Consider the following 288,358-nt stretch of genomic DNA (forward strand, 5'->3'; position numbering starts at 1 on the left):
TATGGACAATTCCTTCGACCTCAATGCTTGGTTTTTACTCTGACATGCACTGTCAGCTGTGGGACCTTATATAGACAGGGTTGTGCCTTTCCAAATCATGTCCAATCAATTGAATTTACCACAGGTGGACTCCAATCAAGTTGTAGAAACATCTCAAGGATGATCAATGGAAAAAGGATGCACCTGAGCTCAATTTCGAGTCTCATAGCAAAGATTCTGAATATTATGTAAATAAGGTATTTCTGTTTTCTATTTTTAATACATTTGAAAAAATGTCTAAAAACAAAATGTGGAAAAAGTCAAGGGATCTGAATACTTTCCGAATGCACTGTATGACTTGTAACTGAGAATGAAACACACAGGAGGGATGATAACAAGCTATTTTTATTGACTGCTGCCTGCAGTGTTCACACCCAATGTGCCATTGTTCACACATAGGGTAGGCCTACTAGTTACAGTATGTAAACATTTCACAAGAAATTCATATTGTATGGTTGCTTGTGAATGTCTCGTTTCCTCCATTTCTCCAAAGCTGATCACTCCATTGTATCCTTGGACTAAAAGAAACATTTAGGGAACAATAATTAGAAATTAATCACATTAATCTAATTTCTAATCTCAGCCATATTTGTTGAATAGCAACAAAATGACCTATTATTAAAGGGTTGATCGTACCTTGCCGCCAATTTCACGGCTCTTGGCTCTCATCTTGCTGACCTGTGACTCAGCGATGTCGGCACGCTCTTGAGCTTCCTCCAGCTCATGCTGCACCTTCCTGTACCTGGACAGGTGAGTGTTTGACTGCTCCTCCTGTAAGACAAACCAACTGGTCAAATGTAACATATATACTGTAAGCCTTATTATAAGACATTCTAAAGTCTCAAACCTGCTTACAAGTTAAGTTATGGAGCGTTATATCTGCAGGCCATAGGTAAAGTGAAGTAAATGATACCAAAGTAAATCTAGAATTCATAGTTGAAACTATGCCGTTTTATGGTATTTCTACGATAATAAGAATTCAATTTACTTACAGCCTCCTCAGACTGTCTCTTGTAGGCTTTCACTTTCAGCTGCAGCTTGTCCACCAGATCCTGGAGCCTGTTCGCATTCTTCTTATCCTCCTCAGTCTGTATAAATTAAAGGACGATTATGGCTTAGGGGTCAAGATTACTCTTTACAGAGTACTTCTCATCAGATGTTGAAAGTACCTGATAGCTGAGCTCCTTGACTCTCCTCTCATATTTGCGAACACCTTTAATAGCATCAGCTGAACGTCTCTGTTCAGCATCAACTTCACTCTCCAATTCACGGACCTTGAATGAAATAATTTGATTATAACCAAGTTATTACAGTGTATTTCCTTTGTCATTGGTGGAGTCATTAGTAGTCAGTGTGAATGTTTTCATTAAGATGATGTAGTTAGAGTTTACCCTAGCCTCCAGTTTCTGGAGTTGCTTCTTTCCGCCCTTCATGGCCAGATTCTCAGCCTCATCCAGACGGTGCTGCAGGTCCTTCACTGTGACCTCCAGGTTTTTCTTCATCCTCTCCAGGTGAGAGCTGGTGTCCTGTTCCTTCTTCAGCTCCTCAGCCATCATGGCAGCCTGCCACCATGGCATTTCATGTAGAAATGGATAGGGATGTTACTTATCGGCAAGTACATTTTGCTGTAAGAGTTTAGATTTATATTTTATGCTATAAGGACTCACATCAGTAATAGCCTTCTTGGCCTTCTCGTCTGCATTTCTTGCTTCCTGGACAGTGTCTTCCATTTCACCTTGGATCTGAGTAAGGTCAACCTCCAGCTTCTTCTTGGTGTTTATAAGGCTGGTATTCTGAGAATGCAGCAGTCCAACACGCTCACTGGCATCAACCAGCTCCTGTTCGGCCACTTTGCGGCCTCTCTCTGTCTGTTCCAGGGCAGCCCTTAGTTCTTCAATCTCAGCCAGCATCAAGTTATTCCTACGCTCCACTATGGCTACTTGCTCCTTCATATCATCTGAGGCGCGGACAGCATCATCAAGGTGCAATTGGGCATCCTGAGGTCAAAGGAAGAAAAGTCAATGATATCATATTTGTTCCACAGCCTTCCTGACTCAAGTAGATGTTTAAAATCCATACCTTGAGTGCTCCCTGGATGTTCCTCAGCTGTTTTTGGCTTTCAGCAGCCTGGCGGTTGGCATGGCTCAACTGAATCTCCATCTCATTGAGGTCTCCCTCCATCTTCTTTTTGATTCTCAGGGCATCATTCCTGCTCCTGATCTCAGTGTCCAGAGTGCTCTGCATGGAGTCCATCATCCTCTGGCTGTTCCTCTTGATCTGCTCTGTCTCCTCATCCTTCTCTGCCAGCTTCCTGTCAACTTCACTTTTAACCTGGGTTAGCTCTAGCTGAACATGGAGAATCTTGGATTCCTCATGCTCCAGCGTAGCCTTAAAATGTATCAAAATCGCAATTAAGTTATAGATGAGTAATAGACAACAAAATATATTATACCTACTTCCCCTTCCCCTTTTTAAAATGGGCATTTTATCTGTATTTTCTTTTACCTCTGCTTCCTCCAGGGCCGTCTGAAATTCTGACTTCTCAAGCTCCACTGTCTTCTTTCCCTTCTCCAGCTCATGGATGGTCTTTCCAGACTCACCAATATGTTCAGTCAGGTCAGCGATTTCCTCTTTGAGAAACATGGAAATAGTGGTTATTACACAAGATGGTTAATTAGATTGCTTAAAGACTATTTACTCTAATTGGAATGTTTAAAGAAAATGTTAAACTGCATGTATTGTTTTATTGCATTTAGACATTAAAGTGTTTCCAGATTTCTATGAAAGTTGACCTATAATTAATTACAACATGAGTGAAATAGATTTCCTTTCAATTTGTTTTAATTAAGTATGTTAAATGACAGCTTATCTGTGTTAGAATGATGTGGGCGTACCCCAATAACAAAATGGTGTGGGCATATACCGGTCATTAAACATATTCATGTGAGTAGACCGCTGATTGGCCAGCTTATGGGATGTTCACTGGACAGTTACTTTAAGTTTGATTCAGAATGTTTGAAACATACGTTGCAGGTTCTTGTTCTCCCTCTTCAGTGTCTCCAGGTGGTCCAAACATTCTTCATAGGAGTTCTTCATCTTGAACAGCTCGGTGCTGAGAGAGCGGGCCTCTTTCAGAGACCCCTCTAGCTCTGCCTGGCCCTCCTCATACTTCTGCTTCCACTCTGCCAGAACCTGGAAGTGTCATTAACAGGTTCATGAATAAATTAGTGACTGAATAGGTGGATTTCATTCATTTTTCCTTGCCATCTTGTCTTTCATGGTACCTTGTCAAAGTTCCTCTGCTTCTTGTCAAGTTGGGCAGCTGAAGCATTAGCTCTCTCCACATCAATCATGAGATCCTCCACTTCACCCAGGAGTCTCTGCTTGGTCTTCTCCAGAGAAGCACACTTGGAGTTTGTTGCCTCAATTGTCTCTTGTGCGTCTTGCAGACGCTGTGCAAGCTTTTTCCTGAAAAGGTATAGAAACATGTTTTTTTTTTCTCTGATGTTTGCCATTGTAGGTATTTTGGTCATTATGAACATGTTCAATGTCTTTAATTACTTGGCATCCTCAAGCTCCTCAGTGCGCTGAATGGCATCAGTCTCATATTTGGTTCTCCACTGAGCCACCTCGCCGTTGGCTTTGGACAATCCACGCTGCAGCTCAGCCTTGGCCTCCTGCTCCTCTTCATACTGCTCCCTGAGCAGGTCACAGTCATGGCGGGCTGATTGAACAGAATGGGCCAAGGCATTCTTGGACTTTCAGTTGATTTGTAGAGAAAGAAACCTTTCTTTAGAATTTGTTCAAAACGATTTGTACACATTTGATGTATTTCTTTGCAAACCTATTAAGTGATTTATCCTACTTTCACTTCTTCCTCGATGTGCCTCTTGAGTTCCTCAACCTGCTGTGTGAAAGCTTGCTTGCCCCTGGTCAACTGGGAAACCAGAGCTTCTTTTTCCTCCAGCTGACGCCCGTATTCACCTGATTGAAGATACAATGTAGGAAATATGTTTCTAGCAGATATATTGATGATGTTTGTTTGGGTAAGTAGTGTTTCTTTGCACACTAACCATTCTCTGTCAGCAGTCTTGCCCTTAGCACACCTATGTCATTCAATTGGCGCACATGTTCATCGTTCTTGGATTTGAGCTCACTCATTTGATCCTCAAGAGAACGGCACATTTTCTCATAGATTCCCTGAAACAAGTACAGTTTTAGAGTTATTTGATCATGACTTGTTTTTTCACTTCAATATAAACCTGTTGTTTTTACCTTTGATTTGGAAACAGACTCCAGATTGCTGGAGAGGTCATCAATCTCCATTTTGAATTCACTCTTCTCCTTCTCCAGCTTCTGCTTGACACGCTGGAGGTTGTCTATTTGTTCTCCCAGTTCTGCCACAGTGTCGGCCTGCTTCCTACGGAGTGCAGCAGCCGTGGCCTCATGCTGCAGGGTGGACTCTTCAAGATCACGACGCAGCTTCTGGAACTCAGCCTCACGCTTCTTGCTCATCTCAATCTGGACAGATGTTGCACCTCCAGCTTCTTCAAGCCTCTCACTGATCTCCTCAAGTTCCCTGGAGAGATCAGACCTCTGCTTCTCAACCTTGGCCCGAGCAGCACGTTCAGCCTCAATCTCCTCCTCCAGCTCCTCAACCCGAGCCTGAAATACATGGTCGTATATATTCAGGCCTTGCAAAGCCAACTTGAAAATATTAATTCTTATAGATTTGAATCACTTTAGTTAAGTTCTACATCTTGAATCAACCTGGAGCTCCTTGATTTTCTTCTGGAGCTGAAGACCAAGTGTTTGTTCATCCTCAACCTTGTTAAGAAACTGGCTTAACTCAAAGTCCTTCCTATGTACAGTTGAACACAAGAACAGGGAATGGAGATGAAGTTGATGTACTTTCAGTAAAATATACGAGCTTTCTTTATTATTGGTCAGCAACTTACTTCTTAATCTTCTCCTCTGACTGCTGCCTGTCATTTTCCAGATCCATTACGGATTCCTGGGACAGTTTCAGGTCTCCTTCAAGCTTCCTTTTGGCTCTCTCAAGGTCCATGCGGACTTTCTTCTCTTGCTCCAGAGATCCTTCCAGCTGTTTTAACAGAGAGCAGGCATTATTGTACTGTGGATCCACCTACATGTGTATACGGATAATGTACTACTAGTTATAACCTCTTTTTACTCCCTCAATTCAGTTTGTTTTTTGCTCACATCATCCACTTGCTGTTCAAGCTTGGTCTTGGCTTTGGTCAGAGTGTTGACTTTGTCTTCCTCTGCCTGGAGATCATCAAGGACTTGCTGATGCGCCTCTTGGAGGGCTTTCTTCTCCTTGGTCAACTTGGCAATGGTTTCATCTTGGGAGGCCATCTCCTCCACTAGGTTTTTAACCTAAGTAGAATCATGTAATGCTTCATTAACATGGTTGCCTGTATCTATAGAGATGCACAAAGGTTGTATTGAAAAATAGATAACCTTATTTTCGGTGGCATGTTTCTCCTTTTCCACTTTGGCCAAGGTGAGCTCCAAGTCATCAATGTCTTTCTTCAGCTCAGAGCACTCGTCCTCCAGTTTCCTTTTCTTGGCAGTCACCTCAGCATTGAGCTCCTCCTCATCCTCCAGCCTTTCAGTTGTCTCTTTGAGTTTGGCTTCAAGCTGGATCTTACTCTTAATGAGTCCCTCACACCTTTCCTCGGCATCATTGAGGCTCTCACCTTCCTAGAGTTGTGATTATATGATATTTTATTATTTGTTCCACAATTATACTCTCAAATATAAACATGGGTTGATGCGCATTGTACTAATCCACTCCTTCAGCTACAGATGCTACTTACAGATGCTACTTGTAACGCCAAGGCATTTCTTTCATTCAGTATAGCAACCATCTTCTCTTCAAGCTCTTTCTTCTTGGACAATGCCTTTGTCAGATCCTCCTTTGTTTTTTCAAAGGTCTCCTTCATTTGGGCCATCTCCTTCTCAGTTTCAGCACTCTTTAGAAGAGGCTTGATCCTGAAGTACAGCTTCATCCATGGCCAGGTTTTGACGTTCATGAAGGAGCGGATGTTGTATTGGATGGCGAAAGTAGACTCTCTGTCAAAATCCAAACAAATAAAAAAATAGTTGGATCAAGTCAATTATAAACGCAACAACTGTGTAAACCAATGAGGATGGATAGACATTTCTTTCCAGCAAAGCCTTTACCTCCTCTCGATCATCTTCATATACTCCCTCCTCATGAGGAAACCTCTGCACAGGGCCTGAGTCATGGTCACCAGAGAAGCCAGTTTCTCATCTCGCATCTCTTCCAGAGTACCCAACAGACCAGCTTTGAAGAACACCTGCAATTTAGTGTTTATTAGAGGTTCAAAGAGCATTTTAACACCTTTTAAAGGAGTAATCTCGGAAACCCAGAACTAAAATATTATGTAACTGCGTCACATGCTTGATTAGGTTCTGGGGGAAGATGTATATGAGAAAAGATACTAATGAGAGAAACAGTCTCCACCTTCCTAAATGGAAACTCAGCCAAAGCCCCCCCCCCCCCCCCCCCCCCTCTCTGCCCCCACTTTAAGCACCAACTTCACCCAATCCTGACACGTCCAAATAACCAGTGATGGAAAACTAAAGTACCGGAAGTACCATTGCTCGTTAGTAGTTGGAGGCCACAGTCTTTTGACAGACGTTAACATTACAATACCATTTATGTTATGTAGTCTGTCAACCAGAGATTAGTAAGAAGAATAATGTTTTACCTTGGTGTGCCCAAACTTGTACTGAGTGTGGTCCACATCAATGGACCCCAAGAGCTTCTCTGAAGCCTTCTTGTTGTCCATGAACTGTCCCTCAGGGATGACTTTGGCATTCAATACTTTGTATCTGAAAGAAGAGATAGTTCAACTTCATCGATCAATACCACGCAGTATTCACACAGCGGTGTTGGATGCCACAATATCTGCAACCACTGACGATGGCTGACTTTTCAAGCGTACTGTGTAATTACCTCTGCTTGAAGTCACCATATTGGATTCTGCTGGGGAAGCCCTTTCTGCAGATTCTGATGCCTTCCAGTACACCATTACACCTCAGCTGGTGGATGACCAGGAAGTTCTCCATCAGACCTTGTAGACAAATGTAATGTTTTACTCATTTATTTTCATAAAACTTACAACAAGGTTCTTCTTCACAGGGTTAAAAACTATTTCCAGATGTTTAGCACTTACCTGGTGTCTTTGATTCATTGGGAATCAAACAGCGCACAAAGTGCGGATGAGTACTCCTCAAGTTGGTCATCAGCTTGCCCAAGTTTTCCTGAAAGTTTAAACATATTTAAACCAACAATAAACATTTCCCTTGCAAACTCCAAACTCAATTGTTGAATCTCAAACATTTTGAACAAAAGCTATTTCAGATCCACGCACACCTTAAACATATTATGATATGAATACAATTATAATATTTCCCCTCTCCCATCATAAAGGAAAATCCTCTCAATATTTGATTAACACATACCCTGAACAGAGCAGACACTGTCTGGAAGGAGCCACCCTTCTTCTTGGCGCCACCCTTCTTGCTTGCAGCCTCTATTTGTATATTCAAAAGATGCATTCCAGCATTACAGGGATGCAAAATGTGTTAGTATTTACTGAATGTGCTAATGCCATGACTAGGCTTTATGTAAATATTTTCAAAAAATCTGTGTGAACAGTGAACACTACCATCGGCTGCTGGAGTTACATAGAGATAAGCCAGCAGTTTGACTGTAGACTTCTGGTAGAGTTGCACAACAGAGTCGTTCAGGGGGTCCTTGTTCTTGTCCAGCCAGCCTGTGATACTGTATTCTACAATACCAGCATAGTGCACAAGGGCAAAGTGGGCTTCCTTCCCTGCCTCCTTTCCTTTGGTAGGCTTTGGCTTTTGGAAGGCGGCAGTTTTGCCAAGATGCTGTTCATTCAGCTTGGTCTTGAAGGTAGTGTCAGAAGCTTTGGGGAACATGCACTCCTCTTCAAGGATGGAGAAGATGCCCATTGGCTGTTGAGAACAGAATAATTTTAATAGAGACCAGGCTTTTTTACAGAAAAATATTGATTTAAGAAATTGTTATTATGCGTACCTTCTCAATAAGCTCAATGCAGGCAGCCAAGTCCATACCAAAGTCAATGAACGCCCATTCAATTCCCTCTTTCTTGTACTCTTCTTGTTCCAGTACGAACATGTGGTGGTTGAAAAACTGTTGCAGTTTCTCATTGGTGAAGTTGATGCAAAGCTGCTCCAAGCTGTTGTACTGAAGAAAATAAAATATTTAGGGTAGTGCATTAAGTCAGGTAGTTAGTGTAAATTGGAAGGAAAAGCGATTTGATTACCACTCACATCAAAGATCTCAAATCCAGCGATGTCCAGCACACCAATGAAGAATTGTCTGGCCTGCTTTGTGTCTAACATCTCATTGATACGGACGACCATCCACAAGAACATTTTCTCATAGACTGATTTACAGAGGGCCATAACCGAGTTGCCAACCTGTGGTACAGTCTGCCCCTTGGTCACCATCTCATTCCCGACCTTCACTCTGGGGTAGCACAGAGCTTTGAGCAAGTCAGCGGAGTTCAGGCCCATGAGGTAGGAGATTTTATCAGCCACTAAGATGGAAGGTAAAATTGTACTCTTTTTTTTTTTACAAAGATCATACTTTTTTTTACAAAGATCAGATATTTCAATCACCAAGTTGAGTAAATATTGATTTGATTTCATGCATGTAATGTACACCAGTTTGACAACGCCAGAGATTCCTGATTTTACCTTCTGTGCCATCAGGCTCGGCCTGCTCCTCACGCTGCTTCTGCTTGAACTTCATTGCCCCATGATGCATCACAGAACCAGTCAGCTTGAAGATGCCAATCTTCTCATCAGCAGTGAAGCCCAAAATGTCAATGGCCTCCTGTGATTTAAAGTAGAGGTGGGCTATGTTTACACAAAATGGACTTCCTTGAAAAGCAAGTTGATTTCCCTCTTATCCTGGAAGAACACTACACATCACTTATTTCAAGTACACTTCCAGAAAGAAAAAAAATATGATTCATTATGCTAAGAACAAACAATTATGGCATGAAATAACATATGTCAATTTGACTTGCGTCAGTGGCAATGAACTCGTCCACATCACAGATACTCTTGACAGTGATTTCACCCTGACTGAGCATGGGATAGTCGTAGGGGTTGGTGGTGATCAGAAGAGCATCTGGAATATAAACACATGTTTAACAGTGACGTTATTAACCTGTTCAACGCTGACACTCTTTGGTGGCATTTTCTAAATGACACATGATATTGTATACTACCCTCATACAGTACATTTTGGTTACAAAACCACAAGTCTTAAGAACTGTGGGATTCTGATAAAGGTGTCAGAAACAATGTGACTATTACAGAGCCCAAGATATATTTTGTCCAATGTTGGGGAATAAAACATTTGAAAGTCTAGGTTTGACATAAAATATGTCACCAATTACTGTTCCAAAAGGATATATTTTATATTTAATATTTATTAAAAAGTCAGATCTTTTACCTAATGTTGTCACTTGAAACATGCTCAAATTTCCATAGGAACACAGACATTTAAAAAACGCAGGGCAAAGTAATCTTTCGTCTCACAGGAATCCTTTTTCGTCTTAGAGGAATGATATACTGTCACGTCCTGACCATATAAAACCTGTATTTTCTATGGTAGAGTAGGTCAGGGTGTGACATGGGGTTTTTGTTCTAGTTTATATTTTCTATGCGGGGTTCTAGGTTTGATATTCTATGTTGGTGATTTGTATGATTCCCAATTAGAGGTGGCTGGTTACCTTTGTCTCTAATTGGGGCTCATACTTAAGTAGCATTTTTCCCACCTGTGGGTTATGGGATATTGTTTATGTTTAGTTGCCTGTTAGCACTGAATTGTCGTCACGGTTAGTTGACTCTTTATTGTTTTGTATTTGTTTAAGTTTCACTTTATTCATTCAAATATGTGGAACTCTACGTATGCTGCGCCTTGGTCCACTCCTTATAACGATCGTGCCATATACATCATTTATGAGGAGAAAGCTGAAGTGTCTATCTATCCAGTGTGTAAATATGCCACCTGTCTGATTCCCAGTTCGTCCACTAGATGGGAGCAAGAAATCATATGACGTATCTTGGCCACTGTTTGGTTTGGGTAGTGAGTCACAGTGCCAAAATGGCTGAACAGATTTTCAAGCCTGACATCTTACAATGACCCAAGAAATCAGGCCTTTGAAGTGATACTTTTTTAAAAAACAAGACACAGACAGGTGAGGTAACTTCAAACGTATTTTCCCAATCACTTTTCCTATTATAAATGAGTGAACTAGATCAACGGTCAGTGGTGGAACAAGTACCCACTTGTCATACTTGAGTAAAATAATAGAAAATGACTCAAGTGAAAGTCACCCAGTAAAATACTAATTGAGTAAAAGTCTAAAAGTATTTGGCTTTAAATATACTTAAGTATCAAAAGTACAAATCATCTCAAATTCCTTATCTTAAGCAAATATTTTGACTTTATGGATAGCCAGGGGCACACTCCAACACTCACATTTTACAAGCAACGAATTTGTGTTTTGTGAGTCCGTTTGTCCGCCAGATCAGTGGCAATAGAGATTACCAGGGATGTTCTCTTTATTAGTGCGTGAATTGCACAATTTTCCTGTCCTGCTAAGCATAAAAAATGTAACGGGTACTTTTGGGTGTCATATAAAATGTATGGAGTAAAATGTGCATAATTGTCTTTGGGAATGTCGTGAAGTAAAAGTAAAAGTAGTCAAAAATATAAACAGTAAAGTAAAGTACAGATACCCCAAATAACTACTTAAGTAGTACTTTAAAGTATATTTTACTTAAGAACTTTACACCACTGTCAAGGGTGCATGTGGAGGATGCATACAAGGTAATGTGGATGGAGAAGGAAATGTATTGCTTTGCAATGACCATCAGGGTGTACCCTATTTGGGGGTAACCCCCAAACTCACCAGACCCAGTACAGGGACCAGAACAACTTCTCAGAGTTTAACAGGCTTTTATGTAGCCCTATTGGCCTTATGAATCCCATGTCATATTTCTGTATTTGTCTCTCACCCAGCAATTGTGGCTGGTGTCCAGTCATGAGCTGATAGAAGATGTGGTAGCTTCTCTCAGCAGACAGCTGGAATGTCACTCTAGACTTCTCCAGCAGATCTGTAGTTCAAGTATAGCATGGTTAAGAGTGTGTTGTATAACATACATTTTTTAGATGTAAATAAAAAGTATGAAAAAAATGAAGATACTTACAAGTTTCAATATCGGCTGAAGCCAGCTTTCCGGTAGTTCCAAAATGGATTCTGATGAATTTACCCTGAACAGTCGAGACATTGTAAGTAGTTCTTCAAGTTTTTAACAGGCAGCAAGTAATGTGAAGCGGCATTTTAACATTACTTACAAAACGGGAGGAGTTGTCATTCCTCACAGTCTTGGCATTACCATAAGCCTCCAGCAGAGGGTTAGCTGCAATGATTTGATCCTCCAGCGAGCCCTAGAGATGACATGATACAGCAAACTTTATAAATGAAGGATTTCATTCCAAAACGCTATACAATATATACATTTTCAGAAACATTGGGAAATTCGCTTTTATTGTTTAAAGAAATGATTAAAGAGATTGGTGTGTTTTTTTCACTATCTAATCATGGCATGGGGTTGTTCAATGATATGTATTTGTGTAAAATCCATCACTTGGGTGGCGCAGCGGTCATGTCTGTCATTGAAAAACCCCATGCCATGGCGTCACTACAGACTCGGGTTCGATCCCAGGCTGTGTCACAACCGGCCATGCCCGGGACCCCCATAGTGCAGCCCACAATTGGCCCAGCTTCGTCCGGGTTAGGGGAGGGTTTTGGCCAGAGGGGCTTTACTTGGCTCATCACGCTCTAGCGACTCCTTGTGGCGGGCCTGGCTCCTGCAGGATGACTTTGGTCGTCAGTTGAAGGTGTTTCCTCCGACACATTGGTACAGCTGGCTTCCGGGTTAAACAGGAGGGTGTTAAGAAGCGCGGTTTGGCGGATCATGTTTCGGAGGACGCATGACTCGACCTTCGCCTCGGCAATGAGACAAGATTGTAATTGGGTCGCAATTGGATATCACGAAATTGGGAAGAAAAAGGGGGGTAAAATACAATAAAATAATAAATAAAAATCTATCACTTGATGGTTTCATTTCATAGACACAAATACGTTTTTTTTGCTAAATGCTCTAAATCCACCTCACTCTTAGAGAAATAAGTAGTACTGCTAGGTTTTACATAGTCAAATGTAACAAATAACTAGACTTTATTTAAGGTGGCACCAACCTCCTGTGCCCTAGACCCTAGAACGCAATTGTGTAGATCTGAGATGCTATAAGCGACATGGTGAAACCTGGCCTGTGAGAGCGCAACATGACGCTATTACCATATGGATTGCTCCTGTCAAAATGCGTTGGGTTTCGTGATCCATTTTGGATTGGGCCATGGCCTTTGAAACTGATGGGCGTTGTGGAGAGCCGTATCAAGTGTACAAAGCTCCCCACTGGAGCCAGGGGTTTAATCCCTGCATCCACCCTTCCAACTACATCTCCCACCTGCCTGTATCCCTCTTTCCTTTCAGATACCAACACTAAATGAAGTGTCAAAATACCCTTAAAATATACATTTTTTAATGAATAAGGAAGCGCACTACTTTCAGTTTTATGCATTTGTACTGAAACAAATATAGGCCTAAACAATATTATTTATTTTCTGAATAATACATTTAAAGATAGCAAATTTGGTCATCAGTACCCACACAAAAAAATTACAATAGCATGATGCCTCTGCCTAAAATCAACCTACTTTAATCTTGACATACTGTATTTGCACAGTATATACAATAATGTGTCTCACCTTTATTTTCCCAGAAGCAGCAGCTGCTGCTTGTTCCTTCTTGCCTCCAGCCACTGCGATTGTCGCAAAGTACTGGATGACACGTTTAGTGTTCACAGTCTTTCCTGCACCGGATTCTCCGCTACGGGGAGGAAACACTCAAAATAAACACTTTACACAGTTGTTTTCTGTTCAAAATGACTGAAGACTAAAGACTCAATGAAGTTGATACGTTCATTAGGCTGCACAGACACGGGTGCTTACGTAATGAGGATTGACTGGTTTTCACGATCTGCAAGAGGGAAAAATATCAAAGATTAGCCTATGGTGACGAGACAATAAAGAGGCCTTCTCTTTTTCAGTTCATTTAAATTGCACCAATAAGTGAGCATACCAGTGAGCATGTGCTGATAGGCATTATCAGAGATAGAGAAGATGTGGGGTGGGGCCTCAATTCTCTTTTTGCCTCTGTAAGCATTCACAACCGACTGGTCGTACACTGGGAGCCACTTGTAGGGGTTCACAGTGACACAGAACAGCCCAGAGTAGGTCTGTAATAGAAGGGAATAATGTTTGTTAACATTTCAACTCTCCATTGATTCATGTCTTGACCGCTAGATTATCTTTCATTTAAGCTCACGTAGATCATCCATGCTGCGTAACGCTCTTTGAGGTTATACAACACCGTGGCTTCATTGAGGTGGGTCATCATGGCCATATCCTCAATTTTGTCGTACTTTGGAGGGTTCATGGGGTGGATATCATCCTCTTTTACAGTGATGGTCTGTGCCCAAAAAAATACACATAAAAGAGATGAATTATTAATCTAAAATGTTACTTACCTTATATGTACTAATCCATTTTTATTAGAGTGCTGAGATGGAGATACATTATATCACTTACTTGGCCACATAGCGTTTTGACAGTGGCTTTGCCACCCTCTCTACTCTGGAGAACCCCTTTGAGGTACATCTCTTTGGGCTCAACCACAAAGAAAGCTGATTTGGCATCAAAGGGAGCGGCCTGGGCCGTGATCCTCTCCCTTTCCGGCTTGCGGAGGTAAATGGCCGCTGCGCCAAAGCACTGCATCTCTGAGTCCCCCATGGTGGCTCTTTACTGTTAGAATGTAATGCATTGTTGTTAACAAAGACTCAGATACCTACAAAATATAAACAATGGAGAAATACGACTTTAGATTTTGACTTATGATAGGTTAAGTCAGTTGTACTAAGCTCATGCGGCATAAGTTATAGACTATTCACAGAGAATCACTGGGTTGGTGGCACCTACATTTGGGAGGATGGGCTTGTGGTAATGACTGGAGAGGAATTGTGGAATGGTATCAAATACATCTAAAAGCTGGTTTCCATGTGTTTGATGCCATTCTATTCGCTCCGTTCCGGTCATTATTATGAGCCGTCCTCCCTTCAGCAGCCTCCTGTGGTGGGTACATTAGTTGAAATGATCATTGAACAAGATGTTACAGATGATGCCTTTAAAGAGTTGGAATCTTTCTCATTATTAACGTCTTAAAAAGAGAATATAACCCCACTGTAAAGTATTGACTTCACTCTGACTAAAGGGAATCATTGAATGGTACTTGAGTGGTGGTTGGACACATTGACAGCATACAACACTATACACTAAGTTAACCTTAAGGTATGTTGTCACTTCATGACTACTATGGTAACTATTTCAAGGTCAAGGCCATCAGACTGTTAAATAGCCATAATCACTAGCATAGAGAGGCTGCTGCCTATATGCACGGACTTGAAATTATTTGCCACTTTAATAAATGGAACACTAGTCACTTTAATAATGTTTACATATCTTGCATTACTCATCTCATATGTATATACTGTATTCTAAACTATTCTACTGTATTTTAGTAGATGCCGCTCTGACATTGCTCGTCCAAATATTTATGTATTCTTAATTCCATTCCTTTTCTTAAATTTGTATATATTGGGTATATGTTGTGAGATTGTTAGATATTACTTGTTAGACATTGCTACACTGTCGGAACTAGAAGCACAAGCATTTCGCTACACCCGCAATAACATCTGCTAAACACGTGTATATGACCAATAAAATGTGATTTGGTTTGAACTGCAGATACACAAACTGAAGGTAACTGAAGGTACACAAAACAATTATTCAATTGTAATGACAGGACATTAGCCAAATTAGTAACTAATAATTAACATTCTTGGTACTGTATATGTGATAACACAAAAATGTAACATTTTATAACTACATGTAATGCTTGCAAAGTAAAATGTTTTTACCTTGTCAGACACCAACAGTGCAGGTAGGTCTCTGGCAGCCTTTAAACAGAATACCTGAAAAGACAAACCATTTGTTTAGTATTTTACAGCTTCCTCTACATTTTAAAATGTATAATATTAAATCAGATAATGCAATATAGAGGGACTCTAATAATTAAGATATTAAGATTATAATCAAACAAATAATCAGAACGTTTAATTTAAATGTGCTTGTTATCTATGAGCGAAGCAAGACTAAACTGAGGTAGCATCTGTGCTGGAGCATGACTTACCTTAGCTGGGTCCCTGTCTGTCCTGATAGGAGTGGTGTCGCTTCTTATATAGAGGGACGAGTGCTCTCAGGAGATTACTACTTGATCTCATTGGTCATGTATTTTGGCTTTGTTTGGCAGCAACCTCTAGACTGCTAGTTGACGTGTGACTGCTTCACGAAATATCCCATGATTCATCTCACATATAACCATGGGCGTCAGTGGCTGTCATTGTTTTGAATGATTTATTTAATTGGTGTTGACATTAAATATTGTAGCATATACAGTCTATATATACAAATCTTATTTTATATGTTTTACAAGATATGTAAATATGTGTTTTGTGGTGTGCAGTAAAAACATTGACTCAATCTATGATGACATCTCTACAAAATCTCAAATGAGGTGTGAAAGGGTTTTTGTCAAGCATTTTTAACACTCAAGCTTTGTTTCAAGTAGTGCACAGAACATACTCGACTCAAGGTTAGGTCAATTTATGGTTCTTACTCTTTTCTTTTTAAGCGTTCACTGGCACAACAGAATATCCTCATTTAGCCGTGACATCTTGAAATGTCATTGGTATACGGTTGCAGTAGCCTTGCAAGTCCTAAATTGTTATAAAGAAATAAAATGGGTAATGCCAATGAGCTTGAAGTAAAGTAAGGTGGAGGGTTCCAAGAGATTATTGTTCCACACAACAGGGCCAACAGCTGTGGTCATACCAGCTCATCACATGAAGGAGGATGAGACAACCTCCCAATACGAACCCATCTTAAGTCATTGAGTGTTTAATCTCGTTGCGTTTCTGCTCCCTCGAGATTTAAAGGTTTTCCCTTTGCGAGTAAAGTCACATTGCACGTTACGTGTTTGTTTTATTTTTGTAGGTGTTAAATCTTCAACCAAAGAGTGTTACTTTGAGACGGGGCCAGTTGTTTTTCCACTTGGCACACACTGGTTGAATCAACGTTGTTTCCACGTCATTTCAATGAAATTACGTTGAACCAACATGGAATAGATGCTGAATTGACGTCTGTACCCAGTGGGTTGTAGCAGACACTAATATTGTACTGTTGAAAATGTATCCTATGTCTTGACAATATATATTACAATAAATGTTTTTCACGTGCAGTAAACACCGTGGAGTACCATTATTATGCTAAGAACACACAGCTCAGAACATTAAGCTAAAATGAGATCTCAATCCGAAGATGGACTGTAGAGATTGACAGTTGTCTAAGAAAGCAACAGGGTGACCTTCCTCCTACAGTTTTGCCAAGAATGTGCCATGCCGTCGCCAAGGGATCTAATACGGCACGATTTAAAACCAAGAGAAGGCTGCCAGAGGATACTTTTTTTTTCCATTGGAAAGGTGATCTGATCTGAACAGTGGATAGGAGGGTTAAGAAATTCTCAAGTGGTTACCCACAGGATAGAATGGTCTCCTGTCTTCAAGTAAAAATGTGATACTTGATATCTCCTTTGAAACACTCATTTTTTTTTTAGGACATATTCCATATGGCTGTGTACTGCCAAATGTTTTACATGTTTAGAAGGCTTATTGTGTTTTCAGGGACCTTGACGTGCTACTGTCAAATTCAACCACTTGAGCTTCCTTGTTTGCCAAGCAGCAGCAACTGTGAACAGGGTAGCAGACCACAGTGTCAGGTAAGTAACAACAACAGCATTTTGTTAAATTAATGTGTTATTGCTTTGAATTCGCTTATTATACCTGCTTATTGTAATGCGCAATTTGAACGTTTGAAATACAGTTGAAGTCGAAAGTTTACATACACCTTAGCCAAATACATTTAAACTCAGTTTTTCACAATACCGACTGTTTAGCCCAGATTAAGCTCTGGGCTAAACAGAGACAGAACTACACAGGCATCCTTACGCCTTGATCACACCGGTAGCGTCATTTCTCTAAATATCACACACCATCATCTGGATATGTGTGGTGGAAAAGTTCAACATTCACCTTCTGCTAACATTTCTGTCAAGCTGTCTTCTTATACAGTTTGACGCATACGTTCAGTAAATCCAATGTATGCACCACAGAACGCACTGCAACTGCCTCTGCAACGCAATTCTGTTGAAGTCGGAGGTTTTCATACACCTTAGCCAAAAACACGAGTTTAAAATGTATTTCACAATTCCTGACATTTAATCCTAGTAAATTTTCCCTGTCTTAGATCAGTTAGGATCACCACTTTACTTTAAGAATGTGAAATGTCAGAATAATAGTGGAGGGAATGATTTATTTAATCTCATTCCCAGTGGGTCAGAAGTTTACATACACTCAATTAGTATTTGGTACCATTGCCTTTAAATTGTTTCACTTGGGTCAAACGTTTCGGGTAGCCTTCCACAAGCTTGCCACAATAAGTTGGGTGAATTTTGACAGAGCTGGTGTAACTGAGTCAGGTTTGTAGGCCTCTTTGCTCGCACACACCCTTTTTCAGTTCTTCCAACAAATTTTCTATAGGATTGAGGTCAGGGCTTTGTGATGGCCACTCCGATACCTTGACTTTGTTGTCCTTAAGCCATTTCGCCACAACTTTGGAAGTATGCTTGGGGTCATTGTCCATTTGGAAGACCCATTTGCGACCAAGCTTTAACTTCCTGACTGATGTCTTGAGATGTTGCTTCAATATATCCACATAATTTTCCTCCCTCATGATGTCACTTATTTTGTGCAGTTCACCAGTCCCTCCTGCAGCAAAGCACCCCCACAACATGATGCTGCCACCCCCCTGCTTCACGGTTGGGATGATGTTCTTCGGCTTGCAAGCCTCCCCCTTTTTCCTCCAAACATAACGTTGGTCATTATGGCCAAACAGTTCTATTTTTGTTTCATCAGACCAGAGGACATTTCTCCAAAAAATATGATCTTTGTCCCCATGTGCAGTTGAAAACCATAGTCTGGCTTTTTTATGGCGGTTTTGGAACAGTGGCTTCTTCCTTGCTGAGCGGCCTTTCAGGTTATGTCAATATAGGACTCGTTTTACTGTGGATATAGATACTTTTGTACCTGTTTCCTCCAGCATCTTCACAAGGTCCTTTGCTGTTGTTTTGGGATTGATTTGCACTTTTTGGACCAAAGTACGTTCATCTCTAGGAGACAGAACGCGTCTCCTTCCTGAGCGGTATGACGGCTTCGTGGTCCCATGGTGTTTATACCTGTGTACTATTGTTTGTACAGATGAACGTGGTACCTTCAGGCATTTGGAAATTACTCCCAAGGATGAACCAGACTTGTGGAGGTCTACATTTTTTTTCTGAGGTCTTGGCTGATTTCTTTTGATTTTCCCATGATGTCAAGCAAAGAGGCACTGAGTTTGAAGGTAGGCCTTGAAATGCATCCACAGGTACACCTCCAATTGACTCAAATTATGTCAATTAGCCTATCAGAAGCTTCTAAAGCCATGACATCATTTTCTGGAATGTTCCAAGCTGTTTAAAGGCACAGTTAACTTAGTGTATGTAAACTTCTGACCCACTGGAATTGTGATACAGTGAATTATAAGTGAAATAATCTGTGTTTAAACAATTGTTGGAAAAATTACTTGTGTCATGCACAAAGTAGATGTCCTAACCGACTTGCCAAAACTATAGTTTGTTAACAAGACATTTGTGGAGTGGTTGAAAAACAAGTTTTAATGACTCCAACCTAAGTGTATGTAAACTTCCGACTTCAACTGTACACATGACTGAGTCCAGGGATGACTTCATTTATAGATACTTACAAACAAATCAACCTGTGCAGGATGCTCCAACTCTTCCTACCTCCTTCAGGTCAAGATATCTGTCTCGTCTCCTCCACTGTGACAGTACTTTTATTGTGCAACTGCTTCCTTGCAACTATATGATGTTGATTAGGTCAGGCATATGAAGAGATGTTCCCCAAATCAAATGGCAAAAGGAGTCGATCCCATTCCTTGACTGTCTCTAGCGCACGGTGAGTCTTGCCCACAGACCAGTCCGCATAAACATTTCGAAGAGCTGGTGATATCCCCTTGATTTTGAATGGCTTCCCTGTTAGTGGATGGTTGAGGTTGTGGCCTTTTATGGCCAATTTACCGTACATAGTTGCTTGTTTTTTAATGTTGCACTTTGCTACATACATTTTTTTACTTTTAAATGAATTGATTCATTGATTCTTGAAGAATTCAACTTATTAATGCCTCAGGTCAACTGTCTAAAAATGTAATTGTAAACAAACACTGCATAGCGTCAAAACATGGTTAATCATTGGCAAATGGGTTGAACTGATTGGCCAAAAGTGTTGACCTGGTTGAAAAAAGATCAGAATTGGACTGCCTGTGTAAACACAGCCTTAACTGTTGACACAAAAAGGTGGTGGGGTGGCCGCTTTGTTATTGTTTGAACTGCAGATTGCCCCTTGAAAGGAGTTTGGCATTGGTTTGTATGACAGAGTCCACAGGAAACTTGTTTAAATAATTGGCAGCGTGTATTGTATTGTAAGTCCACAAATCAACCACTGCATGGTGCTCCAGATCTACCTGACTCCTTGAGCTTCAGTCTCTAGTCTGCTGCGCTGGAACCCTACAGCCATTCAGAAATGCCTAAAAATGGGAACTCGTTCAAGAAAAATATATTGATTTCCACACCAGCAGGTCATGTCTTTCATCAAGTAGTTCATTTGATTTCTTCAAGAACAAATTATATTTTTTTTGAACCCCAGACCAGACCTTCTGCTCCCTCCTTCTACTCCCCCGATGGACATTCTTTCTCCTGCTGCTCCCTCCTTCTTCTCCCCCCATGGACATTCTTTCTCCTGCTGCTCCCTCCTTCTACTCCCCCTATGGACATTCTTTCTCCTGCTGCTCCCTCCTTCTACTCCCCCTATGGACATTCTTTCTCCTGCTGCTCCCTCCTTCTACTCCCCCTATGGACATTCTTTCTCCTGCTGCTTCCTCCTTCTACTCCCCCTATGGACATTATTTCTCCTGCTGCTCCCCCTTCTGCTCCCTCCTTCTACTCCCCCTATGGACATTCTTCCTCCTGCTGCTCCCTCCTTCTACTCCCCCTATGGACATTCTTCCTCCTGCTGCTCCCTCCTTCTACTCCCCCTATGGACATTCTTTCTCCTGCTGCTCCCCCTTCTGCTCCCTCCTTCTACTCCCCCTATGGACATTCTTCCTCCTGCTGCTCCCTCCTTCTACTCCCCCTATGGACATTCTTCCTCCTGCTGCTCCCTCCTTCTACTCCCCCTATGGACATTCTTTCTCCTGCTGCTCCCTCCTTCTACTCCCCCTATGGACATTCTTTCTCCTGCTGCCCTCCCCCTTCTACTCCCTCTATGTGTATTCCACCCCCACACCACAATGACATTCATCACTGTAGAAGTTGTTAATATGTCTAGTATTACTTTCTTGTTTTTGTTTCACTCAATGATCATGCTGCTTCTCCCCTTATGTTCATCCCCCCCACCCCCCCAACAGTCTTTACATTGCCTCCACCCCAATCGGCATTTACTCATTCCTCACTGCCACAGTTGCTATTATGTATATAGTGCTATATTTATATTGTTTTTATTACCATTTTCATTGTTTTATTTTACTGCATGTTGGAGCTCGAAGCCTAAGATTTTCACTGTACCCTGCAATCACGCCTGCAACCCTGCAATCCTGTACATGTGACTATTAAACAATCTGAATATGAATCTCAAATGGTGCGATTGTTCCTGGTTCTGAAATGTTCTGGTCATTATGGTTGTTTCTCCGTGATTTTACACACAGTATCAGCTGGTTATCAGATAATCACCGGTTATAAAACAAAAAGTCCAGGTAGAACCTGCTGAAAATAAAGTCCTGTATAGATTGTATTTCCAGCCAGCGACTATCGTGGAATTACGACGATGATCACACATCCACACTTTTAGTGTTAGTTTAATCAGCTAATGTACAAAAAGGATATAAAACACAGGAAAAACGGACTTGATTTGTCTCCGTAGTTCCTTTGATGTGGCTCATTGTTTTAAACAATCTGTTTTTGGATTCCAACTTGTCTCCCCCTTTCCTCTTTTAGAATCCTCTGTCCCCCAGCATTGGATCCAAACAGGCTATTTACTGTATAGGCTACTCTGGAGACCACATGACAGATCTAAGGCTCTACTCCCACACATAGGGATTAAATGACACACAGGGTTTATACGGTAGATAGATAGGAGATCCTGACACTTGACATGCGACACAGATGGCACTCCTTGTCTTCACACGTAGCTAAGATAATAGATCGTTCTCTGTGGAATCCTCAAAGATGGATTAGATCAGCTGTTGTGAACATGATTATGTTGAGATAAACGTAAACATTTTTAAACACATGTTTAAGCATGTTAAAACACAAGTCAACTTGGGATTCTTTGCGACCAGTGATTACTCAGGCAAACAGCACGATATTCCTTTCAAAAACCGATCAAGATGTGTCACACCGCCTCGCCTTTAAATAGCTCATCTATTTGTATACATGAATAGTCTATAAGAAGTGTTACACTTTTATTGACTATGATCCAAACATATCACATGAAACCCTGTGATTCTAGTGGAGCGAGACTTGAATATGATAATACTTGCATGCTAAGACCAGTGAAAGATGATAGAGGTTTCCAAACTCACTATTGCCACACGTACTGTGAAGCTAGCTTGTCCTTTTCTGCAGTCAACAATGCACTCATCATTGTCCTGTAAAACAATACAACATATTGGTTAAAACAGACTGGCACCCAGGCTCCTGGAACAGAAGAGCGGACCGTATTAACAATAAGCAATATCTTGCTTTTTGAGATCTTTTGGCCTACTTCACTTTGTCAGACAGGTTCTGTTTAAGCGATTTCTTGATTCAACAGGTCTGGCAGTAATCGGGCCTGGGTGTGGCTAATGAAATTATACTCAGCTTTCCAAAAAATGTGATTAACCACAGTAAATTCATGATTTAACAAGGGGGGGCATTTACTTTGTCACATAGGGCCATGAAGGTTCGGAGAGCTTTTTTCCCTTAATAAATAAAATTATCACTTAAAAACTGCATTTTGTGTTCACTTGGGTTATCTTTGTGTAATATAATTTTTTTTTGATGATCTGAAACATTTAAGTGTGACAAATGTGCAAAAAAATAACAAATCAGGAAGGGGGCAAATACTTTTTCACAGCATAGTATATCATCTCTCTCCCCCTCTCTCGCTCCCCCCTCTCTCTCTTTCTCTCACCCCACCTGCTCTCTAGCTCTCGATCCTTTGGACCAACAAATATGTACTTCACATTGCAGGGAAGATCAGCTGTTTACGTTCACTGTCAAGTTGGAACAGAGCTATTAAAGTTTAAAAATAAATGGCTGACAATGGCTGTCATTCTATTACAAAAATATGACATTTTATTACAACTATATTTCAGTGAAAGAACTGTTGTTTTAGCATTGGTGTTTTACTTAGCATGTCAAACCGCTTAAAACAGCTCCTGGAAGATATAGTTACTGTTCAAAAAACAAAATTACCAGGAGAAACAACAATTCACATACTTCCCAACCCTAAATGTGCAGCCATCACTGAGTTTGAGCCTAGGGTGTTCTACAGCTGGATGGAGAAAGGTACCTCACACTTACGTTACAGTGAGGCTCAATGTATTAGGCAATCCCAATCGTGGGGGAGCATGAACGAGCAAGATGCTCGACTTCTCCTAATAAGAACATAAAGTGAAACTTTTATTATTGCGACTTTATGCTATGTGGGATGAGTGCACAATACTTTTTTCTACACATGATCCTATTTTGGAAAAAGCTAAAGTGCAACATTATTATACATCTTAGCTTAAATTCCCATCAATTGTTGTCTTTTACTTGGACTGGAGTTAAGCTGTATCTAAGTGTGTGGAAAAGTTCAGGCCTGGTTAAACATGGGGAAATAGATTGAGATAATATTGTATCAATATTCCAGGTGCATGAGCTTGAGAGTGGCATATCCCAGGAGGAGCAGGCCAACACTCTCCTGTCCAGGAACAAGAAGGTGCCACATGAGCTGCAGGAAGCTTGGGAGCATGCCGACATAGCTTTGTCTCAAGCCGAGGGTAAAGAGCCGTAATACTGGAAAGGAGAAGTGTTACGGTTCTGTATTTATTTTCTTAGTCAACCTTGTGTTCTGTTTCGTTGTGTTCTCGAACGTAGCCCTGTTTCTTTGTGTTCTTGAACGTAGCCCTGTTTTTCATTTTTGTTCATTGATTTCACCTGTGTTAGTTACTCACCTGGTCTCCTCAGCTCCTTATTTAGTTCAGTTCATTCTGTTTGTGCCTTTGTGAGGTATTGTTCGTTTTGACTCTACTAAGCCTTTTCCTAGCTCCTTTGTTGAGAACCAGTTATAGCCTTCAGTCCTAGTTTTGACTCACCTGCCTGTTTGCCTACCTGTGTATGACCATTGCCTGCCTGTGACCACGATTCCTGCCTTCTGTGAAGGCGAAATAAACACCTGCCGCGCTCTGCGTGTGAATCCACACATTTTTCTCCCTGAGTATTCATTACAAGAAGACACTTCTCTGGGGCGTCAAAACATATTGCTATAACTGATTCACTCAATAGAACTAGAATGTAATTTATATTCTTTGATACATTTGTATTCATATTTTTTTCTAACAGACTAATCCCATTGATATGAATACTGTATGTATACCTTTAATTGAAATCATTATAGACAAATCACATGTTAGAAGCAAGCCAAAATGTAGTAAATAGATGTGATATTTTATATTATTTTGCAGGGCAAGGAAGCAGCTGAATGGGAGATGTGCCACAGATGAGACACACTTCTAGGCAGTCATATAATATGATCTTCTTGTGAAATGTCAACATTGATCTCTTAAAGTCTGCTTTCAGAAAGTATTCAGACCCCTTGGCCTTTTCCACATTTTGTTACGTTACAGCCTTATTCTAAAATTGATTAAAATATTTTTCCTCCTCATCAGTCGACACACTACCCCATGATGACAAAGCAAAAATAGCTTTTCAGAATAAAAAAACATTTTATTACAAATAAACTGAAATATCACATGTACATAAGTATTCAGACCCATTACTCAGTACTTTGTTGAAGCACCTCTGGCAGTGATTACAGCCTCGAGTCTTCTTGGGTATGATGCTACAAGCTTGGCACACCTGTAGTTGGGGAGTTTCTCCCATTCTTCTCTGCAGATCCTCTCAAACTCTGTCAGGTTGGATGGGGAGCATCGCGGCACAGCTATTTTCAGGTCTCTCCAGTGCCATGATGTTGGCCTGGGAGGTAGGTTTATGACAGTCATAAATACCTCTTCCCCCCTTTTTCCTCTCTCTACCCTACTGAGGTTACATTTGCAATACCCTTGGTTAACATAGAGATTCTGGGAACATCAGAATGTGGGGGGAAATGAACTATATTCTGGTAATCCGAACAATTGAACATATGCGGTGGTACTTAATGAATATGATGTCAGTTCGGTTGTCATCTGAGACATTCTCATCAATGATAAGATGACATAAACTCTACAGTGGAAAGTCTACACATCAGAGTTATCGGATTCACATGGAATTGTTGTTCAATTTAAATGTTTGAATATGAAATTATTTGTGATGGGATGAAATGTGATTTTAGCTTCTAAAATGTGAGATGTGGGTTTTCATAAGATAGGGCTGCTCAATCAGTGGCCCGCTCTGTGAAGGGACATGGGCTATAAAGCTTTTCAAACACGCCCTCCTCTCCCTTCCTATATAAGCCCTTGACGACAATAGAACTATCTGTTCCGGGGATGTAGGAAGACGGTCCTATGTCAGAATGGTTCAGATAATAACTACAGAACGAAGCCAACATCAGCGTGAGCTTTGGTTGCGAATGGTATGAACTTTGAACTCTCATTCACTACAGAAGTGATACCTTCTAGCCGTTGAGTTAGCAACCGCAGCTGCAAACGCAGGTTAGGAAGGAACAGACAGAGTATCCCGTCTACCACATAACGACGTTACTACAACGTATCCATTTGACCACCAGAGACATTCTTCAAACGACTCGGTTGGGCAACACGGCCTTCCATCTACCACCAACCTACCGAAGCGCAGCTCAGAGTAAATATTTATTGCATTTTCCTTTTCCAAATGGGCGGTAATTTAGAATGCATAAGATACTGTATTTACGATAGCACAGCTTCTTCCCTTTGTTTCTCAGTCTTCCCGCTCTTTCACTCAAACCCAGCCCCTTTTCTTTTGTGTAACAAGCTGTCATATCTATTCCGCCCACCAGGGACATTTTCCTTTATGACGTAATTTGTAATCAAGTTATGATTAATTGTGTGTGTGTAATTCTGTGTGATTAGTTAGGTATTTAGTAAATAAATAATTAAACCCAATTTTGTATTGCTGATTCATCTTGTTAGCCAGGGTTCGTGCAGATAAAATAATTTACAACTTTCAGATGAGACTGAATTAAGGTGACGATTGATATTGACTGCTATTGATGTAAAATATTACTAGGTCTTTAAGAGTTTATTCGGAAGATAACAGCTCTATAAATATTATTTTGTGGTGCCCGACTCGTTAATTACATTTACATGATTAGCTCAATCAGGTGATATTAATTACAGATAAATTATTTTTATAGAATAGCATGTCATATCACGTAATCCGCCATAGCCAAAGACACGACACAGAGATGTTCGATCTGGGCTCTAGCTGGGCCACTCAAGGACATTCAGAGACTTGTCCCGAAGCCACTCATGCGTTGGCTGTGTGTCTTGGCTGTGCGCTTAAGGTCGTTGTCCTGTTGGAAGGTGAACCTCCACCCCAGTCTGAGGTCCTGAGCACTCTGGAGCAGGTTTTCATCAAGGATCTCTCTGTACTTTGCTCGGTTCATCTTTCCCACGATCCTGACTAGTCTCCCAGTCCCTGCTGCTGAAAAACATCCCCACAGCATGATGCTGTCACCACCATGCTTCACTGTAGGGATGGTGCCAGGTTTCCTCCAGACGTGGCGCTTGGGATTCAGGCCAAAGAGTTCAGTCTCGGTTTCATCAGACCAGAGAGTCTTGTTTCTCATGGTCTGAGAGTCTTTAGGTGCCTTTTTGCAAACTCCAAGTAGGCTGTCATGTGCCTTTTACTGAGGAGTGACTTCCGTCTGGTCACTCTACCATAAAGGCCTGATTGGTGGAGTGCTGCAGAGTTGATTGTCCTTCTAGAAGTTTCTCCCACAGATGAACTCTGTGGGAGAAACCATTGGGTAACCATTGGGTTCTTGGCCACCTCCCTGACCAAGGCCCTTTCCCCCGATTGCTCAGTTTGGCCAGGCAGCCAGCTCTAGGAAGAGCCTTGGTGGTTCCAAACTTCTTCCATTTAAGAATGATGGAGGCCACTGTGTTCTTGGGGACCTTCAATGCTGCAAAAATGTTTTGGTACTCCTCTCCACGTCTGTGTCTCGACACAATCCTGTCTCGGAGCTCTACGGACAATTCCTTCGACCTCATGGCTTTGTCTTTGCTCTGACATGCACTTTCAACTGTAGGACCTTATATAGACAGGTGTGTGCTTTCCATATCAAGTCCAATCAATTGAATTTACCACAGGTGGACTCCAATTAAATTGTAGAAACATCTCAAGGATGATAAATGGAAACAGTATGCACCTGAGCTCAATTTCGAGTCTCATGGCAAAGGGTCTGAATACTTATGTAAATAAGGTATTTCTGTTTATTAATTTGAATACATTTACTAAATTGTCAAAAACAACTGTTTTCACTTTGTCATTATAATGTATTATGTACAGATTGCTGAGGATTTGTATTTATTTATTTAATCCATTATAGAATAAGGCTGTAACGTACAAAATGTGGAACAAGTCAAGGGGTCTGAATACTTTTCGAAAGCACTGTACCACAAGGTGTAAGGTGACAGGTTCTAGGTCTGGGTTGAGCAGGCAGAGTGAAGCAGAGTCAGACAACGAAGGGAGTGTTTCTTACATTTATTTTAAGGCATCATTTTCCATTTCAAACACATTCCAGTTTCTAATTTCCATTCAATTGCTTTGTTTTACATATAGTAAATATCATTTATTTGACGTTTACTCTAAAACCATGCTAGTTAAAATCATCATACAAACCAAAACAAGGAAAACAAAGTGTCACAGGAACTGGTGCAGCCTGGAAGGTCCATTTTTGTTAAGACTTCAATTTAATCTTAAATAACCTCCCTCCATTAGCCATGTACTCACCAAACAAAGCCCTACAAGCCCTAGAAAAACCTGGGCTCCACCACGCATCCGGACTGCATTCACCTACTGTGGGCGGCCACCTAGAAAACAAAAACAATTCAAATCACATGACTCAATTCTTCTTCTAGATTGCATGCAAACACGTGACAGCTATGACATAAGCCTTTGTCGGCATATTGTTGCTATACTATATTGTTGACTTGAACAATATAACATTTTGAAAAGAGAGGTGTCTTGAATGACCAATGACCACTGACCAGCAACACCTTAACTATTATGTTTTGTACATCTCACTATAATGTGATGCATTGCATATGAAGTATTTTAAATTGCTAAATAAAAATAGCACTCCTTGGGGCTCGCAAGGATCTATGAAATCTTCTGCACATGAATAAGTCTTAATCATAATGCCACACCTAATATTACTCAGAAGACAAATTTAGCCCGCCATGAGTCCATGTGATTCCCTGTTGGCTACATATGAAATGATTACAAAGTAGCTAATGTGCAAAGAAATCATGGTTCACCACTTGCTCAAAATAGGTCTTTGACCTGCTAACAGTCCTTGATCTAAATCCACAGAAGTGTCTAAGGCTTATATTGCTGTAATGAACTATTCAAGTCGAATTTGTAAACCCCACTCTGAATTTACAACGCCCCATGTTCACTCCTGAGAATCGTTTTATTTTATCTGGCTTGATATCTACAATGTTGACCAATATGGTTATGTTTGATTCATTAACTCACCAGGCCTTAACGTCTTCAGCACCAAAAACCTTTCTCCCCACATGTTAGCATTTACCTGCAGAAAGAAGAGCAAATAGCATAAACTACCCAACCTTGGAGTCTGTACCGTGCTTTCTCTCTCACTGCCACACCTCCCCCACACGCGTGCACACACACACACACACACACACTGGCGACTGCAGCTGTGGGCTAAGGCTGCTTTGAGCTGACAGATTTCATAATGTAAGAAATATCAGCTGCTGGCTTTAGTTGCCACATGACCTCTGGCATGTTTGAATAGCTTTGTCATAAGGTCAATATAACAATGGACACACTGTAAACACAGTGTTAGCTAATACTTTTTCTTCTTATTCTGGTCAGGTATGTGTTTGTAGTAGAAAATGTGAATACTATATTATGTTTGACATGTTAATAATACATCATGTATTTGAATCATGTTAGGCCTGTATTGATAAGCTAATAAATAATGAATATGTTTTATTATTAAATAATTAAGACGTTACATTTTTATCATAAACATTGCTATGCATTAGCAGTATGTAAACTCTGCCCTTTAAAAACTCTGCCCCACATTTTCAAAAGGCATGTACTTACAGTGCAAATAACATTCAAATGAAATATATAATAGAAATGTGTTCTAAAATCACAAATACAGGTTCATCTGCACACCGCTATGAACATAAATAAATCAATCAAAAACAATAATTGAAATAAATGCCTCCTTCCAAGTGTCAAGGTAAATAAATGATTCATACACTGAGTGTACAAAACATTAAGAACACCTGTTCTTTCCATGACAGAGACTACTGACCAGCTGAATCCAGGTGAAAGCAATTATCCCTTATTGATGTCACCTGTTAAATCCACTTCATTCAGTGTAGATGAAGGGAAGGAGACAGGTTAAACACGGTTTTTTAAGCCTTGAAACAATTGAGACATGGATTGTGTATGTGTGGCATTCAGAGGGTGAATGGGCAAGACAAAAGATTGAAGTGCCTTTGAACGAAGTATGGTAGTAGGTGTTCCTAATGTTTGGTATACTCAGTGTATATTCACATTTTACAAAAGTGAATTGTTTGAATGACAATATCTATTAAAAAAAATATGTACATTTTTCTGAACCTGAAGTGGCTACAGAGCAATCTGAGCGTATCAAATCAAATCTCATTTTATTTGTTAAGTGCGCCGAATACAACAGGTATATTTACCTTACAGTGAAATGCTTACTTACAAGGCCTAACCAACAATGCAGTTTTTAAAAAATTATTAAAAAATACCTAAAAAAATATATGAATAAGAAATGAAAGTAAAAAATAATTGAAGAGTGTGAGCCTACATTAGGGTGCTCTAGAGTTAAATTGTCAACAATCTCAAAAGAGTCTGCATGAATGAGCTAGAGGCTATATTTATTTTAAGTCCTAATAAGAACCTAAGGGGAAGCCAAAGATATTGTGTATCACATTTCTATTGCAACTTTATCGCATGTGGGACCACTAAAGAATACTTAAGACACTGTCCCCATTTGGAAATAGCGTATCGTATGAGAGCATAATTGGCATCAGATGATCTCAGGAGACCTTTGGAACAATGTCTTCCGTAAAGGTCAGTGTGTGATGATCCTTTGGGCATTCCGTTTATACCCAGTGAAAACTACTACTTATTGGAGATGCGTATTTGATTCAAGGTACTGTATACACAATGAACTGGAAAAACAATCAAGCTTCTTATTTTGTTATCAGATATGCACAATCCCATTTTTTCAAATACCGTCAACTATTCAATTTAAGTGAACAAACCTCCGGCTGTTACGGCACTTAACTTGTGGCACCACTCTTACTGTCGGCGACAGACAAAACAACCACAGCTGAGATGACAGACCTTTTGGCATCTCTCCTTCTCCTATCCATTGTGATGTTTCGTAAACATTTTAACATGATTACAATTCAACACTGTCATGTCACTAAAGACGAGGGTGAGACAAATGACGTTGAATGAAGTTTTGACACGTGCAAGACCTTCAGATATCCTCCACAACACCCTCTTAGCAAATCCCATTCATCATTCCATGCATCATTAGAGAACAGGCTTACAACTGTAACCAAAATGATTTATGAATATAATTAGCTTATGTTGCACAGGTTCTAGACAACGCTGTTAACACTATTAGTTCCCATATAAACAGTGACACAACAAGTAAGGATGCTGAAGTGAGAAGGGGCAGACGTACATGACCAAATAAAGAAAAAGTACACGTCCCAAAAGGGTGGGCTGCTTCTGCTCAGTGAACACAAATCTCTCTATAAAAGAAGCCATCTATGACCACCCTTGGACTGACTGAAGGCCACCCAGCAAAGGTGAGTAAGTGCCACAGCTCTCACAAAGATTTACTAGTGGCCAGAGAGATGCTTATTTGCTCCTTTAGAGATACATTCTTGTCTGGTTCACTTATGGAAAAAACTCCTGCAATCACAGATTACTCATTTTGTACTAGCTTCAGTTGTGTATATTTACATTTTACACGTTTGTCATTTAGCAGACGCTCTTTTGCAGAGTGACTTACAGTTAGTGCATTCATCTAAAGATAGCTAGGTGAGACAACAACACATCACAATCATATCAGGTACATTTTCCGTCAACAAAGTACTCATCAGCAAAGTCAGTGCAAGTAGGGAAAGAAAGACAAGTGCTTTAAAATACATATATAATAACGTTATGGAAACTGACAAAACTCTTTCTTTTCAAGTATCGACATCTTACCAACTTGGTCCCAGCAACATCCTACGAACTTGGGCAAAAAAAAGAGGTACATTGTGTTAACTGTATCTGGCATGTACAATGTTAGTATGGGGAAACACTGACTGGCGAGCACTTCAATTGTTTAATACAAAATATAGCCTTTACCAAGATAAGTCAAAGGAAGATGCTTAACTAGATCTTATTGATACAATTGTATAAAGAGTTCATTACATATAGTAAAGGTTTTCAGATAAATGCAGTGTAAGTAAGAACATGGGACATTATCACCAAGATCTAAAAAATCTTTCAGATTCTTGTTTGTGGAAGATAATGATTAGCATTGGTATTTGTCATTGTAGATAAAGCAACTCTGTCTTTTCTTGGCAGAGGGTAATTATGAGCACGGACGCAGAGATGGCGGCATTTGGCCCGGCGGCCATCTACCTCCGAAAGCCGGAGAGAGAGAGGATTGCAGCCCAGGCCACTCCCTTTGATGCCAAAACAGCTTTCTTTGTGGTTGAGCCCAAAGAGATGTACCTCAAAGGAGTTCTCCAGAGTAGAGAGGGTGGAAAAGCCACTGTCAAAACACTGTGTAACAAAGTAAGTAGATGTCTACAACAGTGAGAATTCTGTAGGACGGAAAATAGGGCAGTGAAAAATATTTTTATCGACATATTCTAATGCGGTGATGGCTATGCTGTTTTCTAAGCTCTAAACTGTGATATGAGTTAATTAAAACCATCATCTAATTGTTTGAGTAACCAGTCATTTACAAAATGTTATTCCTGTCACAGGTTCTCACTGTGAAGGAGGATGATATCCACCCCATGAACCCTCCAAAGTACGATAAAATTGAGGACATGGCCATGATGACCCACCTCAATGAGGCCACGGTGTTGTATAACCTCAAAGAGCGTTACGCAGCATGGATGATCTACGTGAGCTTAAATGAAAGATAATCTAGCGGTCAAGACATGAATCAATGGAGAGTTGAAATGTTAACAAACATTATTCCCTTCTATTGCAGACCTACTCTGGGCTGTTCTGCGTCACTGTGAACCCCTACAAGTGGCTCCCAGTGTACGACTCTGTAGTTGTGAATGCTTACAGAGGCAAAAAGAGAATTGAGGCCCCACCCCACATCTTCTCTATCTCTGATAATGCCTATCAGTTCATGCTCACTGGTACACAAATACCCATGCTACTAAAATGACTTAATGTACAGAATTGCACAATATGTTTGTAACTTATTCACACATGTCTTTCCATTTTCAGACCATGAGAACCAGTCAATTCTGATCACGTAAGTCCAAATCAATGAGAAAATGAGGGTAAGATTATGGTTAAAAAAAACAATCAACTTGCTCACTGATGGATGTTCAGTAAGTAATATTGCGGTTTAGTAAAAAAAAAAGTAAGTGAGATTATTGAAAAGAAGAATGATAGGAGTTTAACTAATCTCTGTCTACCCACAGTGGAGAATCTGGTGCAGGAAAGACTGTGAACACCAAACGTGTCATCCAGTACTTTGCGACAATCGCAGTGGCTGGGGGAAAGAAGGAACAAACAGCGGCTGCTGCTTCTGGGAAAATAAAGGTCAGAAACATTACTGTAGCCTAACATATCTAGTATAAAGGGGTTGTATTCATCAAAGATCCAGTATGTAGGCATCATCAAAACATGACTAAATGTGATGACATCTCTAGGGGTCGTTGGAGGATCAAATCATTGCAGCCAACCCCCTACTGGAGGCTTATGGTAATGCCAAGACCGTGAGAAATGACAACTCCTCACGCTTTGTAAGTATCAAAAATGCATTTTTGTATTTGTGAGCTTTCTTGGTTTCGAAGGGTTGTATACTGATGGATATCTAATGAACCTTTTAGGGTAAGTTCATCAGAATCCATTTTGGAACAACTGGAAAGTTGGCCTCTGCTGATATTGAAACATGTAAGTGCTTCATGATCCGTGTATCTTTATAAAGTTGTGATTGACACATGTAAAAGACTCCTGCTCATACAACAACGTATGCTACAGATCTGCTGGAGAAGTCTAGAGTGACATTCCAGCTGTCTGCTGAGAGAAGCTACCACATCTTCTATCAGCTCATGACTGGACACCAGCCACAATTGCTGGGTGAGAGACAAATACAGAAATATGACATGGAATAAACAAGGTCAACAGTAAATACATTATACAGTCGTAATAGTAACTGTGCGAAATAGTTTTTTCTAATGATTGTGTTCATTATTGTATTCCAGAGGCACTTCTGATCACCACCAACCCCTATGACTATCCCATAATCAGTCACGGTGAAATCGCTGTCAAGAGTATTGATGATACAGAAGAGTTCATCGCCACCGATGTAAGTTTAAAAAAAACTACAAATGTAGGAAAAACATCATTGCATGATATAACAGAATATTAGAAGCCAACGTTTCTCTAAAAAACATGAACATGTTTAAAAAGTAGATAAAAAGCAACTTGTATAATGACTGTATGCCTTCGAAAACACATGTTAACTGATATCGTAGCTTATATTTTAATAAAGCATGACAGTCAGTAACATTGCATTCCATCAAGATTCCCTTCAACTTTTCCGGAGAACATTTGAACAATCTGTATCATTGTGTTACTGAAAACATTACTCAAACATTTCTTAAAATCTCCATAGACGGCCATTGACATTTTAGGCTTCACTGCTGAGGAGAAGATTGGCATCTACAAGCTGACTGGTTCTGTGATGCATCATGGGGCAATGAAGTTCAAGCAGAAGCAGCGTGAGGAGCAGGCTGAGCCTGATGGCACTGAGGGTAAATATCAGAATAAAATGAGAAAATTCCATGGACAACTAACCTACCTTATCTCTTGCCATATCAACTGTACTCAACAGTTGGAAGCCTTTGAAATGGTCACGGTTCATTTTCTAGGTTCTTCCAGCCTAATTTAAATAGCCTAAGTTACAGGTTTAAGCAATGTATCAAACAAAAAAATGTTTAAAGAGCATAACATTTTCTCTCCTAACCAGAGGCTGATAAAATCTCCTACCTCATGGGCCTGAACTCCGCTGACTTGCTCAAAGCTCTGTGCTACCCCAGAGTGAAGGTCGGGAATGAGATGGTGACCAAGGGGCAGACTGTACCACAGGTAGAATATTTTAGACTATTCTCAATTATTGTACACAAGGGAGATTTGCAAAAAATTAAATGAACGTGAATTTTATGCAGGATAAAAACAAACATATTTTTTTCTGTAGGTGAACAATTCAACTATGGCCCTCTGTAAATCAGTCTATGAGAAAATGTTCTTGTGGATGGTCGTCCGTATCAATGAGATGTTAGACACAAAGCAGGCCAGACAATTCTTCATTGGTGTGCTGGACATCGCTGGATTTGAAATCTTTGATGTGAGTATTTGTATACCGTAAATTCAGCATGTTGCTGTTCAGCTCATCCTGCTACTTCAAAAGAATTTAACCAACAGCAGACATTATGCCTGTACAATATCTACTGATCAAAATATGAACTAGCAGTCATGTTGGGTAACTCTTGACTTTCAACGTCTCTGTATTTAAACATTAGTACAACAGCTTGGAGCAACTTTGCATCAACTTCACCAATGAGAAACTACAACAGTTCTTCAACCACCACATGTTTGTACTGGAGCAAGAGGAGTACAAGAAAGAGGGAATTGAATGGGAGTTCATTGACTTTGGGATGGACTTGGCTGCCTGCATTGAGCTTATTGAGAAGGTAGGTGAAATCTTAAGAAAGCAGACAATACAATAAAAGGCATGTCTGCTTAACAGTTTAATATTTCACATCTTGTCACCCACAGCCAATGGGCATCTTCTCCATCCTTGAAGAGGAGTGCATGTTCCCCAAGGCTTCAGACACTACCTTCAAGAGCAAGCTGTATGACCAGCATATTGGTAAAACCAAAGCGTTTGAGAAGCCTAAACCTGGGAAAGGCAAGGCTGAGGCCCACTTTGCCCTGGTGCACTATGCCGGTACTGTGGACTACAATGTCACAGGCTGGCTGGACAAGAACAAGGACCCCCTGAATGACTCCGTTGTGCAACTGTACCAGAAGTCCTCAGTCAAACTGTTGGCTATGCTGTATGTAGGAGCAGCAGCTTCACAAGCAGACGGTACATCCCATAGTATCTAGAATTGCTCATACTACAAGATGAGACTATATCTACCCCTTCCCTTGTTATATAGTTTATGATTATAAAAGCATTGCGGTTGAAGTGGTCATTTGAGTTAAACTGATGGCATTGGTATTACTGGAAATCTCAGTACACTGGATTTATTTATGATTATATATACACACAATACACAATATATACAATACAGTATCATTTAATGACCCACTGTATATAATGTACATTTGTGAGTCAATATTAGTGTTCAGTCAGTGAAATCATGTAAAAGTCTAATTGGAATAAGAATATAACTGGCCTAACACATTTGTAAACAGATGCAGCAAGAGGAGGAGGAGGCAAGAAGAAGAAGGGTGGTTCCTTCCAGACTGTGTCTGCTCTGTTCAGGGTATCTAAATGTATATTATCCGCTATTATGATGATGCACTACGGTGCAATACTTTGTCAAATGAAAATTTTGGGGGCTAGTTGGTCATTATCATTTGTATTTCATTTTTTGGTTATGATAAGGTAAAAACAGGTGTACTGTATAACATCTCTTTAAGTTGTTCATAGTTGATATTCTTTAAAATCCATAGGTATATTTCATTAATTGAAATGACTGGACATCTTACAGAATGTGGCTTGAAATTTAAAAGTGTCAAACACAACTTTGTTTATTATAGAATTTCACAACTCACACATTTTCCAATCCCACAGGAGAATTTGGGCAAGCTGATGACCAACTTGAGGAGTACCCATCCTCACTTTGTGCGCTGTTTGATTCCCAATGAATCAAAGACACCAGGTCTGGGCTCAGTGTCAAGTATTTTAATACACGTTTATAAAGATTCTGAGAAAATAAGGCTCCTTTGTTGTACTGGCTAACTTGAGGAAAGTCGTAGAACATGCTACTTTCTTGTCGTTAGGTCTGATGGAGAACTTCCTGGTCATCCACCAGCTGAGGTGTAATGGTGTACTGGAAGGTATAAGAATCTGCAGAAAGGGCTTCCCCAGCAGAATCCAATATGGTGACTTTAAGCAGAGGTAATTCATGTTCAGTAAGGGAAAATGCCAACAAGATCTTCAAGTACTTCTTTCATAGGCATGATCACATCAAATACATATTTATGTATTTTTTATGTATTTTTTATATCTCCCTTAATCATAATTTCAGATACAAAGTATTGAATGCAAGTGTCATCCCTGATGGACAATTTATTGACAACAAGAAGGCTTCAGAGAAGCTCCTGGGATCAATAGATGTGGACAAGAGTCAGTACAAGTTTGGGCACACCAAGGTAGAGCAATAGACAGCACCATCACTTTTCCCACAAAAAAAAAAAAAAACGTTGAGCTCCATCAAAAAAACAACAACTAGTTCTTTATTTTCTATAAATATAATCAAGATACATATTCCTACAGGTGTTCTTCAAAGCTGGTCTGTTGGGTACTCTGGAGGAGATGCGAGATGAGAAACTGGTTACTCTGGTGACCATGACTCAGGCCCTGTGCAGAGGTTACGTCATGAGGAAAGAGTTTGTCAAGATGATGGCGAGACGGTAGCTACACTATTTTAAAGAGTACATGTTATTGAGCTAGTGAAGAGAATCCCCCCCCAAAACTATTTATTTTATGATTATTATTTACAGAGAAGCAATTTACTCCATCCAATACAACATCCGCTCATTTATGAACGTGAAACACTGGCCATGGATGAAGCTGTACTTCAAGATCAAGCCTCTTTTAAAATCAGCAGAAACTGAAAAAGAGATGGCTGCAATGAAGGAAAACTTTGAGAAAATGAAGGAGGATCTGGCCAAGGCGTTGGCCAAGATAAAAGGGCTTGAGGAGAAGATAGTTTCTCTGTTGCAGGAAAATAATGATCTGCAGCTACAGATAGCAGCGGTAAGTTAATAAATTGCCTGTTTAATACAATTCTTGTTCACGTCATTTTATTGGCCTTTGACTTCCAGTGTTGCCTCATTTATGTTGTGCCTGTTGTAGGAAGAGAATACTCTCTGTGATACTGAGGAAAGGTGTGAGGGACTCATCAAGAGTAAGATCCAGATGGAAGCCAAACTCAAAGAGACATTTGAGCGGCTGGAGGATGAGGAGGAGCTCAATGCTGAACTGACTGCCAAGAAAAGGAAACTGGAGGACGAGTGCTCTGAGCTAAAGAAAGACATTGATGACTTGGAGCTCACCTTGGCCAAAGTGGAAAAGGAGAAACATGCCACTGAAAATAAGGTTTACCATTTATTATAAGCCATTAATTTTTGCATTCATTTTAAATGTAATAGACAGAGCATTGATGATTTGAGATTAAATCATTCAATTTAGGTTAAAAACCTGACAGAGGAGATGTCTTCTCAAGATGAGAGCCTTATCAAGTTGACGAAGGAGAAGAAAGCCCTCCAAGAGGCGCACCAGCAAGTCCTTGATGATCTCCAGGCAGAGGAAGACAAAGTCAACAATCTGACCAAAGCCAAGACCAAGCTTGAACAGCAAGTTGATGATGTAAGAGATGTGACAACCTTAAAACAGCTTAATATTACCATCACAGGAAATACAATAAATTAACAGTTAACCAAATATTGTGAAACTGTTCTTGTGTGGTCTAGTTGGAGGGTTCCCTTGAGCAAGAAAAGAAGGTCCGCATGGACCTTGAGAGAGCCAAGAGGAAGCTTGAAGGAGATCTGAAACTGGCCCTGGAGTCCTTGATGGACCTGGAGAATGACAAGCAGCAGTCTGATGAGAAGATCAAGAAGTACATTTAAAATATAAACAGTTGTTGAACCATTCTCTCAGAACTGATCGCCTGATACATCTTTTAATATATATGTTTTATTTCAAACAGGAAGGACTTTGAGACAAGCCAACTTCTCAGCAAAATTGAAGATGAACAGGCATTGGGTGCTCAGCTTCAGAAGAAAATCAAAGAACTCCAGGTGAACTGTCGGTTCAACATACCACACTGAATAAGATTCATGGGATAGATTCACTATCTTCCGAATTGCATGTTTTAAGCAAATAAACATTTAAGTACATTATATATTTCAGGCCCGTATTGAAGAGCTGGAAGAGGAGATTGAGGCTGAACGTGCTGCACGGGCGAAGGTTGAGAAGCAGAGGTCTGATCTCTCCAGGGAACTTGAGGAGATCAGTGAAAGGCTTGAAGAAGCTGGAGGTGCAACATCTGTCCAGATTGAGATGAGCAAGAAGCGTGAGGCTGAGTTCCAGAAGCTGCGTCGTGATCTTGAAGAGTCCACCCTGCAGCATGAGGCCACGGCTGCTGCACTCCGTAGGAAGCAGGCCGACACTGTGGCAGAACTGGGAGAACAAATAGACAACCTCCAGCGTGTCAAGCAGAAGCTGGAGAAGGAGAAGAGTGAATTCAAAATGGAGAGTGATGACCTCTCCAGCAACATGGAAGCTATCGCCAAGGCAAAGGTGGGAGATGATGTGGTTGCCAGAATATATATAAAAAAATGATAAATACACTTATCAAAAAGCATGAAAAATTGCTCAATAACCTGTTGAACATCATTTATAGGGTAATCTAGAGAAAATGTGCCGAAGCCTTGAGGATCAACTGAGTGAATTGAAGACAAAGAATGATGAGCATGTCCGCCAACTTAATGACATAAATGTTCAGAGAGCAAGGCTTCTGACTGAGAATGGTGAGTTTAAAATGAAAAGTTTGTATTTCTGTTTGTTTTCCATAATACCAAAAAAGCTAACTTCCTACTTTCTCTGTCTCAATCAGGTGAACTTGGTCGTCAGATGGAGGAGAAAGAATCTCTTGTTTCCCAGTTGACCAGGGCCAAGCAGACTTTCACACAGCAGATTGAGGATCTCAAAAGGCAGATTGAAGAGGAAGTGAAGGTTCAATGCCATCTTCTACTATACTGCATCTTTGTGATTCATATAAATGTTATATTTGGCTTAAGTGCTCAATTTGACTTTTTCCCCCCCATACTGTTGACCATTAGGCCAAAAATGCCCTAGCCCATGGTCTGCAGTCAGCCCGCCATGACTGTGATCTGCTTCGGGAGCAGTATGAGGAAGAGCAGGAGGCCAAGGCTGAACTGCAGCGGGCATTGTCCAAGGCCAACAGTGAGGTGGCTCAGTGGAGATCCAGATATGAAACTGATGCCATTCAGCGCACTGAGGAGCTTGAGGATGCCAAGTAATTGAAAAACATTCTACCACTCTTCATACTCAACAAAGTACCTACAATAGCTAAAATCAGAGTTTTTTTCTTTTGACAGGAAAAAGCTTACCCAGCGCCTGCAAGATGCACAGGAGGCTGTTGAAGCAACAAACGCCAAGTGTGCTTCTCTGGAGAAGACCAAGCAGAGACTCCTGGGTGAAGTGGAGGATCTCATGATTGATGTGGAGCGAGCTAATGCTTCAGCTGCCCAGCTTGACAAGAAGCAGAGGAACTTTGACAAGGTAATGTTTTGAAAAAGATGTGAATGAAACACAGTAAAATCTATGCATCTAATCTTGTGTATTAATTTACTTAACTGTTTTCCCAGGTTCTGACCGAGTGGAAGCAGAAGTATGAGGAGGGCCAGGCAGAGCTAGAGGGGTCTCTGAAAGAGGCCCGCTCTCTCAGCACCGAGCTGTTCAAGATGAAGAACTCCTATGAAGAATGTTTGGACCACCTGGAGACACTGAAGAGGGAGAACAAGAACCTGCAACGTATGGGGAAATAAAAATAATAATAATAAACAAAACATGTCAGTGCACCGTTTATGCTGTGTGGATACAAATCTACAATGTTGTTAATATCACTACCCTTTTCATTTCAATAGATGAGATCTCTGACCTGACTGAACTGGTCAGTGAGTCTGGAAAGAGCATCCATGAGCTGGATAAGGCAAAGAAGACAGTAGAGAATGAGAAGGCAGAAATCCAGGCTGCGCTAGAGGAAGCAGAGGTAGACTCCACAAGAGTTTTTATGTCAACAAAGTCATCATGATGATATAAATGTCATACCTAGATCCCTACATTACTTTGGTCATTGTTCAATTCTATTATTTAGGGCACACTGGAACATGAGGAATCCAAGATTCTTCGTATACAGCTAGAGCTCAACCAGATCAAAGGTGAAGTTGACAGGAGGCTGGCAGAGAAGGATGAGGAGACAGAGCAAATCAAAAGGAACAGCCAGAGGATGATGGACTCCATGCAGAGCACTCTGGACTCTGAGATCAGGAGCAGGAATGATGCCATGAGAGTCAAGAAGAAGATGGAGGGAGACCTCAATGAGATGGAGATTCAGCTGAGCCATGCCAACCGCCAGGCTGCTGAAGCCCAGAAACAGCTGAGGAACGTCCAGGGAGCACTCAAGGTATATATACTTTATTTTTGTATGGAGTCCCAAATGAATTGTTCTTTCTCTTTAGATGATGTTAGAATACATTTTCCTCTAAACCTCAGGATGCCCAACTGCAACTTGATGACGCCATCCGCGTCGCAGATGACATGAAGGAGCAAGTAGCCATGGTGGAGCGCAGGAATAACCTGATGATGGCTGAAATTGAAGAACTGAGGGCTGCCCTGGAGCAGACAGAGAGAGGCCGCAAAGTGGCCGAACAGGAGCTGGTTGATGCCAGTGAGCGTGTTGGACTGCTGCACTCTCAGGTACATATAAAATATTAACTTTCTCTCAGTTACAAATCGGGAGAGGTACAATCAAGTTTTGGCATGTGATTAAATGCCCCCCATTCATTCAGAATACCAGCCTCATCAACACTAAGAAGAAGCTGGAGGTTGACCTTAATCAGGTCCAAGGTGAAATGGAAGACACTGTCCAGGAGGCAAGAAACGCAGAAGAGAAGGCCAAGAAGGCTATTACTGATGTAAGTTTCATTTTCTTCCTTCTGTATCTATTTTGTTCAGATCCATTAGAATTGTTTTGAGTAATAATTACAATATCTCAGAATGAAATCAAAAATAGTTTGGACATTTAATTTACATACACAATCAGCAAGTATTACATACTTTACCCTTTACAAGTACTGCAGAAGTGTTCATATAATCAATGTACACAACATGTTATTCCAGGCTGCCATGATGGCAGAGGAGCTGAAGAAGGAGCAGGACACCAGCTCTCACCTGGAGAGGATGAAGAAAAACCTGGAGGTCACAGTGAAGGACCTGCAGCACCGTCTGGATGAGGCTGAGAATCTGGCCATGAAGGGTGGAAAGAAGCAACTCCAGAAACTGGAGGCTAGGGTATGTACTATATACTACAGCATATACGGATCTAGAGCAAGCTACATTATATATGAAACCTTAACTGATAAAAAATGGAACTCCTATATGTAAGGTCCGTGACCTGGAGAGTGAAGTTGATGCTGAACAGAAACGTGGAGCTGAAGCTATTAAAGGTGTTCGTAAATATGAGAGGAGAGTCAAGGAGCTCACCTACCAGGTACAACCATGAATCTTGATAATAGTAAACAAGATATTGTATACTGCACTGGACCATTTGAAATCGAAATGTCAATCTCTTGTAAACTGTGCAGACCGAAGAGGACAATAAAAATGTGAGCAGGCTGCAAGATCTGGTGGACAGGCTTCAGTTAAAAATGAAGGCCTACAAGAGAGCGGCTGAGGATGCTGTGAGTATGATACTCAATGACAGATTTTTAAAGTAATGGTGACATAATAAAAAACAGAATTGTGTTACTTATTTAAAAATGTTCAAACAAATGAATAACTAACTATATGTTAGGTACTTATACATACTTGTTTCAAGGAATCCTTAATAAATCAAGTTTGGTATTAGGTAATAATAATGTAACAGAGGAAGTTGTTACTAATTAAAGCAGACTGTAGATAAAGTAAAGTAGTGATCCTGTGCGGCTCAGTCGGTAGACCATGTCGCTCGCAATGCGAAGGGTCGTGGGTTTGAATCTTATGGGGCCACATTTTACATATGGGTGGCCCCAGAAGATTCAAACCCATGACCCTTTGTGTTGCAAGCGCCATGGTCTATTACCTAATAACAAACTTAATTTATAGATTGACTGTTAATTGCTTTGGATTAAAGCATCTGCGCAAAGGCATATATTATAATATTATAAATAGGCCTAGTAAATAATGATGGAAAAAGAGATGGAGATGGAAAAGATCCAAAAGATGGAAATCTATTTTGTACATATAAAATCGTATTTAAGGTACAGCTTGCAGTAAAAAAAAGAAGCACAATATAAAATGGGATATGTAAAAGAATCAAGTTTACTGAGACCTTTTACCGTGTAGTTGGTTTCTGTTGTACTTTTGGTATGATCATTACTTCTTTATTTATAAGATTTTGATGATGATAAGGTATACAATTCATAAGAAGTTTGAACTTTGCATGTTTTGCCCAAAAAATGCAGCATCATTGTTGAAATGTGTATTTGCAATCCTACAGGAGGAGCAATCCAACATTCACCTGTCCAGGTACAGGAAGGTGCAGCATGAGCTGGAGGAAGCTCAAGAGCGTGCCGACATCTCTGAGTCCCAGGTCAACAAGTTGAGAGCCAAGAGCCGTGAAATTGGTAGCAAGGTACGAATACATTTAACGACCGTTATAAAAAATGGTGTTTTTGTTAACAAAAAATGTGTGGAGTGGTTGAAAAACTAGTTTTAATGACTCCAACCTAAGTGTATGTTACTTCCGACTTCAACTGTATACTGTAATACATTGCAATGCAGCAAATGGTTAATATATAAGCTGTAAAAATCCCATTATGGTAAAGTATAAGCAAGATGTTTTTAAAAATTATTTTCACATTCTTTTCCAGGGGAATGTGGCTGAAGAGTGAGGGACGAAGTCCAGATGAGACACATTATCAACAGGTCATACAATATGATTTTTGGTAAAAATGCTCATGAATCAAAAATAAATCTGCAAATCATATCCATACCGTGTCAATTGTTTTCATAATTTATCATTGAAATGAATTGTGTCACACAAACACCTTCTTCCTCGGATATCACTGATTGAACCACTAATGCATGCCTGATGATGTCGTATTCCTCCTGAACATCGTCACACAGTTACATTAGTCAGTGCATTATCACCGCTCCTGCTGCGGTATTGACATTTGATGAATAAAACTGTAGCTATTATTGTTTTGACTTCTTGTAATTTAGCTCTGCATGCATAAATTCAGCATTCGTCTTTTCATATACAGTACAACAGCCTGTGAACAACAGACCACCTGGTGTCCCTTTCAGCGTATAGCTGAGCTATGCCAATATGGGGTCCTTATCAGTGCTTTGACAAAATTGGTATTCCTTTGTTTTCCCACAAATATTCTGTCAAAGTATCATACATCTGTAGGTCTGGGGGGGGGGTCATTTCTCCTCTAAAACCTCAAGATAATTCGGATGTATTTTACTGCCCCCTTTTTTTAACGGCACAACATATCATTCAGGAAAATATTTTCACATGAGGTTCGTTGAAGTGGCTATTGCACCTATCTGATGGTGAAAACTACATGAAGGAAGAAAGACACTGAAGAAAGGCACTGAGAGATCCTCATCATACCACAACTTGCACTACAGTCTCATCTTCCACACCACATTCTTAGTGTTATACAGTATGCATGCCTGTATGAGGCCAAGTGCAGATGCTGCAACAAATACATGTTTCTGAAAGGAACTAACTTTGCCAACTTCGTCCCATTGTTCTACTAAGAGTGTCATGTCAATTCCTTGGCCATGTTAAAACAATGGTTTGATAAGGTGTTTTACCAATTCATCAGGCAAGCATTTTACCAAATGTTAGTCATACTGTTCTCAGCGATCAAGGACATGCACTGTTTTTCTAATTTGTCATTTAATTAATTAACTGGGAAGAAACGGTCCAACACATAAATCCATTTACTTACCACAAAGCAGCATTGCAAAAGAGTGTAGGCTACCTGCAAAACTTAAACGGATAGTTTTAATACATATCTACTTGACACAAAATATAAAAATGAAAGAAGTACAACATAAAAAGGAACGTGTTTGCTCAAATTTGGACTTACAGTACCCTTGCTAGGGAGGGGCTAAATCACCACTGAAGAGAGTGAGCGAGACAGTTTTATACAAAAGGTTGTGGCAAAATAAGGCTTAAAACACTTGACAAATATCTAGGCTGTGAGAGCATTGCTGAAGAGGCAGCTATGTTTGTACTCCATCCTAATCAGAACACAGGGGAGGGTAGATCAATTATCACATTTTGATTGAATATATTACCTATTTTATACTGTGCTAACTCCTCAGAAGTGTTCATCTTGACGCCATCTCTGAGTCTTTGCCTGTTTAATATCATATTTCCACAAGGAAAGAATGACACCAGATCATCTTATCCAATCCTTACTTCATATGGGGAACAAACACTAAAGGAAAGGTCAGCCGGCAAGGTTAGCCTTGTCTCCAGTTCATGTATCAGGTAAAAGTAGACAAAGGGGGGTCATTAACTACCTACAGTGCCTTCAGAAAGTATTCAGACCCCTTGACTTTGTCTACATTTCATTGTGTCACAGTCTGAATTGAAAATTGATTAAATTGAGATTGGTTGTCACTTGCCTACACACAATACCCCTTAATGTCAAAGTGGAATGATGTTTTTGAAATGTTTACAAAACAATGAAAAATATAAAGCTGAAATGTCAATTGAGTCAATAAGAGTCAATAAGTATTCAACCCCTTTATTAAGTTAATGAGTACAATGTGTTTAACAAGTCACATAATAAGTTGCATGGACTCTGTAGGCAATAATAGTGTTTAACATGATTGTTGAATGACTACCTCATCTTTATGCCACACACATGCAATTATATGTAAGGTCCCTCAGTCGAGCAGTGAATTTCAAATACAGATTCAACTACAAAGACCAAGGGGGTTTTCCAATGCCTCACAAAGAAGGGCACCTATTGGTAGATGGGTAAAAAAAAGAAGAAGCAGATATTGAATATCCCTTTAAGGATGGTGAAGTTAATAATTACACTTTGGATGGTGTATCAATACACCCAGTCACTACAAAGACACAAGTGTCCTTCCTAATGCAGTTTCCAGAGAGGAAGGAAACTGCTCAGGGATGTCAGCATGAGGCCAATGGGGGCTTTAAAACAGTTACAAAGTTTAATGGCTGTGATAGGTGAAAACTGAGGATAGATCAACAACATTTTAGTTACTCCACAATACTAACCTAATTGTGTGAAAAGAAGAAAGCCTGTACAGAACAAAACTATTCCAAAACATGTATCCTGTTTGCAACAATGTACTAAAGTAATACTGCAAAAATGTGATAAAGCAATAAATATTTGTGCTGAGTACAAAGTGTTATGTTTGGGGCAAATTCAATGCAATGCATTACTGAGTAACACTCAACATATTTTCAAGCATAGTGGTGCCTGCATCATGTTATGGATATGCTTGTAATTGTTAAGGACTGGGGAGTTTTTCAGGATAAAAAAGAAACCGAATGGAGCTGTGCACAGGTGAAATTATAGAGGAAAACCTGGTTCAGCAGGCCTGGTTCAGCAGACACTGGGAGATAAATTCACCTAACCTAAAACACAAGGCCAAATCTACACTGAGTTGCTTACCAAGAAGACAGTAATTGTTCCTGAGTGGCCAAGTTACAGTTTTGACTTAACCTTTTACTGCAGCTGGCTAAATCATTGTCACACAGAGTGTTTCTTGGTAGTCTTAAACAAATCTACTTTGAAACAAAAATATACACCTCACACACATCTGCTTGAAAATCTATGGCAAGACCTGAAAATGACAGAGCTTGAATAATTTCTAAAATAATAATGGGCAAATATTGCACAATTTAGGTTTGGAAATCTCTTAGAGACATACCCAGAAAGACTCACAGCTGTAATTGCTGCCAAAGGTGATTCTAACATGTACTTATCTAATCAACATATATTGGTGTTGTATTTTTCATAAATGTTTTACAAATGAACAAAAATCTTCCACTTTGATATTACAGAGTATTTTGTGTAGATTGTTGACAAAATAATACAATTAAATCCGTTTTAATCCCACTTTGTAACATGTGGAAAAAGTCAATGGTTTGTAAAAACATTCTGAAGGCACTGTAAATATGTACTTCTTTTAATGCTGGTTTACTACCAGGAAACATCTTGCCAAGTATTATACAGATGGAGAACACAAGGCCAAATCTGTGGAGTGATTGATTGACTTACAGATGCATAAATCAGCTGCATTGTTATGCATTATCAGAGTTTTTTTTTAAAAAACAGTTACCTCAGAAAGTGTCACTCAAACATACAGTGTGTAGTAGCCTACAGCCTTTCATTCAGTCTGGCACACTGCCTAGTCTTACTAAAAAGGTTTCCGAAAGGGTTGTCCAGCTGTCCCCATAGCATAACCCTTTTTTGTACCAGGCATAACCCTTTTGGGTTCCATGTAGAACCCTCTGTGGAAAGGGTTCTACATGGAACCAAAAAGTGTTCTACCTGGAACCAAAAGGGTTCTACCTAGTACCAAAAAGGGTTCTACAAAGGGTCCTCCTATGGGGACAGCCAAATAACCCTTTTAAGTTCTAAATAGCACCTTTTTCTCGTAGTGTATGAACACTGATCACCTTAATCCGTGTCACATTAACTGAAGTATGGGCCTTTCTCCGTCCTAGATGGTTTTAGGAAGTTAATTGAGGATCCTCAAGTTCAAGTTAATTTTTTTATTAGTGGTATGTACCAGATACCCCGATGTCCAACGAAATGCTTACTTGGAGGTCCCTTCTCGACAATGCAACAACAATGAGAAATTATAAGAAATGAATATGAACATTAAGTAAATGGCTCAGTAGAATAAAATAAACATGTTAGTATAATACAGGAAGGCACAATTTATATATAATTGTTTTTGGGATTTGGGGCAAGTGTTTAAATTGTGCAGTATTTAGCAATCATAATATTTATTGTTTTGGGGAATGGGGGATTGGGCGGCAGGTGTTTAAATTGTGCAGCATTTAGCAATCATAATAAGAGTCTGGTAGCACAAGTGGTGATGTGTGTGTACCATGAATATGTGTGTGTGTGTGTGTGTGTGTGTGTGTGTGTGTGTGTGTGTGTGTGTGTGTGTGTGTGTGTGTCCTAGCTGGTATTATCACTATTCAGAATGGTGCAAAAATAATAAGAGAATTGTAGCAGAAGTTGTGATCTGTGTGTATCAGTTGTGTGTATGTATGTGTGTGTGTGTGTGTGTGTGTGTGTGTGTGTGTGTGTGTGTGTGTGCATACAGTGGGGAGAACAAGTATTTGATACACTGCCGATTTTGCAGGTTTTCCTACTTACAAAGCATGTAGAGGTCTGTAATTTTTATCATAGGTACACTTCAACTGTGAGAGATGGAATCTAAAACAAAATCCAGAAAATCACATTGTATGATTTTTAAGTAATTCATTTGCATTTTATTGCACAGTTGAAGTGTACCTATGATAAAAATGACAGACCTCTACATGCTTTGTAAGTAGGAAAACCAGCAAAATCGGCAGTGTATCAAATACTTGTTCTCCCCACTGTATATACCTTTGTGGCTGTTTCCTAGCTGGTACTATCACTATTCAAAATGGTGTAAAAATGCAAGAATCTTTTACATTGACTGTGCAGTGTCATTCAATTTGCCTGCAGTAGCCTATAAATACATTAAAGGCAAAATAAATGTTTACATATGTTCAAGTTATTTTGTAGAAATATGAAAAGATATCTAAACAATTAAAACACTACAATGTACCAATTATGTGTATCACTTGTGTTGGCAACTTTTAAAAGGGATGAAAGCCCAGAAGATAATCACAATAACGCAAGTTGGGGCGACACGTAACCTAGTGGTTAGAGTGTTGGATTAGTAACTGAAAGGTTGCAAGATCAAATCCCTGAGCTGACAAGGTAAAAATCTGTCGTTCTGCCCCTGAACAAGGCAGTTAACCAACTATTCCAAGGCCGTCATTGAAATAAGAATTTGTTCTTAACTGACTTGCCTAGTTAAATAAAGGTAAAATAAATAAAAAATCCAACAACTCTTTCACAATGAAGATGAAAGCTTCCCAAGGAAAATACAAAGCTTCTATATTTATCATTAATCTAAATAAGAATACAACTTTCTAACACGGCTCAGGAGAAGACCCAGATGCAGACAGTTTGAAGTAACAAAAGTTTATTACAAAAACAGGGGGCAGGCAAACGACAGGTCAAGGGCAGGCAGAGGTCAGTAATCCAGAGCAGAGTCCGAAAGGTACAGAACGGCAGGCAGGCTCAGGGTCAGGGCGGGTCTGAGGTTAGTAATCCAGAGCAGAGTCCGAAAGGTACAAAATGGCAGGCAGGCTCAGGGTCAGGGGAGGCAGAAAGGTCAAAACTGTGAGAACTAGAAAACAGGGACTAGAGAAAAAACAGGAGTATGTGAAAAACGGTGGTAATGACACCTAGACTCCTATCTGAAAGTGTGGCCTTTCTCATGCAAATTCAAAGATGATTTAACAAAACAAAAAGAATATGCATGTTTTTCTTGTTTGTATTATCTTTTACCAGATCTAGTGTGTCATATTTTTCTACATTAATTTCAAATTTCCACTAACTTCTAAGTGTTTCCTTTCAAATGGTATTAGGAAAATGCATATCCTTGGCCTGAGCTACAGTCAGTTAGATTTGGGTAAGTCATTTTAGGTGAAATAAAAAAAAAAAAAAAAAGGTACAATCCTTAGGTTAGGTCAAAGCTACATCACTTCCTATTAGGTTATGTAATCTTGCACCCGAAAAAAACACCCATTGATAAGAGGCTATTTAGAAGCAAACTACAATTTTAGTTTTTGGTCAATTAAGTTTGGTTTCCCAACTAAATAATATTTCATTTCTTGGAATGAAAGACATTTTACAACGTAAAAGCTAGTTACAGAACATTAGATTTTAAACTAGAGTATGCTACACTATTTTTGTTAAATACATTTATTACAAAGAGTACTGCCTGCACAAACTATAACTTTAAACTATAGAGATTTCCCAGAAAATTAAAAATATATACTGTATATACACTGTATATATTATATATGTAAAAAAATTCTGCAGTCCTTTATATTTCCTTTTCAATGAGATGAGCCGTTTTCCACTGTCATGAGTTATCATCATTCTCAGAAGCCCAGCTTTGCTACTTTGTCACATCAAAGACTTGTCACATCAAAGGATTCAGGAACAGTATGCTAGTGACATTTGAGAGCTTCTCCACAGCTAAACTGCAGTGCCAAGGTGAATTAGGGGAGACTAGTGTCAACATAAGACCAAAACAATGTCTAAACTTCAGTAACTGATATCCTTCGCAGAAACCCATTTACACAACGTTAAGAAATGGTCAATCACAAGTGACCCAATTCTATAAGTACATAATGAAATTCAACCCACAATTTTGGGAGGCTTAATATCCAATGTGACCAGGTCACCATTCAATCTTCCAATACTGCATTCTGTTAGAGGACAGAGGTCTTCATCTAGAATGAAATATTATTGTCAGGAATAACTTCATAGTTTACATAGTTACATTTATTGATCATCCTTTTTATGTTCAACAATGCTCCCAATAGCTTTACTAAATTTACAAGTATTAAAACAATGTAACTGATCTCTGTGAAACCACAGAAATACCAGTGGCATGTTGAGTATCGATACGTGTTAATAATGACAGACAAAGGATACCAGATCAGTGGTAAAAATACATAACCAAACAGTCCAAATAGAACGAGCCATTACTGACTGGACACGTATCGCTCTATATAAGATGCCTTGCAGAACTCCTCCAAGGGCTGATAGGGAACCAGTCAAGGTGAGTTCTCATAACATGGGAGTCATACTCACATAGCCTTGGAAGAGCCGACAGCTCAATCAGTGATGTTAGGTATTTGTATAGGTACTTTGTAGTGGCATTTTAATGTGTCTCTTTCTGCTTTTTCAGTGTCTCACACTTATCATGCATGTTTGACCTGTTGCGTACTTAGAAATGTGCCTGTTGTAGACAGACAGGGTGTCTGAGGTTTGCTCTCACAAGGTTGGTTCATCAGGAGTGGAAATATTGTCTTAACGCCCAGACTGTGGTTGCCAGGTGTTCTCCTCCTCTGCAGCCGGTCTCTGGGTATCTTTCTGTAACCCGTAGCGATAGTAGAAATATGCTGAGGGGGGAAATACCTCGTCAGAGATTCTGACTAAACTCCACATTAAATCCTGTTTGTCTGTAATCTCCTCGCTGGAGTGAATAAACATACATTCACTTAAGCTTGACTTTGTGGTCCTTAGTGGTCATTTCCACAACAATCTGGCATCACGACCAAGGATGTGTGATTCTGTCTGAGGAAGGCATCGGTGAGGGTCTGCGAAGGAGACACCGGTGACACTCTTCGTGGGAAAGTGAAGGAAATTCCTGCCCGACCAAAGACGACTAGGACCCACCCTGACTAGACCACCACTGGAGACTACCTGGGGGGAAACACCACATTCACGAATCTGAACAGGACAACCCAATGAATTTCAGTAAGTCATTTAAATGAATTTGTAGCGAAAATAAAAGTAGTGACAAGAATCCTAAATCCCAGAGAGAGGATTTTGCTAGTGAGAGCCCTATTGGCAGTACTGTTTATATGCATAATATAAATGTCTATGTAGCCTGAGAGCTACAAGTAGTGAAAATAGCAACAGGATAAATGCCTGTGTTTAAAAATACAATTTTTATTTTTAACCTTTACTTAACTTGTTGGGGATAGGGGGCAGTATTTTCACTTTGGATGAATTGCGTGCCCATAGTGAACTGCATCCTACTCTGTCCTAGATTGCTAATATATGCATATTATTATTACTTTTGGATAGAAAACACTCTGAAGTTTCTAAAACTGTTTGAATTGTGAGTATAACAGAACTCATAGGGCAGGCAATCTTCCAAACAGGAAGTGAAATTCTGAATGTGGGTCAAATTTGATGTCATCGCCCCTTCCCTTCCAAATAAGATATGGATATGTTAGCGCTTTCTACTACTTCCACTAGATGTCCTCATTTAGTAGAACGTGGAATGGAACCTCTGGTGTGAACTTTGACCGAATGGGAGGGGAAATAGTCACTGTCTTAGCAGAATGCAATTTCCCTGTGGCGCATTTGTCTGTTGATGTCACCGTCGTTCCATTTGGCTGCAGATGAAAACGTATGATCCGGTTGGAACGTTATTGGATATATATGAAAATAACATCCTGAAGATTGATTCTCTACTTAGTTTGACCAGTTTATTCGACCTGGAATATATCTTTTTGAAGTTTTCGTCCGAGTTCTCCTGGACCAGCGTCAGCTTTTCAGAGACATTCCCCTGACATTTTCTACAAGGAATCTACCTCAAGAAAAAAGCTTCTCCCAGGTGGGTGTGACACCTACTCCCATTTCCAGCTGCACTGCTGCTTTGATTCCACCTGGCGATCTGTTCACCGTCTGCTCTGGCCTGTCTTTTCCTGTCTGGTACAGGTACCCCCACCACACTCCCACCTTTCTCCCGAACTTTCACTTGCCTCCAGCAAACAATCATTGTTGGTGTGTGACTCTGAACTTACAATGGCAAGCCCCAAGTCGTTATACTTTTTTCTTGTTCTTTATGCTATTTGCCTCATGACTCCTGCATGCTTTGTTGACTATGAACTTGCTTGTTGATCCAACCGTGGGACAGACTATGTTTGTTCCCACACTCGGGACTCTGACTCTCTTTTGGTTACAAGGACTCTTGGCCTCCCATCCTATTCCCACCACCTCTCGCCGATTTTGTATTCATGTTACCTGATGAAATTGCTGTACAATATAATCTTTTTACCATCTAATGCACATTCAAATGTCATAGATCAACACTGCAGAGCTCTCACTGTCCTCTGCTGTGCCCTGATTGTGTTACTGCTGATAATATCTGGAAATGTACATGCACACCCTGGCCCATCTTCTGTTGCTAGCCCCAATTCTGACTTGTGCTCTGATATCTGCTTCACTGATTTCGCTCTCATAAAAGCCTGGATTTTCTGCACGTTAACACTAGAAGCTTATTACCTAAATTGGATCAATTGAAAGTGTGGGCTCACAGCTCCAATCCAGATATGTTGGTCATTACTGAGACGTGGTTAAGGAAGAATGTTTTGAACACTGATGTTAACCTGTCTGGTTATGACCTTTTTTGGCAAGACAGATCCTCCAAAGGCGGTGGAGTGTCAATCTTTACCAAGGAATACCTTCAGCGCCCGGTTGTCTCCACCAAATCTGTCCCCAAACAATTTGATTTGCTGGTTTTAAGAATTAAACTTTCAAATAGCTCTTTGTTGACTGTTGCTGGGGGTATCGTCCTCCATCAGCACCGGCCTGTACCCTACCTGCCCTGAGCTCTCTCCTGGCCCCTTATGCTAAATCTGAATTTGTCCTGCTTGGTGACCCAAACTGAGACATGCTTAAACCACCTGACCAAGTCCTAAAGCAATGGGACTCCCTAAATCTTTCTCAGATTATTACCAATCCCACAAGGTATGATTACAATAAAAAAAATACTATAGTAAGTGCCTATTAAGTGCTGAATAAAGTGACAGGGTTGATCAGGGTTGATCAGAGTACTACTTAAGTAGTTTTTTTTAATGAAGATGAACATGTGCTCTTTATGACAGAATGTTAAAAGTTGGTGAAATCCAAAGTTTTTTATGACCAAGTTACACATCTCACAAGGCTCCGAATTGGTGAAACGACCCACCTAATTAGCACTCACCAAATTTGCTGTGGGTGATGAATTCAGTATAGCATGTTTCTGCACTTAAATGTTGCTTTTGATTATGCTGATGATGATGGTGATGATGAGGGTGATGATGACGATGATGATGATTATGATGGTGATGAGGGTGATGATGACGATGATTATGATTTATGGTGATGACGATTATGATGGTGATGGTTATGATGATCGTCATGATGATGATTATGATGGTGATGATAATGATTGTCATGAGGGTGACGATGATTAGGATAGTGATGATGATTATGGTGATGATGATTATGATGGTGATGATGATGAGGGTGATGATGATTATGATGATGATGCTTGTCATGATAATGATGATGATGATGATGGTGATGATGATTGTCGTAATGATGATGATGGTGATTATCATAATGATGATTATAATGATGGATGATGATGATTAGGATGGTGATGATGATTATGATGATGGTGATGATGATGATTGTCATGATGATTATGATGGTGATAATGATTATGATGATGATGGATGCTGCTGCTGCCCCTCTGGTCAGACGTCTGACCTGGTCTCAAGCATCTATTTTGCCTGTTCATTTATGAAAAGGTTACATCTACACACACACACACACTGTTTTCCTTGCTGGTAACAAATGCATAGCATATGAAATGCCAAGTTAGGTGGTGTTTGAATGGCCTTGCAGTAAAGTTAAACTGACAAGGATGTAATCTTTAAGACTTTGCTTGCATGTAGTAGCACTAATAGTACTATTAGTACTACACTGACTATGAAGATGGCATAACAGAATCTGTTACTAACAATAATGAATCAAGTTTGTTCAATTTTATATTTGTGATGATACAATATAGAATGTACCACATAATAATAAGGTTGATTTACATTTATTTCCCCATCCCAGAGTAAGGTGCCATCATGAGCACTGACACAGAGATTGTGGTCTTTGGCCCAACGACCAATTGCCTCTGGAAGCCAGAAAGGGAAAGAGTTTTGGCCCAGGCTGTTCTCTTTGATGCCAAAAGAGCTTTCTTTGTGGTTGAGCCCAAAGAAATGCACCTCAAAAGAGTTCACCAGGGTAAAGAGGGTGGCAAAGCCACTGTCAAAACTCTTTGTGGGCAAGTAAGTATGGCCACCTTATGTGTTTTAATAACTAGCAAACATTAATGTTGTAAAAATGAAGCACTGACTCTGTGATCATACTATAGAAAGAATACCTAATAAACTGTATACATGATAGTAACATAATAAATGTTCATTTTCTTTCTGTCACAGACCATCACTGTAAAGGAGCATGATATAAGCCCCATGGACCCTCCAATGCATGATAGAAATGAGGACATGGCCATGATTACCCACCTCAATGAGCCCACTGTGCTGTATAACCTCAAAGAGCGTTATGCAGCATAGATGAGCTACGTGAGTTTAAGGCCAGGCACCACAGGCTAATAGGGATTTTTTTTCTTTACTCTCATCAGACTGAAACTTTACCAGTGGAAAGTATAGATAAATACAAGATATTAATGTATTCCAACTTTTATTTATATTTGCAATGAGGCAAACCACCCTTAAATATGCGCTAATTTGCATATTACAAGAATCTGTTTTAACACATTGCTTCAAGGCAGAATGTTTTTGTTTTGTTTTATTGCGATACGACACTCAATGGACAGACTTTTACAGATCAGTTCACTTCACATGTATGACGGATGCATATTTGCATATATTTACACATAAAATGACACTTCAAATCTAAACGACACAAGTTATAAAAAAAAACTCTGTAAAAATCTGACTATAAGACCTAAAGAACCTGTGTGTGGAATAATGGGAATGAACATCCTTTGAAGGCTGAGAAAAATGAATTGGCGCCCTGGGAACATGTCATTTTGAGAAAATGGCCGATAAAGAAAGGCTAATGCAATTAAAATGTACTTTACATAATTATGACCATTTATGTCACATTAATTAAACTTCTATTCATGTATCACTTCTAAACTGACAAATAAACATGAATTATACATTTTACAAATACATTAGCACGTTTAACACATTTGTTTCAAACAATAGAGCATATGCTTTGAATACTGGTCTGTTAGGCAAATATGCAGTTTTGGGCAAATATGCAGTTTTGCCCCATATGTAAGGCCCCTTTGAGTTGTTGCTGTTGACGCTTTACTTTCTTGACTGTGTCATGGGACCTGCGCCTACGCTTGGCACACTCCATTGAAGCAGCATCAGCTCTCACAACTCCTCTCTGATTGCTCCAGTGTCACCAAAGTTCTGTCAAGCCACAATTTGTTCATCACATTCGTTATAGCAGTGGCTCCCTCATTGAACGTGGCTACTGCCATACTGGCTGCTCCGTCAATGCGGCTTTTGGGGCATCGCGACCATATTACAGAGTTCAGACATTCATTTGCATTCTGGGTTCCTCCGTGCTACATTCTTTTGAGGACATTATAATTTGGCATCCTATGATATACAGGTGCCATTTTCTGTGCAGCCTCTCTATTAAAAAATGTATGGCCTCCAAGGTTTTTGGGACAGGGTGGATCTTCACCATTTTCTATGGCTCGCTGGTACCAGCACCAATGCACACACCTATCCCGTAGTTGGAAGTGAATCCTCTCTTGTGCCAAGTGCCATCAAAGGATACATGGATGTCTATGATGACATCCTCATCCTCCTTCAGCAACTCTGCTCTGTCTGGGTCTATATCTGCGTATGCTCTTCTAATTATCTTTGCAGCGCTTTCCATTGACTGTAGCCCTCTCTGAATATCTGCAACTAAAGTGTGTGGGGGGGGGGGTACTTATTATGTCTGTCGACATTACAGACAAAACTACAGGACTAAATATCAGCATGTTACACTATGTAAATATTAGCATATCAGCATTGTATTTACTTTATGTAAAGCTAATTTCTCGCTAATCGCATTAGGCTACAGCCCTATGACACTGTAGGCCTATGTGACAGTCTCATGGTATAGTTATGGTTTCCTATCACTCTGTTTTGTTAACATTGAATACATTTCATGGAGCAAGGAAATAAATATTATTTTACACAGCAAGTCACCTGACAATAATGGTCTACTCTCCATTTTTATTTACCGGTCATTCTCCTGTCATGTCTCTGATATGAGCTGAGAAGTAAGGCAGGATTCCTAGGATTTTGCTTATTTTCTTTAGGGCTGCATAACCAAGTCCAAGTTCGTGGGCTAGAACTTGGACTTCAATGAGATGGAGATTCAGTTGAGCCATGCCAACCGCCAGGAAGCTGCACGCCAGAAACAGATGAGGAACTTTCAGGGAGTGTTCAAGGTACACTTTAGTTTATCATGGCGTAGGAATAACCTGATGATGGCTGAGATTGAAGAACTGAGGGCTGCACTGGAGCAGACAGAGAGAGGCCGCAAAGTGGTCGAGCAGGAGCTGGTTGATGCCAGTGAGCGTGTGGGACTGCTGCAATCCCAGGTAAAGTTTACAAAATGCCCAATTAAAGATGTGCTTCCCATGTATTACTTTTAACATAAGCACGTTATCATAACTTGTTTAGAACATAAGCCTCATCAACACTAAAAAGAAGCTGTAGGTTGACCTTACTCAGGTCCAAGGTGAAATGGAAGACACTGTCCAGGAAGCAAGAAATGCAGAGGAGAAGGCCAAGAAGGCTATTACTGATGTGAGTCTACATATATTACATAACTATAAGTAGACTAGGATAGCCGTCTTGGCCATTAATGTCTCATTATTTGTCAGCACAATCAAGTTTCCCCAGCATGTTTGTGTAACAATGTCATCTCTGTTTGGAGCCAAACATCGCCAGTGCTATAATTATGTGCACATTAAGGACAATACTTTCATTTAGCAGTAATCCAGCCTGAAGAAGAAGGAGCAGGACACCAGCTCTCACCTGGAGAGGGTGAAGAAGAACCTGGAGGTCACAGTGAAGGACCTGCAGCACCGTCTGGATGAGGCTGAGAATCTGGCCATGAAGGGCGGAAAGAAACAACTCCAGAAACCGGAGGCTAGGGTAAACTCCTTAACTATGTATAGTTCATTCATTTGAAAGAAAGTCGACTCCATAATTGAAAAAGGCAACACTTTAGTTATAATTTAGTATTACCATCCCATCTGAGAACAAAACAAAGAAGTCTTCTATTTCAGGTCCGTGAGCTGGAAGGTGAAGTTGACGCTGAACAGAGACATGGATGCTATCACAGGGGTCTGCAAATATGAGGGAAGAGTCAAGGAGCTCACATACCAGGTTAAGATTTTTTTCTTAGTAATTATAATAATAGTCTATTTATAAAGCTACACATGATATAATGCCTACAGTATATTATTTTACAACCTACAGACTGAAGAGGACAAGAAAAATGTGAACAGGCTCCAGGATCTGGTTGACATGCTGAGGATGCCGTAAGTACAATACTTGGTTGACTTGACATCTTGCTTTATTGAGATTTATTTATGTAGTGTTACAAGGTACAGAAACTTTGGCATTAGTGTATTAGTCTTTGTTTTAGCTTTATCGCAGAAGGGACAATCACTGCAAGTAGTTTCAATATACAGTGCCTTGCGAAAGTATTCGGCCCCCTTGAACTTTGCGACCTTTTGCCACATTTCAGGCTTCAAACATAAAGATATAAAACTGTATTTTTTTTGTGAAGAATCAACAACAAGTGGGACACAATCATGAAGTGGAACGACATTTATTGGATATTTCAAACTTTTTTAACAAATCAAAAACTGAAAAATTGGGCGTGCAAAATTATTCAGCCCCCTTAAGTTAATACTTTGTAGCGCCACCTTTTGCTGCGATTACAGCTGTAAGTCGCTTGGGGTATGTCTCTATCAGTTTTGCACATCGAGAGACTGACATTTTTTCCCAATACTCCTTGCAAAACAGCTCGAGCTCAGTGAGGTTGGATGGAGAGCATTTGTGAACAGCAGTTTTCAGTTCTTTCCACAGATTCTCGATTGGATTCAGGTCTGGACTTTGACTTGGCCATTCTAACACCTGGATATGTTTATTTTTGAACCATTCCATTGTAGATTGTGCTTTATGTTTTGGATCATTGTCTTGTTGGAAGACAAATCTCCGTCCCAGTCTCAGGTCTTTTGCAGACTCCATCAGGTTTTCTTCCAGAATGGTCCTGTATTTGGCTCCATCCATCTTCCCATCAATTTTAACCATCTTCCCTGTCCCTGCTGAAGAAAAGCAGGCCCAAACCATGATGCTGCCACCACCATATTTGACAGTGGGGATGGTGTGTTCAGCTGTGTTGCTTTTACGCCAAACATAACGTTTTGCATTGTTGCCAAAAAGTTCAATTTTGGTTTCATCTGACCAGAGCACCTTCTTCCACATGTTTGGTGTGTCTCCCAGGTGGCTTGTGGCAAACTTTAAACAACACTTCTTATGGATATCTTTAAGAAATGTCTCTCTTCTTGCCACTCTTCCATAAAGGCCAGATTTGTGCAATATACAACTGATTGTTGTCCTATGGACAGAGTCTCCCACCTCAGCTGTAGATCTCTGCAGTTCATCCAGAGTGATCATGGGCCTCTTGGCTGGATCTCTGATCAGTCTTCTCCTTGTATGAGCTGAAAGTTTAGAGGGACGGCCAGGTCTTGGTAGATTTGCAGTGGTCTGATACTCCTTCCATTTCAATATTATCGCTTGCACAGTGCTCCTTGGGATGTTTAAAGCTTGGGAAATCTTTTTGTATCCAAATCCGGCTTTAAACTTCTTCACAACAGTATCTCGGACCTGCCTGGTGTGTTCCTTGTTCTTCATGATGCTTTCTGCGCTTTTGACGGACCTCTGAGACTATCACAGTGCAGGTGCATTTATACGGAGACTTGATTACACACAGGTGGATTGTATTTATCATCATTAGTCATTTAGGTCAACATTGGATCATTCAGAGATCCTCACTGAACTTCTGGAGAGAGTTTGCTGCACTGAAAGTAAAGGGGCTGAATAATTTTGCACACCCAATTTTTCAGTTTTTGATTTGTTAAAAAAGTTTGAAATATCCAATAAATGTCGTTCCACTTCATGATTGTGTCCCACTTGTTGTTGATTCTTCACAAAAAAATACAGTTTTATATCTTTATGTTTGAAGCCTGAAATGTGGCAAAAGGTCGCAAAGTTCAAGGGGGCCGAATACTTTCGCAAGGCACTGTATATCAGGGATGTTTCTGCAATTGAAATTATTGGGATTATTTGAATTATGTATTATTTGAAAATACAATATTTGAGAACTATAACAATCACCTAAATAAAAGCTAGACAGTTAGAGAATATAGAAAATTCCTAAAATATTGAATTTAGCAGTATTGCTTTTGTTATGTTTGAGCAAAGGAACACATCATTAGCCATGGCAAAATTCACAGATTTGAAGGAAATTAGCTTTAAACTGCAACATTTTCTCTGAGCTCCATAGCAAAATGTTTAGAATTGCAGGAAATTGGCTTAAAAATGCAAAAATCTCTCTACACCACCACTTAGCTTCTTTTAGCAATGCTAGTATTTACACACTAGCATCGTGGGAATTAGCTTGCAAAAAAACTGAATTGTCCGCTGGAAGTTAAATAAAATTGCATTTCCACTTACTATTGATTGTCTGTAGCCTTGGAGGGGGGAATGTGAAGAAAAAAAATAACATTAACGGAATGTATAATTAAACAGAATTTCTAAGGGTGGGTCTGTTGTCGACCTATGCAGTATACCTCAGCGAGGTCAGTCCCTCTCTACCTCATGTCAAAATAAGTCCCCCACAAGTTATTGCGTTATTGTGCAGGTATGGAGCACGTGCAGGGCTTATTTTGACATGAGGTAAGCAGAGAGGAAGTGGTTCTACAACAGGCCCAAGTTTGGAAAGTCTGTTTAATTTATGTTCTATTCGATGATTTTTCTCAATTGTTCTCAATTTCCCCCCTGCATAAGGACCAAGCTTCTTCCGTCGAAGGAGAGGCGGACCAAAATGCAGCGTGGTTATTTCGATACATCTTTAATGAAGATGATAACCCACGAAACACAGCAGTATTGCTTTTGTTATGTTTGAGCAAAGGAACACATCATTATCCATGGCAAAATTCACAGATTTGAAGGAAATTAGCTTTAAACTGCAACATTTTCTCTGAGCTCCATAGCAAAATGTTTAGAATTGCAGGAAATTGGCTTAAAAATGCAAAAATCTCTCTACACCACCGCAAAGCTGGAAGATCCTGGCTGACTGGCGGCTCTGGCTGCTCCATGCAGACTGGCGGCTCTGGCTGCTCCATGCAGACTGGCGGCTCTGGCTGCTCCATGCAGACTGGCGGCTCCATGCAGACTGGCGGCTCTGGCTGCTCCATGCAGACCGGACCGTGCAGGGCCTGGAAGCCTCTCCTCCCATTCCAAAACCCAAGGGAGTCTTTGAGGTGCCTTGCTGAGGAGACGTTATCCATGTATCTCCCCAGAAAGGCCCTCACCTCTTCGTCCTTAACGTATGGGTTGTAAATGTTGACAGTTACAACCCTAAAGTTGTTCCTCGCCAGGCTTGTTATTTCATAGTGGCTCATCGGCCTCTCACATCCCACTGCTCTTGCCCTTCTCAGGATATCATCGTGTTTCTCCTCTGTATGTAGTGCCACGTCGTATGCTCCCTCCAACGAGTTGCCTTGGAAACAAAACACGTCCTTCACCGTCAGCTTTAGAATCCCCATCAATATAATCCTTCCAAAAGTTTCCCGTCCTAAAGGCTCCAACTCCTTTTCCTTCCAAGCAAACCGAATCGTGTTGGCCAGCCCAATCCCAGGGACCGACCGTGTTGATGGATTTAGCACCATCTCCGCAAGGAGAATGGCACACCCGGCTCACGTTCTCTTCTCTTCTCTTCTCTTCCAAAACAAGGAAAAAAGAAAAACCAAAGTGACAACAAACACAGAGACAGGAACAATCACCCACAAAACACTCAAAGAATATGGCTGCCTAAATATGGTTCCCAATCAGAGACAACGATAAACACCTGCCTCTGATTGAGAACCACGCCAGGCAGCCATAGACTATTCTAGACAACCCCAATAACCACAATCCCATGACCTACAAAAACCCCAAGACAAAACACACCACATAAATAACCCATGTCACACCCTGGCCTGACCAAAATAATAAAGAAAACACAAAATACTAATACCAGGGCGTGACACAAGCCTACAGACAATCAACAGAGTAAGTTGAAATGTTATTTTATTCCTGTTTTTTAGCAAGCTAATTCCCAGCACCACTAGTGTGTAAATACTAGCAGTGCTAAAAGCAGATAGGGGCTGCTAAAGTTTTTTTTTTTTTTAATTCAGCCACACTAACCGGCTGACCGCGCCCATTGCCATGCCCCCTGCCACGGCCTTTTATATTCCGAAAAAAAAAACTGTATAAAATATAAACTCCTTCCTTTCATTGTAATGCATGCATGAGTCTCAATAAATAAATAACAAAATAGTGTAGTTATGGTATCAGATCTGTCAATCAATCACACACACTCATTACTTTGACTCTATCATTCAGTTATTCTACATGACTTTAAATGTTTTGTTCATTTTAATGTAATTTTATTTACATTATATGAATATTGAATAGTGTTTTGACACCCCTACAGGAAGAGCAGGCCAACACTCACCTGTCCAGGTACAGGAAGCTGCAGCATGAGCTGGAGGAAGCTCAGGAGTCACAGGTCAACAAAATGAGAGCAAAGAGTTGTGAAGTTGGCAAGGTATAATCAAATATTTTGTTCTCCGATTTCCTTAGATATGTCGACTTTAATGAACCCAGATTACAGATGAATGATGTGCAACTACATATAAAATAAACAAAAAATACATTAGCCTTTTTCTTGTTAATCCATTTAGGGAAAAGAAGCTGACAAATTAAGTGCAGCCCTGAAGAGAGACATCATCAACAAGGAGTCATACAACATGAGTTCCCAATGAAATGTTCTCGTATAAAATAGTAATACAATAAAGTGAGCTGACAAAGCCTGTAAATCTCCTTGTTTTTGTGATTTCTTCCTATCATTATGCTACAATAACGTATCGTATTGGTAGTTAATGTTTTGTTTTAGCTAATGGGTTGTGTTTTTGTATGCAATTTTCCATTATACTTTCTACAATGTTTATAAATTGTGAAAAAATAAATATGGTGGCCCCTAGGGTTTAAGGATAGGCAACACACACCATTAAAATTCTCAGTGGGAGAATCTCAAATGGTTTGGCTCACCTCACCTCCTTCCTCTCTCTGGAAACAAATGCCTTGGCATGAAATGAGACTCCTCCTCTGCTCACGAGTCATCAGGTAAATTATGTTTACAGGGGTGGAATCCCAAAATAAATGTGTAAAGTGATAAAAACAAATGTAGCTAGTTGTGCAAGACATGTTATAGATAAAATGATAAGTAGAGAATAATTGTAAAAATGTGAATTATAAAACCATTCCACGCTACCTGCCCCAAGGATTATTTTGTGCATTCCTCTGTCAAAGAAGGCAATCCTAACGAATTGTCATTCTCCTCGATCATCAGTTTCCAGGTCATGGAGGAGAGGAGAACGGTACGGCAATGCTTAAACTTTCCTTGGTTAATGACAAACCAAAAATGGAGCACAATGCCTGAAAGAAGGTTTTGCTCGATCAACTATTAAATCAGACTTCTCTGTGAGATGTTCTGGGCTCTATTTTGTAGATTATGATTACACTGAAGTAATATAGAACATTCCTATCAAATACATTGGCTTATAATTTGTTATATATTTCACTACATTCAATACCAAATGACTATTGATACTCACACACAATTCAATAGTTAAAACGTATCCCTTGATCTAGGCCTGAAGAGAACGTTTTGATTTAACCAACCGCTCCCAATGATGGATTTGATGTACATAACTTTATAGATAACGACAATTTGATGTACATAACTTTATAGATAACGACAATGTCTATTACTAAAAAATAAACTGAATCTCTTTACTAAAGGTGAGAGACAAGCATGAATTTCTATGTGCTTTTTGTTTTACTTAAACTTGTCGCCTGCCTTCGCGCCTCGCCTTTGGGAAAATGACTCCGATAGTTAGGACGCAGACATGAGCATCTAGTCTCATCTACAGATGTCTGTTTACAGTCACGTAGAGCCTTTGACACGCAATCACAGGGGTGTGGTACTGTTGATGTTAATGCCGCGTTTAAAACGTCAGCGATCTTCAGGTCGGAAAGTCGGAGCTGTTGGAATACCGAGTTGGATAACCGTTCAAATTGATTTTTCCCAGTCGGAGCAGTTTTTTCCCCCGAGATCCCAGTTGTTTGGAACGCACTTGAGTCGAAAGTAGGAGCTTTTCGATTACCCAGTTGTTCTGAACGCAGCATCAGTCCACTTTCCTCCCACCCCCCAACAAGTGTGTCTTTCATCCTAACAAGAGCCAGTTTCTACGCAACTTGGCCATACTTAGCATCCTGGGAGTGGCGGTTGATTCAATATGGCGGCAGCAAAGGAAGGAAATAACAACTCAGGATTTTAGGGGACTAATGACAGTATCCTTTTACATGGTGTCCATAAAAGACAGCCCCCCGTATAGGAAACGTTTTGAAGTCGAAATTGTCAGTATGCTTTCGATGACGGTAGGATACGTTTTTATTTTACAAGTCTGTGGAGTTGGTATGAGGCTAACGTTAGCTAGCTGTTATGCATACACATCGCTAACTAGATGTAATTAGCTTGCTTACTAGTTGTGGAGCCTTTCTAGCTAACGTTAACTAGCTAGCTAGGGGTTCCTCACCTGGCTGGAAAACTATCATAGCTAGCTAGTTTGTTTGCTATGGCCGGGGATGTTAAATACCATGTTAGCAAGCTAACTTACATTTTTGTAACTAGTTAACGTTAGCCGGATTCTCATGGGAAGTTAGCTATCCCTTAACGTACCATGTTCAAAGCAAGCCTTGCCAGCTAGCTGGCAATAAAGTTATCAACACATGCCAGGAACTTGATGAACCCACTTCAGTAGCTTGCCTTAGCCAACTTCAACATGGTGCTTTTTATTGAAGTGAGGGTCTTGTTAGAGACCAAATATATTTTCATAATTAAATTCACACAGCATCAGATGAAGACCAACCTGTGGTGTTAATTCCGGGTGAGGACATTATTAGACTTCTCAAAGCCATATGTGAGATGTTCTGACCTTTTCCTATTGCTGACTGTCTTTCCCTGTCCTCGATGGGTAGAGGGCAGCTCCAGGCCACCCCTGCACCTACAGTCCCACCCCCCAACCCAGCCACCCAGCAGCATCTCCTCACCACTCCACAGGTAGGTCTGCCAAGAAGGGCCACTCCATCAACACCAACTAGTTATTAGCTATTATAAACTGGGTGGTTCGAGCCATGAATGCTGATTGGCTGACTGCCGTGGTATATCAAAACACATTTTTACTGTTCTAATTAAATTGGTAAACAGTTTATAATAGAAATAAGGCACCCCAGGAATTTGTGATATATGGCCGGTATACCACGGCTAAGGTCTGTGGTGCGTAAGAACAGACCTTAGCTGTGGTATATTGCTTAAATAACCTCTCCAGTTGGACAGGGGCACATGCAAACACAAAGCCTGGGTGGTACACAGCTATTTCTGATTGACTCCAGCCATTTATACATAATTGAAATGTACTTAGGCCTACTCCCAAGCCCACCCTCTTTTCTCAGATTTGCAATGTTTTTCTGATGCTGATCACAATCCTGATTCATCAGTGCTAACTAATTTGTGAAATAGGCTGACAGGCTGAAATAGGCTGACATACAACAGGCTAGTAACACACAGAATGTCAATATACTGTAATGTTGTGCAATGCTTGCCAAAAAATGTGTCTCTCTTTTGTTCTGATTTAAGGCTTTATATTTTGTGATAAATTAAATATCCTACACTACATGGTCAAAAGTATGTGGACACCTGCTCGTCAAACATCACATTCCAAAATCATGGCCAATAATATGGAGTTGGTCCCGCCTTTGCTGCTGTAACAGCTTCCACTCTTCTGGGAAAGCTTTCCACTAGATGTTGAACTTTGCTGCAGGGATTTGCTTCCATTCAGCCACAAAAGCACATTAGTAAGGTCAGGCACTGATGTTGGGCGATTAGGCCTGGCTCACAGAACGCATTCCAATTCATCCTAAAGGTGTTTGATGGGGTTGAGGTCAGGGCTCTGTGCAGGCCAGTAAAGTTCTTCCACACCGATCTCGTCAAACCATTTCTGTATGGACCTCGCTTTGTGCACAGGGGCATTGTCCTGCTGAAACAGGAAAGGGCCTTCCCGAAACTGTTGCCACAAAGTTGAAAGCACAGAATTGTCTAAAACAGTGTTTCCCAACGCTGGTCCTCGAGTACCCCCAACAGTACAGTTTCGTTATAGCGCTTGACAAACGCACCTCATTCAACTCATTGAGGGCTTGATGATTATTTGACCAATTGAATCAGGTGTGCTTGTCCAAGGTTACAATAAAACATCTGTACTGTTGGGAGTAATTGAGGACCAGGGTTGGGAACACTAGTCTAGAATGTCATTGTATGCTGTAGCGTTAAGATTTTCCTTCTCTGGAACTAAGGGGCCTAGCCTGAGCCATGAAAAACAGCCCAAGACCATTATTCCTCCTCCACCAAAGTTTACAGTTGGCACTATGCATTCGGGAAGGTAGCATTCTCCTGGCATCATCCAAACCAAGATTTGTCTGTCGGACTGCCAGATGGTGAAGCATTAGTCATCACTTCAGAGAATGCATTTCCACTGCTCCAGAGTCCAATGGCGGCGAGCTTTACACCACTCCAGCCGACGCTTCGCATCGCGCATGGTGATTTTAGGCTTGTGTGTGGCTGCTTGGCCATGGAAACTCATTTCATGAAGCTCCCGACGAACAGTTCTTGTGCTGATGTTGCTTCCAGAGGCAGTTTGGAACTTGGTAGTGAGTGTTGCAACCAAGGACAGACAGGAGACTCAGAAATCTTGGCGGTCCCTTTCTATGAGCTTGTGAGGTCTACCACTTCGCTGCTGAGCCGTTGTTGCTCCTAGATGTTTCCACTTCACAATAACAGCACTTACAGTTGACGGGGCAGCTCTAGCAGGGCAGAAATGGGACAAACTGACTTGTTGGAAAGGTGGAATCCAATGACGGTGCCACGTTGAAAGTCACTGAGCTCTTCCGTATGTGCCATTCTACTGCCAATGTTCGTCTATGGAGATTGCATGGCTGTCTGATCGGTTTTATACACCTGTCAGCAACGGGTGGGACTGAAATAGCTGAATCCACTAATTTGAATGGGTGTCCACATACTTCTGCATATTTTGTTCAGGCGATCTCTGAGATGACCCAGGCTACGAACAGGACCTCTCTGAAGGACCTCTGTCCCCAGGATAAGCGGCGCATCGCCAACCTCATCCAGGAGCTGGCCAGGTAACCGCTCATCCAACATAAGTGTCTGTATTTGGCAGGGATTTGGGATTTTTAGGTGTGTGGATTTTCTCAAGAATTATGTTAATGTACACAGTCTGCTATAATCCCTGACCCTCCATCTCTTCTTACCTAGAGTGAGTGAAGAGAAGGAGTCGTCGGTACAGAGGCTGAGGGACGAACAGGAGACCTTTGAGCGCAAAATCCTACAGCTTGAGCAGCAGAACCAGCTCATTGTACAGGAGAGAGAGAGTATCCTTTTCCCCATGGACGCACACGGATATACACACACACACACACACACACACACATCAAGGGCGTCTCTTAATGACATTGTCAGCCCTGTGGTGTCATTGTCTGTCTGAAGTATCCTCAACCCCCGTCCTTGAGGCCTGCCGTGCCTGCTGATGTTTTCTTGCTTTCCCGGACTTGTATCAGTCAATGATTTATAAGACAGCCATGAGTGGGCAGTAGGTAGGCTAGTGGTTAGAGAGTTGGACTAGTAACCGAAAGGTTGCAAGATCGAATCCCCGAGGTGACAAGGTAAAAATCTGTCGTTCTGCCCACGAACAAGGCACTGTACCTAGGCCGTCATTGAAAATAATAATGTTCTTAACTGACTTGCCTAATTAAATAAAGGTAAAAAAAAAAACACTGCAGCCCTACTATGCCACTGAAGAATTTAAGGCTCTTCCTGTATTCTGGCAGCAGGGGGCAGCATTGCCTAGGGCTTGATATCACCACTGCCAACCTCAGTGTCTGCCAGATACTCCATGAGCGTTATAACATTCCCCCCTGCTTTTTCACGATTTTGCTTCTTGGCCACATCTTGACATTTAATATGACATTTGCACTCTGTCTGAGATCACTGTGGATTATGTTGTTTGAAACCATTACCGTCTATGACGTTTTACCTTGTGGGACTGTGGCATTTGCTCTTGTCTCATGTTTTGGTAATCATGCACTGAATTTTGTCATATCTTACCTTTTTCCTGACCTGTCAAAGGCTTTCAGATGCAACGCTACCAGTTAATTCTAAACAAGCTAACTGTCTCTTGGCATGACCTGGCAACATTCCTGTAATTCCAGCAGCATCCCAGAATTACTCTGTTTCCTCCCCTTTTGCATCCCACCCCACCTGTCGTCCTCCTTAACGATTCCGCTCAGGTCAAACCGACGTGGGTAGAGCCGTCAATTTAGGGGGGGGGGGAAACACAGCGAAATATGAAGAGTAATCGTTGGCTGGTAAATTGCACAATTGGCAGCGGAGCTGGGAAATTAGGAAAGCACAACTCAATTAAAGGCACTTAGGCTGCGAGACCTGGCATTTATACTAAACTTCCAAACTCCATTAAAATGGAATTTGAGCTGGAAAAACTCTGATTAAAGCACCTCGATGGGATAACCAGTCTGTTAAAGCGCACACACAGTCGTAAAGAGACTTCTGAGACATAGGGTTCTGGACTGATCTTTTTAAGGTTAAGGAGACACCAAAGGCAAACGGGCTAAAGGGAGACTTGTAAAGTCTAATTCCATTACACCCTCTGCCTCACCTTCAGTCTTATCTACCAAGAGCCAGGTTATCAAGGGGAGGATGTATATCTCTCTGTCTAAAGACCTGAGATGAGAGAAAAGCAATTCTTGTTGAAATGTTGTCTGTCAGGACGATTTTGAAGCTCAAGTGCTGAATGAAATCTACGATTTGAATAAGGTTGTCTTTGGTTGTTTCCCCTTGGCATGTTGTTTTGGGGAGGTTAAAAACTAAATGTCATTTCTGAGTCTGTGCTCCACATATCACATCATTTTTTTTCATCAACCTTGGAAGTTAGTCAGCGACTTTTATACCCCTGCTGTGGTTGAAATATTAAGTGACACTACCCTCCTCCCTTAGGCAATGGATAACGGGCTAAACTTTGAGTTGACTTTGTTCTTATTGTATTTATATTAGACCTTTAATACCATCAAAAGACAGTCAACTTTGAGCTATAGCGTTTGATGCAGCTATTTATTTGGTTGGTTGCTTGTAAACCGATTTGTCCTCGCCAGGAACATAAAGTTATGCTAACTGTCCCCTTCCATCAATTCTTCATCACCAGGCCCTACACACATACACACACACACACTGAAAGAGAGAGACTGCTTACACACTCATTCACACACCCAGTCGATTTGGCACAGAGCTCATAAGGCAGGTTTTAAAATATTCCTTTCCTGCGCAAATTTGTTTCACCTTAAGGTGGATTTCATTATTTCATTTGTGCACAGCCTGACAGGGTGAGTGAATCATTTTGACAGGCACTGTCTGAAGCCTCGATTGCAAACTCTTGATTTTGTATATTTTTGGTTTAAGGAGCGTAGAAATTGAAGCTTTGATTGAAGAGGGCGTGCGTTCTGATTGGCTCATGGCCAAGACTCAAAGAAGCGGTTTTACTGTTTTCGGTGTGTGAAGAGATCCTTATCAATTGCACTTCAGTCGCCCCTAGATTACCAGGCGTTGAGCGTCAGGGCTGCTTTGACCCATCAACCTATTTAATGATAGTGTGTTTACGCTCCCACACTCTAGCCAGGTTAGGTGGTTGTGATGACTTTTGGTTGGAGCATGATGCTTGCAATACCAGATTTGTGTGGGTTACTTTGACATGGTCACGTGCATTAGGCTCCTTTTGAATAAAAGGAATCTGATGATAACCCAGAGGATATTATACTACCAACATTAAAGGGATAGTTCACCCAAATTACAAAAGTATGCTTTAGTTTTTTTTTAGCAGTCTATGGACAAGGTATGACAGCAATCCATGCTTTGGTTTAGTTTCCAAATGCTAATGTTTTAGTATTTATGGCACGAATCCCATTCAAGTCATGGGACCGATATTAGTATTTTTCGCGCTTCATGTTCAAATCGTCTATACGTGACTTGAGCTTCACGGGTAAACTTTCGAATGATTTGGACATGATGAAAATCTAATATCGGTCTCATGACTTGAATGGGATTTGTGCCACAAATGCTCAAACATTTGGAAACAGTGCCAGGGAAACTAAACTAAAACATTGATTACTGTCATACTTTTTCCATGGACTGCTTGCATGTTTAAGGAAACCAATGTGGCATTTTTTATTTATTTTCTGACCTATCCCCATAATCCATTGACATGGAAATTGCCCCTGAAGTGTTTGGTCGATTCTGTCAAATTTTGTCATGACTGAATTCCGTCATCAAATTATATTAGTCAAATGTGCCTAATACAACCGGTGTAGATCTGAAATGCTTACTTACAAGCCCTTAACCAACAATGCAGTTTTATGAAAAATAAGAGTCAAGAAAAATATTTACTAAATAAACTAAAGTAAAAAATAAGAGCAACATCGGTACAGAGTCAATGTGCGGGGGTACCTGTTAGCCGTGCCCGAGCGAACAGTCTGACTATGGTGGCTGGAGTCTATGGCAATTTTTAGGGCCTTTGACACCACTTGGTATAGAGGTCCTGGATGGCTGGAAGCTTGACCCGAGTGATATACTGGGCCGTACGCACTACCCTCTGTAGCGCCTTGCAGTCCGTAGAGTGTTTAGTGTTTATGAAAGAAGCCTTTCTCTTCCCATGCTCCGTTTCATTTCCCAGGCTTGGTTGAACTCATCCGACACCAAAGTGTTTTCTCCTAGCGTATCTTCATCTTCATTATGGCTTCACTTTGAAAACTTTTAATTTGCTCCCAAATCGAGGACTTTTAAAAGGTGATGTGTTGAGAAAGTCATCAGCCTGGGGCTATTGCCCATCCATAAAAGGATATGGCCTGCAGCAGGGAGGTTTATGGGTATTGGTTGGTAGGAGTGTGTTTGGGACTGTGTGTACCCATCTTGAGGGGTGACTAGAGGTGGTAATGTGTTATTGTTGGTGGAATGCAAATTCTCTGTGGGTCTACCTACAGTGCATTCGGAAAGTATTCAGACCCCTTGACTTTTCCCACATTTTGTTACGTTACAGCCTTATTCTAAAATGGATGTAATTTTGTTAATTTTTTTAAAATCCTCATCAATCTACACACTACCCCATAAATACAAAGCAAAAACAGGTTTTCTGAAATGTTTGCACATTAATAACAGAATAGAAATACCTTTATTAACATAAGTCTTCAGACCCTTTGCTAAGAGATTTGAGATTGAGCTCCGCTGCATCCTGTTTCCATGGATCATCCTTGATGTTTCTACAACTTCATTGGAGTCCACCTTCGGCAAATTAAATTGATTGGACATGATTTCGAAAGGCACACACCTGTCTATATAAGGTCCCACAGTTGACAGTGCAAAAACCCAGCCGTGAGGTAAAAGGAATTGTCCGTAGAGCTCCAAGACAGGATTGTGTCGGGGCACAGATCTGGGGAAGGGTACCAAAAAATGTCTGCAGCATTGAAGGTCCCCAAGAACACAGTGGCCTCCATCATTCTTAAATGGAAGAAGTTTGGTACCACCAAAACTCTTCCTAGAGCTGGCACCTGGCCAGACTAAGCAGTCCGGGGAGAAGGGCCTTGGTCAGGGAGGTGACCAAGAACCCAATGTTCACTCTGATAGAGCTCCAGAGTTTGTCTGTGGGGATGTGAGAGAATTCCAGAAGGACAACCATCTCTGCAGCACTCCACCAATCAGGCCTTTATGGTAGAGTGTCTAGAAGGAAGCCACTCCTCAGTAAAAGTCACATGACAACCCGCTTGGCATTTGCCAAAAGGCACCTAAAGGACTCTGACCATGAGAAACAATATTCTCTGGTCTGATGAAACCAAGATTGAACTCTTTGGCCTGAATGCCAAGCGTTATGTCTGGAGGAAACCTTGAACCATCCCTACGGTGAAGCATGGTGGTGGCAGCATCATGCTGTGGGGATGTTTTTCCATAGCACGGACTGTGACACTAGTCAGGATAGATGAACTGAGCAATGTAAAAAGAGATCCTTGATGAAAACCTGCTCCAGAGCGCTCAGGACCTCAGACTGGGGTGAAGGTTCACCTTCCAACAGGAAAACGACCCTCTGCACACAGCCCAGACAAGGCATGAGTGGCTTCGGCACAAGTCTCTGAATGTGCTTGAATGGACCAGCAAAAATTTCTCGACCTGGTTTTTGCTTTGTCATTATAGGGTATTGTGTGTAGATTGAGGGAAGAAAACGATTTAATCAATTGTGGAATAAGGTTCTAACGTATTTGAAAAGTCAAGGGGTCTGAATGCTTTCCAATGCATTGTGTATGTGATGCTTTGTTAATAATGTAGGGGTTGCAATGGAAGTATGTATCTACCTCACTCAGAGCCCGGTTGTGTGTACGAGCGGTGCTGTCATTAGCAGGCCCCTCATGCTCAGCATTGGTTTTGCTACAGATGAGCTCTCTTGTCTGGCATTCAGCCTGGCATCCAGATCTGGCATCACTGCCCAGCTCTGCTCAGCCTGGCCCGACCCAGATGGAGAAATCTGGAAAGCTCTACCCGCCCAACATTTTTATCATGCTCTTTCTTTTCAGTTTTTCTTTTTCAACATCTTGAGTTGAAACTCACTGTTGTCTTTCACTTTGCTGGCTTAATGATGGGGTGGTGGGTGGGATGTTATTTTGGGCTTATGTTATGTGACATGTCTGCAAAATGTAAATAAAAATGTATTACAAGAAAGGAAGAAAAATGGAGACTAAAATGACCCTTAACCCCAGCCCCCTGTGGCCCAGGCCTACAGCAGCAGTATCGGGAGTGTCAGGAGCTGCTTGGGCTCTACCAGCAGTACCTCTCTCAGCAGCAGGAGAAACTCAACCAGTCCATTGCCCAGCTCAGCCACGCCCGCAGCTCCCACTATAACTCCCAAAGCAAGGTACTCACTGTGTGTGTGTGTGTGTGAACGCCTGCAACATGTGTAATACAAGATTGTGATACAGATGCGCATCTGAGAGATGGCGAAAGTGTGAAAGAGCATATTTGTGTGTGTGCACCCGTCACCTTCCCTAGTGAGCCATCTCCAAACAACAGTGCTGTTCACCATCAAACGCAATACCCCCAACTGGGAGAGATGCACATACACACTCACATTTTCTTTTCGAAGGACCTGTCCTAAGACCTAGACAGCACATCAAATGTCACGACAGCTAAGGAAAAGTCCACTATGACCGCGTACAGTAGCACAAACCATTTCTCAAGGTAATCACTTAGACAACTTCGTCATCCTCCGTGGCCTACGGTGGGGCTGAGTAATGCGTGTTTGCGTGCTCTGTGACCGCACACTGGATTAGTCAGTCGCTCTCTTGTCTTGCTGAAGGTGGGCACTTTTCTCTTCTCTACTCTAAGGGTTTATCTTTTTCGCTTCAGAGACCTTGGTTTCCCTGTGCTCAGCACTTTTTTTCCCCCCAGAATCTCTTGCCCAAACCAAATTGAAGTGAAAGATTCCATACCTCTTACTTCTGCGTTGTTGAGTATATCTTGGCTTAACCATTGCTCTCTCACAGTAAAGTTAAAACAGGTAAAGGAAGGAGTGACCCCTTACTCTTAAACACTTGTAGAGATTGGAGACGAATACATGACAAGTTTCAGATTTTATTAATTCCTACATACTGTAGCAGTTAATACAGGCTGAAATCCAGGTGCATAAGATTAAATGGTAACATTGAATAATATATTGACAATAGATACAAATAGAAAGGTATATTTGACTGGGTGGCTCTCTTGTCTCCACAGGCCCCCAGCAGTGAGGGAGCCTCCACCAAGCTTAGCAGGGGAGAGAGGGCCACCGCCTTGGACGGCTCCTACCTAGACCTGCCCACTCTTGGAGGAACGGGGACAAACAGAGGAGGAAGAGAGCGAAATGGTGGAGGAAGAGGAGCGGGAGGAAGAGTCCCATCCCTGAGTCCTGCCTCTCTCTCGGACGACCTTCACTCAGACACCCCCCCTCCCTATTCCTCCAGCGACCAATCCCAGGGACCAATGAAACCACGGGGCTGCCGAGGAGGGGCCCATAGTGAGCTTCGTCTAGCGTCCCAACGCAGCAGACAGGAAAGTCTGGTCAACGGGAGGTTCCCCCATAGGGGGGCCACAGAAGCCCCTCTACTGGGCAACACCAGCCCGCTGCTCCACAACGGCCCTGGTGAACTACTCAAAGACAGCAGAGGTCTACTTGGACCTGGAGGGTTACTACCCGGAGAAGACCCATCGGGGGAGGGAGTAGAGGCAGAGGGGGCCCTCACAGCACCCCTCCTGGGCCCAGAGGACTGGGAGGAGAGGAGGCACCAGCTGTTCCTGCAGAAGCTGCAGCTGGAGGTGGAGAGAGAGCGGCTGCAGGCACGGCTGGCCCAGCAGGAGGAGCGTCTGATCAGACAGAACCAGCATCTCCGACACACACGCCTAGACTACAGCAGGTATTAAATTGAATTACATTTTATACTGAACAAAAATATTAATTAACATGCAACAATTTCAAAGATTAAAAAGGCCCTAATCAATGGATTTCACATGACTGGGAATACAGATATGTGTCTGCAACAATCTCAGATGCCCCCCCCATTTGCCCCATGCAGTGCGACACATCTCCTTCGCATACAGTTGATCAGGCTGTTGATTGTGGAATGTTGTCCCACTCCTCTTTAATAGCTGTGCGAAATTGTTGGATATTAGTGGGAACTGGAGCACGCTGTCGTATGCGTCGATCCAGAGCATCCCAAACAATGCTCAATGGGTGACATGTCTGAGAATGCAGGCCATGGAAGAACTGGGAAATTTTCAGCTTCCAGGAATTGTGTATGGGGCTGTGCATTAACATGCTGAAACATGAGGTGATGGTGGTGGATGAATGGCACTACGATGGGCCTCAGGATCTCGTCACGGCATGTCTGTGCATTCAAATTGTCATCGATAAAATGCAATGGTGTTGGTTGTCCGTAGCTTATGCTTGCCCATACAATAACCTCACCGCCACCATGGGGCACTGTGTTCACAACGACATCTACAAACTGCTCGACCCACACAACGCCATGCAGATGATTTGTGGTTGTGAGGCCGGTTTGACCTACTGCCAAATTTTCTAAAATGACGTTGGTAGAGAAATGAACATTTTATATTATCTTGGAACAGCTCTGGTGGACATTCCTGCAGTCCCCATGCCAATTACATGTTCCCTCCCTTGTGTTGTGACAAAACTGCACATTTCAGAATGGTCTCCCATTCTGAAATACCTTATTTACCTTAAATTTACCTTATACCTTAAATACCTTATTTACATAAGTATTCAGACCCTTTGCTACGAGACTCGAAATTGAGCTTGGGTGCATCCTGTTTCCATTGATGCTTATGTAAATGTAATATTTCACTTTTATTTTTATAAATTTGCAAAAATGTCTAAACCTGTTTTTTCTTTGTCATTATGGGATATTGTGTGTAGATTGGTGAGGGGGGACAACTATTTAATCCATTGTAGAATAAGGCTGTAATTTGAACAAAATGTGGAAAAAGTCAAGGGGTCTGAATACTTTTCCGAATGCACTGTAGATCATTGATATAGGACCTGCACGTACTGCACACAGCAGGGATCGACTTTCAGGTAAATTTGCCAGTGTCACACCGGGCCAGTGCCAACTCAAAGGTACTGGCCGGAATGGGGAAAAATATATATATATACATGCATACTTGCACAAGATCTGACAGGAATCGAATGATGCATGCATAATTTCAATAGCAGGTGATTTTTTATCTTTCATTTGCGGGCTGAGCAAGAAGCCTATACAGGGTTCATACAGGCAATGGCAAGTCAAATTCAAGGACTTTTTCAAGCATTTAATTGTAATTATTAAGGCCCTACAATGTATATTTAATTGTTGTAATATCTATAGAACCCCCCCCCCCACTTCAAGAATTATTTTTTTAAAGGCCTACCAAATGGCATTATGCATTGACATTCACATTATTTTGACATTCTAAAATATGTCAGAATAACGTGGGCATTGCCTGACTAAATAGACATGCTCTCGACACAAACACACTAATGGAGTCTGTGCATTTGGTAAACAGTCAGTCTTGCCATTTGAGATGTTGAAGAGTTACTGAGAGGTTATTATCATATTTTAAAACGAGAAAGCGACCAAAAATCGGGTTCCCTTTGTAATGGAACGCTTTGAATGGAAAACCAAGTTGAAGTCAAACATTGGAAGTTGTTTTGCCAATAATAACCGGGACATGGTTGTCCCGCAACAGAAGCGTCAGGAAACAAAATAATGGTCTTACATCTCATAAAAACTGATCAGAAATGAAATCGCAGATCATTTATTTTGGGGCAGTAGAACTTGGAAATCGGCTAGCATAACGTCAAAGACTTCAAGGACCAAAGAGCCTAAAGGTAAGCTATTCCATGATGATTGACTTGCACATTGCAAATATTCGACTAAGACTTAACTTTTTAAATACCTGGTTTGCATACCCATTCTTACCTTAGTATTTACTGGTAGATATCATAACTTGGAACATGTCTTACTGCTTTCCTACCCCTACCGCTGTCAGTCTTCGCTCCACCGAGAACGATGTTTGACAGTTGCGTTCTCTCTCTGCCCAACAGATTATCTATAGGATATATATAAATATGCGTGTAGCGCGCGTATGATGATTAATCACACCTTCGAGAATCCTTCCGTTTTTAAATTATATTTTAAAAAAAATCAGTTATGTTGCCTAGTGTTATTAAAATATTTTTGATGGTGGTGATCGACTGGGCCAGAAGATTTCCAAAACCTCCCCAGTATGCCGAGACAGACGGGGGCATTCCCGTGCTGTACTTGCCTCTTTAGAAAGTTGGTTTTGTTTTTGGTCAATTGGACATTATGTTAATAAATCATAATGATATTTAACATTTAAAAAAAAAAGCTAATTGTGAACCGAAAAACGAACGTGATCAGGTGAAAACGTTTCACTGCCACAAGTCAAACGGTGCAGTATTGAAGCCTGGTCAAACACGATGTGAACAATATTTGGGGCCTGTACTTAATGTTGTGTCTTACAGGTTCCAGCGAGCCACTTTAGATGAACTCAGCCACTCCATGTCCAGAAATGGGACCGATCCTTTACCCAACAGCCGTGCACTACTCAGGTAAAGCCTTGGAACCACCTCACTCAATCTCTCACACACTCTTTCCTCTCCATCTCTCGCTCTCTGAGTAACTGGCATTTTTGTATCTAGTAATCCAACCATTAGCTTACAAAGCTTGACTCTGTGTCTCTGCAGTGAGATGAGAGGGTGTGACGATGCAGAGGACTTGGCAGCGGAGCAAGAAGTACCTCCAATCAAAGACAATACTGCACACATCCCCCTGCAAAACTCCATACACTCCCCTGGTAGGTTGTGTGCATTTGTGTGTGACAGCTCTGTATCCATTGGCTGCCAGTTAGCCATCCCTGCTTCATAGTCTCCTTCATTAGGGTTCTGAAGTCCATTATTTTATTTTTTTTTGTCCTCCTTATGCAGAGCCCTGTCATAACAAGTCCAGGAGGGATATAGCCACCTCTCCTGTGGTGCCCCAGAGCATTCTCAAAGCCACCCCAGCACCGGTGATGTCCCCCACTCTACCTAGGACCCCCCACGCTAGGTAAGCCACTGAATTTGGTGTCCCAATCACAACACTGTTGTATCCCTTACACCATTGCTGTTTCCCAATTGACTGCACTGTACTATACCGCAACACCGCATCATAGCCTTGATCCAAGGATAGCTTAGCCTAGGTCATCATTATTAGCACTTTTTCAAGGTCAAAATAAAGTGTGTTGTCAATTTTCTTTGGGCTGTGATGACATGAATACGCTATTGTCCAACGTAGTGTACGCATGTCCAGGAAGTTGCAGGTGCTGGGTACAGATCCCTGTCCACTGAGTGCTCCTGCTGGGTTGAAACGTTGCACAAAAAACATCGGGAGCATTCATTAGTGTGTGAATATTTGTATTTTATTAATGATCCCCGTTATCTGTATCGATTTATTTCATATGGTTAAATGTAGTCTTAATTAAGCATTGAGCACTGAATAAACAAAGCGTTGTTAAAAGCTGTGCTGTATTTTCATCAAATAACATTTTGTGGGTGTAGCGAAATGCTTGTGGTGTGTTTTCTACCATATCTAGAAAAATTTAGATTAGGAAAAATACTATTTTCATGAACAGGTCAGGCAGGGTGGAAGAGCAATGCAACATGTCGTCGAACGGGTGTGGAAAGAAAATAAAAAGAGGGAGGAAAGAAGGGACTGGGGAGCATGCGGCTGAGGTGGGCCTGGTCGGCACTGGGACTTGGCTTGGCGTTTGATGGGCTAAATGAAGCTTTCTCCCGGGCTAGCGGCAAGGCTGACAGGAGTCAAGCTGCGTTCCATTAGTTGTCCTAGCAGGGACCCAGCAGCAGGTGTAATTGAACAGACTTCTGTGGGGATGCACAGTCTCTGTCTCTGAGAGAGAGAGAGAGGGGGGGGGGGGGATTGAGAGAGAGAGGGGGGGGGATTGAGAGAGAGAGGGGGGGGGATTGAGAGAGAGAGAGAGGGGGGTAGTATTGAGGGAGGATTGAGAATTGAGAGGGGGGAGCCTTGGGGGAGGGGGAGCCTTGGGGGAGGGGGAGCCTTGGGGGAGGGGGAGCCTTGGGGGAGGGGGAGCCTTGGGGGAGGGGGAGCCTTGAGAGAGGGGGAGGGGAGCCTTGAGAGAGGGGGAGGGGAGCCTTGAGAGAGGGGGAGGGGAGCCTTGAGAGAGGGGGAGGGGAGCCTTGAGAGAGGGGGAGGGGAGCCTTGAGAGAGGGGGAGGGGAGCCTTGAGAGAGGGGGAGGGGAGCCTTGAGAGAGGGGGAGGGGAGCCTTGAGAGAGGGGGAGGGGAGCCTTGAGAGAGGGGGAGGGGAGCCTTGAGAGAGGGGGAGGGGAGCCTTGAGAGAGGGGGAGGGGAGCCTTGAGAGAGGGGGAGGGGAGCCTTGAGAGAGGGGGAGGGGAGCCTTGAGAGAGGGGGAGGGGAGCCTTGAGAGAGGGGGAGGGGAGCCTTGAGAGAGGGGGGAGGGGAGCCTTGAGAGAGGGAGGCGGGAACCTTGAGAGAGGGAGGCGGGAGCCTTGAGAGAGGGAGGCGGGAGCCTTGAGAGAGGGAGGCGGGAGCCTTGAGAGAGGGAGGCGGGAGCCTTGAGAGAGGGAGGCGGGAGCCTTGAGAGAGGGAGGCGGGAGCCTTGAGAGAGGGAGGCGGGAGCCTTGAGAGAGGGAGGCGGGAGCCTTGAGAGAGGGAGGCGGGAGCCTTGAGAGAGGGAGGCGGGAGCCTTGAGAGAGGGAGGCGGGAGCCTTGAGAGAGGGGGAGGGGAGCCTTGAGAGAGGGGGAGGGGAGCCTTGAGAGAGGGGGAGGGGAGCCTTGAGAGAGGGGGAGGGGAGCCTTGAGAGAGGGGGAGGGGAGCCTTGAGAGAGGGGGGAGGGGAGCCTTGAGAGAGGGAGGCGGGAGCCTTGAGAGAGGGAGGCGGGAACCTTGAGAGAGGGAGGCGGGAGCCTTGAGAGAGGGAGGCGGGAGCCTTGAGAGAGGGAGGCGGGAGCCTTGAGAGAGGGAGGCGGGAGCCTTGAGAGAGGGAGGCGGGAGCCTTGAGAGAGGGAGGCGGGAGCCTTGAGAGAGGGAGGCGGGAGCCTTGAGAGAGGGAGGCGGGAGCCTTGAGAGAGGGAGGCGGGAGCCTTGAGAGAGAGGGAGGCGGGAGCCTTGAGAGAGGGGGAGGGGAGCCTTGAGAGAGGGGGAGGGGAGCCTTGAGAGAGGGGGAGGGGAGCCTTGAGAGAGGGGGAGGTGAGCCTTGAGAGAGGGGGGAGGGGAGCCTTGAGAGAGGGAGGCGGGAGCCTTGAGAGAGGGAGGCGGGAGCCTTGAGAGAGGGAGGCGGGAGCCTTGAGAGAGGGAGGCGGGAGCCTTGAGAGAGGGAGGCGGGAGCCTTGAGAGAGGGAGGCGGGAGCCTTGAGAGAGGGAGGCGGGAGCCTTGAGAGAGGGAGGCGGGAGCCTTGAGAGAGGGAGGCGGGAGCCTTGAGAGAGGGAGGCGGGAGCCTTGCGAGAGGGAGGCGGGAGCCTTGCGAGAGGGAGGCGGGAGCCTTGCGAGAGGGAGGCGGGAGCCTTGCGAGAGGGAGGCGGGAGCCTTGCGAGAGGGAGGCGGGAGCCTTGCGAGAGGGAGGCGGGAGCCTTGCGAGAGGGAGGCGGGAGCCTTGCGAGAGGGAGGCGGGAGCCTTGCGAGAGGGAGGCGGGAGCCTTGCGAGAGGGAGGCGGGAGCCTTGCGAGAGGGAGGCGGGAGCCTTGCGAGAGGGAGGCGGGAGCCTTGCGAGAGGGAGGCGGGAGCCTTGCGAGAGGGAGGCGGGAGCCTTGCGAGAGGGAGGCGGGAGCCTTGCGAGAGAGAGAGGGAGGCGGGAGCCTTGCGAGAGAGAGAGGGAGGCGGGAGCCTTGCGAGAGAGAGAGGGAGGCGGGAGCCTTGCGAGAGAGAGAGGGAGGCGGGAGCCTTGCGAGAGAGAGAGGGAGGCGGGAGCCTTGCGAGAGAGAGAGGGAGGCGGGAGCCTTGCGAGAGAGAGAGGGAGCCTTGCGAGAGAGAGAGGGAGCCTTGCGAGAGAGAGAGGGAGGAGGGAGCCTTGCGAGAGAGAGAGGGAGGCGGGAGCCTTGCGAGAGAGAGAGGGAGGCGGGAGCCTTGCGAGAGAGAGAGGGAGGCGGGAGCCTTGCGAGAGAGAGAGGGAGCCTTGCGAGAGAGAGAGGGAGCCTTGCGAGAGAGAGAGGGAGCCTTGCGAGAGAGAGAGGGAGGCGGGAGCCTTGCGAGAGAGAGAGGGAGGCGGGAGCCTTGCGAGAGAGAGAGGGAGGCGGGAGCCTTGCGAGAGAGAGAGGGAGCCTTGCGAGAGAGAGAGGGAGCCTTGCGAGAGAGAGAGGGAGCCTTGCGAGAGAGAGAGGGAGGCGGGAGCCTTGAGAGAGGGAGGCGGGAGCCTTGAGAGAGGGAGGCGGGAGCCTTGAGAGAGAGAGAGGGAGGCGGGAGCCTTGCGAGAGAGAGAGGGAGGCGGGAGCCTTGCGAGAGAGAGAGGGAGGCGGGAGCCTTGCGAGAGAGAGAGGGAGGCGGGAGCCTTGCGAGAGAGAGAGGGAGGCGGGAGCCTTGCGAGAGAGAGAGGGAGGCGGGAGCCTTGCGAGAGAGAGAGGGAGGCGGGAGCCTTGCGAGAGAGAGAGGGAGGCGGGAGGCTTGCGAGAGAGAGAGAGGGAGGCGGGAGGCTTGCGAGAGAGAGAGAGGGAGGCGGGAGGCTTGCGAGAGAGAGAGAGGGAGGCGGGAGGCTTGCGAGAGAGAGAGAGGGAGGCGGGAGGCTTGCGAGAGAGAGAGAGGGAGGCGGGAGGCTTGCGAGAGAGAGAGAGGGAGGCGGGAGGCTTGCGAGAGAGAGAGAGGGAGGCGGGAGGCTTGCGAGAGAGAGAGAGAGGGAGGCGGGAGGCTTGCGAGAGAGAGAGAGAGGGAGGCGGGAGGCTTGCGAGAGAGAGAGAGAGGGAGGCGGGAGGCTTGCGAGAGAGAGAGAGAGGGAGGCGGGAGGCTTGAGAGAGAGAGAGAGGGAGGCGGGAGGCTTGCGAGAGAGAGAGAGGGGGAGTCTTGAGAGAGAGAGAGAGGGGGAGTCTTGAGAGAGAGGGGGAGTCTTGAGAGAGAGGGGGAGTCTTGAGAGAGAGGGGGAGTCTTGAGAGAGAGGGGGAGTCTTGAGAGGGGGAGTCTTGAGAGAGAGGCTTGAGAGAGAGGGGGAGGCTTGCAAGAGAGAGGGGGAGGCCTCTCTCAAGACTCCCCTCGGAATAGCGAGTGAGTTAGAGATGGAGAGATGGAGGAGGAGGAGGGAGAGATGGAGGAGGGAGAGATGGAGGAGGGAGAGATGGAGGAGGGAGAGATGGAGGAGGAGGGAGAGATGGAGGAGGAGGGAGAGATGGAGGAGGAGGGAGAGATGGAGGGAGAGTTTGGGAGAGGGAAGGAGAGAGAGCATGGAAGAGGGAGGGAGTGCGAGGAAGAGGGAGGGAGGGAGTGTGGGTGGGGGAGAGCATGGAATAGGGAGAGAGCATGGAATAGGTTGAGAGGGAGAGGAGTGAGGAAGAGGGAAAGGAGTAGGGGGAGAGACAGAATTCGTTACGAATGCCTCCCCATCGCTTGTGTGGAAAGGTAATTAATGTGACAGTGTTGTCTTCCCTCGTGTGTGTGTGTGTGTGTGTGTGTGTGGTGTGTTTGTGTGTGTGTGTTGCTTAGCTTGTATGAAATGGTGTGATTTCATTTTTTAAGGGAACATGTTTCCTCCTTTTTTTCCCATTTTATTTCTGTCAAGTGTCTTTCTGTCTGTGCATATGAATATTACAAATTTCTTCAAGTGTGAACTTAAAATGTCCTACTGGGAACATGGTCGTCCATAGCCTAGCAACATGAAGCATCAAGACAGCTTGTCTCTGACTCAGCCAGAAGGAAAGCTCTTCACAATGTTCTGACAAATTGTTTGTACATCTTAAACAATGCAACATGGTCAAAGTAACCACCACCATGCCAATCGAACCAACTCCAGCAGATGGCCATTAAAACCACTAAGGGAAATCATGGATACAGGTAATTAGTAATATGGAGTGGCTGCGGTTTTGGATTTTCTGGAATCCAACATGCTGTTGCTTAAAAAAAAAAATACGTAGATTTCTGCTCATGGGAGGTCCACGAGCCTCCCTCCTGCTTAGTGCTCACTTACTCGTGATGCTACCACTTGTACACAAACCAGCAGTCAATAGCGATGTAATGTTATTTTCCATCATTAACCATGTTTATGTGAGTAAAGTCACACCGTATTTAGAAAAAGTGCTTTTGTGCTTTCGATATGGTGGGATCCTTTTGTGTCTGTAAAATGTATAAGGCAGGATGGGGTGGGTGTGTGTGTGTGGGTGGGTGGTCATCCCACTCTGACTCGGGAAACCATGCAGTTTATTAGGCTACAGGTGCAATACGTTATGATGAGCTTCACAGGGTGTGGAAAGTGCACGGTGATCTTGATGCTCCTTTCCGATAAATATCGAGACTCTTATTCTGATGACGTGATCGATGCTTGACATAATACAAATATTATGGATAAAACGTATCTCAGCATGTAGACTAGCCTACCCGCACTGTATCTGCCAGCTGTTGGCTAAATTGCAGAGAGGCACATTTGCTATTTAACGCAACATTTTGTGACCGTGGAGATCGGTAGAGTTGAAAATGCGATGGAAACACATTGAACTTTAGATGTATTTATTTGACCTCCTTTTTCTCCCCAATTTCGTGTGATCCAATTACGATCTTGTCTCATCGCTGCAACCTCCCAATGGGCTTAACATCCGCCCGCTTAACCCAGCTGCACCAATGTGTCTGAGGAAACACTGTTCAACGGACGACCGAAGTCATCCTGCAGGCGCCAGGCTTGCCACACGTCGCTAGAGCGTGATGTGCCAAGTAAAGCCCCCCCCCAGGCCAAATCCTCCCCGAGCCCGGGCGACGCTGGGCCAATTGTGCTCTGCCCGATGGGACCAGTCACGGCCAGTTGTGACACAGCCTGGGGTTGAACCCAGGTCTGTAGTAAAAGCCTAAAGCAGGGCCTTAGACCACTGCTCCACTCGGGAGGACCTGAACTTTAGATTTATATTAGTTACATTAAAACTTAGTGTATAAAATGTACTTTTATTGTTTTTTTTTTCATATTTGCATGAAAATCTGTCAATTGGATGAACCTACAGTGGCAAAAAGTATGTGAACCCTTTGGAAATACCTTGATTTCTGCATAAATTGGTCATCAAATTTGATCTGATCTTCATTTAGGTCACAACAATAGACAAACACAGTCTGCTTAAAACTAATAACACAAACAATTATACATTTTCATGTCTTTTTTGAACACACTGTAAACATTCACAGTGCAGGGTGGGAAAAGTATGTGAACCCTTGGATAACTGGTTGACCCTCCTTTGGTAGCAATAACCTCAACCAAACGTTTTCTGTAGTTGTGGATCAGACATGCACAACGGTCAGGAGGAATTTTGAACCATTCCTCTTTACAAAACTGTTTCATTTCAGCACTATTTCTTGGGATGTCTGGTGTGAACTGCTCTCTTGAGGTCATGCCACAGCATCGCAATCTGGTTGAGGTCAGGACTCTGACTGGGCCAGTCCGGAAGGTGTATTTTCTTCTGCTGAAGCCCTTCTGTTGTTGATTTACTTCTGTGTTTTGGGTCATTGTCCCGTTGCTTCACCCAACTTCTGTTGAGCTTCAATTGGCAGACAGATAGCCTAACATTCTCCTATAAAATGTCACGATAATCTTGGGAATTCATTTTTCCGTCTATGATAGCAAGCTGTCCAGGCCCTGAGGCAGCAAAGCAGCCCCAAACCATGATGCTCCCTCCACCATACTTTACAGTTGGGATAAGGTTTTGATGTTGGTGTGCTGTGCCTTTTTTTTCTCCACACATAGTGTTGTGTGTTCCTTCCAAACAACTAAACTGTAGTTTCATCTGTCAACAGAATATTTTGCCAATAGTGCTGTCGAATATCCAGGTGCACTTTTGCAAACTTCAGATGTGCAGAAACGTTTTTTGTTTTTTTGGACAGCAGTTGCTTCTTCCGTGGTGTTCTCCCATGAACACAATTCTTGTTTAGTGTTTTACGTATCGTAGACTCGTCAACAGAGATGTTAGCATGTTCCAGAGATTTCTGTAAGTCTTAAGTTGACACTCCCGGATTCTTCTTAACCTCATTGATCATTCTGCATTGTGCTCTTGCAGTCATCTTTGCAGGATGGCCACTCCTAGGAAGAGTAGCAACAGTGCTGAACTTTCTCCATTTATAAACAATTTGTCTTACCGTGGACTGATAAACATCAAGGCTTTTAGAGATAATTTTGTAACCCTTTCCAGCTTTATGCATTCTTAATTTTGGGTCTACTGAGATGTATTTTCTTTGAGTCATGGTTCACATCAGGCAATGCTTCTTATGAATAGTAAACTCAACTCACAATAATTTTTTTTATAGAGCAAGGCATCTCTAACCAACATCTCTGATCTTGTCTCACTGATTGGACTCTAGGTTAGCCTATGGGTTTACATACCTTTTCCAACCTACACTGTAAATGATGTATTCAATATAGACAAGAAAAATAAAATAATTTGTATTAGTTATTTATATATTTGTCTATTGTTGTGACCTAGATGAAGATCAGATCCAATTTATTCAGACATCCAAGTAATTCCAAAGGGTTCACATGCTTTTTCTTGCCACTGTCACTATTGCAAAACAGGAGGCTGACAGCTGGCTGTATGGCGGCATAACTATAAAGATTACATCACACAAAACCCGAATTGTTTTTCCCCAATACAATGTGTAGATTGTGTCTTGCTTGTGCTACCGCAATATCTGTTACAACAGATGAGAAGGTTGTAGCCTTCATATATATCTTTGGAACGTTTGCCAACAAAAAGCTGCGACTTGAACAATGTAAATTATTGCAATAAAAATGCATGTTCGCTAACTGGACAGGCAAACTCGGCCGAGTACTAAACTGTAAACCAATGAAAACGTGTACTGTCTCTGCTGATCATTGTCTGCAATCACATTCTCCATATCTAAGTACTAAATGCAGCTGGTGACAGCTCAAAGCAAATGTATTTATATAGCCCTCTGTATAGCCTTCTGACATCCGCTCATATCTCAAAGTGCTGTACAGAAACCCAGCCTAAAACCCCAAACAGCATTCAATGCAGGTGTAGAAGCTTGAGATCTCCGTCCGACAAACTGCTTTCAGGTAAGGTTTTACATTTATTTGTAATCAACTACTTAGTTATAGAAACGTGATATCGTCGATGCAAGCTGTAAAATGACTCCCAACATAGAATGCAGCAACCTTAATAATGTAGCTAGCTTGCTAACTAGTTACAACAAGTGTTGCTAGCTAGCAGGAGCAGATGGCTTTAATCACTAGCTTGCATGTCATTCCTGGACCAGGAGGGTTTTAGTTATCAGTTTATTCCAATTAATTTACAACTACAAACATCTATAGGACAAGTAGTGTAAAGGAAATATATTAATCAAGGAAGGATTCACTGAGTTTAATTTAAACTGACAAATAAGAAAGGCCACAATATCCCTGTCAATAGTTTGGCTGTCAGGATGTTCATTTTCTAGCACAAGGTACATTCCTTTGCGGTGATTAATTTATTCATTCTTTTCTCTCCCGTTTGTCTCGTGATCTTTTCAGCTGTCCTTTGTCCTGCTCCCAGAGATCAACCTTCATGGGGCGGCAGGTAGCCTAGTTGTTAGTGTTGGGCCAGTAACCAAAAGGTTTTTAAATCAAATCCCCGAGCAGACAAGGTAAAAATCTGCCGTTCTCCCCCGGAACAAGGCAGTTAACCCACTGTTCCTAGGCCATCATTGTAAATAAGAATTTGTTCTTAACTGACTTGCCTAGTTAAATAAAGGTCAAATAAAAACCAAGTGCAATTCAACAAGCGTGAGCTGATTCACTCACCTGTGAGGAGAACCATCCTACTGCAGTTTGGACTAGCCCTGCTGTCTCTATTTAGACATTGGGACCACATGCTGTATGTCTTTGCATGTTGTCTTTCTTTGTGGGTTTTGTCTTACACAGCCTAGTGCATTTTAAAGTTGAAGAACACCAACTACAGATACATGTGCTTGTTTGAGCATGTCGAAGACTAAATTCAATGTATACTGAACAAAAATATAAATGCAACAATTTCAATGAGCTTAGTTCATATAAGGAAATCGGCAATTAAAAATAAATCAATGTCATTAGGACCGACTATGGATTTCACATGAATGGACAGGGGCACAGCCATGGGTGAACCTGGGAGGACATAGGCCCACCAACTTGGGAGCCAGGCCAATCAGAATGAGTTTTTCCCCACAAAAGGGCTTTCTTACAGTCAGAAATACTCCTCAGTTTCATAAGCTGTCCGGGTGGCTAGTCTCAGACAATCTAGCAGGTGAAGAAGCTGGATGTGGAGGTTGTGGGCTGCTGTGGTTACATGAGGTCTGCGGTTATGAGGCCTGTTGGATGTACTACCAAATTCTCTAAAATGGCGGTGGCTTGTGGTAGAGAAATTTACATTAAATTCTCTGGCAACACCTCTGGTGGACATTCCTGCAGTTGGCCAATTGCACACTCCCTCAACTTGACAGATCTGTGGCATTGTGTTGTGACCAAACTGCACATTTTAGAGTGGCCTTTTATTGTCCCCAGCACAAGGTGCACCTGTCTAATGATCATACTGTTTAATCAGCTTCTTGATATGCCACACCTGTGGGGAGAAATGCTCACAGGTGCATATGGAAAATATTTGTATTTTTGTTCAGTATAGAATCAATTTAACAGGTAACAGAAATAACATTATTTTCCAATAGCTTGGTTCTGTTCAGAACTATTATTTTTTTTCATTCCGTTCCACTGTTCCGACCAGCAAAGTAAAGTTTTGAACCGGTTTAAACCGCCCAAAAGTACCGGTTTATATCGTTCCTTTCTGTTCCTTTTTAAACCTCAAATCTTTTTCTTTTTTTAAACATTAAATTACTTAACCAATCAGAAAGCTATGGAGTGGATAAGCAATTTAATCTGTATAGGAAAGTCATTAAGACCAAATTGTATTTTGCCTTAACTGCATGGTTTAATCATAATGAAAGACACACTGCTGCCAGTCACTATGGACAGACCAGTGTAGGAGCGTGAGATGCAACGGTCATTTTGCGGGTGTGGAGAGAGACAGAGGGTGACGGAAGCTTGCCTTGAAGCGCTGGATATCGTATGACATGGATCATCAGAATAAGGCCCACCGAATTATACAGTTAATTTGGAAAGTAATCAGACCCCTTGACTAAACACTTTGTTACATTACAGCCTTAAAATGTATTAAATAAAATAATCCTCAATCTACACACAATACCCCATAATGACAAAGTTAATTTTTTATTTTTTTTTGTGCACATTATTATAAAGAATTAAACATTATTTTCATATGTATTCAGACCCTTTGCTATGAGACTTGAAATTGAGCTCCGGTGCATCCTGTTTCCATTGATCAACCTTGATGTTTGATCAACCTTGATTGGAGTCCTCCTGTGGTAATTCAATTAATTGGAAATTATTTGGAAAGGCACACACCTGTCTTTATAAGGTCCCACAGTTTACAGTGCATGTCAGAGCAAAAACCAAGCCATGAGGTTGAAGGAATTGTCCGTAGAGCTCCGAGACAGGATTGTATTGAGGCACAGATCTGGGGAAGTGTACCAAAAAAGGTCTGCAGCATTGAAGGTCCCCAAGAACGCAGTGGCCTCCATCATTCTTAAATGGAAGAAGTTTGAAACGACAAAGACTCTTCCTGGAGCTGGCACCCGGCCAAACTAAGCAATCGGGGGAGAAGGGCATTGGTCAGGGAGGTGACCAAAAACCCGATGGTCACTCTGTCAGAGATCCTCTGTGGAGATGGTTGAGCCTTCCAGAAGGACAACCATCTCTGCAGCACCACCAATCATGCCTTTATGGTAGAGTGGCCAGACAGAAGCCACTTCTCAGTAAAAGTCAGATAACAGGCACCTAAAGGACTCTCTGGTCTGATGAAACCAAGATTGAACTTTTTGGCCTGAATGCCAAGCATCACGTCTGGAGGAAACCTGGCACCATCCCTACGGTGAAGCATGGTGGTGGCAGCATCATGCTATGGGGAAGTTTTTCAGCGGCAGGGACCGGGAGACTAGTCCGACTTGAAGGAAAGATGAACGGAGCAAAGTGCATAGAGATCCTTGATGAAAACTTGCTCCAGAGTGCTCAGGACCTTCGACTGGGGAGAAGCACACAGCCAAGACCACGCAGGAGTGGCTTCGGGTCAAGTCTCTGAATGACCTTGTGTCCCAGCCAGAGCCCAGACTTGAACCCAATTGAACATCTCTAGCGAGACCTGAAAATAGCTGTGCAGTGACACCCCCCCCCCCCCCCCCCCCCCCCCCCATCCAACCTGCCAGAGCTTGAGAGGATCTGCAGAGAAGGATGTGAGAAACTCCCCAAATACAGGTGTGCCAAGCTTGTAGCGTCATACCTACCCAATAACACTTGAGGCTGTATTCACTGCCAAAGGTGTTTAGAAAATTGCACTAGTAAATGTTCTGAATACTTACATAAATGTAATGTCCTTTTTTAAAATTCAAATGATGTGCAAAAATGTCTAAGTTTTTTTTGTCATGGGATAGTGTGTGTAGATTGAGGGGAAACAAAAAATGTCATATTTAGATCAAGGCTGTAACGCAAAGAAGAAGTGAAGGGGTTTGAATACTTTCCAAATGAACTGTGTGTGTGTGATGGGATGTATAGACATTTTAACGGACAGTGTGGATAGAATAAATTAAATTAATAACATAGGCTCTGTCATGAGTGTCCTGTGAGGATCACAATGGGTCAGATAAGCTTGGCAATGGCTGACAATAACTAGACCCTCTCCCACCCGCAAAGGGGGAGGAGAGAACTGCCGGGTTGGCGGCTCACACTCGGTTGTAAATTAAGCCGGAGAGGGCTCTCTCTTGCTTTTTATTATCAATTTACAGACACTTTTGCCCGCCCAATATTCTTAACGTCCACAAGTGGATAATGGAACAGTAATTATAACATGGGGAATGTGGCTAATGGTCAGTGTTGAGATGTAGAAAACAAATGTCATATTGTTTTTCATTTTGTGATGCTATTAAAAACTGTACCAAATACTGTAACTTGTAAAGGATACCCCCTTTATCTTTCAAGTTTCCATCCAATACAGATTATATGGAAAATTATGAAAGTATCATATCCTTTGCACATTAACGTCTTACGGCTAGGGCACCCATCGACAACATTCCGCTGAAAAGGCAGCGTGCGAAATTCAAAAATATTTTTTCCAAAATATGTAACTTTCACACATTAACAAGTGCAATACACCAAATGAAAGAAACTTCTTGTTAATCTACCCATCGTGTCCGATTTCAAAGAGGCTTTACAGCGAAAGCACAACATATGATTATGTTAGGTCAGAGCGGCGTCACAAAAAGCAGAAATATAGGTAAAATTAATCACTAACCTTTGATCTTCATCAGATGACACTCATAGGACATCATGTTACACAATACATGTATGTTTTGTTCCATAAAGTGCATATTTATATCCAAAAATCTAATTTTACATTGGCGTGTTACGTTCAGTAATCTTTTGCTTCCAAAACATCCGCTGATTTTGCAGAGAGCCACATCAAATTACAGAAATACTCATAATAAACATTGATAAAAGATACAAGTGTTATTCACAGATTTAAAGATATACTTCTCCTTAATGCAACCGCTGTGTCGATTAAAAAATAAAAATAAATAAATAAATTGACGGAAAAAGCAAACCATGCAATAATCCTGAGTACGGTGCTCAGACGAAAAATCAAGCCAAACAGATATCCGCCATGTTGAAGTCAGAAATAGCATTTATAAGTATTCACTAACCTTTGATGATCTTCATCAGAATGCACTCCCAGGAATCCCAGTTCCACAATAAATGTTTGATTTGTTCGAAAAGGTTCATCTTTATGTCCAAATACCTTCTTGTTGTTAGCGCGTTCAGCCCAGTAATCCAAATCCATGACGTACGAGCAGACAGTCAAAAAGTTCCATTACAGTCCGTAGAAACATGTCAAACTAAGTATAGAATCAATCTTTAGGATGATTTGAACGTAAAACTTCAATAATGTTCCAACCGGAGAATTCCTTTGTCTTCAGAAATTCAATGGAACTCAAGCTAACTCTCACGTGAACGAGCGTCACAAGCTCGTGGCACTCTGCCAGACCACTGACTCAAAGAGCCCTTATGAGCCCCCCCACCTCACAGTAGAAGCATCAAACAAGGTTCTAAAGACTGTTGACATCTAGTGGAAGCCTTAGAAAGTGCAATTTGACCCCATAGACACTGTTATCGATAGGCCAAGAGTTGAAAAACTACAAACCTCAGATTTCCCACTTCCTGGTTGGATTTTTCTCAGGTTTTCGCCTGCCATATGAGTTATTTTATACTCAGACATCATTCAAAAGTTTTTTAGAAACATCAGTGTTTTCTATCCAAATATACTAATAACATGCATATATTAGCAACTGGGACTGAGTAGCAGGCAGTTAACTCTGGGCACGCATTTCATCCAAACGTGAAAATGCTGCCCCCTATCCCAAACAGGTTTTAAGTAACCACACCCGAGGGAGGTCGGAGAGCTCCTTTTTACCAAGAGCGCATAAAGGCTTGGAAGAGGAATCAACCTTTTAGACCAGGAAATGTGAGGTGGAGCTATGTGTTTTAAATTGTTGAAACTCTGAACCTCAACACGAGGTGAAGAAATAAACTCACATCAAATTTTATTGGTCACATACACATGGTTAGCAGATGGTAATGCGAGTGTAGCGAAATGCTTGTTCGTCTAGTTACGACAGTGACTAGACTAATATCTAACATTCATGACTACCTTATAAACACAAATGTAAAGAGATGAATATGAATATGTACATACAGTGGCTTGCAAAAGTATTCATCCCCCTTGGCATTTTTCCTATTTTGTTGCCTTACAACCTGGAATTAAAATATATATTTTTTTTGGGGGGGGTTGTATCATTTGATTTACACAACATGCCTACCACTTTGAAAATGCTAAATATTTTTTATTGTGAAACAAATAAATAAGACAAAGAAATATAACTTGAGTGTGCATAACTATTCACCCCACCCCCCAAAGTCAATCCTTTGTAGGGCCACCTTTTGCAGCACTTACAGCTGCAAGTCTCTTTGGGTATATCTCCTTAAGCTTGGCACATCTAGCCACTGGGATTTTTGTCCATTCTTCAAGGCAGAACTGCTCCAGCTCCATCAAGTTTGTTAGGTTCCACTTGTGTACAGCAATCTCTATGTCATACCACAGATTCTCAATTGGCCCGTCAGAAAGTCCAGGACAGGGTCGAGACCCAGGGTCTCGAGCTTAATGACAAGTTTGGAGGGTACTATGATAAATGCTGAGCTGTAGCCAATGAACAGCATTCTTACATAGGTATTCCTCTTGTCCAGATGGGATTGTGTAGTGTGATGGCGATTGTGTCATCTGTGGACCTATTGAGGCGGTAAGTAAATTGGAGTGGGTCTAGGGTATCAGGTAGGGTGGAGGTGATATGGTCCTTGACTAGTCTCTCAAAGCACTTCATGATGACAGTGAGTGCTACGGGGCGATGGTCTTTTAGTTCAGTTACCTTTGCTTTCTTGGGAACAGCAACAGTGGTGGCCCTCTTGAAGCATGTGGGCACAGCAGACTGGGATAGGGATTGATTGAATATGTCCGTAAACACACCAGCCAGCTGGTCTGCGCATTCTCTGAGGACGCGGCTTGGGATGCCGTCTGAGCCGGCAGCCTTACGAGGGTTAACACGTTTAAATGTTTTACTCACGTTGGCAATGGTGAAGGAGAGCCCACAGTCTTTGATAGCGCTCCGTGTCAGTGGCTCTCCTCAAAGCGAGCAAAGAAGTTGTTTTAATTTGCCTGGGAGAAAGACGTCGATGTCCGCGACGAGGCTGATTTAAAACCTTTTTTTAAATCTGTGTTTTACTCTAGGCCCTGCCACATGCGTCTTGTTTGAGCCGTTGAATTGCGACTCTACTTTTGTCTCTATACTGACGTGTTGCTTATTTGATTGCATTGCGGAGGAAATGGCTACGCTGTTTGTATTCGGTCATGTTTCCAGTCTCCTTGCCATGATTGAAAGCGGTGGTTTGCGCTTTGTTTTGTGCGAATGCTGCCATCAATCCACGGTTTCTGGTTAGGGAAGGTTTTAATAGTCACAGTGGGTACAACATCACCGACGCACTTGCTAATGAACTCGCTCACTGAGCCAGCGTCAATGTTGTTGTCTGAGCTTACCCGGACATATCCCAGTCCACTTGATCGAAGCAATCTTGAAGCATGGAATCCGATTGGTCAGTTCAGCTTTGGTTAGATCTGAGCACAGGTATTTCCTGTTTTAGTTTCTGTCTATAGGCTGGAAACAACAAAATGAAGTCGTGGTCAGATTTGCCGAAGGGAGGGCGGGGGAGGGCATGTATGCATCGTGGAAGTCAGAGTAGCAATGGTCCAAAATGCTACCAGCTCATGTCGCGCATTCAATATGCTGATAGATTTTAGGAAGCCTCGTTCTCAGATTAGCTGAGAATACCCAGCTACAATAAATACGGCCTTCCTTTAGACCAGAGAGACTTAAGAGCTGCAGCTCATGTCTATTGTGGTCAAAATCCTGAATACCAACACGAGGAGGAAGGAGCGAGAAGCTCATCTCAGACAATCACTGATTAGCTGTCTTAAGTCAGATATCGAGAAAAGCGAATCTAAGTGAGACTACTACACTCCTCACCAATGGGAACTGTGGATGTGGCTAGTTATCAACAGTAGAAGACGGGGAAGGGGAGACCCCTTTCGGACAATCAGAGCCATATAGCTGGAAGGCCAACAACCTTCCGAAGGAGGGCTGTTCCCGCAGCGAAACGACGAATGAAGGCATTTCACACATAAATACATTAATGATTTCTTATTCCAAACGGGTGGTGTTTTGTGTGCAAGGTATATGCTTAACCTTTCTAGCGCAGGCATTCCGCTAGCGACCCATCTCGACAACATCTGGTGAAATTGCAGAGAGCGAAATTCAAGCTACAGAAATATAAATATTCAACATTCATGAAAATACATGTGTTATACATCAAAATAAAGCTTAACTTCTTGTTAATTCAGCCGCTCTGTCAGATTTCAAAAAGGCTTTACGGTGAAAGCACACCATGAGATTATCAGAGGACAGCGCCCCGCTTACAAAACCATAAAAACATTTTTCAACCAGGCAGGTGCGACACGAAAGTCAGAAATAGCAATATAATAAATACCTTACCTTTTGAAGATCTGTTGTTGTCACTCCAAAAGGTCCCAGTTACATCACAAATGGTCCTTTTGTTCGATTAAAGTCCTTCTTTATGGTCATAAAAACTCAGTTTAGCTGGCACGCTTCAGTCAATAATCGACCGATTTCCCTCCTTCAAAATGAATCCCAAACATTACCAATAAACTTATCCAAACAAGTCAAACAACGTTTATAATCAAACCTTAGGTACCCTAATACGTAAATAAATGATCAAATTTAAGACGTAGAATAGTATGTTCATTACCGGAGATAAATAACAAAGAACGCACTTTCCTCCACGCGCATGGAAACACTACAGACAAAATGGGAGCCACTTAGAAAAACTACAACTTCTAAATAATATTTTTAAAAAACAGCCTGAAACTCTTTCTAAAGACTGTTGACATCTAGTGGGAGCCCTAGAAACTGCAATCTGGGAGGTTTTTGCCTTATAATAAAATTGACAGCCATTGAAAACAGTGATAGGCTGAACATTCTTTTGGGGGGATGGTTTGTCCTCGGGGTTTTGCCTGTCATAATAGTTATGTTATACTCACAGACAATATTTTAACAGTTTTAGAAACTTTTGTGTTTTCTATCCAAATCTACCAATTATATGCATATCCTAGGCCTGAGTAACAGGCAGTTTACTTTGGGCACGCTTTTCATCCGTACGTCAAAATACTGCCCCCTAGCCCAAAGAGGTTACTGTGATGACAGTCCTAGAATGTATCCATGACAAGTGTCCTTTTCTCTCTCTCTCCTCCCCACCCCTCATCTATGTTGTAACAAGCAGTCATATCTTGTCAGTCCACTAGGGATCTTTTTTCTCGTTAGTGTGTGTATATTCTGTGTTGGCTAGTAAATCAATTATTAAACCAATTTGTATAGTACTGAAAAATGTGCAAGGCTGGGGTTTCTTCAGATCCAGGAAGGTTACGATCGTTCAGAATGAGTATTTGATAAGAGGTAATGATTAATACGTTGACTGTTTATCGATGTTCTTGGTAAAGACCTTTCTAGAATTTAATTTGGGAGATTAGAGAGTTACAAACAACTTCTTCCGTGGTGCCCCAAATCCTAGTGAGTTAATTGTTACATTATTAATTTAATCGGGTAACAATTAAACAGTTCAGGGATGCAAACTAGTCAAAATAGGTGACCTACGTTATCCGTGTAGATCTAATGAGAAAAGTTTAGGCGGGGTGGGGGGCTTTGGATCAACACTGGCTGTAAGCGAACGAGTGATGCTCGTTTGGAGCAATACTGGCTGAATCCAAGGCACGGTCAGTCGTTCATGTAACAACAGAATGCAGCATGTGACTGAAGATAGACGAGACAACCAATTTGCGAGGTACAGCATCAATGCACGTTCTGGAAAGACAGCGAGTGCAAAAGCAGTTTGCCAGTTACAGCAGCGCATCCCCTGAACGATAACAAAGAGGTAGGTGAGAAGCCTGACCATGGAGAAGGTGATGAAGCGTACTTCATGAGCTGGAACCAAAAAACAACTGTCATTTGGAAAGTTTGAAGTGAGGGAGAAAGTGTGGTGGAACAAGTATTGTTAACCTTAAGTATCTTGCTCGCTGGGTCTAATTCTCCATTAGCTAGCCAGAGAAATATTGAGCAACATTAGCCAACTTAATTGATCAAATAATTGTGTTTCTGGTGTGAAAATTAGCTGGCTAATAAAGGAAAACAAATAAAAAATGCTAGCTAACGTTATATCATCAGATGAGCTAATGTTAGAAACCTAATGTTAGTTTCTTACTGGACCCTGCCAATCTGTGTGAAATGTTAGTAGTTAGTTCGATAGCTAGTGAACTAGTTGTCTGTGAACTAATGTTTTCCCTCCACAGTATGTGGTAAAAGGTGAAAAATGAGGCGTTGCTTGTTAAACAAGTGAATTCGGGGATCAAGTGTAGCTTGGCCTGGCTTAAGCTGGATGCCACTATAGAGGTGAAAGGAACGCCACACACTTTCTCAATACACACAGTGGGTAAAAAGGGGTATGCCAGGTGCGCTCTCTGCCTGAAAGAGAAATTATTCCAACAAATGGTATCATACTCTGCTTGCACATTGTAGAACAGATGCCCACAGGCAGAAAGTGTCCAATGTAACAATGTGCAGTGTAGCCCAAAGATATTGCTTTTGTTGTGTTGAACTTGACAGTAACACTTGTGAGTGAGGGGGATTATACATTTTTTTTTTTTAGCTCTGTTAACCTCTTAACATCAGAATGCACTCCCAGGAATCTCAGTTCCAACATAAATGTTTGATTTGTTCGATAATGTCCATCATTTATGTCCAAATAGCCTCTTTTGTTATGGCGTTTGGTAAACAAATCCAAACGCGCGTTCAGGTTCAGCCGAACGTTTGGACGAAAAGTTCAAAAAGTTATATTACAGGTCGTAGAAACATGCCAAACTAAGTATAAATTCAATCTTTAGGATGTTTTTAACATAAATCTTCAATCATGTTCCAACTGGAGAATTCCATTGTCTGTACATAAGCAATGGAACGAGAGCTAACTCTCTCGTGACTTTGCGTCAAAGCCCAAGGCACTCTGCCAGACCACTGACTCAAACAGCGCTCATGAGCCCCTCCTTTATAGTAGAATCCTCAAACAAGTTTCTAAAGACCGTTGACATCTAATGGAAGCCTTAGGAAGTGCAACATAACCAATATCCCACTGTATCTACGATAGGGGCTGAGTTTAAAAAAAACTACAAGCCTCAGATTTCCCACTTCCTGGTTGGATTTTTCTCAGGTTGGATTTCTCTCAGGTTTTTGCCTGCCATATGAGTTCTGTTATATTCACAGACATCATGCAAACAGTTTTAGAAACTTCAGTGTTTTCTATCCAATACTATTAATAATATGCATATATTAGCATCTAGGACAGAGTAGCAGGCAGTTTACTCTGGGCACCTTATTCATCAAAGCTGCTCAATACTGCCCCCGTGTCACCAAGAAGTTAACGTTATATTTGCACACATAGCCTTGTGCCCTTGATCGATGTCTACTATAGCGGCCACTGTAATAGAGCAAAACTGCCTGTTTCATTCTATTTCTACATGTTTTTTACACGGACACAGTGTTCATCAGGAAGTGTATAGGGGATGTTGTTCCCACAGGGTCTTTTAAAACCTACCCAAACCAGAATCCATGGATAGATGGTAGCATACGCACAAAATGCACATTTCAACGGCTCCGACACAAGACATATGTGGCAGGGTCTACAGACAATCACAGACTACAATGAGGAAAACCAGCCACATCGCTGACACCGACGTCTTGCTCCCAGACAAGCTAAATACCTTCACCAGTTTTGATGATGACACAGTGCCACCGACGCGTCCTGCTCCCAGGAACTGTGTGCTCTCGTTCTCCGTGGCCGGCGTGAGTAAGACATTTTAAGTGTGTTAACCTTCGCAAGGCTGCCAGACCAGACGGCATCCCTAGCTGCGTCCTCAGAGTATGTGCTGGCCAACTGGCTGAAGTGTTTATGGAGACACTTGCTTCAAGATGTCCACCATTGTTCCTGTACCCAAGAAAGCAAAGGTAACTGAACTAAATGACTATTGCCCCGTAGCACTCACTTTTGTCATCATGAAGTGCTTTGAGAGGCTAGTTAAGGATCATATCAACTCCGCCTTACGTGATACCCTAGACCCACTTCATTTTTCTTACTGCCCCAATAGATCCATAGACGATACAAATACACTACACACTGCCCTATCCCATCCGGACAAGAGGAATACTTACATCAGAATGGTGTTCATTGACTATAGCTCAGCCTTCAACACCATAGTACCCTCCAAGGTCATTATTAAGATCTGGGCCTGAACCCCACCCTGTGCAATGGTGTCCTGGACTTCCTTACCCCTGGTGGTAAAGGTTGGAAACAACACCTCCGCTTTGCTGATCCTCAACATGGGGGCCTCACAAAGGTGCGTGTTCAGCCCCCTCCTGTACTCCCTGTTCACCCATGACTGTGTGCCACGCACGCCTCCAACGCAATCAAGTTTGCAGACGACACAACCATAGTAGGCCTGTTTACCAACACTCACAAGACAGCCTACGGAGAGGGGGTGAGGGCCCTGGCAAAGTGCTGCTAGGAAAATAACCTCTCCCTCAACGTCCACAAAACGAAGGAGCTGATCGTGGACTTTGGGAAATGGCAGAGGGAGCACGCCCCTATCCACATCGACGGGGCCACAGAAGAGAAGGTGGAAAGCTTCTAGTTCCTCGGCGTACACTTCACTGACGATCTGAAATGGTCCACCCACACAGACAGTGTGGTGAAGGTGCAACAGCGCCTCTTCAACCTCAGGAGGCAGACAAAAAGTTGGTTTCGGCCATAAGACCCTCCAGAAACTTTTACAGATGCACAATTGAGAGCATCCTGTTCGGCTGTATCACCGCATGGTATGTGAATTGCACCGACTGCAACCGCAGGGCTCTCCAGAGGGTGGTACAGTCTGCCCAGCGAATCACTGGGGGCGCACTACCTGCCCTCCAGGACACCTTTAGCACCCAATGTCACAGGAAGGCCAAAAAGATCATTTAAAGATATCAACCACCTGAGCCACGGGCTGTTCACCCCTGCTATCATCCAGAAGGCGAGGTCAGTACAGGTGCATCAAAGCTGGGCCCGAGAGACTGAAAAACAGCTTCTATCTCAAGGCTATCAGAATCTAGGCTATAATCTAGGCTATTTCTGAATCACTCTTGTAATGTCGTCAGTAGGCTACAGTAACCTATGCTTCAGAGGGGAGGGGCAGGTAGCCTACATACATGCACACCCACCTGGCAAAGATTTCCAGCTGGCAGGCAGAAGCCGGAATACGTTTCTGTGTGACAGTGAGGGCTTTGCATAGGCGTTTTGTTGCAATTTTATTTTTTTTGTGGGACTGGGAAAAAATGCCCAAAACGTAATTAACCAGTTCGTTCCCGCGCTTTTAAAATAATGGTTCTGTTCTGGGTCAGCATAGATCACTTTAGTTTCTGATTCAGGTTATCGATTGTTCCCTGAACCGGTTCCAACCCCTGATTGTAACATACAGTGGTGAGAATTCTATTGAGCCCAGGCTTTTGCCATAGATGGTAGAGTTCTTGTATCTGGACCACACAAGTTATAGATTGCATTCTGCTAAGGCACTTAGCACATTGGTGACCGTTTTGATGCACCTATGGGGGGGCACACAAAATGCTCTTAGAGAGAAGGGGAAATACTGAAGCATGCATTGATAACAGTTCTAGTTTAGAGGCCCAAGCGTTTGTCGTAGATGGTACTGCTCTCTTTTCTGGACTGTAAGATTGTGCCCTCCATGGCACTTGATGTACATTGATTGGTAGGCTACACTATATTTAGATACTTCCAATACGGCCTGAGACACCTATTAGCTATTTGTCGCCGTTCTCAGATTGTTAAACACTATTTGTGGTGATCTTGTTTAAATGTATTTGCACGAAACATGCATTATGGAAAATATCTCACACTGTCATAGTTAGTAGAATAATGAATGGATTGGCAAGATTTTGCCACTGTCAACTTTTAGAAAGTTAGTAGGAAAGTTAATAATCTAAACCACCAAAATATACTCGCATTCACTGAACTTTTAGTGTTTAAAACTCAAACATTTATTTCCCAACTGCTTTTTCTCTAATCTTACAGGCTCTTTATCATTCTCCATACTTTATATTCCAACACATCCAACATGATGCATATTAACCAACTCAGTGGCCCTGTGGTTAGTGTCCGCCCCCGAGATTGGAAGGTTGTGAGTTCCATCCCTGGCCAAGTCATATCAAAGACTGTAAAAATGAGACCTGGTGCATCTCCGCTTGGCACTTAACATTCAGGAGCTAGATTGGGGGTAAGGCCCTCCGGTCTGTCCTGTCTCCGGGATGTACTTGTACATCAAGCTGTACACCATGGTATTGGGCAGCTCCATATGGCAAACTCTGGTTATCTTATTGCAGAGCGCACTCACTGTACAACTGTTTTTAGAGAAGATTGTATTGCAAGGTTTGCCGTATGTGTTGGCTAATATGTATATGCAGCTGTCATACACATCTGACACACATGACACACTCTACATGCTTTTATTTGGGTTTCTATGCAAATTATATGATTGAATGTTTCTTTAAACCTGCTGCTAGTTACTTGAAATGAGAGATCCATGCCAAAACATGATTAAAAATTTAAATTTGAGAGAGTGCGAATGAAACACTAGCTTCTTGAGCAGGCACATTGATGTTTACATTATTAGCTGGTTATGCTAGTCAACTGTGACGTTGGCTAGCTTTCAATACATTGGCTAAATGGTCAGGCGATTTACCTCTTCATATGATAGACTATTCGTAGTGCACTCACAGATATTTATCTTATTTCAGTCTTTCAGAGCTAGCGTTAGTTCCTCTTAATAAACTGACAGCGGATCTGAGGCTGTGTTTACATCATAGAAGCATACAGTGTTGAATAACTAATTTTTCAGAAAAGATTTGCAAGAATTTAAGCTGCCACCAGATTTTACAATAATCTGAAGAATTTTTCATTGCCGTATACAGAAAATCAGCTCCTCGATGTAGATCGATCAACTTGACTGTTTTCGGCGTCGGCCCACCACCTATAATGACTGAACTTAGAAGGGCCCTAATGAAATGCTTTCAGAGGTTTGCTCTTAACAGCGACAAACGTGATCATTGTGATCAATTTGTCTTATTATTATGAGCTTCTAGCATGTTAACGTTTCAGTCAGACGATGTAACGTTATACTCTCAACATTAGATTTTTTTTTATATAAAGTTTGAACTTTTAACTGACCTAAGCCAGTCACCGTCTCCAAAAGACACCCAAGATTGTCTTACACTTTTTAGACTCTGCTCAAAAACCCACAGATGTCTTTCTTGGATAATTTATTGAAACAAACTAAATGGGAACAGCATTCAGTTTTGGCCTCCTAAACCACTCTCCAACCAGCATAGTAGCCAAGAGTTGATTTTGTAGTCAATATTCACTGGATTTAGGAGTCCCCTTTGTTCAGAAGCAGAAGGTCGTTTGGACAAGCTTATAGTAGCCAAGAGTTACCTCAAAACCCTGGTCAGAACTTCTTCTTTAATGAGGAAATGTGGAGTAAAAACACCCTCTCCTCTCTTTTCCCTTCCAACAGACAGACCGTAATCAGCCCCTCTTGCCTGCTCTGCTCTCACCTGCCCTTTAATCCAGACAATGCCAAACCCCAGCGACGCAGGGCTGCTTAGGCTAACAAGCACCGGCGAATGCTAGCTTATGTATGGACAGAAATATTTTATCGTAGTCTGCTGTCCGAGATCAGCTTCCTGCATTATTCAGACACCCAATCTGATTTTGTGTGTGTGGAGGGAATCAAAGAAGCATGTCATTTTAAGGGTTTTTGTTTTGCGGGGAGGTTGGCAAGTGTCGTCCTGGCCCTTTGTAGACTGTTTGCAGATGTTATGAGAGTGAGGGGTAAGCCCTACCATACCCATACATCCCCCTTAATGTATGCCTGCCACCAACCACGGCAACTCAGGAATTCCACACTAACATTGGATGAGTGCCACGGTATAGCAAAATCTGACACAAACTGTACTGTGGTCCTTACCCTAATGGTAAACCACCTCTTTTCATTCAGCAGCAAACCCCAACAACTATTAACATTTAACCAATTTAATCTTAGTTGAAAATTGCAAAATAGGGCCGGGTTAAACATGAAACGAGAAGTTAATCCCTGGCCTCCTGCGCTAGTTAGTAATGAGAGTTCCATTGCATCCTCCTGCCTCCCTCTTTCCCTCCCCCTCCTCACCTTGCCCGCCTGCTATTGATTGGCTGGGAATTGACATGTGCGATGTACACGCCTGCCATTTTATAGGATTTTTATAATGCTGTTTGGACTGCAAATGAAAGTGGGCGCTAGGGCGAGACGGACATCTTTAATGAGAGAAGAGCGGAACAACCTGAGGAAGTTGTGAGAAAGGGGAGGGAGCAAAGAGTGGATAGACTAACTGCAGATCTTGGAGAGTAGAACCCAGGAATGTATAGGCTCGATATGTCTGGAGAATGTAGTGACGAGTCTGATATGGAGGAATGTATGAAATGTATTCATTTATTTCTGTGTGACTTATCTGTGTGAGCATGTAGTCAAGCAGATTCATAAAGAGCCCCCTTGAGAGATATTAATACCTGCAGGCCATTTGCAACTGAACCTTGCGTAAAACAACGAAGGCCTTTGGTATACATGGCCCCTCCAAACCATTAGCATTCTCCCCACCCGGCCTGTTCTCTATCCATCTCCCTCTCTCACTTCCCCCTCACAACCTTTGAATTCCCCCTTTCCCAAACTGTACCCCCACCCCATCACCCCCTGTACCTTGTTATAGATTGTGACCGCCGGTAAGTGATGCATTATTCATTACGGAAATGTCGTCCGTTGATGGATGGCTGTTTGAGAGGCCTGTCCGTTAAATAAATCCACAAATGAAAATGCAAATTCTCACATTTCAAGAGGGAGCCCTGCCAAAGTTTCACCCTGACACTCCCTCCCTGCACTCTGTATTTCTCTCACTCACTCTCACACATTCTCTCACACACTGTCACTCTTCTCCCCACTAACTGCTATTGACAGTCAAAAGGAGACCAAATGAAGAAGACGGATTTACTTAAGCTTCAATCTTGTTTTTCCCCCCAGCGGGTGTTATCCCCTATAGGTGTCCCCTTTTTTTGTTTTCCCACACACACACTTTTGTACAGATTAATTCAAAGTCCATAGATTTTAAGAAATGGATGGAAAACTACAATGATCGTTCTTTCTTAAGCAGCATCGATTTGCATCTGCGCGCTTCCAAGGTTTTGAGAGCCAATGGTTGGCTTACGGCTCTCGTTGGCATGTGCGTGGGTGGTCAGCGATGCTGGCTGCTGATACCCGAGTCTTTTTCTGTTTAACAAAATATTTATAGTGATACAGTTTCTGTGTTTTAACTTTGTTGCTTTAAAACGATCAGCGAATAATGTTAGAAACATCGATGGAGCGTGCTTTAAGAATTTATGTTTTGTATCTGGAATGCACTCGTCCAACTGTGTGTACACACTGAATAATTTATCAAGCAGCCAGACTGAAGGATTGAATCTCTATTAGCTTAATCTCTCGCTTTGGTTTATTTATTTCTTCCCTCATTCTTATTCTGGAAGAGAAGGCCCCTGTGCGCTCTCGATCTCTTTCTGTAGCACCTGTAACATCTCATGCCCTTCTGCTTGTCCACCCCAGGGCTTTATACATTTTACACTGGTTGTGTTACGCTTCAATGGACACTACAGAACAAAAACATTGACTTAACAATTCATCCGTACATGGATATCCTTTCATATCTTCTGTTGAACAAATACGAGGTGCACTACAAGCTTTGAGCCACAGTTATGCTTTGGCCTCGTGCCTTGTCTAGTTCCTGTTAAGCAATAGGATGGCACGAGTGCTGGAGAGATTCAAGAAAGGACAATATTACATAGGTAATATTGCGATTATGTTAGCAAGTAGACGTATCGTGCAGTTATCAAATGGGTTTTCATTCATTGACTCCTCTTCATCTGTGTTTTTGCTCTAGGCTGGACTCCTCATTGATTGAGTTGTTGGAGGTCTTCAGTCCCATCTCTCTGCCCGAGCGAAACAGCCCCTCCGCCTATCGAGGCAACCCTACCCGATGCCAGCCCCCCCTCAGTGTCCCCAAACCAGCCCGCCAAGCTCTCCTCTCCTCCCCTTATCGGACCCCCCAACAGGACCTGGAGGAGAGCCAGATACTGGAAGAGATTTTCTTCATCTGCTGATTCGGGGGTCCGGGGGTAGTTACCCTGAGGGGCAAAAAATTACAATTCTTAATGGTTTACTTGATATTTCCCATTGGCTCCTAAATTGAGGTCAGTGCCTTCTGTTTGTTTTGGTTTGAAATTTCCAAATAAGACAATCATGATTTAGGTAATTGTATGATTGTATTTTTATAATGCAATTGTTTTTATATTGATTGTTTTTTATATTAAATGTAAATAAATGTAAAGAATTTTGTGTAGTGGTCTCCACATTTTGTGACATGGTCACCGACAATGTAACTAAATGCACTTTAATTCTTCTCATATGTGGATTTCTTATTACTTCAATGTAAATGGTACAATTCTTGTGAATCTTCTTAGTTCGTGACCACCTTGGTCACATTATCTCAGAACTGAAGGATTACAAGAACTGGGTCATATTCATTAGGGCAAATTATTTTTAATATGAAATGCAATACATTTTCTAACGTTTGCTGCCTAATGGATATGACGCTGGTCGAGGCGCTGTTAGAATATGCAGTAAGTTTGAGTCACAACACGGGTGTATTCTAGACTGTGCTTTATTATTGGGCTAAGCTGAGACGCATCATTCATTAAAATTACAAAATAGTCCAGGGATCAGAGAATGGTGCAGTCTGGAGAGATGAGGGCGGGAGCCTAAAGCGCACTAACCAATGAGAAGCCTACCTCATCAGACAAGGTAAAGCGCTACACGCAACATTCAATTCCCCATCCCCTTCGTGTGCTGAAGTCTTCAGAATACTTTTGAATCCATTGAAGAAGTAAAATGTAGGAATAAACCCATGATAACAGCATTGAAGGTAGACCACATGATCGGAAATTGAGTAACTGAATATTTGATGTAATAGTGCAGTTTTTGATAGGTATTTTACCCTTGAAAGAACTGAACACTTGTACAACATCAGAGCTCTATAGGATGTTACAAAAAACAGATATGATAATTGAGACAAAAGAAACAACATTTCTCTGATTAATACAGAACTCTTAACACTTCAGAATAAGGGACACATTGTATGTGGGATTTCCAAGCAGTAATTATCACTAATCAGCTACTTATGGTTTCAAGTCCTACATTAGCAGCAATGTTTAGCAAGAGAGGAAATTCCTCTCATGAATAGACATATTTTAGCAACCTTGTCCTAAGGAGAAGTGGTAAATATTAACCTAATGTTTATCCCATGTTTCCAAGAGCTTAGATGGTCAACAACAGAGTAGTTATGAAACAGAATGACAAAACAACGAAGGTGCATTCAAATTGTTGAACACAATCACAGCTAACAAGGTTTTTATTTTATTCTGGAAAGGTTTCATTTGTATTTTAATTTTGAAACATGAAATTACCATGTCATTGTCATTGCAACCTATACGCTGCCACATTTAGCTGAATTTGAAATTTGTATGTAGAAGTTCACAAAAAATACTGCAATTTGAATGCACTTTGTAGCTTTAATCATCTAGATAGATTGAACAGTTGAGGTGCATTTCAATATTAAGAGCGGGGAGGTGAAATGTAAAACAGTTCAGAAAACAGCAGCATAACACTTTAAAAGAACAGTAGAGCTCTGATATTGAATAAAACAATCACAAATGGAAAAAATAACAACAGATAAACCTCTGCGAAAACGTAACAAAACAAACTTGGCAAATATGAGCATAATCTCCATTTCTCAAAGAACTGTTGCAAGTTGTGATCCTGTAGACAATAAGTGGTCAACAATGTACCACAATGTAGGCCTATACATGAATATAAAAAACTATTTGGTCACATACCAACTCATAGAAAAATAATGCCATGAAATCATGCATATCATTTGTAAACAGAAGAAATAAATAAATAAATACATAAATAAATGAAAGAAAGAAATCCCAAAACACTTGTATAAAAAGGCCAATGCATGTCTATGCTCTAATTGAGTTCAATGCTCTCCCTGACTGTTTTCTGGTTAAATGCCTAGGTCAGGTCATACAGTTGTACCATATTCCTATGGACTCTTTTTTTTATTTTTTATTTTTTAAAACCTGGTTTCATTGATTATTATATGTTTTCGTTCATCTTTTTGAAGTAATTAAAGTTTCGTTTTTATTCAGTCCTTGTAGATAGAAGTAAAAGTCCTATAAAATATGCAAACCTATGTACAGAGGAAAACAGAGCAACAAAAACATTTACAGTATATTCATTGGTTTATGTATATATTTATATATATTTATATTCAAACTTCTGCTCTGTTTCTCATTGTTTTTGAACTACTATGTTTTTTTCTCAATTTATATGTAAACAGTTGCAGCTGAAAGTTATAGCATGTGAAATAGATGCTCAATTCCAGTCATTCCTCTCCCTCTGCCTTCATTCACTCAATTGGAAAGCATTGGGAAAGGTGTAAGAAATTCACTAATACCTCTATAGCCTATTTGAAAGGCTAAGGGAGTTTCCACCATATTGCTGACACCAATCCAGTACTCTCAGGCCTTGGAATGCGGGTTAAAGTAGGCAGAGAGAGGGGCGCAAGCAGGGAAATAAACCTAAACACAGAACAAAATGGAGAGTGAGGGATGAATTTCATTGGGAAAGTGTGACTGAGAGTGTGAGCTGAGTGAAAGGTGGCATTGGGAGAAGTTAAGGGGACTTTGAGCAGTTCTGAACCAGTTCCAACCGCCATTTTTGTATACAGAGAGCCTTGTGGATGGCGCAACATCAAATGCTGTGCACTCCGTGAAAGCTCTGGTTGTCCCGCTTCACATACTGCTCTCTGCTCTCATCTGAGATGCAGTATGTAAAATCTGACACCTGATTTGCATAGGGAGTGACACGTCACATTTTCTGGCCTATCCAGACAAAGGATCGATTTCCTCTGGCTGTGAAACTCGCAGCTCCACTTACAATATGGTATATGAAACAGGGGAGCCTCGCGATTTACAGCAAAAGCATAATCATCTCACTGTGGTATTCTCAGATTTAAGAGCTCTCAACATGAACAAATACAAAATTATTTTGTAGAATTGAAACAAGACCACTTTGTCTTGGTCACAGCACGTTGTGCGTCTTTGTGCTTAAAGCTGAAGTTGTAACGAGTTAACAGGCATTTCAATGGAGTCTCTGAGTCGTTCAGAGGACACTGGGCAGAAAATTGTTGTCAGTTATTTGAAATGGTGCCAGTTTTGTAGTCACTAAGTATGATCAGCTATAAGACAGGTGAATTATTATATTACGTTGCTTATTATTTGATTGCTACCATATTTAGAAAGCATGGCATGCCCTATTCTACCACTTTTATTGAATAGGACACATATCCTGTATGATTTTTTATATTTCTATCATATTTGTACTGTGTACTTGAGCTTGTGTCCTCGAGTGACAACAACTCAGCAATTTAAAACTACTTTTACCCGGAAAGGTGATATTTTGATCTTTCTTTCAGAATAAGCATTACTATGTATTGTTCATGGCCTTCTCTTGATAAATAATTACTTTTGGGTATGTCTATTTAGGCAGAAATCTAGATTTTTACATTACATTTAACTGGTTTGGGGAGACACATTGACGTGACTTAGAAGCCGAATCCGAACTTACGCATAACTTTGAATTTCAAGTAAATCATAAATTGGTTGATGTCAATGGGAAATTTGTGCAACAAGAAACCGATCTCAAGATAGGGTGGACCTTTGATAAATAATGGGGAGAGTCATTTCAGAACTTTACTTGACAAACCCAGAGAAAGAAGGGGGTGTAAAGGAGTGTTAATGACATCTTTAGGCCTGTTTGCATTGCGGTAGACTGGGTGAGACACAGACCTTGTAGCAAGGATGCAATTGAGGCTAAATCCAGGTAAACACAGTTTTGATATGATGCATAGCACATAGAAATAGATTGAATAGAATGGTCTCGGAACCTCTAACCCTAGCAATTTGACTGGTAAACTCATGGGTACATTCGCAATGGCTGGCTGGTATTGGGATGCAATCATTTCCATAGTAATGTAGAATGTTAATTCAAATGATGTTAACTTATGTGGCTCATGCAATGGAATGTATTTCAGTTGAGTTAAATCAACAAATCACACATATAATAGCACATATTTTACTTCCGGCTTTGCTCCTACGTCTAAAATATACAGGTTAAGACCACGATGTCACAAATCTGGGACCAGCGCTGTTGCTAACTACCAGTGCCATTGCTAACTGGTATAGCTGGTCCCATTGTTGCAAAGAGTTATGGTTTTTTAGAATCCCATAGAGGTTAACGTTTGTCATCTTCAACCTAGCTTTGCACCTATGGGTATACTCGCCATAGCCACCAGTCCACCCATTATGCCAATATTGACTTGAATGGGGATGTATGTTCTAGTCATTCTATTTATATAGCATAGCAGTTATGCACCTAGTTCGCTAAATTAGCACTGTTAGCATTGACGTTGGGAACAGCCTGGCGGTCTCGACCGGTGTTCAGTGTTTACCCACCTTTTATTTAACATTACATCCCTGTCTGTTAGTAAAGGTTGGACGCAGGCACTAGGGGAATGGTCTGGGGAACAGTTAGAGAGAGCTCCATACAACAATAGCTGAATTGGCGCTGGCTGTATACATTACAAAACACTTCTTGGTTCCTTTGTGTTTAGTAGACAAACCACTTCCTAGGTCTGCAATGTGTTAACATGAAATTTCACCTACAAGTTATGTGAAATACGCAATGTCAGACCAAACCCAGTGGAACCAAGCCTCAAGGGTTCTTATACTTGCACAGCATTACCAAGTGCTCCCTTTAGTTCGTACCTGTACTAGCAGAATATATAATACCCACTTTGATTTAAAATGTAATGACAAATACACATCAAAATGAGTCTGTGACTGTCAGAGTACTTGATGCTAATTTCCATGTGTGAGAGGACCGCGATGAATCATCTGAACGATTCGTTAGCTTTGACATGCTTTACTGCTAAAGCTCTATGGAGATGTGAAACGACATGATGGAATGCGACTGCAGTTTTGACATCATCGTAGCGCGTTGGCTGCTTGCAGTAATGTTTTGAAAGCACAGTGCTTGATGGCAGATTCTGCAGGTGACAAGGCACACCTTGTGTTGACAGCCCATACGCTACATGCACTTACTTACTGAATGCAATTAAGAGAGAGAAAAGGTCACGGTATTCATCCATTTTGGTTCAAATGTCAGAGAGTGTTGTTTTTACGTGTTAAGTTTGTGTAGAGTGTACTTTGAAGCTGAAAAGTTATGTTTGGAATCAAGTCAAAGATCTTTGTCCTACCTCTAAAATTAATTTAGCCTGATTCTCTTTAAGCCTGCTACTGAGAAGTGGCTTTTTTTTTGCATTTTTTAAATGGTATGTACATGTACATACAGTGTATGTGAATCTTCACACATATATTCAGGAATATGTGTGTATCAGCATATATAGTTTATTAGAGAGAGGAATGCCTGCAGTTCTGGGAGCTGCCAGATTTGCGCCTCTTCCCAAGCAGAGCAGTTTTTCAAACTCCAGCTAAAATCTACAAAAAAATGACAGCTCATCATAGTCGATAGCTGTTCTATATACAGACACACATAAAATATGTGCATATACTGTAAATACATATATTGGTTTGATTAATATCTATTTATCCATATATACTGTATATATGTATATATATGAATACATTAGCTTGAATGCGTGTTATACATATACATATATATGTACTGCAAATATAAACAAGTTCATGTATTTCAAACATTTTTGATGTTCTTTTAACTATGAGGTTAGGATGTCAAGTTAGAAAAGGTAAGGCTGCAGTATGGAACAACCCTTCCCATGCACACTCCATCCCATCCCCCAAGAGAAAATGAGAAGAGGGGAAAAAAATAAACATTTTGAATAGTTAATTGTAAACTAGCGAAGTGAGTGACCCCATTGGTCATCTGAAATAGTGTTGCCTGTATTCAAAAAGCATAACAGCAATATATATGTATATATACATATATTGTGTATATATATTCTAAATGTACACATCTTTTAAATGCAACTCTTTAATCGATTAACAAAGATTAAAAGAGAAGCAGTGGTCCGAGTATATTAATAGAGCTACAAGTCCTCAGCAATAAAAATGTTTGGTCTTTTGGTCCCTAAAACAACTAAGGAATGACAGGTAAGACTCCCTGGAGACCGTTGCTATGGCTCTCCTTGGCAACGGTATCCCCTGGAAACCGACAGGCACTCCAAGCTAAAGATGGCCATCCCGAATCAAAGTGAGTTTGGGTCATGAAATATCGCATTCCCTACAAAGTTCTCTCCTCCTAGTCCTGTAAAAGTGTTCTTTAAAAAGTTATTTCCCCATACCCAACAACTTTACATAGATATCTCCTATGGCATTCCCCCATAAAGTATTTTTTCAAAGTTTGTTTAGTTCTTGGAACTCTTGGCATCCATACTTCCTCCATCTCTGTTCCGTGTGTTTTTTTTTTTTTTTTCTTCTTCTTCTTTTATAATACTTCCCTTGTGGTCCTGTAAGGTAGCTGTCATTCAGGCAGGTTTAGGGAGAGAGAAAGAGAGGAGGGGAGGCGATAAAGAGAGTAAGCGTCCTGGAGCTACCCAGGCTTGCATGAGTTCTCTCTGAGGTCCAAAAGGTACATCCAACAGAGGTGTCCATTACTTGGTCATTTAATTTGTTCATGTTCAGCCCAGTATATGATCCAGTTTCATACCAGCCTCAAATAATTCCTGTGGTCTTTCAGTTCAATGACGTTGTTCATTTAATCAACATGTGTTCCAGCTCAATAAAAACCTGGAAAGTAAGAATATGGTCCTTTATTCATTGCTAACAATAAAATCACATTGATCTATTTGCCCTAGCAAAACATATTTTTACATAGTCAAATACAATATATTCTTATTTGTGTGTGTGTATATACAGTGCCTTGCGAAAGTATTCGTCCCCCTTGAACTTTGCGACCTTTTGCCACATTTCAGGCTTCAAACATAAAGATATAAAACTGTATTTTTTTGTGAAGAATCAACAAGTGGGACACAATCATGAAGTGGAACGACATTTATTGGATATTTCAAACTTTTTTAACAAATCAAAAACTGAAAAATTGGGCGTGCAAAATTATTCAGCCCCTTTACTTTCAGTGCAGCAAACTCTCTCCAGAAGTTCAGTGAGGATCTCTGAATGATCCAATGTTGACCTAAATGACTAATGATGATAAATACAATCCACCTGTGTGTAATCAAGTCTCCGTATAAATGCACCTGCACTGTGATAGTCTCAGAGGTCCGTTAAAAGCGCAGAGAGCATCATGAAGAACAAGGAACAAACCAGGCAGGTCCGAGATACTGTTGTGAAGAAGTTTAAAGCTGGATTTGGATACAAAAAGATTTCCCAAGCTTTAAACATCCCAAGGAGCACTGTGCAAGCGATAATATTGAAATGGAAGGAGTATCAGACCACTGCAAATCTACCAAGACCTGGCCATCCCTCTAAACTTTCAGCTCATACAAGGAGAAGACTGATCAGAGATGCAGCCAAGAGGCCCATGATCACTCTGGATGAACTGCAGAGATCTACAGCTGAGGTGGGAGACTCTGTCCATAGGACAACAATCAGTCGTATATTGCACAAATCTGGCCTTTAGGGAAGAGTGGCAAGAAGAAAGCCATTTCTTAAAGATATCCATAAAAAGTGTCGTTTAAAGTTTGACACAAGCCACCTGGGAGACACACCAAACATGTGGAAGAAGGTGCTCTGGTCAGATGAAACCAAAATTGAACTTTTTGGCAACAATGCAAAACGTTATGTTTGGCGTAAAAGCAACACAGCTCATCACCCTGAACACACCATCCCCACTGTCAAACATGGTGGTGACAGCATCATGGTTTGGGCCTGCTTTTCTTCAGCAGGGACAGGGAAGATGGTTAAAATTGATGGGAATCTGGATGGAGCCAAATACAGGACCATTCTGGAAGAAAACCTGATGGAGTCTGCAAAAGACCTGAGACTGGGACGGAGATTTGTCTTCCAACAAGACAATGATCCAAAACATAAAGCAAAATCTACAATGGAATGGTTCAAAAATAAACATATCCAGGTGTTAGAATGGCCAAGTCAAAGTCCAGACCTGAATCCAATCGAGAATCTGTGGAAAGAACTGAAAACTGCTGTTCACAAATGCTCTCCATCCAACCTCACTGAGCTCGAGCTGTTTTGCAAGGAGGAATGGGAAAAAATGTCAGTCTCTCGATGTGCAAAACTGATAGAGACATACCCCAAGCGACTTACAGCTGTAATCGCAGCAAAAGGTGGCACTACAAAGTATTAACTTAAGGGGGCTGAATAATTTTGCACGCCCATTTTTTCAGTTTTTGATTTGTTAAAAAAGTTTGATATCCAATAAATGTCGTTCCACTTCATGATTGTGTCCCACTTGTTGTTGATTCTTCGCAAAAAAATACAGTTTTATATCTTTGTTTGAAGCCTGAAATGTGGCAAAAGGTCGCAAAGTTCAAGGGGGCCGAATACTTTCGCAAGGCACTGTATATATATACTTATACATACATCAACAAATATAAATATATACACATGTAATTAAATAAATACATTAAACTATATATATATACAGAATAGAAATATGTGTGTGTTAAACATCTTTTCTATAATTTAGGGGTCTAATTGCAGGTCAAATCAAATCAAATCAAATGACTCCTCACCTGTGTTGCCCTGTGTGCAGTGACTGCCATATCCCTCAGGGCAGGGGTGGCTGATAAGGGGAGGGGCTAGTAAGGGCGGTTGGCGTCCTTCGGCCTCTTGAGCTGCACCTTGAGTCTCTTCATGCCGATCTGAAAGCCGTTCATTGACTGGATGGCAGCATGGGCACTACCTGGGTTATCGAAGCTCACAAACCCTGGGGGATGGGCCGCACAAAGAGCGAGAGAAAAATGGAAAGAGAAGAAGATGGAAATATCGTGGAAGAGAGAGAGAGGGGACGAGGTTAGGTAAGTGCAAGACCAAAGAGAGGACAGTATGAGTGACAGTTGAAGTTTTATGAAAGGAAAGCGTGAGATGGAAGGAAAACAAGATACAGGCAAGGGTAAGGATGAGGGGAGGGATATGAGAAAAGTTACTTCAGATTTCAAGTCGGTGACAGACAGTTCAACATGATTCTTACATTTTCCCACATTTGCAACACACAAAGAATACACTGACTTAAATTAATACTTAATCATACTGTTATCTATAAAGCACATTTCCTGCCATAGCCATTCAGTTTATAACGCTTTAAAAACACATGCCGTAACACTTCACTTCAATTGCAGTTCTCTTATAATATTATCGCGTGGACATCTTAACACATAATGCATGTTAAAGTACATTAGACACAGTTTGACACGTCAAATGCCCACATCAATAACAAGCCTAACAACATGCAATAGAAATACAACACCAGGTCACTCAAATCAAGGGTAGAAACCATAGAATTAGAACAGACCGAACAGACACCACTCGTCAAAACGACACAAATATTTGTCGGACTCTCAATAACCCAAAATAACATCACCTAGAGGGTGCAAGAATAAATACCATTTGAATTCTGCCTCTGTTAAAAGGCCCATGAAAGTTATTCATAAATATTACTATGTTATACCCAATTATACTATTTTGATTCCGGATATTGTAAATCTATGGTAAAGACTACTTCTCAATGAAAGATATGAACTAGTCCTGTCATGATTATCACCATAGAGGGAGTGTTTATGGGTTAACACTTTACTAGTGCTCTGCATCATATATATGTCATAAGCCTGTCATTAGCATTTGACATCTCTTATAAGCAGTCATTATACGTCTGTTTATGCTGCAATACATTCCTGGTAGCAGTGATATGCCAATTAACCATGGCAGTTACACTTTCTATGGATACCTTCTTCATAATGCATTATAAAGCATTTTGCATATCTCATAAGGCTTTATGTATATATATATGCCTATAAAGCATTATGAAGAGGGTATTCATAGGAAGTGTTACGACCATGCTTATTTCTCAGCTAGCTGATGTACTAGTCTAAATTATTAGAGCCATGTCATGTATCATATTGTAGCAACCTTAAAGGGTAGGAAGTTACACAGTGTGTTCAAAGACTTAATAACTTAGTTATAGTCATGATCTGGCTACCTATAACTGCAAACATAGTTAAGTTTTGGAGTTTTAACATTTTTACCATTTGGCAACTTATTTTCAGATATCTTCTAAACTACCCACAAGCACTATTTCTCAACATCATGTGGAGAATCTACTCTGCGTTAGCAAGCTCGAGGTGGCTAACGTTAGCCATTAGCTATGCAGACTGAGTGTTGGCAGTGGTGAGCTACAATCCACCAATCACGAAGAGGTGTGGTGTAAACAACCAATCAGATTCCCCACATGCGGGGGATTCCTGTTTTTGGTGAAATATGCTACTAGAGTTTTTCAACCTTAGTTTAGTACTAGTGTGCTACAGTAGCTGACTGACTGCTGTTGTGATAATTTCCATCTGCCTGGAACCTTCCTCCAATCTCTGTCTTAATCTTGACTCTTCCCTCGTCTCCTGTGCCTATTCCTGCCTCTGGATTATAGCCTCTGGAATCAATCTATTTTGGATTTACCTCAATATATCCCCATTGGATTAGCTGACTCTCCCTCGGCCGGTGAAACGGCCTCTCCTTCTGAACCTCCTCTCTCCTTGACTCTTCTTTGGTAGCTAACTCAGCCATCAATATGTAAGTCTCCGCTCTCTCTACTTTATACCTGCTGTCTTTTATGTTGTGTTGTGTTCTGTGTTCTGTGGGTTTCCTGCCTGTTCTCGACTAGTTGGTGTTGTTATCTGTCTTACTACTCAGCTTTGTCGACCGTGGAGGTTGGCTAGCCAGGCTAGTTAGCTGGCTAGGCTAGCTAGCAGGCTAAAATAATAACCTTTATCTGGCTGGCTTGCTGGCTGGCTAAAATAACTGCATTTACCGGTAACATTATTTGATAACTGGTTAGATGGGGTTATGTTTTTAAAAACCTTGGTTTACTTTAATGTAGCTGTTAGCAAGGTGTTGATATCAACTGGCTGACTCATGCAGTGCTAATGTAACGTTACCAGGCTGGTAGGGTTATTGTTGGCAGGCTAATTGGCTAGCAACCTGGTAAGCTGATTTGTAAAAATGTATTCATAAAGTATTTGCTTGTAAGGCGGCTGGATCCTCCATATTATGCCACACCACGCAAAAACATTCACTACAATATGTTGTCATAACAATATGTTGTCATAACCTGACATAAAACATTATGACAACTTAAAACATTGGATCTGTCATACTATTGAGAGTGAGGACCTCTTCATGATGCAGTTACAGGTGTTACCCACCGCGACATGCATTACATTTATCTGTAACAGAAGACCCACAAGGCACATTCACCCCCCATCCCACCCGCCAGGGCCCCCAATTTTCAAGCAACTCCGGAATTTAATGTTCAATGTTTTCAAAAAGGTTGCGTCTGCGGTAAAGAAAGTAATTAGTGAAAGAATAATAATAAGGATAATAATGAAGAATAAATCATCTTTACAGGTGTTTTATCATTTTTACCCACCAAAGCATTTACTTTGGTTTGTCGCCCGATCCACAAACACTTTGGAGGAGATGACATTACCGAAAGGCAGGAACATCTGCATCAGCTCGCCATCCCCAAACTCCTGAGGGAGGTGGTAGATGAACAGGTTACAGCCCTCCGGCCCTGCACAGAGAGAGAGGAGAGAGAGGAAGGGTGGGATGGGGGAAGAGGAATGAGTGGGAGAGTGGGAGGGTATGGGGAGAGATTGAGAGAGGGGTAGGAGGAGAGGGAAGGGGTAGAGAGGGAGAGAGCGAGAGATGAAAGGGGTGGGAACGAGGCGGAAGAACGGGACAGGGTGGGACAGGGAGAGTGGGGGAGAGAGAGTGTGTGTGGGGTGAAAGCAAAGGAGTGATACAGGTGGTGGTATAGAGGGGGAAGGCAAGAGAGAAACAAAAGGAAGGAAGAGTTTTCGGACCAACCAACAGGATGAAGCAACTGAACTGACACACAACATCTGAGATCAGAAAGAATATGTAGAACAATTTCTGATCTCAGATGATGGCTGTGTCTCAAATGGCAACCCATTCCCTATACAGTGCACTACTTTTGACCAGGGCACTACTTTGTTTCATAGGGCTCTGGTCAAAAGTTGTGCACTGTGAAGGGAATAGCGTGACATTTGGGATGCATTTTTAATGCCCATACATTTCATCTACACTCCACAGGGGGGAGCCAGAGTCCCAAGCCTGAGTCATCAAGCACACAGGTCAATGAGTTCTCCCTCCACGGCTGATTCTAGCCAGTCTACCGGTGTGCTTCTCTGTCTCACTTGTTTTCTCTGGCTTTCTTCCAGGGCAAAAATGAACTGTTAAATGCAGTGGGTGGCTGTCCTATTGCCTCTGAATATAGAACACTGTCTATTTCCCAACGATTCTACACGTTGAATCACCACCAGCAGGTGATCTACTGCAGACGTCGAGTTATGGTATGTCCTTTCCTTGTGTCCTTTCCTAGGTTGATGACTGCTCTTCACATCAGTGTGGATGAAGGAAAGAACACAAGGAAAGGAAGCTATTGAGGTGCACACCTCATATAAAATTGAGGCAGATTAGCATGGAAATGCAGGTATGTCAGGCAATGCTTATTAACGCACTATGAAAGACTGGTCATTTACTAGCAATGTAGACAAGCAAAACATACCAGCCACTTTAACACAGAATTCTATAAGATTGGTATAGGCCAGGGCTGGCGTATGTGTGTGTATGCCTCACCTTCTCTCTGTTGTTGTGGGATGATGGGAGGAGGCTGGGGAAAGGCCTGGCTGATCTGGCCATATGCAGCAGGGTAGGCTGCTAAGACACACACACAAGCAGATCAGATAACACTCAAAGGCTGGAGAGCGCATGCACACACACCTACACCCACTCTCACTCTATGCACAGAAATATGTACACAAACACACACCAATTGATTAAATAACAGGCTCAGACACCTACATATCACATTATGTATGTACGCACGCATGCACGCACGGACGCACGCACACACACACATACCATGTGAAACTGACAGACCTGCATACTGCTGGACTCCTGTGTAAGCCTGCTGTAAGTGGTCTGCTGCAGTGGGACTCTGAGCTGTTGAGTCGGAGAGAGAGAGGAAGAGAGAGAGGCGGTGGAGAAAGCGAGAAATAGAGAGAGAGGACGAGAAGAGCAGGAAAAAAACAGTAAGGATGGGAAGAGGCAATAAAAAAGGAGGGAAATAGACAGGGGGAGAGATATAAAGTGGTTAGAGAGAGACTAAGAATACTAGTAAAACGAGGAATTTGAACTTAACTCCTCCCGTCTCTCACCATGTCCCCTCGAACGACTGAGCAAAAAGGACGGCGTCTGAGACTGACTACATTTCTACACACACACACACACACACACACACACACACACACACACACACACACCAGTTTGAATGGGCAGATTGAGCACTGAAGCACACCAAGGACAATGTAGATCCACCACCTCCACACAAAACTCCTGGCTTTCCTCCCCCAAAACCACAGGCATTACAGCACATCCCTGTGTGGTGCACATTTTTGGACCAAACAACATTACAGATACAGTACACAGACACTTGGAAACATTACAGCTAAATAATAACCAACACCAATACCATGCTCCTACACACACCACACACTCGTCACAACCACGCTGTCACACACATGCATGGAAACACACCCACATTTCCATCATGAAGCACCATACATACAAACACACACACACACAATCATTATACAGCACACATGCGCAAACACACTCTCACACACATACCATACCACACTACCATCACCACCAAAACCATATGACCACACCAACCAATTAACACTAAGATTTAACAGGATCATTCTGATTGAAATAATTGGGGGAAGGGCAGGCAGAATGGGTACCATTCTGATAGAAAGAAAGGGGAGAGGACAGGGGTAATGGGTACCTTCAGAGAGAGAAGAGAGGAAGCAGCCACCCTGAACCCCAAAACAACTCCGATGAGCCAAGCTGTTTTTTTCAGAGTCCTCTCTAAAAACCACCTCCTGCAACACTGGAAAGAGATTGGAGAAAGAAGCATTTCCTCCCCTCTTCACAAACCCAAGGAAGTCGACACACGTACTGGCTAACATTGGAATATGACACATTGGTGCATACCATACATAAGCAACCTTTTATAGTTTATAACCTTTTCTAAACACCTTTCTTACCATTCATAACACAGCTGTTTGTTTAATTGTCATTTTTCAAGACCCGTCGACTACACAAACAAGTTTTTCTACAGAGCCAGCCCTCCTGACAAGAATCCGTCATCAAGCCCCTCTGAAAGGATGGGAAGTAATTGGAGCAAAATGGACCTCCTGCACAAATTACCCTCAGTCACAGATTTGCTCCAAAGCCACATCCTCTTTACACGTAAGTAGTTACAATGGCATTTGGGGACTCAGGTCTATTAGAACTTACCTGGTGTTCTACCCAGACTCATATTTATCAATGTTACATTAAATGAGTAAAATTGGGGAATATATTATGTAAGATATATGATATACTGTCATCTCTGGATCTACCAGCATACCACCCTGCATCCCACTGCTGGCTTGCCTTTGAAGCTAAGCAGGGTTGGCCCCTGGATGGGAGACCAGATGCTGCTGGAAGTGGTGTTGGAGGGCCAATAGGAGGCACTCTTTCCTCTGATCTAAAATAATAATAATATATACAGTGGGGAGAACAAGTATTTGATACACTGCCAATTTTGCAGGTTTTCCTACTTACAAAGCATGTAGAGGTCTGTAATTTTTATCATATGTACACTTCAACTGTGAGAGACGGAATCTAAATCACAAATCCATAAAATCACATTGTATGATTTTTAAGTAATTAATTTGCATTTTATTGCATGACATTAGTATTTGATCACCTACCAACCAGTAAGAATTCCAGCTCTCACAGACCTGTTAGTTTTTCTTTAAGAAGCCCTCCTGTTCCCCACTCATTACCTGTATTAACTGCACCTGTTTGAACTCATTACCTGTATAAAAGACACCTGTCCACACACTCAATCAAACAGACTCCAACCTCTCCACAATGGCCAAGCCCAGAGAGCTGTGTAAGGACATCAGGGATAAAATTGTAGATCTGCACAAGGCTGGGATGGGCTACAGGACAATAGGCAAGCAGCTTGGTGAGAAGGCAACAACTGTTGGCGCAATTATTAGAAAATGTAAGAAGTTCAAGATGACGGTCAATCACCCTCGGTCTGGGGCTCCATGCAAGATCTCACCTCGTGGGGCATCAACGATCATGAGGAAGGTGAGGAGTCAGCCCAGAACTACACGGCAGGACATGGTCAATGACCTGAAGAGAGCTGGGACCACAGTCTCAAAGAAAACCATTAGTAACACACTACACCGTCATGGATTAAAATCCTGCAGCGCACGCAAGGTCCCCCTGCTCAAGCCAGCGCATGTCCAGGCCCGTCTGAAGTTTGCCAATGACCATCTGGATGATCCAGAGGAGGAATGGGAGAAGGTCATGTGGTCTGATGAGACAAAAATATAGATTTTTGGTCTAAACTCCACTCGCCGTTTTTGGAGAAAGAAGAAGAATGAGTACAACCCCAAGAACACCATCCCAACCGTGAAGCATGGAGGTGGAAACATCATTCTTTGAGGATGCTTTTCTGCAAAGGGGACAGGACGACTGCACCGTATTGAGGGGAGGATGGATGGGGCCATGTATCGTGAGATCTTGGCCAACAACCTCCTTCCCTCAGTAAGAGCATTGAAGATGGGTCGTGGCTGGGTCTTCCAGCATGACAACGACCTGAAACACACAGCCAGGGCAACTAAGGAGTGGCTCCGTAAGAAGCATCTCAAGGTCCTGGAGTGGCCTAGCCAGTCTCCAGACCTGAACCAAATAGAAAATCTTTGGAGGGAGCTGAAAGTCCATATTGCCCAGCGACAGCCCTGAAACCTGAAGGATCTGGAGAAGGTCTGTATGATAGGAGTGGGTCAAAATCCCTGCTGCAGTGTGTGCAAACCTGGTCAAGAACTACAGGAAATGTATGATCTCTGTAATTGCAAACAAAGGTTTCTGTACCAAATATTAAGTTATGCTTTTCTGATGTATCAAATACTTATGTCATGCAATAAAATGTAAATGAATTACTTAAAAATCATACAATGTGATTTTCTGGATTTTTGTTTTAGATTCCGTCTCTCACAGTTGAAGTGTCCCTATGATAACAATTACAGACCTCTACATGCTTTGTAAGTAGGAAAACTTGCAAAACCGGCAGTGTATCAAATACTTCATCCCTAGTTTTAGCTAATTCATCTCCTCTCCCCTGTAACTATTCCCCAGGATGTTGCTATAAATGAGAATGTGTTCTCAGTCAACTTAACTGGTAAAAAAAACATGAAAACCATTCTATCCATCTACTGTATGTAGATCATTGGGTGTTCTCTGTGTGCCTTATGGCGAGTGTGTTTCACGCAGGTAGTGAGTGTGTGTTATATTGTCTCTATATATCCTTAAGCAAGTGTATGTTGTGCTGAATCCAGAGCAGACTAGGTGAACAATCTGTCAATGTACCCTTGAGCAAGGCACTTAACCCTAATTGCTCCTGTAAGTTGCTTTGGATAAGAGCGTCTTCTAAATGACTAATATGGGTGGTTGTGGGAGGCTCACCAGGATAGGGGTGTATCCCGTTGGTGTACACAGCTTCGGCAGGGGGCTGCCCGTTAGCCTGAGGGGGCGGCATTCCATTGAAACCATTCACACTGATGGGCGAGGGGATACTGGTCACCGTGGGGCCGCCGATACCAGGGGGGGTACTGCCACCTGGCAGATAGCGATGACGAAAGAGAGAGAGAGATGAGCAGGTGACATTGCTCGTTGTCAGGCCAGTTAACTGGCAGAGTTTGGTCTGATAACTGAGAGTGTTTTATACTAACATCTAAGGGAGATTTATCTTACAACTAAGTCCAGGACCCCGCCCAAGCTGATAATGTCCTAACATGGTTGCCTTACATGTGGAGAAGTTGAACCCTTGAATGCTGCCCTCACCTGAGGTGGGGGTCATGTGCCCTCCTGGGAGTCCGTTGATGGTGGCCATGTGCTGCATCTGTGCGGCGGCGAAGGCTGCCATAGGGCTGAGGTAGCCCCCCTGACCTACTGATGCCATCAACGCTGCCTGCTGCTGCTGCACCTGCATGGGGAGAGAGGGATCCAGGGGAAAGGAGGGAGATGTGAGAGAGTGTGACTTTATTTTGTCAAGTTTCGTCTGCACTGTTTTTGTGCTTCAGCTCATACCCTACTTTGTACGTGCGTGTGTGTGTGGGCGTACTTGCGTGTGTCTGTGTGTGTTCTACCTGTGCGTAGGCCCCGTAGGCCCCAAACTGCAGGGCCATGGGGTTGAAGATGCCCATCTGACCAGCCATCTGCTGCATGCGCCGGATGGTACGCTCCTTATCCGTGTCAGCAAACTTCACCACCAGACTTGAGGACGCACCCTGTCACACACACACACACACAACACACACACACACACACACACACACACACACACACACACACACACACACACACACACACACACACACACACACACACACACACACACACACACACACACACACACACAGAGAGCAAGAGAGAAGAGGAGTACATGTGTTAACACATACAAACATACACTACCAAGGACACACACTAGCTGATACACTCACCATATTGAATACTGAACTCACAGGCATTGTCTGGCTGCCGTGTAGCGCACTGATAGCTGCCTGAGCTTCAGCGTGAGAGGAATACTTTACGAACGCACAACCTGAGAGAGAGAGAGAAGCAGAGAGAGAGACAGGGCAGAGAGGGAGAGAGAAACACACAGAGAGAGATAAACAGAGGAAAACAGAGAGAGTGAGGAGAGAGAGAGAAAAGGCAATCAGTCAGACAGTCTGTCACTATCCACATAATTTAAACCCTCTTCCATAAGGAGTTGACTGAGGAAGCCCAATGATAATTATTTCACTTACAGTACTATCGATGAAACTCAGTGATGAATCTGAATGATCAAGCTCAGTGATTATTGGGCGTCCCCATCGTTCCCATTCAACTCACTGACAGAGTTCCCTGATGAGGCTTATTGATGAATGTGAATGATAAAGCGTACAGTATTCATTGGGCTTAGTTGCAATGAAGCATATTGATTAGTGTAAGCCCGCTGATGAACAACATGAAGTAAAGCAATGAAGCGGCACTGACCAACCTAATGAGGTTTACCACTAAAGCCTGCCAATGAAGAGCACTGATGAAGGGTGTAAGGTGAAGTTGCCCCTAGACGCTGATCTTGGGTCAGTTTAGTATTTTCTTGGTGCATTGGTACCGCTTGCCGTGTGGTAACAGAGAGAACTGTCTATGACTTGGGTGGCTGGAGTCTTTGACATTTTTAGGGCCTTCATCTAACACCGCCTGGTATAGAGGTCCTGGATGGCAGGGAGCTCGGCCCCAGTGATGTACTGGGCCGTACGTAGTAACATCTGTAGCGTCTTGCGGTTGGATGCCAAGCATGTGCCATACCAGGTGATGATGCAGCCAGTGAAAATGCTCTCAATGGTGCAGCTGTAAAACTTTTTGAGGATTTGAGGGCCTATGCAAAAATCTTTTCAGCCCCCTGAGGGGGAAGAAGTGTTGTCGTGCCCTCTTCACGACTGTGTTGGCATGTGTGTACCATGATATATCCTTAGTGTCACAAGTTACGGATTAAATTGAATATAAGAAACAACTGCAGCTATCACAAACAGTGTTGTCGATCAGAGTCTTAAAAACAGGCAAGGACACTAACTCCCCTAACTTTAATATCTTTTGAAGCATGTTCGAGGATGAAGGGGCATTATGGGAAAAATATTGTTTCCCCATCTCAGTTCTAGCCTTAGGTACAGACAAGGACAGCAGCGACTGTGAACGAAGACTGTATTGAGTGACTGATCTGGTCAGTAAGGAACAGAGATACAAAAGGAGTTGTCCCATCAGTGCTTTGTACACAAAAAGTGTACCAGTGCTTTAGCCTCCTGTTGGAGAGAGAAGTCCATTGCACAGTGATATGTAAGTGATCTAGCATTTGTAATAAATCTTAAAATACCATGTGTCCGGAGTTGTAAGGTATTTGCTGAGGCCTGCATAGACAATATCCCCATAATCCAGCACTGATTAAAAAAACTCTGGTGATTTGAACAAGATCCTTTCTGACTTACATTGAAAAGTGAGATTTGTTCCTAAAATAGAATCCCAATTTCCAATTCAGCTTCTGAGTAAAATTATTAATGTGCTGTTTAGAATTCAGCTTTTCATCTAACCAAATCACAAGATGTGGTAGGTGGTGACCCTATCAATTTGCTGGCCTTTTATAGTTCAAATCTGCAAGTGACTCCATCTGTTTACTTTCAGGGAAGAGAAAACCATACATTTTGTTTTCCTTGCATTAAGCACAAGTTTCAATTCGAATAGCTGCCTTTTTTCGTGGTATCCAATTGTTAGTAGTTCATATCTTGTCTCATCGCTACAACTCCTGTACGGGCTCGGGAGAGACGAAGGTCAAGAGCCATGCGTCCTCCGAAACAAAACCCTACCAAGTCGCACTGCTTCGTAACACAGCGCGCATCCAACCTGGAAGCCAGCCGCACCAATGTGTCGGAGGAAACACCGTGCACCCGGTGACCTGGTCAGCGTGTACTGCGCCCGGCCCACCACAGGAGTCGCTAGTGCGCGATGAGACAAGGATATCCAAACCCTCCCTAACCCGGATGATGCTAGGCCAATTGTGCGTCGCCCCATGGACCTCCCGGTCGTGGCCAGCTGCGACAGAGCCTAGGCTCGAACCCAGAGTCTCTGGTCGCACAGCTAGCACTGCGATGCAGTGCCTTAGACCACTGCGCCTCCTGGGAGGCCGAATAGCTGCCTTTTGAATAACATCAAAAGCCAACTGTAAGTCTTGAAAAGTCTTCTCAATTTTAAATGCTCTAGAATAAATAATTGTGTCATCGGCATACAGATGAGGATTTTCAGGGTCAACAGACTTCCCTATATCATGTATATACAGTGTAAAAAGGATCGGACCTAAAATTGAGCCCTGGGGAACTCCTTTTGTAAGCCTTCAAAACTCAGATTTCATACCCTTCTGTTCTACATACTGTGTTCTGTTAGAAAGGTCGTTTTGGAACCAATCCACTGCATCAACACTTAAACCAACCTGTTCTGGCACCACACTGTCAGGTCTCTGATTTCCACCCTACAGGCTGTCTCATCATCATCTGTGATCAGGTCTGCCACCGTCATGTCGTCAGCAAACTTAATGATGTTTCTGCAGTCAATGGCAATGCAGTCGTGGGTGAACAGGGAGTACAGGAAGGGACTAAGCATGCACCCCTGAGGGGCCCCCGTGTTGAAGGTCAGTGTGGCAGATGTGTTGTTGCCTACCCTCACAAACTGCGGGCGGCCCGTCAGGAAGTCCAGGATCCATTTATAGAGGGAGGTGTTCAGTCCCAGGGTCCTTAGCTTAGTAATGAGCTTAGAGGACACAATGGTGTTGAACGCTGAGCTCCAGTCAATGAACAACATTCTCACATAGGTATTCATCTTGTCCAGCTGAGAGTTGGCAGTGTGGAGTGCAATAGAGATGGCATCATCTGTGGATCTGTTGGGTCTGTATGCAAATTGGAGTCGGTCCAGGGTGTCTGGGATGATGGTGTTGATGTGAGCCATGACCAGCCTTTCAAAGCATTTCTTGGCTACAGATGTGAGTGCTATGGGTAATAGTTGTTTAAACATGTAGGTATTGAACATTTCAGTGAAGACACTTGCCAGCTGGCTTAGTAGGATTCGATCTCAATCCTGCATTGATGCTTTGCCTGTTTGATGGCTCATCGGAGGTCGTAGCGAGATTTCTTATAAGCGTCCAGATTAGCGCCTCGCTCCTTGAAAGTGCCAACTCTGGTTGAGATATGTATGTACGGTCACTGTGGGGACGATGTCGTCCATGCACTTATAAATGAAGCCGGTGACTGATGTGGTAAACTGCTCAATGCAATCGGATGAGTCCCAGAACATATTCCATTCCTTGCCAGCAAAACAGTCCTGTAGTTTAGCATCTGCTTCATCGGACCACTTCCGTATTGAGCGCGTCACTGGTACTTCCTGCTTGAGTTTTTGCTTGTAAGCATGAATCAGCAGGATAGAGTAATGATCAGATTTGCCAAATGTAGGGCGAGGGAGAGCTCTGTATGCGTTTCTGTGTGTGGGGTAAAGGTAATCTAGAGTTTTGTCTCCTCTAGTTGCACAGGTGATATGCTGGTAGAAATGACGTAAGACGGATTTAATTTTCCCTGCATCAAAATCACTGGCCATTAGGAGCAACACCTCTGGATGACAATTTTCTTGTTTGCTTATGACCCTATACAGCTCAATAAGTGCAGTCTTAGTGGCAACATTGGTTTGTGGTGGTAAATAGACAGCTACGAAAAATCTAGATGAAAACGTCCTTGGTAAATAGTATGGTCTACATGAGGTATTCTAACTCAGGCGAGCAGAACCTCAAAATGTCCTTAATAGTAGAGATTGGACACCATCTGTTGTAAAAAATACAAATAAAAAAGAGACACACACACCTCCCTCCTTGAGCTTACCCGAGGCTGTCGTTTGATTCTGCCGATGCATAGAAAAGCCAGCTAGGTGTACGCTGAGTGTACTAAACATTAGGAACACCTGCTATTTCCATGTCATAGACTGACTAGATGAATCCAGGTGAAAGCTATGCTCTCTTATTAATGTCACCTGTTAAATCCACTTCAATCAGTGTAGATGAAGGGGAGGAGACGGGTTAAATAAGGATTTATAAGCCTTGAGACAATTGAGACATGGATTGTGTATGTGTACCAGTCAGCCATTGAATGAGCAAGACAAAATATTTAAGTGCCTTTGAACGGGGTATGGTAGTACCGGTTTATGTGTGTCAAAAACTGCAACGCTGCAGGGTTTTTCACACTTAACAGTTTCCTGTGTGTATCAAGAATGTTCCACCACCAGAGGACATCCAGCCAACTTGACACAAACGTGGGAAGCATTGGAGTCAACATGGGCTAGCATCCCTGTGGAACGCTTTTGACACCTTGTAGAGTCCATGCCCTGACGAATTGAGGCTGTTCTGGGGGAAAAGGGGGGGGGGGGGGGGGGTGCAACTCAATATTAGGAAGGTGTTCCTCATTTTTACCTACACTCAGTGCATATTATCCATGTCCTTGCTCAGCCATGACTCCGAGAAAAATAGGATATTACAGTTCTTCATGTCCTGTTGATAGGATCGTCTCGAACGGAGCTTGTGCAGTTTGTTTTCCAGGAGGGTAGACACGGTTTATTTACTCGCCAACGTAGTGTCGTCAGGGTGCCCGAACGTCGGCCTCTCTTACGCCGTCTCGTCCTTTTCCGAATCTCTGGAATTCGGGCCTTGTCCGGGGTGAGCAGTATGTCCTGGGTTGCCGAATCACTAAGGTAGAAATCTTCATCCAAATCGAGGTTAGTGATTGCTGTTCTGATGTCCAGAAGCTCTCTTCGGTCATAGGAATGTACAAAAGCGCAAAAACCCCCACTAAATAGCAGAATTGGTCAGAGGCTCATAAAACGGCAGCTATCCATTGCAGCGCCATTCTTGAGGGAGGGGAATCTGATCCTAGATCAGTACCTAGGGGAAATTTCACCCCGGATCCTGATGAAGAGTATGGTGAAGCTTCCTAAAAGGTCACTGTTAGCCAGGCATAGGCTTAATGCCAAATAACATAAATCCCGGAAATGAAAGCACGCTAAAGTGTGATGATAGAATACAATGCATCTGGCTATTGTTAAGTCAAGGTGACAATGATTTAATTGCTTAAATCCCAACTCAAATAAATACAAATAAATAACGACATGTTTGAAATGTCCTTAATGCTATGGTGTGATGATGAACATTACATAGCTGTGGTGGTGGTGGAACCACACACACTGACCTTTGCTGTTTCCATCAGGACCTCTAAGGATGGTGCACTCTTCAATGCTCCCAAACGACTCAAAGAGACGTCGCACATCATCTTCGGACTGCTGCTTGTTGAGCATTCCCACAAATAGTTTTCTGTCTTCTGAAACAAAGAGGAACTGGTCATGAACAGGTATGTGTGCGCACACGTGGGTGTGCACTTGTGACCAGTGTGTGTGTGTGTGTGTGAGTCTGTGAATGTTTTCAAGTGTATCGAGTTTTCAGTGTGCAAGGCTGTGTGTTTGTGTGTGTGTTTAGGGTCTGCTTCACCCTCTGCCTTTGCCTGACAGGCTGTCCTTGCAGAGTCAACAAGACTAATCTCAGCTCTGGCCTTGCACAAGGGGGAATGTTTACAAGTGTGGCTCGGAGATCAGGGATGGAGGATACACACATTGACTGCCAAAGTCTTCACAGTTCCCATGGGATGGCACCAGTAATCGTTACATCTCTCAGAGGGAAACAATGCTTAACACAACACACTAACATATTCATTTTGAGATTAAATCAATAGGAACCAATAAGTCTTTGACTCTCTAGGGCGGGGATGTTTGAAGTGACGCAATGTTTACAGACCAAGTCTATAGGACCATAAAGCGGTATTTGACTAGAGAATGTCCATCGAACCAACTATATGGTGAGGCCGTTCTGGGGAGAGTTTCACTGTTTCCCTGACACAGATTAACCCTACTCCTGGATTAAAAACTATGCTCATTGGAGAATCTCCATTTAAATCCTGTTTTAGTCCAGGACTAGATTTCGGGCGATTTCACACCAAATTGGTTTGGAGCGGTTTTTCCCAACTTTGGCACGTTTTCCCTCTTTAGTTCGGTTAGTTTGGACTGGTGCGCACACTCTAAACAACGCACCGTGGTTCACTCAAAAAGGGTGGTCTCAGTCTGATTCCATTTGTGTGGTGGTGCGGTTTGCTGCAGATGAGAATGCAGTCCAGACCAAACACAGGAAAATAACAAGAGTTATTATTGGTTGTTTGACTATGAACATTTGATCCACACAGTACCATAACTTGATCTCTTTGAAACATTGTAAATCGCAGCGCATTTATGAGCGCATCCGATGCAGATTAGGGGAGACGGGCCACTAAAAGTAGCCCATTTAAGGTGCAGTTAGAGAGGCGCTGTTTCCTCCCGCGTGTTGTTGGAAGACCCAGAAGAGGAAGTAACATGAAGTTTGGGACATACATTTTTATTTTTTGATAATCATAGATGGATTGAACGTGAAGATTTCTCTCCAATAAACAAATTACTTGCATTAACATGTGGTTTTGTTCAGGCATTTTAGTTCGTTTGACATTTGGCAATATGAAACCGGCCGGACCAAGTGAAAAAAAAGAAAATACAAATGTAACAAATAACCAAACTCTGATTTGAACTATTGCTCAGGACTATGTGTGAAAACGCCCTTAACCTGTGTCCAGGAAACTAGTCACGATACCTCCATTTCAAATAAGCTAAAATGCCTGAATGTGTTTTCAGGGCAGAATCAGTCCCTGGTTTGAGGGGAAGAATGAAAACCAGCAGTGGTGCGAGGCCCGGATTTGAGGAAGAGGGACTTAGAGAAAGAGGGGATGATAGAGAAAGAGGAAAATAAGGTGGAGAAGAGAGAGGGAGAGAGAGACGTGGGAAATTGGGGATTGAGAGAGGTAAAGGAAGAGAGAGGGTGAGGGAGAAAAGTAAGAATCCTTCTCTAGCCCTCCCACCAATTGTTTCTCTCTTCACTCCACAGCTCCATCAATCACAGTTAGAGAGGACCGGAATAAACAGGGAGGAAGTCATGCAATCCCTCTATATATAATAACTCTCTCTCTCTACCTTTTCTTCTCTCCTCTCTTTCTGTCCTTCTTCCCCTCACATGCTCTCTACTTTTCTCTCTTTCTTTCTTCCCTTCTCCCTCTCCTGCCTCCTCCCCCATTCTCCACCTTTATCTCGCTCACACGATATGATTTTTTCCTCATTGCATGCTCTACTTCTTTTCCTCCTCTCTCTCTCTCTCTCTCTCTCTCTCTCTCGCTGATGCTATTCAAAATTTGCTTATGCTTAATTCCCAACTAAATTGGTGTTGGACGGAGAGCGATTATTTTAAGAGAGTTGAGCAATACAAAGAGAGAGTGTGACCAATGTTTATGTAACACATTACAAATGTTTGAGAACCCTGTGGGGGCTGGCTGGGATTCTGTCAGTTCCCGTCGAGGTAGGGCCATTAAGCGTGACACGTTGGGAGTGGGACTGTGTGTGTGTGTGTGTGTGTGTGTGTGTGTGTGTGTGTGTGTGTGTGTGTGTGTGTGTGTGTGTGTGTGTGTGTGTGTGTGTGTGTGTGTGTGTGTGTGTGTGTGTGCGTGGAAAGAGAGGGGTAATGGTGACACTGATGTGGGACGGCAGCCAAGTTTAAAGAAGTGGAGCACTACCTCCTCGACTCTCGCTGTCCGCAGGCTTCACCTGGATAGGCCTGTTCATCTGGAGAGAGAGAGAAGAGAGATAGGGAAAGATGTTAGGATTGCTTACTCCACATCAAGTAGTTACACACCATTTACTAAATGTTGATGACCGCTTTGGCAAATAAGTAACACGTCTTGTAAATAAATGTGTTTTGTATAATGTAATTGCGTAGGGTGGGAGAGAAGGACTTGAGATTTGATAGTACAGGTGCAGTAATTTAGAGAGGGAGATGAAAAAGGATGGCGAGAGAAAGGAGAGGATGCATTCTTACATGTTTGGCAGTGTGATGTTGTTGTGCAGGCTCTGTTTAAGTACATTACAGTTCACCAGCCCCTATATACTGTAGATACATAATTTTGAATTGGTCTGGCTATGTCCGTCTGTCCATATATCTGTCTGTCTGTCTGTTTAAATGCTCTAGACACCCAGTTTTTCTATAAGGCCTTGTCACCCTGCATGTGAGCCTTCTTTAGCTCTCGCTGGCCAGCCCAGACACCCCTCTTTCCATTCCCCCTCCTTCCTTTACACTCCTCCTTCCATTCTTCCACTGCCTTTCTGTCAATCCTGGCTTCTTTCCCAATGCTCTCAGTCTCAGTAATACACGCCGCAAAACGCTCGCTGCCAATCAATGTTTTAATATGCCAATCGCCACGCTGCCAGGAGGGAAGGGAGAGGGGGGTGAGCAGGAACGACGTGCCACAGAGGGGAAAGAGAGAGAGCGAAGGGTGTACGTGTGTGGATGCGCGCATGTTGGTGCGCTTGTTTGTGTCTGTGTGTGTGTGTGTTGTCGGGTAGTGTACGAAAGGGTGTATGCGTCACGGTTCTTACATTCTCCCAATTTGTTACAATTACAATGCACAGACTAACCAAAACAAAAACACTGTTGAGTGATACACCGTAATGAATTAAATTCATGGTTAGTGGACTGGCCAACACTCTGGATTAGATGGAGCTCAATAAAGCCATGTTTGGCTCTAACGTTAACGACCTGTAAACACAGTAACAACAAGAGGTTGACAATATTAGGGGAACAATTTTGTATATTACTGTATTTTTTACCATCTCTTCCTCAGTGTAAAAAGTCCAGGCCTGCTAAATCTCTCCATGCACAATAACACTCCTTCGTCTAAGACCCAGTCACCCTTTCCCCTTCTCTCTCTCCTTTCCTCCCTCTCTTTCATCGCCTTGCTAATGTTTTTAATGTACTTTGATGCATTATTTATATCACCCTGGCTGTTGATATCGAAAGAGAGAGAGAGGGAAAGCGAGAAGGAGGTGCGGAGAGAACGATAGAGGGAAAGAGTGGTGGAGAGACCGAAAGACAGTGAGAGAGAGAGAGAGAGAGAGAGAGAGAGAAAAGGGAGATAAAGAGTGAGGATAAAAAAAAACGTGATACTAAAAGAAGACAGCTGGATGGAAGCATTGAGCAACATTAAACATCATTTAGAACAGCCTACAACTATCTAGCCCACATTCCCCATTATACACTTCCCTCAGAGAGAAAATACCATCTCCAGCTCAATTTCACAAAAAGGAGCACCATTAAAACGCACACACGCACACACTCGCATGCATGCACACACACACAGGCACACACACACCCTTTGCACATCCACCCACGGTGTCTTAGTGAGAAACAGACGTTGTGCGGTTTGCATGTGAGTTGAGAATTCTCTGCTTCATTCACACTTGCAAACACACACACACACACACACACACACACACACACACACACACACACATCAAAAAACACCTTTCTGGGAGCAAGCATCTCTCCTACTAGCAAAGGCACTCACACACACAGAGCTCAGCCCATTGTTGCTCCAGTGATGACAGTCCACTCCTGCAGCAGCAGCTCTTTTTGTGTGGCCTTGGAGAACATGATATACAGTCACCTTCAAAATGATTGGCCAACTTGATAAAGATGAGCAAAAAAAGACTGTATAAAATAAAGATACTGAGCCATATTGTATGCAATTTAAAGAAAAAAAAATTCTCAAAGAAAGAGATGTTGTTTAAAGGTCCAATGCAGCCGTTTTTATCTCAATATCAAATATTTTCTGGATAGCAATTAAGTTCCTTACTGTGATTGTTTTCAATTAAAATGGTCAAAAATAAACAAAAATAGCTCCTTAGCAAAGAGCAATTTCTCAAGTGATTTTTTGCTAGGACTGTGTGGGAGTGGCCTGAGTGAGTTTACCACTGTTCCAGTGGTTTTAAACGTCTTAATTATTGCCCTAATAGTGGTAAGTGGAATAGATTATTATTTAATTTTTTTACCCATTATTGAATTTATGAAGGTCAACCACCATCTCTTTTCGTTTGTGAGTTCTTTGCCTTTCCTCACGGTGATGGATGTTTTTTTAATTGCGAGTTACCTCCTTTTTTTATATCCCAGTGAAACAGGACACCTTGAATAGCCACAATACAGTTCCTTAAGCTGAATGAACATAAAAAAGTTGAATGTTAATGCAGATTTGACTTTGTTTGATTTTAATTATAAGAATCTTTAATGGTGCCAATAATTTCGACATCTAACCTTTTGAGATTTTTTTTATTACTCTTTCTTTGAATATTTGTATTAGTGTAACATAATGTCATTTTCAGTATTTGTATTAGTCATTTAATAAAGATTAGTATGTTTTGCTCATCTTTATTAAGGGTGCCAATCATTTTGTAGGTTAACTCCAAACACCTGAACACACAAGCAAACCGCACGCACGCACGCACGCACGCACACACACACACACACACACACACACACACACACGGCAGGTAGCCTGGCGCTTAGAGCATTGGGCTAGTAACCGAAAAGTCGCTGGTTAGAATAGCTGAGCTTACAAGGTTAAAATCTGTCAATTTATTTTTATGAACCTTTATTTAACCAGGCAGGCCAGTTGAGAACAAGTTCTCATTTACAACTGTGACCTGGCTAAGCAAAGCAGTGCGACACAAACAACGCAGAGTTACATATGGAATAAACAAACGTACAGTCAATAACACAATAGAAAAGTCTATATACAGTGTGTGCAAATAAAGTAAGAATAGGGAGGTAAGGCAATAAATTGGTCATAGTGGCGAAATAATTACAATTTAAGAATTAAACACTGGAGTGAAAGATGTGCAGAATATTAATGTGCAAGAAGAGATACTGGGGTGCAAAGGAGCAAAATAACAAAAATAAAAAAACAATATGGGGATGAGGTAGTTGGGTGTGCTATTTACAGATTGGATGTGTACAGGTACAGTAAGCTGCTCTGACAGCTGATGCTTAAAGGTAGTGAGGGAGATATGAGTCTTCAGCTTCAGTGATTTTTGCAATTCGTTCCAGTCATTGGCAGCAGAGAACTGGAAGGAAAGGCGGCCAAATGAGGAGTTGGCTTTGGGGGTGACCAGTGAAATATACCCGCTGGAGCGCGTGCTACAGGTGGGTGCTGCTATGGTGACCAGTGATCTGAGATAAGGCGGGGTTTTACCTAGCAAAGACTTATAGATGAACTGGAGCCAGTGGGTTTGGCGACGAATATGAAGCGAGGGCCAGCCAACGAGAGCATACATGCCGCAGTGTTGGGTAGTATAAGGGGCTTTGGTGACAAAACGGATGGCGCTGTGATAGACTGCATCACATTTTTTGATAGAGTGTTGGAGGCTATTTTGTAAATGACATTGCCCGAAGTCAAGGATAGGTAGGATAGTCAGTTTTACGAGGGTATGTTTGGCAGCATGAGTGAAGGATGCTTTTTTTGCGAAATAGGAATCAATTCTAGATTTAACTTTGGATTGGAGATGCGTAATGTAAGTCTGGAAGGAGAGTTTACAGTCTAACCAGACACCTAGGTATGAAGAGCATGCATTTAGTTTTACTTGCATTTAAGAGCAGTTGGAGGCCACAGAAGGAGAGTTGTATGGCATTGAAGCTCATCTGGAGGTTTGTTAACACAGCGTCCAAAGAAGGGTCAGAGGTATACAGAATGGTGTCGTCTGAATAGAGGTGGATCAGACAATCACCAGCAGCAAGAGCAACATCATTGATTTGTACCCTGTGGCACCCCCATAGAGACTGCCGGAGGTGGGGACAACAGGCCCTCCGATTTGACACGCTGAGCTCTGTCTGAGAAGTAGTTGGTGAACCAGGCGAGGCAGTCATTTTAGAAACAAAGGTTGTTGAGTCTGCTGATAAAAATGCTGTGATTGACAGAGTCGAAAGCCTTGGCCAGGTCGATGAATACAGCTGCACAGTATTGTCCTTTATCGATGGCGGTTATGAAATCATTTAGGACCTTGAGCGTGGCTGAGGTGCACCCATGACCAGCTCGGAAACCAGATTGTATAGCGGAGAAGGTACGGTGGGATTCGAAATGGTCGGTGATCTGTTTGTTAACTTGGCTTCCGAATACCTTAGAAAGGCAGTGTAGGATAGATATAGGTCTCTAGCAGTTTTGGTCTGTCTCCCCCTTTGAAGAGGTGGATGAGCGCGGCTGGTTTCCAATCTTTGGGGATCTCAGACGATACGAAAGAGAGGTTGAACAGGCTAGTAATAGGGGTTGCAACAATTGCGGCAGATAATTTTAGAAAGAGAGGGTCCAGATTGTCTAGCCCAGCTGATGTGTAGGGGTCCAGATTTTGCAGCTCTTTCAGAACATCAGCTATCTATCTTTTCTGAATGGGGCATGCTTATTTAGGATGGTGAGGAAAGCACTTTTAAAGAATAACCAGAATAACCACTGACGGAATGAGGTCAATATCCTTCCAGGATACCCGGGCCAGGTCGATTAGAAAGGTCTGCTCAAGTGTTTTAGGGAGCGTTTGACAGTGATGAGGGGTGGTCGTTTGACCGCGGACCCATTACGCACGCAGGCATTGAGGCAGTGATCACTGAGATCCTGTTTGAAGACAGCAGAGGTGTATTTAGAGGGCATGTTGATCAGGATGATATCTATGAGGGTGCCCGTGTTTACGGATTTGGGGTTGTACCTGGTAGGTTCCATGATAATTGTGTGAGATCGAGGGCATCTAGCTTAGATTATAGGAAGGCTGGGGGTGTTAAGCATATCCCAGTTTAGGTCACCTAACAATACAAACTGAAGATAAATGGGGGGCAATTAATTCACATATGGTGTTCAGGGCACAGATGGGGGCTGATGGGGGTCTATAACAAGCAGCAACAGTGAGAGACTTATTTCTGGAAAGGTGAATTTTTAAAAGTAGAAGCTGTTTAGGCACAGATCTGGATAGCATGACAGAACTCTGCAGGCTGTCTCTGCAGTAGATTGCAACTCCAGTTCTATCTTGGCGGAAAATGTTGTAGTTGGGAATGGAAATGTCAGAATTTTTGGTGGCCTTTGGTGGCCTAAGCCAGGATTCAGACACGTCTAGGACATGGGGATTGGCAAAGTGTGCTAAAGCAGTGAAAAAAACTAACTTAGGGAGGAGGCTTCTGATGTTAACATATATGAAACCAAGGCTTTTACGGTTTCAGAAGTCAAGAAATGATAGCGCCTGGGGAATAGGAGTGGAACTGGGGGTTACAGGGCCTGGGTTAACCTCTACATCACCAGATGAACAGAGAAGGAGTAGGATAAGGGTACGGCTAAAGGCTATTAGAACTGATTGTATAGTGCGTTGGGGACAAAGAATAAAAGGAGCAGATTTCTGGGCGTGGTAGAATAGATTCAAGGCATAATGTACAGACAAAGATATGGTAGGATGTGAGTACAGTGGAGGTAAACCTATGCGTTGAGCATTGATGAGAGAGGTTTAGTCTCTGGAGGCATCAGTTAACCTAGATGAGGTCTCCACATGTGTGTGGGGTGGGACGAAAGAGCTATCTAAGGCATTTTGAGTGGGACTGAGGGCTCTACAGTGAAATAAAACAATAAAGAGAGGCATAAAGCAATCACAGGTGTTGATCAGGAGAGCTAAGACAACAACAGGTAAATGGTGATGAATGGGCAGAGTGGGTCAGTTAGGTACATACATGACCTGAGTTCGATGCTGGGGTCAACAGGTAGACAAAATAAGGTACCGTGTTACTGAAACAGTCCAGGGGGCATCAGCTGTGTAGCTGAGTGATCATAGGGTCAAAAGAGCAGCAATAGGTGAGTCAGGTTGCTATTTGGTAGTCATTACTACGCTAGGCGAGCAGGGGACACAGCGTTCAGAAAATCTAGCGGGCCGGGGCTAGTAGATGGTTCTTCGGCAAAATCGTAACAGAATAGCCTGTGGAGACCACATCGGCAGTCCAGTCGTGATGGATCGGCGTGGCTCCGTGTCGATAATAAAGGGTCCAGGCCTGTTTGGCAAAGGAGTTATTGTAGCCCTAGAATTAGCTGGTTTGTGGGCCTAGCTTGAGGCTAGCTCAAGGCTAGCGGGTGCTTGCTTTGGGGCAGAGGTGCTAGCTAACAGTAGCCACTCGTTTGCAGCTAGCTATCTGTGATGATCCAGAGTAATGATCCGGTGTAATGATCCAGAGCGGCAGGAATCCGGTGATATGGTGGAGAGAAGCAGTCCGATGTGCTCTTGGTTGATATCACGCTGTGCAGACTGGCAGGTGATTGTCCGAGCTAAGGCTGGCTGATGCCAGGGGGAAAAAGGCGAGGACTGCTAGCTGTGGCTAACAAAGAATAGTAGCTAGTTAGCTGGCTAGCTCCTGATGGAAGTCCCAGTTATAAGAAATAAAAATAGCAGATCCATACCACATTGGGTGAGGCGGGTTGCAGGAAAGTATATTTAGTTTGTAGATAGAAAGTGAGATTAAGATATATACGAAAAAGATCTGCTATTTACATGGGATAAGACAAAGACAGACCCCTTGGCGTTTCTTCTATTTTGTTGCATTACAACCTGATTTTTATTTGGATTTCATGTAATGGACATGCACAAAACAGTTCAAATTGGTGAAGTGAAAGGAAAAAAAAATACTTGTTTAGAAAAAAAGAAAAGAAAAAAAAACGGAAAAGTGGTGCGTGTATGTGTATTCACCCCTTTTGCTATGAAGCCCCTAAATAAGATTTGGTGCAACCAATTACCTTCAGAAGTCACATAATTAGTTATAAAGTCCACCTGTGTGCAATCTAAGTGTCAAATGATCCGTCACAAGATCTCAGTATATATACACCTGTTCTGAAAGGCCCCAGAGTCTGCAACACCACTAAGCAAGGGCCACCACCAAGCAAGCAGCACCAGGAAGACCAAGGAGCTCTCCAAACAGGTCAGGGACAAAGTCGTGGAGAACTACAGATCAGTCTTGGGTTATAGAAAAATATCAGAAACTTTGAATATCCCAGGGAGCAAAAAAAATGGAAATGGATAGAATATGGCATCACAACAAACTTGCTAAGAGAGGGTTGCCCACCAAAACTCACCGAGCAGGCAAGTAGGGCATTAACTTCTTGGTGACAGGGAGGAAGTTTTCACGTCCGGATGAAATGCATGCCCAAATTCAACTGCCTGCTACTCATCCCCAGAAGATAATATATGCATATTATTAGTAGATTTGGATAGAAAACACTCTGAAGTTTCTAAAACTGTTTGAATCATATCTGTGAGTATAACATAACTTATTTAGCAGGCGAAACCCCGAGGACAAACCATTCAGATTTTTTTTTAGGTCACTTTTCAATGGGGTTTCATTGGTATTCCAGATTTACAGGGACATTCTTACGGTTCCTATCGCTTCCACTGGATGTCAACAGTCTTTAGAAATTGGTTGAGGTTATTCCTTTGTGTAATGAAGAAGTACGGCCATCTTGAACGAGGGTCACATGAAGTGTACTGTTAGATAGAGGCACGTGACCAGAAGTTTGTTTTCTTCCTGTATTGATCACAGATCATCCCGTCTTCAATTTTATAGATTATTTACGTTAAAAAATACCTAAAGTTGTATTACAAAAGTAGTTTGAAATGTTTTGGCAAAGTTTACAGGTAACTTCTGAGATATTTTGTAGTCACGTTGCACAAGTTGGAACCAGTGTTTTTCTGGATCAAACGCGCCAAATAAATGGACATTTTGGACATAAATCGACGGAATTAATCGAACAAAAGGACCATTTGTGATGTTTATGGGACATATTGGAGTGCCAACAAAAGAAGCTCGTCAAAGGTAAGGCATGAATTATATTTTTATTTCTGTGTTTTGTGTCGCGCCTGCAGGGTTGAAACATGGTTTCTCTCTTTGTTTACGGAGGCTGCTATCCTCAGATAATAGCATGGTTTGCTTTCGCCGAAAAGCCTTTTTGAAATCTGACATGTTGGCTGGATTCACAACAAGTGTAGCTTTAATTTGCTGTCTTACATGTGTGATTTAATGCAAGTTTGATTTTTATAGTATTTGTTTTAATATGGCGCTCTGCATTTCCCCTGGCTTTTGGACAGGTGGGACGCTAGAGAGGTTAATTAGAGAGGCAATAAAGAGACCAAAGATAACCCTGAGGGAGCTGCAAAGCTCCACAGCGGAGATTAGAGTATCTGTCCATCGGACCACTTTAAGCCATACACTCTACAGAGTCGGGCTTTACGGAAGAGTGGCCAGAAAAAAGCCATTGCTTAAATAAGCAAACACATTTGGTATTTGCCAAAAGGCATGTGGGAGACTCCCCAAACATATGGACGAAGGTACACTGGTCAGATGAGACTAAAATTGAGCTTTTTGGCCATCAAGGAAAAAGCTATGTCTGGTGCAAACCCAACACCTATCATCACCCTGAGAACACCATCCCCACAGTGAAACATGGTGGTGGCAGCATCAAGCTGTGGGGATGTTTTTCATCGGCAGGGACTGAAAACTGGTCAGAATTGAAGTAATGATGGATGGCACTAAATACAGGGAAATTCTTGAGGGAAACCTATTTCAGTCTTCCAGAGATTTGAGACTGGGACGGAGGTTCACCTTCTAGCTGGACAATGACCCTAAGCATACTGCTAAAGCAACACTCGAGTGGTTTAAGGTGACACATTTACATTTCTTGGAATGGCCAGACCTCAATCCAATCCAAAGCCCAGACCTCAATCCAATTGAGAATCTGTGGTATGATTTAAAGATTGCTGTACACAAGTGGAACCCAACAAAGTTGATGGAGCTTGATGCACGCTCAAGTTTTTTTTTCTTCCTTATTTCTTGTTTGTTTCACAATAAATAATAGTTTGCATCTTCAAAGTGGTAGGCATGTTGTGTAAATCAAATGATACCGCCCCCCCACCCCCCTATTTTAATTCCAGGTTGTAAGGCAACAAAATAGGAAAAATGCGAAGGGGGCTGAATACTGTATATATAAAACACACACATACACACACTGTCTGCTGCTGCCCTCCATTATGTAATCCAATTACACCACTCTGCCTCATCCACTGCTGCCATAGATTCACTGCTAAATAGAAACGCATTTCTACATTGACTTGGATTTTTATGGGAACACACACACACACCTACTTTTTCATCATAGCAGTAAGAAAAAAGTGAATCACATTTATGAGAAAGTCTGACACCGGAGGGGAGGTCATTTCATTATTAAAACGAGAGAGCACTGCTGGAAATTCTTACAGTGAGAAAGAGACTTACTTACTTTCATAGTCCTTCTTCAGATTGTAGCAGTAGTCTTTTGCTACCGTATTAAATTTACCTGGTGTTTACTTAGACATTGCATAATGTTATGACATTACTATTACTAATAGCTTACTTTTGGTTTCTTCTGTATTCATTGAAAGAAGTAGCACTAAGTACCTTTTGGTGCTTTAACATAACATACAATTGTATTGGCCATCAAACGAAACGTGTATTTTTGTTGTCTGTTGTTTAATCCCCACGGATACACACTGTGGTGGCAATAGTTAGCAATTTGATATATCAATTTTAAAACTCTACCAGAAAGTATACATTATTACTGTTGTTTTCTAACTACCATCTGTGATGGGACTGTAAAGTAAATTGTTACCAATTCTTGCTTCCTCTCCCACCCCTCCTCACGGTGGTCAGACAGGGCCAGTCATATTCTTTCACATCTCGTAAATATGGGAGAGGAGAGACAAATTCTCCAAGAATGTAATGGCTTGGCCTACTTGTTTGGCCATGGATTGTGTAGCGAGTCAGTCATGGGGGAGGAAGCAAAACAAATAATACATTAAAAAAAAAACATCTTGATAAATGATGAATTTGCACAGTCAGTCTATGCTTCTCTGGTTGTTTCCTTGCAGCCAGCCAACTACTCAAACTCTGATATGGTCGTACACTGCTTCACTAATGAGGAGTCATGCATTTCAGGTTACATGTCCACACACACACACACACACACACACATACACACATACAGTGCCTTGCGAAAGTATTCGGGCCCCTTGAACTTTGCGACCTTTTGCCACATTTCAGGCTTCAAACATAAAGATATAAAACTGTATTTTTTTGCGAAGAATCAACAACAAGTGGGACACAATCATGAAGTGGAACGACATTTATTGGATATTTCAAACTTTTTAACAAATCAAAAACTGAAAAATTGGGTGTGCAAAATTATTCAGCCCCCTTAAGTTAATACTTTGTAGCGCCACCTTTTGCTGCGATTACAGCTGTAAGTCGCTTGGGGTATGTCTCTATCAGTTTTGCACATCGAGAGACTGACATTTTTTCCCATTCCTCCTTGCAAAACAGCTCGAGCTCAGTGAGGTTGGATGGAGAGCATTTGTGAACAGCAGTTTTCAGTTCTTTCCACAGATTCTCGATTGGATTCAGGTCTGGACTTTGACTTGGCCATTCTAACACCTGGATATGTTTATTTTTGAACCATTCCATTGTAGATTTTGCTTTATGTTTTGGATCATTGTCTTGTTGGAAGACAAATCTCCGTCCCAGTCTCAGGTCTTTTGCAGACTCCATCAGGTTTTCTTCCAGAATGGTCCTGTATTTGGCTCCATCCATCTTCCCATCAATTTTAACCATCTTCCCTGTCCCTGCTGAAGAAAAGCAGGCCCAAACCATGATGCTGCCACCACCATGTTTGACAGTGGGGATGGTGTGTTCAGGCTGATGAGCTGTGTTGCTTTTATGCCAAACATAACGTTTTGCATTGTTGCCAAAAAGTTCAATTTTGGTTTCATCTGACCAGATTACCTTCTTCCACATGTTTGGTGTGTCTCCCAGGTGGCTTGTGGCAAACTTTAAACGACACTTTTTATGGATATCTTTAAGAAATGGCTTTCTTCTTGCCACTCTTCCATAAAGGCCAGATTTGTGCAATATACAACTGATTGTTGTCCTATGGACAGAGTCTCCCACCTCAGCTGTAGATCTCTGCAGTTCATCCAGAGTGATCATGGGCCTCTTGGCTGCATCTCTGATCAGTCTTCTCCTTGTATGAGCTGAAAGTTTAGAGGGACGGCCAGGTCTTGGTAGATTTGCAGTGGTCTGATACTCCTTCCATTTCAATATTATCGCTTGCACAGTGCTACTTTGGAAGTTTAAAGCTTGGGAAATCTTTTTGTATCCAAATCCAGCTTTAAACTTCTTCACAACAGTATCTTGGTGTGGTGTGTTCCTTGTTCTTCATGATGCTCTCTGCGGTTTTAACGGACCTCTGAGACTATCACAGTGCAGGTGCATTTATACGGAGACTTGATTACACACAGGTGGATTGTATTTATCATCATTAGTCATTTAGGTCAACATTGGATCATTCAGAGATCCTCACTGAACTTCTGGAGAGAGTTTGCTGCACTGAAAGTAAAGGGGCTGAATAATTTTGCACGCCCAATTTTTCAGTTGTTGATTTGTTAAAAAAGTTTGAAATATCCAATAAATGCCGTTCCACTTCATGATTGTGTCCCACTTGTTGTTGATTCTCCACAAAAAAATACAGTTTTATATCTTTATGTTTGAAGCCTGAAATATGGCAAAAGGTCGCAAAGTTCAAGGGGGCCGAATACTTTCGCAAGGCACTGTACATACAGTGGGGCAAAAAAGTATTTAGTCAGCCACCAATTGTGCAAGTTCTCCCACTTAAAAAGATGAGGCCTGTAATTTTCATCATAGGTACACTTCAACTATGACAGACAAAATGAGAAAAAAATCAAGAAAATCACATTGTAGGATTTTTAATGAATTCATTTGCAAATTATGGTGGAAAATAAGTATTTGGTCAATAACAAAAGTTTATCTCAATACTTTGTTATAAACCCTTTGTTGGAAATGACAGAGGTCAAATGTTTTCTGTAAGTCTTCACAAGGTTTTCACACACTGTTGCTGGTATTTTGGCCCATTCCTCCATGCAGATCTCCTCTAGAGCAGTGATGTTTTGGGGCTGTTGCTGGGCAACACGGACTTTCAACTCCCTCCAAAGATTTTCTATGGGGTTGAGATCTGGAGACTGGCTAGGCCACTCCAGGACCTTGAAATGCTTCTTACTAAGCCACTCCTTCGTTGCCCGGGCGGTGTGTTTGGGATCATTGTCATGCTGAAAGACCCAGCCACGTTTCATCTTCAATGCCCTTGCTGATGGAAGGAGGTTTTCACTCAAAATCTCACGATACATGGCCCCATTCATTCTTTCCTTTACACGGATCAGTCGTGCTGGTCCCTTTGCAGAAAAACAGCCCCAAAGCATGATGTTTCCACCCCCATGCTTCACAGTAGGTATGGTGTTCTTTGGATGCAACTCAGCATTCTATGTCCTCCAAACACGACGAGTTGAGTTTTTACCAAAAAGTTATATTTTGGTTTCATCTGACCATTTGACATTCTCCCAATCTTCTTCTGGATCATCCAAATGCTCTCTAGCAAACTTCAGACGGGCCTGGACGTGTACTGGCTTAAGCAGGGGGACACGTCTGGCACTGCAGGATTTGAGTCCCTGGCGGCTTAGTGTGTTACTGATGGTAGGCTTTATTACTTTAGTCCCAGCTCTCTGCAGGTCATTCACTAGGTCCCCCCGTGTGGTTCTGGGATTTTTGCTCACCGTTCTTGTGATCATTTTGACCCCACGGGGTGAGATCTTGCGTGGAGCCCCAGATCGAGGGAGATGATCAGTGGTCTTGAATGTCTTCCATTTCCTAATAATTGCTCCCACAGTTGATTTCTTCAAACCAAGTTGCTTACCTATTGCAGATTCAGTCTTCCCAGCCTGGTGCAGGTCTACAATTGTGTAGACCTGTGTCCTTTGACACCTATTTGTCCTTTGACACCTATGTGTCCTTTGACACCTATTTGGTCTTGGCCATAGTGAAGTTTGGAGTGTGACTGTTTGAGGTTGTGGACAGGTGTCTTTTATACTGATAACAAGTTCAAACAGATGCCATTAATACAGGTAACGAGTGGAGGACAGAGGAGCCTCTTAAAGAAGAAGTTACAGGTCTGTGAGAGCCAGAAATCTTGCTTGTTTGTAGGTGACCAAATACTTATCTTCCACCATATCTCTCATCCTGTTAATATGTCTGCTCCCTTTCTCTTCAAGTTGCAGTTTGTTGAAAGTTTAAGCATCTATAAACAATTTACAGGGGACTATTCAAATAACGTGTGGCTGAACAAAAACATGCAGTCAACAGTTTGGACACACCTAGTCATTCCTGGGTTTTTCAACATTTTTACTATTTTATATATTGATGAATAATAGTGAAGATAACAAAACTGAAATAACACATGGAATAATGTAGCAACCAAAAAAGTGTTACATATATTTTAGTTTCTTCAAAGTAGCCACCCTTTGCCTTGATGACAGCTTTGCACACTCTTGGCATTCTCTCAACCAGCTTCATGATAAATGCTTTTCCAACAGTTTTGAAGGAGTTCCCACATATACTGAGTACTTGTTGACTGCTTTTCCTTCATTCTGCAGTCCAACTACCACATGAGGCTGGTTGAGAAAATGCCAAGAGTGTGCAAAGCTGTCATCAAGGCAAAGGATGGCTACGTTGAAAAATCTCAAATCTCAAATATATTTCGATTTGTTTAACACTTTTTTTGGTTGCTACATGATTCCACACGTGTTTTTTCATAGTTCTGATGTCTTCACTATTATTCTACAATCTATATAATAAAAATTAAAATGAAGAAAAACCCTTGAATGAGTAGGCGTGTCCAAACTTTTGACTGATACTGTATATATATATATTACAAATATATACATTAGCCTTATTTTAGTCTGTCTGCAAAAATTCCATCAGCGATTGTGACAATGGCACTTCATTTAGCCTTCAAACACATTTGAAATGCAACCAGCATCATATTACAGCTAGATAATAATAGAATGTGGAGATGTGTCGTTTGGATGAGAATAACTCTACAACGCACACACACACACGCGCGCGCGCGCACACACGCACGCGTGCACGCAAACGCACACCCCCACACACCCCCCCCCCCCACACACACACAGATTGCTATAAAATTACACATACAGTATGCCGGCAATCAACAGCCTCTGTAACATTTTCATGGGGATTCTAATAATATATGCTATTTAGCTGACGCTTTTATCCAAAGTGACTTACAGTCATCCTTGCAGACGGATGTTTTGTAATGTTACAAGGTACATTTTTTTTTTTTGTAATTGTAATTTTTTATCAACGATCTACACAAAATACACTGTAATGTCAAAGTGGAATAGAACTATTAACATTTGTCAAACATTGATGAAAAATGAAACACTAATATATCTTGATTGCATATGTATTCAACTCCCTGAGTCAATGTGTGTTAGAATCAACCTTGGCAGAGATTACAGCTGTGAGTTTTTCTGGGTAAATCTCGAAGAGCTTTGCATACCTGGTTTGTACAATATTTGCATATAAAAAAACAAATTATTCTATAAAAAAACAAATTATTCTTCAATCTCTGTCAAGTTGGTTGTTGATCATTGCTAGATTTTCAAGCCAATTTACACTACCATTCAAAAGTTTGGGGTCACTTAGAAATGTCCTTGTTTTGAAAGAAAAGCTAATTTTTTAAACATTAAAATAACATCAAAAGTGTCTAGTTTGAGAAACAGATGCCGCACAAGTCCTCAACTGGCAGCTTCATTAAATAGTACTTGCAAAACACCAGTCTCAACAGTGATGAGGCGACTCCGGGATACCGGCCTTCTAGAAAGAGTTTCTCTGTCTAGTGTCTGTTCTTTTGCCCATCTTAATCTTTTTTTTTTTTGGCCAGTTTGAGATATGGCTTTTTCTTTGCAACTCTGCCTAGAAGGCCAGCTTCCAGCTTCCCGGAGTCGCCTCTTCACTGTTGACGTTGAGACTGGTGTTTTGCGGGTACTATTTAATGAAGCTGCCAGTTGAGGACTTGTGCGGCGTCTGTTTCTCAAACCAGACACTCTAATGTACTTGTCCTCTTGCTCAGTTGTGCACCGGGGCCAGTTTGCGCTGTAATGTGAAGGGAGAAGTACACAGCGTTGTACGAGATCTTCACTTTCTTGGCACACATATTGGAACACATATTTAATCCATTTTGTAATAAGGCTGTAATGTAACAAAATGTGGAAAAAGTCAAGGGGTCTGAATACTTTCCGAAGGCACTGTAGGCCTTCTTTTCTTCTCTCTACACACCAAGTTACCTGGCTCTGTCATATGCTCACATGGTCTCACCTATCATTGCTATGTGGATGACACTCTACTACCTTTCTCCTTCACCCTTCTGACACCCAGGTTGCGACACGCATCTCTGTATGCCTGGCAGATATCTCAACTTCGATGTTGGCCCACCACCTCAAGCTCAACCTCGACAAGATGGAACCGCTCTTCCTCCTGGTGAAGGCATGCCCGCTCAAAGACCTCTCCATCATGGTTGACAACTCTACAGTGTCACGCTCCCAGAGTGCAAAGAACCTTTGCGTGACCCTGGATCACAACCTGTCGTTCTATGCAAACATCAAAGCAGTGACCCTCTCCTGCAGGTTCATGCTCTACAACATCTGCAGGTTCTAATCCAGGCACTCCTATCCCGTCTGGACTACTGCAACTCGCTGTTGGCTGGGCTCCCCACTTGTGTCATCAAACCCCTGCAACTTATCCAGAACACAGCAGCCCGCTTGGTTTTCAATCTTCCCAAGTTGTCTCACGTCACACAGCTCCTCTGCACACTCCACTGGCTTCCAGTTGAAGCTCACAGTCACTACAAGACCATGGTGCTTACCTACAGCATAGCAAGAGGAACTGCCCCTCCCTGCCTTCAAGCTATACTCAAACCCTACATCCCAACCCGAGCACTCCATTCTGCCACCTCAGGTCTCTTGGCCCTCCCACCCCTATTTTTTGTCCTGGGACCAGAGTCCCTGCCCATCTTCTGAAAACATGTCTCCATTATAAGGTGCACCTGTGTAATGATCATCCTGTTTAATCGGCTTCTTGATATGCCACACCTGTCAGGTGGATGGATTATCTTGGCCAAGGACAAAATGCTCACAAACAGGGATGAAACATGGGACCAACACTTAACATGTTGCATTTATATTTTTGTTCAAGATATAAATACGCTTTTTATAAGAAAGGCAGAAGGTGTTGGAGATGGAAGTTGAGCATGAGAGGAGGGAGAGAGAAGAGAAGGAGAGAGCAGAAAGAGAATATGACCGTGTTAGAAAGTAAATTGGTGTGAGAAGAGTGTAGATAAGGCCAAAGAGAGGTGTTTATTGTGTGTGTGTGTGTGTGTGTGTGTGTGTGTGTTTGTGTGTGTGAGAGAGAGAAAGAGAAAGAGAGCAAGAGAGGGTGTTGAGTATTTGCAGGGCCTCTTTCTAAACCCATTGACACAGAATGCATAAGCTTTGCAGTGTCGATTAGATGGCAAGAGAAAGCTATAAATTATATTTTCTCTCCCCAGAAGTGGACATAAATCAAACAGTGTGTCATCACTTGATTTTACTTATCTAATGAAAAAAAAAAGCATTCCAATTTGGAACTGGGCAACGTCTTTCTCTTCCTCCCTCCCTCTCTTTGTCCCCTGACTAGCCATCACTGAGGTAGAGAGAGTGGGAGGAGTGGTCTTGGTAATTGCCCCAAGGGTATTTATGAGCTTCATAGACTTGAGTTTTGTGTCATAATCCAGGGCATCCCCTGCATACATGCGCAGGTCACCGGTGATACAAGTCAGTATTTGATGTTGATCCATGTCTGAGGAAGTCAGGAGATTACTTGGAAACCAGCCACTAGGGGCAACAGTGAGCACTGTTACCTTCATGTTTCACTTATTTAACTAGGCAAGTCAGTTAATTAACTTTTTAGGGATAGGGGCAGCATTTTCACTTTGGATGAATTGCGTGCCCATAGTGAACTGCCTCCTACTCTGTCCCAGATGCTAATATATGCATATTATTATTACTATTGGATAGAAAACACTCTGAAGTTTCTAAAACTGTTTGAATTATGTATGTGAGTATAACAGAACTCATATGGCAGGCACGCTTCCAAACAGGAAGTGGAAATTCTGGGGCTGGTTGATTTTCAACTCATCGCCTATTCACATCCCAGTAAGATATGGATCTGTTCGCACTTCCTACGCCTTCCACTAGATGTCAATAGTCAGTAGAACGTGGAATGAAGCCTCTAGTGTGATGTGGGACCAGATGGCAGCTATCTGAGTCAGTGGTCTGGCAGAATGCCAGTTCCTGGTCAGGCGCATTTCTCATGATATCGCCATGCGTTCCATTACTCTGTAGACAAAAATGAATGCTCTGGTTGGAACGTTATTGGATATATATGATAATAACATCCTGAAGATTGATTCTCTACTTAGTTTGACCAGTTTATTCGACCTGGAATATAACTTTTTGATGATTTCGTCCGAGTTCACCTGGACCGGGGCCAGCTTTTGGACATGTGAACTAAACGTGCTAGCAAAAGTAGCTAATTGGACACTAGTAATGGACATTATCGAACAAAACAATGATTTATTGCTGAACTAAGATTCCTGGCACTGCATTCTGATGAAAGATCATCAAAGGTAAGGGAATCTTTAGGATGTAGTTTCGTATTTCTGTTGACTCCAACATGGCGGAGAAATGTTGTGTATTTCTGAGCGCGTCTCAGATTATTGCATGGTATGCTTTTTTCGTAAAGTAAAAAAAAAATCTGACACAGCGGTTGCATTAAGAACAAGTGTATCTTTAATTATATGTAAAACATGTTAATTATATGTAAAACATGTATCTTTCATCAAGGTTTATGATGAGTATTTCTGTTATATGACGTGGCTCTCTGTAATTACTCCGGATATTTTGGAGGCATTTCTGAACATGGCGCCAATGTAAACCGAGATTTGTGGATATAAATATGCATATTATCGAACAAAACATAAATGTATTGTGTGACATGATGTCCTGTGAGTGTCATCTGGTGAAGATTATCAAAGGTTAGTGATTCATTTTATCTCTATTTCTGCTTTTGTGACTATCTTTGGCTGGTGAAAATGGCTGTGTTTTTTTGGATTTGGTGGTGATCTAACATAAATATATGTTGTGTTTTCGCTGTAAAACATTTAAAAAATCGGACATGATGGGTAGATTAACAAGATGTGTATCTTTCATTTGCCCTATTGGACTTGTTAATGTGTGAAAGTTAAATATTTCCCAAAAATATTTTGGAATTTCCCACGCTGCCTTTTCAGCGGAATGTTGGGGGGGATTCCGATAGCAAACCTGTGTCCTAGACAGGTTAAGAACAAATTCTTATTTATAATGGCAGCCTACTGGGGAACAGTGGGTTAAGTGCCTTGTTCAGGGGCAGAACAACAGATTTTTACATTGTCAGCTCAGGGATTCGACCCAGCAACCTTTCAGTTACTGGCCCAACGCTCTAACCACTAGGCTACCTGCCACGTAGTAGTTAGCCTAGTTGTCTGTTGTGGACGGGGATGCAAGTTCAAATCCAGCGTTAGAAAGTTGTTTTTGAGATTTTTGTTAATCTGCCTCCGATTCCAAAGGTTACAAGTTCGAATCCAGCGATGGAAAGTTGTTTTTGCGATTTTTGTTTTAAGCCTTTTCTTATCTTAACCATTCGGATTTAATGCCTAAACTTAACCTGAAACACTTAGAAATTTGACATTTGCAACAATTTAGAAATTTGACATTTGAGACACATGGATGAACGTCTAATTCTGATGTAAGACTGAGAGCTATTTTCTGTCTCGGGATGTTAGAGTGAGTGAGGGAAGGGTGTATACAGATAGGGCTGACTTCTGCCCCCTTTGGAGGAATTGGGTACCCATAGTAAACTGAAAAAAAATCTGTCAAAAATTGCTAATATATGCATATAATAATTATTATTGGATAGAAAACACTCTAAAGCTTCTAAAACCGTTGGAATTATGTCTGTAAGTATAGCAGAACTCACAGGGCAGGCATTCTTCCAAACTAGTTTTTGTGGTCATAAAAGTTGGGGGCAACTTTGACGTCATCGCCCCCACCCTTCCCAACCAGTTATGGATCTGGGGAGACTTTCTATGTCTTCCACTAGATGTCCTCATTCAGTAGAGCTTTTAATCGTTCAAATCCCGCGAGAATTGGCCATATGGGAGTGACATTAGTGTGTGCCACGAGAAAATACCTTGTGCGTTTGGGCGCGAATTGGTCCCGGCCATTCCTTTGTTCCAGCACTCCTGGAAAGAGCTAACGATGACCGGTTGAATAGAAATTTGTTTTGTGTGTTTAAAACATCATATAGCTTGATTCTGCACTTAGTTTGACCTGTTTAGTCGACATATAATATGTAATTTTGAAGTTTTGATGCGCAACTTTTCCGGACCAGAGGACATTTTGGGTGCATTTCAGCTGATGTTATTAGCAGTAGCTAATACAAAGACGCAATACTTGAAACCAAACGATGTATTGGGTAAATATGAACCCTTCCAGACCATTCTGAACGAAGACCATCAAAGGTAAGGGAATATTTATGCTGAAATCTGTGTTTCTGTTGACTCCAACATTACGGAGAAATGTAGCTTATCTCTGAGCGCCGTCTCAGAATATTGAATAGTGTGCGATTTCTGTAACGTTAAAAATAAATGTAACAAAGCGATTGCATAAAGAAGCAGTGTATCTTTCTAACTATATGTAGAACATGTATATTTAGTCAAAGTTTATGATGTCTATTTACGTTATCTTGCCGCGCTACCTAGATTTCCTGCGGACATTTTTGAGTATTTTCTGAACATGAATTCAATGTAAATGGACATTTATGGATATAAATGGCATATTATTGAGAAAAAAAAATGTACTGTGTAACATGTCCTATTACTGTCATCTGATGAAGATTTTCAAAAGGTTAGTGAATGATTTATTTTTTAATCCTGCGTTTGTTGATTGCATGTTTTGGCTATTCAAATGAGCTGTGTCTGGTGGTGGTTTGACATATATATGTGCTATGTTTTCGCCGTAAAACATTTTAGAAATCTGACTTGCTGGCTAGATGAACAAGGTGTTTATATTTCATTTGAGCTATTGGACTTGTTAATGTGTGGAGGTTAAATATTTCTAAGAATATTTTTGCGTTCCATGCGCCACCGTTCCAGCTGAATGTGGGAGGGTAGGTTCCCAGCTGGGAACCAGGATCTCTAACAGGTTTTAAGCCTTTTCTTATCTTAACCATTCGGATTTAATGCCTAAACTTAACCTGAAACACTTAGAAATTTGACATTTGCAACAATTTAGAAATTTGACATTTGAGACACATGGATGAACGTCTAATTCTGATGTAAGACTGAGAGCTACTTTCTGTCTCGGGATGTTAGAGTGAGTAAGGGAAGGGTGTGGTAATGACCTGTCAGTCAGTCACCATACCCTTGTACTGCTCCTCACACTACCACAGAGAGGAGAAAGACAGAGAGGGAAGAGAGAGGAGAGAGAGAGAGAGAGGGATAACTACCAGTGAGGTGCAATCCATGTCATTAATGGCCGAGTAATGCCCACTGGAGTTATGTAATGTTCAACCTCCATCTTTCTCCAAACTCCCTGCCCCAAGTCCCTCAGCACCTCAAGAGAGTGGGGGGATGAATAGTCCAATACTATAGATTGACAGCTCTCTTTTCCTCCCCCTTTTTCTCTTTCTCCAAATCTCTCTCTCTCCCCTCTCCTCTCCCTCCAGTCCTGGAGACAGAATGCTCAAGTGTCACTTTCAGAAAGGGAGGGCAGATCTGAGGCCTATGACCATAGGGAAAATTTACTGCTGTAAGTAATTACTATAGCAGGGAACTGCCTACTCTCTGTCTGGAGTACACACACACACACACACACACACACTCACACTCACACACACACACACACTCACACTCACACTCACACTCACACTCACACTCACACTCACACTCACCCTCACACTCACACTCACACACACACACACACACATATGCTCATACACTTCTCAAACTTCTCACTAAAACCGAACATCCTGAGACATTCACAAACACAGACAGCCCAGACACACCCTCTTCCCTCCTGACCTCATCTCATCCTCCTCTCCGATCACATAATCACCCTTCCCTCTCTCCCTGGCTGATTAAATATAGAACATGGAAGAGAGGAGGGGGAAAAGGGAGGGTAAAGGGAGGGGAAGAGAGGAGGAGGGGGTGTGATACTGCCAAATCTGTTTTTGGCTAAGAAACAACATTGATGCTTTCAGTAAGCCATCTCCATCTGCCCAAATTTTTGATGAGAAATATAGGTGAGAAATCTCCCTCTCCCACACATCAAACACTTTCATCTTCATAATGCCTTTGCAAAATGAACACTGATCACTGTAACTTAGTCTGTGTGGAAAGCAACTCACAGACACACTTCTTAAATGAGTGTACACATTTTCAGTGAACCTTTTTGTTCCCATAAAAAAAATGCACACTCACTCACACTCTCCCTCTCTCTCTCTCTCTTCCAGTAACAATTCTCCACCCTTGCAAAGTGTCAAGGACAGGCAAGTGCATCTGTCAATCACACTCCTCTATCCCTCCTCTTTTTCTACGTTTCCATGTTCTTGCCTTTATTCCGTTCTACCGCTTCAGCTATTTACCCCTCTAACAACAGGGCCCCTTAATGAGCAGCTCGCCACCATCTTCTCAGTCCCACAAAAGAATGAATAGAATCATTTAAAAACTTCCATCATTCCAAACGCAATTCCCGAGACAGAGAACGAGAAAGAAAGGAGACAGATGAGGGCGGTTGCGCCGCTGAAATTAAACCGGCGGCTCCTAATTTGCTCTTTGAACAAAGCTGAAATATGTCCGTCCCCCCCTGAGGTGGGATGTAACATTAGCAAGCCCACCACCGCTTTCCTCCCTGCACCTTCATTTACTCAATTTACTAGGGCTTCATTTGTGGACACCTTGGAGGACGTGGTGAGGGCAGCCCAACAAAAGGAAAGGAAAGCAAAGCTGCAGCAATAATCCTCCATCTTAAAGCGTGAATCGTCTTCAGTATTAATGGATAGAAAATTATCTGAGGGTGTGTCCCAAATAGCACCCTATTCCCTATACTTTTTTTTATCAAGGACCCATAGTACCCTTTAATTGCTCCCGGAAATATCTCTCCCATGTCTAGCATGGATACAGAGGGAAGGAACTTTATCAGAAATCAAAGCTCCAGGGTGACGACTTTTTTTATACTAACAGATTCCTAGAAAATGTAGATAATATACATAATTTTCAACTACAGGTGGTAATAATGAAATACTTTTTGAGGAAAGATTACACAACCATCCCCTCCATTGTTTGGTGCCCCGTGTGAGGATTATGTCCATAGTTGGTGCCACGTGTGAGGAATCTCTATCTAAAGGTGCTTTAGGAGGACATAGTATAACTTGTCCTTCAGTAACAATCTCATTGTCTGCATCCCAAATGGCACACCTTTCCCTATTTAGTGCACTACTTTGTCAAAAGGGTGCCATTTGGGACACAGTCATAATCCTTATGTGGCATTACCATGTATATAATGATAGTTTTGCTGAGCTACTGTTAATATGTCATACTCTGAATAAGTTACATAAGTTACAAAGGGAGTAGGATTTATTTTCATCCACCATTATTAGCTATTGTAATATTTTATGACTAACAGTAGGTAAGAAGTTAGGTTCTTTAAATTGAGTGCATCCATCTTTGTTGCTATATACGGTATCTAACAGAAACATGTATCTGTGTTACGGCCAGCTTAACATTTTGTATGGGTTTCTATCTCTACCAGACCCAGGCTGTGTCCCAAATGGCCCATAGGGCTCTGGTCATAAGTAGTTAACTACATAAGGAATAGGGTGCCATTGGGGACACATCCCCAGTCTCTTCCTCCTGGTAGAGAAGAGGCCTTTGTTGGCCTATGGGACTGGCCTGTCAGACTCAGAGAATGTCCTGCTGGGGCTGCTTCTCTGCTGGGTTTTTACAGCTCTCTCCTTGGGGTCTCGCGCACCACTTACCCGGTGAAGCAAAAATCAATAGCTTAATGATCCAAAACGGGTAATAGAATGAAAAAAATAAACCCTAAAACAACAAAATGTATTTTGGCATGGGCCACACTTTTCCGGGCCACAGTGTGTGGGTGGTGGGTGGGTGGGACTGTGTTAGGTGTGTTTATGTGTGTGAGAGTGAGAGGGAGAGAGAGTGAGAGAGTGAGCGAGAGAGGCTTAGTGGCGTAAAACATATTGATTTATTGATTGCCTGTTTCACCCACTCGCCTCCTCTCTTTCTCTGTCTATCTCTTTTCTCGCTCTCTCTTCATGCCCACTGTGGTGGCTCATGGGACTTGAAAGCAGAGGGGTCTGGGAAGGCAAGGCAAGGCAAGGGAAGGGAGGGGGGAACGAAATGGTCCATTCTTACAGGTGATCCACAATCCTTTTAACCAAGGCTCCTACATCATCGAAATTTATGAACTTGGGTCATGACCACATCAAAAACTTGACCTATCTGCAAGGCAGGATTTATAAGCACCTTGTAGGAGCTTGCACATGGTGCCTTGGCAGGGGATAGCTTTCATATTACAAGCCCTTGCTCCCCTGAAGAGAGCCTCCCGTACTGACATGGATAAGGGGTGGGGGCAGCAGTAATTTGTGATTAGCAGACAGGTTGTAGTTTATGATACACTCCCATGCAGCTCCCATTGCAAGATCAAAACAGTATCATCATATCCTACAATACAAATCATTGTCTTGTAAGAGTACTGCAGTGCAATAAAAGTCAGTGCAAACACAAAGGGGAGGCAGCTTTTTAGGATCCAATTTAAAAAAAATTAAACTAGGCAAGTCAGTTAAGAACAAATTCGTATTTACAATGACGGCCTAGGAACAGTGGGTTAACTGCCTTGTTCAGGGGCAGAACGACAGATTTTTACCTTGTCAGCTTGGGGATTTAATCTTGAGCATTCTTTCGGTTACTGGCCCAATGATCTAACCACTAGGCTACCTGCCGCCTCAACATAGAAGTTTAGTAACACAAGGAAGTGCTGACTAGTCCCTGGAACATTACGACAAATTGTAAATGATCCCCAACAACCCCGAGATATGTTCATCTGCAACCCTTAAGATACTGTGACAACAACAAACCCACAATGAGGATCTGCTCTTGACGCAGCCAAAACATATTGTCACCATCGATTTGTCTCCTAGAATTCTTATAATTCATACTAGTGCATCCCATGTTACCACATTGTCCTATCCTCAGCCCAGTGCCTCCATAAATTATAAAGGAAGTGAAATACGAGCCCCATTTCAAAGCACTTCATCTCGACTTCCCCTGGCGACTCAACACATGTAACATTTGGTTCAGCTTTGTCCCTTTTAGAGGGGGAGGTGCACATGCACAACAAACAAAACAAAATTGCAGGACAGAAACTGCAAAGTCAGTGAGAGGCGGAGTGGCCCTTCCATGCAACCCCGGTTGTCATGACGACTTGTTATCCTGAGTGCTCTCCCTGAGGCAGCTGGGAAATCAGGAGGGGAGGGCGGCGAGGACCGAAGGCTATTCTTAAACACACAGCAATTGGCAAATGCAATTACAGACCCAGGGAGACCCAGGCCTAATCAAATAAAGCAGGGGGCCTGTCGGAAGCCTGTCACTCGCCTGAAACAGCACACCTAGGAACAGAGCTCTGTTCACCCCTCATGGGGCACTGAAGGACCCCTAACCCTGGGGAAGGGGGTCAAGGGAGGTGGGAAAACGCTAACAATTGTAATGAAAATGTTTATAATTGTCTGTTTCACATCAGTCATAGCATTTATAGTTATCTCTCGTGGACAGATTCACGTGTAAACGGCGATAATCTGTCAAGACTCACAAATAATTATGAATACATTTGTATTAATGTATATCAGACACGTCACACAAGCATGTCAACTAAAATATATATCCCAGTCAAGATTGAAGAATGGGTCAAATGGACAAATTTGAGTGGTTACATACAATACAATACATGTTGACAGAATGGCTGTGAAGGAGAGAGAGACTGTTGCTGATATCCCAGGTAAGGCCCATGCACTGCAGGCCCCACTATTCAGCCAGACATGCTGTGCCCCTGTCACAGCATGCAGTGGCCTGATCGGGGATGACAATAAATGCATTATGCACCTTTTATCACAAAAACTGTGTTGGCATTTACTGCACATGTAGCTGAACAATTCAACCTATTTGTTAGTGTCATTTATACATGGAAATTCACTTATATTCAGTTTCTAAGCATTGGGAGTAATAGGTTACCTCTAGGATCCTGTGGTGAAATGAATGCTGTGCAAGGTATTGGGCAACAACTTTATTCCAGGACCTGTATTCTCGAAGCGTCTTCAGAATAGGAATAGTGATCTAGGACCAGCTCCCCCTTGTCAATGTAATCATATTAATTGTGTTCTAAAAGGCTAAACTGACCCTAAATCAGTACTGCTACTCTGAGATGGAACTAATGAAACACTCAGGTAATTGTGCACAAGCCTAATCAGCCAAATTATATCAAAGCAACACAGCCTATTTGCAGTAAAATCAGGAGGGGCATTTAGCTATATTGACAACTTTGTCAGTCTCCAACGCATCAATAAACAGGCAGGGGAACAAAGTAGTTTGACAAAAAGTGTTCAATAGTCAGTAACTAGTCTTTAAAATATAGCTAGCAATTATATAGCTAGTTGTTTTCTAGAAACCTAGCTACAGTCGATGTAGCTAGCTACGGTGAAATCAACTCAGACTGATGGTGGATTTATAGCATTTTCTCAACTTCATCAATCAGATGGATAGCTAACAAATATATTTGTTTTCCCTCAGATCTAAAGCACCCTGATACAGATGGAGAGTTGATAGTAAAGTAGGATGAATGATACAGCTAGCTAGCTGCAATGGCAATGCCAATGGCTAGCCGGGAGTTCATCTGAAATGTAGACTTACCGGTGGACAACAGTGTGCTCTTAGTCCACTGCCTGTATTATCAACTCCTTGCTGAACACAGTTGCTTGAAAGACATTTCTCCATACATCTCTAGATGCGTTAACCTTTTGCCATAGCCAGCAAGTATGTCAAAATGTCTCCTTTGCCAATCAACATTTTTAAGCACAACTGTTCCAGTGGCTTAAGCAACAGAATGGAATGGTCACTGCTAAGATTCGAAATAGCTGTATTGAAAACATATTCACTCACTCCTTCCATGTTTACTGCTTCGCGCATGCAAACACGGATCATAAACATGGGTGAAATTAGCAGAAGCGAGGGATTTGGCTGAGAGTTCCTTTTGTGAGGAAGAAGACTTTGCTTCCTTCCTTCAAACAAAGGAAATCGCAATTGTCAATGTCATTCCTCCCAGAAGTTCAACGGGAAGTGACAACTTTCGCAAGGATTTTAATTCTGCGTAACTGAGATTACATTTATATAAACATACAAATGCAGTTCTACAATGAGGAGGGGGGTATCCAGTCATGAAAAGCAGTGGTGTAAAGTACTTCATTAAAAATATTTTAAAGTTGTTTTTTGAGGTATCTGTCCTTTACTTTACTGTTTATAATTTTGATTACTTTTACTTCACTACATTCCTAAAGCAAATGATGTACTTTTACTCCATAATTTTTCCCTGACACCCAAAAGTACTCTTTACAATTTGAATGCTTAGCAGGACAGGAAAATGGTCTAATTCACGCACTTATCAAGAGAACGTCCCTGGTCAACCCTCTTGCCTCTGATCTGGCGGACTCAAAGCACACATGCTTTGTTTGTAAATTATGGCTGAGTGTTGGTGTGCCACTGGCTATCTGTAAATAAATAAAAAACAAGAAAATGGTGCTGTCTGGTTTGCTTAATAAAGGAATTTTAAATTATTTATACTTTTACTTTTGATACTTAAGTATATTTAAAATCAAATACTTTTCGACTTTATTCAAGTAGAATTTTGCTGGGTGACTTTCACTTTTACTTGAGTCATTTTCTTTTAAGGTATCTTTACTTTTACTCAAGTATGACGATTGGTTACTTTTTCCACCACTGGTGAAAAGTAAGCCAGTCTAAGCGACTGACTTGAGTTGACTTGAGTGCACTATATAGGGAATATGGTGCCTTTTGTGATGTGTCCAGTGTAGTGGAGGTGTTCCAGTGTAATGGAGGTGTTCGGCTTGCTTAGCGACTAACTGCAAGTCAGTTTGTTCACAGTGTAGTGGATGTATTCCAGCTATGTGACTGACTTCAGTTAATTCTCTTCATCTCCTCTGGGGGTTAAGGAGGCTGTCTGATTGGTCTGGTTGGGTCTTGGCATGGTGCATCACTAACGCCAGCCAACTCTCTTACAAATTAGAGGCCCTCTGATTATGTTGACAACTGCCAATTTTCACTAATTAAAATCACAATGCTCTAAAATGCTGCGGCACTAGCATGGTTCCACTCGAGGACATCCTCTTCAAATCCCCCCAAAAGGAAAGAGTGTAAAAAGTACTGTAGCTAATGCAACAGTATTACTATTGCACAACTATACAAACTATACAATTTAAAACTTAACATAACTTAAGTATGCTATGTAAAAACAACGGTACCTTGCTTAAACCCTCACTCATGATATAAGATATCTTATTGACTGTCATGATATCTGAGGTTAAAGGCTATAGCCTAACCTTATCATGTTGCATGCAAGCAGAATGCAGGCTAGCCCTGTCTAGCTTGTTAGCCAGCTATACTGCTGCATCTGTCATGACTGTCAGATAAGCTGACATAGTGAGATATCCTTTAAAATGACTGCTTATGACAACTTGCGCTAGGTCGTGTCAACCTCAAACAGCTTCATGACAAAGGGTTCAAGTGAACTATAGCTTATGAGAGAACACGTTTTAAGCCAGCTAGCACAAGGTACACTTTTTTCTTGTTAGCTTGTGAGAAAATTAAAGGTCTAGCTAGATAATGGAAGAACACAGTGAACTGCACTCTGTGTTGCCTCTTTAGAGAGTTAGTTTCCTGATCTGAGTAAGGAAGGAAGGGGGTTTAATTATATTATTTAACCTGGCATTATGAGGCTCATTTCATGGAGGAACTGTAATCAAGACTCATGTGGAATGGCACCATATTCCCTTTTAAAGTGCACTAATTTTGACCAGGGCTGATAGGATGGGCCTGGTCAAAAGTAGTGTGCTACATGTGTAAAAGGAATAGGGTGCTATTTAGGAAGCACCAAATTATTGCAAAGGGTTGTGGGCTTATGGAGATGAAGAGAAGAGCACAGTAGAGCAAAACTCAGAGGAGAGATAGCAAAAAGCAGAGGGAATATAGAGACCGCAGTTCACACCGAAGTAAGGATGACACCAGATTATATATGCATCTTAATAATGGAGAGAGAGAACAAATGGAGAGAGTGAAGAACGGTCTTCATTTTATTTCATTTCTGAGATAATAGAGAAACACTGTCACAAGCTTTAAAAATTGGTAACAATGAACTGACTTGAATACTATTTCACATGGTTTGATAAGCAGCCCGTATGACAGAATGATAAAGTTAGATTTTTATGGCTCTGTTGCAGGTAACAGCGGGTACTGTACTTCCTGTGAGCTACTTACTTCTCATTGTTCAATAGTTCATTAAAAATCCCCAGTGTTGATTGACGCATCCGTGGGTCAATCTAAATAACAATCTCCATCATCTCAATCCACCACATCCGCCTATGTTGGACTTCCGCATCTGCGGTGGAAGGTGGCAGAGCTACAACGCTGTTCGTCAGACCAGGAGACATACCGAAAACCTGAATTCTTACGAAAACGTCTGTGGCGTCCGAACTGTTTGGCCTACAAACTAATATGACCCCACTATGGAAAGGGGAGACTCTAATGAACACAATGGTTCTCCGTTTTGTTCTACAACCACCACAAGTGTCACGGGACTCGTCTGAATGTAACTCGGTACTGGTTAAAAAAATGAATGGAAATAGCTTTGTGCCCCCCAAACAAGGGATTAAATATGCACAGACACTATTATTTTTTGACTATGTTTTGCCATTTATGAATGTGTTATTCAATGTTTTTTTATGGGCTATAGTAGTAAAGGCCAAATTTAGTATTTTATCAAATACTTTAAAATATTTTGTTATATACCTAGAGAGGTCCTAAAATAAAACATCTAATAGCTAAATCATATGACCCCCCCCCCCCCCTCCATTTTATGAATGGAAATGCTTCATTTTACAGTCCTAATCAGCTTAATAGAAGCCTATAATAATGCATATAAGTGTTTTATATCAAGCATGGGATGCTTATGTTCTTTGCAACAGCCTCAAATGTTGCCTGCATCCTAAATGACACCCTATACCCTATATAGGGCAATACTTTTAACCAGGGTCAAAAGTAGTGCCCTATATAGATTAGGGAGCCATTTGGGATGCAGATATTGTTGACTGGATGTGAAGGGAAAAGCCAATGGCTACAATGGAAGCCAAGCTGCCAAAGAGCTCTCATAACATTTCAGCCAGACGAGATGAGCAGGTTCACTTGGAAAACTGCCTGGACAGATCGAGTGTAAGCATGTAAGGTCTGTCTGCCAACCAATAAAGAGACCAGAGAGACTGAACTCCTGTCCTTGATGATGACCATTATGTATACAGGAGTAAATGCAGTAAGCTAAGCTCTGTGGTTTCTCCCCTCTCTAAAAGTCCGTTTCTGGGGCCCTGGCACTGCGTGGCTCCCCCTCTCCTCCCCCTTTGTAAATATTGTCAAAGCAACAATGAGAGAGAGAGAGAGAGAGAAGTCAGAGATAGCGTTATAGAATAAGAGACAGAGAGAGGGAGTGGTGTAGGATTACTATAGTACCACGTATGAAAATAAAAGCAATGTAGTACCCACGAGACTGCATAGTTTCCATACTGAGAAACCCCCCAAATAGCACCTGACTGGAAGTGGGCAGCAATATCTCCTGCCTCGCTACACAACATTACGTGATCCAAAATGTCTATTGATATTCACGCCCTTAGCTACCGGCCACCCTGAAAACACCTGTAAACTGTGACCCATGACTCATTGTCTATAGTAAATGTTTATTAAAATAGTCTAAAACCCACCTTGTCTCCCCTTACCTAAGTTATTGTTGTTGTATATTGACACAACCGATTACAACAGGTGCTTAAATATAATGTGCATGAGATATCCAGCCAAAAAAGCTCAATAGAAGGTGCTTCTTTATCACCAGAAATAGACACATTTTCAGCATTAAAACCTTAATCCGAGTGCTTTTCCCCAACATGTAAATAAAGAGCTTAGTTGGAGCCGCATTACAATTGGCAAAGAACAGAAACTTTTCTTGGCCAGGGCCCCCCGCCCTGGCAAACCGGCAACCCAGGGACTCCAACCATATGTCATATAAAAAAAAAATATATATATATTGTCTTATCTTCAGGTGAAAAATAATGGCAAGTAGAAGTAATCAACAATTCAAAAATGAATAGATTTTGTAGACAGTTTCATTATTTTGACCTCCCCACAGTTCATTAGAAGAGGAAGTGTAAACTCTAAATAGTCTATTAGCTTGAAAGGTAACTTGACCACGTAGCGAAAATGATATTGTTGTAAAATCTAATTTTCTGCAAGTCTACACATTTTTCCATTGAGCTGTTTTTTTTGTTTTTGTTGTTGTTGCAGTTTTAAGCTAATTTACAGCAATTATATGCTTCTTGCCATTGCTAATGCTGTGACCTGTGCATGTGGGCATGTGACCTGAATGCCCGTTTTTCGATTCTCCCTGACTGTCCAGCTTTTATTTAATTGTTAGTTCTCAAAGATTGTGTTATTTAAAAATATATATAGTTCAATATATTTTCTGCATGCTTTCTATTTGGTTTTGGTAATTTAATTTGGCACTGAAACAGTTTTTCCGTCCTGAAAATTTGCATTTAGACAATCCACCTAAGAATTTTCTATACATAAAAAACCTTGTAATTAGCTCCAATTACTGTAATTTTCTATATATTAAAGGGATAGTTCTGGATTATCACAATAAAGCCATTCATCTACTTCCCCAGAATAGGATGAACAGGAACAGCTAGCATGCTAACTGTTCCTGTAGACTTCCAGTCATTGCGCTAATGCTAGTTAGCATTGGCTCGAGAAACTACCTCTATCTTCTTTCATACTAGACGCAGAGACATAAATATAGTATCCACGATGGTATTCTGTTGCAGCTAAATTCTTGTGGACCCCCTGCAGTACCTCACAGCATTGGCCGCGAACCACAGTTTGAAAACTCCTGGTCTAACCATTAGGGCCACTGCCGTGTTGGCATGGGTTCAAATCTGAACCATGCCCCTATAACATAAACCGTCTTCCGACTTTCCTGTCTCTCTCACAGTATATCCTATGAAGAAAAACATTGCGTAACTTACCATGATGAGTATGACTGAACACTGCCACCAACATACAGCAGCCCAACGGAGAAGAGCTAGCTACGGAGGTCTAATTAGCAGGATTTAGTGTTGTGCATAATAAAGCTAAGCTAATAACTACACAATTATGAATCTGTAATAGCATTATGGAGACTTGAAGACTGTGGTAATGACATGCAATTAGAGCATAACAGTTATCACCAGGATCATAGCATCAATAATTCAACATGGCCACATCTCAGCCCAGTTGCAGAGTGAGGATGACATCTAGCCAGTAATAAGAGAGACTAGAGGAGATGGCTGGCTCTGTCCGGAGCCCACATGGTAAAGGCTGATGCCATATAGTTGAGCTCCCCGGCAAATATATTATTAAATATATTATTCAGGGTGCTAAGGATGTTCCAAGAATAAATGCAAAAATTCCAGCCAAATATTCACAGAAATGAATTGGTTCTCGTTTCCAAACAGTTGTTCGTTCTGCTTTCAAAATCCCATGCCATTTTTCATTTCCATAACAGACCATGAGCCATGAGTTCTGAGATGCTGTTGTTTCGTATTGGTGTGATTACAGTTTTGCCTTCTAAAAAAATGTTCAAACAAAGTTTCAGAAACAGTCATGTCATGTAACAAAAATGGTAAGGAAATGTGTAGTCTAGTAAAAGGTATAAGCTGATGCACACCCCACAATTTTTTGTAGAGGTGCTGACTAACGGAGAGTAAACTATAAAAAGAAAGAAAGTTGTACACTCATTATGCTCCCAAACATTTAATGGGTCTAGCAACCAACATTTTTGCATGCAGTGCCTGGTGGCAGCATAGCCAGCGACTCCCTCAAAGAGATTTGTTTATCCACAATATTTTTTTACCTCACTCCCAGGGTAATGTTATGTAAGTCTAACAACCAAAGGCTACTGGAGTCGACGAGACAGCTTTAGTCATTTGAAGATAAAAATATGACTGTTGGTTAAAATTGTGTTATTATGCAAAAAAAAACTAAACAGCCAAACTGAATACACTGACCCATAAAAACTGTTTAAATATCAATCGACTTAGTGAAAGATGAAAACAACTTTTCCAAAGTTTCATTAAGGCATGGGAACATCTTCATAGAAGTCAACTGCGATTCTCAACATCTGGGCTCCTTTGAAACCCCCGACAGCTTGCCTGCTGATCAGAGAGCTGCCAGATAGCTCAATGGTCCGCCCTGTTGGTGTGAGACAGGCAGAACAAATAAATGAAAAACATACTTCCAGGACCTCAGCATGATAGAGAGAGAAAAGGGAGAGAGAAAATGAAATAGAGAGAGCGAGAAAGAGATAGGAAGATTGAGAGAGGTGAAGAGAGAGAAACTGAGAGAGACAGGGAGAGAGAGAGATATGCTGTGGCCAACTGTGTTTTTACTGTGGGCACAGCATTCAATAACCACATGTGCACACACGGACACAAATGCATGCATGGATGCAACTGGCCGATGTTTGACACTCTCATGCCAACTATTACTGGTGTAGCAACAAAACTGTCCCTGGACCAGCACTTAAGGGCCTAATGCACTGACACCACTAACTCCCAGCTGTTGATGACCTCTGATGGATGTTGGGTATGTAAAGTTAAAGACAATGTGTCTAAGAAAAACTTAGTCCCTAGCTCAATCACTTCTGTTTGCCTTATAGCTTAGCAGGCACCTTCAACCAGGGCCACATGAAGCTCATATGTTTGGGAATGATCTATCTGCTCTATCTAATCCCCTGCATAGTTTATAAGGAAGGTTAAGCACCTCCTTTCCCAGGAGTGTGTTGACAGGACCTCACTGTTTTGTGCTAGCTACACAATAGTGATGAATGAGATGAGATACCCTCATGGAATGTAAAGAACTTGACACAGTGAAATTAGCTTCATACCGTAAATGCAATCCACTTTGGTGTAAAACACCCCAACTGTCCTTTCACTGATTTGCCTGATATCTGGAACAGTAGCAACACAGTAAACAGTGGCCACATTGCTGAGTCTACCTTTAACAATAAATACTGAAAACTAACTCTAACTTGCCTTCCTCCAATGTCTTTAACTCAAAATGAGCCTTGAACAACTACAGCTAACACATACTAACATAGCCACTGTTCAAAAACTCCAATATTCTATTATGCAGCCGGTGCAAATTCATTTGTCGGTCTAATTTTGCAGGTGCCCTTAACGCGTCGATCAACAACAGGCGGCTCGCCGTGAACAAGCGGCGCCATCTGTGTGTTCTGGAGCGCCAGTCACCATGGAGTCATCCCTCTATGCCACGGCAACACTAAGGCTGTGTCCCAAATAACATCCTAATCGCTAAATATTGTAGTGCACTACTTTCAACCAGGGCCCACAGGGCTCTGGTCAAAAGTAGTGCACTATGTAGGGAATAGGGTGCCATCTGGGGCGTAGCCTGAGACTCCATTAAGAACCGCGGGTCCATGCATCTTCGGCCATCATTTATTAGGCAAAAGGCAATTAGGAAGCCCCCAAAGACACCATGTGTGGTAAGGACCAAGTCTCCCCTCTTAATCACTTGTAGTAATTAGTTTCTCAGAGATGTATCATTAGGTATCAGAGCCTTTGCAATCTTCCCAGCCAACACGTTAGAGATGACAAAAGGAAGGAAGAAGAAGAATAAAAGGTGGAATCATCACAATAACTGAGGTTTTGGGAGAGTTGGGGGAATGTCCAAAAACGTTACAAGGTTGTCCTACAAGGAGTGTAATCCATCAAAGTGATTTTTCTTTTCCCCCCCTCCTGTTCCAACGGCCTGTCTCCTTTGCAACGTAATAATTTTCCTCTCACAGTGTGACATTCATAAAGGATGCTGTGGCTGGGCTGGTACTGCGTCTTGCCAAAGTTCGGGAAGCTAATAAATGCGTCTCTGAAGTGTGCCTACTGCTGAGGCCAGGGGTGTCTTCCCTTCTCTCCCCATGCGACCCTGTTCCAAAACTCTCATGATGCTGCCTTCCTTCATTCTCTTCCTCAAGAAGGCTTTTATCTATACAGTCTTCTCAGATCAAAGATCTATTCATTGACTATAGCAAGAAAGAAGGACAGCTGTTTGAAGAACGTGGCGAGAACATGCAAAGGTGTGAGTCAAAGGTTAGTTCAAAAGTCAGGGTGATTTGAACCCTGGGAAACCCCTTCCTGACCTGAAGATACACAGGGGGATCTGATCCTCTGGCGGTGGATGTGACAGCCTAACATACCTGATCAGTCAATCCAGCTCAATTCTAGACAGCGTAAATTGCTCTTTGCTAACATGAAGGAAAAGCTATCTCTGAATGGTTTCACACCCCATGCTTCAGCAAGACTCGAGCAAACCTATAGGACAGTGTCTTTACTTTATGGCAACTTAAACAACAAATTCACTTTTTTCATCTTTATTTTGGACTCGAGTGATACTTCTCCGTGTAGCCGCATGCACACATGGAAAAGTATTGTGGGCTACATTGTCGCAAAAAAATTGAATATTTACGTTGCGGATAAAACTTGGAATGACACCATTTCATAAAGCCCTGCATCACTATACTGAGAACGTTGCCATTTCTAAAAGGATGAATTTGGGTGTTTTTGGATCCTTTGTTCATGTTTTACCTCTGCCTCTGTAATGCAGAACGAGCATGAGTGTTTTTCAAATCTGTCGTTCTGCCCCTGAACAGGCAGTTAACCCACTAGGCCATCATTGAAAATAAGAATTTGTTCTTAATAGGGCCTTGGGCATGTATTTTAGAAGTGTCTGGAACTCAATCGGAGGGATGCGACACCATTCATGGGAAATTCCATCATTTTGTGTTTTGTTGATGGTGATGGAAAATTATGTCTCAGGCACCGCTCCAGATTCTCCAATTAGTGTTTAATTGGGTTGAGATCTGGTGAATAAGACAGCCATGGCATATGATTTACATAGAATGTTATGCTCATCAAACCATTCACTGACCGCTCCTGCCCTGTGGATGGGGTCATTGTTATCTTATGTAGGCATTGCCATGGTAGCCAAAATAATGACCTGCCCAGCATTTTGACCCTAAGCATGATGGGATGTTAATTTCTTCATTAACTCAAGAACCACAGTTGTGTGGAAGCACCTGCTTTTAATACACTTTATATCCCTCATTTACTCAAGTGTTTCCATTATTTTGGCAATTACCTGTATGTCGTTTCAAAAGCTAAAGCCTTCTCTTAAAGAAATCTTAGAATTACACATTTGCTTAATAATTAACTACTTACTTCTCAGAATCCTAACATTGTTTGCTTAAAATGCCTCCCAAAGCTAATTCCTGTGGCTCTCTCTTTTCCCAATACTGTCTTGACTACCTACGACTGTATCTCAGATTCTGCTGATGCGCTCACCCAGTACATGTCAAAGCACTTTACCAAACATGTAGACTGAGGAAAAACACAGAATAAAGAGAGAGAGGGGGATGGGATGGGGAGGGAAAAAAAGCTAACAGTTTGTGGTGAATTTGGCTCAGACAGCAAGATTCTCTTTGAATCTGAGAGTGTGTCGGAGAAGAGAGGAGAAGCGAGGATAGAAAACTCTGTCAGAGCGATTGTTCTTCCATGTAGAGAGGTGGCACAAAGAAACGTGAGCGGACCTTCCAGTGGGAGGGGTGTGAGAGAAAGAGAGAAAAAAGACATAGTAAATAAATAAAAAGGTAAAAAGATTATTGATGGTAAGGAAGCTAGCTAAAAAATAATATAGTAGAGTAAATAATGTTACAGCACTAATAAACACAATTGTTTTCCCCAAAAAGTATTGAAATATTTATGCAATTTGCAGACATATAAAACACAAGCTTGCAGACTCTCCATCTCTCTTTCTCTCCATCTCCCTTTCTCTCTCTCTCTCTTTCAATACAATTCAATTTAAGGGCTTTATTGGCATGGGAAACATATGTTTACATTGCCAAAGCAAGTGAAATAGATAATAAACAAAAGTGAAATAAACAACAACAAGTTAACAGTAAACATTACAGTTCCAAAAGTTCCAAAATAATAAAGACATCAAATGTCATTTTATGTATATAAACAGTGTTGTAATGATGTGCAGTCTCTCTCTCTCTCTCTCTCTCTCTCTCTCTCTCTCTCTCTCTCTCTCTCTCCTTTGGGTTTCCTTTAGCATGGAATGGAAAATATGGTGCTGTATAACGTGATGGTCGGGAGTAGGACACAGGATTGGAGGATTCTAAATTGTTTGCATTAGACAACTTTGTTCCAATATTTCTGTAAATCAGTGATATTTATTCCCATAGTAATTCGTATGGATCCATAACTAAATCAACATCCTCATTTTAAAAGAGTATTTTTATTTTATTAATGAAATGTGTTTATTTGTTTATTAGGCTACTGAGCAGTCTACAATACATACTGTAGTAAACATGGGAAAGTGCCTAATTCCTTACATAAGGGAGAGCAGGCCAGGATTTTTAATGAATTTATTTGCAAATTATGGTGGAAAATAAGTATTTGGTCACCTACAAACAAGCAAGATTTCTGGCTCTCACAGACCTGTAACTTCTTCTTTATGAGGCTCCTCTGTCCTCCACTCGTTACCTGTATTAATAGCACCTGTTTGAACTTGTTATCAGTATAAAAGACACCTGTCCACAACCTCAAACAGTCACACTCCAAACTCCACTATGGCCAAGACCAAAGAGCTGTCAAAGGACACCAGAAACAAAATTGTAGACCTGCACCAGGCTGGGAAGACTGAATCTGCAATAGGTAAGCAGCTTGGTTTGAAGAAATCAACTGTGGGAGCAATTATTAGGAAATGGAAGACATTCAAGACCACTGATAATCTCCCTCGATCTGGGGCTCCACGCAAGATCTCACCCCGTGGGGTCAAAATGATCACAAGAACGGTGAGCAAAAATCCCAGAACCACACGGGGGGACCTAGTGAATGACCTGCAGAGAGCTGGGACCAAAGTAACAAAGCCTACCATCAGTAACACACTACGCCGCCAGGGACTCAAATCCTGCAGTGCCAGACATGTCCCCCTGCTTAAGCCAGTACATATCCAGGCCCGTCTGAAGTTTGCTAGAGAGCATTTGGATGATCCAGAAGAAGATTGGAAGAATGTCATATGGTCAGATGAAACCAAAATATAACTTTTTGGTAAAAACTCAACTTGTCGTGTTTGGAGGACAACAAATGCTGAGTTGCATCCAAAGAACACCATACCTACTGTGAAGCATGGGGGTGGAAACATCATACTTTGGGGCTGTTTTTCTGCAAAGGGACCAGGACGACTGATCCGTGTAAAGGAAAGAAAGAATGGGGCCATGTATCGTGAGATTTTGAGTGAAAACCTCCTTCCATCAGCAAGGGCATTGAAGATGAAACGTGGCTGGGTCTTTCAGCATGACAATGATCCCAAACACACCGCCCGGGCAACGAAGGAGTGGCTTCGTAAGAAGCATTTCAAGGTCCTGGAGTGGCCTAGCCAGTCTCCAGATCTCAACCCCATAGAAAATCTTTGGAGGGAGTTGAAAGTCTGTGTTGCCCAGCAACAGCCCCAAAACATCACTGCTCTAGAGGAGATCTGCATGGAGGAATGGGCCAAAATACCAGCAACAGTGTGTGAAAACCTTACGAAGACGTTTGACCTCTGTTTTTGCCAACAAAGGGTATATAACAAAGTATTGAGATAAACTTTTGTTATTGACCAAATACTTATTTTACACTATAATTTGCAAATAAATTCATTAAAAATCCTACAATGTGATTTTTTTGATTTTTTTTCTCATTTTGTCTGTCATAGTTGAAGTGTACCTATGATGAAAATTACAGGCCTCTCTCATCTTTTTAAGTGGGAGAACTTGCACAATCGCTGGCTGACTAAATACTTTTTTGCCCCACTGTGTATATATATATATATATATATATATATATATATATATATATATATGTTTATATATGTATATATATTTTCTTCATAACATTAACCGTGTGTAGGTAGATGTGGAAAGATAGATACAAATTATTTGGGGGGGTTCACATTAGCTCAAGTTTTGGGGTGGGGGGTTCACACCTAGCTCGGCAATTATACAATTCATTGGTAAAGGTTGAATAGTCTATTGTTCAGCTAATAGCCCATCCTGCTACGCTTGTGAAAAACTAATAATACTACTTTCCACATGTTAAAGATTCCAATTGATAAAGTGTTTTTAGCCACAATCGGCCCCAACCCCAAATAATACATTTGTACACAGTCGATAGCGTGCTGGACTTCGGGCTAGAATGTAGAGGGTTCAAAACCTGCTCCCTGCTTGTTTCATTCCGTTATTATGCCCATCTTAGAGCAAATAGCCTGGACTCCCTTCTCGTTCCTCGCTCTCTTCCACGCGTCATTCAGCACGCTTGTGGGCGTGCTGGCAGGATGTACAGTTTTTTATTCTCTATATATGAATTACAAATCAGCTTTTACTTAAATCATGTTTCTAGTCTATTGCATAGTTACAATGTGTAATCATTGATGTCCCAGGAGCAGGAGTGGTAAACACGTGTATAATTGTAATACATATATGCAGACACAGCATCATTCAAATAATGTAGTTTGATACATCTGGTATTGGATATGACTGAAAAAAAACTTGCTAACTAGCGGTTTTCGTAAATTAACTTTATGGCAAAAGAATATGCACGGTCATTTGTCTCTACATTAACTAACATATTCCTCTCAATTGTAAACGTTTTGCTTGAGTCGTTATGACGTTATAATTACTTAAATGTTTTTTCAGCCATCTTTACTGAAGAAAGTCACCAGGGTCGGGTGTCTCGCGTCATATTCGTCATTGGAACCACTTGACATGATTGGTGAAATGAAAACCTTCGAACCCAAATGCATAATGAGTGCTCTAACTCCCCCTTGTGGTGGTCTGGAGCAATGAATCCGTGACACTGGGTACCTCTAAGTCCCACGGTGTAAGCTCGCAACTTATAAAGGAGGAACCACTGTAGAAAAGTGAAATAAACAATAAAAAGGAACAGTATACATTACACTCACAGAAGTTCCAAAACAATAAAGACATTACAAATGACATATTACGTATATATACAGTGTTGTAACAATGTGCAAATGGTTAAAGTACAAAAGGGAAAATAAATCAACATAAATATGGGTTGTATTTACAATGGTGTTTGTTCTTCACTGGTTCTCTCTCTATCTCTCGATCACACACTGCTCACAGCAGTGGAATACAGTATCAGGGCATAGTATACCGAAGGCTCATTGAACGCAGTCTGGCAGTCTGCAAAAGCACACACAGAACCGCCAGCCAGGTTATAGGAAAGGACAGAACGTTCTGGGTGTTACAGCAGAGTGAAGAAAGACACTCTCCACAGCGCCATAGAGTCCATAAACAGTGATGGATGGCCCATCATAATTTACCTCTTTGGTGACTTTTCAACAGCGTCACACCCCAGGAATCACATGCAAGAGGTGAGCAAGCAGACAGTACAGACAGAGCAAAAGGCAGAGCACAATAGAAAGGCAATGCGGAGAAAATAAGGCCCAAGTGAGAAAGGGAAAGACAGAGATATATGTAGAAAGAGATAAAGAAAGAGAGATGAGAGGTGAGGAAATGTCTTTGACATCAGCCTGACTAAACATCCCCACACATACAAGCAAGTGAACACGCAGGCACACATGCACGCGCGCGCACACACACACACACAAAATGCTCAATTGGACCCTCTGCCCCCCTCCTGTCCTTGCTTCCCTCGATGACTCCATCCCACACACACTGTATCTAGAGCATGAAAAATCCACTGTCTCCTCTACTCACCTCTCCTCCCCTGCCAACGCAGAGAAAGAGAGAGAGAGAGAGAGAGAGAGAGCGAGAGAGAGAGAGAGAGAGAGAGAGAGAGAGAGAGAGAGAGAGAGAGAGAGAGAGAGAGAGAGAGAGAGTGTGTGTGTGTGTGGGGGGGCCAGATGCAGCAGGAAGGAAAGAGAACAAGGATGACACAGCGATAGTGTGTGACAAAGAGAGGGAGGGCAAAAGGGATATTGTAGCGAGAGAGACAGGGAGCAAGAGAGAGGACGGAATTAATCGCTTTCTCTAAGGCAACGAAAAAGAGAGTCCGAAAAAAAAGCAATTGCCACATGTACAGTATGACACAGAAGAGCCAAAGAGAGAGAGAAGGAAGTAAGTGCACCTAGAGAAAGTAAAACATTTACTTTCTCTTTTCACCAGGGAGAGGGCAAAGTAAACTACATATGACAGTTTCCTTTCACCCATGGGAGATGTGAAATTGGGACACTCAAGAGATGGCAAAATGAGAGCCTGAGTTACCTTGTTATTCCCATGACATAATAGGTCTTGAGAGTATCACAGCAACACATTGTGAGATCAGTAGTATAGCAATCGCAGTTAAAACCAAGTTAAAGATAATCATTGAATGATCAGTTGTGTTTTGGTTAAACAACGACAACATGTAATGGAATGACCAGTTCTGTTGAACTTGTTTGTCTGTTGTTAGGTAGGCAAGTCAGAGGACCCCTGAACATGCTTAAGGATAACTGAGAGGCTGATAAGGCAGCGCCAAGCAGCATCGCTGCCTACATTGTGCAGATATGAGACAAGCTGGACAGTCTGAAGGAGATGCATCTTCAACAGTCACAACAAAAGATAGTTTGTGTGTATGCATTGATATGTAGGCTACGTGTGCCTTTTTAAAAATGTATGTAGTTCTGTCCTTGAGCTGTTCTTGTCTATTGATGTTCTGCATTATGTCATGTGTCATGTTTTGTGTGGACCCCAGGAAGAGTAGCTGCTGCTTTTGCTACAGCTAATGGGGATCCTAATAGAATACCAAATACCAAAACGTATAAGGTTTGGTATGAGGATGGTCCATGGAGGGTGAATGACCCATCACTGCCTCAGCAGTGCAGTAGATGATAACTGAGGGGCTGTAAATTAATCCCAGGTTACATTGATGAACAAGCCCATGTTCCTCCTGAAGAAACAGAATAGTGATTATAACCCACTATGAAATGTATGAATTGTAAAATACCATGTCATATTGTGCTAGCAGCTGAATATTACATACAGTACATATAAAAACGACATTATTAGATTAAAAAAAAAGGTCTGCCTGCCTGCATACAGTAGAGAGAGAGAGAGAGAGAGAGTCTGGACAGCCCCTATTGATCGCCACCCGGCACACATCACCGCAACTTTCACAAATTGCTATTGAGAAGTGACCTGTAATGCAATTACTGCCCAATCCGGGGCCTAGGCCACCATCAATTATTAAAAGCTGCCGAGCCACGGCCTGGCTGATACTGTTCCACCTCCGCTCCGCTCCCTGTGTTGTCATTATCACGTCTGTCCACGGCTGGCCAGCTGTTTCACCACGTACCACACAGGCACCGGAAATAAGCTTTAGGACCAACGCTTCCCCTGGATAAAACGAAGTATTACGGCTATGGGCTGTATGCATACCTATCCTTGACCCAGGTGGTTGCTACTCATTGGTGATGGTGGATGGGGTGAGTTTCTCCCCTTAACAAGGTTATGTAAGCTCTTTTGGACCTAGTGGAAAACGTTTTTATGAATGCAATACGTTACTATTCAAATTCAAGTCCTGTCAAGTGAGAAGATGAGGACAGGAAGCTTAAACGCAGGTTGATATTTATTGAGTCTTGTCCTGGAGGCAGAACTGAGCGATATCTCCTTAGATAGGCCAGCTGCAAAGTCAAAATTGGCTCTGTTGTAAAAATGTATGAAAACAAAAAGGAGCTTTTTTTGTCTTAATTTAAGGTTAGGGTTAGGCATTAGGGTTAGCAGTGTGGTTAGGGTTAAGGTTATGGTTCAGTTTAAAATCAGATTTTAGGACTTTGTGATTGTGCTTGCTAGTGACCACTCTGCAGAACTGCCTCCAGAACACGATACACGATGAAAAACGCTAACGCACAGCTTCAACAGTTTGAGACATGGGCTCCTTCACCAAATGGCACCCTATTCCGCATAAAGTGCAGTACTTTTGACGAGAGCCCTATGCACTTCATAGGGACTAAATAGATGGGGCTCTGGTCAAAAGTAGTGCACTATATAGGGAATAGGGCGCCATTTAGGATGCGAACATGGCTCAGACGTGCACTCCCCCTTAGTCCCCCCTTCTCTCCTCCCAGCCACACTCATAAAACCCCTACCTCACCCAGAGAGCCAGGCAGTTATTGACCAATGAGGCGGCTTATTGAGAAAAGCTGCCATGAAAGTGGGTCATGTAGCCAATCAATGCCATGGATTTTTGGACCCAGTCATTATCTCTCCTCGAGAAAAAAAGAAACAGACACAAATCAGTGGTATGGAGACACCTTGCCTACACCTCCTCTCTCACCCCCTCTCTCTCTCTCTCTCTCTCTCTCTCTCTCTCTCTCTCTATCCATCCCTCTCTATTCCTCCCAACATCTCTCCCTCTATCACCCAGCTCCCTTTCCACCTTTCTTTTTCTTCTGTTTTCTTGTCCCCGGGTTGAAACGGGTGTCAGGAAGGGAAAGAGTGAGGGAAGGAAGGAAGGAAGGCAGGGAGGGAGGGAAGGAAGGAAGGCAGGGAGAGAGGGAGGAAAAGGGGGATGGTAGAACGGTGCTGGGCTGTGTGTGTATTTGAACATGCTCTGAAATGACTCATTGATTCACGAGCTTCTATGTTTTCTCATCTGACTTTGCGCTATTACAGTGTGAGTCGGTCGGCACTAGATTTCTGTGTGTGTATGTTACGCTGCTTATTCAGTGTGGAGGAGAATGTGTTTGTAAGAGTGTGCAGATGTGATGGTGGGTGTGAGAGTGACAGAAATACATGCATATGTATGAAGTGTGTTTATGTGGGGATGTATGAGAAAGATCTATGTCTATTTGTCTCTCACTTGTAATTTTATTTGATTCTTCTTCTTTTGGACTAGTCCTCCAAGTCCTTAAACATGAAAATAAAATGTATAATACTGTGTCTTTGTGTCTGTGTGTGTGTGTGTGTGTGTGTGTGTGTGTGTGTGTGTGTGTGTGTGTGTGTGTGTGTGTGTGTGTGTGTGTGTGTGTGTGTGTGTGTCTGTGTGTCTGTGTGTGTGTGTAGTCTGTGTGTCTGTATGTGTGATTAATGCTCACGGCTTTACACAAGTGTAATAGTATGTCTTGTGTGAGAATGTGTGTTTATGAGTTTGAGCGAGTATTTGCGCGTAGGTGTGTACACACACTGTGCCGGCTAGTCGTGCCCCCTCTCCTCCTTCTCCCTCACCCCCTGCTAGGGAGGCCTTGTGCCAAAATCAATAGATGCTTTCTGATGCATCATGCTGTTGTATGAGTCTGAAACACGAGAGGATCATAAATATGGCATCCAAAGGCACACATTTGAGACAGGTCCCATTTTATACCTGTCTTAAACCTCCCCGGTGAATCATGTTATAGACGCACACTTTGAATAAACTAATGCAACATTTGTTATGTTTAGTTTTTGTTTGGCATTGGTTTGACCTCTGGTTAAGTTCTTCTCTGTAAAAGGAACTTTAATGGATTTCTGTTAAAGATAACTATAATGGAAGAGCAACCTAATAATGTGCCAGCACCTGTGAAATCCTGAAGTAGTACACTATCTATACAGAAGTATGTGGACACAACTTCAATGAGTGGATTCGGCTATTTCAGCCACAACTGTTGCTGACAGGTGTATAAAATTGAGCACACAGCCATGCAATCTCCATAGACAAACATTGGCAGTAGAATGGCCTTACTGAAGAGCTCAGTGACTTTCAACGTGGCACCGTCATAGGGTGCTCACGAGTGGCGCAGCGGTCTAAGGGACTGCATCTCAGGGCTAGAGGTGTCAATACAGACACTCTGGTTTTGATTCAAGGCTGTATCACAACCGGCCGTGATAGGGAGTCCCATAGGGCGTCACACAATTGGCCCAGCATCGTCCAAGTTTGGCAGGTGTAGGCCGTCATTGTAAATACGAATGTGTTCTTAACCGACTTGCCTAGTTAAATAAAGGTAAAAAATATATTATAATAATACGTTAATTCCAACAAGTCAGTTCCTCAAATGTCTGCCCTGCTAGTGCTGCCCCAGTCAACTGTAAGTTCTGTTATTGTGAAGTGGAAACGTCTAGGAGCAACAACGGCTCAGCCGCGAAGTGGTAGGCCACACAAGCTCACAGAACAGGACCGGCGAGTGCTGAAGAGCGTAGAGCGTAAAAATTGAGCGTAAAAATCGTCTGTTCTCAGGTGCAACACTCACTACCGAGTTCCAAACTGCCTCTGGAAGCAACTGCCTCTGGAAGCAACGTCAGCACAAGAACTGTTCGTTCAGCTTCATGAAATGGGTTTCCATGGCCGAGCAGCCGCAAAAAAGCCTAAGATGACCGTGCGCAATGCCAAGCGTCGGCTGGAGTGCTGTAAAGCTTGCTGCCATTGGACACTTCACCATCTGGAAGTCTGACGGAAGAATCTGGGTTTGGCGGTTGCCAGGAGAATGCTACCTGCCCCAAAGCATAGATCCAACTGTAAAGTTTGGTGGATGAGGAATAATGGTAATAATAACACTTTTGAGATTAATTGGACCGCCGACTGCGAGCCAGGCCTAATCGTCCAACGTCAGTGCCTGGCTTCACTAATGCTCTTATGACTGAATGGAAGCAAGTCCCCTCAGCAATGTTCCAACATCTGGTAGAAAGTCTTCCCAGAAAAGTGGAGGCTGTTATAGCAGCAAAGGGGGGGGGACCAAACTCCATATTAATGACGATGATTTTGGAATGAGATGTTCGACAAGCAGGTGTCCACATACCTTTGGTCATGTAGTGTACACAAGTACACAGTCTACTCTAATCAATGTCAATCACTAGTGACTATGATACATAAAAACAAACAATTATCATATCCTACTAAAATACAAATGAGTAGTTTACTGTATACCATAGTTGATTCCACACAAAGGCCTGGTCCATTTCCAATAGCATTGCTAAGTTGTCCAACAATTCCAGCCATGAGATTCTGAATGTTGCTAGATAACCAGCTAAAACATTTTAAAATGCTTTGGAGAAAATGTCAACACGCTAGTGAAGTCGAAAATAATTTGAAAATAAAATAAAACTTCTAAAAGGTGAACTATCACTTTAAGATATCCCAGTAAGTCAGAGATACATCCGATCTGGAGCTCAAGCTCAGTTACACTTCTGATTTTCATGTTTACTTGATAGTTAAGTGCACTCGCAGGGTCCCCCGGCTCAAATTCAGTCCCCAACGAAAGGCCAAGAAGGAACATCAGCAGTGGAATTGGGCTCAAGCTCCCGATTTAAGTATCCCTGCAATAGGTATATCAATAAGTCATTTCAAGGTGCTTGTATCATGTCAATTCCTAGTGCCTTTAGGAGCACCTTCAGGGTATTTTCACTATGGAATCCAAATCCTCTCAGTTTAGGCGTCACCTGGGCATCGGCTGAGCTAGGCACAACACTGCTTTTCAAAACTTTCCAACATGAGGGAACAACTTTGAAAAGAAAGATGCCAAGTGAAGTGAAAATGGTGGTGGGGGGAGGGGCGATAGTTGGTTAAAAAGAGAAGAAAAGAAGCAAAGTGTGGATAAAACGTCCTACTGCCTTACTCATCTCTCCGCCAAGTCCCTGTTCTTTCCCTAATCAACTCATTTGTTGTGTTTCTCTGTCTTCACCTCTGTAAGGCTTCAAAGACCGCGTCTCCCAGACTCCTCTGCTTCTTTAAGGTTGGCTGCTCATACCAGAACTGTCCTGGAGAATTATACTTGTTTACTTAGCATTCACAATGAGTCGACAAACCTAAGCAATCACCGGCGGGCCGATCTGGGATTGGCTAATTAGCATTTCTTATTAAACGACGGTGATGGGTAGTGACTTCAATTAAATTCATTTGCTGTGGGTTCCTCAAGATTACTACGATGACGCCACTGCCGCCGCCACTGCCGCCTCCTCGCAACATTTACACAAGCTACAGGGACTGCTCTAGTCACTGTGAAGCTTTCAAAAAGTATGGATCGTTACATTAAAAAAGGGCCCTTTACTGATAACATAGATGTCGTACCACGTACTGTGCATACAACAACACTCAATAAGGCAAAATCTTCATTGTGAACAGAAAATCAAATTTTTTGTTTTGGCCAAATGTTAAATGTATCTTCTTTTTTTTGGTGTGTGACTGCGCCATTCCTGCTCGGGGGGATGAAAGCAGAGAAAGAGAGAAGTATCCACAGCGGCAGAGGCAGCGCACGACTCCTCTCTTCCGCACTGCACATCTATGATGTCATAATCACTCACATCAAAGGCTTTCTGCTCAACATGGCGACTGTCAACCTCCCTGGAGGCGTCATTAAAAAACGAACAGGCCCAACCAAGCGAGCCCTGACAGAGACGCATCAAAACTCAACGCACACACATACACACACATATGGCACAGATACACAATGTTAAAGCCCTGCAACATAGTGCTGGGTTAAAAAATAAAAAAATATATTCAAGTATACATTGGATCCAGATAGTGTAGGAGTTGTTGCTTGCAATCATATTGTACATACAGTATGTTATACAGGTAACTGCCAAAATAAAGGAAACACCAACTTAAAGTATTCAATAATTTGGTGTTTGTCCGTAGTGGTGAAAAACGCTGTCTCAGGCGCCGCTCCAGAATCTCCCATAAGTGTTCAATTGGGTTGCAATCTGGTGACTGATACACACACACACACACACACACACACACACACACACACACACACACACACACACACACACACACACACACACACACACACACACACACACACACACACACAAATACACACACACAAATACACACACACACTTTCGCAACATGCACACACACACCACCCTTTAAACCCCCATTTGCTCCTTTGAGACCACTGTTTCAAAGTCACTGAGGTCTCTTTTTCTAACCATGGTAGCCAAAATAATGGGCAACTGGGTATTTTTATACATGACCCTAAGCATGATGGGATGTTTAATTAACTCAGGAACCAAACCTGTGTGGAAGCACCTGCTTTAAATGCACTTTGTATTCCTCATGTACTCAAGTGCTTCCTTTCTTCTGTATGTACGAACATAATGTTGTTAGACACGTTAGATATACTGTTTGTATATTTACAGTATATTGTTGGCCCTACCACAGAACACACACATACACACACACTGCAACTATAAATAGGCCTGCTCTGATGTGATGCTATGTGGTTTCTCCCCGTGGGTTTGTGTGACTGTCAGAGGGAGAATGAAAAGGCGAGGGAGGGGGAGAAAGAGGGAGAGGGACGCATGGAGAAAAAGAGGGAGAACAAATGGGAAAAGAGGGTGGTGTACGTGTGTTGTTGTGTGTACAGTATGTCAACAGTAAAGACATTGTGTGGCACCTTTGAATGCAAACACATTTGTGTGGCAAGGTGTGTGCGTTGTGTGTGTGGGTGCCTAGCTGTGTGTGATCTTTATGGGTGTCGGAATCTGTTTAACATTTATTTGTCTGGGTGCATGTTAAGGTGCTTGAGGGGCCATAAAGTACAAACAGTATGACAGTGTGGTGGTAAACTTACCCCTGGCAGGGTCTTCTGCTCATGAAGAGCATTCTGAGCTTTCAGGGCCGACTCTCTGGCACAGTAGGTAAGGAAGGCACAGCCTGAGAGAGAGAGAGAGACCGAAAGAGAGAGAGACATAGAGAGGGGGTAGGGAGAGGGAGAGAAAGGATAATGACGTTAGCATACTGGGGCAGACACTGAGAGACAGCGAAGGAGGAGACGACTCAAACTCGTTACAGGCAAAAATCCAAGAACACAAACTAACACAAACAGAGCCATCCCTGGGGGAGAGAGAGAGAGAGAGAGAGAGAGAGAGAGAGAGAGAGAGAGAGAGAGAGAGACAGAGAGAGAGATCAAAGAGAGAGAGAGAGAACGAAAGAAAGAAAGTGAGAGGGAGCGAAAGAAAGAAAGAAAGAGAGAGAGAAAGATGGAGAGAGAACGAGAAAGAATGAGAGAGAAAAATAATGAAAGAGTGAGAGAGAGAAAGAATGAAAGAGTGAGAGAGTGAGTGAAAGAAAGAGAGAGATGGTAAGCCTGCAGCTAAAGAGTACTATCTCCGAAGCGCTACCTACATGGCCTACTATACACTGAGTATACCAAACATTAGGAACACAATCCTAATATCGATTTTACTTTATAAGGTGTCAAACGTGTTCCACACGGATGTCGGCCCATGTTGACTCCAATGCCTCCCAGAGTTCTGTCAAGTTGGCTGGCGGTGGACCATTCTTGACACACATGGGAAACAGCAGCGTTGCAGTTCTTGACACAAACCGGTGTGCCTGGCACCTACTACCATACCCCGTTCAAAGGCACTGAAATCTTTTGTCTTGCCCATTCACCCTCTGAATGGCACACACACACACACCCAATCCATGTCTCAATTGTCTCAAGGCTTAAAAAGCTTTAACTTATCTACTCCCCTTCATCTACACTGATTGAAGTGGATTTAACAAGTGACATCAATAAGGGATCATAGCTTTCACCTGATAAGTGTATGTCATGGAAAGGGCAGGTGTTCATGCTGTTTTGTATACTCAGTGTATGTATGCTAAACAGTTAACTATACACTTTCCCTTTCCATGTTATCACTTCTCGTGTGGCAGAGATTAATAAACGTGTGCAAGCTAATCTAGCTATACTAGCTACTTTCTCCCAAAACATGTCAAATCGTATGTGGCTCTCCTCTCTCTCTCTCTCTCTCTCTCTCTCTCTCTCTCTCTCTCTCTCTCTCTCCCTGCAAGTCTGCAGTTATCCAGTCGACCATCAGTGTGCGTCGGTCCTCACTTTGCTGTGACAAGGCAGACATTTCCCTGACAGTCTTTCTTTCTGCACCATATGTTCCCACAATCCCCAGTTTCCCTAGCACCTGGGCTGACATGAGGGGGCTGCCAGGGAGATGCCGGAGACTCAGGCAAACTAAGAGAAACCACAGGAACATGTCACTCACAGGCCCCCTTGACAGGAAGCCTATGTAGTGCTGTCATAAGGCTGACATAGTGTTAGCTAAGGAGAATCTTATTTAGAACTGTCCAACTGTTGACTGTGAATGTTATTATGGAGACCCTCCATGAACAGGAACATGTAACACAGAAACCCCGGAACCATGTTCAGAGGACCCCAATAGAAATCGTCTGTAGGGCCTGTTTGCGCTTCAACATCACATTCTCCCCACCGTCAATTTGTAACATGCGTTGTTACCATGAAAGCATGAGGTGAAAATGAAATGAAATATTTCCTTTGAAAGAAATGAAAGGATGAAAATGTGTCAATGTATGAACAAAAATATGTTTACACAATGCACTGGTGATGCTTATTAGGCAGTTCGCCATCAAGGCATAAGTAGCTGATTGGTGTGACATTTTTTGTCTTTTTTGTTTTTCTATTTAGACTTGGACTTTCTTTCAAAGACTCAAAGATGTTAAGTTCTCCAATCTTTTATTTCTGTCAAGTTTACAGTTTGTGTCTGTTTATTACTAATTCAAACCCCAGAATGTTTTCGGGCATTGTAAAAACACCAGGTTGACTCCCCTCACGGGACTGTCATAAAGACAGTTCACACTGTCCTAGAGATTGTACATATACACAGTTTTAAAATATAATGAACAAACTAAAAGCCGTCTGCGAGCTGTGAGTAGCATTTTGCAATCAAAAAGACTGTGTGAACATTCAAAACGCCGCTTTAGTACAGCGGGCAGTAGTCAACAACAGAACTAAACAAGGATGCCTGAAGAGTAGATCTCGTATCTTTCTAGCTCTATGCCTCACGTTCTCACTCTTTTGTTCACATTCAACTTGTCAACATCCTTTTTGATGTAAAGTTATATCATTAATATCTGTGGTATCTGGCTATTTACATATTGACATGTTATGGGCAAAGAGAGTGGGGGCCAGACGAGCTGCGGCATGTATGAAGAGCAGGGCTAACTAGTGTGCCTGGGGAGCTGGTCTCAGTCGCTGTGTGTGCTTGGCTCTGTGTCTTTAACCCTGGGCTGGTCTGATTGCGGGCCGCTGGAGAGCTCACTCCGCCTGTTGCTGTTTTTAATTAATGCCATGCTCATTAGCCCGAGTGGGAGCTCGCTGCTGACAGCCTGCTACCTCCTACCTACCTCCTCCCTGTCATGTTACGCTACATGCCAGCTGCCTCTCCCAAAGGAGGAACACGTGTGTGTGTGTGTGTGTGTGTGTGTGTGTGTGTGTGTGTGCAAGCCTGGGCTTCACACACATCGCTCATACAGGGGTACACAACACACACACGTTGATTTTACTATCCAAGCTGGGACCAAAAAATTGATTCCTATTCAAAATCCTATTTTCCCTCACCCTAAACCTAAACCTTAACATAACCCTAACCCCAACCTTAACCCCAAATCACTAACCCTAAAACCAAACCTAACTCCTAACCCTAATCCTATCCCGAAAGCCTAACCCCAATTGTAACCCTAACCCTAATCCTATCCCTAAACCTAACCCCTAAGCCTAAAAGAGATTTTTTCCTTTTAGGGACCGCAGAAATGTTTGTCAAAGTTTCCTTGATTTACTATCGTTGTGAGGACTTTTGGAACTCAAAAGGATAGTAAGGTCTAAACACACACACACACACACACACACACACACACACACACACACACACACACACACACACACACACACACACACACACAACACTCAACAAACACCCCAGTCATAGTCAGGCACAGCTCGGATCTTGCTGTGTCTGGCTCTAGCTAGTATCTGGCTAAAACACACACTGGTAGGAGCAGTGGATGGACATTCATCTTTGGTTGCCTTGCATTGTTTTACAATGCTACAAATTCAAATCAACAACAGTGCAGAGAAGAAAAGAGGCAGCGAATGAGAGAGAGAGAGAGAGAGAGAGAGAGAGAGAGAGAGAGAGAGAGAGAGAGAGAGAGAGGGGAAGATAAGGGAAAGAGCAAATGAACAGTAGAAAGCGGGGGTGGAGAAGGGAGAAGAAAGCGGTGCAGAGAAAGAGGCTAAGCGAGAGAGAGAGAGAGGGAGAGAGAGAGAGAGAGAGGGAGTAGAGATAGAGAGGGGGGACAAGATAGAAAAGTAAAGGGAGGTAGAGAGAGAAAGGTAGAGAGAAAAAGGTAGTGAGAGAAAGGTAGAGAGAAAAGGGTAGAGGTAGAGGTAGAGAGCGAAGATAAGATCACCTTGCTGTGAACACCATCCCCTGTGTCCTACACTCGCCTCTTATCTCAACCACTGCAGACACCCTAAAGTGACACACATCCACCGACCTAAAGGGACACACACCCACCGAGAGAGAGAAAGAAAGAGGGAAAGACAGAAGGGAGTAAAAGAGAGAGAGAGAGAGAAAGGAATCAGGGATTGAAAGAGACAATGTCTAAAAAGTAGGAAAGATAGGTTGGAAAGACACCACTACTTTCTTCACCTACGGCAGGTAGCCTAGTGGTTAGAGCGGTGGTCCAGTAACCGCAAGGCTGCTAGATCGAATCCCCGTGCTTACAAGGTCAAATTCTGTTGTTCTACCCCTGAACAAGGCAGTTAACCCACTCTTCCTAGGCTGTCATTGTAAATAAGAATTTGTTCTTAACTGACTTGCCTAAATGAATCTTACCAGTGATTTGAGAAGAAGCTGTCGGTGACAATACATTTATTGCCAAGTGGCCAAACTCTCTTATCTTCTGTTACAAGAGATTCCAATTGCAAGATGTCTAACTGAAGATTTGCTGGCATCAATTAAGCCCGTGCCTCTCATGAAGTCCAATTATGACTTAACAAATGTGAGATCATGAGACTTGGTATTATCATTGCATTGTAATCATGGATGCCAAGAGAAGCCAGGCTTCCCAAATACATTTACCAAGGAAAAGGGCAAACGCATATAAAATCCTTTATCTTTCATCTCTCTGTGTTTTTGTCATATTCCGTCAATTCGCAAGAGGCTGAATGTATCTTACCGGAGAAAGCATCCAAGCGAGCAAACAGCACCCCTCTGTCTCTGTATGTGTAGGCCATCTATCTGATACTGTCTGGTCAAAAAGGGTATGACATTGTTGCTGCAAAGGAAGCCTTGAATGCAAGGGAAGCCAGCGAGCATTTGGCCTCCCGTGATAAAAAAGTATAAAATAATAGCCAATCAGTGTTGAGCTAAACTGAGTGAGCTGAACTGTGAATGGTTCTGGCGCACCAATAAATAAAGTGTCAAGAAGCCAGTTTGAATTTGGCTTCACATTTATCACATCTCCTCAAGAGAAATATGTCTTTGACAGAAACAACTTGAATTGTTGCATATTGTTGTGTTGTTGTACTCCGGTGGCTAGCTAAAATGGTCCCTTTCCTAAATTAACCATGAATGGAGATAGGGATTTGGACTTGTGGTTTTACTTAATTCTCAGTACTGGCAAATGACTATAACCGCGATTCTGATCAACCATTGGCTCATACCTTGTTGTGCCCCTGGCCCGAGAGGATGGAAGTTAAATATGTAGCTAGATGTAGAAGAATAATTTTAACTAACTAACATTACCCAAGAAAGGAAGTTAGGCTAGCAAGCAAGCATTTTAGCCAGGTAGCCGAGGACAACAAAAACTAAAAGTGTGTACTGTATGACAGAGTGATAGACTGTTTCGTCAACATGAAAGAGAATGACATGTTTTTTCTGCTTGCACGCACACACATACACACAAACATTGACCGCTACATCATATTTATCTTACATTGATTGGACTAAATTATTTAGGGTATTTTTGTTGTTGTAACTCTATTAGAGAAAGCATAGGTGATTTTATTATGTTGAAATGTTGAAGTTGAAATGGTGCTGGAATAGTGGAGGTGTCACGCCCTGATCTGTTTCACCTGTTCCTGTGATTGTCTCCACCCCCTCCAGGTGTCACTTATTTCCCCCAGTGTATTTATCCCTGTGTTTCCTGTCTCTCTGTGCCAGTTCATCTTGTATGTTAGTCAAGTCAACCAGCGTGTTTTTCCTGTACTCCTTTTGCTGTTCTCTTTTTGCTAGTCTTCCCGGTTTTGACCCCTGCCTGACTCTGGACTACTTTCCCGCCTGCCTGATCATCCTGCCTGCCCTGACCTTGATTCTGCCTGTCCTGACCTTGATTCTGCCTGCCCTGACCTTGATTCTGCCTGCCCTGACCTTGATTCTGCCTGCCCTGACCTTGATTCTGCCTGCCCTGACCTTGATTCTGCCTGCCCTTCGGTACCTTTTGGACTCTGAACTGGTTTTGACCCTTTTGCCTGTCCACGACTATTCTCTTGCCTTACAATATGTATTATTCCAATAGGGTAAGACTCCAACCATCTGCCTCCTGTGTCTGCATCTGGGTCTCGCCTTGTGTCATGATAGGAGGCAGCTCCAGTTTTCTTTGCAACTTGCGGAAACTCTCAGTGGTTCTAAATAAATATTTGTTTAGTAGTCGGAAAATGTCAGAAACATTCACTTGGTTGATCATGCTGTAGGTCACGTGACTGTTTGTTCCATGCACCATGTTTTGTGGACTTCACCGGACAGAGGTTGCTCTCCTGTTTTGTGATGAAACAAAGGTGTAGTTTAATTTATTCTGCCACTGTGTCTTCTTATTGTCTGGGCCTTAGGTCTATATATCACGGTGTCAAGGCACATGAACTAACAGGTTATAGAGCAAACAACACAATTATCACAACACATACAGTTGAAGTCGGAAGTTTACATACACTTAGGTTGGAGTCATTAAAACTTGTTTTTCAACCACACCACAAATTTCTTGTTAAGAGACTATACATTTGGCAAGTCGGTTAGGACATCTACTTTGTGGATGACACAAGTTATTTTTCCAGCAATTGTTTACAGACAGATTATTTCACTTGTAATTCATTGTATCACAATTCCAGTGGGTCAGAAGTTTACATACAGTAAGTTGACTGTGCCTTTAAACAGCTTGGAAAATTCCAGAAAATTATGTCATGGCTTTAGAAGCTTCTGATAGGCAAACTGACATAATTTGAGTCAATTGGAGGTGTACCTGTGGATGTATTTCAAGCCCTACCTTCAAACTCTTTGCTTGACATCATGGGAAAATCAAAAGAAATCAGCCAAGACCTCAGAACAACAATTGGAGACCTCCGCAAGTCTGGTTCATCCTTGGGAGCAATTTCCAAATGCCTGAAGGTACCACGTTCATCTGTACAAACAATAGTATGCAAGTATAAACACCATGGGACCACGCAGCCGTCATACCGCTCAGGAAGGACACCCGTTCTGTCTCCTAGAGATGAACGTACTTTGGTGCGAAAAGTGCAAATCAGTCAACAGCAATGGACCTTGTGAAGATGCTGGAGAAAACAGGCACAAAAGTATCTATATCCACGGTAAATCGAGTCCTATATCGACATAACCTGAAAGGCCGCTCAGCAAGGAAGAAGCCACTGCTCCAAAACTGCCATAAAAAAGGCAGACTACGGTTTGCAACTGCACATAGGGACAAAGATTGTACTTTTTGGAGAAATGTCCTTTGGTCTGATGAAACAAAAAATAGAACTGTTTGGCTATAATGACCTTTGTTATGTTTGGAGGAAAAAGACGGAGGCTTGCAAGCCGAAGAACACCATCCCAACCGTGAAGCACGGGGGTGGCAGCATCATGTTGTGGGGGTGCTTTGCTGCAGGAGGGACTGGTGCACTTCACAAAATAGATGGCAACATAAGGTAGGAAAATTATGTGGATATATTGAAGCAACATCTCAAGACATCAGTTAAAGTTAAAGCTTGGTCGCAAATGGGTCTTCCAAATGGACAATGACCCCAAGCATACTTCCAAAGTTGTGGCAAAATGGCTTAAGGACAACAAAGTCAAGGAATCGGAGTGGCCATCACAAAGCCCTGACCTCAATCCCATAGAACATTTCTGGGCAGAACTGAAAACGTGTGTGTGAGCAAGGAGGCCTACAAACCTGACTCAGTTACACCAGCTCTGTCAGGAGGAATGGGCCAAAATTCACCCAGCTTATTGTGGGAAGCGTGTGGAAGGCCACCCCGAAATGTTTGACTCAAGTTAAACAATTTAAAGGCAATGCTACCAAATAATAATTGAGTGTATGTAAACTTCTGACCCATTGGGAATGTGATGAAAGAAATAAAAGCTGAAATAAATTATTCTCTCTACTATTATTCTGACATTTCACATTCTTAAAATAAAGTGGTGATCCTAACTGACCTAAGACAAGGCATTTTTACTAGGATTAAATGTCAGGAATTGTGGAAAAACTGAGTTTAAATGTATTTGGCTAAGATGTATGTAAACTTCTGTCTTCAACTGTAGGTTGTAATATGGATAATTTTTCTGTCTTGGCTTTACCGATCATTTTACCCACACACTGCTACTGGCTATTATCATTCATGGCTCCCTCTACTAAAAAGTGTTATTTTATTCCCCCAAATATGTCAGAACATTTCAGCTATAGTCTTCAAAGAGTCCGTTGCATGAAAGGGCTCTATAGCCTTGCACATTAGCAACTCTGAAAGAAAATCCTCGCCTTTAAAATGTTATTCAGTCAGTCAATAAAAATCTCCAGATCTCTCACCTCTGTTTTGTTAGCACTTATCTGGACCCGAAAGGTAGGACCAAGTACAGCCTTTTCTCCATAAACAAAATATGTTTTCACTTCAGTTTAAAGATTGATTTTAAGAGATGAAAAACGTGACTAGATTACTTTGCAAGGTCTCAGCGCTCTGTGAGCTTTACTAAAGAGGAATTCCAGCCACATTTGTTATAACAAGGTGCTATGAACCCTTTACAACTAGGGATGTGCATCTCTCCTTTCATGAACGATTTGATAAGCATTTAGATACATTACATTGGTTGTCACTCAACTAATAAAGGCTATGGTTTGACATTGCGAAAGCCATTTTACAAGCATCCGAATGCTGAAGGTTTCGTGCAGATGGACGAATAGCCTATTAGAACCACATAGGCCAACCTCTCCCTGGCGCGAGCATCTGTGTCCCCCGCCCTGTGCGCCCTGTTATTATCTGACAGTCATATGCCGTTACATGCATAAAAGTTCAATAGGCTACTGAACTGACGGAGAGGACGCATCAATTAATTCAAAACAGGTAAGAGGTATTTTCGTAATAAAACAAGATTGAATCTTTTTTTTTTGTTATCCGACCGATGCATGCTTCATTTGGATCGATGCACTAGTATCTTTAACATTGGAACCGGGACTGATGCATATTGGTGAATCGTTACATCCCCGTTTCTAACTCCTGTGTAACTCTGGCATGAGACTTAATGACACATTAATGCAACATAAACTAGTCTGTATGCAATAGCAGCACAGTGACTTGTTGGAAGGGTAACAAACCAACCTAATCAAACCATGTCTTGCCATGTCTGACAAACTTTGGAGGGAACTATTCCTTTAACGTTAATGAGGAAGCCCTTGGCTCTGTGTGTGAAAAGTCTGTGTCCATATATTCTTCTAATAGTCCTTACCACCTTTCCTTCAAGACCACTGGCAGGTGAATGGACTGGATAGGTTTCCACCTTATCACGTTCACCCGTCATGTGCGTTCAGATCTGTGCTCATGGAGGGAATGAGATGAGGAAAGGGGACTATCTTAGAGTATGGGGACACAGAGTCAAGGTCTCCGGAAACATTTCCATGCAGGTTCTACCCTCATATCATTTAAAAAATATGTAATTGAATGCAGTAAACCCTTGATTAAATAAGAAGGCACTTTCAAGACCGCAATATGAGTTGGGAGAATAGTACGCAAAAAGAAAATCTTCAATTACTGTGCAGAGACCACGTCAGGGCTTTTTTGTTCCGTAAAATAGGCCTTAAAAATTCAGGAGCTGTTTCATGGACTAATGAATTCTCGTCTTGAGTGTGATATTATTCTAGCCGAGTGAAATAGAACTGAGTGCCAACATACATAAAAGGGACGGTATGCATTCATAATGGCGTGTATTACCCCAGACCTCCTTTACCATACCGATCCCACAGTGCTAACACAAGGTAGAGACAGAGAGAAAGAGAAAGAGAGAGAGAGAAAGAGAGAGAGAATGAAAGTAAACACACACCTGTGCAATCTCTAACTACTTGACATGTATTTGAGTCGCTGAAGAATTAGAAAGTAACATTCCCACCCACATGAAAGAATACTACAGTACTTCGAATTATATAGTAAACTGTAGTATACTGTAGTATATTGTAGAATACTATTCTACACACTGTAGTATCCCGCGATCATGTCTAGTACTTACTATAGAATGTTGTAGTATACTGTAGAATACTATAGTGAATACTACAGTATTATCTGCAAAAAAAGCACTGTAGTAAATACTACAGTAATGTCCTCAAAAACACTACAGTTTTTAAACTATAGTAAATACTACAATACTATTCAATTTGCATACTCCCTGTCCATTCCCCTCCCCCTATATCACAATTTGTGCCACCCATAAGTGAGAAAAAGACATGCCAAGTATAGAACATATATTGTGTTCCTCAAATCAAATCAAATGTTATTGGTCACATACACATATTAGCAGATGTTATAAAAAAGAGCAGAAACTATCCATTCAGACCCCAGTCCTACCTACCTACAGGTTATGGGAAATGTGCTCTTTTAGTATTTCTCCAGTAAGTTTCCTGAAAGAAAAGGCCTCCACTTCAAAGATAATAAAATGAAAACACTATAGTAAATACTACAGTAACGTCCGCAAAAACACTACAGTAAATACTACAGTACACTACAGTCTGCATAAACACTACTGTAAATACTACAGCATACTAGAGTCAGCAAAAACACTACAGTAAATACTACAGCACACTACAGTCTGCACAAACACTACTGTAAATACTACAGCATACTAGAGTCAGCAAAAACACTACAGTAAATACTACAGTATAATACAGTCTGCAAAAACACTAAACTAATTACTATAGTACATACTACAGTTTTCTTTTACTACATTATTTATACTAGAGTTAACTGTAAATACTACAGTAAATACTACAGTATTCTCTGTAGTGTTTTTGTGGACTTTAGTCTGCAAACACACTACAGTGAATACTACAGTAAAGTCTGCAAAAGCACTGCAGTGAATACTATAATATTTATAGTAAATATACTGTAGTATTTTGTCATTATGAGCACAAATTCATCACAATACACTTACAGGTGCTTGGCGAAAAAACTCAAGCAAACCTAAAATAACAACATAGTGTCTTACATTTTCTTTATAGTAATAGTGACAACCTTTCAATCCCAAATGGATCTTGGTCGGGACAAAACCTTTAAAGGTATAAAGTATAACAAAAAGGATCATTAAAACAACACAACACTGTGTGTGCATTGTGGAAGTCAGCAAATGCACCACGTTCCACTGTAAGCCTGTGTCTCAAATCTCACCCTATTCCCTATACAGTGCACTGCTTTTGACCAGAGCCCTATGAGACCTGGTCAAAAGTAGGACCCTCTACAGGGAACAGGGTGCCATTTGGGAGGCAGCCTGAACTCTCGCTAATCGATTGGCAGATGAGGAAAAAGGGCCGGCTTTAATGTGTTGCATGTGAAGGATTTACTGGAGAGCAGAGCCACTGAATCAATGGAGTAGAAAATGCATCATTAGGACAGTGTTGTTGTCATCGTCCACCTCTCTACGCGCTCCCCAGAGAGATGGGGACTGTACACCCACACGCTTGAGCACACATGCAGGCCCGCACGCAGTTGAGAATTCTCTGCTTCATTCACACTTGTAAACGTGCGCGCGTGCGCGCACACACACACACACACACACACACACACACACACACACACACACACACACACACACACACACACACACACACACACACACACACACACACACACACACACACACACGCACACACACGCACACACACTCCAATACACACATGCACAAGTATAGCAGAAATGAGACACATACCAGAATATACGGTATACACACACACACACACACACACACACACACACACACACACACACACACACACACACACACTTTATTTGTATTATCCTTTAACAATACTAAACAGCAGTTTGCATTTATACCACTCAGACCGATTCCACACTGTCATTATGTTCTGTAAATTCTCTTATTACTATTAATAATGAAGTTGATCAATTTAACCTGGTCCCTTTGATTGGTCCCTTGTTTACAACAGTTGTGGGTTGTTGCTCCCTAGGCAACAGATTTGGTGCAAATAAATATTCCTAATGTTGTAGTGTAATCCTTTCTATCTCAAAGGCCTTTCACAAAAGAGGAGAAAACCAACCCCCCCAAAAAAGAGTAAATTGTCGTGTCAAAATCACCTTGGGGTGGTTGACAAAATCAGGAGCAAGGGTCTGACTCTGAGACACGGGGTTTAGTCTGCCCTCCCATTACAACACTTTCAGCCCTAAACACCATCATTAATATTCCTCTCCTCTCATTCCCCCTTTCCTGTCCTATTATCCCGCCTCGGCGGAGGGAAGGCGGCTGAGAGACGCGGTGTCCTGTCCTATCCCGTCCTCCACAGGGGAGACGAGATGAGGGGACATTACAAACAGGGACGACTGGAGGTGGGGGGGGGGAGGAAACATGAATCATTACAGTTCCTGTTGCGTCCCAGGGAAGGGAAGAAAAGGACGTTCCTCTTGGGCCGATTGATTCCAGAGAGTTAATTGGCTTTATTAGCCAAGACGTTGGGCCCGCGAGGGGCTTCTGTTCTACGCCCAGAGCCCCCCCCCCCCCCCCTTCCAATCCAATTCCTGCGAAGGAGAAACCCTGCGTAATTGTTTTCCCTCCATCTTCCGTGTCATTGTCAGATGGGTCCTGCGGGATTATTAGCAACCCCAGGTCCCTCAATAATTCATCCTAAACTATTTATACACAGATGGAGAGTCCTCTAAAGTCTCCCCCAGTGAGCTTATCTGCCTTTCAGACAGAGTGACTGGGGGAAGAGGAGAGAGAAAGAGATTTGGAAAAACAAGAGGGGGAGAAATTTAAAGAGTGAAAGAAAGGGAGACAAGGGGCAGACTGAGCCGGAGAGAGGGATGGGTAGTGGCAGTAAGAGACAGAGGCACAGAGGAGGGAGATGGTGCGTGTGATTCTGTGCAAGAGAGCGAGAGAGAGGGAGAAAAGTGTGCGCCTGTCTTTGGTAGAGGGAGGCACAATGACCCTGTTTCATGGTGTGCTTTCAGCTTCAAGGTGAAGCCGCTCTTTCTCCCCCGCTTTGCCAAAGTGAACAAAAGCACCATCCGGGGAATAGCAGCCTCCCCCACACAACCCTCATTAATGACGTTTAATCTGGCCCTTTTTTCCCCTCCATTTAACGCAATTAAGATGTTTGCGAAGCTAGCGTAGAGCGCCAATCGCTGAAGGAAGGGCGCATGAAAGATGCACAGGGATTTCCATATTTTCCATCGACTCCATGCAAACACAAGTGGCAATGGATAGGATCAACAAACACACCACTGACTCATTCCACCATTCCTTCATAAACACGTAATCATATGATAACATAAGATATTAGCATATTAGCATTAGCGCATTAAGAGGCTTTTTTTTATCCTAAATAGGGAGCAGTGCAGTTTGAGAAAAAGGCTGTATAACTTGTTTTTAATTGCCTAGTCGCAGATACCTGGGTTTTCCTCCCGCCCCGCCTCGGTGGGGAGACATTTTGTTGTCGTCCAACTAATGAGGCTTTTGGCGAAGGCAGTTGATTTTCAAAGTCCTTTTTATCGGCTCTGGAGCTACAGATAATTTTAAATATTTAGCCATTTGGCAGACGCTTTTATCCGGCTCACTTAGAAAGCTGCAACTCCCTCTTGAACAAATTGGGACATTGAAATGCAGATTGGAACAGAGTTTTCACATTTTGCATTGGAGGCAAATGAGGGGGGAATGAACAAATGGAACTCTGGGAAAGGCCTTGTTTGGAAGATCAAAACACTGGTCAGCTCAGATGTCTGATCCTTTGCAATATCGTAGACCATGAATATACAACATGACTTTACCATAGAGCAGACATCTGGGCTGGTCGAAAGTGTAACAAGTGACTTAAAATGTATGTACTGCGGTATAGATTTCTTTTTTTTTACTGGCAAATAAAAGCAATCAATCAATTGCATTTAATACTGTTTAGTACTGTGCAAGGTAATGTTACATCTGACCCTTTCATTTGGATCTGTTTTGCTATTTTAATCGCAAGCAGGTCTCAGTCAGATCAGTGCTCAGTGGCAAACTCTGTCCAGAATGTACTGATGGAGGATTCTCACAGTCGGGCCAATATCAATCTATACCAGCCTCTGCTCTTTGCCAGGGAGGATGGGGTCCTCTACTATTACTTAGCCGTTGCTGACACACACACACACACACACACACACACACACACACACACACACACACACACACACACACACACACACACACACACACACACACATACACAATGTCTCCCTCTTTCCTCTCTCTTTTTCTCTCTCCAGAAACCTATGGAAGTACACCAAATGCTGTGTTTGTGCTGCCAGGTCACCTATGATACAAGTCAGTATTTGAAGTCCATCCATGTCTGAGGATGTCAGGAGATGACGTGGAAACCGGCCACTAGGGGCAACAGTGAGCCCTGTTACCTTCAAGTAGGTTGGTAAAATCTAAGCATCTTTCTCTGATTCCAAAGGTTGCAAGTTCGCATCCAGCAATATAATGTTTTATTTGTATTTATGTTTTTGCCTATCCCAAATCTTTACCTTTCTTAGGGATAGCCCCCTTTTTAAAAATGTTCACCTAAAATGACATACCCAAATCTAACTGCGTGTAGCTCAGGTCCAGACTCAAGGATATGCATATTCTTGGTACCATTTTAAAGGAAACACTTTGAAGTTTGTGGAAATGTGAATTAAATGTAGGAGAATATAATTAACACAATAGATCTGGTAGAAGAAAATACAAAAAAAAAAAAAAACTTTTTTTCTTATTTTTTTCTGCCACCATCTTTGAAATGCAACAGAAAGGTCCCACTTCTAGCCATATCTCTGGTTGTAATTGCAATGGTGTCCACAAGATGGCAGCAGTGTATGTGCAAAGTTTCAGACAGATGACGTGAAGTATGAGCAAACCACATGACATCTAGTGTGAAGTCACCCAGGTACATTTGGGAAGATCGTGGAGACATTTGCATTCATGTTACATTGTCTGCAGGAATATCGTCAAATCTGTATACTTGGACTTTGATTTAGCTTTTCCAGTATTAGTAGCCATATTATAAGTTAAAAATTTGCAAAACAACCAGATTTCAAAACTTCATAACTCTGAATATTCTTATAATATTTGTCCAAAAGGAAAAGGCATACGGTCGCACAACGTTAGCAGCTACATTTTGCGACAAATACAGGGTTTCCGGATACTCCAATGAAGCCCATCTCATTGGCTATCTAGCTAGCTTTGTTTTACCCTGATTGGTGCTTATTTGACAAAGTTAGAGTTGATCAAGTGAAGACTGCCCGCGTGCGTCATCGGCGTGCCATGAATGCGTCGCTCTTTGACCACATTTGGTGTCCTATAGGATATACTACACCCCTAATGATATAGTGAAGTCTGGTTACATTCTAGGATCTCTGAGGAATACATACAAACGTGATTTGACTGGTTGAAACAACGTTTAGGGGTAGATTTTCACAGATTCCTTTCTTTGCAAATTGAACGACTGGAAACACAAAATCGATCGTGCATGCTATATGGACCTTTTTAGGATATGAAAAATTATTTTATCTAACAAAACGACACTTCATGTTATCTCTGGGACCCTTTGGATGATAAATCAGAGCAATATTTCAGAATGGAAGTACACATTTCACCTTCAGTGTTGAATTTATCAGACCTATCTTGATGAAAAAAGTGTTTTGTTGTTAAGAGCTCTCCTCAAACAATAGCATGGCATTTTTCTCAGTAATAGCTACTGTAAATTGGACAGTGCAGTTATATTAACAAGAATTTAAGCTTACAGGCGATATAAGACACTTATATGTACCGAAATGAGTTCTTTCTCTAAAATCACGTCCGTGATTTACAACTGTCCTGTTGACGGGATGCCTATCCCTAACTTAACCAATTGGAATGAATGCCTAACCTTGAGAATTTGGAGATAATGCCTGAACTTAACTCTAACCTTAACAATTTGGAGTTAATGCCTAAACTTAACCTTAAACACTGAGAAACATGGATGAATGTCTAATTCTGCTGTGAGACTGTGAGAGCTGGTAGGACTGTGTCAGGGGACCGGGATGGGTTTGGATAAGATTCCCATCCTCTGTAGTGATAAAAGAATCTAGGCTCTGACTCGTAGAGAACCTATACGTAGGCCTAGGGAGAGACCTTAGAAGTCATTCAATTGCAAATCTGTAATCATTTGCTGAAGGATTTCTGTCCAAATAATTTCCAGACTGATTTGTTCATGGGGTTATGCTCTGAATGGCCAAGCAGAGAGCCAGCTGAGCTCACGAGCCACTGAGCCAAGTATTTGATTGCAATAGACACACACTCGCACAAATGCTAGACACACACACACACACACACACACACACACACACACACACACACACACACACACACACACACACACACACACACACACACACACACACACACACACACACACACACACACACACACACACAAAGCCATATGCTTACAGACAGATGTATACTAAGGCAGATCGTAATATTGATATATCATGTGACATTTGTGGTATTGATGTGTTAATTCATGTACACATATCATGTATATATTTTTGAACTACACTATACACAAAGTATACAAAACATCATGAACACCTGCTCTTTCCATGACATAGACTGACCAGCTGAATCCAGCTGAAAGCTATGATCCCTTATTGATGTCACTTGTTGAATCCACTTCCATCAGTGTAGATAAGGGTAGGAGACAGGTTAAAGAAGGATTTTTAAGCCTTGAGACATTTGAGACATGGATTGTGTATGTATGCCATTCAGAGGGTGAATGGGCAAGACAAAATAATTAAGTGCCTTTGAACGGGGTATGGTAGTAGCTGCCATACCCTGTTCAAAGAACTGCAACGCTGCTGGGTTTTTCACGCTCAACATCTTTATGCGTGTATTTTTATTTATTTTATGTACCTTTATTATCCAGATTAGTCTCAATGAGAAAAAATATAAAATCTATTTTTCAACAGGGGGGTGCAATTCAATATTAGGAAGGTGTTCCTAGTGTTTCATACACATCCCATTGCCTCGACAACTAAAATCCACATTTTTTAAAAGGAAGTGAACCTGCAGAAAATATATGGTGGTCGACGGCAATATGCAAACCCAATGTTCCATTTTATGCCTTTCCCGTACCCTAACCCTTAAGTTAACCTCTCTGAAACTATACATTACCTTAAACCCACCCCGTGTTCCTAAACCTAACCTTAACCCTAACCTTAATTTATTTACACCACTGTGTCTAAACTAAAAAAATATATGCCAGTCAAATGTCCACTTCCTTCTTTAAAACGCAGACAATATTAATAACTGATAAGAGTTCACATGAAGTGTAGCAGTGAAAAAAAGCAGTCACTTATATAGGCACAACAACAACAACATTAACACGTTGTCAAAAATGTCTGCCTACATCGGAAAGCGCTCACTTATTCACCCCTGGGGGCGACTTTTAAGCGGCGAGGCCTAATTCTGCTGCTATTGCAGGAAGGTCATTTTCTTTCCAGGGCCATGATGGCCACAGACTAGCGCTTAAATCTCACAAAACGCAACCTATAAATTACAACAAAGGACAGAGGGGTCAGAGCCTAGCATGGAATGGAGCCAGGAGCCATCAATCTGCAGGGAGTGGGACATCTGTCTCTGGGAGTCCCTCGTTCTCTATCTGCCCCACTCTCACTCTCTCAATCTCTGTCTCTCTCTCCCTCTCTGCCTCTCTCTCTCTCTGCCTCTCTCTCTGCCCCTCTCTCTCTGATTTACTCTCTCTCTCTGCCTCACTCTATCTCTGCCCCTGCCTCTCTGCCTCTCTCTCTGCCTCTGTCGCTCTGCCTCTCGCTCTGCCTTTCTCTCTGCCTCGCTCGCTGCCTCTCTCGCTCTGCCTTTGTCTCTCTGACTCTCTCTATCTCTGCCTCTCTGCCTTACTCTCTCTGTCTCTCTGCCTCTCACTCGCGCTGCCTCTCTATCTCTGCCTCTCTGTCTTCCCCTCTATCTGCCTCACTCTATCTCTGCCTCTGTCTCTCTGACTCTCTCTCTGCTTCTCTCTCTTCCCCTCTCTCTGCCTTACTCTCTCTCTGCCTCACTCGATCTCTGCCTCACTCGATCTCTGCCCCTGTCGCTCTGCCTCTCTCTCTCTGCCTTACCCTACTTCATCTTATCGCTTTCTTCACGCACTCTCTTTATTTCAGTCTTTATGTTTTTCTCCCCCTGCCCCTTACAAATGCACATCACAAGTTAGTATTTGGTTCATCGTAAGTTTGGTTGAGACTTAATCTTAGTAGTAACATCTCGTACACCCCCCCCCCCCCCCCCCAAAAAAATGCCCCCGAACACTCGAAAACTTCCAAATGACTTATTCATAGTCCTTTTTCCATTTTCTGAATCAGACTTTGTCTTGAATTATTAAGGAGATCTTTCCAAAAGCCTTAACCCCCCTCCCAACTCCCTTTTACAGGTATTACAAGTTCATCCAGAGAGCTAAATGCATATCTGACCTCACATAATGACACGTTTTACCTCTTTAGACTTTTGGATCAACAGCATATAGGGAGTTGACCAGTAACCAAAAGGTCACTGGTTCGAATATGTGCGAAGGTGAAACATCTGTTCATGTGCCCTTGAGCAAGACACTTAAACAGATTTGCTCCAGGGGCGCCGTACTACTATAGCTGACAGTGTAAAACAGCACATTTCACTACACTTTTCTGGTGTATGTGAGAATAAAACATGTAAAAAAACATAAAAAATGGTTATAGAATCAACAATGGAAAGTAACACTGGCTATAGTTCTAGAATCAACAGTATAGAGGTACACTGTAGCTAGCTCTAGGACCAACAACATAGTTACACTGTAGCTAGCTCTAGGACCAACAACATAGTTACACTGTAGCTAGCTCTAGGACCAACAACATAGTTACACCGTAGCTAGCTCTAGGACCAACAACATAGTTACACTGTAGCTAGCTCTAGGACCAACAACATAGTTACACCGTAGCTAGCTCTAGGACCAACAACATAGTTACACTGTAGCTAGCTCTAGGACCAACAACATAGTTACACTGTAGCTAGCTCTAGGACCAACAACATAGTTACACTGTAGCTAGCTCTAGGACCAACAACATAGTTACACTGTAGCTAGCTCTAGGACCAACAACATAGTTACACTGTAGCTAGCTCTAGGACCAACAACATAGTTACACTGTAGCTAGTTCTAGGACCAACAACATAGTTACACCGTAGCTAGCTCTAGGACCAACAACATAGTTACACTGTAGCTAGCTCTAGGACCAACAACATAGTTACACCGTAGCTAGCTCTAGGACCAACAACATAGTTACACTGTAGCTAGCTCTAGGACCAACAACAGAATCAACTGCAGTGAGTTACACTGTAGCTGATAGTTCTAGGATCAACAGCAGATCAACAGCAGTTCTAGGATCAACAGCAGATCAACAGCAGTTCAAGAATTAACAGCAGATCAACAGCAGTTCAAGGATCAACGGCAGATCAACAGCAGTTCTACGATCAACAGCAGATCAACAGCAGGTCAAGGATCAACAGCAAATCAACAGCAGTTCTAGGATCAACAGCAGACCAACAGCAGTTCTACAATCAGCAGCAGTTCTAGGATCAACAACAAATCAACAGCAGATCTAGGATCAACAGCAGATCAACAGCAGTTCTGGGATCAACAGTAGCTACTCCTATGGGCCTTGTTTCAATATTGATCTTAACCAGATCTTTTTCGTATCCACTAAAAGCTTTTGATCTATTTTGATTTATACCTGTGCAACTGTTTCTTGTCACCCATGCTTATAAGATCCTTGGCTTGCTCACTATGCACGATATGGAACTAATGTATCCTCATTTAATGGCTGCTTTTATTAACTTTCATTTGATTGATTTTCTGTTGTCCTAATATTGCTTTTATTGGATATGGTGTGATGAATCCCACAGGTTCCCGCGAAAACATCTCACGAGGGTTATCCTGATTTATGAAGAAGACAAAAGAAAAACAAATCTCCACCATTTCATGTTCCCAGGAATCTTTGACGTGCCATGATATCTGTTATTCCAAACAATAAATATACTATGATAAAAAAAAAAAACAATGTAGAAATGTATATGAAATTACGAAAGCATAAGACAGTGAACAACTGTGAGGCTCAATGCCGTCATGTCTTTGTCTGACTAGAGTACATGTTTCAAGCCCTCTTGGCTCTCTTCTGGATGCGAGTAACCTGATTTACTATTCCCATTCCTGCCATGTGATTCCATTCGGCCACCTAAACCTCAAGACAGCATGGAGGCAAATCTCACACACACACCCACACGTGCACACGCACACCCGCACACCCACACACACACACACGCACCCGCACCCGCACACGCACGCACGCACACACTACAGCATTAGAAATAAAGGCCTAATGGCTGAACACACACACAGTCTGCTAATAACCACTTTATTGTTATTAGCAACAAGCACTATAGTACAGGGCTATGTAATCACTGGACCTATAGACAAAGGAACGTGTACCTTGCTCTATAATTATATAGCATGGATGTGTACCCTGTAATTACACCTACACAGTATAGATGTGCGGTATGGCAATGAATGGCAGAGAGATTGCCTGCATTATGAACAAACAATAGAGAGGATTGTAATTCACTATCATTATGGTACAAAGCATGCAGCACCACAATATGGAGATAATTCTCATTCAGGAGACCTTTTGAGTCCTGTGTTGAATTCGCTCCTGTTCTCAGCCTGACCTACATGTTCCATTGATCTCTAAGAAGTTGAACTTCTAAATGTCAGTAGATGTGTGCATCAGACCTACAATGGAATATAAACCGAGCCAGAATGTTGCAAGGCTTTATCCTCCCTAACCCTCTAACTGGTCCTGTAGGATAAAGTTGGGGATGAGGGAGAATTGTGGTTGTTTTCGTTGGCTCAGTTGGTTGGAGAACGGTGCTTACCTCAACCGGAGTTTATGGTTTGATTCCTGAGTGGAAACCACACAAACAAATGCACGCACGCACACTGTTCACAGGGAGCAATAGCAGAATGTGAGGATTAGCATTTTCTGAGGGCAATATCGCTGTATAATCGAATAAAGAGGGGTGACTACACAACAACCCCAAAAAGTGAAATGTATTAATAAAAGCTGTATAAACAACAGAAAGTTTCCCATATTTTGAAAGTATTGCATTCTCTCACTCCGGAACAGAGGCTTTATCTGAAACCTCAGGGGAACAAGCAGATGGATCGAACAGAACCAAAGCGTCAGCCTCTTTAAACATTGAACATGGACCACAATAACACTTCCATGATGCAATTGCCTTGAAAACAGTAACTATTTAACCCTCTAAGGAGCCCTTGTCAAAACAGTGCTAGAGTACGCTTTCAGGCACTTAAAATCGCCATAGCAATAACATGGCAATAGCAAAAAAACATAAAAACAACTATCTTAATATGAGGAAGGAGGATGTTGTACTTCTGCCATTTTATTTATTAAGCCTCTTTTAGGGTAAACAACAGGTTAAGCTGATGAAAGTTTAAAGGCTGACCAAATTAAGCATAGCTTTGTGCTTCACATTTAGGATTGTGTATACAGTTAACATACATCTTTCAGGGAAATATTATATATACACATTTTTTTAAATTAGTTTGTCCCTGCATTTTTAAACCGTATTGTGCTGACGATTTCTTATTGAGGAAAAAAGGCCTTTAAGGCTGCGGGTATGGGTGTGTATAGAGGCGTGTCCAACCCACATGTGCCATCTTCAATTGGTAGTCAATGGGGTGATGTCCCCCTTAGCATTTACCATCTTGAACTAGGCTGAAGGCCCGTGGTTTGAAGGGAGCCTAGCGTTGTTCGCTACAATAGTATCTTTGTCTTAAGGGAAAGATCCCCATGCTATGTCTCGGCAACGTAAGTACGTTGTGAATTTCCTGTCGTCTCAACGTTGTGCCTATGTAAATCTGATGCATGTGTGCTATCTGGTTAAGAGTAGTTGTTTGTTTGCTAAAAAGAGTCATAGAAAGTATAGTTGTTCCAAAAAAGGTATAGTCCAGTACTGTCAGAAGGGTTGGAGGTGCCGGTCTTTCTTGACTAGCTGCTTGGGGAACTGCTTGTCAAGCATGGCCGAGTGAATGGGGAAAATATATGTTGAACATTTGTGAAATGATGACGGTAATAATTCAATCATTTTTCATTGTAATTCCATTGTGAACTCATGCAACATATCTTGACAGGCTATATTATATAATTTGACCACTTCAGAGCATTTTTTTTTTACAACAAAAATCCATATAAAGTGCAGTAATTTGTTAAATTAGAGGCATATGTGAACATTAAACCATTGTTCAAATACTATAAAACTGAGATAATGGGAAATGGAATGAGAGATGGCTAATCCTGATCGGTTGGAAGATTTGGCACAAGCTGCATTTCGCAGAGAGTGTGTTTTTAGAGACAGGTGTGACTTTTTTTCAGAAAGTACAGATTGGCTCATCAGATAGATTTTGTGAAACTATCATATAGGATTTTTGCTAGGATTTAAGACCTACTTTAGAAAGGCAAACACATGCCACTCCGGTGCATTTCCAAGTGCTCTCCAGCCTCAGGTTTCTCAGGCAACGGGCACTTTTCAGAGGGAGCTTACAGATCAAAATCTCATAGACCTCGATGAGCCGATGGTTTGGATGCAATCATCACCAAAACGAACGGTTGCACCATCCCAAAACAAGTTCAAGTACGTGAACAGAGAAGGCTTCCACCCACTTCATTTATGTGCAGGTGATAGGTCATGTGGTGCAAAAGACGCTGCTGAATGTGGTGGCCAAGGTGGAACGCACGAATCGTTCATTCGGCAGAACAGCAATGTTGGCCTATGCAAGCTGTTGAGGATGGATGGCTTATTGGGGAGTGTTGTCTACTCGTTTGAAGTATATTGGCCGTTGCTAAATAAACTTGATACGTCCTAATGGTCCTCTCTTTTGAAGCTTTGATTTGATTTTTACCGGTCAAGGCATAACTGAGCGAGACATATAAAACCTTTTTGTTATAGTCCATCTCTGACATGAGCGACTCTATTTCAGTCTTTGAATTGTGTCATTTTTTTGTTTGTTTAGCTCTTCTTGGTTACGCCACTGTATTTCATGGTACGGCATTGTATTTTACCCACAGGCTTTATTAAAGGGATGATTTTGAAATGCAAATACCCAAGGTTGTGCACAAGCCCTGAGGCTGAGAACAATTTATATTTATCAATGGTGATCTCCTAGCAGTGTGCGTATGATGATCGTAGGATTGTTTGATAAATCCCACTATGAATACAAACATTCTAAATTACGTTCCTAAGTAGTATTTTAGAATAGTTTCGACGCAATATTGACAAATGCGGCCCCTGGAATATTGACGCACACTATTCTTATATACAACCGTTGCTTGAATGTCCTTTTGAGATTACTTAACAAAGCCTGTAAGCAAATAGTACAAGAGGTATTTTATGTAGTTGTGTGTACGACCCAAGTGATTTCAGATAGAAATATGTGTTATAGATCTGCCATTCTCATTGAAGTCTGACAAGCAGTATCCCCGTTCCATGTGCAATATTTCTATGCTTCCCCTCTGTACATTTAGCTCCCCTAAGATTGCTGAGGTCAGCAGCTCCTCTGACCTAAGGGATGAGTCCCTTCCCTCCAGGTCAGCGTAGCAATAATCCCCTGGGCCTTACTGTGTGGATAAATTAACGACATCCTAATAAGTGCATATATGCGCGGAGTAGACCACATTTTGTCACATTAATGTCATATTGAAAATTCAGTTGTCAATCAAGCACCCTTAACATTAGAAGACTCAACATTTGCAGTGACAGATTAACACTAACAAACCGCAAGATGTTATGACTCGGTTACAACATGTTATGACTCGGTTACAACACGTTATGACTCGGTTACAACACGTTATGACTCGGTTACAACAAGTTATGACTCGGTTACAACACGTTATGACTCGGTTACAACACGTTATGACTCGGTTACAACACGTTATGACTCGGTTACAACACGTTATGACTCGGTTACAACATGTTATGACTCGGCTACAACATGTTATGACTCGGTTACAACATGTTATGACTCAGTTACAACATGTTATGACTCAGTTACAACATGTTATGACTCGGTTACAACACGTTATGACCCGGTTACAACACGTTATGACTCGGTTACAACACGTTATGACTCGGTTACAACACGTTATGACTCGGTTACAACACGTTATGACTCGGTTACAACACGTTATGACTCGGTTACAACACGTTATGACTCGGTTACAACACGTTATGACTCGGTTACAACACGTTATGACTCGGTTACAACACGTTATGACTCGGTTACAACATGTTATGACTCGGTTACAACACGTTATGACTCGGTTACAACACGTTATGACTCGGTTACAACACGTTATGACTCGGTTACAACACGTTATGACTCGGTTACAACACGTTATGACTCGGTTACAACACGTTATGACTCGGTTACAACATGTTATGACTCGGTTACAACATGTTATGACTCAGTTACAACATGTTATGACTCGGTTACAACACGTTATGCCTCGGTTACAACATGTTATGACCCGGTTACAACATGTTATGCCTCGGTTACAACATGTTATGACTCGGTTACAACATGTTATGACCCGGTTACAACATGTTATGCCTCGGTTACAACATGTTATGCCTCGGTTACAACATGTTATGACCCGGTTACAACATGTTATGCCTCGGTTACAACATGTTATGACTCGGTTACAACATGTTATGACCCGGTTACAACATATTTGTTACGGTGTTAAATCGTGTTCTGACAACGGTTCCACCAAAAGTAATGACAGGAATGAGGATACATGTAAAAGCAAGAGAGTATGATGAGAATCTGTTCTTGATGCACCATCAGTCAAACAATTTCTCTTCTGCTTTCACATTTCCCCCCATGTTATTAGCTATGTGGTGTGTGTGTGTGTGCGCAAAGTGACACTTCCTGTGTTTTACTGACACTTCCATATACCTGTACAGTGACTGTCAATCTCCTAAACTAATATGAGACTGCGTCCTCTGCCAGAACGTCCCCATTCCTTCATGATGATAAAGGTCACAGACTTGAATGTGTCCAATGAGGAGGTCACAATAGCAAGAGGTCTCTTCCCCCCTGACAGCAATCATAACTCCCGACCTGCAGTTAGCATGCTAATCATCTAGTCTTTGATCCCCTCACCATTTCCCTTCTCCCTCCCCCATTCCTCTCCTCCCTACATGACCATAGCTCACTGTAAGTAACTAGCTCTCTGGGCTAATGATCCCGGACAATCATAATGGACAACAGCATCCGAGGCACCTTGACAACTGTCCCCACTGACAGATTAGGCAAATTAGGCACGTCTCACGTTCTCCTCCCTATTTTTCGTCTTGAGGCTCGGATGTTTTTAGACACCAAGAGGTGTGCGTGGGGCGGTTGAGCTGGTGGGAGGATTTTGGCGACACGCGGCCTCGTCGGTGACACATGTTGCCCCTTTTCCCCAACAAAACGCTCAACATCGATCGCTGCACGTCGTCATAGAAACAGGGCACGATGTGGTGCCTGAGTGTGCATTCCGAACGGAGCTGAGTGGAGAATTCTGGGCAGGGAATGAGAGAGGGAAGGAGGGGTACACACACACCCCAAACCAACGACGTGAGGAGAAAAAACAGCCCACAGAGGGGATGATGCAACAAGAGTGAAATCCTGCGGCCAAAACGCTTGGTGCATTAACGCAGCCCGGTAGAAAAACACCCCCCCCCCCACCCCGCCTCTGTCTTGCTCTCTCTCTCTCTGTCTCTCTCTCGCTTTCTGTCTGTCTCTTTGTCTGTCTCTCTTTCCTTTTCCTTGTTGAAAGGCTACATTGGTTTCAGCGCCTCGCTGCCTGTCAGGAGGAACTTCCAATGCGGCAACCTGTAACACCTTCCCAGAGTGCCACAGGGTATTACATTTACGATACTGCAGTGCCTTTAGACATTATGTCCATTCACGAAGTTCCCAGTTTCAGCTAGTTTTCAAATCAGTCAGTATCCAGATTTGATGAATTCTTAATGAAAGAAGAGATTTTTTAATATTTCATGAGGATTTCCATTGCTTCTCTAAGAAGAAGGGTCCCTATGTGGACCAACAGGTCTAGAACTACGCTACCCGGGGCTGTTTCCCAGACCCAGATCAAACTGCCAATCAACACTCTGTACAGTGTACCACCCGCTCCATCCAATTAAGTTACAGCAGGTTAACTGTCCTCTCTTAACCCCCTAAAGTCAATGCTGCGCCTTATTATTAGCATAATTAGCATAATAAAACAATCCCCTTAATCTGTCTGTTTAAGCTAGATATATCTGTTGTTTTTGCTTGGGCTGTTTCGCAATCCACCGCATCTGCCCAATGTTGTCCTTCTGTGTCTGTGGTGGAAGGTGGCAGAGCTACAGTGGTTGTCAGATCAGGCGACCAGGAGACATCCCGAAAATCCCGGTCTTCTCACGAAAACCGTCCTAATAGTTGGATCTGGAAACTAATATGGAAAGCGGAGACTCTCACGAACACGATGGAAGTGAATGAATGGAAGTGAATAAGGCATTTTTTTTTGCCTTCTTATATCTCTCATACACTTCAAAACATACTTCATTTCGATTTAGTTTTTGGCTGTATGTTTTAGTAATGTTACCATATTGATGTTTGTGACATGTCTACTTTTATAGGCGACATTTGGGGATCATAGGGGATCTTGAAAGGCATATTTTTTTTTAGATAGGATTAATCACCGGTGATAATTTATCTACACCACCTGCCAGCCAGCCTGCCCAGTATCTAGGACAAAATAAGGTGAGTGCAGAAGCCCAACGGGAGCATCTCTGTCCGCCTTTCAATTGAATTGGTCAAAAAAACACCCGAAGATATCAATGTACCTATTCCTGGTGCATCTCTCACGTTCAAAGGACTCCTAGGAAAACCCCAAAGCAGAGCTTCCGAAGGCAACTCCGACAAGAGAGGACATTTTCGTTGATCTTTAACAATACATGCAATTACTCTGTTACTACATATGTACTACACTGTTATTACACCAAAACATCTGATGATAAAGGACACATGCATTGTTGACACTTGACAGTCATACATGCTAGGAGCGTCTCATTGACCCAAGGTGAATTACGAGGGCGACTGTCTCTGGCAGTCACCTGGTTGGTAGTGTACTTCCATATCTCCACCCTCCCTCCCATGCTGCATTGCAAAAAAAGAGAGAAAGTGGCCCGTCTTTGTGCCGGCGTCCCTCTCAGCATGCACGGCGGCAGCTGGTGACTGTTATAAATGGCCTCTATTAGTACGGCCCAGTCGCAGAGGGGAGAGAAATAAAATCATTGGGAGAATATAGGCCTAGTGTTGTCACCTCTGTGCCCGTTCCCTTCCTTCCTCAGCCTCCTCTATCCACCCCCTCCCTTTCAAGGGGCCGGCAATTTAAACACTAGATTGCTAGTGATACATGGGGTCATTATTGGGATGGTTATGGCAATTTTATTTCTTTATTTGTTTATTTGTCAGGGAGCATGTACAACATGCCATTGCACCAGATTTAGCTCATTTTCATCTGTAGTCGCTGGGCAGAAAACAAACATGAATACATCAATACAATGCTACAATATAACAGACTATTAAAATCTCTCTCTATCTATCTATACTGAACAAAAAATATAAACGCAACATGCATTCAATTGGGCCTAATCTGTGGATTTCACATGACTAGGAATACAAATATGCCTCGGTTGGTCACAGAGATATATATATATATATATATATATATATATATATATATATATATATATATATATATATATATATATATATATATATGACATGACTGGTTTGCCTTTAGCCACTTTTTTAGGTTATGCCTTGAAACTAGCAAAGGTACTGCACTCTCTCACAATGGTTGGCAGGGTGTTCATAATCCAGACGCTCTGACTGAAAAAGACGTCTAGTCAAATTTGGTGGACCTAAACTGAGTTGAGCAGACTCCTCTGGTTGAAGCTCTTGTTGTCCTGATATTGTCCTTGCAATACGTAACAAACTGCTTAAGAGGTGGTGGGGCAATGTCATGAGTGATCTTAAACAGCAGAGTGGTGTCGGCATAAGAAGCTCTTAAAGCTCAGTAGGTTGTATTTCTTAATGATTTTGTAGTGGGGACAGCTGTTTGATTTTTTTGTCCAGCACTTTCAGAGTTTCTTTACAGAGCTTTTGAAGTGGTTTCGTTGCTGTGATACTAGCTCGTGACCAGGTTGTGACACAGTACGAGAGAAGGGACAAAATCATTGAGTGCATGTACGACTTAGCAGCATCTGCCGACATTTGGCTCCTGAAAAATTAGACATTTACCAGGTTGCGTTCGACTGTTACATTTACTTCTTTTTTCTTTTTCGTTTTTTTCGAAGGACAGGTTAGAGTCACAATGGTATAGTAGAGTAGTATCCAAGGAATGTCAGACAATGGACAAAGTAGGAGGCTGTCTATCTAACTATTTTAACATGTCACTATAACATTAGTAATAGCATATTAATAGCATCTATAGGTGGTGTTAGTTCAGAGCTTTATTGGACAATCACACAAACTCACACTAATCTTTGTTAAAGGTATTTTCACATGTCCAAACCAGCCAAAATCATTTCATTTTAGAGTTTTTTCCAATAACAATGGTTTGTCCATCAGGTCAAATAAAGGGCAGTGTTGTGAAATAGGGGAGAAACCCTTCACAGCAGGAACATAAAGAGGAATAGAGCATATGGAGGAAAGGAGAAGTAGTAAAGGTATAGATACTCAACTTTTGACTACTTTATTTATAAGAATCTTTAGGGGAGTCAATCATTTTAATCCCTATTTTTTTGGGGGTGGGGGGGTGGGGGGAGGAATAATTGACTTGTTAAAACCCCCCTAAGGTCGATATCTGCGCCCCTGTGGAGATCTAATTTGCATAATTATAAAATCCCCATGAAAATGTGTCAGTTTAAGCTAGAGATATCTGGGGTTTTTTTTTTGCATTGGATGTATCCGCCTATGTAACTCCTCTGCATCTGCGGTGAAAGGTGACAGAGCTACAGTAGAGCTGTGTTAATCAGAGAATAAAACAACCTGAAAATCGGTCTTCACACAAAATCGCCTGTAGCATCTGAACGGTTTGGCCTAAAAACTATTAGGACCCCTCTATGGAAATATGAGACTCTCACGAACACGATGGTGTTCTCCGACCGCCGCAAGCATTTTGGGACTCGTCTGAAGTCGGTACAGCCAATCTGCCAACTTCTGTGTGTAGTGTCCGAACAGTTTGGGCTATACACTAATATACACGTACCTGTCAGCTGTTTTGCTCTAGGATGCCCGAAGGCCTCACAAGACTCGTCTGAAGGTCGCCCGGTGACAGTCCCCAAAAAATGTATGGAGTATATATGGACTCTTTAGAGACAAAAATAAGCGGTTAAATACACGTAACAAAATAAATAAATAAACTATCAAATGTGTCCCGATCTTCCTTAAATCTCTCAGATGTAGGATGGACACTTCAGAACAAACTTCCTGTATATGTTTTTTTTGTGGACTATTTGTTGTTCAATGTGTTTGTATGGGCTAATAGCAGTAAGGACAAATCATTTATTTCATCAAATAATGTTTTTCTTTTATTTTGTTACTTCAAGGGGTCTTAGAATTCAAATTAAACTAGCAAAATTATCCTTGGTATGGCCTTCTTAAAACAATTATATATCACTTGGTAGGTCACTTGGGTATCTGTACTTTACTTTACCATTTATATTTTTGACAACTTTTACTTCACTACATTCCTGAAGAAAATAATTTACTCCTTACATTTTCCCTGACACCCAAAAGTACTCGTTACATTTTGAATCCTTAGCAGGACAGGACAATGGTACAATTTACCTACTTATCAAGAGAACATCCCTGGTCATCCCTACTGCCTCTGATCTGGAAGACTCACTAAACACAAATGCTTTGTTTGTAAAGGATGTCTCAGTGTTGGAGTGTGCCCCTGGCTATCCATAAGTAAATAAAAAAACAGGAAAAGGGTGCTGTCTGGTTTGCTTAATATAAGAATTCTTACTGGGTGACTTTCACTTTTAGTTGAGTCATTTTCTTTTAAGGTATCTTTACTTTTACTCAAGTATGACAATTGGGTACTTTTTCCACCACTGCTAGGCAACAGGATATAAGATAAACAAAATAGCCGCAGCTTGCATGTGAGTGTGGGTGTGTAGGGTCCGTATAAACATATGTGCATATTATGTGTGAGTGAGCAAATGAGTGAGTGTTTATCTGTGTTGGAGTGACAGTGTGGTGAATGTGTAGGGCCCTGTGAGTGTACATAGAGACAATGTAAAATACTGTGCATAGAGACAATGTAAAATACTGAAATAAAAGGTCAATAAAGATACAAGGGAAACTCTGTCCATGTAGGTATTTTCTTAGCTATTTATCAGTCGTATTGCTTGGGGATAGAAGCTGTTCAAGAGCCTGTTGGTGTTAGACTTGATGAACCGGTACCTCTTGCCATGCGGCAGCAGAGAAAATAGTCTATGGTTTGGGTGGTTGGGGTATTTGACGATTTTCCAGGCCTTCTTTTGACACCGCCTGATATAGAGGTCCTGGATAGCAGGGAGCTCGGCCCCAGTGATGTACTGGGCTGTCTGCACAACTCTCTGTAGCGCCATGCGATCGAGGGCGGTGCTATTGCCATACGAAGCAGTGATGCTTCAATGGTGCAGCTGTAGGATCATTTCAGGATTTGAGGGCCCATGCCAAACTTTTTCAACCTCCTGAAGGTGAAGAGGCACTGTGGCACCTTCTTCACGACTGTTTGTGTGTGTCTGGACCATTTTAAGTCTTTAGTGAACTTGAAGCTGTATACCTGCTCCACTGCCGCCCCGTCGATGTGGATGAGGGCGTGCTCACCTCCCCGTTTCCTGTAGTCCACGATCAGCTCCTTGGTCTTGCTGACGTCGAGGGAGAGGTTGCTGCTCCAGCACCACACTGCCAAGTCACTGAACTCCTCCCTGTAGGCTGACTCATCGTCGCCGGTGATCAGGCCTACCATCGTCGTGTCGTCAGCGAACTTGATAGACACTCACTTAGTGAAGACTACAGGTCTGAATTCCAGCAAATTCACCAACCATGTTTCTGTCACTATAGAATACACTAATTGGTGGTAACTACAATTCAATCAAAGGGCAAGGCACACTGGGAAATACACAAATAAGGTTGAATAAATTCTCAAGTTGAATTATATTCAATCAACGTAAAATTAAAAGTTGAGCGAACATAGAATTCAACTTAAGAATGAATGTTGGTTCAGTTAATATGCTCAAAAAATGGGCACACTATAAATCGTATTGTAGCTGGATGTCTTGATATTTTAAGTTTAATCAACTTCCATGCTATTTTGTTGAGCAAACTAGAAATTGTATTTGCTGCTGGTTGCCTTGATTTTTTTTAGTTGAGTCAACACATTTCTTTTTTACAGTGTGGCAAAAGGCTGCAAATATTCTCAGACCCTATTGTTGTTCACTTTTCTTGCAGTTTTAATACCAATAAAAAGCCAAGAACATTCTTCAACCCTAAAGTTGTTTATAGATCAACATTGACCTTGTTTGATATACATCTATTGGATACATTTTGTACCACAATTGGAAAACGTTGCCATTCACACGTTTTGCCAGCTTGTAGATGTATCCAAAATAGGATGAAAACAATGACATGTTGTTAACCATGCTATGACACCGACTGTCTAGGGGGTAGGCCAGTACAGTCAAAATGCAAACCGCTACCTCTGTCAAGACAATGGTTACTTGACATGAGGTCATGACTGGACATCTTATAACACCTTCATATCTATGAGACTGTCACATATTATAAGCAGTCTATTAACATATTATAAAGGCTTATAACAAGTAACAAACATTATACCTGTTAGCTGTAAGTAAAAGGTTACCAAAATATTCTTTACTCAAGTTAATACATTCAGACATAACCTGACAGCAACTTCAAAGTAACAAACCCCCAACATTCGACAAACATCCTGTTTGCGGGGAGGTGTAGGGATATTGGTCTGGCTGGGAGAAGGAGTGTGTATATATAACGTCTTGGCCAACCAGCTAGCCAGTGAGAGGGCTAGCACCTCCAGCTAGTTAAAATATGAGAGCGGTGCTGCGGAGGGGGGCTCACTAATGAAAGGGGGGGGGGGCTGCCTGTGAGGCCAGGCCATATATCGCTGTGAGGAGACAGTTCCTAGAATCACCCGGCGTGGCCGCCCATAGTTCACGGGCCACGCATGATTAACCGTTAGACAGGGAATCGCTACTACAGCTGGGCTATTAATAAAATATATACCCTCCTCCCTTCCTCTCTCTCCTCCTTCTCCTCTTCACCCTTCACACTCTTCTCTTTGGTTCCCCCTTCCCCGGCAATCTCCTCCTCCCTCCTTCCTGCTTTATTTGTATTTCATCATCATGCAAAATGTCACGTTGTTAACAGAGGATCGGGGGTGGTCGGGGATTGGGGGATACTACCAGGATTGGAAAGCTGAAACACTAGCTCTGTTTGTACTTTAACATCCCCATGTGAAGTGAGCCTGTGGAGTCTGAAAATGCCCTCCAGGTGTTGCAGATCAATTGAACCCTTCAATCGAAGAACTATACATGTGCTTTTTCATTTTCAGATGATTACTGATTACTGATTTTGTTCACTGTAATGTCCAGTAATGTCCAGAATTGTCAACCCACATGGGATGTATTGTTCATGTTATCTATTGATAGTTTTTTTGTAATATCAATACTCTGGATCAACAACTTGATCATTAACATAATACCAAAGGGTTGACAAGCTCTCAAAGGGTATAGCATATCAATAGGTAGGATACGATCTCACACTTGCACACGCGAGCGAGCGCGCGCGCGTGACTAACACACGCACAGTCCTTCAGTCCTCTCTCTATGTATAAGCTGGTTGTTCAAACACCTGCCTCCAGAAACACAAAACATCTCCATGCATGATGCCAGGCACTAGACTAGAGCATAACATCAATGACATATGGTAGGTAGGCGGGTGGACCACATATAATTGATTTAGGTAGGGAATACAGTAGAATGCATTATGTAAAATCTCAAATATTGGTCACATTTGCTCAGAAAATCATACAGAAGCCCGCGCGCACATGCACGAGCTCGCACGCACGCGCACGCACACACACACACACACACACACACACACACACACACATACAATTCCCCTCCCTCCCTCTTTCCTATTGCAGGAAACTTGCCATCACGCGCAACAGAGTGCAAGGTGCCGTGGGCAATAAGCCACGGGCTCCACGGGTATATTCGAGAAATGTTTTAACATCGAAGCAGGGTGATTCTGCACTTGTGAATGAATGCACAATGACTATATGTGTGACTCGTTACTCTTAAGAAGTAGCATACACTTCGAAAGATACAAGAGAACGGCACTTGCTCTTAATATTGTTACATAATATTAGCTGTCGTGATTTGTGCCAGCGCTGTATGCCTGGATAACTCAGAACATTAATACATGGATATGTTAGTTGAAATGTCTCAATATTCATTACGGAATCCAGACTATAGCAATGGACTATTCCTTTTCCCATAACATGAAACCTGTCGAGAGTATACTACAATAGTAAATGACACAAAAAGACTACTATAAAAATACCAACTATTACTATGCAACAACCACACGTGTCCAATACGTGTCAGTCCTGTCTCCCGAACCAGGGGGAACAAGACTGCAAGCCATGGACAGACATTCGTGACAGGCAACGGCGACGGGAGCCGAGGAGAAAAGAGAATGAAGATGGGAATCCCGCTCTCTCTTTGACCGAGTAGTAGGCTCAACCCACCTTTGTGCATGCCCGTAAAGCGGTCCTTGAGCACGGTGAGCTCGTAGATCTTGCCGAACTCCTCAAAGAGCGGTCGGAGGTCCTTCTCGTCCAGGTTGCGTGGTATCTGCCCGATGAACAGTTTGATAGCGTCGTGGTCCTTCATAGGGATGGTGCCCCCGCAGCCCGCTGGACTGTGGCTTAATCCGTTCACCAGCCCGTTTGTGCCATCCACCTGTCCGTTCGTTAAAGTTGCCATCTTCGGACCGGCAATGAGTTGTGGTAACAGCGGCGGCAGCAGCAGCGCAATCTTGGTGGCCTTGTGTAGAAGCTTCCGAAGTATTGGTCAAAAATGTTATTCAAAAAAGCCTTGCTGGTCCTACTTCTAGTCCTACCAAGGCAAATATGTACATGGATAAGTATACATATGTATCATTGGGCTAAAACGAATATCAAAGGCTTGGAGCTGTCTGCTGGTCCCGGCGGAGGCGTGATTCCTTGTATTTATGTCCTAGTTAATAATTCATTCATTCATTTAGTAAAATAGATGAGAGGGATAGAGAGAGAGAGAGAGACCAAGAGCTTTCGCTTTCTATTTACACCTTTCGTTCCCCTAGTCCCTGCTTCTGGGTTCCCTTTTATTTTTTGCATTGAGAAGTCGGTATGGGTGTTCTCGGTTTAAACGAACGGGGCCAGCTCAAGAGCTGCAAGGACTGCGGGGAGGTATGGAACAAGGGGAACCACTATAACTCAATGTTTTTGTTACACAGCCTTTTCTCTACCCCTTCCCGTTGGTACGTTCCACCAAGAGAAAGGGGGTTTATAAATAAAGAAAAGAGTGAATTTGTACGGTTCTTTGTGCAATAGTCAACCAAGTGTAAATCACGCCACGTTTGCAGGGAAATAATAGGCATAATAATATTAACAACAATAATTATAATAGTATGATATTATATAAATATATATATATATATATATATATATATATATATATATATATATATATATATATATATACATCTAGTAAAAAGCATGAGCTGACGCACACCCCAATTCTTTTGAAGAGGTGTTGACTAACGAGAGTCGTACACACTCACTCTCTCTCTCTTGCTCTCTCATATATATACAGTATCTACCATATGTTCCTTTCAAAATATACCCCAATAGGCAACCAACACTGATTGATTGAAAACCATTTTGATTTGGAGTGAAAGGCCATTAAAGTGGTGTAGAACCATTCGAAGAATATTCACCTAAATACCGATAACAGGCGCTTGAACGCTTGAATAGCGGGTAGGTGGACAGTTCCTGGTGCTGAAATCCTCGAGCCGAGTTATAAGGCAACATCGGTGGCTAAAATATGTTTCAGGGAATGTTAGGATGTGTCAGTCGAAGAGATGTCGCACAGTATAGCCTATAGCTCGAGGAGGAATCTATTCTGTTCAGATTCTGATGTAGATCTATTTGAACAGAAGGAAGTCTGGGAGCACCGCCGAGCAGGATAGACGGGAACATCGGAAGGGGCAGCAAAGAGAGAGGGAAGGCTACAACATTCGAAACAGCTCCGGGATCCACTTACATGTGCCAATCTGATGCCATAGACTAAGTTCAATGCTGGGATATATCCTGACAAACAAACACACACACACACACACATACACACATATACAGTGCATTCGAAAAGTATTCAGACCCCTTGATCTTTTCTACATTTTGTTACATTAAAGCCGTGTTCTAAAATGGATTAAATAGTCCCCCCATCAATCTACCCGCAATATTCCACAATGAAAAAGCAATAACAGGTTTTAAGAATTATTTGCAAATTTATACATATATAAAAAATACGTATTTACGTAAGGTTTCAGACCCTTTAATCAGTACTTTGTTGAAGCCCATTTGACAGCGATTAGAGCCTCGATTCTTCTTGGGTGTGACGTTGTAAGCTTGACTGTATTTGGGGAGTTTCTCCCATTCTTCTCTGCAGATAATCTCAAGCTTGTCGGGTAGGATGGGGAGAATCGCCGCACAGCTATTTACTGGTCTTTCCAGAGATGTTCGATCGGGTTAAAATCCGGGCTCTGGCTGGACCACTCAAGGACATTCAGAGACTTGTCCCAAAAACATCCCACAGCATGATGCTGCCACCACCATGCTTCACCACAGGAATGGTGCCAGATTTCCTCCAGATGTGACACTTGTCATTCAGGCCAAATAGTTCAATCTTGGTTTCATCAGACCAGAGAATCTATTTTTTCATGGTCTGAGAGTCCTTTAGGTGCCTTTTGGGAAACTCCAAGTGGACGGTCATGTGCCTTTTTACTGAGAAGTGGCTTCCGTCTGGCCACTCTACCATAAAGGCCTGATTGGTGGAGTGCTGCAGAGATGGTTGCCCTTCTGGAAGGTTCTTGAATCTCCACAGAGGAACCCTGGAACTCTGTTGGAGATATCATTGGGTTCTTGGTCCCCTTTCTGACCAAGTCCCTTCTCCCCCGATTTCTCAGTTTGGCTGGTCTGCCAGCTCTAGGAAGATACTTTGTGGTTCCAAACTTCTTTCATATAAGAATGATGGAGGACACTGTGTTCTAGGGGACCTTGAATGCTGCAGACTTGGTACCCATCCCCAGATCTGTGCCTCGACATATCCTGTCTTGGAGCTCTATGGACAATTCCTTTGACGTCATGGCCTGGTTTTGCTCTGACTGTACTGTCAAGTGTGGGACCTTATATAGACAAGTATGTGCCTTTCCAAATCATGTCCAATCAATTGCATTTACCACAGGTGGCCTCCAATCAAGTTGTAGAAACATCTCAAGGATGAAAAATGGAAACAGGATGCACCTGAGCTACATTTTGAGTCTCATAGCAAAGGGTCTGAATACTTACAGTAGCAGTCAAAAGTTTGGACACATCTACTCATTCAAGGGTTTTTCTTTATTTTTATTATTTTCTACATTGCAGACTAACAGTGAAGACATCAAAACTATGAAATCCTACATATGCTGAGCACTTGTTGGCTGCTTTTCCTTCACTCTTTGGTGTAACTCATCCCAAACCCTCTCAATTGGTTTGAGGTCGGGTGATTGTGGAGATGATTGTGGAGGTCAGGTATTCTGATGCAACACTCTATCACCCTCCTTCTTGGTCAAATATCTCTTACACAGCCTGAAGGTGTGTTGGGTCATTGTCCTGTTGAAAAACAAATGATAGTCCCACTAAGCCAAACCAGATGGGATGGCGTATCACTGCAGAATGCTGTGGTAGCCATGCTGGTTAAGTGTGCCTTGAATTTGAAATAAATCACAGACAGTGTCACCAGCAAAGACCGCCCACACCTCCCCCTCCATGCTTCAAGGTGGGAACCACACATGCAGAGATCTTCTGTTCACCTACTATGCGTTCACAAAGACATGGCGGTTGGAACCAAACATTTCAAGTTTGTACTCAACAGACCAAAGGACAGATTTCCACAGGTCTAATGTCCATTGCTCATGTTTCTTGGTCCAAGCAAGTCTTTTCTTCTTATTGGTGTCCTTTAGTAGTGGTTCTTTGTAGCAATTTGACCACGAAGGCCTGATTCACACAGTCTCCTCTGAACAGTTGATGTTGAGATGTGTCTGATTCTTGAACTCTGTGAAGCATTTATTTGGGCTGCAATTTGAGGTACAGTTAACTCCAATTTTATCCTCTGCAGCAGAGGTGACTCCGGCTCTTCCTTTCCTGTGGCGGTCCTCATGAGAGCCAGTTTCATAATAGCGCTTGATGGTTTTTACGACTGCACTTGAAGAAACTTTCAAAGTTCTTGAATTGTTCCGGATTGACTGACCTTGACGTCTTAAGGTAATGATGGACTGTCAATTCTCTTTGCTTATTTGAGCTGTTTTTGCCATAATATGGACTTGGTCTTTTACTAAATAGGGCTTTCTTCTGTATACCAGCCCTACCTTGTGACAACACAAATTATTGGCTCAAATGCATTAAGAACGAAAGAAATTCCACAAATGAACTTTTTAACAAGGTACATCTGTTAATTGAATTGCATTCCAGGTGATTACCTGCTAGCTGGTTGAGAGAATTCCAAGAGTGTGCGAAGCTATCATCAAGGCAAAGGGTGGCTACTTTGAAGAATCTCAAATATAAAATATAATTTTATTTTCTTAACACTTTTTTGGTTACTACATGAATCTATATGTGTTAGTCCATAGATGTTATGTCTTCACTATTATTCTACAAAGTAGAAAACAGTAAAAATAAAGAAAAACCCTGGAATGAGTAGGTGTGGCCAAACTTTGTTGGTACTGTATGTAAATAAGGTATTTCTGTTTTTTAAATATTTTTTTATTAATCTGCAAACATTTCTAAAAACATGTTTTTGCTTTGATATTATGGGGTATTGTGTGTAGATTGATGAGGAACCTTTTTAACGTAACAAAACGTGGAGAAAGGGAAGGGGTCTGAATCATTTCCGAATGGACCCCCCTAAAATGAACCCCCCTAAATGTAATGATAACCGTGTCTATTGTATACTATTAGTAATCAAGCAATTGACTGAGGAATTGACGGATTTGAAGTAGGCTATATGATGTGCACCTACATTTCGTGTTCAGATCTCGAGTAGAGTTAGTCAGTTAATTGATGGTGATGATGACGGCTGTGGCTGGACTTATAGTCTGACCTCGCTTTTTTAAATCTGCAGGCAAAGACATGTTAGCATGTTGTTAATTAAACTCTGAAGTAATTAGGCCTAATTCAAGATCAACCACCCACTTCATTTTTTCCCCTTATACCCTGAAAAACTTCCAAATGAGAACTGAACTAAGCAAAGCCCAAGTGCATTTCACGCTGACAGTGCAACTGTTGCACGTGAGCAGCCAGCCCACGCACAAACACATCATGGCACACACACTGCTGCATTTTCATGTGTCACACAGCTGTCAAACTGCAAACACCTGCTTATGAAGACTGTGGGAGGTTCCTCCCACACATCTCTATTGTGCGTTTGATCAGTGAGGTGAGAAGAGAAAACTAATGTTGTTAAATGGCAACACAGGACCACATATAGGCAGAAACAGCAACACTAACAAACAGAAAACCATCAGGTGGACATACTGTAGGCATGTCTGTTTATGGTTGCCTCTATGGGCTTTGGTCAAAAGTAGTGCCATTAGGGACGCACTCTGTATGATATGTGAATAGACTACTCTAACCTTGTTCTATTACTTTTTAAGCATCCTTCCTCTCCTTCATGTATTCACTGATCTACATGTGGCTTTTAAAAAAAAACTGTGTTTTCAGCCTGATGCTTTCACCGTTTATGCCCGGTCAGAGGAACTTAGTAAGAGCTTTTGAGAATTGCTCGTGCAGATGTGCAGCTGTCTGTGAGAGAGTCACACCATTCTTTAGATTCCAAGTTCTAGTCCCCATCTTAGTTACAAAAGATTGTGCTCTCCTACTCACTGTAAACTAGCGTTATGTAGCTGCTGTCCATAGTGCTGAAGGCAGACTCAGCTAGGCCTATACCCCCAGTGCGGTGTCGCTGTCGATCGCACCGAAACAGGTGGCAAAGCCCATTGTGTCCGTTGTAGGAGTCGGCTGGATGTCCTTGGTACAAAATAGTTAAGTCTTTCAGAACTAAATACGGTCATGTGCTACACAGTAGACAACGTTAGTACGATAAAAGGTGAGTGTTCCCACCTCTCTTTGTGGTTCAATGTCCTCAAATTAAAAAGCCGACGTAGTTCAGTGACTTGGCCTAATAGGTCTATGTGTATACATGCAGTAGGTCTACGTCTGTGACATCCAATGGGTTTGTGTCGCCCGATTTGTTTTCATTATGTGGCTATCATGCACGGACCCTCCACCTAAACGTTAGCCAACCATTAAATAACAAAGGCGACACAGGCAGTTCCTCTCGTACTTCCCGCGCTTTCGCCCCTGCTCTAATGGCCCATTAATATAATCTCACACTCACGGCTGGCATGGCCGGGGCCCGGCGGAGGCAGGGAGGGAGGGAGCGAGTTGGCTTTCTTTGGCGTGACACCACGGTCTGTTCTCCAAGCGTCCCCCGGGACGACACTCCATTCACCGCGGCAGCGGCCCTCCCTGCCTCGCGCTCATACACGCCTGACTTGCCTTCAGCAATATTTTTTTAATACAAGGGCGAATTGGGAGAGCACAAATCATTGTAATTATGTTCAGTGGGGTAGTATCGCGATGATTATAGAAGGTATGGTGCCATTATCGTCCCTCGACGGTCTTCCTCTCCTCACACACCTAGGCCTACTTGCACGGCTGCGCTGATATTTTTTCAATGCACTGCATGTCGTCCTGAGTGAAATGCTTCCACTGAGCGAACCCATCGGACTGATAATAATAACACTCAATTAACCAGCAATTTATGGAACAATGTCTTTGCCCTCACATGATTGCAGTTATTTCAATCCGTTAGGGGACAGTCAAATATGACAATATGGCCCTGGCAATTCCACTGATGGTCAATTCAAAATGCAAACGACTTGCTGAGAAAATCTCAATCCACCACAGGAGCTTTCAAATGGGTTAAGTTAGACTGATTTGCCATAGCTCCCACACAGGCCTTGAAACAAACAAACCCACAAAACAGACATTCCTGCGTGCCTATATTGCCTGTCTTAAGTATATTGTATAAGCTTACACAACTGCTTGAAGTGGATTTAGTCTACTGTAGCATATAGCCAAATAGTAGGCTACCTAAACCTGAGGACTTTGATAATCAACAAATTTGTTTTACAGCTGTTAGTGATTCACATGACATCCTTTACATTTCAAGTTCCATATCCTCTCCTTTCTTTCATTTACAAAGGATTGTGCAGTTCCACTTAATGCAAGCTAGAGTAGTGCAGCTGCTGTCCATGGAGCTGAAGGCAAACTCATTTAGGCCTATGTGTGCAGTGAGGTCGCTGTCCATAGTACTGAAAGACTGCAACGACCACTGTGTCCATTTTATGAGTCGCTGGCCTTGGTTAAGACTAGTATAGAGACCCATAATGTGACAAATCAGCAACTAGTTACAATACAAATTGAACTCAATCCACAATGTCCACCATATGTCGACATGAACCATTTATCGACAAGAGTATGTATCCTTTTCCAAGATGCACTATCTCTGTGTATCAAAACCTCATTCAATCATCCAACCGCTGGTCTTTTAACGCTCTAATCAAGTTGCAGGAGAAGATTGACTTTTTTACCCTTGGAAGATTGCTTGCTGTCTGCATGGGGCTTCCAATTCCGTCCCAGCACTGAAACGGGTTGAGGAAAGGCAAATAAACGAAAGGTAAATGAAATCCTTTCCATGCAATTTACAACACAAATAGATTGATAATCTGCATGGGTTAGTCATAAAGAGGATCTGCGTTTAGATATTACCTATTCTGCATAGTAATGTCTTTTCTCACCTCACCTTCGTCCGGGACAAAGTTCTAAATCTTCCAGAGCCTTGAGTCAGTCAGGCTGTATATCACTTCTCTGTAATTTAGGGGGACGAGTGGAGAGGAAAAAGGAAAGGGTGCAGGCATGACTAAACACTCTGAAAGTTTGAAGGGATGAGGTAGGAATGTCCTCTTGAACTTTTAGGCTATTGCAAAATATTTGGGGGGTAAGAGGGGGAATGTGTTGTTAAATAACACAATAAACATGAGGAGACAAAGAAACTTCTGCAAATAAACAAATATGAATGTAATAATTGGAGGTCTTTGTTTCCTAAGGGGGTCTCTTTGTTTTGGGGAGTAGCGTGAAAAGCACACACAGATATTGGGAAAGGGTTGTATAGCCAATGCTGAGGCAACAGTTGGCCGACATCTTCATCCTCAGTGCAAAACATAAACAGAGCTTTAGACCAGGTTTTCCCAACTGCGGGCCGAATTTAGTTATACTGCCACCCCAAGTTTTCAGAGCCATTATTTTTTTAAATTTTTTATTGTTGGACATAAAGTACTGTAAAAACACCAGGAAATTAGCTCCAAGTGATTTTAATTTAGGAATGTTCCCAAGTATTCCCATGCATAATAGAGAGATGTGTGATCGTACACAAATGTAAACAAGGTTTGAAATGATTAAACAGTCAAACATCATATCTGTTCGGGCTTCTTGCAGTCAATTTGCAGTCTACAAATGATTTGTAATTATAAACTGGGTGGTTCAAGCCCTGAATACTGATTGGCTGACAGCCGTGGTATATCAGAACGTATACAACAGGTATGACACATTTATTTTTACTGCTCTAATTACTGTACTTTGATAACCAGTTTATAATACTAATAAGGCACCTTGTGGCTTTGCGTTATATGGCCAGTATCCAAGAACTCCGCTTTGCGTCGCGTATGAGAACAGCCCTTAGCCATGGTATAACGGCCATATACCAAACCCCCTCGGGCCTTATTGCTTAATCATGTTCTGTGGCCCCCCAAGTATCCGGCTGAATCTAGTTGATGATCCCTGCTTTAGACCTTCACTGGGTTGCCCAATTTGACAGTAACTTACAGGCAGCAAAGAAGTTACTGTATTTCATATTGCAGTACACCTAATTTAATGTTAATACACCATCAAAGAAAGTAGAATTGGCTGTATTATACTGTAAAAAAGTAAACACTGACTGTAATAAATCAATTATTTATTTACCTAGGCTAGTCAGTTAAGAACAAATTCTTATTTGGAATGACGGCCTACCCCGGCCAAACCCAAACGACACGAGGTCAATTGTGCGCCGCCCTATGGGACTCCCAATCATGTCCGGTTGTGATACAGCCTGGAATCAAACCAGGGTCTGTAGTGACGCCTCTCACACTGAGATGCAGTGCGTTAGACCGACGTCCTAAATACATGGGAATGGTGCAAACAGGTTGGCTGTTAGGTAATGTGTTTACACATTTCAGCATATCAACAAATATTTTGTATTTTGCATCACATGCACTTCTGGAGGCCCTAAAGGGGCAATCCACAGTTTAAACAATAACAAAGCAGGCACCCAGCCTTTGTTTTGGTAAAAAAAAGCTGAGGGATGGGCCTGGAGAAATCTAATCACTCTCAAATTGATGGTCAGAGCTATGGATGCAAGGATTTGACCAACCAAGGTATAATAATGTATGTTTTTAGCATTTTTTAGGCAATACAGCATTTGTTTACATTTACAATGTTTACAAACATTGGAGTAAAACAAGCTTATATTTTGGGTTCTGATGGGGTACACAGTTGAACTAAGCTCATGAGGCATCAATGTGAAAATATGATTAATTTATGAATAAAAAAAATTGCATTGCAACTGCAGATTGGCCCTTTTAACAAAGGCTTCCAAACTGGCAACGACTACAGGGCAAAACAGACCGAAAGGACATGGAATAACATATAGGTTTAAGACTTGCTGCCACTCCAATCTGTCCCCTATACATTTTAAATTCATGGGGAACTATTACCACATACAGTACCTTAAATTGGTACACCACTGTCACTAACACGTGCAACAAATGTAGACTCTTACAAGGCACGCCTCAAAATATGTTAATGAGCAAGAAACAACAATACCATGCATCCACTAGTTATCAAAAGGGTTTTAGCGCACCAAAAATACGGTACGGTCCTGTATTCTGTAGGATGGAATTACAGTACCATTTGAAATACAGCAATTCATACCCCGCACACAAAATGTTCCCACAATCCACCATCATTTATGGTATGATGCAGTAAAACGTTTCACGGTATTTTACTGTTAATAATGCCCTAAATTACTCTATAAATTACAGTTTTCTGTTACCATCATAGTATAAAAGTATTTATTTATGACAGTGTTTAGGTACTGCTGCACTGCATGCTTGATTGAACCTTTTATTTGTGCCATAAGTTTGTGCATTGTTTTTGTTTCCTGGAAATAATGCGACGGTTACCTGGAGAAATCAGTGCTCTGACACTTGACACAGGTGGGTGTCTCTTTTCATGCCGAGTCCCACCAGAGAACCATCCAGACAGGTTCCCTACATGACGGATGAGCTTCCCTGAAAACACAGCCATCCAACGAACAACACACACACACACACACACACACACACACACACACACACACACACACACACACACACACACACACACACACACACACACACACACACACACACACAGCAGGAAACACAGAAAGAGGGGGAGGCAGACCCGACCCAGACAAACTCGCTTTTTTCTTATTGTGGCTCTGTTTTAATTTGCATTTCACCTGTCTTGAAACAAGGTTCAAAACTTCTTCTCGCGGGGCTCCTTGTCAGTCAAAACAGACATCTTTAAAGCAGAGGGAGGGAAAGTATCTCTCTGACTGGTCACGTCCCAAGTGGTACCCTTTTCCCGACATAGTGCACTACTTATGTGGGCCCTGGTCAAAAGTAGTGCACTATATATCAAATAGGGTGCCATTTGGGAAAAACATATTTTCTTTAAAGTGGTGGTAGGAAGGTAGAGCTATCTATCTACAGTGCATTCAGAAAGTTTTCAGACCCCTTGACTTTTTCCACATTTTGTTATGTTACAGGCTCATTCTAAAATGTATAAAATTGTTTTTTTTCTCTCATCAATCTACACACGATACCCAATAATGACAAAGCACATTTAAAAAATGTAAAATGTAAATAAGACCCTTTACTCAGTACTTTGTTGAAGCACATTTGGCAGCGATTACAGCCCACCTTTATTTGGGGAGGTTCTCCCAATCTTCTCTGAATGACGGCCTAGGAACAGTGGGTACCAGGCAAGTCAGTTAAGAACAAATTCTTATTTTCAATGACGGCCTAGGAACAGTGGGTTAACTGCCTGTATAGGGGCAGAACGACAGATTTGTTGTACCTTGTCAGCTCGGGGGTTTGAACTTGCAACCTTCCGGTTACTAGTCCAACACTCTAACCACTAGGCTACCCTACCGCTAGGCTACCCTGCAGCTTAGAGTTGTTGTCCTGTTGGAAGGTGACTCTTCGAACCAGTCTGAGGTCCTGAGCGCTCTGAAACAGGTTTTCATCAAGGATCTCTCTGTACCTAGCTCTGTTCAGCTTTCCCTCGATCCTGACTAGTCTCCCATTCCTTGTCACTGAAAAACAACCCCATAGCATGATGCTGCCACCACCATGCTTCACTGTAGGGATGGTGCCAGGTTTCCTCCAGATGTGACACTTGTCATTCAGGCCAAAGAGTTCAATCTTGGTTTCATCAGACCAGAGAATCTCTTTTCTCATGGTCTGAGAGTCTTTTAGGTGCCTTTTGGCAAACTCCAAGCGGGCTGTACCTTTTACTGAGGAGTGTCTTCGGTCTGGCCATTGTCCCATAAAGGCCTGATTTGGTAGTGTGCAAAGATGGTTGTCCTTCTGGAAGGTTCTCCCATCTCCACAGAGGAACTCTGGAGGTCTGTCAGAGTGACCATCGGCTTCTTGGTCACCTCCCTGACCAAGGCTTTCTCCCCCAAATGCTGAGTTTTGGCGGGAGGCCAGCTTTAGGAAGAGTTTTGGTGGTTCCAAACCTCTTCCATTTAAGAATAATGGAGGCCACTGTGTTCTTGGGGACCTTCAATGCTACATACATTTTTTGGTACCCTTCCCCAGATCTGTGCCTGAACAAAATCCTGTCTCAGAGCTCTACGGACAATTCCTTTGACCTCAATGCTTGTTTTTTGCTCTGACATGTGTTGTCAACTGTGGGACCTCATATAGATAGTTCTGTGCCTTTCCAAATCATGTCCTATCAATAGAATTTACTACAGGTGGACTCAAATCAACTTGTAGAAACATTTCGAGAATGATCAAAGGGAACAGGATCCACCTGAGCTCAATTTAGAGTCTCATGGCAAAGGGTCTGAATATTTATGTAAATAAGGTATTTCTGTTTTTATTTTTAATAAATGTCCAAACATTTCTCTAAACCTGTTTTCGCGTCATCATTTTTGGTATTGTGTGTAGATTGATGAGGAGACATTTATCTATCTACCTATTTACCTATCTACCTACCTGGCCATTCCAAATCCCATTTCACCACAACAGATCAATTTCAGGGATAGGTCACAGACTATCACAACCTCTGACACTGCGGCTGTCTCAGAGTGGCTGTGACCTGGGTGTCAGGCGGCTGCACCGCCCCAGGCTTGATGGCAGCCATGTTGGTGTCTTGGGGTCCCTGACCCCATACTGCATCTAATTGCTTTGGGAGGGAGAAGAAGGTGATTTGGAGAGAGTGTGAGGATGCACCGCCACCTGATTCTATTTTTGATTGTTGTCCCAAGGTGGAGGATGAGTGTGAAAGGTGTTGGGTATTTTGTGAGCGTGTGTTTGGGGGGGTGGGGGGGGGGGGGGGGGGTGGATGTGTGCACTTTGTTATTTGTTTTGATTGTTTGCGTGCTGCTTCCTGGAGGTGCTTCAACATACACATACACACACGCACACGCACGCACATGCACACACACTGAACATGGTTTGTGTGTTTGAGTAACTCCAAAAATCGACAAATCGTCTCTCAAACATTAGTAGAGGCCCCTGAATGACAAATAGCATGTTTTCCAAGAGAAAACCCTACATTAACATAAAGATTAACAAGACATGTTTATGTGCAGGTGGAATATAGGGCCAAGAGGACAAGCAGAGGTGGAAGTAGGGTGACCACATTTAAAATACCCAAATGCGGGTGTACGGGATGATTTGCGGGACAGTGTAGCCTACATTAATATGTTTTTGAGACCACTTGTGTTGCTCTTAATGAATATCTAGGCATATTTGGCCCTAGGAAACATTTCTGGTTGGTTAATTTGGGTGGCAGGTAGCCTAGTGGTTATAGCTTTGGGCCAGTAATCGGAATGTTGCTAGATCAAATCCCTGAGCTGACAAGGTAAAAATCTGTCGTTCTGCCCCTGAACAAGGCTGTCGTCATTGTAAATAAGAAGCTGTTCTTAACTGACTTGCCTAGTTAAATAAAACAATTGTCCTCTCCAACTTTAGATGGAACTTAGCCCAAAAGGATTTGCCAAATGTGATTGGTTGACAATATGTCATTGTCCTCTGTCTTGTCACGCTGTATAGAATATCAGACCTCTTCAACGATTGGACAAGTGTTATCACCAGTACTACATCCTTAGGATATACAGTATATCTTGTCATAAGGGCAATGCGACTGCAAAAGAGACAGGAATGTCAAATCTTATCAAATGAATGGGAAGTCCAGATGAAATAAGGGACAAATTAATCTTTTTTTGTAAATTGATAAAGTTGATAAAATGCGGGACATGATTGTTTGTTGGTGGGACGCGGGACAAAGGGCCAAAATGCCGGACTGTCCCGCACAATCCGGTACATGTGGTTACCCTAGGCGGAAGCTTCTTTGCATGCAGAGCCCCAACAGAACGACATTGAATGTCATCCATCACTGTAGTATTAGTATTTATAGTGTTTGTCTCTATAGCATTGAAATGCTATCAGCTCTCCTGACTGTCCCTCCCTATTCTCTCTATCTGAATAGCTAATTCTGCTGGCTTTAGTGTGGCTTTTCAAAGCATGCGTCCTTGGGGGAATTGTAGAGGGCAATTGTTGCATTACTGTACAACTAAACCCCTTGGGCCAAGGTGGACACAAGCCCTGGTCACAGAGTACACCGTGATTACAAAATGGACTATGTAGAACCAGAATAGAGCCAACATAGATTGATAGTAGATTGGTATATTGATGGGCAGACAAACAGACAGAAGAACAGTCAGAAGGACAGATATATGTAGATAAACGGACAAACAGAGAGATAGATTATAATATTCAGATGTTAGAATTTGATTGTGTGAGTGCCTTTCAGAGTGAATGTCACTTGTCAGTGTAATGTATAATACAGTACTGCAGGTGTGTCTGAATAGTAGAGTTTGAGTGAGTGCATATGTACCACACACACACACACACACACACACACACACGCACACACACACACACACACACACACACACACACACACACACACACACACACACACACTGGGCAAAAACTGGTTGAATCAATCGTTTCCATGTCATTTCAACCCCAGAAGTTAATGTGATCACTAAAAAGTAATTGGATTTTCAAAACGTCATCAACGTAAGGGCATTAGGTATTTTTTTAACCAAACTTTTAACCTAAATCAGGTGACATTGGGATTTTTTTTGTTGAATTCACATTAGTTGACAACTCAACCAAATGTAAATCAAAACTAGACGTTGAGCTGACGTCTGTGCCCATTGGGACTCCTCCATCCGCTTGGTTGATCTTTAAGGACATTAGCATCAGAATGGGTGTGATGAGATAGCTGGCACTAAATGCCAGACGACTGGGAGACCAGGCTTCCTCACATTGCCTGTCTGACTATCTGAACGCATCCCAAATGGCACCATATTTCCTATATAATGCGCTATTTCTGACCAGAACCCCGTGAAAGCTGTTCAAAATAGTGCACTATATAGGGAATAGGGTGTCATTTGGGAGGCAACCTTTTTCCGTGCCACACACGCCTGGCTCTGCTTAAGGATTCAATGGGATTCAGTTGGAGCGCATTTGAAGATGCAAAGCCAGACAGAACAGGCAGTGTAAGTTCCAACAGAGACAGTTTCCGTCATCATTCTGAAAGAAAAGAAAAATCTGCTGTTGGGTCTAAACTGGGTCTATTGAAAATTCCTCAACTCAGTTCCCCATAATGCCCTATGATGACTCTTGAACTGTAAATTGAAAGTACCCTTTATATTCAGCTGCACATAGTAACTGCAGATAAGATCCATAAAACAATACTGAATTGGAATGTAAGGGCCGAATAGGGAACATTATGTTTTTTTATGAATTGTTGTATATTGTGTAAGAAATTGAAATTGCATATGAGGTGCCTTTGCAAAACAATGTGCCTTATGGCCTTACAGTCAGTAGAGGATATTCTGATGGGCACAAACACTCTGGCCTGTTTCCTGTTTGATGACAGCTCTGCGCATCTATGAAAGGTCATTAATAATGAATACTAAATCAGCATTTGAAAAAGGTTACCGTCTCCAGAGCACATGTCTCTTCTTTGTACATCTCCTTTTAACCACGTACAATACCCTTTTCAGTTCCAGCACACTGTCACCTCTTTTGTCAGGAGAACTGTAAGCTATGGCTTCTGTCTTCTCACTGCAGAGCAGGGAGGAAGTGTGTGTGGGGGCAAAATGTACCATGAGCCATTCGAACTGGGATGTAGTCTGACGGCTGAATGCATGAGTGGCATGGGGGGATTCTGGCTTCTGGCTGTGATGCTGTGGCTGGGCTTTGTCAGAAACATCTCATTCAGGTGGTGATGTATGTAATTACTGTACTCCCCTCTGAGGTACAGGGCTGTAGGGGTGCTACACACACACACGTACGCATGCACACCAGAGGAGGATGGTGGGAGGAGTTACAGGAGGACGGGCTCATTGTAATGGCCGAAACAGAATAAATGGAACGGTATCAAACACGTCAAACATATGGAAACCACATGTTTGACTCCGTTCCATGTTTTCCTTTCCAACCATTACACGCACAGACACACACACACATGCACACCTGCAATTCTGCACATTTTGACATGGGGCAAAGAATAAATGTTGCCGTTTTAAAGCAAGTTTGCTGCAATTCTTCACAGAGGAGAGATGATTTTGCTATTTTATTAGTAATTTCATGCAATTCTACTCATTTGTCCATGGGGCGGAGAGAAACATTTGCAGTTTAACACCTTGTGTATTCTATTATTTTCACTCTCAACAGTAAGTTGAGACTGAGAGAGTAAAAAAAATATATATACAATAATAACTATATACAGTGGGGAGAACAAGTATTTGATACACTGCCGACTTTGCAGGTTTTCCTACTTACAAAGCATGTAGAGGTCTGTAATTTTTATCATAGGTACACTTCAACTGTGAGAGACGGAATCGAAAACAAAAATCCAGAAAATCACATTGTATGATTTTTAAGTAATTAATTTGCATTTTATTGCATGACATAAGTATTTGATACATCAGAAAAGCAGAACTTAATATTTGGTACAGACACCTTTGTTTGCAATTACAAAGATCATACGTTTCCTGTAGTTCTTGACCAGGTTTGCACACACTGTAGCAGGGACTCCTCCATACAGACCTTCTCCAGATCCTTCAGGTTTCGGGGCTGTCACTGGGCAATACGGACTTTCAGCTCCCTCCAAAGATTTTCTATTGGGCCCTGGCTGTGTGTTTCGGGTCATTGTCATGCTGGAAGACCCAGCCACAACCCATCTTCAATGCTCTTACTGAGGGAAGGAGGTTGTTGGCCAAAATGGCCCCATCCATCCTCCCCTCAATACGGTGCAGTCGTCCTGTCACCTTTGCAGAAAAGCATCCCCAAAGAATGATGTTTCCACCTCCATGCTTCACGGTTGGGATGGTGTTCTTGGGGTTGTACTCATCCTTCTTCTTCCTCCAAACACGGCGAGTGGAGTTTAAACCAATGACCTTCTCTCATTCCTCCTCTGGATCATCCAGATGGTCATTGGCAAACTTCAGATGGGCCTGGACATGCGCTGGCTTGAGCACCTTGCGTGTGCTGCAGGATTTTAATCCATGACGGCATAGTGTGTTACTAATGGTTTTCTTTGAGACCGTGGTCCCAGCTCTCTTCAGGTCATTGACCAGATCCTGCCGTGTAGTTCTGGGCTGATCCCTCACCTTCCTCATGATCATTGATGCCCCACGAGGTGAGATCTTGCATGGAGCCCCAGACCGAGGGTGATTGACCGTCATCTTGAACTTCATCCATTTTTTAATAATTGCGCCAACAGTTGTTGCCTTCTCACCAAGCTGCTTGCCTATTGTTCTGTAGCCCATCCCAGCCTTGTGCAGGTCTACAATTTTATCCCTGATGTCCTTACACAGCTCTCTGGTCTTGGCCATTGTGGAGAGGTTGGTGTCTGATTGAGTGTGTGGACAGGTGTATTTTATACAGGTAACGAGTTCAAACAGGTGCAGTTAATACAGGTAATGAGTGGAGAACAGGAGGGCTTCTTAAAGAAAAACTAACAGGTCTGTGAGAGCCGGAATTCTTACTGGTTGGTTGTTGATCAAATACTTATGTCATGCAATAAAATGCAAATTATTACTTAAAAATCATACAATGTGATTTTCTGGATTTTCTGTTTTAGATTCCGTCTCTCACAGTTGAAGTGTACCTATGATAAAAATTACAGATCTCTACATGCTTTGTAAGTAGAAAAACCTGCAAAATCGGCAGTGTATTAAATACTGTACTTGTTCTCTCCACTGTATATGGGGGGAGGTATATGTCAACTCCATATATATATATACATACAGTTGAAGTAGGAAGTTTACATACACTTAGGTTGTAGTCAATTGGAGGTGTACCTGTGGATGTATTTCAAGGCCTACCTTCAAACTCAGTGCCTCTTTGCTTGACATCATGGGGAAATCAAAAGGAATCAGCGAAGACATCAGAAAAAAGTCTGGTTCATCCTTGGGTGCAATTTCCAAATGCCTGAAGGTGCCACGTTCATCTGTACAAACAATAGTACGCAAGTATAAACACCACGGGACCACACAGCCGTCATAACTCTCAGGAAGGAGACTCGTTCTGTCTCCTAGAGATGAACGTACTTTGATGCGAAAAGTGCAAATCAATCCCAAAACAACCTTGTGACCTTGTGAAGATCCTGGAAAAAACACGTACAAAAGTATTTATATCCACAGTAAAACGAGTCCTATGTTGACATAACCTGAAAGGCCGCTCAGCAAGGAAGATGTCACTGCTACAAAACCAAGTGGTCGATAAATTGTACACATGTTCGATAGGATTGAGGTCAGGACTTTTTGATGGCCACTCCATTACCTTGACTTTGTTGTCCTTTAGCCATTTTGCCACAACTTTGGAAGTATGCTTGGAGTAATTGTCCATTTGGAAGACCCTTTTGCGACCAAGCTTCAACTTCCTGACTGATGTCTTGATGTTGCTTCAATATATCCACATCATTTTCCTGCCTCATGATGAGTTGGACCACAAAGAGAAGGAAAAGCAGCCAACATCTGCTCAGCACATGTGGGAACTCCTGTTGGAAAAGCATTTCAGGTGAAGCTGGTTGAGAGAATGCCAAGAGTGTGCAAAGCTGTCATCAAGGCAAAGGGTGGCTAATTTGAAGAATAAAAAAAAAATGTTTAACAGTTTTTTGGCTACTACTTGATTCAATATGTGTTACTCTCCACTGTAGAAAATAGTTAAAATAAAGAAAAACCCCTAGAATGATTCGCTGTGTCCAAACATTTGACTGGTACTGTATATAATGTATTTAAAAAATAAAAATAAATGGCTTCGCCTGCCTACAAAAGGGAGGGCCTCCAGTTTCCCATCCTTGCTCTAGACAGTCCATTCTGCTTATTCAATCAAAAGGGAGAAAAGGTGTATTAAGAAAGACCAAATAAGGAACAAAGCAGAGGGCAGAAAGAAAGAGAAAGAGGGAGAAAAGAGGAGAGATTGTAAAGCAGCCCTCAACAATCCTCCTGCAGAGTAGTTGAAGGCTAATTACTGTGTAGATTGTGTTCTCTCTAAGAAATGACAGCGTTACAACTGCAGTCCATTTCAAACCTTTTCAAACTCCTACACATTGAAGGAGACCGACAGTTCACCATGACATTGACCCGTTGTCTTTGTAATACAGCTTTGGCATGAGCTGATTTCAAATCCCTGCATATTTTTTTATATTGCTTTCGTTTCGTACACATTTCAAGGACTGTGATGCGCATACAGGTTGTTTGAATCACCGCTGTAAAAAAAAACGATGTTATGTGTCTGCACATTATACTCTGTGCTATACTGAGTCAATGGCAATGGCTTTCATGTTGATATCACCTTAAGTTTGATTCACTTTTTTGGCATAAAGCTTGGTTGCCCTCCACTTTTCCAGCGTCGTGTTGTTGGTTGGTTGAGCTTCCATCATAAAATGTATTTCCTTACAATGTTGATGTGATGTGGTTGTTACAGTTTCCTTATTTGAATGTACTTACCGCAAGTTACTCAGCTGAAGTTGACAGTATTATTTTGCTGCCTTGGGAAAGAACTGCACCAACTTAGGGCCCTGTTCAATTAAAACTGCTAGGCGAATCGTTCATGGTTCATTTCATGCAGTATGCAAAATGTTTGAATATCTGCAACATCCATTTGTTGGTTTTTGTTTCACATAACAAACACTCTATTTGTACTAAAAGGAATGTTACCCTGGAAAACATCTGAAGACAGATTTTGGTTGAAAACAAGATGTTCTCCTGAAGGACAATTGTTATCATACCGTCAGTTTGGTTGATCTTCCACCATGCCACAACCCACCAGGTGATATCCCTTCACCTCCTACCCTTCTGTGGAAAATGGGCGTTGCGGTGTTGTGATTTGAATGGCTTTCTAACAGGAGGTGGGGATTAGTTTGCTGAAGCGCCTGCCGTCTGTTTCTGTACCCTAGGAAACCATTCACAGATAAGGCCATTTCACAGAGGGAGGTCCAGATATTGTGTTAATTCCCATTTTATTAGAGGGATAACATTAGTCTGCCTCTCTCTCGGCCTGTGACGAGGAAGTTGGAGAATGGTTTTTGCCACTGGTTAGAAGCTTTGAAAGGCTACTCATTCCTTTTTGTGTGTGTTTATTTGTCTGTTAGGGGCCAATGGTGAAGCCATCGATCCTCTCCTTTTACCTTAAATACAACAACCCTCAAGTCCAGCTTGTTTTGATGTATAGAGGAAGGAATGGAAGAACCCCGTAGCACTGACTGAATGTAATGCCGCAGCCGAGAGGCCTGCCTGCCTGCATGCTGTGTGTGTGTGTGTGTTTTTGTGTGTGTACTTCCATGAAGTTACCGTGACAACATCTCAGAAATGCATTGCCCCAAACTATTTCCTAATGAACTATGGGATACCTGCCAGTAACATTTGGGAGGTCATTAAAAATGACATGGGAATGAATAGAATAAAGGAAGCTGAAACAAATACATTATATCGGCATCATAAAAAAAACATTTATCTGTTACGAGGAGAGTTCAAATGATCTGCCACACAAGGAACGGCACTATAAAGCAGTAATATAAACACAGTGAAAATGCAAAAGCTGTAGGTGGACAGTCCCTCGCCCTGACTCCCTCCCAGCTGAACTTGGTTGCTTTGTGTGCAGTGCAAGCCGCCTCCATAGCAGCCTAGGGGTCTCTCTCTGTGAGCTAGCTCATTGTGTTGAGTGACCAGAGCCCCATGTTCAGCGCCCTGGTAGAGCTAGGGCCTGTGGCTGGACATGAGATAAGATTCCTGGGTGGGTTGGCTGTGGGCGCCGGCCGGCCACTGGGGCACAAGCCTGTGGGCATGGAGAAAAGAGGAGGGGAGGAGAGAAGAAGCGGACAGCGTTATCAGGGCATTGCAGGGCTAGGCAGAGTGGCAGGTTGGGAATTCCATGACTGCCCCGCTCCCGCTCCCCATCCCCCTCTTCCTCAGAGAGAGAGAGAGAGAGAGAGAGAGAGAGAGAGAGGGAGGGAGGGGTGATTCTGTGCAGGGTAAAGTGTGATAGTAGAGCACACAGTGCATTCGGAAAGTATTCAGACCCCGTGACTTTTTCCACATTTTGTTACATTACATTATTCTAAAATGTATTAAATTGTTTTTTCCCCCTCATCAATCCCACAATGACAAAGCAAAAACAGTTTTTTTAATAAATGTTAGAAAATGTATTAGAAATTAAAATCTGAAAAATCATAATTACATACAGTACCAGTCAAAAGTTTGGACACATCTAGACATTCAAGGGTTTTAATTTAGTTGTACTATTTTCTACATTGTAGAATAATAGTGAAGACATTAAAACTATGAAATAACACATATGGAGTCTCATAGTAACCAAAAAAGTGTTAAACAAGTCAAAATATATTTTATTTTTGAGATTCTGCAAAGTAGCCATCCTTTGCCTTGATTACAGCTTTGCATACTCTTGCCATTCTCTCAACCAGATCAAAACTCCAAACCTACTACCTAATTTTGACCAGAATTAATCGTAGAGATTACTGCTTCCAAGGTTTCTTTTTCCAAGCTATATGGAGGGTGCTCTAGCAAACAAACAGCAGAGACCTGAGGACACCATCCAATTTGGAATTGAGTGAGTGGTGTTTGGTCTGATGCTATTTTGAAAACCAAGAAGAAATGTTTTAAACAAAAATAAAGTACATTACAATGATATATTTGATGTTAAGGGGACTGAATGCTGTGTTAACCTTTCTGATCTCCCCATCCCGGATCCGGGATCGTGAATACAGACTCAAGCTCATTACCATAACGCAACGTTAACTATTCATGAAAATCGCAAATGAAATGAAATAAATATGCTAGCTCTCAAGCTTAGCCTTTTGTTAACAACACTGTCATCTCAGATTTTCAAAATATGCTTCTCAACCATTGCAAAACAAGCATTTGTGTAACAGTACTGATGGCTAACGTAGCATTTAGCATTAGCATTCAGCTGGCAACATTTACACAAAAAAACAGAAAAGCATTCAAATAAAATAATTTACCTTTGAAGAACTTCAGATGTTTTCAATGAGGAGACTCTCAGATAGCAAATGTTCAGTTTTTCCTGAAAGATTATTTGTTTAGGACAAATCGCTCCGTTTTCTGCGTCACGTTTAGCTATGAAAAAACCCCTGTATCCAGGATTGTGTAAATCTATCAGCAAGCTCATTAGCATAACACAACGTTAACTATTCATGAAAATCGCAAATGAAATGAAATAAATATGCCATCTCTCAAGCTTAGCCTTTTGTAAACAACACTGTCATCTCAGATTTTCAAAATATGCTTCTCAACCATAGGAAAACAATCATTTGTGTAAAAGTAGCTAGCTAGCGTTAGCATTTAGCGTTAGCATTTAGCATTAGCATTAGCGTTAGCATCCAGCACGCAACATTTCAACAAAAACATAAAAGCCTTCAAATAAAATCATTTACCTTTGAAGAACTTCTGATGTTTTCAATGAGGATACTCTCAGTTAGATAGCAGATGCTCAGTTTTTCCAAAAAGATTCTTTGTGTATTAGAAATAGCTCCGTTTTATACATCACATTTGGCTACCAAAAAAAACCCGAAAATTCAGTCCTCAAAACGCGAACTTTTTTCCAAATTAACTCCATAATATTGACTGAAAACATGGCAAACGTTGTTTAGAATCAATCATCAAGGTGTTTTTCACATATCTCTTCATTGATACATCGTTCTTGGACACATGGTTTCTCCCCTGAATCAAATGGTAAAGTAAAAGCAGCTGGCAATTGCGCACCGAATTCCACACAGGACACCAGGCGGACACTTGGAAAATGTAGTCTCTTATGGTCAATCTTCCAATGATATGCCTACAAATACGTCACAATGCTGCTAAGACCTTGGGCGAACGACAGAAAGTGTAGGCTCATTCCTTGCGCAATCACAGCCATATAAGGAGACAATGGAAAACAGAGCTTCAGAAATTCTGCTAATTCCTGGTTGATGCATCATCTTGGTTTCGCCTGTAGAATGAGTTCTGGGGCACTTACAGACAAAATCTTTGCAGATTCTGAAACTTCAGAGTGTTTTCTTTCCAAAACTGTCAAGAATATGCATAGTCGAGCATCTTTTCGTGACAAAATATCGCGCTTAAAACGGGAACGTTTTTTATCCAAAAATGAAATAGCGCCCCTAGAGATCTAACAGGTTAAGGCTCCCAGGCTTGCAAGGACAGACCAGATACAAATTCAATTAGCACTAAGGTGTGAAGTAAAAGGTGCTGAGGCCTTTGGGCCCAACAAGTGGCAGGAGTCTTTGAAGCGCCCTCTCCTGCTGTTCAAAGACCATTCACTGGCATTTTCTACAAGAAATCTGCCTCCAGAAATAAAAGCCTCTCCCAAGTGGGTGTGACACCTACTCCCGTTGCTTGCTGCGCTGCTGCTTGAATTCTACCTGACAATCTGTTCACCGTCTGCCCGGGCCCGTCTCCCCCTCTCTGCTACAGGTACCCCCACCACACTCCCCCCTCTCTTCCGAGCTTTCGCTCGCCTCCAGCAGTCACGCACTGCTGGGGCGAGTGACTATGAACTTACAATGGCTAGCTCCAAGTCGTTAAATATTTAAAAAAAAATTATTGTCCATTAAGCTATTTTGCAATTCGCCTCATGACTCCTGCATACTTTGCTGACTACAAACTTTCTTTACCCAACAGTGGGACAGACTATGTTTGTTCCCACACTCGGGACTCTGACTCTCTTTTGGTTACACAGACTTTTGGCCTCCCATCCTATTCTTACCACCTCTCGACGGCTTTGTATTCATGTTACCTGATGAAATTGCTGTACAATATGATCTTGTTGCCATCTGATGCACATTCAGATTTTTAAATCAGCACTGCAGAGCTCTCCCTGTCATTTGCCTTGCCCTGATTGTATTACTGTTGATGATATCTGGAAAAGTGCATGTACACCCTGGCCCATCTACTGTTGCTCGATCCTAATTCTGACGAGGTCTGATATCTGCTTCACTGATTTTTGCTCTCGTAAAAGCCTGGGTTATCTGCACGATAACACCAGAAGCTTAATACCTAAAATGGATCAATTGATAGTGTGGGTTCACAGCTCCAATCCAGATGTGTTGGTCATTACTGAGATGTGGTTAAGGAAGAGTGTTTTGAATACTGATTAACCTGTCTGGTTATTACCTTTTTCGGCAAGACAGATTTTCCAAAGGTGGGGGAGTGACGATTTTGACCAAGGATCACCTTCAGTGCTCGGTTGTCTCCATCATGTCTGTCCCCAAACAATTTGATTTGCAGGTTTTAAGCATTAAACTTTCAAATACCTCTTTGTTGACTGTTGCTGGGTGCTATCGTCCTCCATCAGCACGAGCCTGTACCCTACATGCCCTAAGCTCTCTCCTGGCCCTTTACACTAAGTCTGAATTTGTCCTGCTTGGTGACCCAAACTGGGACATGGGACCACCTGACCAAGTCTTAAAGCAATGGCACTCCCTAAATCTTTCTCAGATTATTACCAATCCCACAAGGTATGACTACAAACACCCAGAAAAGGCTACTCTCCTCGATGTTATCCTCACAAATAATCCTGATAGGTATCAGTCTGGTGTTTTCTTTATTGACCTTAGTGATCACTGTTTTACAGCCTGTGTTCATAATGGCTGCTCAGTGAAACAACCTGTCCTGATTTGTCATAGATGCTTGCTAAAAAACTTTAACGAGCAAGCCTTCCTTCATGAACTGTCCTCTGTAAAATGGTATAGAATCAGCTGGATCCCCTCAAAGATGCTTGGACCTTCTTTTTTAATATTTTCAGTGGATTTGTTAACAAACGTTTCCCCATAAAGAAAATTAGAATTAAAAACAGGTTCAGCCCCTGGTTCGACCGTGATCTTGCAGAGTTACAATAATTGCATTTGCGAAAGGCTCGGCACACTCATACAAAGGCTGACTGGCTATTGTTCAGGCAAATGAGTAGTAAGGGCACTCAGGCTATCCGGAAGGCCAATGTTAGTTACTTTAAGGAGCAGTTCTCTCTCTGTGGGTCTAACCTCAAGAAGTTCTGGAAAACGGTTAAAGACCTGGAGAATAAACCCTCCTCCTCTCAGCTGCCCATGTCCCTTAATGTTGATGATGTGGTTGATACTGACAAGAAACACATGGCTGAGCTCTTTCATCACCACTTCATTAAGTCAGGATTCCTATTTGACTGAGCCATGCCTCCTTGCCCGTCCAACATTTCCTCATCGCCCACCCCATCTAATGTGACTAGCCTCGATGCTTCTCCCTATTTTTCCCCTGCCCCGCTACAAAGTTTCTGCCTGCAGGCAGTCGCTGAGTCTGAGGTGCTAAAGGAGCTGCTTAAACTTGACCCCAAAAAAACATCTGGATCAGATGGTTTAGACCCTTTCTTCTTTAAGGTTGCTGCCCCTATCATCGCCAAGCCTATTTCCAACCTTTTTAACCTGTCTCTCTATTCTGGGGAGGTTCCAATTGCTTGGAAGGCAGCAACGGTTCGTCCTCTTGAAACTAGGGGGCACTATTTTTATTTTTGGAAAAATAACGTTCCCAAAGTAAACCACCTATTTCTCTGGACCAGATGCTAGAATATGCATATACTTGACAGCTTAGGATAGAAAACACTCTAAAGTTTCCAAAACTGTGCAAATATTGTCTGTGAGTATAACAGAACTGATATTGCAGGCGAAACCCAATCAGGAAGTGCCTCTTATTTTGAAACCGCTGTGTTCCTATGCACCCCTATTAGCCATTGAAAGGGATATCAACCAGATTCCTTTTTCTACATATTCCCTAAGGTGTCTACAGCATTTTGATGTAGTTTCACACCTTTATGTTGAAGAATGAGCTTAAACGACTACATTGCGTAAGTGGCCAGCTGAGGGCTCTCAGAGTGATTCTTGCGTAAAAGACAGAGGTAGTCATTTTTCCTCTCGCTCCTACTGAAAAGCCAATTGTCCCGGTTGATATATTATCAAATAGATATTTGAAAAACACCTTGAGGATTGATTATAAAAAACGTTTGCCATGTTTCTGTCGATATTATGGATATAATTTGGAATGTTTTTCGACGTTGTCGTGATCGCTATTTCTGGTGGATTTCTCAACATAACGTGACCAACAAACGGAGGTATTTTGGGTATAAAAATAATCCCTATGGAACAAAAGGAACATTTGTTGTCTAACTGGGAGTCTCGTGAGTGAAAACATCCGAAGATCATCAAAGATAAACGATTAATTTGATTGCTTTTCTGATTTTTGTGACCAAGCTTCCTGCTGCTAGCTGGACATAATGCTATGCTAGGCTATTGATAAACTTACACAAATGCTTGTCTTGCTTTGGCTCTAAAGCATAATTTCAAAATCCGAGATGACAGGGTGATTAACAAAAGGCTAAGCTGTGTTTCACTATATTTCACTTGTGATTTCATGATTCTGAATATTTTCTAGTAATATTTTTTGACCGTTGCGCTATGCTAATTAGTGTAGTTGATGACAATTCTCCCGGATCCGGTATGGGTAGTTCCAAGAGGAGAGATCAGGCTGATCCTAACTGTTATAGGTCTATTTCTATTTTCCACCATAATTTGCAAATATATTCATTAAAAATCCTACAATGTGATTTTCTGGATTTCTTTTCTCATTTTGTCTGTCATAGTTGAAGTGTACCTATGATGAGAATTACAGGCCTCTCTCATCTTTTTAAGTCGGAGAACTTGCACAATTGGTGGCTGACTAAATACTTTTCCCCCCCACTGTATATGCAGAGACCTGATTAATTCGAGAACCATCTAAGCTCGTAAGTGCAAGTGTATTTTCAACCAACTTTTTGAACCTATTAAAAATCATACATTTGTTTTCTTTGCATTTAAAACAAGTTTCAGCTGTATAAAAGACCCTTGTAATATCTGAAAATCTGTCTTCAATAGTGATAATGCTTGGTCAGCCATTGAAGCCATAGAGTACATGACAGTGTCATCAGCATATAAATGAATTTGACATTTTCTTATCTCATCACCGATATTGTTTATGTAGAGAGTGAACAGTAATGGACCAAGTATAGAACCTTGTGGGACCCCCTTAACCAACTCCAATGACTCTGACTGGATGCCGTCAACTCTAACAGCCTGACTTCTATCCTTTAGATAGTCATGAAACCAACGACAGGCATCCAATCCCAGTCCTATTGATGACAGTTTACCAAAAGTATCGCATGGTCTACAGTGTCAAAAGCTTAAGATAAATCTATGAACAAGGCGGCACAGTACTTTCTATTATCTAGGGCATTAGTAATATAATTTACAAAATGTACAGTGGCCGTAATAGTACTGGGTATAGGTTTAAAGCCAGATTGAGTACCAGAAAGAGTATTGTTAACAGTTAAAAAAGATTATAATTGCCGATTCACCAGTGACTCTAGAATTTTAGCCAAACAGGAGAGCTTAGAGATGGGCCAATAATTATCCAATTCACTACCATCACCTCCTTTGAGGAGTGGTAAAACAAAAGCTGCTTTCCAAGATATAGGAATCTTTCCTACGACAAATGTTTGATTAAAAATGTGTAACTACACCAGCAATAATAGGTGCCACACACTTGAGTAAATATGGATCCAGATTGTCAGCGCCTAATGATTTCTTAGAATCTATAGCAGATAGTGCAGATAAGACCTCATCTTCTGTGACTTTTTGAAAATTAAAAACCGGCTTACTGTTTTCCACATCAGCTGAAAGCCGAGGGTCTGAAACAATAGGCCGGTCAGGATCACGTTGGCCATTTATTCTTTCAAAAAGAAAACCAGCAGAAATAAAATGCTTATACAAGTACTTGGGAATATGGCTAGAAGGTGCACTGTCCTTCTCTCAGCACATATCAAATCTGCAGGCTAAAGTTAAATCTAGGCTTGGTTTCCCCTATCATAATCGCTCCTCTTTCACCCCCGCTGCCAAACTAACCCTGATTCAGATGACTATCCTATCCATGCTAGATTACAGAGACATCATTTATAGATCGGCAGGTAAGGGTGCTCTAGAGCGGCTAGATGTTCTTTACCATTCGGCCATCAGATTTGCCACCAATGCTCCTTATAGTACACATCACTGCACTCTATACCCCTCTGTAAACTGGTTGATGCATATTTGTAAAACCCTCTCAGGCCTCACTCCCCCTATCTGAGATATCTACTGCAGCCCTCATCCTCCATATACAGCACCCATTCTGCCAGTCACATTCTGTTAAAGGTCCCCAAAGCACACATCCCTGTGTCGATCGTCTTTTCAGTTCGCAGCAGCTAGAGACTGGAACGAGCTGCAACAAACACTCAAACTGGACAGTTTTATCTTAATCTCTTCATTCAAAGACTCAATCATGGACACTCTTACTGACAGTTGTGGCTGCTTTGCGTGATGTATTGTTGTCTCTACCTTCTTGCTCGGTTTGCTGTTATCTGTTCCCAATAATGTTTGTACCATGTTTTGTGCTGCTACAATGTTGTTGTTTTGTTGCCACCATGTTGTGTTGTCATGTGTTGCTGCCTTGCTATGTTGTTGTCTTAGGTCTCTCTTTATGTAGTGTTGTCTCTCTTGTTGTGATGTGTGTTTTGTTCTATATTTATATATATATATATATTTTTTAGCCGTCATTGTAAATAAGAATTTGTTCTTAACTTACTTGTCAAGTTAAATAAAGGTTAAATAAAAAATATATATTAAAAGACAGCTTCATGAGGTAGTCATCTGGAATGTATTTGAATTTCTTCCCTTCTCAATACATTTGAGGCAATCAGTTGTGTTGTGACAAGGTAGGGGTGGTATACAGAAGATAGACATATTTGGTAAACAACCAAGTCCATATTATAGCAAGAACAGCTCAGATAAGCAAAGAGAAACGACAGTCCATCATTAATTTAAGATATGAAGGCCAGTCAATCCGGAACATTTCAAGAACTTTGAAAGTTTCTTCAAGTGCAGTGCCGAAAACAATTAAGTGCAAAAGGAAACTGGTTCTCATGAGGACCGCCACAGGAAAGAAAGACCCACAGGAAAAAAATATACGTTCATTAGAGTTTTCAGCCTGAAATTGTAGCCCAAATAAATTCTTCACAGAGTTCAAGTAACAGACACATCTCAACATCAACTGTTCAGAGGAGACTGTGTGAATCAGGCCTTCATGGTTGAATTGCTGCAAAGAACCACTACTAAAGGACATCAATAATAAGAAGAGACTTGCTTTGGCCAAGAGACATGAGCAATGGACATTAGACCGGGGAACATCTGTCTTTTGGTCGGATGAGTCCAAATTTGAGATTTTTGGTCCCAACCATGTGTCTTTGTGAGACGCAGAGAAGGTGAACGGAAGAGATCTCCTCATGTGTGGTTCCCACCGTGAAGCATGGAGGAGGAGGAGCTGTGATGGTGTTGGGGTGCTTTGCTGGTGACAATGTCTGTGATTTATTTAGAATTCAAGGCACACTTAACCAGCATGGCTACCACAACATTCTCCAGCGATATGCCATCCCATTTAGTTTGCGCTTAGTGGGACTATCATTTGTTTTTCAACAAGACAATAACCCAACACACCTCCAGGATGTGTAAGGGCTATTTGACCAAGAAGGAGAGTGATGGAGTGCTCAACCCAGTTGAGATTTTTTGGATGAGTTGGACTGCAGAGTAAAGGAAATGCAGCCAACAAGTTCTCAGCATGTAGCAACTCCTTCAAGACTGTTGGAAAAGCATTCAAGGTGAAGCTGATTGAGAGAATGCCAAGATTGTGCAAAGCTGTGTCTACTTTGAAGAATCTCAAATATAAAATATATTTTGATATGTTTAACACTTTTTTGGTTGCTACATGATTCCATATGTGTTATTTCACAGTTTTGATGTCTTCACTAATATTATACATTGTAGTAAATAGTAAAAAATAAAGAAAAACCCTGGAATGAGTAGGTGTCTCCAAACCTTTGACTGGTACTGTAAGCATTCAGACCCCTAGAGTCTTCTTGAGTTTGACGCTACATTCTTGGCACTCCTAATACTTTGCCCCAGTCTGAGGTCCTGAGTGCTCTGGAGTAGGTTTTCATCAAGGATCTGTCCATATTTTGCTCCGTTCACCAATTTTCTGGACTAGTCTCCCTGTCCCTGCCGCTAAAATGGTGGCAGGTTTCCTCCAGACGTGACACTTGGCATTCTGGCCAAACAGATTCTTGTTTCTCATGGTCTGAGTCCTTTATGTGCTTTTTGACAAACTCCAAGCGGGCTGTCATGTGCCTTTTACTGAGGAGTGTCTTCCGTCTGGCCACTCTACCATAAAGACCTGATTGGTGGAGTGCTGCAGAGATGGTTGATGACCATCGGTTCTTGGTCACCTCCCTGACCAAGGTCCTTCTCCCCCGACTGCTCAGTTTGGCCAAATGGCCAGCTCTAGGAAGAGTCTTGGTGGTTCCAAACTTCTTCCATTTAAGAATGATGGAGGCCACTGTGTTCTTGGTGACCTTCAATACTGCAGAAATGTTTTGGTACCCTTCCCCAGATCTGGGCCTTGACACAATCCTGTCTTGGAGCTCTACGGACAATTCCTTTGACCTCATGGCTTGGATTTTTCTCTGACATGCACTGTCAACTGTGGGTACTTATATAAACAGGTGTGCTTACCAAATCATGTCCAATCAATTGAATTTACCACAGGTGGACTCCAATCAAGTCAGAGAAACATCTCAAGGATGATCAATAGAAACAGGATGCACATGAGCTCAATTTCGAGTCTCATAGCAAAGAGTCGGAATACTTATGTAAATAAGGTTTTTCTGTTTTTTATTTTTGTCTACAAACCTGTTTTCGCTTTGTCATTATTGGGTATTGTGTGTAGATTGATGAAGATTTCATTGATTTTAGAATAAGGTTGTAACGTAACAAAATGTGGACAAAGTCAAGGGGTCTGAATACTTTCCGAATGCACTTTACATGCGCATATACTTAAGCTTTTATGTGCTGTGTGCCTGTATTTGTACAAAACACTTTGCAATTTAATTTGTGTGTGTGTGTGTGTGTGTGTGTGTGTGTGTGTGTGTGTGTGTGTGTGCACATGCATGCGGATACATACATTATATGTATGTATGTATGTATCCATATATTCTCAGCAAGGGATGATCTCCTAACAATATCCAATACTCCCAACCTACAAAATGCCATTTCACTACAATATATCTCCACACGCATGATATGACGCAAACATGTCTCAATATGTCTCTAATTCAGTCGGGAGTGAAAATATCTCTCCCTCTTCTTCTCTCTTCTTTTTTTCTCTATTTTTCTCACACATTTCCTCCATCTCTCTCTTCTCTCTGAATGGGGAACAGCTGAGAAAATAAACACCCTGCTATACATGTCTTGGATCGTTCTGTTTTGTTTTAGTTATCTGCATTTTTGTTTGTTTATAAATGAAAACAAGTAAATAATTAATTCCTACATGAGGTGCATGTACTGCAAACCTGTGTTAGTAAGTCCCTTTGGATTAAAGCATTTTTCCAATGTTCAAACATGTCGTATGTGTGAACGTCTTAACACAAAGCTATGGAACTATCTGCATTAGTAGTGACAGATTCCAACTGGATTCTTCCCCTCCCTTATCACTCACTTCCGTGTCCCAATCTCTCAATGATAAAGGCTCTTCTCCATTCAGACACACGGCCAATTACAAATGAGCTAGTTTGTCCCGCAAAAAAAAAAAAACGAAATCAGGCTTCGAGAGGTGAAGGCCCTTGAAGATTAATTGGAAATAGGTCCCCGGTAAATGTCAATGGCAATTGAGGGTCTGTAGACTCTGATTGACTCTATCCACAGACCACTCTATCCTGGATAAACTTTCTCCAACCGTGACATTGCTGGCATGGCTCCCCTCCCCTTTCTCTCTCGCCCTCTTTGAAAGAGGAGTGGACAAAGGAGACGAGGTTGCGAGGAGAAATGGAGTTGTGAGAAGCCAATGGAATTGGAAAGAGAGACAAGACAGGCCAACGTTTAACATTTTCAACCTCTGGTATGTTCTTGTGGGGGGCTTTAGTTATGATTTGAAAGGGTGCACTGCGGAATTGCGAACACCAAAGGAAGTAATTTCCCCTGGAGAAACAGTGTGTGAGTGAAATCCAGTGTGAAGGCCATATTCCAACCCCACAACCCCTTTACCTACATTCTTTGTGTAAAGGCTAGACCAGGGTCTAGCTTCATTCTCTGTGTCTGTAGTCAGTGATTCAGTCAAATCTTTCATATTTGCAGTTTTTTCATTTGTTTCTGGTTTCTTACGGTTTTTGAGTGTGTCTGGACATTATTTCAGGTATATACCGGTAGTAAATATTTTCTGCAGTAGAGATTTGATCCAATGTCGCACCTAGTTTTCTCCTTTGTGATGTCTGGCTGCTGTTCCTGTATGTCTCCTGTCTGGGTGGGTGTAATGCCTGGAAAAGTACTTGTCTGCATTCCAAATGGAACACTATTCCCTTTATAGTGCGCTACTTTTGATCAGAGACTATGTACAGTGCCTTCAGTGACTTATTCCACATTTTGTTGTGATACAGCATTAATTTAATATGGATTAAATATATATTTATTCTCACCCATCTACACACAATACCCCATAACGATAAAGTGAAAACATGTTTTTAGAAATGTTAGCAAATGTATTGAAAACAGAAATATCTAATTTACCCAAGTATTCATGCCTCTGAGTCAATACAGTGTTAGAATCAGCTTTGACAGCGATTACAGCTGTGAGTCTTTCTGGGTAAGTCTCTAAGAGTTTTGCCCAACTGGATTGTACAATATTTGAACATTATTATAAAATGAATTCTACACGCTCGGTCAAGTTAGTTTTTGATCAGTGCTAGACAGCCCTTTTACTTTCATTTGACTTTATTGAGTTCATTTTTTTACAGGGACAGTACACATTAAACAATGTTTCAGTAAAAGTGACGGTTTTAGTCAGCCGGAAAATGTTCAACCCGCAGTTCCAGGGCAAACAATTACAATAACAATACAGACAAACAATGAGCAATGAGCACATGCAGAGCAACATAGGACAAGCAACACGTAGCACGCAGACAGACAGAGCAATAGCACAAAAAGCAACAAAACAAAATAGATAAAAGTGACAGTGCTTACACACCTCACAAGCTACAGACAACAGATAACATGGAAAGCGGCAATACACAGCAGGGGATTATGTTCACAAGTCTGATTTTCCTTAAGCCATGTCTTTATATTTTTTTGTGAAGGTGCGATAGGTGGGGCAGTTACGTGTGTCTGATGGCAGTGTGTTCCAGACATTGGAAAATCTCACAGAGAAAGTAGTTTGACTAAAGGTGCTTCTCCTTCAGGGAACTATACAGTCACCTCTCATGGCAGACCTTGTAGATCTGCTGCCATGGGTTTGGGTTTTCTGTTTAACAAAAATACTAAGTGGATGGGCTCAAGCAGTATGCTATGTGGGGGAGTATCATATCACCGTTTTTCTGCCTTTGTAGTCAAACAATTTCATATGTATCAGAAATTTGGTTATTTTAGTTACATTTTTCATCTGCTTTTTGAAAGAGGTTGGAATCAAGTATGATACCAAGGTACATAAAATTGGATACAACCTGGAGCCTCTCCACTTAACCCTTGTGTTGTCTTAAGTGTCTAAAATGACCCACTATGTTAAACAGCAGAGAACATCCCCTAAATGAAATTTGATGATTTTTCCTAAAGTGACCCCAATATTAGAAAAAGTTCAACATTGCCTTTGTTCATATTTCCATGAAAGCTGTACACCACCGGGGTTCAAAGATTGTCTTAGGGTCATTTTTGACCCCGCAGTTATAAAATGATTTACACACCACAAAAACCACAAAGAAATTGAGATTGTGTGTGCTACTGAATGAACTCAGACAAAACAAAAATGTTCTTGTGAATGTGTAGCATCTCCTCTCCACGACCCCACACATGACTCAAGTTCAAAGACAAAATAAAAAACAATTCTGACAAAATAAACTACATTTCAGACAAAATAAACGTATCTTGAAAGCATTGTTTACTAATGGGGAATGCAGTCAGAGCCTATAAAGGTGCTGCATATGAAAGTCACCCCAATTCTCTCTTCGCTGAAGCCACGAGTGCACGTTTCAGTGCCCAACTGAAACGTCTTATTTTTTCAGATGTCCAGGAGGAACAAGAGAACAATGATTTAGAAGAGGAGGAAGTATCTGAAGAAGAAGAGGGGAAAGAATATAACCCAAAGTATGATGCATCATCTTCAGATGATGAAGAAATCCCCCAAGCTGAAAGAGAAACATTTTTGTCAAAGAACAGCAAAATAACATGGTCATTGTCACCATATGACAACTAGGGCAGGATGGTAGCACAGAATGTCATAAGGATGACCCCAGGGCCCACAAGACATGCAGTTGACCATGCCCAGGACATCGCCTCAACATTATACATGTTCATCACACCAGCTATCGAAAAAATCATCCTGGAGATGACAAATTTGGAGGGTTTCCGTAAATATGGAGACAACTGGAAAAGGATGGATGAGATTGACCTGCGGGCCTACATATGGCTGCTAATCTTATCGGGTGCGTATAGGTCCTGAGGTGAGGCTACATGTAGTCTCTGGGATGCAGAGACAGGAATGGAGATTTTCCGTGCCACAATGCCACTGAAAGTCTTTCACGATTTCTCAAGAATGCTATGATTTGATAACCATGAGTCAAGACCTGCAAGACGTGTGAGAGACAAACTGGCGGCCATAAGCGAGGTCTGGGAGAAGTGGGTGGAGCGTCTGTCATACCTCTGCAACCCTGGGCCTGAAGTAAGAGTGGATGAGCAACTGGTTTGATTCAGAGGTACATTTTTATTTTCATATCTGTAATGTAAGTGATTTTCACTGTTAATTGTATTATGTATTGCTGTAATATCATTGATTTATGTGATTGTTTTCTGTGACACTGATACTAATTACTGATAGTAATCTCTTTTGTCAAAATGCTGCTGTCCTTTCCGGCATTATGTGCCCAGCAAGTCAGCAAAGTATGGCATCAAGATATTAGTGGCCTGTGACGCACAATCCAGCCATGGTTGGAAGATGCAAGTCTACACACAGAAGCTGACCAGAGGAGGCCCGGAGAAGAACCAGGGGATGCGGGTTGTGCTTGATGTGACAGATGGACTGAGGGGGCACAATGTCACGTATGACAATTTTTTCACCTCAATGAACTCAGCCAGCAGCTCCTGAAGAGGAAGATCACCATAGTTGGCACAGTTAGAAAGAACAAGCCTGAGCTCCCCCCTGCAATCCTCCCAACAATGGGGAGAGATGCCTTCTCATCAAAGTTAGCCTTCACCCCCACCACCATTCTCGTTTCTTACCTCCCAAAGAGGAACAATATTGTGGTCCTCCTGAGCACACTGCACAAAACGGCTGTCATCCTGGACTACAACCACAACAAAGGAGGCGTGGACAACCTGGACAAGGTATGGCAGATGCTTTGGGGTGGCAAGTAGTCTAGTGGTAAGAGCTTTTGACTAATAAGCGAAAGGTTGCAAGATCAAATCCCTGAGCTGACAAGGTAAAAATATGTCATTCTGCCCCTGAGCAAGGTAGTTAACCCACTGTTCCTAGGCCATCACTGAAAATAAGAATTGGTTCATAACTGACTTGCTTAGTTAAATAAAGGTAATTTAAAAAAATGTGATTGGAACTTATAGCTGCAGGGGGATGACTGCCCGCTTGCCCCGTTTCCAAAAAGGCTGTTATTGTTTCCCTTCAATAAAATGCATTCAAAACTAGCTTCTGCACATTTCTGCTACATTCCTAGGCTATACAAGTGCTATCTCTTGCTAAAAAAAATTATGTTTACACCTATGCAGTACCTTTAGCATTAATAATAATAATAGTAAACCTCTACTTTTGTAAAGAAAACAATTATTACAGGTGTGTTGTAATATAAATGAATGGTGTCCATTGATTAAATGCAGTCCTTCTGCATTGTGAAGAGGGAAAACCAGATATTTACAAAGTTTGTGATGAATGACAGGTTGTTTCTCATCCAAAATAGATTTGGGATTTAAAATTCAATTAAGTTGCTTTATTTGAGGGGTTTAGTGGAGGCGGGTCATTTTTTACCCTTAGGACAAGGGGAGTATACAGAATGTTAAGACTACACAAGGGTTAAGTGATAATGCACGAGAAGCCGGTGTTTGGAGGATATTGGCACGGGTGTTGTTAGGCCGTGCCAATATATCCTCCAAACACTGTCTTCGAGGGCATTATCACTTTTATACAACGGGTTACCAAACATAATTTTAATGAAATTATTCATACTATTTCAACCTTCCACGAGATATAGTCCTGACACAAATCTAGGGTTGCTATCCAAGCCAGCTGGTCATTCGTTCTATCGGTTCGGTTGCCAGAGACGAGACCCAGTCATTAAGACTTTTTGTTCTATATCTATGGACATGACCCAGTCGTTCGATCTAAATGTTCCGCTGCCGTGATGGCTGGCAACGTTCTTATAACTTGCTTGCTAGCTAGCCAACTTGGGCTAACAGTCATGTCAAACAACAGTGCATTTGTTTAAGCTGTTTTCTAGTGATTTTGTTTTGTATACACCCATAATAATGAGCTAACGATGTGCAATTTCCCCTGGGATAGAACATTTGCTCTCTTGTCAGGCCACTGTTCAGAAGAAATAGCCAACTGCACAGCTAACACAGTCACTTCAAAATGCAGCTGGAATGACAGCAAACTAGCTTTATTTCTTGTTTTTCTATTGACGTTTCTTTGTATATATCCACAAAAATGATGCTGATTCATGATTTCGACTGGCTGAGAAAATCTGCCAGCCTGTCTGTCTCGTCCCGACTCCCGACACGTTCATTACCATAGGACAGCTGGAGATTGAATTTCAGTACTGAAACAATGTTGCATATGTCGAAGAGACAGACAGCGAGGTTATTACAAATCTCTGCTGTTTAAAACCAAATGCTAGTCTGGCTGAGCTGATGAGACAGTGGATTGCGAAGTCAGATGGAACAGAGTAAATAAGCATTTCAACATCATAGATTTGGCCAGTGCTAACTTGTGGAATCGACGCAGGCTGGAATGCGGTTTTTAAAAATCAGCATCCAGGATTAGACCCACCCATTCTATAATGACACATAGAAATCTGGCTCAGTAGCATTAGTTACCCTCTTTGCAAAGAACATGAAGACAGTTTTTAAAACATTGAGATACAAAAATGAGTCACTGAGACACTTTGTAACATGGACTATAGCAGTAGTGGTTTTTGTGCAGCTTGCTGTTTGCTCTTTGCATGCACATAAATCAAATCAAATCTAATCTAATTTTATTGGTCACATACACATGGTTAGCAGATGTTAATGTGTGTGTAGTGAAATGCTTGTGCTTCTAGTTCCGACCATGCAGTAAAATCTAACAAGTAATCTAACAATTTCACAACAACTACCTTATACACACACAAGTGTAAAGGAATGACTAATAATATGTACATATAAATATATGGATGAGCGATGCAGTAGATGGTATAGAGCACAGTATATACATATGAGATGGGTATGTAAACATTATATAAAGTGGCATTGTTTATTAAAGTGACTAGTGATACATTTGTACATCCAAATTTTTATTATGAAAGTGGGTAGAGATTTGAGTCAGTATGTTGGCAGCGCCACTTAATGTTAGTGATGGCTGTTTAACAGTCTGATGGCCTTGAGATAGAAGCTGTTTTTCAGTCTCTCGGTCCCAGCTTTGATGCATCTGTACTGACCTCGCCTTCTGGATGATAGTGGGGTGAACAGGCAGTGGCTCGGGTGGTTGTTGTCCTTGATTATCTTTTTGGCCTTCCTGTGACATCGGCTGGTGTAGGTGTCTTGGAGGGCGCTGTTGCGCCTTCTTCACCACACTGTCCATGTGGGTGGACCATTTCAGTTTGTCTGTGATGTGTACGCCGAGGAACTTAAAACTTTCCACCTACTGTTCCGTCAATGTAGGGGGTGCTCCCTCTGCTGTTTCCTGAATTCCACAATCATCTCCTTTGTTTTGCTGATGTTGAGTGTGAGGTTGTTTTCCTGACACCACACTCCGAGGGCCCTCACCTCCTCCCTGTAGGCCGGCTCGTCGTTGTTGGTAATCAAGCCTACCACTGTAGTGTCTTCTGCAAACTTGATGATTGAGTTGGAGGTGTGCATGGCCACGCAGTCATAAATCACTGTATCATCTGCATACATTTGCACTTCACACCCAGTACAAGTTTTCAAGTCTTGCCATATATTTTCGAGGCGATTTTAACTCAAAACTGTAACTAGGACACTCAGAAACATTCAATGTCATCTTGGTAAGCAACTCCAGTCTATATTTGTCTTTACATTTTAGGTTATTGTCCTGCTGAAAGATGAATTTGTCTCCCAGTGTATGTTGGAAAGCAGACTAAACCAGGTTTTCTTCTAGCATTTTGCGTGTGCTTAGCTCTATTCCGTTTATTTTTATATTAATAAAACTCCCTAGTCCTTGCCGATTACAAGTATACCCATAACATGATGCAGCCACCACCATGCTTGAAAATATGAAGAGTGGTACTCAGTGATGTGTTGTTTTGGATTTGCCCCATACGTAACGCTTTGTATTCAGGACATATATTTATTTATTTGGCAAATTTTTTGCAGTTTTACTTTAGTGCCTTATTTTTTTGGCATATTTTTATTCTGTACAGACTTCTTTCTTTTCACTCTGTCAGTTAGGTTAGTATTGTGGAGTAACTACAATGTTGTTGATTCATCCTCAGTTTTCTCCTATCATAACCATTAAACTCTGTACTGTTTAAGTCACCATTAGCCTCATGGTGAAATTAGTTTCCTTCCTCTCCAGCAGCTGAGTTAGGAAGGACACCTGTATCTTTGTAGTGATTGGTTGTGTTGATACACCATCCAAAGTGTAATTAAAAACTTTACCATGCAAAGAGGGATATTCAATGTCTATTCATCTACCAATAGGTGTCCTTCTTTGCGAGGTATTGGAAAACCTCCCATATCTTTGTGGTTGAATCTGTGTTTGAAATTCATTGCTCGACTGAGGGACCCTACAAGATAATTGTATGTGGGGTACAGAGATGAGGTAGCAATAAAAAAATCATGTTAAACACTATTATTGCACACAGAGTCCATGCAACTTATTATGTGACTTGTTAAGTACATTTTTACTCCTGAGCTTATTTAGGCTTGCCATAAAAACGGGTTGAGTACTTATTGACTCAAGACATTTCTTGTCAATGCAGGGGGAGGAATCCTCCACTCTGTCAAAGCCTCCTGGCCAGGACGCTGTGCGATTTTCCCCGGCTACTGAGGCACCGCGACAGGGAATCGAAGCGACAGGTATCCTCCTTGGCTTGGTGCTGCTCAGTAATACGAAGCAAAGCTCCACCGAGTAAGAAACGCTGTCAATATATCGACTGGGATGTCAGGAAATTGGTTACAGGCTTTTCACACAGCCAGGCCTTGCCTGTCAGCCCACCTTCCCCCTCCCCCTCCCCCCCACCATACACACAAACACACAACCCACCTTCCCTCCTCCTGAAAAGCCTAATGCTGAAACAGAAAACACCTGCCCCGTTTGATGAGGTGGTTCCGCTGAGAGGAAGAGAGAAACCAACAGGGCACAAAAGAAGTAATGAGGAGGGAATGAAAGAGGATGAGACGGTTGAGAGGAATGGAAAGGGAAAGGAGGGGGAGGGGTGGAGTGTGTCAATTATTGCACCAATAACAGTTGTTAATTAACCCAATAAACAATAGTTGTTCCCGAGCAACCGTTCAGCAACAGTCAAATAGTTAGCAGTGTGAGAAGCCCTCGAATGGCAGTTAATTAATCCAACTGCTTGGGTTGCAGCAGCATAAGAGTCCTTTAAAATAAAAGGATAATCTGGTATCAGGACTAAACTCACGTTTGCACCATTGAAAAATTGCTTTTCAAAATTGTATTTAAAATATGTTGCCATGGTTACACCATATCCTTGTGACATGCACAGTTCAAAGATAAACAAGATCACCTCTTCTACCGCCAAATGCAGGAAAGACAGGGGACAGGTGTTCCAGGTCCTGAGTGAATTTGTGCCCAGAAATGTTAAGGATTGTGGACCCCTGCTGTCATACAACGCATTGTCTTCCTTCCTGTTTTTATATTAGACTACCATAAAATGGCTTACAGGACCAAAAAACTATGTGATAGGAATGGCACTCCTGAGAACAGAACAGCGTATCTCATCCCTTGATTAGTGCGAGACCTGTTCCAAAAGCAGATGGTAAACAAATATTTTGAAGAGTTGTTTGCTCTGATATTGCTGGATGTGTCTCAGGCAACGTAGGATCTGTAAAGTAGTGCCAGCGACAAGTGTGTTTCAGAACTGCTGCCAGATATATTACCAGGAGGAAGTGGAGCAGAACAGCTCTGGTGATGCTCCGCGGACATTATGCAAATACCATAAAAGAACATATTAGCTAGTCTGTCGCTTTTCGTTCTCAGATGCCCTACCCCAAATTGTCTCAGAAGTCGAGAGCAGGCTCCCACTGAGCTGAAAAGAGCGCAAATTTAAATCAGGGAGCCACAGCAGCCTCTGACATAGTAGAGATAACAGGTCTGCTATACAACAACTAAATGTGGAGAGGTACACTATACTGTATATACAAAAGTATGTGGACACCCCTTCAAATTTGTCGATTCGGCTACTTCAGCCACACCCGTTGCTGACAAGTGTATAATGTTGAGCACACAGCCATGCTATCTCCATAGACAAACATTGGCAGTAGAATGGTCCTTTCTGAAGAGCTCAGTGACTATCAATGTGGCACACCTTTCCAACAAGTCAGTTCATCAAATTTCTGCCCTGCTAGAGCTGCCCTGGTCAACTATAAGTGCTGTTGTTGTGAAGTGGAATTGTCTAGGAGTAACAAAGGTTCAGGGGAGCGAAGTGGTAGGCCACACAAGCTCACAGAACGGGACAGCCGAGTGCTGAAGCGCATAGTGTATGAAAATCATCTGTCTTCGGTTGCAACACTCACTACCGAGTTCCAAACTGCCTCTGGAAGCAACGTCAGTAAAACAAATGTTTGTCAAGGGCTTCAAGAAATGGATTTCCATGGCCGAGCAGCCACACACAAGCCTAAGATCACCATGCACAATGCCAAGCGTCGGATGGCGTGGTGTAAAGCTCGCCGCCATTGGACTTTGGAGCAGTGTAAATGCGTTCTCTGGCGTGATAAATCAAGCTTCACCATCTGGCAGTCCAAAGAACTAATCTGGATATGTCGGATGCCAAGAGAATGCTACCTGCCCGAATGCTTAGTACCAACTGTTAAATTTGTTGGAAGAGTAATAATCGTCTGGGGCTGTTTTTCATGGTTTGGGCTAGGCCCCTTAGTTCCAGGGAAGGGAAATCTTAATGCTATAGCATACAATAACATTCTAGACAATACTGTGCTTCCAACTTTGTGGCAACAGTTTGGAGAAGGCCCTTTGCTGTTTTTCAGCATGACAATGCCCCCGTGCGTGCACAAAGTGAGGTCCATACAGAAAGGGTTTGTCAAGATCGGTGTGGAAGAACTTGACTGGCCTGCACAGAGCCTTGACCTCAACCCATCGAACACCTTTGGGATGAATTGGAACGTCGACTGTGAGACAGGCCTAATTGCCCAACATTAATGCCTGACCTCACTAATACTCTTGTGGCTGAATGGAAACAAGTCACAGCAGAAATGTTCCAACATCTTGTGCAAAGCCTTCCCAGAAGAGTGGATGCTGTTAAAGCAGCAAAGGGGAGACCAACTCCATATTAATGTCCATGATTTTGGAATGAGATGTTTGAAGAGCAGGTGTCCAAGTACTTTTGGTCATGTAGTGTAGGTTATCAGGTACATGAAGACACATTGTGATGATGTGCCCGTCCTCCCTCCCGCAATCATCATTGCAGAATGTCAATTGAGTTATGTGTGTTAGTTTACTGTCAATGTTAGTTGTTAGTTTAGTGTCAATTTACCCATGATTTTCATATTCACTGTTTCAGTAAACATTCAGCTAATTCTACGCTACAGAAGCTTAATTTAACAAAATGTGCCTGTCATCCCGTATTCACATAGGTGAGTGCACCATTCAATACTATACTTTCAAAACTCCTGTACATTTTCCAGTCATCATATGTCAACATAATTTACTCTGACTGTCATTTGTTTATTTTCTGTAATGGGCCCATTACACATGTAAACATTCATTATTTCAAGTTGTTTGAATTGTCTGAATGTCTCACCTTGAGCTTACATGTTTTTCCTGCTTCTCTAAGAGAGTGCGCTCTGGTTTCAATGTGCATACAGTTGAAGTCGGAAGTTTACATACACCTCAGCCAAATACATTTAAACTCAGTTTTTCACCATTCCTGACATTTAATCCTAGTAAAAATTCCCTCTCTAGGTCAGTTAGGAACACCAATTTATTTTAAGAATGTGAAATGTCAGAATAATAGTAGAGAGAATGATTTATTTCAGCTTTTATTTATTTCATCACATTCCCAGTGGGTCAGAAGTTCACATACACTCAATTAGTATTTGGTAGCATTGCCTTTAAATTGTTTAACTTGGATCAAACGTTTCTGGTAGCCTTCCACAAGCTTCCCACAATAAGTTGGGTGAATTTTGGCCCATTCCTCCTGACAGAGCTGGTGTAACTGAGTCAGATTTGTAGGCCTCCTTGCTCGCACACACTTTTTCAGTTCTGCCCACAAATCTTCTATAGGATTGAGGTCAGGGCTTTGTGATGGCCACTCCAATACCTTGACTTTGTTGTCCTTATGCCATTTTGCCACAACTTTTGAAGTATGTTTCCTCACTGATGTCTTGAGATGTTGCTTCAATATATCCACATAATTTTCCTCCCTCATGATGCCACCTCCTGCAGCAAAGCACACCCACAATACGATGCTGCCACCCCCGTGCTTCACGGTTGGGATGGTGTTCTTCGGCTTGCAAGCCTGCCCCTTTTTCCTTCACACATAATGGTCATTATGGCCAAACAGTTATATTTCTGTTTCATCAGACAAGGGGACATTTCTCCAAAAAGTACGATCTTTGTCCCCATGTGCAGTTGCAAACCGTAGTCTGCCTTTGATTATGGCGATTTTGAAGCAGAGGCTTCTTCCTTGCTGAGCGGCCTTTCACCAATGTACATTCATCTCTAGGAGACAGAAAGCGTCTCCTTCCGTATGATGGTTGCGTAGTCCCATGGTGTTTATACTTGTGTACTATGGTTTTTACAGATGAACATGGTACCTTCATGCATTTGGAAATTGCTACCAAGGATGAACCAGACTTGTGGTCTACAATTCATTTTTGATGTCTTGGCTGATTTATTTTCATTGAAAACCAGAGCTGGCCCGATTGGTACTCTTATTCTGCGCACAAACAGGACAAGCGGCAACAAACCTCCGGGTATCTTCTCCCATGGCAGGCCACCAAAATCGTCTGCGCAGGAGCGCCATAGTCCGATCAACACCAGGGTGACAAGCTATCTTGCTGGCGTGGGACCACTGAAGGACAGCAGAACGAACCGACTCAGGCACGAACAACCGACCGGGTGGACCGTTACCGGGCCCGGGCTGTGTCCGAAGAGCCGCCATCACCTCCTCCTCAATCCTCCATGTAACGGCTCCCACGACAACGTTCTGGGGAAGAATCGTCTCAGTCTTGGCCTCACTCTCCTCCGTCTTGGAGAACATCCGGGACAGGGCGTCCGCCTTCCCGTTCTTCGACCCAGGTCGGAACGTCAGGGAAAAATTGAAGCGTCCAAAAAACAAAGCCCACCGAGTTGAGACATTTAGCCGATTGCACGTAAGCCAGATTCTTGTGGTCAGTCCAGACCACAAACGGTTGCTCCGCTCCCTCCAACCAGTGACGCCACTCCTCCAAGGCAAGCTTCACAGCGAGAAGCTCCCAGTTACCCACATCGTAGTTTCTTTCAGCTGGAGAAAGACGACAAGAGTAGAAGGCGCAGGGATGGAGTTTACCGTCAGTGGAGCTACGCTGGGACAGGATGGCGCCCACCCCCACATCAGACGCATCCACCTCCACAACGAACTGACGGGAAGTGTCAGGTTGAGAGAGAATCGGGGCGTTGGTGAATCGGCTCTTCAAATCTAGAAATGCTCGGTCTGCCTCAGGAGACCAACAGAACTTTCTGGTGCAAGACGTCAGTACAGTTAAAGGGGCGGCCACCCGGCTGTAATCACGGATAAACCTCCGATAAAAATTTGCAAACCCCAGGAATCTCTGGAGCTGCAATCTCGAACCGGGCTGGACCCAATCCCGAACCGCCCGAACCTTCTCTTGGTCCATCTTGATCTCTCCCCTGGAGATGATGTAACCGAGGAAGGACGTCGTGTGGGCGTGAAAAATCACACTTCTCAGCCTTCACGAACAGACGGTTCTCCAATAACCGCTGCAGGACCTGCTTGACATGTTGAACGTGGCTAGAAAGCTCCTTCGAGAAGATGAGGATATCATCCAGGTAAACGAACACAAAAATACCAATCATATCTCTCAGAACGTCATTCACCATACTTTGGAACACAGCAGGAGCGTTGGTCAGTCCAAACGGCATCACCTGGTACTCAAAATGTCCCATCGGAGTATTGAACCCAGTCAACCACTCGTCCCCCTCTTTGATCCGAACCAAATGATAAGCATTACGTAAATCAAGCTTCGTAAAAACCGTAGCACCCTGTAAAGAATCGAAAGCCGAGCTCATCAAGGGCAGGGGAATACTTGTTCTTGACCGTAATATCATTTAAACCCCGATAATCAATACACGGTCGAAGAGTGCCATCCTTCTTGCTCACAAAAAAAAATCCTGCTCCCAGAGGTGATGACGAGGGCCGAATGAGACTTGCAGCTAGAGACTCCTTGATGTAGGTCTCCAAGGCCTCACGTTCAGGTCGAGAGATACTGTATAACCGTCCTTTGGGAAAGGCGGCTCCAGGAAACAGATTAATCGCACAGTCATAAGGTCGGTGGGGAGGAAGGGACTGAGCCTTCTGTTTACTGAATACTTCACCCAACTCGTGATATGTTTCTGGAACCAGGGACAAATCAGAAGGAGCAGAGTCACTGACCTGACTGGAAATGGCAGGAGAACCGGCAGTCCTAAGACAGTTAGCATGACAATCAATGCTCCAACTAGTTACCTTACCCGTCACCCAATCAAACGAGGGATTGTGTTCCTTCAGCCAGGGGTAACCAAGAACCAGAGGAACAGAAGGACAGGCGAGGACAGAATGAAGAAGGAGATAAACTCTGAATGACTACCCGACAACAACATCTTAACCGGTTCAGTCCTCATAGTGATTCGTGCCAGACTACTGCCGTTCAGAGTGGTTGCTTCAATGGCTTCCGGCAATTGCTCCTTGGAAAGCCCCAGCTGTTCCACCAAGTCAGCATCAATAAAGCTGCCATCGGCACCTGAATCGATAAAAGCGTTCATCTCTAAGCTCTGATCCTTATTCATAAGGGTCGCAGGAAAACGGGGTCTGACAGGATTCTTGAGAGGTTGAATCTGGCTCGATAAAATTCCTCCCAAAACTAGCGAGCCGGGCAGTTTAACGAGCGCTGTGGACAAGCGGAGATGTAATGTCCTGAGCTACCACAGTAGATACAGCTGTTGGTCTCACGTCTACGTTGGCGCTCCTCCTTAGTTAGCCCGTGTCGCCCCACTTGCATTGATTCAGGCTCTGGTGGCAAGACCCCTCCACTAATCCCGTGTGGGGAATAACGATCAATACGTTCTGGTTCACTTCCTGAACCGAATGGTAACCGAGTTGCTGATTGATTGGATGAGCCCCACTGCTTCTCCCTCCTCTCTCGGACTCTATTATCTACCCGAATAGATAAAGTGACCAAGCTGTCTAGGTCACTAGGCTCTGGATAGGATATCAGCTCGTCCTCGAGTTGCTCCGACAACCCCTGGTAAAAAGCCGCTTGTAGTGACTCCTCATTCCAACCACTCTCCACAGACAATGTCCTGAACTCGATCATAAAGTCTGCCACACTGCGAGCTCCTTGGCGAAGAGTGAACAAACGTTTAGCTGCGTCCTTACCTCGGACTGGATGGTCAAAAAGCCTTCTCATCTCTCCCGTGAATTCCTGGTATGAAGCCATGCAGGTCCCCTGTCGTTCCCAAATGGCTGAAGCCCATTCCAGAGCACTTCCACGCAGCAGTTCAATAACAAAGGCTATCCTAGCCTTGTCAGTGGCGTAAGAATGGGGCTGCAGATCAAACACTAACCCACACTGCATAAGAAACGAACGGCATCTTCCCAAATCCCCTTCATATTTATCAGGCGTCGGTACCTTGGGTTCACGGAAGGAAACTGCATCAGGCACGGCAGGTGAGATGGGTGAAACAGGTGGTGAATGAATCGCCAGCAAACTGAGCTGATCCTGGATCTGTGTCAAGCTAGCAGATAATTTCTGGATTGCAACCGCTATCTCCTGTAGCGCCGTCTTGTGTTGTCCCAATGTCTTCCCCTGCTGGGTAATGGCATGGCAAACGGAATCCAGGTCCGCTGGGTTCATTCTTGGCCGGATCGTTCTGTCACGATTCTTCAAAATCGAACCCAGAAGCAGACCAGGACAAGGAGAGTAGGAAGAAGGTGAGTATTTATTTACAAGTGAATGTGAATGGGTAGATATATCCAGGTGGTGTAGCGGGTAGCGGTGGTGAGTTGATGGGAGTAAATAGGTGGATCCAATGGGGAAGCGGAATCCTCTGACGACCAGGCGGGAATGGGATAAATGATCCGGGTGAGTAACTGAAGACAGAACAAACAGAGGTAAGTTCAAGGCAAGCAATACGTAACAAACAACAAAACAAATTCTATCCAACTTGAGGCTGATACTCTGGCACAACATACTGTTCATGGCTAACGATCCGGCAGGGAATGGATGTCAGGTCAGAGCTTTTGAAGGGGAGAGGTGATGATCAGGACAGGTGTGCAGATTACTGATGGGATACAGGTGCGGGTGAACATCGATCTCCCAACAAGCTAATTCGCCCGGCAACCAGACAGGGTGCGTTCCAGGACACCGGAAACACACTCCAGGACAGAAACACAGGCAAACACAGACTCAGGAAGCGGGATTCGTGACACTTACCTTTGTAAGTTGAAGGTGATGCATGAAGTGATGTTTATTGCGTGCTAAAATTGAATAATAATTTACCCTCCAACATTTATGTTGTCTTTGTTGGCATAGCCCAGGTTTGTGGAGTGAAACCTTTCTGCTTAAGCAGGCTGGTCTCAGTGTCGGAACGGGCGGTGAATGGAACAGACTGTCTGTTTGCCAGGGCTGTCTGTTTGCCATGTCCTCCTAGTAGTTTTGTAGTCGATTTGAGCATTTAATGCGTTTGTCTGTGTGGGATTCAATTTGAGCATTTAAAGTGTTTGGCCTAAATTTGGCTGCATTTTTTAATGATCTAAGGTGTGATCAAGTTAATTTATATTAATTGTTTTGTCCACTGTAAATATGAGCACCCAACACTGCAGCTGACTAAATTAATCCCAACTTTGTACTTGAAGTCCTGCTTTCATGCGTATGTGTATTGTTTTTATTTTATTTTATTTAACCTCTATTTAACTAGGCAAGTCAGTTAAGAACAGATTCTTACTTACAATGACGGCCTACCCCGGCCAAACCCGGACGACTCTGGGCCAATTGTGCACCGCCCTATTGAACTCCCAATCATGTCCGGATGTGATACAGCCTGGATTCAAACCAGGGACTGTACAGTCATGGCCAGTACTTTTGAGAATTACACAAATATTAGTTTCCACAAAGTTTGCTGCTTCAGTGTCTTCGGATATTTTTGTCAGATGTTACTATGGAATACTGAAGTATTATTTCATAAGTGTCAAAGGCTTTTATTGACAATTACATGAAGTTGATGCAAAGAGTCAATATTTGCAGTGTTCACCATTCTTTTTCAAGATCTTTGCAATCCGCCCTGGCCTTCTGTCAAATAACTTCTGGGCCACATCCTGACTGATTGCAGCCCATTCTTGCGTAATCAATGCTTGGAGTTTGTCAGAATTTGTGGGGTTTTGTTTGTCTACCCGCCTCTTGAGAATTGACCACAAGTTCTCAATGGGATTAAAGTCTGGGGAGTTTCCTGGCCATGGACCCAAAATGTCGATGTTTTGTTCCCCGAGCCACTTAGTTATCACTTTTGCTTTATGGCAAGGTGCTCCATCATGTTGGAAAAGGCATTGTTCGTCACCAAACTGTCCCTGGATGGTTGGGAGAACTTGCTCTCGGAGGATGTGTTGGTACCATTCTTTATTCATGGATGTGTTTTTAGGCAAAATTGTGAGTGAGCCCACATTTATACATCAATATATATAAAAAATTAAATTAAAAAAGATTTCTTAACAGGGTGTGTTTTTTTTACCCTCGCAGGTGTCGTCTCACGTTAACCAGCATCTCTGTCACTTTCTTGCCTACAAAGGGCAGCGCAACCCCACACATGAATGGTCTCAGGATACTTTACTGTTGGCATGATACAGGGCTGATGATAGCACTCACCTTGTCTTCTCCAGACAAACTTTTTTTCCGGATGCCCGAAACAATCGGAAAGGGGATTCATCAGAGAAAATGACTTTACCCCAGTCCTCAGCATTCCAATCCCTGTACTCTTTGCAGAATATCAGTCTGTCCCGGATGTTTTTCCTGGAGAGAAGTGGCATCTTTGCTGCCCTTCTTGACACCAGACCATCCTCCAAAAGTCTTTGCCTCACTGTGCGTGCAGATGCACTCACACCTGCCTGCTGCCATTCCTGAGCAAGCTCTGTACTGGTGGTGCCCTGATCCCACAGCTGAATAAACTTTAGGAGACGGTCCTGGTGCTTGCTGGACTTTCTTGGGCGCCCTGAAGCCTTCTTCACAACAATTTAACCGCTCTCCTTGAAGTCCTTGATGATCTGATAAATGGTTGATTTAGGTGCAATCTTACTGGCAGCAATATCCTTGCCTGTGAAGCCCTCTTTGTGCTGAGCAATGATGACGGAACGTGTTTCCTTGCAGGTAACCGTGGTTGACAGAGGAAGAACAATGATTCCAAGCACTATCCACCTTTTGATACTTCCAGTATGTTATTCAAACTCAATCAGCATGACAGAGTGATCTCCAGCCTTGTCCCCGTCAACACTCACAGCTGTGTTAACGAGAGAATCACTGACATGATGTCAGCTGGTCTTTTTGTGGCAGGGCTGAAATGCAGTGGAAATGTTTTGGGGGGATTCAGTTCATTTGCTTGGCAAAGATGGACTTTGCAAATAATTGCAATTCATCTGATCACCCTTCATAACTTTCTGGAGTATATGAAAATTGCCATCATACAAACTGAAGCTGCAGACTTTTGGTAAATACATTTTTGTGTCATTCTCAAAACTTTTGGCCACGACTGTAGTGATGCCTCTTGCCCTGAGATGCAGTGCCGTACACCGCTGCACCACTTGGGAGCATTTACAGAAGACAGTTGTCCAAAAACATGATTAAAACACACCCAACCATACTCCTAAATCCCTCTTAAACCTCAGAAAGGATATATTGACTTGCACGATACTAGAAGATGTATTCCTCTGTAATCATCACTGTTTGTTTACAAGTAGTCTGAGTAACACATGCCGTTACAGGGCTAATGATGTACAATTGTCATTGCACACACTGTAGACTTGAATGTGCCACTGAGATTGTGACTAATGACTTGACGAGGAAATTATTGACACAAGGATCTGGGCCGACGTGCTACAGGTAGCTGAATAAATAAATAAGCAAGCCCCCCCCCCCCCCCCCCCCCCCGTTGGAAGGGTCGTCAATCTTGCCAAGTGCCTCTAGAGTGTCCCAGTCAGTTAACATTTGAAAAAATGGCTGCCCTATTAATAATAAAGCTGCATTAACATAAGTCAATTCCTCCTCAGTGTAGGATTCGCCAGAGCAGTTATTAAAGTCTAATTTGGCCCCATTAATAATCCATATGCCTTTGACTTTCTAATATCAAGATTATGTGGAATTATGGGGGGCATCAATTATTTATTAACAACATTCAATCGTGGACCTTGATGAGCTCTGCCTGGTGGTGGGGGGTGCTATTAAGCTGCCCCTGATGAGAATTGTCAGTCAAGCACCCCCCCCCCCTCCCCCATTTTGAAATACTTTATTTGAATCCATAAAACACATTACAGTTGAGAAGGATTCCAACACTTCAAAGCACAGAGATATCTGGACACTTATGGATACAGAATCACTTTATTCTCCAAACAGCTAAGCTGCCCAAGACAGCTGGCAAAATACCTCCGCTAGCTGCTTTGCTTTTGTCCTATGCAGGCCTGCAATCTGAAGGACACATATTGTCAGCCCTGGTACAGTTCACGGCCGAGACTCACAAATATCAGCACTACAAGTTTGCATTGATAACAAAAGCTGTTCAAGCATGACAAAAGGCGCTTGTAATTCAGCAAATTGTCAGCAAATGTCCTTTTTGAATCAAATTGCGTTTTTTGGCAAAAAATGCCTTCTGGAACATGTGAACATTCATGTGCCTTACTAAAAAATGTGTATTCCATCTGCAGATATGACTAAAATGGTTAAATGACAAGCCTAGTTGGTTTAGCCACAGAAAAAGACAGGATCCTTCTCACTAGCCATGATTGGCTGAGATATTTATTTAATTTTTTATTTCACCCTTATTGAACCAGGTAGGTTATTTGAGAACAAGTTCTCATTTACAACTGCGACCTGGCTGAGATAATGGCCAGGCTGGACATGCCGGGAGATGAGTTTGGATTGGTCTGCCATGTAGCATGATTCGGTCTTTAACATGAGCTGCTCAGTATGTGTTGATAATCCTTTCTACCACTGCTTTTTTGGAAGATATAACATTAGCCATCGAGAACTGCAACAATTTTGCAACTTTTCTCAAAAACATTGATGCCCTGAATATAGCAAGGGCTATCAACAGTTGGAAAATGTTGTCAGGTGCAATTTTCTGCACACGCCACGGTCAGTGTGAACCGGAGTGACTTGACACAACGCTGGACAAAAAAGATGAACATAACCGTTCAAAAGTTTGGGGTCACTTAGAAATGTTCTTGTTTTTGAAAGAAAAGCACATTTTTTGCCCATTAAAATAACATCAGAATGATCAGAAATACAGTGTAGACATTGTTAATGTTGGAAATGACTATTGTAGCTGGAAATGGCAGATTTTAAATGAAATATCTACATCGGCGTACAGAGGCCCATTATCAGTAACCATCACTCCTGTGTTCCAATGGCACATTGTGTTAGCTAATCCAAGTTTATCATTTTAAAAGGCTAATTGATCATTAGAAAACCCTTTTGAAATTATGTTAGCACAGCTGAAAACTGTTGTACTGATTAAAGAAGCAATAAAACTGGCCTTCTTTAGACGAGTTGAGTATCTGGACCATCAGCATTTGTGGGTTCAATTACAGGCTCAAAAAGGCCAGAAACAAAGACCTTTCTTCTGAAACTCGAACGTTTATTATTGTTCTGAGAAATGAAAGCTATTCCATGCAAGAAATTGCCAAGAAACTGAAGATCTCGTACAACGCTGTGTACTACTCCCTTCACAGAACAGCGCAAACTGGCTCTAACCAGAATAGAAAGAGGAGTGGGAGGCCCCGGTGCACAACTGAGCAAGAGGGAAAGTACATAAGAGTGTCTAGTTAGAGAAACAAATGCCTCACAAGTCCTCAACTGGCAGCTTCATTAAATAGTACCCACAAAATACTTGTCTCAACGTCAACAGTGAAGAGGCGACTCCGAGATGCTGGCCTTCTAGGCAGAGTTGCAAAGAAAAAGCCATATATCAGACTGGCCAATAAAAAGAAACGATTAAGATGGGCAAAAAAGCACAGACACTGGACAGTGGAACTCTGCCTAAAAGGACAGCATCCCGGAGTTGCCTCTTCACTGTTGATGTTGAGACTGGTGTTTTGTGGGTACTATTAAACAATGTCTACACTGTATTTCTGATCAATTTGATGTTATTTTAATGGACAAAAAATTTGCTCTTCTTTCAAAAACAAGAACATTTCTAAGCGACCCCAAACGTTTGAATGGTAGTATAGCTACAAACAAAACAGAGTTAAATGGTTCCAGTCTGCCGTGAAGCTTTCATCCATGCATACGGGTAAGATTCTAGCTACATTTTCAGAAATCTTTGGTTGTTTACTACACTACTCACTCTGTTTAGCACATGGCCTCAAGAGACGGGTGGGGCTAAGGCTTAAGAGGGCATAAACAATGTTGGATGAGTGGAGACAAAGAAGAGCTCGCCAGTAGATGTACCAAAACATTCAAAAGTGGGGTTACAAATGTATCAACTTTCAAAGCATAACTTCTTTCCCATTGTTCCTCAACTGCAGTGTGCGCTATACAGATTTCTAGCTCTGAGTCTCTACTTTTATCCAGTGTATTAAACATAATTTCAAATGTTGATACATAGCACCGAATCCAGGTGGTGAGTCACATTTTTTAGTGTCCTTTTATTGTCTCCAGCACAAGGTGCACCTGTGTAATGATCATGCTTTTTAATCACTTTCTTGATATGCCACACCTGCCAGGTGGATGGATTATCTTGGCAAAGAAGAAATGCTCACCAACATATAAACAAATTTGTGCTCAAAATTTGAGAAATAAGCTTTTTGGACAGTTTTTATTTCAGCTCTTGAAACACGGGACCAACCTTGCAAAGCAGGGCACCTATTGGTAGATGTGTAGATAAAAGCAGACATTGAATATTCCTTTGAACATGGTAAAGTCATTAATTACACATTGGATGGTGTATCAATACACCCAGTCACTACAAAGATACAGGCGTCCTTTCTAACTATGTTACTGGGAAAGAAGGAAATGGCTCAGAGATGTCACCATGAGGCTAATGGCGACTTTAAAACTTCTCTAGGATAGGGGGCAGCATTTGGAATTTTGGATGAAAAGCATGCCCAATTTCAACTGCGTGCTACTCAATCCCAGAAGATAAGATATGCATATTATTAGTAGATTTGGATAGAAAACACTCTGACGTTTCTAAAACTGTTTGAATCATGTCTGTGAGTATAGCAGAACTTATGTAGCAGGCAAAACCCAGAGGACAAACCATTCAGATTCTATTTTTTTTTAGGTCACCCTCTTTTCAATGAGGTTTCATTGGGAATCCAGATTTCTAAGGGACTTGCTTGCAGTTCCTACCGCTTCCACTGGATGTCACCAGTCTTTACAAATTGGTTGAGGTTATTCCTTTGTGTAATGAAGAAGTACGGCCATCTTGAACAAGTGTCATGTCATGTGTACTGTTTGATAGAGGCGCAAGACCAGAAAGCATGCTTGAGTTTGTTTTCTTACTGTATTGAACACAGATCATCCCGTCTTAAATTTGATTGATTATTTACTTTAAAAAAATACCTAAAGTTGTATTACAAAAGTAGTTTGAAATGTTTACAGGTAACTTTTGAGATATTATGTTGTCACGTTGCGCAAGTTGGAACCGGGGTTTTTCTTGATCAAATGCTCCAAATAAATGGACATTTTGGATAAAAATGGACGGAATTAATCGAACAAAAGGACCATTTGTGATGTTTATGGGACATATTGGAGTGCCAACAGAAGAAGCTCATCAAAGATAAGGCATGATTTATATTTATATTTCTGCGTTTTGTGTCGCGCCTGCAGGGTTGAAATGTTCTCTCTTTTCTTTACTATGGTGCTATGCTCAGCATCAATTGCTTTCGCCGAAAAGCCTATTTGAAATCTGACATGTTGGCTGGATTCACAACAGCTTTAACAGTTTTAAGTTGATATCTTACATGTGTGATTTCATGAAAGTTAGATTTTTATAGGAATTTATTTGAATTTGGCGCTCTGCATTTTCTCTGGCTTTTGGCCAAGTGGGACGCTACCGTCCCACATATCCCAGAGAGGTTAAAACAGTTACAGAGTTTAAAAACCTCTAAAGGAGCCAACCCTTTTTTTCAATTTTCACCTAAAATGACATACCCAAATATGGTCCTGAGCCTGTAGCTCAGGACCTGAAGCAAGGATGTCCATATTCTTGATATAATTTGATTTGAAAGGAAACACTCTGAAGTTTGTGGAAATGTGAAATTAATGTAGGAGAAAATAACACGTTGGATTTGGCAAAAGATAACACAAATAAAAAAACGTTAGTTTTTTTGTACCATCAGCTTTGAAATGCAAGAGAAAGGCCATAAGGTATTAGTTGCCCTACCAGGATGTGATACAGCTTGACAGGATGCTCTCAATTGTGTACCTGTAAAAGTTAGTGAGGGTTTTCGGTGACAAGACACATTTTTTCAGCCTCCTGAAGTGAAGAGGCTCTGTTGAGCCTTCACCACGCTGTCTGTGTGGGTCGACCATTTCAGGTTGTCGGTGATATGTACACCGAGGAACTTAAAACCTTCCACCTTCTCCACTGCTGTCCCGTCAATGTGGATAGGGGGGTGCTCCCTTTGCTGTTTCCTGAAGTCCACGATCATCTCCTTTGTTTTGCTGACATTGAGTGAGAGGTTATTCTCCTGATACCACACTCCGAGGGCCCTCACCTCCTCCCTGTAGGCCGTCTCGTCTTTGTTGGTAATAAAGCCTACCGCTGTAGTGTCGTCTGCAAACTTGATGATTGAGTTGGAGGTGTGCATGGCCACACAGTTGTGGGTGAACAAGGAATACAGGAGAGGGATGAGAATGCACCGTTGTGGGGCCCCAGTGTTGAGGATCAGCGGAGTGGAAATGTTGTTTCCTACCTTCACCACCTGGGGCGACCCGTCAGGAAGTCCAGGGCGGAGTTGCACAGGGTGGGGTTGAGACCCAGGGTCTCAAGCTTAATGATGAGTTTGGAGGGTACTATGGTGTTGAATACTGAGCTGTAGTCAATGAACAGCATTCTTACATAGGTATTCCTCTTGTCCAGATGGGATAGGGAAGTGTGCAGTGTTATGGCGATTGCATCATCTGTGGAGCTATTGGGGCGGTAAGAAAATTGGAGTTGGTCTAGGGTGACAGGTAGGGTGGAGGTGATATGATCCTTGACTAGTGTATCAAAGCAAATCAAGACTGCCCAAATGTTCATAATTGGTTTATTAATACATTTTAAAGTTCACTCTCCTCAAACAATATCATGGTATTCTTTCACTGTAATAGCTACTGTAAATTCGACAGTGCAGTTAAATTAGCAAGAATGTAACCTTTTTCTCATATCAGATATGTCTATGTCTTGGGATGTTTTTGTTTGTTACTTACAACATCATGCTAATCACATTAGCCTACATTAGCTCAACCGTCTCGCGGGGGGACACCGGTTCCGTGGAGGTTAATGGCTGTGATAGGAACATTTTAGTTACTGCACAAAACTAACTTAAAAGACAGAGTGAAAGGAAGGAAGCCCGAATAAAAATATTCCAAAACATGCATCCAGTTTGTAATAAGGAACTAAAGTAAAACTGCAAAAAATATGACAAAGGGTATGCTTGTCATTGGCACAGACTAGGGAGTTATTTAGAATGAAATAAATGAAATAGAGCTAAGCACACGCAAAATCCTAGTCTGCTTTCCAACATACACTGATAGACAAATTCACCTTTCAGCAGAAATATAACCTAAAAGACAAGGCCAAATATACAGTGGAGTTTCTTACCAAGACGACACTGAATGTTCCTGAGTGGCCTAGATACAGTTTAGACTTAAAATCGGCTTGAAAATCTATGGCAAGACTTAAAAATGCCTGTCTAGCAATAATCAACAACCAACTTGACAAAGCTTGAAGAGTAAAAAAATACAAAAAAAACATGTTTTCACTTTTTCATTATAGGTTCTTTTGTGTCGATAAGTGAAAATCCATTTTGAATTCAGGCTGTAATACAACGAAATGTGGAATAAGTCAAGGGACATTAATACTTTCGGATTGCCCTGTATGTGCTCTGACAGTGGCACAGTCTGTTTCACCTCATTGGCTATCAGGTCAACGAGACGGTCATGTCTTGCTATGTATAAGTCCTTGTATGAATAGCAAATATTAAAATGTGCAACAGACTCCATTACAATATTTTTCAAAGGCACAAGCAGAGCAGTACACCCGTCTAGAAAATACATTGTCTCCTATTGTATGTACATGGCAGTGCATTGCAGCTAATAAAACTCCATGATTCTGCTTATTTCATTAATCATCTAGAATCTAGTGTATATAAGAGCAAAAGACTACAGTGAAACATTGTGGCTTGCATAGCCTGCCCTTTAGACATTTCACAGAATTTCAGCACCAGTCTGCTATGAAGACCTAACAACAGTAACATTGCATAGACCGGGGAAAAAAGGGTGAGGGAGAATGACTGCTGTCTGAGAATGAACTCTGCTCTCCTGAGTACCTGCAGGAGATCAAATGAAACGAAATAATGAAATAAAGGAAAAGAAGGGAAAGAAAGGAAATACGTAGACATAGAGATAGAGTATCATGGGATTTAGAGATCTACTTAGTAACCTGGAATGAGACTGGGCTTATCCTGCTTCTTATTAGCAGGGCTCCATTCAAGTCAACGTCCCCCAGAACCCAGAGAGGAACGGATTAGCGCACACACAGACACAGACTCTCTCTCTCTCACGCACACACACACACACACACACACACACACACACACACACACACACACACACACACACACACACACACACACTCATTCATTTCTGACATTATTTGCGGTGAACTCAAGTTGAGTATAGTCAACCATGCTCCAACCAATAAAGTCCTCCTTTGTCCTCTGATCAAGTCAATTTTCTTGAGATCCAATGTGAGTCTGGGCAGCAAATGAGGCCAATTAGGTTTATAAGGCAATTGGCACCCACAGGGGTGGACCAATCATTGTGAAATAATAGCATTATTCCCATCATGCTAAAGTTAATTTGGTATCTGGGGAATGAGTTCACAATGTTAATCATTAGGCTATATTATTTTAGCAAGATTAAAGCAGAACATTAGTAGAACTTTACTTCAAAATGCCAACACGTTTCTAAAATCTGGAGAAGGGAGTACTCTATAGGCAAGTGAAAAGTAAAATGTGTTTGCTTATAAAATACTGTACTTCTATTCTTCCTGATGTCTTTTATGGGTCCATAACAAAAATATTTTGGATCCACAACATATCATGCTTGTTTTGAATGAATATTCTGTGGGAATGTTTTCGACAAGGACTCATTGAATGTAAAAAAATAAAAAAAATAAAAGCACGCATTCGCTAATATTCTGTCTGTCCCTATCCATCACTTTAAATGTTACCTAAGCACCAATTGGATGCCATCCGTTATAATTGGCTATTCTTTTCTGGCTCTGGCAATACAGAGAAGTCATTTCCTCCCATTCAAATCTCTGAGTTTCACAAAGCCGGCATGTCAACTTTCCACTTCATTACAGGATGGGCAATAGACTCATTTCTTGCAGGCGCGACGCTTCAATAATTGTTTTCTACCCCTCCACCCAGATAGCTAATTTACATGCATTACTTCTTCGCCATGCAGGTATAGGAGGGAGAAGAAAAATATGAAAATACTCCCGCTTTTCACATTTACTCATTGTCTATTAACGACATGACACATGGAAGCCAGGAAATAATATGTATCGTGTCCCCTTTCATATAATTTGCTTGGTGACATGTGATATGTCTGACTGAGTTAGAAATTGAACAGAAACATGTGGATGCCAAGTAGACCCACTATAGGAACAAAGGAGGAATGACAGAGCAGAAAATGGCCCAATTTAAATGAAAAATGGATGGTTCAATTGGCCCTTTCTCACCATTTGTGGTTGGTTATTTTAGGTCTGTGTGCAGCTTGGCACCCCAAGCACAGCACCTGCTAACACGTGTTACCACATGACACAGGTATATCTCAATTCTCAACACACAAAAAAACGAGGGCTCCTCAAGGTTTCTTTGGGAAGGGTGAGGGTTCTATGTGGAACCATACTGACCCAAATAACCCATTGAGCACTTCAATGGTTCTTTGCAGTTCAAAAAAGGTATCTTTCCTCTTTTAGTGGTAATTAAAATGTAGGGGCAGCGGCTCATCAAATATCTTGGGGCATGGTTTGCTCACAGCTCTTTCTGTGCACCCATGAGCGAGAGTGTCATTCCAGTTGTTCTAATCTGTTGTGTTATCCTATTACATGCTACATACAACTATGGCTGGTGACAGTGTCTTGTGAAAGACACATACTGTATGGCCATGTGTCCATTGAGAATCGTTGAGTAAGTCAGCTGTTTTCAATTCTCTTCTCAGGGACCCCCAGCTGTTCCAGAGCTAGTACACCCGATTTAACGTGTTAATACACACAATAATAAAAACTATGGAATTTTTGCAATATAATATGGCCATTAAACCAGAATATAGAACTGTTATCCATAAAGGTTCTATAAAGAACCATAAAAAAGTGTACCATTGAAAAGGGGTTCTAAACTCAGCAAAAGAAAAAGAGACGTCCTTTCACTGTCAACTATTTTCAGCAAACTTAACATGTGTAAATATTTGCATGAACATAACAAGATTCAACAACTAAGACATAAACTGAACAAGTTCTACAGACATGTGACTAACAGAAATTGAATAATGTGTCCCTGAACAAAGGGTGGCCACCAGCTGCATTAAGTACTGCAGTCCATCTCCTCCTCGTGGACTGCACCAGATTTGCCAGTTCTTGCTGTGAGATGTTACCCCACTCTTCCACCAAGGCACCTGCAAGTTCCCTGACATTTCTGGGGTGAATGGCCCTAGCCCTCAACCTCCGATCCAACAGGTCCCAGACATGTTCAATGGGATTGAGATCCGGGAACTTCGCTGGCCATGGCAGAACACCGACATTCCTGTCTTGCAGGAAAACACACACAGAACGCGCAGTATGGCTGGAGGCACTGTCATGCTAGAGGGTCATGTCAGGATGAGCCTGCAGGAAGGGTACCACATGAGGGAGGAGGATGTCTTCCCTGTAACTCACAAGGTTGAGATTGCCTGCAATGACAAGAAGCTCAGTCCGATGATGCTGTGACACACCGCCCCAGACCATGACGGACCCTCCACCTCCAAATCGATCCAGCTCCAGAGTACAGGCCTTGGTGTAACGCTCATTCCTTCGACGATAAATGTGAATCCGACCATCACCCCAGGTGAGACAAAACCGTGACTCATCAGTGAAGATCACTTTTTGCCAGTCCTGTCCTACAAGCCCTCAGTCCAGCCTCTCTCAGCCTATTGCGGACAGTCTGAGCACTGATGGAGGGTTTGTGCATTCCTGGTGTAACTCGGGCAGTTGTTGCTGCCATCCCGTGCCTGTCCAGCAGGTGTGATGTTTGGATGTACCGATCCTGTGCAGGTGTTGTTACACGTGGTCTGCCACTGCGAGGATGATCAGTTGTCCGCCCTGTCCTCCCTGGAGTGCTGTCTTAGGTGTCTCACAGTACGGACATTGCAATTTATTGCCCTGGCCACATCTGCAGTCCTCATGCCTCCTTGCAGCATGCCTATGGCACATTCACGCAGATGAGCAGGGACTCTGGGCATCTTTCATTTGGTGTTTTTCAGTGTCAGTAGAAAGGCCTCTTTAGTGTCCTAAGTTTTCATAACTGTGACCTTGCCTACCGTCTGTAAGCTGTTAGGGTCTTAACGACCGTTCCACAGGTGCATATTCATTAATTGTTTATGGTTCATTGAACAAGCATGGGAAACACTGTTTAAACCCTTTACAATGAAGATCTGTGAAGTTATTTGGATTTTTACGAATTATCTTTGAAGGACAGGGTCCTGAAAAAGGGACGATTGCTGAGTTTATCCTGTCTAGGACGGCGTTCCGCTAGCGGAACCCCACCTCAACATTCCGCTGAAAAGGCAGCCTGCAAATTTTTTTTTTTTTTTGTTAGAAATATGTAACTTTCACACATTAACAAGTCCAATACAGCAAATGAAAGATAAACATCTTGTTAATCTACCCATGGTGTCCGATTTCAACAATGATTTACAGCAAAAGCACCATATATGATTATATTAGGTCAATGTGAAGTCACAAAAACACACATAGCCATTTTCCAGCGAAAGAGAGGAGTCACAAAAAGCAGAAATATAGATCAAATGAATCACTAACCTTTGATGATCTTCATCAGACTCATATGACATCATGTTACACAATACATGTATGTTTTGTTCGATAATGTGCATATTTATATCCCAAAATCGCAGTTTACAGTGGTGGGTTACGTGCAGTAATATTTTGATTCCAAAACATCCAGTGATTTTCCCAGAAATACTCATAATAAACATTGATAAAAGATGCAAGTGTTCTTCACAGAATTAAAGATAGACTGATCCTCTATGCAACCGCTGTGCCAGATTTAAAAAAAACTTTGCGGAAAAAGCATAACCTGAGAACGGCGCTCAGTACCTGCTTATAAACAACTAGACAATTCCGCCATCTTGGAGCCAACATTAGATCGAAAAATCACTATAAATATTCACTTACCTTTGATAATGTTCATCAGAAGGCACTTCCAGGAATCCCAGTTCGACAATAAATGACTGATTTGTTCCATAAAGTTCCATAAAGCCCATCATTTAACCACCTGTTGTTAGCGTGTTCAGCCCAGTAATCCATCTTCATGGAGGCGCGACCATTTCCTCCATGACAAAAACTCAAAAAGTTCCGTTACAGGTTGTAGAAACAAGTAAAAACATGTCTGCAATCAATCTTGAGAATGTTTTTAACAAATAGCATCAATAAGGTTCCAATCTGAGAATTTCATTGTCTGAATAAAAGCCCTGGAACGAGAGGACACTCTCTCGTGAGCGCGCTTCATGAGACTGAGGCGCCCTGACAGACCACTCACTAAAATGGGTCTCATGAACCTCTCCTTTATAGTATAATCTTATAACTAGGACGTAAAGACGGTGGAGTCTACTGGAAGCCCTGGGAAGTGCAAGCACATCCATATCTATCAGGGATTTAAATTGGCTCTGTTTTGAAATTCGACTTCTCACTTCCGGTTTGGATTTCTTCTCAGGTTCTTGCTTGCCATATGTGTTCTGTTATACTCAGAGACATCATTCAAACAGTTTTAGAAATGTCAGAGTGTTTTCTATCCAATACTATTAATAATATGCATATATTAGCATATGGGACAGAGTAGGAGGCGGTTCAGTTTGGGCACGCAATTCATCAAAAAGTGATATATGCTGACACTTAACCTAACAGGTTATATAGCCACCAAAAGGGTTGTCACCATAGCATAATCTTTTTTTGGTGCTATATAGAATATGTTTTTAAGGTTCTTCATAGAACCTTAGGAAAGAGTTCTTTAATTAAATCACCATAAAGGTTCCATTTAGAACCTTATGAGCATGGTGCCAAAAAAAACAAATGGCACTATTTAGAACCATTTGTTTTAACTTTTTTTGTCGTTGTTTTTGTTTTTGTGTTTACACTAAATTCATATATAGCATCCTTTCTCTCTTTGTTCTCTTTCTCCATCTCTCCTCACTGGCTCTGTGAATCCTCTTTCCTCTGAAGTCATAGTTCCCCTATAATCGTGTCCTTCTCCTGCGTAATTCTCTCTCATCCTCTTTAAATCCCACACTCCTCATCTGTCTCAGAACCTCATCTGCTGCGCCAATTGGCACGCAAAGCGAAGACATGTCTCTGTTATGTCACCCTACGTACACGACAACAATGTTATGATGGCTAGACATATGTTCAGACAGCCTTCTCCCATGCTTGGTGCAATTATATAGAACTCTAGAAAGAAAATAGTCAAGCAATCTTACAAGTAGCTCTAACCAAAAGGGGCGTTAGAGACGCTCTAACCAAAAGATCGCACTACTAATTCTACACTTTTAGTAAAAAGGGTTAATTGGGGTTCCATAATGAACCTTTTGGATCTTTGGTCAATATGTAAGAACCTTTTTCTGAAAAGGTGAAAAAGGTGGAGGAAAAACTTATTCCAAACCTGGAGGAATAACTTATTGTGTTCTATAATTCAAAAAATCCAAACACCAACCTCCATTTATCCAGCACGACGACTTAACAATTATGCTATTGGTACCATCTTAAGGTAAGCAAAGTACATGTTTTATTCAAATGAATATATAAAGTTGTTTCAGTGTTTGAGCATTATAGGCTTCCGTTTGTTAGCTAGCTAGCTAAGCCTAGGAAAAATACACTTTAAATTAGTTAGCCACATTACAAGCTAGCTAACTGTTACAAATAAACATACATTTTACTTATTGAACGTGCCAAATAGAGCTACAGACCCAGCCTTACATTGGCAATTAGCTAATTGTTACTTTTACTTCAGTATTTCAGCATGTCAGATGGGATGACTAGTCATGTTGCTGCTGAACCCAACTATCCGGCAGAGAGAGTATCCATTTTTCAACTGCTGCTGATAGCAAACTACTGCATAATAGTAATAATATGTCTGCATAGAATATTGTATTTATTCTTGCGGTATACTATTGACTCATGTTCATGCTCATTTCTTCTTCTTCTCAGGAACCAGCCAGGCAATAATGCTACTGTTCCATAAAGAAGGCATAAACTTTCTGAAGGCATCCAGAGTTACTAAGATTGACGTGAGCATAGAGCCTACCTGACCACCAGTGCATATTTCCAAACAATGTTTGCATTACCTAAACTGTTTGTGTTTAAGTGTGACTATAATGACAATAAAATCTCAAAACTATGTTGGTATTCTTTTGTGCATTGTTTCATTATGAATTATATGATGTATTTCTTTAATGAGTCAGGCGGGAAGGATATACTCCAAACACCCGAACAGTCCCACATCCCCGTCATTCGCTGGAGAAAGAAACTGAGATTTCGAGGAGAGATCAGGGTGCCTTGTGAGGATCAGGCGAAGAGTGGCCAGTCTGCCTTTGCCATCCGTACTGTTAGCTAACGTGGAAAATAAATGGGAAGAACTGAAAGCACGCATATCCTACCAACCTGACATTAAAAACTGTAATATCTTATATTTCACCGAGTCGTGGCTGAACGACGACATTAATAACATACAGCTGTTGTGTTATACACTCTATCGGCAGGATAGAACAGCAGCCTTTGGTAAGACACAGGGTGGGGACCTATGTATATTAGTAAACAACACCTGGTGCATGATATCTAAGTAAGTCTTAAGGTTTTGCTCACCTAAGGTAGAGTGTCTCATGATAAGCTGTGGACCACACTATCTACCTAGAGAGTTTTCATTTGTATTTTTAGTAGCTGTCCACATACCACCACAGACTGATGCTGGTACTAAAACCCCACTCAATGAGCTGTATACATCCATAAGAAAACAGGAAAACGCTCATCCAGAGTTGGCGCTCCTAGTGGCCAGGGACTTAATTGCAGGGAAACTTAAATCAGTTTACCTAATTTCTATCAGCATGTTAAATGTGCAACCAGAGGGAAAAAAAACTCTAGACCACCTTTACTCCACACACAGAGATGGGTATAAAGCTCTCCCTCACCCTCTATTTGGCAAATCTGACCATAATTCTATCCTCCTGATTCCTGCTTACAAGCAAAAATTAAAGCAGGAAGCTTTAAGTGACTCGGTCTATAAAAAACTGGTCAGGTGAAGCAGATGCTAAACTACAGGACTGTTTTGCTAGCACAGGTTGGAACATGGGTGTACACCATATCAGTCACTAGCTTCATCAATAAGCGCATCGACGACGTTGTCCCCACAGTGACTGTACATCACAGGCAACATTCGCACTGAGCTAAAGGGTAGAGCTGCCACTTTCAAGGAGCGGGACTCTGGAAGCTGGAAGCTAACAAGAAATTCCGCTATGCCCGCCGACGAACCATCAAACAGGCAAAGCATCAATACAGGACTTAGATCGAATTGTACTACACCTGCTCTAACGCTCGTCGGATGTGGAAGGGCTTGCAAACTATTAATTACTACAAAGGGAAGCACAGCCGAAAGATGCCCAGTGACACAAGCATACCATTAGCCTACATACAGTAACTTCTATGCTCACTTCGAGGCAAGTAACACTGAAATATGCATGAGAGCATCAGCTGTTCCAGACAACTGTGTGACCACGCTCTCTGCAGCTGACAGGATTACCAGGATGTGTCCTCCGAGCATGTGCTGACCAACTGGCAAGTGTCTTCACTGACATTTTCAACATCTCCCTGTCTGAGTCTGTATGTGCCCAAGAACACAAAGGTAACCTGCCTAAATGACTACCGGCCCGTAGCACTCACGTCTGTAGCCATAAAATGCTTTGAAAGGCAGGTCATGGCTCACATCAACACCATTATCCCAGAAACCCTAGACCCACTCCAATTTGCATACCACCCAACAGATCCACAGATGATGCCCTAAAAATTGTCAAAGACTCCAGCCACCCTAGTCATAGACTGTTCTCTCTGCTACAGCACGGCAAGTGTTACCGGAGCGAAAGGTCTAGGTCCAAGAGGCTTCTAAACAGCTTCTACCCCCAAGCCATAAGACTCCTGAACAACTAATCAAATGGCTACCCAGACTGTATGTTTTGCCCCCACCATCCTTCTACACAGCTGCTACACTCTGTTATTATCTATGCATAGTCACTTTAATAACTACCTACATGTACATATTTCCTCAATTACCCCACACATTGACTCTGTACCAGAACCCCCTGTACAGTATATAGCCCCGCTGTTGTTATTTACTCCTACTCTTTAATTATTTCTTGTTCTTATCTCTTACTTTTTTTTTGTATTTTCTTAAAACTGCATTGTTGGTTAAGGGCTTGTAAGTCAGCATTTCACTGTACGGTCTACACCTGTTGTATTCAGTGCATGTGACAAATAAAGTGTGATTTGATTCTGGACCTCCAAATGACATTTTAGTCATATAGCAGACACTCTAATCCAGAGTGACTTACAAGAGCAATGAGGGTTACGTGCCTTGCTCAAGACAGATTTTTCACCTAGTCGGCTAGGGGATTCAAACCAGCAACCTTTCAGTTACTGGCCCAATGTTCTTAACTGCTAGGCTACCTGCTGCCCATGAGCTATTGTTTGCTAGTGGTTACCCTCAACAGGAACCTGGGCACCTGGAACAGGCTAATACTAATGTCATCACTTGCTACGGTGGTCCTGGAGTGCCACCCCAGGCCTGGCAGGGTTAAGCAACAATACATGTACTATCCAATTTCTTCAAGAAGTGCACCGACACAACTCTGATGTCCTGACCATACCCACTTATCCTCACTTATGACACCAACATATCGAAAGTGAAGGGTGGGTTTGATCCATTGACTTTGCCAACCCACCAATGAAGACATTCTTCCCAAAAGAAGATGAGCCCATATTTGCCGCATCTCAGAGCATTGGGATATAGGTGCCACAGTCACAACACTATCCTCCAGAAGTCACAGCTATTCTGGTCCACGACTAGACAGTTGTTTTTCTGGACCTACTGAAAACCAGAGCAGAAAAACTTTCACAAGACCAGGGTTTTAATTGCTTCTTGGCAGGGGGTTTCGTCTCATCTCTGCATCGTAGCCTTTCTTCTCCAGGAAAAAAAATTATCTTTCATTTGTTCGCTACAGGAGCATTTTCTGACAAATGGTAAAAGAACTCAGTTGGCCCCTGTCATGTCTTTTTTGGTTGATCTGTCTTCAGGAAACTAGATGAACATGATTGGTTGTTTATCCTATTACACAACAAAAACATATATCTTGGTGTGTTTCCCGTGTATTTCCTCCATCTTCCATATGGTGCATGTGCTTGTTTTTGACACCTGGGAATGACCCTGAAAAGATTCCAACTTAGGGGTTCAAATAGGACTAGTGAAGGAAGGAATCCACCCACATGTGTGTGCGTCCCAAATAGCACCCTTATTCCCTATATAGTACAGTAACTTTTGACCAGAGCCCTATGGGCTATAAAGTGCAATACATAGGGGAATAGGGTGCTATTTTGGACACAGTCACTGATTTACACTCCCCCAAAAAGTGAGAAAATGCCATCAGCAGACCCTGCGGCCCTCGACCTATAGGGCTACAGTAGAGCTAAGGGGATTCTGCGTTCGGTATAACATAGGGGCCCATATGTCCCCATATGGCCCATAAATCTGTTAGTCTCTCCACGTGCCCCGCTGGCTCTGTTGCTGCGGTGGCGGCATATACCCTGGCGTGTGAAATAGACACTCTTAGGGCTGTAAGGAAAATGTATTTTTAAGAGCGCTCCATTTGTATCTGAATAGAGACTGGAAGAGAAGGAAAGGGGGAGAAAGATAGCATGTCAGTTTCAAGCCTATACGGTAGTTGAAGGACTGGAAAAAAACAAGCTGTACTTGAGTGGGTAAATAAATGGAGAACACAGATATATAATCACATGAATACACATGCCATATTTTTTCTTGATGACTACTTCATGGCCCTCAAGGTTCTTAAAAGTAAGTCACCATTCAGCCGAGTATGGCACCGTGTCACCCGTGATAATCCCATGGCTCATGCGATTCACCATAAGGGCGGGGTGATCTTGTTTTGACAGGAATTTAGCTACAAAGTGTGTGCGAGTGTGCGTATGCATGTGTATTACTGCGTGGGTGTGCACATTAGCATACATTCGCATTTGTTAGCATACACATCTAAGACCCAGGTTTAAGGGGGTGTTAGCTAACGCCTCCTAGTTTTTATATCCCAGTAAAGATGACTGATCTCCCTCTCTCTCTCTTCCATATTTTGCTCTTTAAAGGGAAGTCAGTCTTTTATGAGAGGAGAATCCGGGTAAGAGGGGTTGATGAGCCCAGCAGGAAGGGCTGCGCCGTGGGGCACCGAGGGCCTCCATAACCCTTAGTGGATCCTGGAGGATCTGGCCTCCCTCTCATCCACCCCCTGGAGCTAAACCTGGGTGCCCTCTCACCTAAAGTCCCTCTTGTACTGCGCTGGAAGCTGGGATGATCCCAAGGAAGCCCGGCTCTGGGGTGTTTTAAGGGAGTTGCTATTTGAAATGATAAGGAAACCCCTTTGAGAGGGCTTTTGTAGGCTTACTCATACGTGGATCAGCTTCTTTGTAGAAACTCCAATTATATTTATAATATTGTAATAGACAACTGCATAGGTAAGCTAAGATTTACATTTTCTTGATTGCCAAGAACATGTATGGGGGTCATATCTATTAGCAATGTAACATGAATATTGGCATGCATGGCTGGTGGTATATCAGATGGACAATTTGTAGTACAGCCAAGGCAAATGGAGACAAATGACAGTTGCCTGTTGATTTTAGGGAACTGTTTTGAAATGGGCTCGAGTGCTGCTTGTTCCATCATCTGAAGTGATGAGAATTGATGTCAGACATTATGCTTGATCAGCTACGACCACTATATTTGCCCACGGGAAATGTTGACGAACACTCAAATCATGCGCTTTGACTGAGTCTGCATCTCTGCGCTGCTTTCAGCTGTCGAAATGTATTTCTCCCCTTCCGCACTGCTCTCTCCTCACTTTTAATGTTTTCTCTTGGCTTTCTCACTTTCATCTCAGGAGAATATGATTTGTCATGGGGGAGATAGAAAAAAAATGTTTACTCCAGGAAAAACGTCTCTAACGCCCCTTAATGTATTATTTTAAAAGAATTGACGCAGTGGCACGGAAAAATATTAATTTATCACGCCATCAAGCACAGGAACAGCTGCAGAGAGGAATGGGTGTAAATTTGCGAGACGCTGACAATGCCTGCGTTACAGATGGATTTCTCTGTCTGCATTTCATATTGAGACGCGGGGCGAAAAAAAAAAGCAATTTCGTCAGCTCTCGTCAAAACTTTCTGACTGGGGTAATTTTTATCCATTAGCTTTCTGCCGCTCGCCTCTGCCAATTTTCTATCCTTCACTTTCCATGTAGAAGAAGAGCTGCCCCGGGGAGAGATCTCTCTGGCTGTAATAGTATCTGTTTTCAACGTTTTTCTCCTACACACACTCTCATCTGAGTGTTGTTGAATTATATGCAGGGATAAGAATTGATATAAAACAAGCATGTGAATTACCTCAAAGGACAATTTCAAATTGTCTCTACAATTGATGAAATCGGGAGTGATTCTGCTGTGATGGAGAATGGAAGATTGCCTTGTCTGAAAATCAACAGCTTAGCTCTGGCTTAATTTTTTGATATTACATGGTTGGATGGGTGTAAGTAAAACTCCACCTAACCCTCTATTTGGCAAGGTGGGTTTTGCACCAGATCTCTCACTGTACAACTGTCTGAGAATATGAGAGGAGTGAACAAGGCTTGATTTCAGACTGTGTAAAAAAAGAAGAAAAATAATAACTTCACATTACATACTTTTTCACAGCAGAAGAATAAAAGTGTTATATTTAAAACCCGGATAAACAATACCTTTTGATTGAATTGGGTCCTCAGCTACTCTCCTGGCCAAATAAACAACGATCACTCCAATACCTCTCCACATCCCCATCAGTGGCCCTTCATGCGCTTATGCACTGCTCTAGGATCAGCTTTCCCAACCCCACTCCTAACTAGAAGGCAGATCTGATTAAACTTATAAAACTGACCCTGGATCAGCGCTCGGGGGTAACTTCCTACTTCTTTTTACTCTGCAGGAGCCAGACTGACAATCCGACTGGCCATTATCAGTGCGACAAAGTTGCCAAAACGGATTACTATGTATCAGCAGAGTCCACAGCTCTCCCCCAGCCTGACCGTCCAACCGGAGAACCACAACACTCTAACGCATGGACACTCAACACCTTTTGGCACAGATTAGAAAAGCCAATGATGGCTTATCAAGAGAGAGGGTCAATAAGATATTGAGGCTACAGTGGTCACTCCAATTAAAGCTAGGGGTGCTGGACAGAGATTATGGCATAGTTCACATCCAGTTTTGGTCACGAGAGGAGCCCTGTTCAACTATGGATAGTGTGGAGGCCCCTGGGAATGTGAGGACCAGATAGGGAGCTAATCTGAGAATACTGAAGGCTGAGGGGGAGAAGGACAAGAGTTGACAGGGGAGGGATTGGAAATCGGTACAGGAGAGGAAGAGAGGAGGAGAGGAAAAATAGAGGAGAGGAAGGTATAGGCGAGGACGAGAGGAGAGGAAAGGTTGTGTGTACGTTGGTGTATTTGTGTCCACAGCCTCTGCTTCAAACATGTATCAAAAATAAAAATGATATTCCTCTGCCAGTGGTACATTTCGAGACAAATCCTGCCGGCAGCAAAAGAAATGAGTATACTCAGTTTCAGATCACTAATTCTCAATTTCATCTATAATGCAGAAAATACATTTTTACACTGCGCTCATTTAACATAAATAATCTTATAATGAGAAAGGAAATAGCTGTGCAAGGAGTGTCAGAAATGAAATTGCATGGAGATTTCTTTTCAGGTGACAGCGGGAGAGAAGAGGTAAAAAGCTCAGAAAAGACTGAGTTAATAAAGAAAACATGTTGTCAGTTTGCAATCTCTCCCACTTCAAGCATAATTCAATTTCCCCTATGAAAGGAGATACAGTTTCTAATTAAATTTGTTTTAGTTTTCTTACAAGGTGCAATAGGTGAGAGACCTCAATTATAACGTTCTAATTAAAAAAATAACACAAAAAATAAATAAATAAATGTACCCCGACAAAAAAAAAAATGTGGAGGAAACCTGAGAAGCTTATGAAGTTCCTGCTATCGCATCAGTCCCATTAAAAGGGAGAGGAATGGCTAAAATTGAAATCGACGGTAGCGTCTTTAGGAGGCACCATTTGATTTCAACATTATCATATTTTCAGAGTCAATAATAAAATGCTTATGATAGCGCTAGCTATGCTGACGGGCTTTAATAAGATAGGGCCAGTGGAGCGCAGCGGACGGAGCGGAATGCAGCGCCAAGTCTGTGTGTGTGAGAGAGAGTGTATTTGTGTGTACACGAGTGGTGTGTATGTGAGTGTGTGTCAATGCTAGTGTGTATGTGTGTGTGAGTGAGTGAGTGAGTGAGTGAGTGAGTGAGGGAGAGTGTCTCTGTGAGAAAGCATGAAGTGTGAGGTGTGTGAGTCTGAACAAGTGTGCGAGGCACTGTCATAAGACTGCTCTTCTAAAGAAAACTACTAGTCAGGTAAGGCTTGCAAAGGTTTTTAAAGTCCCTGTGCAGTCAAAATTCAGTTTTTCATGCATTTTATATCATATTGTACAATAGCTGATGAAACTAACACTGTAAAAGTAGAGTTGATCAGGCTACTGATTGTGGCCTGTGGAATGTTGTCCGACTCCTCTTCAATGGCTGTGCGAAGTTGCTGGATATTGGCGGGAACTGGAACACGCTGTCGTACACATCGATCCAGATCATCCCAAACGTGCTCATTGGGTGACATGTCTGGGGATTATGCAGGCCATGGAAGAACTGGGACATTGTCAGCTTCCAGGAATTGTGTACAGTCCTTGCAACATCGGGACTTGTATTATCATGTTGAAACATGAGGTGATATCAGCGGATGAATGGCACGACTATGAGCCTCAGGATCTTGGTACAGTATCTCTGTGCATTTAAATTGCCATCCATAAAATGCAATTTTGTTCGTTGTCCGTCACTTATGCCTGCCCATACAATAAACCCCCCGCCACCACAGGGCACTCTGTTCACAACGTTGACATTAGAAAACTGCTCACCCACACGATGCCATACACGCTGTCTGCCATCTGCCCGGTACAGTTGAAAATGGGATTAATCCGTGGACAACGAACTACAGTCAGGTCAAGATCATGATGAGGACGACGAGCATGCAGATGAGGTTCTCTGAGACAGATTCTGACAGTTTGTGCAAACCCACAGTTTCATCAGCTATCCGGGTGGCTGGTCTCAGACAATCCCGCAGGTGAAGATGGCGGATGTGGAGGGCTGACGTGGTTACGCATGGTCTGCGGTTGTGAGGCGGTTGGACAGACTGCTAAATACTCTAAAACAACGTTGGCTTATTGTAGAGAAATTAACATTCAAATCTCTGGCAACAGCTTTGGTGGACATTCCTGCAGTCAGCATGTAAATTGCAATTTAGACATCTGTGGGGTTGTGTTGTGTGACAAACCTGCACATTTTAGAGTGGCCTTTTATTGTCCGCAGCACAAGGTGCACGTGTGTAATGATCCATGCTGTTTAATCAGCTTCTTGATATGCCACACCTGTTCGGTGGATGGATTATCTTGGCAAAGGAGAAATGCTCACTAACAGGGATGTAAATACATTTGTTCACGTCATGAAACATTGGACCAACACTTTACATGTTGCGTTTATATTTTTGTTCAGTGTACATTATCTCATAAGGTACTCGCCGGGCATTCATCATGGTACCTGCAATGATATTGCTGTTGTGTCTGTGTCTGTGACTAGCATTAAATGTGAAGACTATTATTTTATCAAATCAATTCTCTATGTTTAATCATTATTATGTGATTAAACTAATCATGTAAACTTTAATTAACTAGGAAGTCGGGGCACCACGGGAAAATATTTATAGAGTCTCTATTTCGCGAATCGACTCATCAGATATTTTTTATCTTCTCAAAACAGTCGCTTATTAAATAATTATTATTTTCTCATTACTGAACGTCGCAAACCCTTGGATATCTGCATGAACCCTAGTCTAAATTATGAATCAGCGATATACAAATTGGCTAACTAACTAAACTAACTAACTAAATAATCACAGAAATACATAACAAACAAACAAACAGTAGATATTTGTGTTACTACATGATACAAAGAAAAAGTCCCTAGTGGACGAAGCCGATATAATGGCTTGGTAGACAAAGGAAAGGGGTGGGGACTGAGAAAGAGCGGGAAAGACAAAATGGACTGACTACACACAGTTGATAATTATATTAATTGAAATGTTATTCCTTTGCACATGAACGGCCGCTCATTCGAGAATAATTGTAATGTATATATTTACGCCCGTATCTCATTGTTGCCTTCTATTTTGGAATCGCCGTTCTGTCTGCTGGAATGTCAGTTCATCAGAGAGTCTCTTGCTAACTTCCCCAGAATTCACAATGTCCTTCGTGGTTGTAGCTTTCTCTGCGGCTCTGGATAGTGTCTGTTGTAATGGATACGTCAGGCCTACAGATGGTCATTGCATAGAATAGATGCTAACGCTGTTGTTGGTATTCTCGTACTAGACTCAAGTAATTTCCAGCTGCAGACTAGTAATTATACGTATGGGATTTGCTCTTATTCTTTAGTGATCGATAGTCTCAGAGTTTAACCATTTCCAGTCATGTAGCCAAAACTACAGCTTTATGGTCTCTGTGGCCTATAGAGTTGTAGTTCTTAACCATTTCAACATGTAGCATCAGCTCCATATTTTCTGGTCTAATGTACATTTCGTCAGAAGGGGGTTTTATACTCTGTGGAAAAAGGGGAGATTCCATGACGCTGACATATTGTCTATGCTCACCTGGGCGTGGCCATTGAATTGGTTGGTTAACTTTATATGAAAACCCATATTTTCTCAATTAGAAGGTTAACATCACATTGCATCTTTTCACAAATAGTTTCATGTTTAATCACATACGTTTCACGATATTTCGATGTAAACCTTACAGCTGGGAAATGTACACTTTAAGAGATACAGTCATGTGTGTTTCCTGTCCTTCATGAGATCACCAAATGAAACACACTCGTCATGACTGTCCTTTAACTTCTTATGGTATTGCGTCCCACTTGGCCCAAAGCCAGGGAAAATGCAGAGCGACAAACTCAAATAAAATTATATAAAAAATCTAACTTTCATTAAATCACACATGTAAGATACTAAATTAACGCTACACTCGTTGTGAATCCAGCCAGGCTTTTCGGCGAAAGCATAAGAAGTTATTATCTGATGATAGCACAACAGTAAACAAAGAGGGTTGCATATTTCAACCCTGCAGGCGCTACACAAAACATGCCTTATGGCAGACAAAATCAGAAAAAAAATACAGAATATCACATTGTAGGATTTTTAATGAATTTATTTGCAAATTATGGTGGAAAATAAGTATTCGGTCAACAACAAAAGTTTATCTCAATACTTTGTTATATACCCTTTCTTGGCAATGACCGAGGTCAAACGTTTTCTGTAAGTCTCCACAATGTTTTCACACACTGTTGCTGGTATTTTGGCCCATTCCTCCGTGCAGATCTCCTCTAGAGCAGTGATGTTTTGGGGCTGTTGCTGGGCAACACAGACTTTCAACTCCCTCCAAAGATTTTCTATGGGGTTGAGATCTGGAGACTGGCTAGGCCACTCCAGGACCTTGAAATGCTTCTTACGAAGCCACTCCTTCGTTGCCCGGGCGGTGTGTTTGGGATCATTGTCATGCTGAAAGACCCAGCCACGTTTCATCTTCAATGCCCGTGCTGATGGTTTCATCTTCAATGCCCCATGCTTCACAGTTGGTATGGTGTTCTTTGGATGCAACTCAGCATTCTTTGTCCTCCAAACACGACGAATTGAGTTTTTACAAAAAAGTTATATTTTGGATTCATCTGACCATATGACGTTCTCCCAATCTTCTTCTGGATCATCCAAATGCTCTCTAGCAAACTTCAGATGGGCCTGGACATGTACTGGCTTAAGCAGGGGGACACGTCTGGCACCTCAGGATTTGAGTCCCTGGCGGCGTAGTGTGTTACTGATGGTAGGCATTGTTACTTTGGTCCCAGCTCTCTACTGGTCATTCACTAGGTCCCCCCGTGTGGTTCTGGGATTTTTGCTCACCGTTCTTGTGATCATTTTGACCCCACGGGGTGGAACGTTGTTGTGTTGGAACGTTGTTGTGGGGACTTGCTTCCATTCAGCCACAAGAGCATTGGTGAGGTCGGGTACTAATGATGGGTGAATAGGCCTGGCTCCCAATCGACGTTCCAACTCATCCTAAAGGTGTTTGATGGGGTTGAAGTCAGGGCTCTGTGCAGGCCAGTCAAATTGTTCCACACCGATCCCAACAAACCAATTCTGTGTGGACCTCGCTTTGTTGCATTGTGCGTTGTCATGCTGAAACAGGAAAGTGCCTTCTCCAAATTTTTGCCAAAAAGTTGGAAGCACAGAATCATATACAATGTCAGACCATGATTCCTCCTCCACCAGACTTTACAGTTGGCACTACACATTGGGGCAGGTAGCGTTCTCCTGGAATCCGCCAAGCACAGATTGGTCCGTAGGACTGCCAGATGGGGAAGCGTGGTTCATCACTCCAGAAAACGTGTTTCCACTGCTCCAGAGTCCAATGGCGGTGAGCTTTACACCACTCCAGCTGACGATTGGCATTGCACATGGTGAACTTAAGCTTGTGTGCTACTGCTCGGCCATGGAAACCAACTTCATGAAGCTCCCGATGAACAGTTCGTGTTGACGTTGCTTTCAGAGGCAGTTTGGAACTACATTAGGTAGTGAGTGTTGCAATCGAGGAAAGACGATTTTTACGCGCTACGCACTTCAGCATGCGGCACTCCAGTTCTGTGAGCTTGTGTGGCTTGCCACTTCACAGCTCAGCTGTTTTTTTCTCCTAGCTGTTTCCAATTCACAATAACATTTATGGTGCCATGTTGAAAGTCACTGAGCTCTTCAGTAAGACCATTCTACTGCCAATGTTTGTCTATGGAGATCGCATGGCTGTGTGCTCGATTTTATACACCTGTCAGCAACAGGTGTGGCTAAAATAGCCAAAACCACAAATTTGAAGTGGTGTCCACATACTTTTTTACATATAGTGTATGTTCAAGCCGCATTTTAGGTACCTAACCCTTTCCTAACCTTAACTGAATTCTCCTAACCTGCCATGTTAATTCTCCTAACCTGTTGCGAAAGTAAGTGTTATTGTCAAAACTGGCAGGCCTGCCAAGAGAACAGCTTCAGTTTCCACTAATTCAATACACCCACATCTACAAGTAGTCACACAGCACCTATGCACACATGGAGAATTGCATAGGAATGTTATACAGTATGTACTTCATATACACATATTAGTTACTGAGATTTTCAGACAGACCTTGCGCAAGACGAGAGGCCCCATCTATCTTCCACAGACAGGTGCACAGTAGGCCCTACCCTCCCCTTGAATCTCTGAGTCAATATATTACCCACCGGCACCATACACATTTACAACATGGCATGCATGATATATCATACATCTCCGCGACGACCTCATTGATATCATATTAGGAAAAAGATAAACTAACAGCCCATTGGGCACCAAGTGTAGATGTTTTCATTAGAACACCCCTCATTGATTCCCCTGTTGGTCTCTGTCTTAAATAGCACCCTATTCCCTCTTTAGTCCACTTCTTTTGACCAAGGCCCTTCGGGCTCTGGTCAAAAGTAGTGTCCTGTATAGGGAATAGGGTGTCATTTGGGACTTAGCCTTGGTAATCTCCACTGATGAAGTGAGTGGGTAAAAATATGCATATCTCAGTGATTACTATGGGCCCATCCCAACCACAGTCATTAGGCCTGCCAAGAGGACGACCTGGGACTGGCTGGAAACATGGATAATTGTCTCTGGGTACGTCAGGGGAAACGGCTGGGGTCCTGGAGGGCAAAGAACGAGCGGGGAAGAAGGAGAGAGGGAGAGAGAGGGAGGGGAGAGGGAGAGGGAGGGAGTATGAGTTGCTAGGGGGACATGAGCTGTTCTCTGAATCCCTGATGAGGTGCACCCCTCCCGCCACCAACCCCCTGCCTCCCAGGCCTCTAGGGGAAAGGCCTAGCACACAGCTGGGTTGCAAGTTCAAGAGCAGCATTCTAATATGCGCTTGACTACCAAAGAGATCCATGTCATTCTCAAGCCTCCTCATTTCCTGTATACCGGGACAGTGCAAACTGTTATTGACAAAATGACGGCACATGTAGAAGGCGTTTTTTTCAAATGTATTTCATTTTAGCTTCTGAAATAACATGTTCCAATTTAAATGAAACTCAATCTACGTCACCTTGAATTCCACGCTGTTCCACAGGTTCTGGATGACTAGATCGATGACTGGCATTCCGCTAGGTAGCTAGGAAGTCTTTAAGATGCCATAAGCCTGACAAAGACATCCAATAACGTCCACAAGGCTTTGTCCATTAATTATTACATAAATATTATTGGCACTGCCACGGGAGATGATTTATGGTTGAGAAGGTCTATTATACACGCAAGTGAGAGCATCATTAGAATCTCCACTGCCACTCACGGGCAGGCAGTGCCGCTTTTATGAAAAGCAGGCAATGCCCTGTCCTTTCAAATAACCTTTCCCTGGAGAACAGGAAGAGACAGACAAAAGAAGTGAAGAAGAAAAGAGAGAGAGAGAGAAATGAGGAGGACGAGAAAAAGACAGATGGTGGTAGAGAATACCTCAACATTTTAACAACATTAGAACAAGGCGGCAAGTTCTCTTTTCTTTTGTTGGGAGGGGGGGGGTGGAGGGTGGCATTATTGCACACATAGGGCTGTCAGGGCCACGTCTGAACCCTTCATTAGATATGCGAGCGCATTAGCGGCAACGGCTGTCTTGGTAAAGGTCAGGGTTGGAGGAGGATGCTGGGACGAGCACTCGGTAGAGAGGGGAGCGGTGAGCTGAAACCTTCAGGCTTGTGTCTCAAATGACACCCTTTTCCCTATAGTGCACTACCTATGACCAGAGCCTGGGTCTCTGCCCAAGCTCTGGTCAAAAATAGTGCACTATATAGGGAATAGAATTTAATTTGGGACCCAGGCCTTCAGGCTCACCTCTTTGAACTTCAATCATTTTGGCCCGGGCTTAATAGGTCCCCCGGGAGGATCAGAGGAGAGAAAAGGCGAGGGGGAAACAGCCTTAATGGGACATCACGCCACCTTGACATTTTAATTAAGAAGATTCCATATTAGCATGTGCCACAAAGTTGGGCACGTACATAGAGCACTACAGAACATGTACATGTTAAAAAATGTGTTGGAAATACAATAACTAACACTAACCAATTTCTTTGTACCACAGATAGACAAAGTTGGGCACGCACAGACAGAACCCGACCAAGCATGATGAAAATAGTGAATGTTAAGGATTGCATATGCACTGATATTACAAATAGTATTTTCTCTGTTTATGTCTCAAACACATGGAGGGCTACATAGCAACACACACACACGCACGCGCGCACGCACGCTCACACCCACACACACACTTCTTCCTATTGTCTTCTATCTTCCTTGAAATTGCACAGTCAGTGCAGTGAACTGAATGGACTTCACTCCAGTTCCTATTTTGATAAATCCCATCTTGAGCTATGAAGAAAGAACCAGTTATCGATCGAGAGGCCACCTAATTTATCACACTGCCTGAAATTCCTAAAAAAATATTTGACCAGGGGGGTTATTCAATACACTTTTCTTCCTCTGCCCTCATAATTCAACTGGTCTTCTTTTCTAGCCAAAAAGTGAGTGATGACAGCTGTCAGAGGGAGGAGATTTGTGACATAAACTCTCTCTTTGGTGCTTTTTCCTCACTGCAGGCTTCATTTACACCATGAATTGTCTCTGTGCTCACAAATCACTGATTTAAACACTTGCAACTGTTCTGAGAAAAATGCCTAGTCGCCCTTTAAT

General features: G+C 42.2%; 4 protein-coding genes, 1 long non-coding RNA gene and 1 pseudogene across 50 annotated transcripts; 4 read left to right on the forward strand and 2 right to left on the reverse strand.

Annotated features, from left to right (window-relative positions):
• Positions 1–366: 366 nt before the first annotated feature.
• Positions 367–15,320, reverse strand: LOC110494115 (myosin heavy chain, fast skeletal muscle). Its single transcript, XM_021568862.2, has 38 exons — positions 15,265–15,320; positions 13,880–14,092; positions 13,617–13,760; positions 13,371–13,527; positions 13,241–13,268; positions 12,998–13,118; positions 11,522–11,614; positions 11,374–11,437; positions 11,182–11,280; positions 9,180–9,283; positions 8,845–8,983; positions 8,416–8,684; positions 8,159–8,329; positions 7,764–8,076; positions 7,558–7,628; positions 7,269–7,356; positions 7,049–7,166; positions 6,801–6,924; positions 6,250–6,386; positions 5,883–6,138; positions 5,524–5,766; positions 5,263–5,439; positions 4,998–5,143; positions 4,810–4,900; positions 4,315–4,704; positions 4,113–4,239; positions 3,905–4,023; positions 3,601–3,797; positions 3,324–3,507; positions 3,066–3,231; positions 2,545–2,669; positions 2,119–2,427; positions 1,707–2,036; positions 1,431–1,601; positions 1,209–1,313; positions 1,032–1,127; positions 676–810; positions 367–557 (listed from the first exon to the last, which is right to left on the reverse strand). The coding sequence occupies exons 2-38, from the start codon at positions 14,078–14,080 to the stop codon at positions 537–539; spliced, it is 5,829 nt and encodes a 1,942-aa protein (XP_021424537.2). The 5' UTR covers positions 14,081–14,092; positions 15,265–15,320; the 3' UTR covers positions 367–536.
• Positions 15,321–30,694: 15,374 nt separating this feature from the next.
• On the forward strand, positions 30,695–43,301 carry LOC110494114 (myosin heavy chain, fast skeletal muscle). The gene is made up of 41 exons (XM_021568861.3): positions 30,695–30,847; positions 31,237–31,296; positions 31,617–31,829; positions 32,024–32,167; positions 32,257–32,413; positions 32,505–32,532; positions 32,705–32,825; positions 32,936–33,028; positions 33,116–33,179; positions 33,267–33,365; positions 33,491–33,594; positions 33,904–34,042; positions 34,258–34,376; positions 34,486–34,635; positions 34,811–34,981; positions 35,067–35,379; positions 35,712–35,782; positions 36,094–36,181; positions 36,303–36,420; positions 36,551–36,674; positions 36,799–36,935; positions 37,026–37,281; positions 37,381–37,623; positions 37,717–37,893; positions 37,998–38,143; positions 38,234–38,324; positions 38,437–38,826; positions 38,930–39,056; positions 39,143–39,261; positions 39,369–39,565; positions 39,648–39,831; positions 39,918–40,083; positions 40,197–40,321; positions 40,427–40,735; positions 40,825–41,028; positions 41,121–41,246; positions 41,452–41,622; positions 41,717–41,821; positions 41,916–42,011; positions 42,809–42,943; positions 43,182–43,301. Exons 1-41 carry the CDS (start codon positions 30,809–30,811, stop codon positions 43,200–43,202), a joined length of 5,940 nt encoding a protein of 1,979 aa, XP_021424536.3. The 5' UTR covers positions 30,695–30,808; the 3' UTR covers positions 43,203–43,301.
• A 12,765-nt stretch (positions 43,302–56,066) lies between these two features.
• Positions 56,067–62,139, forward strand: LOC110493217 (myosin heavy chain, skeletal muscle-like; annotated as a pseudogene).
• Positions 62,140–63,631: 1,492 nt separating this feature from the next.
• On the forward strand, positions 63,632–103,646 carry kiaa1328 (KIAA1328 ortholog). 6 transcript variants are annotated; one of them, XM_021568892.3, is made up of 11 exons: positions 63,632–63,730; positions 64,291–64,326; positions 64,418–64,499; positions 66,531–66,631; positions 66,765–66,880; positions 72,329–72,468; positions 73,326–74,002; positions 76,630–76,716; positions 76,852–76,961; positions 77,092–77,212; positions 103,192–103,646. In XM_021568892.3, exons 4-11 carry the CDS (start codon positions 66,543–66,545, stop codon positions 103,409–103,411), a joined length of 1,560 nt encoding a protein of 519 aa, XP_021424567.2. In that variant the 5' UTR covers positions 63,632–63,730; positions 64,291–64,326; positions 64,418–64,499; positions 66,531–66,542; the 3' UTR covers positions 103,412–103,646. The 6 variants fall into 6 exon arrangements, with proteins under 6 accessions (XP_021424567.2, XP_021424566.2, XP_036806074.1 ...); XM_036950179.2 differs by having other exon boundaries at positions 63,639–63,730; positions 64,130–64,326; XM_090205497.1 differs by having other exon boundaries at positions 63,648–63,730; positions 64,297–64,326.
• Positions 103,647–109,825: 6,179 nt separating this feature from the next.
• celf4 (CUGBP, Elav-like family member 4) lies at positions 109,826–211,763 on the reverse strand. Of its 41 annotated transcripts, none has more exons than XM_090205505.1 (14): positions 211,068–211,763; positions 177,361–177,443; positions 129,004–129,052; positions 126,556–126,681; positions 121,270–121,349; positions 120,895–121,035; positions 120,590–120,731; positions 120,212–120,364; positions 117,471–117,575; positions 116,561–116,623; positions 116,258–116,338; positions 115,026–115,169; positions 112,123–112,316; positions 109,826–110,200 (listed from the first exon to the last, which is right to left on the reverse strand). In XM_090205505.1, exons 1-13 carry the CDS (start codon positions 211,303–211,305, stop codon positions 112,189–112,191), a joined length of 1,533 nt encoding a protein of 510 aa, XP_090061631.1. In that variant the 5' UTR covers positions 211,306–211,763; the 3' UTR covers positions 109,826–110,200; positions 112,123–112,188. The 41 variants fall into 41 exon arrangements, with proteins under 41 accessions (XP_090061631.1, XP_036806082.1, XP_090061638.1 ...); XM_036950187.2 differs by having other exon boundaries at positions 116,258–116,335; positions 126,556–126,684; positions 211,068–211,745; XM_090205512.1 differs by having other exon boundaries at positions 115,086–115,169; positions 116,258–116,335; positions 126,556–126,684; positions 211,068–211,729.
• Positions 169,740–172,751, forward strand: LOC149975939 (uncharacterized). The gene is made up of 2 exons (XR_016487931.1): positions 169,740–169,951; positions 170,286–172,751. It is a non-coding gene; the product is annotated as an uncharacterized LOC149975939 (long non-coding RNA).
• Positions 211,764–288,358: the final 76,595 nt, after the last annotated feature.

This window comes from Oncorhynchus mykiss, chromosome 17 (genome assembly GCF_057628025.1).
Source record: "Oncorhynchus mykiss isolate SJ-2025 chromosome 17, ASM5762802v1, whole genome shotgun sequence".
NCBI classification, from domain to species: domain Eukaryota; kingdom Metazoa; phylum Chordata; class Actinopteri; order Salmoniformes; family Salmonidae; genus Oncorhynchus; species Oncorhynchus mykiss.

Excerpts from the sequence above, each read along its gene's own strand:
- kiaa1328 (XM_036950178.2), top strand. The coding sequence starts at position 64,410 with ATGGGTAGAGGGCAGCTCCAGGCCACCCCTGCACCTACAGTCCCACCC. Across the intron at positions 64,500-66,530 it reads ATCTCCTCACCACTCCACAG|GCGATCTCTGAGATGACCCA; the intron begins GTAGGTCTGCCA and ends TATTTTGTTCAG. Across the intron at positions 66,632-66,764 it reads CTCATCCAGGAGCTGGCCAG|AGTGAGTGAAGAGAAGGAGT; the intron begins GTAACCGCTCAT and ends CTTCTTACCTAG.
- celf4 (XM_036950180.2), bottom strand. The coding sequence starts at position 211,305 with ATGGCAACTTTAACGAACGGACAGGTGGATGGCACAAACGGGCTGGTG. Across the intron at positions 126,685-129,003 it reads GGACAGCGAGAGTCGAGGAG|AAGACAGAAAACTATTTGTG; the intron begins GTAGTGCTCCAC and ends TCTTTGTTTCAG. Across the intron at positions 121,036-121,248 it reads TGAGTTCAGTATTCAATATG|GGTGCGTCCTCAAGTCTGGT; the intron begins GTGAGTGTATCA and ends TGTGTGTGACAG.
- LOC110494114 (XM_021568861.3), top strand. The coding sequence starts at position 30,809 with ATGACCACCCTTGGACTGACTGAAGGCCACCCAGCAAAG. Across the intron at positions 33,595-33,903 it reads AAGAGTTCATCGCCACCGAT|ACGGCCATTGACATTTTAGG; the intron begins GTAAGTTTAAAA and ends AAATCTCCATAG. Across the intron at positions 40,084-40,196 it reads GGAGAACAAGAACCTGCAAC|ATGAGATCTCTGACCTGACT; the intron begins GTATGGGGAAAT and ends TCATTTCAATAG.
- LOC110494115 (XM_021568862.2), bottom strand. The coding sequence starts at position 14,080 with ATGGGGGACTCAGAGATGCAGTGCTTTGGCGCAGCGGCCATTTACCTC. Across the intron at positions 7,357-7,557 it reads CAGTGTCTGCTCTGTTCAGG|GAAAACTTGGGCAAGCTGAT; the intron begins GTATGTGTTAAT and ends TTAAACTTTCAG. Across the intron at positions 4,024-4,112 it reads AAGACTGCTGACAGAGAATG|GTGAATACGGGCGTCAGCTG; the intron begins GTTAGTGTGCAA and ends ATCTTCAATCAG.